Below are 243793 nucleotides of genomic sequence, written 5' to 3' on the forward strand. Positions count from 1 at the left end.
CCCAGAGGAAACAGCTAACCTTTTGCAGCCATCCTGTTTCAGAGACAATTTATGTTATGAAGTGAATGTGTGTGTGTGAACTTCTATGCGAATAAGATGACAGGCATAGCAATCGGTTTGAAACAAACTGACGAATGGTGTCATGGGTGGACGTCCGAATGTAGCTAAGGCAATATTAGCTCTGTGCCCTTTTGCCCTCAATAAAAGGGACACGGGTGGCGCTGTGGTCTAAACCACTGAGCCTCTTGGGCTTGCCATTCAGAAGGTCTGGCGGTTTGAATCCCTGCGATGGAGTGAGCTCCCGTAGCTGTCCCAGCTCCTGCCAACCTAGCAGTGCAAAAGCACGCCGGTGCAAGTAGATAAATAGGTACTGTGGCGGTGGGAAGGTAAACGGCATTTCCGTGCTCTCTGGTTTCTGTTACAGTGTTCAGTTGTGCCAGAAGTGGTTTAGTCATGTTGGCTGGCCACATGACCCGGAAAGCTGTCTGTGGACAAACGCTGGCTCCCTCAGCCTGAAAAGCAAGATGAGTGCCACAACCCCCATAGTCGCCTTTGAGTCGACTTCACCGTCCAGGGGTCCTTTACCTTTTACCTTTAACTTGCCCTCAAACAGTCATTGGACTCCAGTTCCCATAATCCTCAGCCACTATAGGCAATGGCCAGGGATGATGGGAACTGGCGGCCAGCAGTATCAGGAGGGAGGGTGGCCCCTGGAGCCGCTCACTTCTGCTGTATAGACTTAAATACTATGGGGTGTTAGGGGAGGGGTAGTGCCTCTCTTGGGAGACACGGTGTGCTTCTTCTGGGGTAGTCTGCCCACCTTTGGTCCTCACCCTGCTCTCAGCTCTCACCTGTGGCTCCTGGAAGCTGTCAGCATGCAACAGCCACCGCACCCCTGGAAACTGCTTCAACTGGCTGAATAAACCTGATGAGGGTAGCTGATGGGTCTCAAACCCACAGTGAGCTGCATGCCAAGGCAGGTGGGTTGAGCGGACGAGACCAACAGTGGGTCCTACGGTCAAGAAGGCAGTTTCTGCATATGCTGCAGAGGGGAGTGAGGGGCAGATGGGGCTCATCAACCTGGGAAGGTAGCCCATCTAAAGAGAAGGGAAACCTCCGACCCTAAACCTCTGCTGCCTTGTGGGATATCTTCGGGAGAAGAAAAAGGAATAAACCCCGCACAAATCTGGAGGTCCCTAAGACAGTTGAATGGCGCCTTGTAGCCTCCTTCTGGCAACTCCTGCAGCCAGGCTGATGCCAAACATACTGGTCTGCTGTCCTTTGGACCATATCAGCGATGCTGAGATGGGCCGTTGTGTGTGTCAGTTTGCGTTTCTTAGTACAGAAAGTATTGATCTGATGTGTAGACATTTTTCCTATTCTGCTTAATTCAAGAGTGTTCTGGGAAGATTTCTTTCTATGTGAAAGAAACAGGCAGAAGTTTCTTGTTTGGGTTATTCCTTCTGAGAAGCTGAGTACAGCTGGTTTAAACTGGTTTTGTTATCTTTCTGTCAAGGTCATGCTGACTATAATAGTAAGGCCAGAAGGAGCCCGAACTTACTTTTCTCTATGCTATAGTGTTAAGGTTTAGTCTTATTATAAGTCATTGTAAGTTTTATTGTAAGTGCTGCAACTGGATTTTTATTGACTGTGCCAATCCTGAATGTATTGGATTTGTGACCATTATGCTCATTTGCCTTCAGTAGCAGTAAAGCTCTGCTGGATGAAGTACAATTGCCTCTGGTCTATTTTTTAGGAACTCTGCATTGTGTTTAAGCCCCCCCCCCCCGGAGGGGCACGACAGTCTGGGCTGCCCAGGACCTCCATACACACTGCCCAGGCTTGTGTCCCGGAGAAGTCCCTTCGGTGCTGCATACATAGCTCACCCCCGGAGGCACACTCCATTGTCACTTAAGACAGATGGATGCCGACAACAACAGCTATTGGGAAGACTGGAGACAAAAAATTCTATTCTATTGCAAGAATAGAAATGGTTAGAAATCTTGTGTTCATCTTTGAAGGCCATCATCTGATGTAAGTGTGCCAACACCCAGATGGAGCTCCTGCTCCTATGAATGGGAGCGCTGAATTAGCAGATTCTGTATTGAAATGACTGGAAACTGCTTTAAAGGCAGCGTAGCTCAGAGCATGCATCGGAGCCACTCTACCTGTAGCACACCACTAGATCTAAGAGACTGGGGTCTGGTTCACATTCCTGTACTCCTGCAAAAATCCCCATTCATTTCAACTAGTGCCTTCGCATGGCATCGCATTCTCGGTCACTGTAATTTGTATGAACTGGAGCAGCCTGGAGAAGCGCCCGTAGGATCATGTGAATGGAAGAAGCCACAAATATACCTACTCTTAACTCGTCATCATTGGCAGCATCTCTCCGGATGAATTATGGCTCTGTCTTGAGTGCGCATCCAGAGGTTGCAAGCCTATCAATAGCCCTGTGTGCTCCCAAGGCGCTTGCTTGTGTGGGTCCTGCTATGATTCATTGCGAACTGGTCCCAGCTGTGATTTAGCAGGTGCTGCTGCTTGTAGTAGCATACAAGGGATATGCTCCAGGGTTGCATGTCCTGTTTTTCACCCGCAGTACAGATTCAGCAAGAGTTGTCATTTAAATAAATGAGAAGGTGGGGGGGGGGGGAGAGAGAGAAAGAGAGAGGAGGACTGTGCAAATGGAATTCTGCTCATCCTCCTTTGGATCCAAGCCAATGACTCTCTTTGCTTCAGAACTATTGTTTTTACTCATGCAAATTTGATTGATTGATTGATTGATTGACTGAAACTCATACAATGAGTCAACTAAGATTTATTTAATCAGCTGACAGCTCTAGTTAAAAAGGGGTCCTATCATATGCAAATACAAGGCAATCAACTGGGATAATGAAATTCTGGCCAGACTAGTTGATTATTGCACAATAATTAGACACACGCACTCACTTCTTAAATAAATGAAAAATGAAACAAATGACCCCATTTGTTTGTTTTAGCAGTGCAAATGAATAGGAATTCAAATGAAAAATTAATTTGTTTCTTACTTGTTTTGTTATTTTGCATACTTTTCCAGTGGAATAAAAAAACAAACACACCCTGAAAATATCCTGGAAAAGGCTGTACAGTTCACCAAAAGGTTACTGGGAGGGAGGAAAGCAGTGTGATTTATCTTATTTTGTTTACTTATGAAACTATCTGTAAACAACAACTCACAAGAAAAGTCATGGCAGTAGGTAATCATGAAAACATTATAAAATAAAATTGACAGCTATTGTTATTATTGGTCATTAAAATTCTATACTGCTCTTCATCCAAAGACCACAGGGTGGCTTACAGTATAAAAATGCAAAAATACGTACCATAAAACAAACAAAAGCCAGTAAGTCCCCCCTCCCCCCCCCCAGTTTAAAAGGCCATTGATAGTTTAATTAACCAAAGGCCTGGAAGAAGAGGAATGGTTCCCCCTCCCCGGTGCCTAAAGATATGTAATGAAGGTGCCAGGCGAGTTTCCTTGGGGAGAGCATTCCACAAGCGGGGAGCCACCACATAAAAGGCCTGCACTTGGGCTGCCTCCCTCCAAACCTTTCATGGAGGAGGCACATGAAGAAGTGCCTCAGATGATGATTGCAGAGTCAGGGGCAGTTCTTTTGGGGAGAGGCTGTCCTTGAGGTATTGTGGTCCCCACAACTGGTCTAGAAGGTAGCAGAATGCCTAAGATTCTCATACAAATAGGATATGAACTACAGAAGCAGAAGAGCAGTTGGATTTCCCACCGAAAGCAACAGGAAGCTCATAAAAAAGTGTAACCTTTCAAATGGCCTGTAAATGGGAAACCTGTACCCCATCGAGGTGAAATTTGGCAGGTCAGATGTTTCGGAGAGGTAGTATGATATCTGCAGATGTCATGACATTTGGATGGAAAACACAAAGATTACAGGTAGCAGAAGACTCTGCATCTCCCATTGAAATAAACAGAAAATGGAAATGGATGTGAATAATGAAAATGAACGAGTTACTTGCGAATTATTTATGACAATGACTGCAGAGCAAACAAGTGAATAGTGAAGAAAATGAAACAAGTGAAGTGACTAATTTGGGAGGGGGAGTATTAATTGCATCCTTGCACATTTCCTTCGGTGACTTTTAGTAAAAAAAAAAAAATAATTAAAAAAGCACCACCACTATCATTACTGAAATAGAATTGTAAATAATTCCAGTCCGCCAGAACCTGCCCTTGTGGCTTAGGGTTATAAGGATGCTGGGAAATCATCCCAGCAGCATAATACTGTGATTGGCTGAAATTCTATATTAGATGGAGATTTCAAAATACAGTTTTAAAAATAATTTTCATTTGCTGGATCTTTTCTGTCGAAACAGGCTTTCTCATTTCTGATCCCTGAGGAGATCTTCACGATGGACCTGGAAGAGGGAATGGAAAAAATAAAGCAAACAATACAGACCTTCAGAATGTTCAAGAATACATTCTCTACGCATCAAGAAAAGCTTGCTTGCGGTCATAGAAATGATCACAGTGTGAAGCCGTGGGACTTTCCCTCTCACCTGGTGTTTTCTAGGATGGATAAAATCCTTCAGAGGTTGCTGCATATTGAGGTAGAATTTTTAATGCTTATGGTCAATGTCCATTTAGACTGTTAAAATTGGTCTTCAAAGCATATTTTAAATTTCATTTACAGGAATGATTGTACTTGGTGTCACTGCTAGTTAATCCTTTGGGTCTCAGGGATTGGATTTACCTAACCAAATATTTGCTCTTACAGCCTCCAGTGGTGGATCTTCTCTACTCCTATTATATTTCTGTACCTCATCCACAAATTTTGCCATCACTTGGCACACAAATACTCATGTGTGTATTTTTGTTTCCGCTTCGTTTTTCGTTCTTTTATGATTTTAAAACAATAACTTTCATGCTTCAGAACGGAGGACTTTAAGATGCTCTGGGTACATTTTTACAGAAAGGAGATGTGAAACATTTCAATAATAAAGAACAACATAAACGTTAATGCACATAATTGATCATAAGATAGTATGTTTCTGAATTTTCAAAATCCATCGTAAGAGTGGCGTAACAAAGGATTAAATGTTTGCATAGGCTTGTAAACCTTATAAGGTTTACAAATGTTCTAGAAGTCCTATCAGATCCCTAACTTGTCTTTTAATTTAATTTAAAGGAGCTTTTTACATCAGCTACTGACTTTCTCAAGTTAGAAAAAATTGAGATTGGGGGCCTGAGAGGAAAGATTCTCAGCGAGGAGATTCACTGCATGAATGAAGAATTTCATGAAAGCTGGAAGGTCCTTCAAGAAAGTAAATATGACCCACTGGACTACAACAACCTGGTAAATATATTGTGAAAACGGTCTCCCTGCTCCTTCCAGGGAACATATATGTATATGAAAGCAGTGTGCTTTTCCCTGACATACACTTTTTAACTACATTGCAAAATTCAAAATAATGTGAACTGAAATGCAGCTATCCGTTGAAATTAGTATATTGGTTTGAGAAGTGTGTATTAAAATGTGAGCCACATGATTTCACTGGATTTCAGTTGCTCCCCAATAAATGTTTAGCCCCTTTCGCTCCTGCCACTAGCGCTGGGACAGGCCACCTTCTGCAACAACTGACCACTGCTTAAACAACTGCCTATTCTCATATACAGACACAGGATGACCTTGGTGTCTGTAAAAACATGATGTCTGAATTGATTCTTGGGCTTACATGATTATTTTGGCATGGTGGGGCTTCAGTTGAAAGAAAGGAGTCACTCATGCCATCTACACAAATATTTGCAGCTCGTGTTAATGCTCATGTTTCCTGTGCAGGAATTTCTGTCTGACTACAAAAGATACATTCAGCAGATTAATGACTTTGATAACCGGTTGGGAACAATACTAAATTTTGCCTTTCAAGAGGCAAAGGGACTAGAATCAGTTTTCAAGGTAAGCATATTTGTCATATTTGTTTCCCACTAAGGCCCACATTTTGCATCTTACATTGGCAAGCATCAGATACTTGAGTGTATGATACAGTTAATTCCGTTTTCCCCCCCCAAGCACAAATGATTTCAAAGGCTCTTGTTAAGAGCAGTAAGAACTGCATTATTGTCAGGGGATCCTCCGGAGGTAGTGGAGAGCCGTCTGAGGTGGAGAGAGGCACCCCTGATGTTGAAAGTACCCAGCACCGCCAGAGAAGCCCTGAGACTTCCTGTGGGAGCGATAGACAGGGAGGGAGTTCCGTGGCAGGAGGGCAGTCAGATGTTGCAGCCTCCCGACACCAACTCAGCAGTTCAGGGACAGAGGGGGAATCGGTAGTTCCTTCGCCCCAATTACGTAGGGGGCTCAAACGGAGAGAGGAAAGGAGGAGACGTGGGGTCCCCAGGTTGTTTTGTTGGAGGCGCTCTCACAAAGCGCCACTTCCAGAACCTGAGAGTGACTAAGACGGTCATGGAATTTGAGCTCTGACTTGTAAATAAATAACTGATGTAAATATACAGATCCTGCATCATCGCCTTTTACTCGCGAGGAGCACTACTGGACCCTTACAATTATGGAGACAGATCCAGCCCTTGACTTTTTAAACAGAAAAACCTAAAGCTGAACATTCAACACTCTTTGTTTGTTTGTTTGTTTTTAGTTCAGCTTTATTTTCCCAGGTCTTCTTCGCTGTTCCTCCCCACCCCACCCCACAACAAATGTGAGAATTAGTCTTTTCATGAAATGTTGAGAACCAGCTTCTGTTTCCTGTTCTTTTGTAATGTTAGGTGCAAAACGTCTGTTCTGTGCATCCATAGACTCTTTGTGTTACATAGACATCCATTTTTGACCAGTATGAAATTGAACTGCTATAATAAGATGACCATTTACAAATAGAAAAGCTGAGGCAGAAGGAGTAAAAATTTTCCAAAGTCCACCCAGTGAATTCATGGCTGCACTGGATTTAAAGTCAGGTTCCCTATATCCGAATTCAATCTTCTGCCCGCAATGAGAGATTGTACCCATATTCTTTTAAGTTTTTCAAACAGTCAAAGACAAAAGCAAGCAGAGCCATCATATATGTTTTTTTTAGCTATGAAGAAGAGATTTGGGGGCATTACAAAGAAGGGAGGGCGTTGAAATCTTAAACCACGAGGCCCTGTGCTTTTCAAGAGTTGTATGGGATTTAGCCAGACAAATCCCATTATAGTCAATGGGGGTTATTTAAGCCAGTAGAAATTGTGTGCCTGTATCTTTTGCAAAACCTTCAAAAACCTAAAGGAAAGTAAGTGACAATCTGTACAGTGGAGGAAACCAAATATAAAGTATCGGAGAGAAGTATTACACACGAGAAAATTAGGAAAATATCTTACAAAATGGAAAAGCTGATGAAAAAGAGGGGTGTGGGGTGGGGGTGGGGGTGGTTGAATTGCTGAGTTAGGTAAGAATCTGAAAGAGAATTCATAGGGTTTCAGAAAATACAATTTCATCAAAAGCTGAAGGAAAATGAAAAGGAAGACAGCAGGTGTAATTGCTGTGAGGAACAGTTTCCTGCTGAGACAGGAGAGTTTTACCATCAGCTCTGTAAGAAAACATCCAAGCAAATACAATAAACATAGAAATAAATGTATCATGAAATCAAGAAGGTAGGACAAAAAGACTTGACATATGCACTGGAGAAGAGGCAGAGCAAAGGGTGAATAGGATGACAGTAGGAAAAGAGAAGTGAGAAAATTACATCTCCATGGTGCCCCACAGGAACAGGGGAAGAGGACAAGCGAGAGGATAAGGATACTTATAATGGAACAGAGGAAGAGTATATTTATGAACAGACTGCAGAACGCAGAACAAACTGCATGAGAAATGTGTTGTTGGAGGACAGAAAAATGTTCCCCGAAGTTCAGTTTTCACCAAACGTCTAGGAGAAATCAAAATCAAAGTTTGATAGTTATGTTACTAGATGGCAGATCGTAACACTAAGGAACTTGGTTGAGGCTTGTTTCTCATACAGTGGTACCTCTGGCTACAAACTTAATTCGTTCCGGAGGTCTGTTCTTAACCTGAAACCGTTCTTAACCTGAGGTACCACTTTAGCTAATAGAGCCTCCTGTTGCTGGCGCTTGATTTTTGTTCTCATTTTGAGTAAAGTTCATAACCCCAGTTACGGGTAGGTAGCCGTGTTGGTCTGCCGTAGTCAAAACAAAATAAATAAATAAATAAATAATCCTTCCAGTAGCATCTTAGAGACCAACTAAGTTTGTTCTTGGTATGAGCTTTTGTGTGCATGCACACCTGAAGGCAGCCCTGTTTAGGGAAGTTTGTAATCTGTGATATTTTAATGTATTTTAATATTTGTTGGAAGCCGCCAGAGTGTCTGGGGAGACCCAGCCAGATGGGTGGGGGTACAAATAATAAATTATTATTATTATTATTAATTATTATCTCATGAGAGGAATTATTGCAACAATCTTGATCGTGGGAGTCGCCTTCAGAAATGTTTCTGTGACAGAAACTGAGATATAAGAAGCTGCCAAGTGATTTTCATCCGAAAACCTATCAATGCCTTTATGGATCCCAAACCAAGTGAAAATTAAATGGAATTTAGAAGGCTGTTTCTTCCAGTCCAAACCCTTGACCTGCTACACTAGTCAGAAAAGGATAGGATGCAGGCAGTGTCTCAGTGCAATGTCAAACCAATTCATGCTTTTATAGCATTCTTTACAATCCCAAAGGAAAAGAAGTCAAAGATGTTAAGCATGGATTCCCTTGTGAGCCTGTGCACTGACTATTGAAGGCCGCCTACTCCCTCATAAATCACTGCCTGAACTGCCAGAAGGCACATTCCAGAAGCATAGCACATTGTGATATTTTATTCTCAATATCTTTACGTTTCTTTTTCTAAATGAAATCGCATAGGCCATTGACATACGGGACGTAATTTAGGAAAATGAAACAGTTTCTTTTTTTAATTTCCCTAAATTACGTCCCATATGTCAACGACCCTTTTCCTAGCTCCATTCCAAGTTAGCTCTCCTAGAAAGATGGTCAGCATTCAGGAGAAGTCCCTCAGCTGTCACTCAAAACGGGCTCTCTGTTTCTTGGGGCAGACAGTCTTTCATTAGCAGGATTGCTTCAGTTTCCCATGAAGTCCTCCTTCTGGCCAGGGACTTGGATATTAGGACAGCCAAGAAGAGGAGGCACAGTTTCCTCTTCATAATTCTTTGCACTTCCCAAGGCCAACTGCCAAATGAGGTCGCTCTGGCCAGATGGTACCCTAGAGAGCTATCTCTGGAGCATTCCTTTCCTTGCTGGCTCCCACAACTTCTTGCTTGGTGACCTCAGCTCTTCAGCTTTTTCTTGGGCTCTTTTTCTGTTGCTGTGTCACTACTGACCACCAGGTCACATTCTGGCCTTACTGACTTGCCTCACTGCCCTTATATAACATTTCTGTCAGGACATCCTGACCAGTAAAGTGCCTCAATCTCTGGCAGTTCATTGGCCTGTAAAGCTGGACCAATGAGAGCCCGCAGAATGTTCCTAAACTGGCCTATCAAAACCTGACATTTTGAATCTCACTTTCCTAATATAAAAACTGAGAGGTATAACAGAGAACCAGTAAGGCTTTGTAACGGTTATAATTAAGCAAGAAGCTGTATTCAAAATAGCAGGTTTCATTAGATCACCTCTCAATTATACATGAACACAGCAATGTTACATTCATAACAATTCATTATTTGTATATTTACAAATCATTTTAAAAAATGTTTTACCTCAGGCAATTTCTGATTCTCCATGGTCATTTCATTCTAGATTGGCGGGACATGGGGGCTTGGATCCAAAGATTACACAGGATAAGGGCTCATCTGCACTATATATTTAAAGCAGTATATACTACTTTAAACACTCATGGTTTCCACCAAAGAATCTTGGGAATTATAGTTTAAGAGTTGTTAGGATACCTATATTCCCTTCACAGAGCTACAGATTGCCAAGTTCCCTGGGAAGAAGCATTGATTGTTAAACCACTCTGGGAATTTTAGCTCTGTGAGGGGAATAGAGGATCTCCTAACAACTCTCAGCACCCATAACAAACTACAGTTCCCAAAATTATTGGGATGGGGGGTATCATGACTATTTAAAGTGGTATGATACTGCTTTAAATGCATAGTTCAGATGGGGCCATGTCCCTGAGTACCTAGTCCTAGTAGCCCTCCAGGAATTATTATTCCCCACACCACCAAGAGCCCACTGAGTCCTGTTAAATGATGTTTGTGGGGAACTAGGATTTAAAAATCAGAATCCAGTATAGGAACACAATTATTTTAATAAGATTTCAGGCTGAAAAGGAGTTTGAGTCAAGGCCTCACTGTGTCAGCTTCAACACTTTATCCAATAGTTTTGCTATATAGACCCCTCTTAGTTACAGGAGGCAAAAATGTGTTTATCTGAAATATCAGCTCAATGGATGCTGAGAGCTTTGAAAGGGCAGGGATTTCAGTTGAATAAAAGTACTATTTTTATAGGTCTATGTGGGAGGCATATTCCTTGATTGTTTGGGTGAGATATTCGCATAATGGGCACGTTATAGAGCATAATTGTCTATGAATCCAGATTGACAAATTTTGTAGCAAAAGGAAAAAACAAAATAGAAACGACTAATAAAAAAAACACACCCAACAAAACAAACTGTAAAAGGCACACAACAGTTTGCCAGAAGGACAAACAGCAGGGGGATGCAGGTAAAGGCGCTTGAATTGATGCCAAAAATGGGAAGGCACGACAGAGATAAATAAAACACACAGCAAAGATGCAATATAATAAAATGCTGTAATTTGGGCTGCCAGCATGAGAGAGTAGACAGTTCACAATAGTAGGGAGTGAGTTAGCTTTTATGGGATATTTAACCACAACTGCCAGGAGAAGCTGCTGCTGTTCGTATTCAAATAAAGCAACCGTGCTATTGAGGAAAATGATATAAAATCACTTCTGTAAACTTTTTGGTTCCATTTGTTGAGCTTGCCCATGAGAGATCTACATTTTACTTTTTGATGGCTGTGTTTCTTGACCTTGCACGCAGAAGGCTCTTCAAAGAATTCAAAACGACAGCGCAATTGCTTGCTGCGTGTTCTCAATCTGTGCAGTGACCTCTTAAGTACAATGCAGCACCCAGATTCCCCTCCCTCTCTGTCCTTCTACATTCCTGCCTTAGGGTAGCGGCGGACCTTGGCACCTGAAATTTCAGTGGCGCCCTGTGTGATGCCAAAATTTAGCTCCCCCTGCCTCTCTCGCTCCATTGTAAGCATTGTAGTTGAGGTGTCCCCTATGGCACCCCGAGTCTCTGCATCCACCATGACTGAACTGGCCTCTGCTTAGGGCCTAGCTAGGCCTTTGTGAGGATGGAGAGGCTTTAATGTGGCTCCTATCCACATTTGCAAATAGCTGTTGCAGTAGCTAACCCTTCCTCCTCATGCCATTATACTGGGGGAGGGGGAAACACCCCCACCCAAGCTGCTATTTTCACTGTGAGGAAAACCTACACATGAACACATTTCCCCTAAGTCAACAAATAGCATCTGGCACGGGGATTTTTTAGTGGGGAAATGGTACAGAACAAAAGAGGTTCCCCCCCCCACCTACCCTCCCCATGCTAGCAGACCATCCAAGTGTCCCTATTTTCCAGGGATAGTCCCAGATTTACAGAAGCTGTCCAGGTTTCTGATTTGATCCCAGAATGTCCCACTTTTCCTTAGGACGTCCCTATTTTCATTAGAGAAATGTTGGAGTGTATGGAGTTATGTGGTGCATGAGCCAATGAGATAAGCAACTATACAACCTTTAGAAGACATGTATAGGAAAGTTTTTTTTTTAAAAAAAAATGTTTAATGTTTTATTATGATTTTATATGTGTTGGAAGCTGCCCAGTGTTGCTGGGGCAAACCAGTCAGATGGGCATGGTAATAATAATAATAATAATAATAATAATAATAGAATAGTATGTCTCTATTTCCACCACAGGAGAAATGTTGGGGGGTATGTGCTATAATAATAATAATAATAATAATAATTTTATTTATACCCCACCCATCTGGCTGGGATTCCCCAGCCACTCTGGGCAGCTCCCAACAGAACACTAAAAACAGAATAAAACTTTAAACATTAAAAACTTCCCTAAACAGGGCTGCCTTCAGATGTCTTCTAAAAGTCAGGTAGTTGTTTATTTCCTTGACATCTGATGGGAGGGCGTTCCACAGGGCGGGCACCACCACCAAGAAGGCCCTCTGTCTGGTTCCCTGTAACTTGGCTTCTCACAGTGAGGGAACCATCAGAAGGCCCTTAGCGCTGGACCTCAGTGTCAGGGCTGAACGATGGGGATGGAGATGCTCCTTCAGGTATGGTCCCAGTCTACTTGCTAAAAATTAAAAGAGGCCAGAGAGTTATTCATAGTTCACACAACTCCATCATCATGTTTACTGTAACTCTTGACCTCAGAGAAACACTGATGTAGGAAGCTATATAGAATCTGTAATTCGTGGATGGGAAAACTTTGGCTCTCTAAGTCTTGTTGGATTCCAAGTCACATCAGCCCCAGCCAGCATGGCCAAAAGTCAGGGATGATAGCAGCTGTGGTCCAAGAACATCTGGGGGGCCCCACAGATTCCTCATTGCTACTCTAAGCAATCCTGAAACAGTAATCAGGGATCAGTGGCCATCATATAACTTCTTTTATGTGTATCAAACAACTGCTCTTCCATTTATCACTTACAAACTTAACAAATAAATAAAAATATTGTGTGGGGTGTTGGTTAATTTTGTTTGTTATTATGGGATTTATGGGATGCTTTTTGTGTTTTTATATGTTAACCACTCTGTGATCTTCAGATGAAGGGCAGTATAGAAATTTAATGAATGAAAGAATAAATAATCAAGCTTAGCAAATTGGGCTATCAATGAATTCAGGGATCAGAACTGAAACATTGAGGTATAGTCCAGAGGTCTCTTTCTGATCTGCTTTTTCCTTCTAGGGTTTCCTTTTTAGAGATGCATTTCTTTCAGTCCTAGATCAGCCCCCCACCCCAAATAAGAGGAGAATCTTGTTCTTTTAATAGCTGGTTTCTTGTGAAACACTCTACTAAATAGATTGTGGAGGAATGTAAAGACAAGAATTTAGTCATCAAAGTGATTTCACTTTAAACCCATACAATAATTTTACCTGAAATAATCTTTGAAAGCTAATACATAAATGCCAATCTGTTAAAACAGAATATACAATACAGATAAAGAATTTATTCTGCCCTTTATAATTTTTATAAAACCACCTAAAATGGCATCTTTTAAAACAGAGATGAAAACTGACACACGTGCTTCAGTTACCTTATTTTTTTAAATTCAAGATTTTGCAGATATTTGGAAAACTTCTGGAAAGGCCTGTCATCTATTCTCATTTTTATCCAAACGTTGCTGTTCTTCTTTCAATGTTTGATGAGGAAATTACCTGCTGCAAGCAAATCTTTGACAATCAAATAGAAAAAGTGGGTAACCGTCTTTGGCATTCTAATTTATTATTTCACGTTATTTACTTATTTACAGAGACATTAATTTTATTTTCTCCTTGGTGACTAGCTATTGTGTTGTCAAGAATAACCTCATTACTTTGTGTTTTAGTACAAACTGAAGGGGGAGGGGACACACTGAAAAAGTTTGTTTCTATGAATAGATTTCCAACTTATACAACTCTTGTCTGGCATGTATATGGTAGGCACTGTGTCTGGAGGCAATTAGAATGCCCATAAGATTATTTTCAATACAGTGGTATCTCGTGTTAAGAACTTAATTCGTTCTGGAGGTCCATTCTTAACCTGAAACTGTTCTTAACCTGAAGTACCACTTTAGCTAATGGGACTTCCTGCTGCCGCCGTGCCACCAGAGCACGATTTCTGTTCTTATCCTGAAGCAAAGTTCTTAACCTGAAGCGTTATTTCTGGGTTAGCGAAGTCTGTAACCTGAAGCGTCTGTAACCTGAGGTACCACTGTAATGTGCTTTTAGGTTGTGATGAATTGGGTAGCCCTTTTATCAATGGAAGGGGGTGAATTTCAGTAGGTTTCAGGATAGTGAGAAATGCTGGTGAACAGATCCACCCCCCCCCTTTCCTAAGCTTCCTGCCTTATTTTGCTTTTACCATTGTATTTGTGTTGCCAGGACTGGCTCACCCATATGTTTAGGTGAGTGCATTGCCTCAGGCAGTAGAATCCACAGGGGCAGCTGATCCTGATGTAGATCTTTCTTTCCTTCCTTGTTCCTGATGTAGATCTTCCCTTTCTTCCCTGGCGAGGAGGGGAGCAGCATTTGGGAGGCCCAATATCTTGGGCCAGCCCCACCTCCCCCCCCCCCCGGTGGTGGCTATGACAGTTAGAAGAACTTTTCTGAACACCTACAAAGTCATTCCAGGGACATCTCAGGGGGAGAGATAGGTCAACAGCCCAGAGCTCAGGCATTTTTAGAATAATATTTATTTATTTATATATATTTTTAAAAAAACTTGAGTAGAAGTAAAAGAAATTTTAAAAGAGAAACCGACAATGTTCCCTTTTCTTTTTCTTTCCAATTGTAATTGAGACTTTTCAAAAGCGAGCGCCTGGCTCAGAGCTTAGCTTGGGAGCCTTGTGTATGCCACCTAGGAATAAGTGATGTAAATGTAAACAAACCTTTATCCTAGGGGTGCCCAAACTTTTTTTAAAGAGGGTCAGATTTGATGACGTGAGCATTTGTGAGGGCTGATCAAAGTTGTTGAGCTTTTTTAAAGATTGAAGTTTTACCCCAGGAAATAAACTGCCACAGGGGCCGGATTGAACTGACTGGATTAGGCCCCCAAAGCGCACTTTGGACATGCCTGCTTTATCAAAAGTCTACAGAACTCGATTCTCATACCTGTTTGATGACAGAGCAACTCTAGCCCTGGAGCATCAGTTTCTTTATCAAGTCTGTGATGTAATCTAGCCTTGTGAACTCAAGCGATTGGCTGTTGTGTGGCTTCGCTGATGTCCGTGCGATTGGCTGTTGTGTTCCTGCGGGTGAGCAATTTTCGGCTCCCAAAATGCTCAACAACTCTGGGCAATCTCCCCCCATATTCTGTATTTGGAGTCCCCAAAAAGAGGGTGCGTCTTATACATACACACTGAAAAGTACAGTAATAACATGTATTCAGAAGTAAGGCTCGCTTATTCCCGTTGGGAATTTTAATTCTGCGTCAGTCTGCTTAGAATTTGCCAACTAGAACCTGTTTCAGCGGGAGACCTTGGGATTCAGCTCCAATGGGATCATTCTTGAGTTTTATTGCGGGTTTTACTTATGGTGTATTGACAGACCGTCATCATAACAGTTTCTGTTTATTTAAGTTAAGGGATGGAGGCAATGTACTTCATAAAAACATGCCAGTGACTGCAGGCAATTTAAAATGGTCTCAGGAGTTACGAGAGAGACTGCTGAAGCACAGAACACATTTTAGGCGCATCAATCATCTGTAAGTATTGCTATAAAAATTGTACAATAGGGCTTAAACCACTTCCCAAAGCACCTTCCACTGTGTACTTAGAAATGACATTGAGGAGGAGGAAATCCTTTCTCTCTCTCTAGGATTCTGCAGACAGAGGAAACCAATTTTGTCTTCCAAAAATGTGAGAAAATGTTGGAATTATTGGATAAACACGATGAGGAAATTTATACCACATGGGCACAAGATTTAAGCCACCTTTGTGAAGCACATCTCGGTCAACCAGTTCTCAGATATGACGACTGTGGATTGTTTGAAGTAAACTTTAATGAAAAGGTAAAGTAGATAACTTGTCCTTTACTAGGTAAAGGTAAAGGTATAGGGACCCCTGACCATTAGGTCCAGTCGTGGACGACTCTGGGGTCGCGGTGCTCATCTCGCTTTACTGGCCGAGGGAGCCGCGTACAGCTTCCGCGTCATGTGGCCAGCATGACTAAGCCGCTTCTGGTGAACCAGAGCAGCGCACGGAAATGCCGTTTACCTTCCCGCCGGAGCGGTACCTATTTATCTACTTGGACTTCGTGCTTTCGAACTGCTAGGTGGGCATGAGCAGGGACCGAGCAACGGGAGCTCACCCCGTCCCAGGGTATTCGAACCGCCGACCTTCTGATTGGCAAGCCCTAGGCTCTGTGGTTTAACCCACAGTGTCACCCACGTCCCTTACTATAATAGATTAATCCAGTGGTGGGGAATCTTTCTGAGGTGGAGGGTCGCAATTCCGTTTTAAGGAGCTGCATGCATGGTGTGGGCGGGGCCAGATGCAAAAGTGGGTGGAGCAATAGATTCTACCTTTGTACAGCAGGATGCACCCGAACCAGGCAAAGGCCAGAAGTTTCTACCCATGCACCCCTCTCCATCCTACACCCAAGAAAGCAAAATACATCATCGCAGTTCAATAACACATCCCAACCAGCAAAGGCACTTAAAGAAGTGCCAATCTAGGGCTAATGGGGACATTACAAAGGCCAGATGGAGAGTCCTGGAAGGCTGCTTTTGGTATCAACCCATACAAGGGTTAATAATAATTTTTCAGTCATTATGAGCTTTCATTATGGGCTTCAGGGGACAGGCAGTAAGACTGGGGACATCAGGGAATGATGATGATCAAAGCTTTTTGTCAGCCAGAACTCAGTTCCAGCGTCTCTCAGGTTGGGCACCAGTTCACGGTGAATTCCGGCACCTCTTTTTCTAGAAAAATAGCACTGATGATGATCACAACCTTCAGTCTGGTGAGGAGCTTCAGAATTATTTGCACTCATGATTCGGAGCCCTCTCCTGGGCCCATAGGAAATACTGGTCCATGGTCGATGGCCATTGCTCCCCTACTTCCTGTTGTTTATATTCTCCAGCAAGGGTTATGGGGTTCCTGCATCCATCAGCAATGCCCGGAGTCTTGCCTTTACACAAGTTAGACTAAAAAAAAACAAAAACAACAACAACCCAACACCACTAGTAGTACTTTACAGTTATGCTTAAAGAGCACCTGGAAGATCTGTCTGGCATCTGAACTAAAATGTCCAATGGTACATCTGGAAGGAAGTTGCACGAGTGTCCTTGAAGCGAGGTAGTTTTGAAGAAGCTTCTTGCAACATGACAAAATCATTTACATCTTCTCCTGCAGCTCTCTGCCGTCCTCAGGGAAGTGAAATACCTTGAGGTTTTAAAACACCCTGATATACCTGAGGTTGCCATGCAATTGTATTCGAAGAGAGAAACCCTTTACAAGGTAAATAGAAGCGATTCCGTATGAAAGATGTGTGCGAATATAAAGAAATGGAAGAAAATTGACATAACTGCAGTAATCTGTTTGAGTCTTCAACTATCTAAACCAAAAGCAAAGAGTGCACAACTATTTTTTCCTAATTATTTTGTCAGCTGGATGGTTGTTATATTGTAGTTTGTAGTTAATCTTGTATTTCAGTCTTACTGCACGCATATGTGTTCCTTTGAATACAAAGGGCCCTCTTCTCTTCTCTGTTGAATTAGTTGGCGGTCCTATTGACAGCAAAATAGCAGTGTTCAAATTACAAAGGGGGCAGGAGGACCGAACACTTCAGCTACATTTAGGGTCTCCACACTTTCCTTTTCTCTAAAGGTACTGGAGAAAAGAACGTGCGGGTGGGGGAAGGCCCCTTTATTCCTCTCTCATTCCTCCTATAAAAGCACTGGGAGGAAAATGGGCTTCTCAAACCAAGAATCCACAGAAGGCGGGAGAGCTTGCAGATGTCTTAATGGACTGTGGGATGCTTTGTGAAGCCAATGCCCATCACAAACTCAAATTTTATCCAGTAGGGTTGTGTTCGGAATAGCAGCTTCCTCCAGTGCTGAGAATGCAATCTGGTGCTGAACTGGAAGTATAACTGGAGAACTTGCTCCTTGTCCTTGTGTGGACAAAAGGGACCAAAACCATGTACACGATTGGCTCAGTGGTGCATGCAGAACAGTGTTTTCCAAACTTGGGTCTCCAGCTGTTTTTGGACTACAACTCCCACCATCCCTAGCCAGCAAGACCAGGTGTCAGGGATGATGGGAATTGTAGCCTCAAAACATCTGGAGGGTCGAGGTTGAGGAAGCCTGGACTAGATGACCCTTGTGGTGATATGATTCTATAATCTATACCTCCATGCCTGGGGCCAAACTAACTTTAAACATGCAAGTCAGCATGGAGACCATACCTGTGTGTGTGTGTGTGTGTGTGTGTGTGTGTGTGTGTGTGTTTAAAAAATCACATTAAAGATTTCCCCCTTAGAAACCATGGGTCCAAGGTTTTGTTTTGTTTTGTTTTGCTTTGCTTTCTTCAATGCTTTCCCCTGGTGAAATCCATTATTTACCAATAAATTGCAGCAAACATCAATCAACAGAAAAACCTGATTAACGTTTTCTCCAATTCAGCTGTTAATCATGGACTTCTCTGGGGGAAAGTAGCTGGTCAAGTGTGGATAAGCCCCTTGTCTCATACAACTTTGTTCCTTCCATTGGAAGGAATTGATGACTCTTCACATGCAAGGGATCTGAGTACACTTCTGATGGTAGAGATATCTCCAGATTATGACGAATGATTCACTCTACGTCTCCATTATATCACCATTGAATAATAGACATTATTATTATTATTTTCCCCTCAGTACATTGGAAATTTAAATTTAATTACCAGGCAATATAACCAGTTGCAGAGGACAATTCTGCCTGAGGAGGCAGAGCTCATAGCGCACGAGATTGGGAGAATTGACCAACAGTTAAAGCCTGCTTTCAACACACTGACCTGGCAAAATGAGAGACTGTGGGACTATATTGAAGAAACCAGGGCACTTGTTGAAAATGTAGGCAGCAGGCTCCAGAAAGCCAAGGAGAATGTGGGGTTGATCCAGAACCTGTTGCATAGACTGAGTGAAACTTCGTTCCTTGTACGAAAAAGTGGTGCCACTTCTTCACTGCTGTGCCTTGATAACAATGAAAGAATGTGCCAGCTATATGGATCAGTCCAAGAGATGAGCACCAGGATTCACCAGTTGGTTCAGGTAATATGTAATTTATTTCGCCCCCCTCTCTCTCTCTCACACACACAACCCCTCCAGAAAATTTCCAGAAAAAAATATTTATATTCTGGAAAACAATTAGCCCACCTTGTTTTCAACTTTTGACTTTGATAATTTTAATGTCTACGGTATTTTGTTTGAACTGCTTAGAGGTTTTTTATGATTAAGTGATATACAAATTCTGTTAAAAATAAATAAATGAACTCTCTGGAGGGCCACAGGTTCCCCATCCCTGCCCTAGACTGAAGTATGTAGATCAGAAAGTTAGTTTACTTAACGTAGTGTGAGGGGAGTTAAAATCCTGCTAGAAATTTCATTGTGTGTCCTTGGAGAAGTCACAGTTTCTCAGCCTAGCCTAGCTTGCAGGGCTGTTTAAATGAGGTTAAATGAAAGTATTGCAACAGTTTGAGTGGACAAATAATTGTAAACATCTCTGTGATCCTCAGGTAAACAGCGGTATAGAATTTTAATAAATTATAAGTAAAATAAGTAAATTGGATTCCTGTTCCTTTCCCCCCCTTCCTCATCTGGTTTACCCTCCTATAATCACATATTAGGGCTTTCATGTTAGCAGTGATGGCCAAACCTGGCCCTCCAGCTGTTTTGGGACTACAATTCCCATCATCCCTGACCACTGGTCCTGTTAGCTAGGGATGATGGGAGCTGTAGTCCCAAAAACAGCTGGAGGGCCAAGTTTGGCAATCATTGATGTTAGGATGAGATGTGCTTACCAAATCACAGAGACAGAGGTGCTGCTGGAAACAAGGCAAATGAGAGATGCTATAGCATGTACAGCTTGCATAGCCTCTATAGCTCTCAAACTTCCTGCGTTGGTGTTGTCCTTTATTTTAGAGCATTGTTCAATGGACACTTGAGTGATCAGGCAGGCAATTATGTTGTAAATAGTGGGGAGCTTTTCTTCCTTGAAAGGGGGAAAAAAAGGAAACGGAAAAAAGCTGTCTTTCACTTTTGAAGAAGTTAATTAATTGGAATAGGGGAAATTCTGTGTTGGGGAGTGCAATTTTAAATTCTGCTGCTCATTTTCGGGCAAATTGCTTTCTCCAGGACAATCAGAACTTGCTTCAGGCAGATCCTCTTTCCGATGAATGGAAAGCCTACATTGAATACATAGATCACATGATTTCAGATGGACTGTTTCAAGCTATCAAGTGTTCTCTTCAGTATCTGGTTGAAAACACCGAGACAACCACAAAACCCACTCCCTTATTTGAAGCGCAGCTCATCCTTAACGACAAGGAAATGACTTTTAAGCCTTCTTTGGAGCACACTGTCAACGGCAATTTTTCTGACATCATGGAGGGCCTAATCCAGAACATTTACCTGATTGCATCAAATATAAACAGAGTTGCCAAGCATCTTGGACATAACACTTACCAGGTATAATCACCAATGTATCTATTATCTTTTTCTTTAACCATTGAATATTTTAAACAGCCATTTCAACTAAGGTTATATTGTACATCTAATTGACTGAATGATATGTCTTTGGCATTGTTCTACCTTTGATGAATCAGACCTATGATGCTATGGTCTGGCCAATATGACAGTGCTGGCATCCATTAAAATTAAAACAAAATGGTAAACTCTGTTTTGGAAGACACCCAGCAAAGTGGGTTGTAATGTGTGTTTGAATCAAACATGATGTGACTATAAGCAAGATTTTGAAAAAAAAGTGCTTGCCACCAACCTCATCTCTTTGCTCACAAAAAGCAGCTGGGACCACATCTCAGGGCAATAGGTTTTAACCCCTTTCTACCACATTTTTCTCGCTGAAAATTGCTGCTCCCCTTGAAGTAGCTTCAGGTGGGGAAAAAGTTAAAGTTCCTCTGCTATATGGTTCCAGTCTGAATTTTGTAAACAAAGAGGCATGGTCATGCACAAATATGAGATTCAAAACCATGCTTAAAATTGTCTAGTTTTATTATTTGGGGTGGGGTGGGGGACCTAGACAACAATACCTAAAGGCTCTCTGATAACAGGGCCCGAAAGGATGAGTGTTGCAGTTCAGCAACATCTCAGAACTGGAGGACACCGTGTTGGCTACCCCTGGTCTAAATGATGATGGTGACAAGTTATGCAACAACAGCTAAAGGGCATATAGTTTGAAGGCATGTAGGCTCTTTCGCTGGTTATGCTGAACACATGTAGGAGGTAAGGCCAAAGTCAGATGGGAACAATTCCATTTCCTTACCTACACATGCTCATAATATGTGAAGAAGTTTGGAATATCTTTCAGACTTAAAAAGCGTGTGTGTGTGTGTGTAATTGTGAACACATCTACACACACTAATTAGTCTTGCATTTATTGAAAGCCTTCCACTCACATCTCGTTGATATATATCTTAGGGGCAGGCCATCATATTCTCTCCATCGGATTTTAGCTCTTTCTTTTTTGCCACTTAGAAACGGCTTGCCATGGCAACAGCATTTTGGACTATGTGAGTAGTCACATCTGAAATTGCACGCCAAAGGATTCTTGGGGCTGAGAGCCTAGACTGGAATCTTAAAAGAGATTGGCAGTGTGGCCTCTGACACTTGTTTCGTAATGTGATTATTTGTGCGCAGTCCTGTGCGTGTCCACTCAGAAGTAAGCCCCATTGAGTTAAGTGGGACTTATTTCTGGGTGAGTATAGGAATGCAGCCTAAGACATATTTCAGCATAGTATAAAGTAAAAGGCAAAGGTAAATGAGCCCTGGGCGGTTAAGTCCAGTCAAAGGCAAATATGGGGTTGCGGTGCTCATCTCACTTCAAACCGAGGGAGCCGGCGTTTGTCCACAGACAGCTTTCCATCCAGGTCATGTGGCCAGCATAACTAAACCGCTTCTGGCGCAATGGAACACCGTGATGGAAGCCAGAGTATGTGTTTGTAAACCATGAGATTAGTTTATATACTTGCAGTTGTCCTGGGGACTTGCTGTAGTCTCTCTCTCTCTCTCTCTCTCTCTCTCTCTCTCTCTCTCTCTCTATATATATATATATATATATATATATATATATATATATATATATATATATATATAAACCATTGAACCAACTCTCTCTGGCTTTATTTTCACATTTAGGATGATGTGGACCAGATGGATACACTGGATAAAATGCACCGGGAAATTATGAGCAGGGTGCACTCGGTCATTGTTAATGTTCAGGAATATCAAAGCTACTTTAGGAAATACAGCCACTTATGGATGGATGATAAAGCCAAATTTATGAAGCAGTTCCTTCTCTATGGACGATTTCTCCGTACTGAAGAGCTGGAATTATATGCAGACTATGAACTTCAGAAATGCTCCCCACAGTTAAATCACTTTAAACAACAGGTACTTTGTCATTTTTAAATGTCTTTTCATCTGCTTCTGTTAGTTGTGTTCCATTAAGCTATTTACACGATTTTGCTCTTCCAATTATAAAATACCAGAATTTTAATCACGTCTTGTTCCTTAAGATCAGCATTTATGAAGCCCTGCACGAAGAAGTAAGCAAGTTTGAAAACCAGAAGATTTTTAATGGCTGGTTTCAGGTTGATATTAAGCCTTTTAAGATAGCTGTGATGAATGTTATTAAAAAATGGAGCTGGATGTTTCAGGAGCATCTGCTCAACTACGTAGCCCAAAGGTAAGCCATGTTTGATGTTTTTTTTTTTTTTTTAAAGGCTTTTGAATTTTACATCTTTTGAAACGGGGGTGGAACCGTGCTCATTTCGTGAAATATTGAATAGGGGAGAAACAAGGGCACGGAGCATCACCAAAGCCAAACAAAAACCACCATAAAGAGTTTGATCCCAGCAAAGCAGAATCACGGATGATCTTGTACAAAGGACTTGTCTTTTTGTGGGTTAATTGCATTGAAGAAGAAGCAGGGATCAGCTGCTGGCACCAGACTTAACGTTGTGCAGCTTCCCTGGCCACACCTCCGATGTGGAATGTGGATGTCTGCAGGAGGCAAGGCTATATACACACAGACCTCCATATGAGCCAGAACCCCAATTATGTAGGGTTCCAACTGTTGTGGAAGGCTACATGTCAGTGGACAGCCCTGTGTGCTGAGCCAATGAACATGCAGATGGAAGTTTCTCACTGGGCAACCTCAAGACCATGAGCCAAAGGTGGCAGCTCTAGAGACTCTTTCCAGGCTTATACTCCACACACACCCCATGCCACAGTGTCTCTGCCCAGGCAACACCTCTTGCCAGCCCTGCTCTGTTCCTTCCTTGAGTATTTTTGATTGGCTAGCATGTTCTCTAGAGTGCTTCTTATTTGCCTGGAGGATGGGGGATGCATGTGGAGGGGTGTAGAACGGCTAAGTGGATGTGTGCACATGTGTCTGGAAAGGTCCTTAAGGTATAATGAAGTTCTGTGAAAGCAACAAGCTCAGTATGCGTTAGTTGCTGACATCATAACCATGTCCTAGCATTACAGAATTAGCCAAGTTCATCCATGAAACGGAAAAAGGGTTAGCTAAGCAAGTGAATGAAGGAGATTACACACTTCTGGTTGAAATAATGGGACACCTCATGGCTATCCGCGATCGGCAATCCATTGAAGATATTTTCAAGCCTCTAAAATCCACGGCTGAATTGCTGCGAAGCTATGGGCAACAGCTACCAGAGCAGATTTACACAGAACTTGAGGTAAAAATGCAACTGCTGTTGTATCTGCTGAGTTTCTATTATTAATTATTATTATTATTATTATTATTATTATTATTATTATTATTATTATTATATCATCATCAATTAAATTTGTATCACACCCTATATGCGCAGTTCTCAGGGCATTTACAACATAAAACCACAATATAAAAACACAAAATACATGATACAGTGGTACCTCGACTTACGAAATTAATCTATTCCGAAGGCGCGCTTGTAAGTCGAAATCTTTGTAAGTTGAACGGGGGGGAAAATTCGTATGTCGAAAAGAACACATTCAAAACTTCGTAAGTCGAGGTATCATGCCGCCACTTTCCCTTCGTAAGTCGAAAATTTTTGAAGCGGCGGCCATTTTTTCGCTTCCGGCGGTCATTTGGAAGTCAAAAAATACGGAAGTAAGTCGCTCATAAGTCGAGGTACCACTGTATTTAGAAACTGATAATAAAAAGCAGTTTCATAACGTTTGCTGCTTTCAGAGGTCTTCTCAACACGTTAGGGCCCAGTGAGATCAGAGGCAAGAAGTGAACATAAGGAGAGCCCTTCTGGTTCGAACCAAATGCTCACCTGGTCCCAGCAATCTGTTTGCCCAGTGACCAACTAGATACCCACAATCAGAGAATGAACAAAAACAGGCCCCCTCTTTTTCACAATACCCAGGAACTGGTATCCTGAGGTATTCCCCCTCTGAAACTTGGAGGCATCACAAAGCCATGGTCATGACTAATGGACACTGATAGTCATATCTTCCATGAATTTGTCTAATCCCCTTGTAAGGCCATCTAAGTTGGAAGACCATCACTGCATCTTCCATTGCGTGAATAAGTGCTTCCTTTTATTCTCCCTGAATCTGCAAACACGCCAGCAGAGGAAGAAGGGAGAGGCAGTGGGGAGCTTGGCGCAATGTGGATGTGGCAAAAGGAGCATTTGTCTTTGCCGCCGCTGTGCTGAGTTCCACGTTGCCTCCCTGCCCTTGGTAACCAACAGCAATGCATGGCATTGGGAAGCCAGGTATTCAGTGCCACCCTGCCTCTGCAGCCCTGCCAACCACTAACATCTAATACTATCTACTATTATATATAACATTGGCTACTGCCCTCTCTTTAGAACCAACCCTAGAAAGCAGCCCTGAGTCGGTTCTGAAACCAGGGCCATCTCACAAGGTGAGTCATTGCTGAAAACACATATTCTTATAGGATGCAAAAAATTGTCATTCATTCACTAGGCCTGAGAATTTAATATACATAAGCAATCTACTGACAATGAATCCATAAATGAGGGCACAAAGACATTTCTGCCTATAAATTGCACCTTAAAGACAAAATTTCCATAGTAAAAAACAACAACATGTTTTCAATGAAGTACTTAAAATAAATGAGAATTTAGAACAGAAAAAATAAGCCAATCAAGCTGACATGCTTCCAAGTTTCATACCAAGCATGAAATATTTTCATTTCTTGGGAAATGACACAACACAAAAAGAAGTCCAACAGATTTATACATAGAACTAGATATTTATGAAAAGGTGGGCTCGATAATACTGCAACAGTTTTTTGGTTTTTTTACTAACCTTTCTTTTGGAATTAAAGTTTTAGAACAAAGTTGATGCCAATATCTTATTTGGTATTTTATTTTTTATTGCTTCTCCTTAACTCCATCTATTTACCCTCCCCTTTCCTTTTTAAAAATCTCTCCTAGGGGTTTTACCTGTTTACAGATTTTGTTTCTCAGACATCTAGTACCTAACACTCCAATTCATCCTTGTTATAACATTCCCAGTATTTCTGCATTTTACCTTTGGTTCTAAACCTGTAAGAAGTGTGACTCTGCACTCATCCCCACTCCCCTTTATCCCATGTTTACTTCCATTTGTACTAGATTCAGGTAGGTAGCCATGTTGTTCTGACGCAGTCGAAAGAAATAAAAAAATCAAAAAATTGTCCAGTAGCACCTTAGAGACCAGCTAAGTTTGTTCTGGGTATAAGTTTTTGTGTGCATGGACCACTTCTTCAGATACACTGTATTCAGTTCTTCGGGGACATGGAAGCGTTTCTGGAGCGCACGTCGCCCCCGGATGTGCAGAACGCTTCTGCGCACATCGTGCATGCGCAGAAGCGCTCAAATCGCGCTACTTCTGGTTTTTTCCTTTTTTTGGGGGGGGGGGTGTTCGTGTTAAGCACGCCCGTGTTACGTAGCGCAATCCAGAACAGATCGCCACCAGTTTTTTGTTTGTTTGTTTGTTTGTTTATACCCCACCTATCTGACTGGGTTGCCCCAGCCACTCTGTGCGGCTTCCACCATATATAACAACATAGTAAAACATTAAACCTTAAAAAGCTTCCCTATACAGGGCTGCCTTCAGAAGTCTCCTAAAAGATGTATAATTACTCAACTCCTTGACATCTGATGGGAGGGCATTCCACAGGATGGGTGCCACTACCAAGAAGGCCATAACTTAACACAAATATCAAATACCTGAAGTGAACTGTAATGCCACTTGGATATTGACTATGTGGGTGACTTATGGTATATATAAATATTCACGGGTAAGAAAGTGCTGTTCTGCTGTTCTTTAAGCAAAAGGTAATACAGTACCTGCCACATACCATGCTGCAGGCAATGGAGATGCTGAGTTCATTTTCAGACTGAATATAAATTAAGCTTACTGAGATGCAGACTGTTGAACCTAAACATTTTTTTAAAAATGCAAAAAAATATATTTTATGAATTATTATGAGCAATGAGTCTACAATTGCAGAGAATAATGAGGTGGAGAGTAAAAGGTACAAATGTACCAGGGTGGGGGGGGGAGAAAGTGAAAATAAGACATGTGTACAACCCTTTGTGAAAGGAAGGTTTGCTGACTTGATGTGCCAACGAACAAACAATATCGGTTTGTGCGTTGTTAGGAATTACCTGAAAAGTGGAAGAATCTTAAAAAGATTGCCTTCACTGTGAAGCATGAAGTGGCTCCTCTACAGTCCAATGAAGTGTCTGTTATCAGAAGAAAATGTGTACTTTTTGAGGTGAGATCAGTTCTGTGCTGTGAACCGGATGATTTTTCGTTTTTTGTTCCGATAACAAGCTGGTGGCAAGCTTCACTGAACTGAGAAATTGTAAACTCTTAGAAAAGGCTGTCTAAAGATAACAATTCAATGTTTCTGGTAATATATTCCGGATGAATCTGATAATTTAAAGCCCACTTCACCTAAAAGTGGGAATGATGCTTGCGTCCTCTTTATCTTCAATTATGTCTAATCTGTTTCTACTTCAAACATGGTGCCTGCCACTGTTGTCAGATCAAATGTAGATTTTAAATGTTTTATGCTTATCCACCGGGAATGTTTTAAATGTATGTGTGATGTGATTTGTGTCGGGGTTGTGCAGGCTGTATTAAATAAAGTTTTAAGCAAATTCAAGGGGACTAAAATGAAATGATTCAGGGTTCATGAGATGGAACGTACTTAATGGATAGCAGCCAAGGAAAAGTTATGGTATCATCTCAATAGATCACCTGCTTAACCTTTCAGGAACTCAACTTTTGTGTTTGTGTGTGTACTATGTCTTTCAGGTTAAACAGCAAGAGTTCAGAAACAGATTTAAAAATGAAGCCATCTTTAGATTTGATGCTGGGAATCCATATGCATGCATGGACAAGGTAAAAAAAAAATTATGGATTAGACACTTCAGTCACACTTAAGAGGAACTAGAAACAGCTACATTTTCCTGGCATTTTTATTGGCCCTGTTCCTGTGTCATTAACTCACAAATATTTGACAGACAAATGTTTTCCTGGCATGGAGAAAAGTAGTGAGCGATGCGTATCTTATCTGATTCTCTGCATTAGGCTGCTGTGAAAGGCAGCAGGACGAAGTTCAAAGTGGCAACTCTCTATATATCTAAGTTATATACATATATATGTCTAGGAGAGTTCCAACAAGGCACACAAACCTGAAGCTAAATATCTTGAACTTTCCCACAGCTATCTTGGGTGAGGGACGTGAAATTTGTATGACCTGTTTAAGACTAGTCTCAGTGAAAGGAATTATGGTATCTTCCCAGATGTAACTTGGGGTTTTCCATAGTCCCATTTTACTCAGGACTTACTAGAACCTATCTTAGGAGACCTTACCTCAATCAAGAGGAAAGAAGGCAGTATCAAAATGTTTCTTTTTTCCTTATTTTTAAAGGCAAAACCCCAAATAGGTGTTCAGATAGCAGACATTTATTGTAGTATGTTACATGTGCAACATGTTTTGACTAATTTTTTTTTTTACCACAGACAAGAAAATCTCACAATGTTGTATCCATTATCATGTTGCAGCAATTCACTTTGAGTGTGTTGTCTCTGATAAATGGAAAGTAAAAAAATGAAATCAATAGAAAGTGCTCCTGAGCATTTACAGGCCACGTTTCTTTCACTACAATTGAATCTCAAGCAGTTTTTGAAATGTTCCAGATTATAGAGTGGGGGGCTTCAAGGTCAAAAGGGGGGGGGCATGGTTCAAGAGCAAGGATGGAGAGCCTGTGGTCCAGCAGGTGTCATTGGACTCCAGTTCCCACCAACTAAAGCCAACATGGCCAATGGTCAAGGATGATGGGAGCTGTAGTCCAACAACATCTGCAGGGCCCTAGGTTTCCCATCCTTGTTTAAAAAAGTAACAGTGTTAGCCTCTGTCTCCAAAGGTAACTGGGAGGAGCTTCAATATTTTCTGAATTGGGTCTTGACCTTGTTGTGTGACCTTGGATGCAACAGTTTGGCACACCCATCAATTGTCTTGCATACTTCTATTGATGGCAAACAAAACTGACTCTATTTATTTATGTATTAAAGCATTTATAGATTGCTCTTCATGAGTCCTGATAATCAGGGTAGCGTACAGCCAAACTTCTATGCAAAGGACACTAAACCCAGCTCATCGAGATAAATACAAATACTCGCAGTAAAAGTATTTGTAAGAAAACAACAGGGCAGGCTAAACAGTCACCCACACAAAAAGCAAGTCAAAAACATTTAAGATTTCTGAACAAATTAATGACTTTTAACTTGACTTGGCACCAAAACAGTAGCAATGTCAGCGCCTCTTGTATTTGTAAGAAGAGGGAATCATGCAAACACTCAGATTATTTCCCTGGATAGAATTCCTATGGAAGAATCACTCTTCTTCAGATCTAGTTTAATCTTTTACTTCTCTAGTATTTACCCCTTAAAAAATTAGCAGTGTGTTTCCCCAATACTTATCAAAATCAAAGAACGTCAGAAGCAAAGTCTTCATTTGAGACATCCGTATATCCAGGTTCTTGTGAACATGTAAGCAAAAACCTGGTGCTCTTGCTTGATAATATATTTCAAAATGGCATCCTTGCAGACTCATAAAGACATTGCAAAACTAGAGACAGAAATGAAAATGCTGCAGGAAACTGCAAAGCTTTTTGAAGTGAGTGTGCCAGAATACAAGCAGCTGAAGCAGTGCCGTACTGACGCCATCTTGCTTAAATCAGTCTGGGATATGGTGGTGTTTGTCCAGGTAAGGACTTGCCTTTGCCATTTGCATTAACTAAAGGGATGTTACTTCAGAGAGGAGGAACTTGACATAAGGAAGTGGTACAAGATTACTTTTTGATTTGGTGGGTCCTGTGTTGATCATGTCTGTGACCTGCTGGAAACAGTAACAAGTTTATGGAGATAAGAAGTGAAGCAAAATTGTAAAAGGAGATTACCAAGAACCCCAAATTCAAGACGATATCGTGTATTCAAGCTTGTTTGTCCGACCAGCAATTGAGAAACTAAATCAGCCTCTTGTCAGCTCTATTCATGGGCATACCAGATCATAATCCAAATACACCTGTCCCATCAATGACCACGTGTGAATCCACACTTCAAAAATAAGAACATGGATAATGCCCCCCCCCCAAATCAAGTGGTATATCAATATTATTAAATTAATTAATAGCTTATTCTCAAGAGATTTTAGAAGAAGTTGTTGGCACACTTACTGACCCATCCATAGATGAAAACAGATTTATATTTGTGTTTGTTTTCTGTGGACACACAAAGCTGTTTTTTTTTACTGAATCATGTGACCGCTACCTCTAGCCCACTTTTGTCTCTTCTGACATGCAGCAGTTCTTAAACAGTCTCAGGTAGTGTGCTTCATCAGCCCCATTGAGTTTGCTTTGATCAAGAGATTTAAGGATTGAATATGGGACCTTCTGCTATTCCCCATCACTACAAAAAATAATAATCTAGGGAGGTGTGGAAGTTTGCTACCATAGATCCCAGAAAATGATGACAAAGCTGAAAGCATTGAAATTACTTGTTGTATCCCCCATCTGACAAAATAAAAGAGAATTTCCTGATGGGAATTGTTGTGGTTTGAATGAGCTTGAAATAGGCTCCTCTGATGGGAGAAAAATATGTCCTTGAAAATTAATTCCATTCTATTTCTGCTTTGTGCCATGTGGCAAGTGCATGTATGACAATGTTAAATTATTTATGAACATGTGCCTAAAATGAATAAAACACACAGGAACAATGCTAAGAAAAACCAGATGCTAGAGATGCACATCAATATTCTATTTGATGATCTTCTGTCTCTAATGATCCTAGGATTTCCATTTTGTGTCATTTCCAAGTCTGTTTACATAAAAAAAGCAAAACCACACAAATGGAAATAACGGGTGTCAGTGATAAACCTGGAAAAAAGAAACTCAAAGGGAATGCTCCTTTCCTTTCCCTATTCAACATTCCGTATAAATGCATAACCTGAGATGGAACCAAATGGTTCCTTTCTATAATAGAAGAGTCCTTCCATCAGAGGAAAGGAACCATTGAATTCAGTACAATGTGTTTCCTTAATCAGCTGATGGAGTCCATTTTTGCTTTTAAAAGGGGGGTGGGGAGAGAGAAAATAAGCATTAAAAATGTGTATTGTTTCATCATTTGTCCTTCCATTTTTGGCAATTTTTATTTTATGAGCAGATGAGTGTGACAGTTTCTTATTTGGTGGTAAATAATGTCCTGAATGAAAACTTGTAAACCCAGACATTAAATGAGCACGATAACATCTTTTATTTTTTGGCAATTTGTCATTCCTGTCAGTCAATGTAAAAGTGAAAATGATGAAGCTGTTGTTTGAGCACTCCACCACTACAAGGACCCAGATGTTCCTGTACATCTGTTGCTGCTGCTATTTCTATACAATCAGTTTATAGGGGGCTTATAAGTTGACAACTGAGTCGGTGAAGGCTTGAGCCAATTTACCAACTCTACATTCCACCTGTGTAGTCCATGATGAAAAACAAACTAAAAACAGTTTGTATGAAAGATATAATTTGGCACTGGCACTAATGTGTTCCTCTGTTCACAAAAATGCAGAAATGCCCACCAGATTTCATCTTCATTTGTAGCCCCTTCACCTCAATCAATCTATACCATTGCCAACAAGTAGACTTTCACAGGGTGAAAAGGAAAGGGAGATGGGATGGGAAAGCCCACACTGGTGAAGATTAACTCTGTTCCATTTATAGAAAGAAAGTTTGGGTTGGATCTTAAGATCTCTCTTCTAGGATAACGTAGGAGAGTCATTTAGGGAGGGGGCAGGCAGTTTCAAACCACATACATGTGAGTTATCAGAGCTTTGGTTAAATATGAAAAGTAGTCATAACAAAATGATCTTAACATATACTGGTTATGTTTTTTGTTTTGTTTTGTTTTGCACCCCGGAACCCACTTAAGTCCCATCTAAGCCCCATTTAAGCCATCTTGACTGGTGAGAAAACACTGCACTGTTAATCTCAGGCATATCTTAAGGCAAAACTTTGAATGTTGCACAAATGGCACATTGATCTTAACATTTAATGAACATCAAGGAAACGAACAGACAGAACTTCAACAATTCTTTTTGATTATACATTTCCTTTTCTTAACCAAGTATGACTGATAATAGCAAGTCGGACAAATGAATTTGGAGTAGGGGAAGGGAGGCTTTCTATGAAATGATTAAAACATCAACCTCCTCTCTCCAGGTTTTGATGAGAAGGCTTTCTGTTGAATGCAAGAGAATTTCTGTGGGAATGTAATGCCTTTGGAATATGAATCTTCTGGACAATGTTTTCTCTCCCTTAAAAAGCTAGCAAGATTTTCTAGTGCACAGAATCAAGAATACATGTCTCCTTAGATTAGATTTCAGCCTCAGTAGGTTTCAGATTTTGAAAATCATTTTGTATGCATTGTACATTATACATATTTATACACAGAACATACAGGTGAGTTTGAAAACTCTCTTTGCATCCTAAGATGCTGCAAAAAATATATGTTATGGGATTCTCCTTTCCTCCTACCTACAGATGAGCATTAAAGACTGGATGAAAACTCCATGGAAACATATAAATGTTGAACAAATGGATGTAGACCTTAGAAGATTTTCAAAGGTGATAAATACTCCAAATTACTATATTGTATTTACATGCACTGTACTTAACTGAACTGGCAAACCAATCCTTTTGCATACAGTAGAGTATACAGTAACTTTTGGTTCTCGAGCTAAAGTGGTACCCAGTGCCTGAGAAGCACTGCAGAGAAAAGGCATGAGAACTCTCAGCTAGAGTGACTTACACTGGTTTAGCAGTAATTCATTCCCCCTCAGAGAACCCCAGGGGCTGACTTCTGTAAAGGCTAGCAAGCAGTAACAGAGAATTCACAGCACCCCTACCATGCTACGATTTCAACATTTCTTTGGCAGAAGCCAAGAAAGTTGAAAGTGGTTTGTAGAGTTGCTTTATAGGTTTGCAGAGTAGATAACAGCTTTCTTGTCCTTTTGTCTTGAGCTGTGGGGTGCTTCCAGACAGGCGTTGATTGTGAGATCAGTGCTCCTCATGCATGCAATGAGCCCACACTCATTTGCTGTGTGTGCATCATGCCATTGGCATCGAAATGCTATCTACCATTCTCCACTCTCTTTGAATCCCAATTTATCCTTTCTAGGGAAAATCTGGTATTATTATTATTATTATTATTATTATTATTATTATTATTATCAACAACAACAAGAGACACCTCAAATTAAGCCCTGATTGGAAGCCCCTTCTTTGGGATCATGGCATTAAACACCAAGAAGTATTTAAATGGTATGCACTTATAAAATTTGCCTGTTAAATGAATTGATTAATCTGACAAAATGCTATCTGTCTGTCTATCTATCTATCTATCTATCTAATCTATCCATCTAGCTATCTATGGCTTTGTAAATTAATACAGTGTTTTTCAACCTTTTTTGGGCAAAGGCACACTTGTTTCATGAAAAAAATCACGAGGCACACCACCATTAGAAAATGTTTAAAAAATTAACTCTGTGCCTATATTGACTATATATAAAGTAATTCTCTTGAATTTTTCAATTTTTCCCACGGCACACCAGGCAACATCTCACGGCACACTAGTGTGCCGCGGAACAGTGGTTGAAAAACACTGAATTAATACATATGGCCTCACACACTGATACAGCTCTTTTACATACACCCTATGAAGATACAAGTTACCAGTATGTGTGTGCAAGCTTTGCCCCTGCACAGAACTGTCTCTGCGTTTTTGCTGGGTAGAGATTGCAGGACCCACGGCTATGTGCGTCAATTTTGTCTGCATGCAGACTCTCTGTGGAAAAGCTGAACAATCTGTGCATGATGACGGGACAGGAGCAATGGACACAATCTCAGCCATAGGTGCCTGTCTGGGGGCCGAGGCTCTTTGGGCCCTCTCAGTATTTATTTTTAGGGGGCAGGGCCCCTGATTGTTGAGGCCAAATGCAGAACTAGATGCGGAGTCACGTCAGGACATCACATTGGGCCCCCTCAATGTTCTTCAGAAGATGGCACCTCTGATCTCAGCCGCCGCTGCCCCCAATGCATTGAGCACCCCCTGTTTGGTCAATTGAACAAATCTCTACTAGGGAGCACTGCAGTTGGAAAGGAACTTCATTGTGCAATACACCCCCCCAAAGTGTTACATTTGGATGATATCTGGCCTACTGAAAGCTTAAACATTTAGTTTCTGAAAGCAACATTGTGTTTTACATCTGTCTCCCATTGCTTGCTTCTTGCTTTCTTTTCACGGTTTCTGTACTACACAGGACATGAAGACTTTGGATAAAGGAATACGTGCTTGGCATGTATACGTGGGATTAGAGTCAACAGTTAAGAATTTGTTAACCTCCTTGAGAGCAGTGAATGAACTTCAGAACCCTGCCGTCCGGAAAAGACACTGGCAACAACTTATGGCTGCAACAGGGGTATAGCTTTTTGGCTTCGTACACTGGAGCTGTGTGCACACAAGTCTTATCCTGAGCCGCAAATGACTTTTCTTTTCAATTTCGTTTCCCAGGTCTGCTTTGTCATGAACGAAGACACTACACTAGGGGACCTTTTAGCTCTCCAGCTCCACAGGGTAGAAGATGAAGTGAAACATATTGTGGATAAAGCTGTGAAAGAAATGGCAATAGAAAAAGTAGGCCACAGTTAAATGTATTACAAGTAACAGCTGCTTTCGTAGGAAATAGTCAACCATCCTAATGACACTGAAGTCAGGGGGGTGATGTGCTTATAGTGTTAACAGAACCGATTTGTTTTGTTTTTTCCACAGGCACTCATGGAAATCAATCAGACATGGGGTGTTATGGATTTCTCATATGAAGAACATCACAGCACAGGCACGCCATTGTTGAAATCCGACGAAAACCTTATAGAAACACTAGAAGACAACCAGGTGATGGCTTGCTCTGAATGTTTTCTCCAAGGCATTGTGTAGCACGCCTGCCAACTTTTTTGAGTCATTAATCCAACTCTTAGAGCATTTTGGAGGCACATGCAGAACCTTGTGTGTGTGGCCTTTTCAATTCTAGCCCTTCTTTCCTAGAAGCAGTCGATGTATTGTGTCAAATGCGAAGTACATAACCCGTTATTGTTCCAAACAATAGGCATGAGCAAGAGATCAGTTTTGCAGTGAGCTGCTCCCTCCAGCATTTCAGGGAAGACTTCAAAGTTCTGTGGGTGAACCACATTAGTGTGATTGTAAGTCATTGGGTGGATCCCGTGAGAGTTCATTTAAACAGAAACAATGCCTTCTAATATTTCCATACACTTTTTAAGGATACATACAAAACAACGCAAATAGTTTTCTTATATTAGATATTTGTTTTAACCCACATCGCAACCCTCCTGATTTTCCAGAATTTTTAATTTTTGTCAAGTCAAAACAAATTTTAAAAATGCAGTGGATCTTTATGAATGCATATTATCTGCAAGAGATCATAATGCTACACTTGGCACCACACATCCTACATCAGGGGTCAGCAGGGGGCCGGTCCACTGCCCCTCAGACCTTGTGGGGGGCCGAACTATATTTTGGAGAAAAAAATGAACGAATTCCTATTCCTCCCCCACAAATAACCCAGAGATGCACTTTAAATAAAAGGGCACATTCTACTCATGTAAAAACACGCTGATTCCTGGACTGTTTGCAGACCAGATTTAGAAGGCGATTAGGCCTTAGTTTACCTACTCATGTCCTACATGAATGATTGGTTCTTGTTCTCTGGTTCTATCGGGTCCACCACACTTTTCAACTTCTTTTTGATGGCACTTCATTGGGAGGTACTAAACATGAAATTGATCTCAGGACTTGAAAATCTGTTTATATTTCCTGCCTTTTCAAAATCTTGAGTCAAATTGAAAAAGAATTAAAAAACACAAAGAAACGAAATCAGAAGGGCTATTCAGAGGGAGAAGGGGGTGGGGAAAACTTTTAAAACAAACAAACAAAATATTCTAGCCTAATTGGTACACTTAGACTGTAAGGTGGTTCAGTGATTGTTCATGAGTAATCAGCCAGACTCCGAGGTTCCTAAACTAAGTTTCTTTATTGTGCAGATATATACAGTGCAGCAACAAAAAGTACGTCTAGCTCATCCTTCGCCAGAGTCCGGGAATGGCCTCTTCCGGTTCCTTGCCCAGCATAAAAGCCGAGGGATGTGGAACCCCCGCCTACCCCCTCTGCGTCTTCCCCCCTGTGCAAGTGGGGAGACGGAAGAGGTGCCTCCCCTCCAGCCTCTGCTTGGTGCGCAGGCTCTCCTTCCTTGTCAGAGCCCTGACTCCTACTTCCCAGTCCCATCTCTGCCTCCCCACTAGAGGGATCACTGCCCTCCCCACTGGAGGAAGATGAATTGCTCAGCAGTTGAGGCGGGGGCTCACGATACCGATAAAGCCCTGGCAACTCCTTGCCTTGCGGCGAGGGCAGCCCCCGACATAGACAATCTGCGATGACAACATTTATAGGTAAACAAAAACTGGCAATAACTTGTACAAATTCCAGTTTGGTTGGTCTGTACCCAAAACTATTACTTATGCTGCAGGCATTTATCCTGCGGAAACTTGGAGGAGGGCTTTCTCTGTGATGTCCCCTAATCTCTGGAATAAACTCTCTGTTCAGATATGGCAGGCACATTTCCCACTGGCTGTGTTAAAAACAATTTGCTCAAGCTTTCCATGTCTTTTGAATCATCAGAATCAGTGCTAAAATCAGAATCAGTGCTAAAAACAAACAAACACACATTTATGGGCACACTCATTTTCCTATTCATATTGAAATACTGCCCCTCAATGAGGCCAAACTTAGATTCACAAAATGTTTAGAGGCATGCGTCCCCCTGGATCCCCCCAGAAAAAAGCACTGCTTAGAATCAATGGCAGTTTATAGGTACTGCAGTTCTTAGGGCTATTTTAAAAAGCACAACCACAGTGTGTTCTCATTGAACTGATTGATGCAAATTGCATTCTGGACCCTTTCACAAGAATGACTTTTATGAGGCTGTCACTGAGGAAGCTGCAAAAAAAAAATGATGCCATGGGTTGAGAAAACTGGCAGTAATTAAATGCTGAGTCACTACTTTACTGTGTCAAGTTATTGACAGGTTGACTTCAGTAAACTAAGCACACACTAGTTAAGTGGAGTGCTTGCAAATGCTACAGAAAAAAAATGATGATGTTCAGGCATGACTGCTGATGCTTACGAAAAAGAATCCTTAGAAAAAACGTGAGGGGAGACACCTCTACCCCCCCCAAAAATAACCTAATGAGGACTGAAGGTACTCAGTGACCATAAAATTCTGGCTGACTTGGGGAAAAGGAATGATAAACCATGTGGGAGGGGAAATGGAATGCAGTGGTAACTTAATTGTCAAACTTAATAGATAGATAGATTGATAGATAGATAGATAGATAGATTTATTGTCATTGTCCGTATATACACAGTATACACAACAACGAAAATCAAACACCCAAAGACCGGATTTACCATACACATTTGCACATATCTCCAACACTCTCATCCTTAATCTATTAAAACATAACATAATCCAGAGTATAACATAACCTATTAAAAAGCATAGCATAACCTAAAAGCCTGTCTCATTCCTTACTACTCACTGCTTACTATTACTTACTACTGACCCTGAGATCATTATTAAGTGCAATCAAAACTCTTGGATAGAAACTATTCAGAAGGCGTGTGGTTCGAGTTTTCATTATCCTGTATCTTCTGCCCGAAGGCAACAGTTCAAAAAGGTTGTGAGCAGGATGGGTGGGATCTCTCAGGATGTTGTATGACTTCTTCAAACAGCGAGACGTGAAGATCTCGTCCAGGGTTGGTAGTTGGAGCCCAATAACATTCTGGGCAATTTTAATTATTCTCTGTAAAGCTTTTTTATCCGTTACAGAGCTGCTCCCATACCACGATAGTATACTATAGGTTAAGACACTCTCAATGGTACTGTGATAATAGGACAGGAGTAGGTTCTGAGATAGATTCAATCCCCTGAGCATTCTCAGGAAATACAACCTCCCCTGCACCTTCCTCACAGCCATATTAATATTTACAGTCCATGATTGGTCCTCGGAGATGTAAATGCCCAGGTATTTAAAACTGCCAACCCTCTCCACCTCCTCGCCATTTATGTGCAATGGTAAAAATACACTTTTCTTTCTCCCAAAATGGTTTGAAAACCAAGGTGCGGCTTCCGATTGGCTGCAGGAGCTTCCTGCACTCAATCAGAAGCCGCGGAACCCGCATTTGACGTTCAGCTTCCGTAAAACGTTCGCAATTGGAGTTCAGGACTGGTTTTGGCACTAAAACCACATTGGTTGTCCTCTGGGAAGAGTGGCAAGAGGAATGTAACCCAAATGATGCTCATTGTTTAAATTAGGGATGGGAGGAAATACTGATTCAATGCAAAATTTCCTGAATCGGTAAGTCAACTGAAACCCAGCTAACCTTCAAAAGGTTCACCTCTCTGAATTTTGTCCTGTAGTTCTCCCACCAGAAAGTGAATATTATCTACAAAACTACAGTTTATTAGCAAAGAATATTTGTGGGAGTGTGATTTATTAGACAAAATTGCACACAAAATACATACATTGGGAGAAATGCACATGAAAATCTATATGAATTTTCATGTGGACTTCTTAAATGTGGAAATGGGGCAAATAATAAACTTTGAAAAATGAGAAGCAGAGAGAAAACAAAACAGACTCATCCACTCCTTGGACGGATGTACATTGGTCATTTATAACATTAGAAATCTGTTATTAAAATGTGACACCAGAGGGCACTGTAGAGCAGCGAGCCCTCGACAATAGAAAATTGCATTGAGAGTTATATAACATTACGTTTAGTCACGTTTTTACAGATCATTGTAGATCCTGTCTTTGTTTATATTTGATATATATTATATAGTATAGGACCTAGATAAATCATTTTAAGAGGCAACTAATAAATAAAAATTTGCAAATTAATAAATACCTTATAAGGCTGTATTCAAATATTGTTGCAGGTGCTGCTTCAGAATATACTGATGAGTAAATATGTGGAATATTTCCTGGTGGAGGTCAGTAGCTGGCAAAAGAGCTTAATGGTAGCAGACATGGTAATTTCACTGTGGCTGGAAGTACAGCAAACCTGGGCTCATCTCCAGAGTATCTTCACCAATTCTGAGGATATACGAAACCAGCTTTCAGAAGATGCTAAAAGATTTGAGGGGATTGATAAGGATTTCAAGGTATGAACAAGCATCTCAATCTTCTCTTCTCCGTAAACTATGTGAGAGAGAAAAGAATGAAGACTTATCTCAAATTCAAACCTTAAAGTCCTCGCAGTTGGTTTGTTCTACAGTTTGTAATTCATCTCTTCTAGCATGCGCATGTACTTTAGTCCAATTAAGCTCTAATTAACAGGGGAACCGCTGCTTCTTAGTGGCTGTGTAGGAGGGTTTTCGCCAGGCGTAGTGCTTTTGCACTCAATGCCTCCCTGGCCCCCTCATTCCATGCCAGAGTGAGAGTCAGGCACCGAGACAAACTGCGAATGAAGCCCATTCCCCCCTCCCTGGGGGAGGATTTGCAAGAATGATTTACTCTCTGTCATCCTTGTTTTTCCATTGACTACGTTCTCCCGCTGCCGTGGGGGCTGACTTCATTAAGGCAGACCGGAACTGGAAGCCTTCAATTTTAATCTTCCTTAAAACCAATAGCTGCTGAATTTTTAGAGGCTATTAAATAGTCACTCATTTGGTCACATTTGGTCATCTGGTCATCAAGAGTCTCTTTCAAGCAGTTGTGCAGAAATACTTTTGTATAATGGACAGAACTACCGGTAGCTTTTGTTTCAGGTTTTTAATGTGACACGTTTCTCACATGAATACAAATTCCAAGGGGTAGTCATGTTGATCTGGTGACAGCTTAAAGACCATCTTCAAAGCTGTGTTACTATTATAATCATAAACTACTGTATAATGAAGTTGAATGCTGAATATGCATCTCTTTACCCTAGCCTCTCACACTTGAGATGTGTGTGTTTTGGACCCACTCTATTCCTGCGATGGTAATTTGTTTTAATTACTTTAAAATTTTGAATTATTTTTTTTTTGTATCCCACCTTGGAACGAATTGGTGAAGGGTAGGTAATAAATTACTTCTGCTGCTTCTACTACTACTACAACTAATCCAGAATGCGGCAGCTGGACTGGTGACTGGGAGCTGCCGCCGAGACCATTTAACACCGGTCCTGAAAGACCTACGTTGGCTCCCAGTACATTTCCAAGCACAATTCAAAGTGTTGATGCTGACCTTTAAAGCCCTAAACGGCCTTGGCCCAGTATACCTGAAGGAGCATCTTCACCCCCACCGTTCAGCCTGGACACTGAGGTCCAGTGCCGAGGGCCTTCTGACGGTTCCCTCACCGTGACAAGCAAAGCTACAAGGAACCAGGCAAGAGGGCCTTCTCAGTAGTGGCCCCTGCCCTGTGGAACGCCCTCCCATCAGATGTCAAAGAGATAAACAACTACCTGACATTTAGAACACATCTGAAGGCAGCCCTGTTTCGGGAAGTTTTTTATGTGTGGCATTTTAATGTATTTTAATCTTTTTCGGAAGCCGCCCAGAGTGGCTGGGGAAACCCAGCCGGATGGGCAGGGTGCAAATAATAATATTTTATTTTATTTTATTTTATTTTATTTTATTTTATTTTATTTTATTTTATTTTATTTATTTCATTTCATTTCATTTCATTTCATTTCATTTCATTTCATTTCATTTTATTTCATTTCATTTCATTTCATTTCTATACTGCCCTATACCCGAAGGTCTCAGGGCGGTTCACATTAAAAATAACATAAAATCAAAACAAAAACCAGATTAACCTCCCCCCAAAATCAAATACCTTTATTTGCATCACTTACTGCTACTATTATACAACCTGTTTGCCCAGATCCTTTCTCACAATTACCACATAAAGCAGGTAATTCTAACAGACATATTTTTTCAGACTAAATATGACTTAGCCAGGTTGTCTTAAATTCACATTCATGGCAGAGATTTTACCCTCTCCCCTATGCAAATGCAATACTCTGCTTGAAATGTCCTCTTGACTCTCAAAAAGAAGCTCTATCCTGCTTTGAAATAGTATTTTCATTTCCTTCTGCTTTTCCTCCCTCTTGGTTGCTCAGGAACTTATGGCTGTGCTGGTGAAGGCAAAAAAAGTCATAGAAGTAACAAACCAGATGGGATTACTTGGAAAACTGGAAGTTCTTCAACAAAGGTTAGATTTAAATGGATCTAAGGCTTACTTATGGAAGTATACATCTAAATAGGGTTCTGAAAGTCCTTTTTGCGGGAAGGAAGGGAGAATTTTTGTTGCTATAATTGAAAATCAAAACCCTTGCTGATCTATTGCAAACTGCTCAATGTTCTGCCAGCAATCTATCCTCTCCAAGCTAGATTATGGGTATTTTACTTCAGTGACTACCTCACTGGCAATTCTAATTTATGTTAGGAATCATTTTCTTTCTTTCTTTTAAATTTGTGGGCTTTTGTTTCTCAGGCTCACACTTTGTGAGAAATCCTTAGCGGATTACTTAGATGCCAAGAGACTCACCTTTCCAAGATTCTATTTTGTCTCTGCAGTGGATTTGTTAGAAATCATCTCTAAAGGAACTCATCCCAAGCAGGTATTCCTCCCCCCTCCTGTTGACGTTGTTTGCTTCTCTAATTCTTGGTGGCAGCAAACTGAAGCCATAACATCATTAACTTTGTAATCCTGGTCAACAGATTACCAGGCACTTGGTGAAGCTCTTTGACAATGTGGCCGACCTTAAATTTGAAGAGGACAAAAGCACTGAAATACAGATGGCCGTAGGAATGTACAGCAGAGAAGGAGAGTTTGTGGTCTTCTCAGAGCCCTGTTTCTGCAAAGGGCAGGTAAATCAAGAGGCAGAGAGCAAGCCAGGAGATGGGTATCATTTCTGGATCTGGAGTTGAGAACAATTAGCTTAGCAAAGTCCACAGCAAGTCAGTGCAAATAAAGTATTATTATTATTATTATTATTAATTAAAAGCAAGGTCAGAAGCAGTTGGGAAGCACAGCCAAGAAGTTTTTAATACTGTGTTGATCAGCCTGCCAGCAGCCTCTTCCTGCTTCTATTTAAGGACTTTTGGAAGTCTGGGTCCAAGGAAAACAGGGGAACTTGCAATCTCACTCAACCTTTGGCATTCCAAAAAAGAGGACCTTGTGCGAAAGGTCATTGATAGGCACCAGCTAAAAGCACAGAGTCCTAGAACTTCAGAATTGGAGAGGAGCTCCCCCTGTTGTCAAGCAGAGGGGGAGTGAATGGGGGCATGCAGGAATTACTTAGGCCAGGGGTCAACAACTTTTTCTGTTGTCCCTCAGAACTTGGGGGGACGGACGGACTATATTTTGGAGGGGGGAAATGAACAAATTCCTATGTCCCACAAACAACCCAGAGATGCATTTTAAATAAAATGACACATTCTACTCATGTAAATATACAATGATTCCTGGACTGTCCGCAGGCAGGATTTAGAAGGCGATTGGGCTGGATCCGGCCCCCGGGCCTTAGTTTGCCTACCCATGACTTAGGCCAAGGACATATCTGAATGAATGATTTACCTTCTTCTCCTTTGGCTGTGTACGTTGTATGAAAGAGGCACAAAAGCATGTTAAAAAGAAGTGGGCTCCTCTACTGCTTGACTCAATAATATTGGTGTACCTGTCTACATGCTTCAGGCAGAATGCTGGTTAAGCTCTTTAGAGGAAGCCATGCACAGGACAGTCAAGCAGAAGATAATGGAAGCTGTGTCAGCCTACGAGGATAAGTCCCGAGACCAGTGGCTCTTTGACTTCCCGGCCCAAGTGGCTTTAACCAGCAGTCAAATCTGGTGGGTAGCTGATGTCAGAATGGCTTTTGATCGGCTCGAGGAAGGCTTTGAAACGGCCTTGAAAGATTACAACCGCAAACAGGCAAGTGCAATAGCCCTTGAAAGGGGAGCATGTGTAACGTGCCACAAAACACACAGCGTGCAACACAAAAGTCCCAGCATCAGCCCCAGAAATAGCCTTTGCTGCTGACAGTTATTCTTATTCTTATTATTACAGTGGTACCTCAGGTTACATATGCTTCAGGTTACATATGCTTCAGGTTACATACGCTTCAGGTTACATACTCCGCTAACCCAGAAATAACACTTCAGGTTAAGAACTTTGCTTCAGGATAAGAACAGAAATTGTGCTCTGGCGGCGCAGCGGCAGCGGGAGGCCCCATTAGCTAAAGTGGTGCTTCAGGTTAAGAACAGTTTCAGGTTAAGAACGGACCTCCAAAAACTGGTTGGTAATTTTTTGTGTCCCAAAGGCCTGTCTGAACACAGTACAGTTTGTAAAAAAGGCTCTAAAAGAAAGCATGCCAGTCTTCTGTTGGCAACGAGCTCCACATGGGATGGCCTGCCACACTAAGTCATATGGGACCGCTGAATTTGTGAAATGTTAAGCAGTATTCAAGTTCCTTTCAACAAATACGTGAATAAAAGTGGGTCACATCAAAAGATCTCAGTGGCTGGAGGTGGAGCAGCTCCCAGACGTCCTTTCCAAGCAGGAGTTCACATCCACTTATTGCTTCTCCTCCTCACTACTTGATGACCCACACCAACACAGAAGAGAGGAAGAATGCATAGAACACATAGAACACAGCCTCCCTGCTCACCAAGGATATGCAACAATGGCAGGTACACCCTGATAGCAGCCACTGTCCAGTGCTGTGCATGGGGCATGGGACTAGGAAGCAGGAGAGGGGAGTTTAAGCCTTTAAGCTCACTTTTCCTGTGCCTGCAAAGGAGAGGGAGTTCCTGGACTCGAATCCACAGTGCAGACACTACAGAACAGTTCCCTAACCACCACCACCACAGCCACTCATAGTAGCAGTCAGTCATCAGACACATTCCAGTTACAGGTGGGTAGCCGTGTTGGTCTGCCATAGTCGAAACAAAATAGAAAATTCTTTCCAGTAGCACCTTAGAGACCAACTGAGTTTGTTCTTGGTATGTAATACCCCTCCCCACTCCCTCACTATATTTAAGGATCTGGTGACTTCTGTTTCAGTGTATCTGAAGAAGTGTGCATGCACACGAAAGCTCATACCAAGAACAAACTCAGTTGGTCTCTAAGGTGCTACTGGAAAGAATTTTCTGTTTTGATCAGACACATTCGTTCACCTTTAAACGCGAACTGAATCTAATTTCTCCCTTTTCCCTACATAGCAGTGGCATTCCGCTGACATGATAGGCTTCTGCCCAGTCCTATAGCACCTCAACCTTCAGGTCTTAAGCATATGATTGTACTCCTAATGCAGAAGAATAAATGAACACAACCCCCCCCCCTTAATTTTGATAAAGGAGTTTAAATAGCAAAGCACAGTTTAGCTATTGCGAATTGTTTTTCTAAAATGCTGTATGATATGTGCTACATTTCAACGTCTTAATAATTCCATCACACTGAACACTAAAGCAAATGCAGTACAAATGAGTCTGCCCACAAGTATTTAATTCATATTGGAATAAAAGTAATGGCTACTAGCTGAAAAGTGTATCTTTGTTATTAAGGAAGCAAATTACAATTACGAGAAAACAATACCACTATTAGTTTGCAAAAGTTATTTGCCTTGATTAAAAGCACCAATAAGTATGCCTTGCTATCAGAACTGCTCCATTTAGCACTTGACATATAATAGGTTTTTTTTCCCTTCACAGTGTAATATCTCCATTGAAATATAATTATTTTGCAGATTGCTCAACTGAACGCCCTTATAAACATGCTGTTAGGGGAACTCACCCCTGGAGATCGTCAGAAGATCATGACAATATGCACAATTGATGTACATGCTAGAGATGTTGTAGCAAAGCTTATAGCACAGAAGGTAATTTGTTGCAGAGCAATTACCCTAATGCATTTTTAAAAGCATAAGATAAAGAATAATTTCATTTGTTGAAAAGATTTCGGCTTGCTTATGTATAATGATGACAGAATATTTTGATCCAGTCAATTTCTGTCCTTTTTCTTTGGATTCAGGACTGAAGATAATTGCATTTACCAGTTGAAAAAAAAATGCTATTTAAATATATATAGATATGTGTGTGTTTGTCCAAATGTTTAAAGTGTCTTATTAAAAATGTATGCTATAAAGTGACAGCAGGTTCTCAGTGATCTGTCCCAGACCTGTTAAATGTTACCATGAAAATGTACATTTATTCCAGCTGGCTTTGCAATTTAAATTGTATAAAATACTATGATTGGATATTAATTTGGCAGGGTACTTTTTCTTCTCTTCTCTTCTCTTCTTTTACTGCATTGTTGGCTACCCCCCCCCCCGGCAAGACGTCAATGATAACTTAAAAGCTCCTTCTAGGCCTCACTCAAAATGTGTGTTTGCTCTGTGTACCAACAGCTTAGTGGTAAAGCTCATGTCTTGCACGTAGAAGGCAATTTCAGCTTTGGGTTTTCTTTTTTAGGGAGGTAGGTGAGCAAGATGCTCTCAGCTGGCTGCTCTTAGGACTGGCTCTCTTATTAGGCAGAGTGATGCTGCTGCTTCAGGCAGCAGATGCCGAGAGAAGTAGAGACCAGACGGAGGGGCGTGATCCATGCAGCTTCTTATAGGGAGTGGGTGGCAGTGTGGTTTAAAACACCGAGCCTCTTGGGCTTGCTGATCAGAAGGTCGGCAGTTCAAATCTGTGTGACGGGGTGAGCTGCCGTTGCTCTGTCCCAGCTTCTGCCAAACTAGCAGTTCGAAAGCACGCCAGTGCAAGTAGATAAATAGGTAGCGCTGCGGTGGGAAGGTAAACCATGTTTCTGTGTGCTCTAGCACTTGTCACGGTGTCCCGTTGCGCCAGAAGCGGTTTAGTCATGGTGGCTACATGACCCGGAAAGCTGTCTGTGGACAAACGCTGGCTCCCTTGGCCTGAAGCGAGATGAGCGCCGCACCCCATAGTTGCCTTTGACTGGACTTAACCATCCAGGGGTCCTTTACCTTTATTACCTTATCATGCAGGCTTCTCTGGGCCTCCTAAGCCAGCCTGCCATCCTCAAGTGTGATGGAGGACTCTGCCCTATTGCCAGTGTTGAAGTAAGATTCTACTGTCAGTCTAGTCAGCTATTGTATATGGAATGGAGGTAGAATCATATTGCCCTTCCCCCCAGGGAACAAACGTCTTTCCAGTGTCCTTCCCCATCTCCCTTGGTTCCCTTCTGTAACTACTTTCCACTATCCCTCTCACCAATCTGCAACACTGCCTAGAGGGGGGAAGCAAGGGAAGTAGAAGCTTCTTCTCATCCTCCTCCACGCTCTTTTCACTGCTTAGGTAGGTGAAGAGGCAGCAGTAGCAGAGGAGAAGCAGGACTGAGGCTCTGGAGGTCAGCAAAGGAACCCCTTCTGTGGTGTGTGCCTTGGTAGTGCCATATCTGCATGACAGACCCATCAGAACCAACCCCTCTTTCCGCTGAATCCCTTGAATCTCCAGTTTCAAAGATATTTTCTGCTAGTCAGAGTAGTTTGTACTAGGTTTGAAAGTCTAGTCATTTGGCTCAGCATAAAGCCGATTCATGTGGCCAGGTTTGGTTCCTGATTTTCAATACTGTGGAGCTAAGTGGTACCTTGGTTGTCAAACTTAACCCGTTGCGGGAGTCCGTTCGACTCCCAGAACCATTTGAAAACGAAGGCGCGGCTTCCGATTGGCTGCAAGAGCCTGCACTCAATCGGAAGCCGGGGAAGCTGCATCGGACGTTCGGCTTCCGAAAAACATTCAAAAAGTTGGAGCACTCACTTCTGGGTTTGCGGTGTTTGGGAGCTGATTTGTTTGGGAGCCAAGCCGTTCAAGAACCAAGGTACCGCTGTATCTTGGAAAGACATTGGAGAATTAAGGAATGTGGTGACTAATTACCGGTACACATCACTGAAAAAGAGGAAATGATTCACTGTAAAAGAGACCAAAAGACCAGATAGGTTTGCATAAAAGCTGCATATGATAATTTACACATGCAAATTTAGGGACACACACACACACACCAATAATTTAAATATAAATGCAGTAGATCTCATCATAATGGGGAAGCCTGAGACTAGTTGAGCTATGTTCCTGCTCAGTCTGTTGGTGGGCAACTTCAAATCTGCTGCTCTCCCATCATTTTATTTATCTTTAAACCAGATAGCCTTCAAATAGAAGGTACCTCCAAATAACGTCCTCTATAAAGTAGGACACATGACCATCCTACTCAAGAACCTGCATTGTCAGTTGGCCAACGTGACGTCTCAGTTTAATACATTGGCATATAGATGGAGGGGTTGAATGTTTGGAAGGCTTCCCAACACATGGTGCGACTTCATAAGTGGCATATCAATTCATCAGCCGTTCTATGACAAAACTGCAAAGGGAGAATCAGGTAGCAGAAAGGGCCATAGCCCAGTGGTGGAGGGGAGCATCTGCTTTGGTCCCAGATTCAATCCATGGCACTTCCCAAGAGGACAGAGGAAAGCCCTGGAGTGCCATTGCCACCCAGGACTGAGCTAGATGGACCAATGTTTCTGACTAGGGATATGGCAGCATTCTATGCTCCTAACCCAGTTCTCCATGGTGGGTGTATTTGCATGGAATGTTAAACCTGCCATAAGGTTTGTTAGTGCAAACTACGTCCCCACACTCTTGTCCATTTTCATAGGGCTTGAACAGGGCTCTAGTGGTTTGTTGTTGTTGTTGTTGTTCAGTCGTTCAGTCGTGCCCGACTCTTCATGACCCCATGGACCAGAGCACACCAGGCATGCCTATCCTTCACTGCCTCTCGCAGTTTGGCCAAACTCATGTTAGTAGCTTCGAGAACACTGTCCAACCATCTCATCCTCTGTCGTCCCCTTCTCCTTGCGCCCTCCATCTTTCCCAACAATGCGAGGTGCTGAGCATTTGAGCTCTTGTTGAGGGTAATATATACTCTGTGTAGCTTGTCTTTAAGGAAGGAATATAAGAGATAGAGAAAAGTAGCTGAGCTTTGTCAATGGCTTGCCCTTTACAGAACCAACTGATGGTTTCAAGAGGTAAATTGAATAGCTGTGCCCAATAAACGTATGCAAAGAGTGTTTTATTTTCTTCTGCTTGGTGGCTGGGTCCTACTTAAGCTTCAAGTGTGAGGCCAAGGAGCTTAGAGGCCCCTTTATCTCTACATTAAACTACAGGCCACCGGGCTCCACGCAGGGAACTCTGTGGGGGCAGCAGGATCCTTTTGCCCCTTGTTCTTATATAGCAGCCCTGCACTTGATAAGCTGCTTTTGAAATTCAGGGGAGTTTCAAAAGCGGATTATGTTCAGCCAGCACAAGAAGCAACTGCGACCAGGAAGGCTGCAGTCCAGACCACCCTTTTCTCTCCTTACTCTTTGGGCTGTTTCCGGAAACTTCTGTTAAGCTGTTGCTCTCTTCCTCTTTACATTTCAGGTTTCCAACGGACAGGCATTTACTTGGCTATCGCAGTTGCGCCACAGGTGGGACGAAGAGCAGAGCAAGTGCTTCGTCAACATTTGTGACGCTCAGTTTCAGTACTTTTACGAATACCTTGGAAACAGCCCCAGGCTTGTAATTACGCCACTGACTGACAGGTGAGGACCGTATTGAAACCGGTTGAAGGGAGGCGGTTGTGAGAGAGGGGGGTGATAGGCCTCAGAGGTTCTTCTCGATCTCATAATTTGCCACTGAACATAAAAGAATAAAAGAGAGAGGTCTTCGAATGTGACGAACAGTGTGAATATTCAGAGAGGAGGGCAACACTTGCAATTCCTTTCATCAGTGGGCATCCTTTCTTAAAACAGACCAGGGATGGAGAGAGCCTGTGGCATTTCAGATGGTGTTGAACTCCAATTCCCACCAGACTCCTTTCCAGCCTGCATGGCCAAAGGTGAGCTGGGAGTCCAACGACATCTAGAGAGCTTCCCTGCCTCGGAAATCAGGAGGTTTCCTTGTATTTTCTCATGTTGGGCATCGGGTCTGAAGGAGCCGTGCTGAATTGGTCCATAATAGCTGTGCATTTCATTTTAAAAAAGGAAAAAGAACATCCTTTTATTATTTTAGCATGTAATGGACGCTTTTTGTCCAGGGCAATGGTCCTTTAGACTTGTTATCTGGCACTCTGTTTAAAAAAGAAAGAGAGCGCCTGTGCGGAACTCTTTAAGCAGTTGCTGAATAAGAATCGCTTTCCACTGAACATAATCATCTTGTTGTGGTGTAATGCATAATAACAGTTGCAGGGGGAAAATCTGCAGCAATTTTGAATATTCTTTCTGCCGAAATTGTTTATCCACATTGCCAGAGCCTTTAAGGAAGTACTGATGTTTTCTGCATTGTTGGGAGCAGCTGTCTCTGTCTCCTCCTGTGGCTGTCTGCCTGCTAACTAGGCAGATGGCAGACAGTAGCTGAGGTGTGTCTGCTATATACAGGACTAACTTTCCTGGCTGGCTGAAAGCACAGCTGCCATGCTATTATGATGGTGATGATGATCCTTCTGTATTTTGAGACATGGGAAGCCTTGTGTGGAGCCATGTACTTTGAAGGGGTGATTAGGGTTTCTTTTTTTCAATGCACCGAGTAAGCACTTAAATAATCAAGCTGCCAAGTGGCATGAAAATATGGAAAATTCCTATTAATTTTCCATTTTGTGTAAGGATCAGGCAAGGAAATAAGCTTCTAAGAAATGAATGAGATTTGTTTGCCACAGGCGTTGGCATCTTTTGTACTCGGGATACACGTACACACAGGAACACAAAGCAGGGCACAGCCCAGGTGCTCTAAACAGGCACGGTTGGCCCGCCTAGCATCAAAAAGCATATTTCTTATCTGGTGTCTTTTCTGCAGAAGATAAAGGGAGGCCGGGAATTGTGAGATCAGGGCATAAACATTAGCTCCAGGCAAGATTTTTTTAAAAAATAAAAAAGTCAAGACAGGAGAAAGTTTTGACAACATCTCCAAAAGACAGGATAATTTCAAAGCTGTGTTATCTGATGCATGACACCAGTCAGAAAAAGCTGGTTCTCACAGCCTTCATAAGGATCATTTTACATGGGGAATAGCCTACACTTTGTCTTTACCAGGCTTGTAAAAGCCTCAGCGTGATGCATGCCTCCAGCATAGCACGTAGTATGTGGCACTTGTTTTTCTGCCTGGCATAGAGAATTTCCATGCCATTTTGCTACCTACAGTGGGTGGTGCTGATCTGGAAATGTTCCAGGAAGAATGGCATATTGAGCCATTGTGGTGGTGTGTGAAAGGGAGACGATACGGATAAAGATAATGGCTTTGAATGCTAAGTTGCCATGAGTGGAGCTCTGCTCATGAGATGCTCCAGAAGGAAGGAAGGGGTGGGAGGCAGGCAGGTAATTACTGCCAGTTTCTCCAGCAACTCTCTCATGTCTCCTGAAAATCTGCTCCACAGCGGACCCTCTGGAAGAATGTGGGGGGTGATGAGAAAATTAGAGAAAAATTGAGCCAGCAGTGAATAGAATGTGTGTTTCCTTTGTGGAAGGGCAACATAGGATCTAAGCCGCTGAATGGACCAATCTTTGATAGGGTTGCATATGGGAACAAGATCTTGTGGGTACTTTGGGTACCTGTTTTGATAATAGTTGGATGGTGCCGAAGCTTAGTGAAGATGATGTTCACACCTGTTTTCTAGGTGTTGATCTATTAGGAGACTCAGATCCTGTCATAATTATCTAAACCAGACACGACCATAGATGACTAGATTTCAGGCCTGCATACATGAAAATCAAAATCTTGTGTGTGGTTTCTAAAGACAAGTAAACTGCTGGAACTGAGAATAAGATCAAGAGGACTGTGAGGCATTTATTTTTTATTTTTGCTGTCCAGACCTTCCTAATTCTTTTTTCTGCCTTCATTTAAAAGAAGGTAGGATTTCTGGAAAATATAATAAAGGGCAGGTTGTGCTGATGAAGTTAATATCAAGCTACCACAAAGATAATCACTGATTAAATGTTTTCCCTTCATTTGCTCTGTCTCCAAGCAAACCCATTTTCCATGTCAGGAAACGTTCCCCATTAGTGCTCAAGTTTGAATGTATTGTTCCATAATCATTTTCAGATTACTCTTCCCTTCAGACTTGGCTCAGTGACTATACAGACTGAGCTCTTAATAAATAAGCATCTCAGTGGCCATTATAGGCTTTGAAATACCAAACACAAGAACATGTGGCATGACTCACAGAGTCTTAAATGGATCTCTACAGGTAGATGCTTAAAAAAAAAAAACTACAGAAATTTCAAATTGAACTGTGGCCTTGGATTATTGTGGCCAAGTGTCCATTTAATAGAAGCACATCTTTCAGTCACCTAAAGGAATTTGTCGTGGTGTTGACGTAGAAGTAGATAATGTTGCTGTCCTGACCTCATTGAAATCAGAGGCCACATCCAAGGGCCAAGCTTTCTCCTTCACATTATAACTGTTTTAACTGGACTGTCTTGATAGAACTTCATCCATCAGCAAGCTTTTAATTTTCATAGACGGTTTATTTAGGCTAACCCTGTTCACCAAATGCTCTCAGACACAAAGGAATTAGTTAGAGATAATGTTAGAGATAATAAATTAGTTAGAGATAATGTTAGAGATAATAACCGGTATGTTGTTCACATATGCTGGGGTATACAGTGGTACCTCTGGTTACATACTTAATTCGTTCCGGAGGTCCGTTCTTAACCTGAAACTGTTCTTAACCTGAAGCACCACTTTAGCTAATGGGGGGGGGGGTCCCTCTGCTGCTGCGCTGCCAGAGCACGATTTCTGTTCTTATCCTGAAGCAAAGTTCTTAACCTGAAGCGTTATTTCTGGGTTAGCAGAGTCTGTAACCTGAAGCGCATGTAACCTGAAGTGTATGTAACCCGAGGTACCACTGTATTATCTTCCTGCTAAGCTAGGTGTTTCTGATTTCCATGCATTGTACAAGTTTCACAGAGCTCTTATTTTGACAGGTAACAGGAGATGAAGCAACAGGAAAGTACTCTCTTAACTATCAGCATTTAGTGTGGTGAATTTTCTACCTACTCCATGGCCCTTCTCATACTACTCTTGACTATAGGCAGAAAAGTTACATTTCCGTAATTGCTAGAAAAGCTCTCTTTCTCTCTGCAGCAAAAATGTATAAAATAGATAATGTCCCATGCTTCTTTCAAAGTTGTACATTAGGAGAAACTTTTTCCCATTCTTTATAATATGTTAAGGCATTTCTTACGGCCTCTAAGAGAAGGGTATCAGGGTGTGTGGGTTTTAAACAATGAAGTTATGCACCTAGCTATAACTGAATCCCTCAATCCCTCACCTATCCTTCCCTGTGTGTGTGTGTGTGTGTGTGTGTGTGTGTGTGTGTGAGAGAGAGAGAGAGAGAGAGAGAGAGAGAGAGAGAAACTTTAAAAGTTTTGAAAAGAACAATAACATTCTTGTACATGACAGAAACAGCTGGTTAAAAAAAAGATAGGAAAGGCCGGCCACTTAGATTTCACCAGATGGGCAGAGAGTGACATGATCAATTAGATCTTAGTAAAGGCATAGGATCAATGTGCTGGAGGAGGGCATGCAAGAACAAACAAAGGAGGGCACCTTGTGGAGTTTAAGGAAAAAAAGTAGAGCATTGTGATCAGGAAAGGACAAAGGAAATAGCCCACTCCTTCAGAAGCCAATGGAGGCAGACCTACTTGCAAAGTACAAGGAGAACAGGTATACAGTAATAATAAGAAGTACTGTAGGGTTAGAGGATCATGTGGAGATGGTCACAGAAAAAAAGCGAAAGTATGGTAGCGCTACGGGGAAAGGTTTTATGGAAGTCAAAGATATCAGAGAGCACACAAAAGACAATCACAAAGGTGAAGGAGATGAAGATCAAGGGCGGAGAAGAAGACTAATGAGGAAGAAGAGGATTCAGAGAAAGCTGGAGGACCTGGTGGGGCCTTCTAGAATGAGAGATGAAAGACCACAGGGTGGTAAATAGGAGAAGATATTTCTTCAAGCTAGTGAACAATGTCAGTGGCAGGAATCCTAGAAAGCTGTCTCAACCGAGGCTGAATAAATGGTGGAAGGGGAAAGGCCAAGACGGGGCCTTGGGAAGAGTAAATGTCACCAAAAGTTCATACGCAACACTTTTAGTTTGGAAAGAGAAACCAAGGAGGAAACGTTAGGGAAAAAAGCTTGTCAAACTTAACTGTAAATGTTTAGCAGTGTAGTACTGCACATTGACATTGAATAGAATTAATGCTACTGGAACTTGCTTAGGCTAATGGCTTCCTCCTATGGATGAAGAGTTTGAGGAGAAATTGTTGTAAACCAACTGCAGTTTTTGTTTTCTGCAGATGATATTGTTTTGTGCCCTTCCACCCATGCTTATCTTGCTGCATTCCAACTAGAGGTTGAGGCTAGCACTAATCAACATGGAAACCTGCACAGATAAACTTATTTTTGGTATGGTTAGCTTTGCTGTGTATTAGTGAGTCAACTAATCTCATACCAATCAGCTGGTGCCTTCTGTGCCAATTTAAAAACTTTTCTATTCCACTAGGCCTATGCAGGCAATTAAGAATATACCTTTCCACAGTTGTTAATTGATGTCTGCTTTTATAGTTTATTTTATAGTTTATATTTATGGTTTTGTGGTTTTATTGCTGTGCTGTAAACCGCTTTGATATTTTTTTAATCACATGGCGGTATGCAAATCTTTTTAAATAAATAAATACATAAACCACACTGGAGAAGAATATAATAAAATTGTTTCATTGCTTTATACCTGGTTTGAGTTCCTACCTACACCATGAATAGAAGTCCCTTTGGTGCTCAGTTCTGTCTAGTGGAACTGAACACTACTTGGTGGGAGAGTTCCATAGAAAACCCTAGCAATATGTTGCTCCTTTTGGGCCCCTAGCCAGCTGTTTGGGCTAGCTATGATAAACATGGAGTTCACCACAATCACATTTTGGATTATGTGTGTGAGGCACTCTGAGTTGGCCTATCTGACACTAAAAAAATCCCTCCATCTAGAAGCACAGTGAATATTAGTAAAACAAGGAATAGTAATAATAAATTGGGAGGTGCACATCTAGTAATTTGCTAGCGATAAAACAGTCTACTATTGTCTCATCCTTTCAAGGTGCTACTGTTGTTTCTGGATCTGGGCTTTTATCATTTGCAGCCACTGCTACATAGTGACCTCTCCATTTGCTTCTTGATGTTACCTCTGATTGGAATGCACTCTTATATTACTGTCCATAATAACTATGAAGATGTCAATATAATATATCCAGTATTGTGATTCTTTTCCACCTGAGACCTTACCAACAAGGACCTTAGCTATAACACAACAACTCTAGGCTTGTGAGGAGGACAAGGTGAAAGTTGGGATAGGGTAATATGGGGATATAATACAGTGGTACCTCGGTTTAAGAACAGCCCTGTTTATGAACTATTCAGTTTACGGACTCCGCAAAACTGGAAGTAGTGTCCCAGTTTGCGAACTTTAAATCGGTCTAAGAACGGAAGCTGAATGGTGGAAGGGCACCGGTGGTGGGAGGACTCAGTAGGGGAAGCGTGCCTCCATTTAAGAACGGACTTCCAGAAAGGAATTTTTTTTTTTTTTGACTTCCAGAAAGGATTAAGTTCTTAAACCGAGGTACCACTCTACTAGGATTTAGGTTAGAGGGTGCTAATGAGAGTGGGTTGGAAGAGCCTCAGTTTCTCAAGATGTGACTAAATAGGCTACCGGATTTCATAATCTGCATAACATACAAATAAGTGTATGTGATTGTACACATGAATTGACAGGCTTCATTTATTCCTTGTTTACCAGGTGCCTTATACTACATGCTAAGCACTGCAAGTTGTAGAGAAAGAGGAACAGAAATGTTTAACGTGCTAAACATGTGTAGACTCCTCCCTTCCCTGGCACTGGTTTCCCGGAGGGGTGGTGGTAGTAAGGTCCTCATAGGTTGAGCTAAACTGTTAGGTTTTGAAAAGTAATATCAGTTCAGAAGTCCAGTCTAATCCAAGGTGAGTCATCACTGAACAGAACCCTGGAGAGCTCCCTGTAGCCAGGGTTGGCAAGAATGATACAATGTGGTAGTTACTTTACTACCGCCTAATAATATTCAAGTACTCTTTATTCCTGCTCACCTGCACTGTTGGCTAGATTTTAATGTGCTTCTTCAGCAGCCTTTTCTGATGTACAGAAATATGACTGGGCTCAGATGGCACTTTATTTGATCTCCACGACATTCGCTTAGTTGTTCATTGCATTTTATTCACACAACATAAAAACCACTTCTAGAAATCTAGTGGAATCTAGAAAGAGTTTAGTGCTCCTTTCCATGTTAATTGTTTCCGGGGGGGGGGGGAGAAACTTTATTTGCAATTTCCCCAACTCAGTAAATCCTGAGAGTTTTGCATTGAATAAATTGGTGGCAGTATACCAGCATATTGTTCTTTCCTGCCATTTAAAATGTATTGTGACCTGGCAGTATATATTGATTAAAAAGCCCACAGCAGTGCAAAAAGGAACATTAAAAATCAGAATAAAATAAAAAAATCCTTCCAGTAACACCTTAGAGACCAACTAAGTTTGTTCTTGGTATGAGCTTTCATGTGCATGAACACTTCTTCAGATATCTTCAGAGGTATTTTTTATTTTTTATTTTTGACTATGGCAGACCAACACGGCTACCTACCTGTAATTAAAAATCAGGTTAGAAGTGCTAGCATTATAGCCAGTAAAACTAATGCAAGAAACCCCACGTCAGAATGCAACTTATGCTTCTGTTTCTACAGATGCTATATTACATTGACACAGTCTCTTCACTTGACCATGAGTGGCGCACTGTCAGGCCCTGCAGGAACAGGAAAAACAGAAACCACCAAGGACTTAGGCCGTTCTCTTGGAATGATGGTGTATGTTTTCAACTGCTCTGAACAAATGGATTATAAGGTACTGGTTTTTGTTTAAAATATTTACTGGCTAAAAAATTATTCTTGCCAAGAGTAGATCAACAAACTGGATGGTGACTAGCATCTGTAAATAGTTTTGGAATGATGAAATATGACATGTGTAAATAAAAAGTGTTAATATTTATTAATGCATTTATTTTATGTGTGAGGGAAGGTTTCAATGAGTTGTATCTAATGCTAGTTCTAGTTAGAGTAGACCTATTGAAATTAACTGACCTAAGTTAGTTGTGTGTATTACAGTGGTACCTCTAGTTACGAACTTACCGGTAATTCGTTCTGGAGGTCTGTTCTTAACCTGAAACTGTTCCTAACTAGTGGCGTTCTTTCGCTAATGGGGCCTCTTGCTGCTTCTGCGCTGCCAGCACACAATTTCCGTTCTCATCCTGGGGCAAAGTTCTCAACTCGAGTTAACTCTTCCAGGTTAGCGGAGTTTGTAACCTGAAGCATTTGTAACCTGAGGCGTTTGTAACTCGAGGTACGACTGTAATTTCAATTGGTATACTTTGATTAGGACTATCATTGGATGCAACCCAGAGAGTGCTAAAAAGAAGAAAAAGCAAAAATCTAATTACGAATTCTTCAAGTCAAGGGCTACTGTTATGGACAACTCTAATTAAGGATAAAAAATGACACTCAGATCAAATGGTCACCCGTTTACATAGTGATATGATAGATGAGCACCTCTTGTCAATACAATTGCTTGCAAGCATGGAAGGGACTGTCACATGTATAGTTGACACGGGTGACATTTCAGATAACTAGACTAATTCTTGCAGTGAGGTTAACTACATCAGAAGATAAGCTTCAACTGCACATGTGTGCTGTTCTTTTTTGTGTTCTAAAGTGCAGCACTGCATATAGGACATGCAAGAAGTTCAGCCTTGGGTTTATGTGCCAGGTTGTTTTTTTTAAGGTGTACATGTGTGGCTGCCATAGATTGGGGGCTGCCCAGTAGCCTGCCATCCCAGAATGAGGCATTAATAATAAAATACACACTATTCTAATATTACAACATTTGTGAGGTACGAATTTTAACTGCTAGTGCACCTTTCTAATAAATGAAACATGCTCTCTGCTATAGCTGTGTGAAATGATGCCATAATAACTTTTGCTGGAATAATATTAACCAGAATAATATTATGAACCATATTCAAATTTGTGGAGTAATGGTGTTAAAAGTATTCTGATAGCTCAAGTAGCATTCATTGAAATAGTGCTTAAAAAAATTAAATTGGTGCAGCATCATACATGTACGAAATAACTCAGTGAAGCAACCCAGCACATAGGACTGATGTGCAGATACATACATTAAAGTGATTTGAATGTGGTGATAATAGAGATCACATGAGTATGAAAATTAAATAGGTAGACCCTTGGTCTTGTTAATTGAATTCTGTTAATTAATTCCAAAAATTTACAAAGCATGAAAACATTTGCATCTAGCTTTGTTAATAGAGTGGTAAATAGTGCTGGAGAATTGAGGGAAATCAATTTCCTTCCATGAGCCCTGAGAAACTGAGATGGGCAGCGGTACCTGTGCACGGAGAGATTTTCTGGCCTGTAGATCAGCCCACAGATAACCAAGAGCCTAATAGACGTTACTGCAAATTGTCATCTTTGGATTCCAGTCCTTATTGAAAACAGGGCTGGAAAACCTTTGGAGTAGTTTTGTGAATCCACCACCAATGGTAGCCTCCACTGAGCAGAGTTCTGGTCAGAAAATCTTCAGAAAGCAGGAAGGGCCAGGGGCAGGGAGAAACAATTTCATCATATTGCTCCATCACCCTTCAGCATTTGAAAATCTGCTGTGGTGGTTTGAGGGAGACACCCAGGAGCAGTGAAGGGCTGACGGGTTAGTGTGTGGCTGGTGATGGAAATCACTTCCTCCTTCCCTTTCGCAAGCGTTTATCCCTCCACTTGATCAAAAGCCTTCTGTGGGTAGAATTAGCCCTCCCATTCACAGATGCCTACGTTTGGATCCAAACCAACACGTTGGAATCTGCACTAGCTAGAGGCCTTACCCAAAGTAAGCTCACTGTTAGTGAGGAGAAGATAAGTCTTCCATTAAAGTTCATTCCAGCTCATCTTGGACTTGCACAGAAAATAAAGAACAAAGCATCACACAGGAGAGTATCCAGCTCTGTGTTGTGCCTTTCTTCAGTTAAGTGCCTGCACCCTCTCCCTCAGTGGCTGCTAGCTCATCCCCTTCACCACACAGCACCTTCGTATAGGCTTGGGTGTGCTGTTTATTCAGTGAAGAGAACATACAGTGGTACCTTGGTTCCCAAACTTAATCCATTCTGGAAGTCCGTTCCAAAACCAAAGCATTCTAAAACCAAGGCGTGCTTTCCCATAGAAAGTAATCCAAAATGGATGAATCCATTCCAGACTTTTAAAAACAAACCCTAAAACAGCAATTTAACATGAATTTCGCTATCTAAAGAGAACGTTGATCTATAAAATGAAAGCAATGATCAATGTACTGTACTATAAAATAAGACAGTATTGTAGATGATAAAAATTAAAATATTTTTTCCCTTACGTGCATTGATGATAGTCATTGTTTGGATGGGCGGGGGGCTTTTATCCATTTTTGCAGTCACACAATCAATCAGTAGCTGAACTGGGTTCCACACAGTCACAAAACAAGTCACAAAAACAAGGTCACAAGCCACAGTCACAACTTAGTCCCATAAAATGAAGAACAAGTCACAGTCAAAAAAACGAAAAAGCTACACAAACAAAAACACACACAAAAAAGCAAAAACGAAAGCTCTGTGTTGTGTGGGTGCTTGGGACTCAACAGCCGACATGAAGCCTCTGATTAGCAGCGGGGGACTCAATTTACAAACAGAACACACTCAACAGGAAGCGGAACATGTTCAGCTTCCAAGGCAAAGTTCATAAACCAGAACACCTACTTCCGGGTTCTATTTCCAAGTTGTTCATAAACTAAGCTGTTCTAAAACCAATGTACCACTGTATTAGAAAAGCTGGCCCTGCAGATCAGTGGCCCAAGTGGACTTGCATATATATATCCATATGATACAACACTGAATTCAGCCAGGAACATTTGTTATGAAAGGAAAGTATGTTGTTAGATATAGCCCTGTCTTTTTCTTTTCCAAATTCCTTAATTCAGAATGCATCTGCTGGTGAACTCATCTATTACTGGCAGTGGCATGAAAGCTGTTTCCAACAGAATCCAGAAAGGTCCATTTGTTTATAAGACACACCTTAGCGCAAAGGTCCAGGGCAGCTTACAGTTAAAAACTTTTGGGTGCAGGAAGAATGTGGGATAGGACCTATCCCTCTGAATTGTTTCTCTTTACCAAATTCATTAATTCAAAGCTAGTGTGACTGTAGTTATGTGATGAGGAGCTCTATGCAACACACAGTTCCTGCATCTGGGCATTTTCATTACAGAAAGGAAAGAAGGTGAAGAGAGATGGCTAATCTTTAATTTTTTAATTTTTATTCATCATTGTTGATTAGATTAGTACATCAAGTGATGGTGTTCCTTCTATATCATTCTTTCCTACATCCTTAGGAAAGTGTAAAATGCTGCCTTGGGATCTCCAATGATAGAACGAGCCCCTCCTTTAGCCTTTTGTTTATTTGTCTGCGGCCATTTATAGCTTGCCCTTTACAAAAGATTTTTTAAATAATGAACAAAGGCAGTTGTTTTTAAACTTGCTTCGGCACTGTCAGGATCCTTCCAAGGGTTGCTCATGGGTAACGACAAGAGCCTTCAGTTGCTAAGACTATTTATTGTGCATTCCTATTTACAGTGTAGAGCTAGTTCAAAACATGACCGCTCAGTCACTTGAAGAATCCAGAAGTGCCGCTCTTCGGTTTTCTGCCCAGCACCAAAGTCTCGGCACCCTAAAACGACATCTGCGTTGCCTCCTGACCCCCCCCCCCCGATGCTGTGCTGGTTCCGGAAGCGGCATCTCTTCCTCAAATCCTCTCTGGCTGGCGGTTCTGGGTCTTTGCCCAGTGTCTCCAACCCTCTGCACCTCCTCCTCCCTTGGAGACACCTCAGGGGAAATGCTGGAGGAGGAGGAGTCCGTTCACAGGCTGTGGTTCCCTGTAACTTAGTGAGACTTCCTGTTGTGAAGGGCTGCTTTCCCTGCCCTCCTCGCGAGTAGGACCTCCTCCTAGCCCTTCCCCTCGAGTAGTCCTCCTGTCCCACTCCTCGGGAGGAGGACCTCTCTCCCCTCATTCCTCCCAAGGAATACCTCTGCCCCGGCTCTCCTCCCGAGTAGGACCTCTCCTCGCGATGAGCCAGGCGATCCCTGACAGGCACTAAAACTCTCTTCAGTAATTTTGGCTTAGCTTTCAGCCACTGATTTTTATTTTTATTTTTTCCCTCCTGTCTGCCATCTCTTCATTATTAGTCAATTGGAAATATCTACAAAGGTTTGTGCCAAACTGGCGTGTGGGGGTGTTTTGATGAGTTCAACCGCATTTCTGTGGAGGTGCTGTCTGTCGTTGCTGTTCAGGTTAAAACTATTCAAGATGCCATCCGTCACAAGAAGAAAAGGTAGGCTGAGAACAAGACTCCCCCTTTCCCACTCCCAACATTTAATTATTTATTTTCCACCCATTATTAACGTATGAGGGTTTGTAACAGTGTCACTCACACATTTCCACAGATTCAATTTTTTTGGTGAGAGTATTGAATTGAAAGCAACCGTGGGGATCTTCATAACTCTTAATCCAGGTTATGCAGGAAGAGCAGAACTTCCAGAAAACCTTAAAGCTCTTTTCCGGTAAGTATATAATGATCTAGCAATATGCATTGTGTTGGGTACAAAAAAGAAACACCAGAACAAAGTTGGCTGCTAATGCGCTTGCATAACCAATTGTGCAATAAGGTCTGTTCTTGGACAAGACATTCCACAACCTCTTTACACAATCTAGGCTCTGATGTTTTGGAATCTGGTCCAGTGGACAAACCAGCTTCTGGTTTAGTGGCCTCCTGGCCACCAGGATCAGGGTCATGGACCCAGTCTGGATCCTTAGCTGGTGACTCTACAGCCTCTGACTGGCTATGACTATGAGGTCATGACAAAGCCCTTCTATCATCACAGGTTACTTGCTTTGTGCAGAAAAGGAATGCTGAATCCAACTCATTTATTTTACATCTTTTATTCCTGATGTTTAAAATTTGTTTTTCAATGAGCTACGAACGGGTGAATCAGTCTGTTTCTGGTCCATGTTTTACATGTGTTCTTCCATATGCTAAGAGGAAGGCACGTTTGACAAACCCTCACCGTGATCAACTCCTTTCCGGAAACCAATGTCCCCACTGTGGAAGGACGTGTGGATCCAGAATTGGCCTCCACAGTCACTTATGGACTCATTGTTAAAACCGTGTTTATGGAAGACAATCTTACTTGGCTACGAGTGATCGCCAAAGAAGAATATCCATTCAATTTTATTTCCATTTCAATCCGTAAACTTTTATTTTAAAAATCCATATAAAAGTGCATGTTCAATTGATGTAAGGAAAAGGTTTGTGTCAGCAGGAGACTGGCTGAGGTAGAGAAGCAAAAGGATGGATTCCCTCACTGGATCCCATCCTGGAAGATCCGAGGTTTGGATTGTGCAGTAATTTGTGACCTGTATTGTAAATTTTCACAGTTTAATGCATTATATTAATTTTCACAGACCCTGTGCAATGGTGATTCCAGACTTTGAACTTATTTGTGAAATAATGCTGGTGGCGGAAGGATTTGTGGATGCCCGATTGCTTTCTAGAAAGTTCATTTGCCTCTACAAACTTTGCCACGAACTTCTTTCAAAACAGGTAGCTGAAGATCAGTCTGAATTTGCTAGTAACTGAATACCTTTATATATAAAATAAATATCTCATATATTTATTTAAACTATTTAGATCTTCTATCTAAACCATTAAACTACAATTTAAAACAACAATGTCTTAAAAAGTAATACGTTAGGTTTGTATTCAGCTAAATTTTACTCAGAGTAGACACATGAAATTAATGGCCATAGCTAATTTAGGATGACAGAGGACGAGATGGTTGGACAGTGTTCTCGAAGCTAGTAACATGAGTTTGACCAAATTGCAGGAGGCAGTGGAAGACAGGAGTGCCTGGCGTTCTCTGTTCCATGAGGTCACGAAGAGTCGGACACGAGTAAATGACTAAACAACAACAACAACAATTTAGGTTTATGAATTTCAATGGCTCCACTCTGAGTAAAAGTCAGTTGAATACAACCCTCAAATTGTACTAAAAATACATAGTAGACAAAGGCTTACATCCAACAAAATTACATAGCTTACACAAGGACTTCCACTAGTGAAATGGAACTTCAGCTGCTCCTTTCAGGCCCCCCAACATTTGTTCTGGTTTTCCACCCAAACCTCGGGAGAAGATTGGGGTAAGGTGAGGGAGGGGAAATTCCACAGCAAATATTGATGTTTATGTACAAACAGGGTGACTTTGCAGATGACACCAAACTGGGAGGGATAGGTAATGCCACAGAATACAGAACTGGGATTCCAGATGACGTTAACCTTAACTAGGCCAAAACTAACAAAATTACAAGTAATTTCAGTAAATGTAAGGTTCTGCATTTAGGCAGGAAGAACCAGCTGCACAAATCTAAGATGGGGGACACCTGGCTTGAAAAGGGATCTAGGGGTCTTAATCAGAACTCTGAAATGGGAAATGCTAATTCTACAATTCTTTTGGTAGCTGGAAAAGCTAATTAATTTAGATTATGAACAGCTACTATTGGCAATGTATTAAATGACAGACCAATAATTCTCACACATTTGTGAAAGTTACAGGTAGGTAGCCGTGTTGGTCTGCCATAGTCAAAACAAAATAAAATAAAAAAATTCCTTCCAGTAGCACCTTAGAGACCAAGGAATTTTTTATTTTGTTTTGTTTTGACATTTGTGAAAGTCAGTCTCAAGTAATTCATCTTAGCATGACCTAAAATTTGAATATGCTTTGTCCAGGAACTGTGGGCCACATTAAATCAAATAAAATCAAAGGACAGCAAGTTATTTCTTTATTTTTACATTTGTGTTGCACCTTTTCACTCACCCTTGAAGGGAACCTCAAGGTTCCTTACAAAATAAAACATTAAGGCATAATAGCAACCCTTGACTGTGCTTTTAAGGACCATTCTTTTAAAATCAATTAAGAAAAACAACAGCTCTTAAAATACATTAGGTGGTTCCTAATTTAATTAAGTACATTAATTACACATTTCACACTTCTCAGTGTAACTAAAAATTAATTCGTTTCTGTGAAAGATTGGCAGGATTTCACCAGCCCACTTCAGACTTAACATGCCTACATGGGTAGCTCCAGAAAGGGGGCACCAGCAGGGCCAGGGGAAACATTCTCTCCAACATTTCAGGAGGGAAAATCAGGACAATGGAAGAAAAGGGTTTGTAAATTCACATGTATTTTTAAACCAGGGGATTGTAGTCTGATGCCAAAATTTCTTCTACATTAGAATGTGGTTATTTATAAATTACAGTTTCTGCCCACACATGTTGAGTTGACTAATTTTTGACTAACCATTGAGAACTGCATCAGACATGCTTAATCGCGCCTCTTTTATATTTTTACACTTTGCCCATGCAACACGCCTCCATGGTGTATCTATGGAAATGTTAAGCTAATAATAGCATCTGGGGAACGGGCAGGGTTTTTCACACATTAGTTTTTTCACACATTAGTTGTCTTAGCACTCTTAAATGATTATGTGGCAATGCATAAAAAAGTTCATCGTAATCCTTAGTATAGTTGTACTAAGAACTTTACTTACATTATTTAATTAAGCAATAAGACACGATGCTCATTGGCTAATTATGTCTCTTACAGGATCATTCTAGGAAGCATAGAAGCCAACTCCTTGGGGCTGAGGGGTCTTCACACACACCCATAAAATATTTGAGGGGGCTGCCCTCCCCAAGTTGATGGGCATTACCATATAAATGGTATGCATGCACCACATCATGTGATTGGTTATATGGGGCGGGGCTTACCTAACCACCCAATATTTTATTCAAGTTGGCACCGCTGCTAGGAAGCATGAAGACTAGGTCTGAGTAATACTAACTATTAAATTAGAGTGCATTTATAGAATGGTTGGCCTGCATATATATTCCCGTAAACTAAGCTTATGGTAACTGTAGCAGTAAGGGTTATCAGTGAGCACGAGGAAGGCTTTATTCTAAGGCTGCAATCCTATATACACTTGCCTGGGAGTAGATCACACTGAATGGAATGGGACCTATTTCTGCATAGACTTGTGCTGTGAAACATTCAAAGATGGTTTCATAGATGACAGGTACTGGTTATGTTACCCAAATGAAGCATACCTACAGTATGCTACAAACCTACATTGATCTCATCTCACTTTAACAGTTGTGTCTTACAATTTCAGTTGTGTGAGGATGCTGAGGATGCTGCTTTAAAGACCCCTACCCCATCTCTCTGAACTATAATGAGTACCCTGGGAAGAGAAGATGAGTGTTTAAACACCCATTGAAGACAGTGCTGTGGACTGTGCCCTTAAATAGAATGCACTTAATTGATTTGTCTATGCCCTCTTGCAATCTTAAAAATTGTTCCCTGGTGCAGTGGCGTAGGAAGCGGCTCAGGCACCTGGAGCTGCAAACATGACGTGCACCCGGGGGCGGGGCATCGCTACGTAGTGCGCATGTGCAGTGTCGCTACGTACGGCGCATGCATCGTATGTCGCGACGCCGCACATGCGCTGTACATAGCAGGTTGCCGGCGGTCCCGCTCCAGCGTTCTACGGATGGTGCCGGGATCCTCTGCTCAAGGCCGCAGCTGCGAACGGAGGATCCTCTACATGCGGCTGCAGCTGCAAGCAGAGGATCCCGGCACCATCCATGCGGCGGTGGCAAACCACATGCCTTGTCACCCCCAGAGACGTGGCACCAGGAGCGCACCGTTCCCACCGCCCCCCATTGCTATGCCACTGCCCTGGTGAACCATAGTTTACTGATCAAATCCCAGGATTCTTTGTGTGTGTGAGAGCTTTGCATATGCTTTAAAGGTCTGGTGTATGAGGTCAAAGAAGCTATGCAAATTGCAGGAAAATGAGGCATTTACTGATGGTTTGTTTCTCTTCCGTAGGATCATTATGACTGGGGTCTTAGAGCTATAAAATCAGTTTTAGTTGTGGCTGGATCACTGAAACGAGAAGACCAAAGCAAACCTGAAGACCAGGTTACCCTTTGTCTTATTTTAATCTTGATACACTTGATATGGATTAAGAAAGATTAATTCTCAAAGGACTGCTGATTTCACCAGTTACTGATTCATTTTAATATAATTTAATATAATATAATCTCATATTTTAGTATAATCTCATGGTGTGTGTGTCGTCCCCGTCCCCCGTCCCCCCATTTTGCCCAGGCAAGCACATTTTGTGAGAGCAGCAAAATAACCAGACTGTATAACAGTGATGGGATAAAATCAGGCCAAATCATATTGACAGCAGCAGGCAGAGCAAGGGTTGGCATGGCGTTGGGTCCCAGGATCAGTTCATCATTCCACAAGCCCCATGTTGATGGAATGGATCCACTGCGTTTGGATCACTCCAAACCTGTATGATGAGAGTCGGCCATTGTTGAACCTTGCCATGGTGCGGTGCAAACCAAGCAAGCAAGGTCTCACTAGGGGACCAGGGTACGGATTCCAACCAGGCAGATACAGAACCCACACTTGAGTTTGCCATGGTCAATCCTCCCCTCATGACCCTTATGGGGGGGCCCCCGTAGTACATTGATCCTGACCAACACCGTTTCCACCCTCATCCAAACAATGTACTTCCACCTAACAAAGGAAAGCCATAATTTCACTGAGGGAAAGGCTAAGTGCCAATCAGGTTGAGAGAGAAAACTTCCTTGCTTACCCAATGGCGGGTGGGCAGAAAGGTCTCATAGCAAAATGGCTGTGAGCTCCAGGGGAAGCAGCCTTATATAGGCTTTTTCCTTCCCCTCTGCAGCAAGGCCTCATGGGACAGCTTTTCCCCATGAGCCCATCACACAGGAAAGATACTGGTGGAGCTTCATGCTTCAGCACTGGTGGCGGGAAGCAGGTGGGGGCGGGGCTGGCGAGCGTTCTGGGGGCGTGGTGTGCCACCCGCAGGGGCGTGGCACGTGCTCTGGGGGTATGGCGCGCGCTCTGGGGGCGTGGCATGCAGTGCTGGTGGGGGGCAGCTGAGATGGAACCCTACTGGGATCGCGCTGCCCGGGGCGCCCCACCCCCTACACCTCGCCCTTTCTATGCCAGTGGTGGACCACTTAATGATTTTTATGACTGTTGTTTAGCGATTGTAAGGCATTGTGCTAAATGCTGAAGCCTATTTTGACTCTCCACTCCTTTCAAATGCATTGCCATCCTCTTTTCACCACTTCGGACCTTCCCTGACTTGCTGTGAGTTGTAGCTTTATACCTCTGAGAAAGGAACATTCTCTGCCATTGGCCACCTGAGTGAAGCTCATGAACTAATGATGATTCATGAACCACACTTTGAGAACTCCTGGTCTGCCACGTTGTCTAATGTATACTCTAAGCTCCTGTAGGACTTGGGCTGTTGCTTAACTGGTGTTTAAATGGATGAAATATACCTGTGAATGTTAATGCAATGTTGTGGTTATTAAGCAAGCCAGAGAATTTGGCAGGCATCCCCACGATGTACCCAGCCCATGTCACAAAAATGCCGGCTTTGGCACACCATTTTCTCAATCACAACACTAAATAATTGCTTTGTGATTGATGGTGGGGAGGGGGAAATGTTGTACCACTGAATTTACAGGATCCAGTCTTATGTCACTGCAGGTAGCAGATTGAGTTTAACAAGCCATATGGGTTGTAATTGTTTAAGTATGATTAATTCATAATGTTTGTTAATTTTATGCCTTATATTATGGTTTGTTATTATTTCATTTAATTATAGTGTCATGTTGGTTTTTCTGAAGGTTTTGATGAGAGCCCTCAGGGATTTTAATCTTCCGAAGGTAGTCACTAATGATGCCCCTATATTCCTGGGCCTGATCAACGACTTGTTTCCATTGCTGGAAGTTCCACGGAAAAGGGATCTGAAGTTGGAACAGCTGGTGCGCCAGTCCATTGCAGAACTCCATTTGCAGCCCGAGGAAAACTTTATCCTGAAGGTGGAAATAATGGCTTTCTGCTTAGCTTGTTGAACATTCTAAATGGGGTGATTGAATGCTATAATGATCACTGTTGTTTGATGCCTGTAGGTTCCAACATCTGGCTGCGACTATTACGAGGTTCAGCAGTAAGCGAAAGCATTGGGCTTCCTGTTTCCTTGTTAGAAGCGGCCACAATGTTTTTAATGTCTCCATTTCGATATCAGGAAATAATTCCAGTTTGTGGGAATTAAACCACACTAATAATCCCACGGTGTGTAGTGCTCTGCCCGTCTTGGCACCCATGTTCAGCTTTCGATGCTTAAAGGGTTAAAGGGTTTTTTAAAAAAAATAAAATAAAAAACACATTTTAGTCTCTCTTTAGCCTCTGCCAGACATGAATCCCGATCATCAATACACACACAAGTTAACATTAGCTCTAAATCGGCTTTTGTCCTAAGTAAAGTTCAAGATGGAATGACTAAGGAGACTGGCTTTTCTACCCTTGGGAGGCGAGGGAGAACTGGTCAGGTTCCCGGGGTTACAGAGGAGGGAGGAACAAGTACGCATTCATTACTCCTGCTCTCATCATTACCTGCCCTTTGAGCAAATGATACACTTGAGTCACCAGAGCGAGTGCCCTATTCCATCCCCTTATCACCGTGCTATAATTTGATTTTAAGGAAGCCCGTTTTACTTAAACCTCACTGAAGCAAAGCAAATGTTGTTCTCTTTGTCCTTTTTAATAGCTTAGAAATATCTATAGACACCTAGAGTGAGATTTCTTTAGGGTCACCCTTTCTTCTCTTTGCTTGTATCAGATAATCGTTCACGATAAGTATTATAGACTGTGGTTACAACTTTCCACATATGGCTGCCGTCTTAACTGCACTTAAAGGTAAAGGTAAAGGTAAAGGGACCCCTGACAGTTATGTCCAGTGCTCATTTCGCTTTACAAGCCGAGGGAGCCGGCATTTGTCCACTTCCGCAGACGGGTTTTTCCAGGTCATGTGGCCAGCATGACTAAGCCGCTTCTGGCGAAGCCAGAGCAGCACACAGAAACGCCATTTACCTTCCCGCCGGAGCGGTACCTATTTATCTACTTGCATTGCGTGCTTTCGAACTGCTAGGTTGGCAGGAGCTGGGACCGAGCAACAGGAGCTCACTTACCTGGGAGTAAAAAGTAAAAAGGTAAAGGTAAAGGACCCCTGGACAGTTACCATAAGTCCAGTCAAAGATGACTATGAGGTTGCGGTGCTCATCTCGCTTTTCATGCTGAGGGAGCCAGTGTTTGTACACAGACAGCTTTCTGGGTCATGTGGCCAGCAGGACTCAACCGCTTCTGGTGCAACGGGACATCGTGGCACGTCCCAGTACGCACGGAAATGCCGTTTACCTTCCCGCTGCAGCGGTAGCTATTTATCTACTTGCACTGGCGTGCTTTCAAACTGCTGGGTTGGCAGGAGCTGGGACAGAGCAATGGGAGTTCAACTTGTCGCACAGATTCGAACCACCAACTTTCCAATCAGCAAGTCCAAGAGGTTCAGTGGTTTAGACCACAGCACCACCCGCATCCTGCATACCTGGGAGTATGCCCCATTGAATTCAATAGGATGCGGTTTTGAGTAGGCATAGTTAGGATAGTGCCGCGTGCTACTGAGGAAGATAGACGGCGGTGTGGTTAATGACATATCTGTGTGCACTCATAACTGCTTTTCAGTATAAAATAAATTTTATTTTATTTTTTGTTTTTTGTTCAAAAGATCTCAGGGCAGTACACAGAATTACCGGTAAATACAGGATAAAAACAAGCAAATAAGTGAAACGAAACAGCAACACAATAACTCCCCTTCCCATAGACCCATTTCCCAAATTCCCAAGTTGGTAGCATTATTGTCCTTTCCAGGGCCACACTGAGGACCTCCATGGTGGCAGAGGTCCTCCCCCCCACTGCTGGTGGATGGGCCCTGCCTCTATATTCTAACATCCTCCAGCAACACAAATTAGAGGGTTAGGGTTGCTCCCTAAGACATCAGAACAAACTCAGCCTATATAAAATTGTTCTGGACACCGAATTAAAATAAAACAAAATATCTGGGTAAATTTGAGGCATCGTGGTCTGGTATTTAAAAGCTATGCCATCTCCAGATTAGTCTCCTGCGGGAGAGGGCATTCCATAAGCATGGTGCCACTAATTAGTATCTGCAGCCCAGATGCAGTAACAGCAAAATTAGCAATAAATCATGATACTTTATGACTCCCAAGTTGCCTAAAATAGATTTTCAGAGTTTACCCTTTTAGTCCCTTATGTCTTCTGTAGGTGCTTAGTGGGAGGGAAGCATTGGCAAGTGACATCTGAAGAGCTGCATTTAAATTTAGTTTTGTTCTACTGTAATAGGGAATAAAAATAACAGTTGGTTAGAGCATAGTGCTGATCACACCAAGGTTGCAGGTTTGATCCCTGTAATGGACAGCTGCGTATTCCTGCATTGCAGGGGGTTGGACTAGATGATCCTTAGGGTCTCTTCCATCTCTGTGATTCTATGATATTAATGACATTCCTTTCCTTGTAACAATCTTTTATTTATTACGCTGCAAGTTAACTCAAGCTACCAAACTACCTTCAACACTCAGCGAGGCTGCAGGCCTGTATCCATTTACATGAGAGTAAGCTCCACAGAACTCAGTAGGACTTATATTTTGAGTAGACATGTGCTGAGACAATATAGTGAAACCTATGTTGCACATTTAATTTCTATGTTGTGAACCACCCTGTGATCTTTGGTGGTATAGAAATTTAATTAATAATTATAATAATAATTTAATTAATATGTCAGATGGTTTGGGTTTGTAGATCAAAGTTGGGCTGGCTAGGTGGGGAACCTGTGGCTCTCCAGATGTTTTCGGACTACAACTCCCATCATTCCTAGCTAGCAGGACCAGTGGTCACGGATGATGGGAATTGTAGTCCAAAAACTGCTGGAGACCCAGGTTTGGGAAATGCTGATGTAGAAGGTCACAGGTTAACCACCTAACATAACCCCTTACACCACTTGTGTCTAATCTCAATGTAATATTTCGTAACAGAGCACAATCCATATGCCTTCCCTGCTGTAGAAGTACCAAAACTTAATGGAATGGTCCTATAGTTCGTTGTGCATCTAAAACCAGAAACAATTTTGTTCTGGAGAATGTAGCATCAATGCTGCTATTGACTCCATCCTTTCAGCCCTTAGTAGTAAAATCACACAGAGCATGTCCGACACACCCAGTGAAAATCTGAAGAATTTCACACACCCAGTGAAAATCTGAAGAAGTGTGCATGCACACGAAAGCTCATACCAAGAACAAACTTAGTTGGTCTCTAAGGTGCTACTGGAAGTAATTTTTTATTGTATTTTGTTTTGACTATGGCAGACCAACACGGCTACCTACCTGTATCATTGTGAATGCGTTCCACAGCTGCAGCAGAACAGAATAAAAGAGGGGCAATTTTTTTAAAGGAATGAGGGAATAAAATAGGACCGATGTTTATTGAAATGGGGAAGAAAAGTGTTCTCCGATTCTTCTCCTTCATTCTTACAGTTTTCTTAATACATAGCTATGCCTGTAAAACATGTTCACCATTATATCAAATTCCCCCCCCCCCATTTTTCTTCAACGGCTTTTAGGTTATGCAGCTAGAAGAACTACTGTCTGTCAGGCATTCGGTCTTTGTGGTTGGAAATGCTGGGACAGGGAAAAGCCAGGTAAAACGAAGAACACACACACATTTATCCAACAAACAAATAGCAATAAAGAGAGGGCGAATCGGTAATGCAGGTTACAAGATGTCTGCCACTTTGACAAAACTTCTGCGTTCAATACTCTCGGTGAAATTGGTATTCTGATGTCGGTGGGGCATGTCAACTTCATCAGTTTTCGTTCCCCCCCCAAATCTGGTTAAATATTTATATCCCAGATGTATATATGCATTTCCTCACATACGTACGAGCAGAGCACATAAAACTGAAGTCCTTTTTCAGGGTTGAGGAAAGCGGAAGATCTACCACTAGTGGTGCCAGGAAGGAAACCTAAGGATGGGTATACTGAGGACATGCACACTTAGGGAAGTGGGGCTAAGATGTAAAGTGTGAAGGTGCGAAACACATATATTGCATAACTGGGGGGGGGGGTAATGACTGACTGCAGTTACCTGTTAGATATATATTCAGGTTAACCTCTGTGTTGCATGTGGAACAGCAAATAATTCTGAAGGATGCCTTTTAACTGATGCTACCGCTTGATTGTGAAACTGGATTGATAAAATGTTCTTACTTTAGATATTAAAGACACTACACACGACTTATTCAAATATGAAGCTGAGGCCAGCATGGAATGATATCAACCCCAAAGCTGTCACAACAGATGAACTTTTTGGGTTTCTTCACCCTTCAACAAGGGAGTGGAAAGATGGTATTTCCAATCACTATACTCTTAATAAAATTGCACATCTTAACATATACAAACACATAGAAGTTTGTTGTTGTTTAAAAAACTAATCTTTGTTTCCATCATTTTGAAGGCTTGTTTTCTTCCACGATGAGAGAACTGTCTAGCATCACACATGATGGCCCCAAATGGATTGTGCTAGATGGTGACATTGATCCTATGTGGATTGAGTCGCTCAACACTGTCATGGATGACAATAAGGTGTGTTTCACGTTCTTTAACATGGCTGTGATGAGCAGGTGAGATACTCTTCTGGTCCATTTGCTAAATATGTACAGTGTTTTCTGCAGTGCCGGATTTACATAAAAGCTAAACAAGCTATAGCTTAGGGCCCCACTCTCTTGGGGGCTCCAACAAAATTTAAAGGGAAAAAACACCCAGATGTACATTTCCAATATATAGGATAAAAAAACAAATAAAATAAAACCTACATACAGCAACAGTGCTTTGTGTTGTGTAGGCTCCTGTAATGTAAGTAATGGGCCCGCCTGTATTTCACTATTAATACTTCTTAATTGTATTTCAGTTCAACAATCACTTTGATAAAATAAACATGTTGTTATGTGCAAATGGCTTTAATTATGGTCACCAGATTTTTTTCAATGAATCCGGGGACACTTGTGTTTTTTTTGAAGCTGAGTAGCAACAGGGAGTCAGTAGTGGGGATGGTGAGGCAAAAGACCTTGGGCCCAAGCACACATGCATATTGTATAAAGGTGCAAAGCCCTTCTTTCGCACCCTGTGAAACATAAATGCACAGGGTTGTTTTTTAAAAAAAAACAAAACTGGGCAATGCCTGCCCGCCCATGACTTCCGAGCCTTCTCCAATCTGTCAAAACTAAGCGGGAAGGGGGCAGGAGATCGGGAGAGGCTTGGGAGTCATGGGCGGGTGGCACACCTTTGCCAAGTTTTAAAAAACTCTGCACATTTATGTTTCACAGGGTGCGAAAGAAGGGCTTTGCACCTTGCCCAGCAGAGAAACCGCACGCCTTGCGCCCCTCCTGGGCAACGGCCGCTTGCCCACAACTCTCGAGCCTCCCCCATCAGTCAAAACAAAGGGGGAAGGGGGCAAGAGATATGTACCACCAAAGGTCCCCGGTTCCCCTTTGGCAGCGGCAGTCTGCAGCCCGGAGCCAGCCAGAGCCAACTGCGCTACCAGGCTGGCTCCGGGCTGCTGAGGCTGCCTCTGCCACATTTCCCAGGGGCAGATTTGCAAATCTGGGGACATTCCGGGGACGGAATATGTCCAGGGACAGATTTGCAAATCCGGGAACTGTCCCCGGGAACCGGAGACATCTGGTAACCCTACTTTAGATACCTATTAGGTCCATCAATTACCATATAGCATATATTCAACACAAAAAACTGTTACAATTTGTTGTTGACAACCCTCATCAAACCTAACCCTCATCAAACCTAAACCCGGCCCTGGTTTTCTGTATACATCATACAGACGAAGACTGGCTTTTAATAATAGCTTTGAACACTGTTAATAAAGGCATGTTAGCCTGAAAATGGTCATCAATTGTTCTGGTAGCATCCATCTTAGATTCCTTTAATGCAGGGGGTGGAGAACCTCAGGCTCAGTGGGATGGAGGGGTGTGACACAAATGCAGTCCTCCAAACATTTTTATCTGGCTTTTGAAATCCTTTCCCGGGAGACGTTCCTCACTGGCCTTCTGCACACCTCAAGTGTTTTTGCCTGGCTAGAATGTGCCCTTGAACTCTTGTGATGCTTCTTCCTTGTCTGGATGGAAGATAGAGAGTGCAAAGCATCAGACATGAGGCTACCTTAGAAGACCGTTGAAGGACTGCTTTTGCCTGTGTGACCCTGGAGGTAATCTTTTGAGGGCCTGCTTTGAGTGTGTGTCACCCCAAGCCCCCGAATATAGGGCTTAAAGGATAAAGGGCCTGGTTTTGCTATGGAGCCCCATTTATGGGACACCCTCACACAGGAAGCATTCACCTGATTTAGGTAACAAATCTGTGTTATTTTCCCAGTCCTAGCTGGCCATTTCACTGTTGAAATACCTCTTTTAATCTAGAGTTTATAGTTGGGGCAGGGGGATTGCATCTGTAGGTGAGAATTGTTAATTTTATTATATTTGCAAGCCACTTAACACACTTACTATCTCTGCTCAACAAGGTTTTGCTAGTTTTTGACTTGGCATAAGACCTGCAAAAACTGTTTCTTAAAGGAGACAAAAGTGTTAAAAATAAGCACGCTATGGGCAATGATGCCTCTATTGTATCAAAACTCTGTGGAGAAAAAACCTAAAATCTGTTTCTGGCCTTATTATACCAACACTTACAACCGTTTCCTATAGACGACATTGACCAAGGCTCCTGCATATAGTAGACAGTGCTACTAGAACACCAGAGAAATATTTTTTTTCCATTGATATACCTAGTACAGATGTGCTGTGATATAATTTGAGGTTTAAAGATACCAATAGCACCCAAAATAGAATTATGTATTTTGGAATAAAGAGTAGATCTAAAACCACATGACCCAGACTTACCCCACACCCATTTAGTGAGAGAGAGAGAGAGAGAGAGAGAGAGAGAGAGAGAGAGAATGTCTCCTTAACTAAAATGAGTATAAGTGGAAAGTTCATGGTTCAACCTTGGAAGTGGGAGGAGCAGAAAGCTGAATCATTTTGTATTTTTTTTTTTAGTATGTATTAATCTCCATTGATTAAAATGTCACCTTTATTCACCACAGCGTCCCGGCCTTTCTTTATGATGGATACAACAGCAGGAGAGCAAACTGTTGGAATTGAGATACTTTGTGCAAATTGAAAAGAGGTTTTTTTTTGCCCTAATTTCACACAATGCTGGAAACCTCCTTTAAATCACATTTTCCTAACCAGCTCCTAGAATAGCTCTTGTTGTTAGATTCTAAGGACTCTATTGTAGCTTTTAAGCTAAAGTACTCAGTAGGGGATGTATAGGGTTGCACCGCCCCTTTGCAACACCAGAAGAATAGCACCTGATGGCAAGTACAATCATAGAAGATAAAAATGGATCACACTGAAACAGGTTATCCAGGCCCACTGTGTGCCACTGCTCTATTGTAGCACACGGGATCTACAACCTGTCTTGTACGGCCTATTTCCCCCAAGTTCTCCAGTTTGCCATAAAACATTCCTCATTCTCACAGCCAAAATCTGAAGAAGTGTGCATGCACACGAAAGCTCATACCAGGAACAAACTCAGTTGGTCTCTAAGGTGCTACTGGAAAGAATTTTTGATTTTGTTTAGCCAAAATCCTGCCAGTTCTCGCGATTTTATCGTTACTCTTGAAATACTTGATATTTTTTCTGATAAGTTTGTGTTTGGAATCATGTGTTTCGGGGTTGTTGTTTTTTTTTCTCTTCGGTTATAGTTAAATGATGTAGTAGATGAAACTTGATTTCTCTTTAGCTCAGTTCAGATATATTGCCAAGGCATGATATTGGTGTTATAGTAAAACAACAAAAACACTCTGCCGCATGCACTCTCTCCTTCCCTTCCTTTCTCCCCTGATACTTCCTATTTCACAGCAAACATATTTTGCTACTTCCCCCCCCCAAAGGATACAAATCATGTTTTGCATAAACCAATTTTCCTTTAAGATGGAATTGGAAATCACAAGCAAACATGGCATCCAGTTATGCTTTGCAGGCAAACCATGGTTTCCCCCATTGCAGACACGGGAGACTGTGGTTTCCCTTGTAAAAGGAAGTGTAGGATGATAACAGAGCACATGTGGAGAGATGAGAGAACAGAAGCCTCATGCACATTCAAGCAATACCACACTGTGGTTTAGCATTATATCTGAACAGCTATCTCTTAGAGCCTTTCTGCTAGCAACTGGCAACAACACATTTTAATTTATTTCTTTTCCAACCACTTTAGCCTTAAAATAATTGTGTGAAATACAAAAGCTCAGTTTAATTTTGCACTTGCAGCAGTACATTGATTTAGTGAAATATACCATTTTCATCTTTAATTAATTTGCTTTATACTTTACTTAATTCAAGGGACCAAAGAACAGCATCTTGAAAACAAAAATAGCCATTTTTTTTCCTCATTGCATGAACTTTCGTTTAATGTTTATTGCTGGTTTATTCAATTTTAAGAGATTTAATTCATAGTTTCTTCTCTTCATAAATTGTAGGTTTGATTTCATGATGATTTACTATTGTTATCCCTTTCGTTTTGCTGTTTTTCAACTCAACCCTAACATAAATTTCTTTCCATGAATCAAGATATTATATTGATTTTATTTCCATTGACAATAAAGAATCCCTTTGTGTAAGGCCAGCAAAACAAAATTGCAGAGAAGAGTCACCTTTTTATCCATTATGATTATTGCTGGGTGTGGCGTTTGCCTTTCTAGGGTCTACATATAGGAGAAGGAGTAAGTAAGGGGTTAAGTGGCTGGCCCTAGGCTAACCAATAAACAGAGGGGGGAGGAGCTAGGGGCAGCTGAGGGAGTTAGAGTTAGAGAGCGGGGGAGTTGATGAAGAGCAGTTGATCGAGGGAGTTGGTTGGTGGGTGGTTGTTGATTGTGTGGGTTGGTGGTGAGGTCTAGTGGTGAGCGTAGGCAGGGTTGTAACCAATATTTTGAGTTGTTGAAGTTTTTAAATAAACACTTATTATTTTGTTTAAAATTGCACCCTGTCTGTGAAAGTTATTACCAGGGAGGGGATCCTGGTTGGTGGCAGCGAAGCGTGTGGTGGCACAGGGATCAATAGTCCGTCAAACGACCGGGGACCCTGTGTGATCGCCACAAAACTGGCGGCAGCGACGGGATAAGATCAATACGCCAGCAGGAGACATCAATAAGCCCGTGGAGGGATATTGAAATCGTTGTGCCTGTTCACCACAAAATTGGCAGAAGCAGCTGGGGTTAAACAATACACCTGGAAGGGGAAGGGTAAATCTGTGAAGTGATAACCTAGCCCGGGGGTGTAGTTGTGGGTACCCAAGGACGCTGAAAGGCTAAGATAACAAAAGGAGAAAAGAGAGCTCACAAATCTGTTCTGGCAGGGGGTTTTGACTTGGGGTCCGAGGAAGTAAGCTTAACGGGTAGAGAGAAGACCCATAGCAGAACTTTGAGACCCGAGTCTGGAGAGACCTAGCCAGGGGGAACAGTGCTGAGAGGAGATTTCTCTTATTTTGTTAATTTAACTGTCAATCCTCAATCACACAATATGCCACCTAAAAAGACAAAGAACCCTGTGAGGGAACCAGCTCAAGATAGCTCTGAAGGGGAGGAAAATGGGAATCCTCTGAGGGAAGAGCAGAGTTTAGAAGATGCCACTAATATTGTACCTGAGGCGAGAGAGCCACAAGTTTCTATAGAATTAGAAAAGTGGAAACTAGAACAACAATATAAATTTGAATTAGAAAAAGTTAAGGCTGAACAAGAATTAGAAAAAGAAAGAATTCGAGCTGAGAGGGAAAGTGAGAGCGAAAGAATGCAATTTCAGTTGGAAATGAAGAAACTAGAATTAGCAGCAATGGAGAATCAAAACAACAGTAATAACACCAGTAGTCAAACACCAGGGAAAGTGGATTTAAAGCGTTTCCCTGAGTTCAAGGAGAAAGACAGCCCAGAGGCTTTTCTGATATCATTTGAGAGAGCCTGTAAAGATTTCCAAGTGAAGGATGAGGAGAAAATGGTGATCTTAAGGGCTAGAATTAGTGGGGTATTGGCAGAAATATACGCCCAAATGACAGAAGAACAGTCAACAGACTTTGAGATGTTTAAACAATTAATTTATACGAGGTTTGGAATTACCTCAGAACAACTAAGAAAAAAATTCAGGAGTGTGACAAAGTTGAGAGAAGAAACGTATGCTCAGTTGGGGGCAAAAATTACGAATTACCTCAAAAAATGGTTAGAGCAGGAGGGTGCGGATTCAATTCAAAAAATCAGAGAGGTTATTGCGTTGGAGCAATTTTATGCCACCATAACTGGGGAGCTGAAATATCTTGTAAAGGAAAGAAGTCCTAAAACCATCCAGGAGGCAGCAACCCTAGCTGACCAAATTAATGAAATTAGGGACCATGGATTTGATAGTCCAAAATTTGGCGGGAAATTGTGGGGGAATCCCAGAAACCAATTTCAATATGCTAAAGTAAGCTCTTCTCCGGCAATGAAAAAGGGAAACATACCACAGTCAAAAAGCCCAAGTGACGTGGGCCAAACTAACACCCATACCTCTGAGGTAAAAGAAAATAAATCTAATTATACTGGGGGAAGAGATATGAGGTGCTGGTCGTGCAATAAACTGGGCCACAGAAGCTTTGAATGTAAGACTGGTGAACAAGTTAAATCTGGGAGCACAAACACTCAAAAACACTCTTATTGTATCCACTCAGTAGGGCAGGGTGAGGCTAAGCAGGTTGCCACGGAAACCGAAGCTTTAGCTAGGCCTGAGACAGAGGAGATTCCTGAGGCCTCAGTAATACACTGTTACTTGATAAAACAGAATGATTTGCTCTTGAGAAAGTCAGGAGAAAATATTTGGATTGAAAACAAAAAATATCTAGGGTTAAAAGATACCGGATCCCAAATCACAATTGTTCATCCTGAGATAATCAATCCCAAGAGAATAATTCCAGGAAAAACTATAGAATTAAAAGGAATCGCCAAGGAGCCAGTTAGACTCCAAATGGCTGAGGTAAACATTAAGTTACATGACTGGAGTGGAAAGTGGCAAGTGGCTATTTCAGAGGAAATCCCCACTGCGGTGCTTATCGGTTGGGATCTCCTGGAGCATGTGCAGAGTGCGTTTGTTATTAACCGCTCCAAGGGGGGCCAACTGTCAACTGATACTGAGGGAAGTGAAACAGTTGCCAATGAGGGCAGGACTCAAAGTCCTCAAGTTGAAACTTTGAGTGAGCCAGGCTTCCTAATACCTTTTAAAAATACTCAAAAGACTAATTTCTCTCAGGAACAAAAGAATGACATGGGACTAAACAGCTGTTTTGAGGCAGCAAAATCTACTGTTCCATTAACCCCTGATTGCCCAGAGAGGTTCTGCCTAGAGGAGGGGCTGTTATATCGTGAAGCCCTTAGCACACCTTATAAAGGGGGAGGAGGAAACCGCAGACAACTAGTGGTTCCTCACATGTATAGAGAAAAAATCATAAAGCAAGCCCATAATAGTATTTTTGGGGCACATATGGGGATAACTCGGACCAAACGAAGAGTGGCACAAAATTTCTATTGGCCAGGAATGGGGAAGCAAATTAGAATGTATTGCCAAGCCTGTGACATTTGCCAGAGGCAGGGATCAGGTCAGGACAAAACCCAGGCAAAACTGTGTCCTTTACCTGTAATCTCCACACCAGCCCAGAGTTTAGGACACGACGTGGCACGACCCGTGCCTAGAGCAACCAAAAAGGGGAATGAAATGCAACTAGCCTGGGAGGAACCATCCCAAATCGTGTCCAAAATAAATAATGCAAACTACCTTATCCAGCAGGGGGATGAGGGGCGCAAGGTAGTTCACATAAACATGATTAAGCCTTACCAGAGAAATGAAAGCTGGGCTCTCTGTGCTATCCGAGAGGACCCAGAAGAAGCAGAAATACCATGCTGGGAGGGGAGAGGGGAGCAAGAATGTAATATACGAGAAGTTAAGCTAGCCCCTACATTAATCCATTCACAGCAGGAAGAAATAAGAAACATCCCACAAAAATTTAAAACGATTTTCAGTAATACTCCAAGACTAGCAAAAGGGGTAGTCCAACACATTGACACCGGGATTGCAAAGTCTTGTGATTTCATATTTGTTATGCCGTATGATGAACAGAGTCAGATGTGGTCGCAATGCATAGCCAGAGCCAATGCTCCGTATAGCCACACCATAATGGAATATGAAAAATACATTCACATGGGCATTAATCCAAAGAAGATTGTGATGGGTGTTCCATGGTATGGCTATGATTATACCTGTCTAGGCTCAATTAAGGCCCGTATTTGTTCAATTGCAAACGTTCCTTTCCGAGGGGCTCCATGCAGTGACGTGGCAGGACGTCAGCGCCCATATAAAATAAACATGGATCTAGTAAACAGTTTTATTTCCGGGATCCTGTGGGATGAGGAACAGGAAGCCCCATATTTAGAATACAAGGTCTTTATATTTGACATTGGGGGGCAGGCCTGGAAAGCTTATGACTGGTCACATATTACCACAGTGGCGATTTGTGAAAAATATGACCCTGAGCTTATGGGTTATGTCCATTCAAGAGGAGTCAGAGTTGTTTTAAAAAGTGACCTATCTGTGAGATCAGTTAGAACAACTATTCAAAGTTATGATAAAACATTCATCAGTTGGAAATATAGAAAGAAAAACATACTGAAAGTTATAGTTGCCAGGGTGTCCCATCAACTTTCTATGAAAGTGAAAGTGTTTCCTACACTAGAGATTGTGTGGTGGGAAGATGGGTACTCTGCTGCTCATGCAACACAAATAAACGCCCAAGATGAACGTGGTTACACAGCATTAACGTGGCCACCACATCAAAGACATAAAAAAGTCGTCTTCAAATTGCTTGAAGTGGGAACTGATAATTCAATACAGATCAAAGATGGACTGACAGCAAGGGAGATTGCTAACAGCAATAGGCAATCAGAGCTTTTTAGTCTACTTTCATTAAGTAAACCTGATTGTCCAAAAAGCTTCAGCAAGCTGACTAAAAAAACAGCTATCCACGAACTTCTGAAAGCAGTTCCCAATGAATTAAAAAGCCAGACAACTAGTTCTAATGCAGTTTTGGATGACTTGGAGACGTTTGTACAAGGCATCGAGCTTCAACACTTAACAGAGATCCTGAAGGAGAGAAAGGGTGATCCAAGAGAGCTTTTGACCCTGAGAAACAAAGACTCTACACAGATTGGAATCCACAATCGTTACAGACGCATCGACTGCAGGGATCGGTGTGGGACTGTGTCATATGGCGGAGGAAGACAACTCGCATCCCATCACGTGTGGCAGAGAAAAGACTGGTGCCCAGAGAAAGACACTTCTTGTGGCGGTTAAGGACAGTAAGGAGCGTGAAAGGATCCTGGACATCGTTGCAGATGCCTTATCACGAAGACCCGAAGGCAAAGATTAAAATGGACAGTTACAAATTTTCTTGCAGTTAACTAAAGGTTTAATATTGCATGATCTATTGTATATAATGTGGAAAAAAAAAAACAATTATTAAGCCAGTATAAGATGAGGAGTTAAGGTTAGTAAACATAGAAAGTGTTTGTTTGAATTAAGGTGTCACACAGTTTGATCAGGAGTATAACTCTGTACAGTTATCCCTCCTGAATCAAACTTATTTAAGGGGGGAGGTATGTGGCGTTTGCCTTTCTAGGGTCTACATATAGGAGAAGGAGTAAGTAAGGGGTTAAGTGGCTGGCCCTAGGCTAACCAATAAACAGAGGGGGGAGGAGCTAGGGGCAGCTGAGGGAGTTAGAGTTAGAGAGCGGGGGAGTTGATGAAGAGCAGTTGATCGAGGGAGTTGGTTGGTGGGTGGTTGTTGATTGTGTGGGTTGGTGGTGAGGTCTAGTGGTGAGCGTAGGCAGGGTTGTAACCAATATTTTGAGTTGTTGAAGTTTTTAAATAAACACTTATTATTTTGTTTAAAATTGCACCCTGTCTGTGAAAGTTATTACCAGGGAGGGGATCCTGGTTGGTGGCAGCGAAGCGTGTGGTGGCACAGGGATCAATAGTCCGTCAAACGACCGGGGACCCTGTGTGATCGCCACACTGGGTAAGTGGATAGGGAACCAGTTGGCTTTTCAATGAAATGACGATTAACATGGCTTTATAAAAACATCGAAGAAATTAAGGACAGTCCAATGGGAAGGTCTCCTGAACATGTTTAAATGAAGCAGCACTGTATCACTTTCATTAATTTCAATGTGTCTTATGCAAAATATCTTCTCATTGGATAGTGTTTGAGTTCATTCTTCTGCTGTTTTCCTGAATGTCACAGCAGATATCCATAAAGATACAAGGGGTATTATTCAAACTGACAAATGACACTCATTGGAAAATAAAACCATATTCCTGTGTATTAGCTATAGCTGAACATGTGCTCTGTGGTTCTTACTTTGGAAAAAAAACAACCCAACACAACAGAACCTTAATTACTTAATTTGAAAAGCAAATACCTACCGCAATGAATTTGTAATGATTCTGTGTTTAGGTTCTGACTCTAGCAAGTAACGAACGAATTTCATTAACGCCTTCCATGCGGCTGGTGTTTGAAATAAGCCACCTTTGGGCAGCAACTCCAGCCACTGTGTCGAGAGCTGGCATCCTCTATGTGAATACGCAAGACCTAGGCTGGAGTCCGTGAGTGCCTCCCTTGCTTTTTGTACTTTAATGTGCCTTTTGCAATATTACCCATTTTGTGGTCTTTCATTAGCCTACTTGAAGAAAGGCAAGATACACATTTAACAAGTAAGCAAACAAGGAATGGCAATTCAGTGCACCTTCGGCCATTAACTCCGGGGCCAGTAAGAATGTATGAAGATCCATGCTGGATCGGACAACAGACCTATGCTGTCCAAAATGCCTATGGCCATGCTTGTTCCTATGGTAGTGATGATCTCATTTACTGCTGCACTATACTGTATTCTTAACTCAGCAAACGGCTTGCTGAATGTTCTGTTCATGTAGCTGCCATCTTCTCAGCTGTATACTCTATGGTATTGAGTGGACAGCTGTTTCCTCAGAGATTAAGCTGATCAGTACTGTACAAAGGAACTTGTCATTGGAGCCACAATGCACTGGTGCTGCTACTAGAGCTGTAGATATAGCCCACGTGAGCTTGGGGACATCCTACAATATGGGAAAAGGAATATTTCAGTGGTAGAGCACCTGCATTGAAGGCAAAAGATCCCAGGTTCAGTCCCTAGCACAGCGTTTCCCAAACTTGGGTCTCCAGCTCTTTTTGGATTACAATTCCCATCATTCTTGACCACTGGTCCTGCTAGCTAAGGATGATGGGAGTTGTGGTCCAAAAACAGCTGGAGACCCAAGTTTGGGAGACACTGCCCTAGCATATCTAGATAGGACTGGGGAAGAATTCTATATGAAAATCTGGAGGACTGGTGCCAGACCATTAGTGTGAAGAAGGCAACTTTCTAGGAAGACACAGAGTATGAATAGGGGGAATGTCCGCAACTGGGGTTACTGACTCAGTGCCTGCAGGTGGAAATGTGCCCACTGGTCCACAAAGTTTGAGGACCCACACTGAGAGGAAATGTATCTGGAGTAGTCAAAGGGAAACCCCAGGTCCTATAGGTAAACAATAGGGAAGAGGGATGAAATAATAATGCCAGGTGTTGGGAGAATTGGGGAAAGCTCAGACAGAAAAGCTTTATTGGTGTTGAGGTGACGGCATGCGAGTGGCAATTTTTCTTATCCTTTTCTAAATTACATTTGTTATTTCCCTCAACATCCAAGGAAATGTCATATTCTTCTAAAACAGCATTTCCCAATCTCATTCCTTTCAGACACCATGGCCAATGGCCAAGGCTGCAGTCCTAAACATTTGAAAGATGAGAGGTTGAGGGAGAATGTCTTAGGGGTTAAAAAAAGGCATTTAAAGTCCTAAATTTTAACTGACAGAAGAACACACTCCTGGAACAGAATTGCCCAGCCTTCTCCAATCTGGAGCCCTCCAGATGGTTTGGACTTTGACTCTCATCACCCCTGGTCAGTGGTCAAAGTGGTTGGAGCTGCTGGGAGATGGAGTCCAAAATATGTGGAGGTCAATGGTTTGGGAAGGCAAAAGAAGCAGTAACTTAGTCACAGTTAAAACAAAATAGAAAATTCTTTCCAGTAGCACCTTAGAGACCAACTAAGTTTGTTCTTGGTATGAGCTTTCGTGTGCATGCACACTTCTTCAGTCACAGTTGTACAACAAGGCCAAATCAGTTGGAAATGAATCACCAACAACAAAGTAATTTGGAGAGGCATTTCAGCAAGTAAAATAAGGCGGAACAAGCTAAGGACATAGAGTAAAAACACTAGGCAGCTCCGCGAACAATCCTCTGCTCTTCTCACAAACCCACTTTCAAACAGAATAAGCAAAAGCAATTGATTAAGGGGAGGAGAAACACCATAAAATAAGTTTGTTTTCACAGGTATGTGACCAGCTGGATTGAAACTCGCAAAGCACAGACGGAAAGAGCAAATCTAACCATCCTTTTTGACAAATATGTTCCTTACTGCTTGGAGCAAGTCCGCTGCAACTTAAAAACCATCACCCCCGTTCCAGAGAACAGCATGGTTCAGGTAACAAGAACTGCAGCAGGATCTTCAGCCTGCCACTCTTCCTGAGATGTGATTGTGAGAGTATTCAAGTATGCAGACCTAGTGTGAAGGAACTTCATTATAATCACAGCATGGTTTAACATTTTGTGTTTTGTGATTCAAGTGACAAAGCAGACACAGATTGTGTAACTGTTTCCTCCTGAATTAGGTCTGATGCTATCCTCTACAGTAATCTCATTTGAAGTAAAAAAAGACTACTCTTAAGACTCTTACAGAGTCAAGTTATTGTTCATACAAGTAGTATATATAAAAAAGAAATATGGGAACACTATGGAGGTGAGGGCGGTGTTGCTTCATTTTCTAAAACAGACTCCATAATTACAATGAAGTTACTTGGCTGTTGATAAAATTGAGCCCAACAATTTAGGAGTGTTAACTCCTATACAGAATTCTGGACAGATCGTTGCTTGATCTGAAGGTACTTTAGCATGCAACTGAAATTACAACAGCCATTATATGGGACAAATTGTTACTTTCCTTAAATTATGTTATTTTTTAAATGCCATATGCATTTCTGAATGAATGCAGAAGTTATGCACTTGAATAATGCTTTTATATGAAGCTTTTGAGTGTGTTTTTTTAAAAAAGCTTTCTGGATCACATTATTTTTCTACGAGGAAAAAACAAAAGCCAGAAATGAAAACCATTTTCCCCTATGCCTAACATACAAGGCAGAAAAGCTCAAAACTAGAGAACTTAGATGTGGGTCTTTTGAATAGCATAGTTACATTGCATTTGGGTATTGTTTTTTGAGTCATTCGCACACATCTGTACTCCAAAAGTGGTAAAGAGTGTGTGGTTGCCCCCCCCACAATGACTTTTAAACACATATTTATTTAATAAAGTTTGCTTGCATAGATTCTGCACAAGAAGGAGGACTACTACAGCAGTGCTCTTTGCATAAACGTGTGTGTGTGCGCACGCATCTGTCTGTGCGCACATGCAAAGGTGGAACAGGGCAAGACTCTGGAAATCCTGGGAGTGAGGAGAAGAAAAGGACTGAATTTTGTGCTCGTCTGTAGGAGCTGAACTGGGAAGCAGATAGGATTGTGTGACAACATTCTCCGAGTGCAGTTCATGTTTCCCTGTTATATTGGAATTGAGCCAGTACCTGCAGCTGTCACAAAGCTCAGTAACTCTATATGTTCCCAACCTATATATTGCAGAGAACACTCTTACACCTTGTAGGCCCAGCCCCATAATTCGAACACAGTCTTATAGAGACTTCCCTCTGCTCTTTCAACCTTGGTATGTGTGCTTAAGAGGATGATATCAGTTACCAATATTTTGGGTTGCCATATTTCACAAAGTAAAAACCAGGACCCCCTGAAAGTTGCTGAACTTTCTTTTAGGAAAACACCGAGATTGTTGAGCTTTGTTTAGGAAACCCCCAAATCTGTCGAGATTTTTAAAGACAAAACCTAAAGTTGTTGAGCTTTTTCTTACGAGAATGCCAAAAAAGTGATTTTTCGTTTGACTTGCTTAGATCCAGGACTAAGTGCCACCTTCGGAATTTCCCCCCAGACGTCAATTCCAGTAATGTCTGGGACATATGCCAGCCCTACCAATATGATGCTTTCTGAAAACAGGCTTTGCATGCAGAACACATTCCCATAGACCAGGGGCGGCTTACCTTTGATCCTCCAGGTGTTCCTGGACTACAATTCCCATCAAACCTAGCCAACATGGCCAATGGTCAGAGATGGCGGAAGTTGTAGTTCAACATCTAACGAACCATATCTTAGTGTGAACCTCTCTGCCTCTACCACTGCCACGTGACACCCTCCAGGAATAGTAAATGGCACATTCCTTCTTCTTGCATCAGTTACCACTTTTCAGTGTGACTGAATTGTGGGATGTAAACACAGAGCAGCCAAACACAACACTCCTAGAGAGGACATGAAGGTAACTCAGTCCTCCAGGCTTAACTTCCTGTTTACCTGGACTGAGTTACAGGAACCAGAAGTAGGTGTGGTCTTACCTGGGAACAACATCCCAAAGATCACTGTCCATTTTGCCTCATCTCTTGAAGAAGCAGGATGCTCTCTCAGCCTGCAGCTGAGAGAAGCAGAAGTGAAGCTTCTTTCCTCATGGAATCAGCTTCACCACATGTAAATACATTTATCTAAGTTCGTCTGCCTCTTTTTGCCTGTACTGTGACTCATGGATGTCTGTAAGTAAACTCCTTTCATATCTTATAATCAGTATTGTGTCTTTTTGCTTTTAAGAGGGAACAAGGGGAAATATACCAGGAATATAGGCTGGCTTAAGCAAGCCTATGCAAACGTTTTTCTGCTGTGTTTTAAAAGGGAATGTAAACTCTGCTAAGTTTGGAGCTTGCTCACACAAGCTGGGATTGAGATATATAAATAATATATACTCATCCACATTCCTAAACATTCCCACAAAGGGTTATTGGGCCCAGTATTGCATATTTTTGTGTATTTTTGAAGGATTGCATTGGATTGTGTTTTTGAGTTGAGTTAGATTTTTTTTAAAAGTACTTCCTGGTGAGCACATGTTTCTTTGTCTTTGTTCTTTGTGCTGAAAGGGATTAACCCCTCCCCTCCCTCAGAGTTTACAGTACTCAGAGGCAGTGAAGATTTATTTGAGGTTTTTGTATTTTTGAGCATTTTTGAGGTTTTGATTTTTGGAATTTTTGACAAATTTTTGGATTTTTGAAATTTTTTCAACTTTTTGAATTTTAAGATGGCTAGTGTAGCTTTTGTTAGTGAAGCAAGGCCAAACTATATGCTGCTGAACGACCATAATTTTGTGCACTGGAAGCAACGCTTAATGGTATATCTGAGTGCAAGGAACGTTCTGCAGGCTATAAAAGATGAAAAGCCTACAGGAGATAAAGAAGAAGATTTAGCCAAAATTGAAGCCTGGGAAAGGAAGAATAGCGAAGCCAAGCACATAATTTTAAGTGCACTTCGCGATGAGCATCTATCCTTAATAAACATTGAGGATGATGCATCCCAGATTTTAAAAGACATTGAGCGGATTTATGGAGCATCTACACAGAACTCCTACAGGCATTTGCTAGATAAATTGCTCAAGTTAAAGATGAACTCCAGAGAGCAGTTCACAGAGCATGTTAAGAGTTTTTCAGAGATTGTGCAAAGAATTGCTCTCACTCCTGAAGCTCTTAATGAAGTGACTAAGGTGACTTTCTTGCTAGCATCGCTAGGACCAGCATTTTCTTCATTTAGAAGCCTAATGGATCACACAAAAGATCTGACTTTTAATGAATTAATCAGCCACTTAAGAGAGGAATGCAGAGAAAGCTTGGATTCTCAAGAACGCAACTCTAGGAGAAGTGACTGTAATTATGCTTCTAAAGCAAAGAATTCCCAGACCTTTCAGCAAAAGGCAGAAAGGAAGGAAAGATTTAAGTGCTCCATGCTGTTACAAGAGAGGAGTTTAGCTGTCCAGAATTATGAAAATGTGCATAATACGTGGATTTTAGATTCTGGAGCGAGCTCCCATTACTGTTTTTTAAAAGAATATTTTAATGAATTAAATGATCAAGAATCTGAGATCGAAATAGCTGATGGCCGCATTTTGAAGTCGGAAGGTGCAGGTTCTGTGCATTTGGAATTCAATGTAGATAATGAGTCTTTTAGAACCAGAGTGTCTGATGTTCAGTATGTGCCAGAATTGAACTGCAATTTACTCAGTGTGTCCGCTTTGGACAAGAAAGGCTTCAAGATCACATTTGAGAATGGACAATGTAGTGTAACCAAAGATGGTGAAGTGTATGCTGAAGCCAGACTAACAAATGGGGTTTATGAGCTTAATGTTTCAGAAAAGCAGTCTGCAAAAGTCGCCCATTCCAGCCAGAAGGATGAAGCAGATTTAACGCTGTGGCACCGAAGATTGGGACACAGAGACAGAAACGTCATTCTGGATCTACAAAAAGAAGGATCTTGTAGAGGTTTGCAGGTAAAAGGGAGCAACAACCAGGCTCCAACAAAATGCATAAGTTGTATAACTGAAAAGGCTGTAAAACCTTCTTTTCCACGTTGTGCAGAGCAAAGAAGTACTAAGTTTTGGACATTGTGCATTCAGATCTATGTGGACCAATCAATGTTCCATCACTTGGAAACAACAAATATATATTGATATTTCTTGATGATTTTTCGAGATATTGTGTTGCATATTTCATCAGAGAGAAATGTGAGACAGTAGAAATGTTCAGAGACTACATTGCCATGGTCAAGAACAAGTTCCAGAGAGCTCCAGGTGTGTTGATGAGTGACAATGGAGGTGAGTACTGCTCACGTGAAATGCAAGATCTCATGTCCAAGGAAGGTATCATACATGTAACCACAGTCGCATATACCCACAACAGAATTCGATAGCCGAAAGGAAATTCAGATCCATTATGGAAATGACAAGATGCATGCTAAAGGAAGCATCCTTGCCCCAAAGACTATGGGGAAATGCAGCCCATACAGCCGTTTATCTCCAGAATAGATTGCCCACCAAGGGGGCAGAGCGCACACCATTTGAACTTTGGCATGGAAGAACGCCTAATTTGTCACACATACGTGTGTTTGGTAGTCTGTGTTACTATCACGTGCCCAAGGAACACAGACACAAGCTAGACTCCAGAGCACAGGCAGGTATCCTGGTTGGGTACGCCTCTGGAGGAAAAGGATACAGAGTGATGGACTTACGAACTGGTAAGGTCAGCGCACAACATGCAATCTATTTTGATGAGCATGCAAAGGTTGACACAAGGAAGACTGTCATTGACTGTTCCAAGGAGTCAGAATGGACTCAAGAACTTATACACTTTCCTTCTGTAACCCCACAAAGTACTAATCTGCCTTCTAGTGTCATAGCGCCCCCTACAGGTGATGCACCAGAAGACGCAGAGGACCAGAATCCTGGCGGCTCCAGAGACGAAGAGGATCCAGAAGGGGACATGCCAGCGTTGGAGGATGATGAAGAAGCTGATGCGGTTCAGGAACCAGAACCAGAGGTCAGACGCTCATCCAGAACCAACAGAGGTGTTCCACCGGTAAGGTTGTCCTACCTTGCAGGGTCGGCGTCACCACAGGAACCTTCCACATGGGAAGAGATTCAGCGGATGCCAACTGCAGAAGCCAGTCTCTGGAAGAAGGCCGCGCAGGAGGAGATGGATGCACTGCATCAAAATAAGACTTGGACCCTCACAGAACTACCTCCGGGTAAGAAAGCCATTGGCTGCAAGTGGGTTTTCAAGGTTAAGAAGGGGTCAGAAGGGGAAGTGCAACGCTACAAAGCAAGGCTAGTAGCACAAGGCTTTTCGCAGAAATATGGTGAAGATTATGATGAAACGTTTGCACCAACTGTAAGATACAGTAGCGTAAGAATGCTTTTGAGCATAGCAGCCTCTAAGCAAATGGACGTGCGTCACATCGATATTTCGACTGCGTTTTTGCATGGCGAGATTACAGAACAGATTTATATGAAACAGCCTAAGGGTTTTATAAAACCGAATGAGGCTCATCTAGTCTGCAAATTAGAAAAAGGACTTTATGGATTAAGGCAGGCTGCTAGAGCTTGGAATCAGAAATTGCACAGTATGCTGGTGCAACTTGGATACAAGCAAGGAAACGCTGACAAGTGCTTGTACAGTAAGTCAAGTAATGGACAATTTTCTTATATATTGGCTTTCGTTGATGACTTGATTATCGCAACATCTAATAACAGAGACTATGTGCAAATTGTGAAACACCTCAGCAAAGAGGTGGGAGTCAAAGAACTAGGAGATATCAAGTACTACCTAGGAATCCAAGTGGAAAGAGAAGAAGACGGATCGTTTCTTCTCAGCCAGCGACAGAAAATAAATGAACTGATTGAATGCATGCAGATGCAAGACGCAAACCCAGTTGCAACGCCCATGGCCACAGACTTCCTGAAGAATCAGCAGGATTCGAAGCTGTTGCCAGATAACAGTGAATATAGGTCGGTAATTGGTAAACTTTTGTATTTAGTTACCACATGTAGACCTGACATAGCCAATGCAGTGGGGATTCTTAGCAGGAAAGTGAGTTCTCCCACTGAGCATGATTGGGCTGGCGTGAAGAGGGTGGTGCGTTATCTGAAGGGTACAGTGAACTGTAAATTAAGGTTGCCAGCTGTCAGTGACCCTAAGTTGGTGGGGTACACTGATGCAGATTGGGCTGGGGATAATGCTGACTATAAATCCACAAGTGGTCATGTTTTTATGTTTGGGGATGGACCTGTTGTGTGGGGCAGTTATAAACAGAACTGTGTAGCATTATCTTCCACAGAAGCTGAATATATTTCTGCATCGGAATCGTGCCGAGAGATTGCCTGGCTGGATGAACTCATCAAGGACTTTGGTTTGGTGAGAAAGGAACCTGTCAGTTTGCTGGAGGACAATCAGAGTTGCATAAAACTGACACAGAGTGAAAAGTTCCTTGCCAGGACAAAACACATAGGTGTGAGGTACCATTATATACGTCAGGCAGTCCAGGATGGACTTGTGGAACTGTCGTACTGCTGCACCAATGAGATGGCTGCGGACATCCTGACGAAGCCCCTCCCAAGAGAGAGTTTCCAGAATCTACGTGTCAAGCTGGGACTCTGGGTGGTTGAATAAAGTTGTATATTTTTGTATGTTGTGTTCGTCTGAGAAGGGGTTTGTGGGATGTAAACACAGAGCAGCCAAACACAACACTCCTAGAGAGGACATGAAGGTAACTCAGTCCTCCAGGCTTAACTTCCTGTTTACCTGGACTGAGTTACAGGAACCAGAAGTAGGTGTGGTCTTACCTGGGAACAACATCCCAAAGATCACTGTCCATTTTGCCTCATCTCTTGAAGAAGCAGGATGCTCTCTCAGCCTGCAGCTGAGAGAAGCAGAAGTGAAGCTTCTTTCCTCATGGAATCAGCTTCACCACATGTAAATACATTTATCTAAGTTCGTCTGCCTCTTTTTGCCTGTACTGTGACTCATGGATGTCTGTAAGTAAACTCCTTTCATATCTTATAATCAGTATTGTGTCTTTTTGCTTTTAAGAGGGAACAAGGGGAAATATACCAGGAATATAGCTGGCTTAAGCAAGCCTATGCAAACGTTTTTCTGCTGTGTTTTAAAAGGGAATGTAAACTCTGCTAAGTTTGGAGCTTGCTCACACAAGCTGGGATTGAGATATATAAATAATATATACTCATCCACATTCCTAAACATTCCCACATGAATACAGTTTCCAGTCCTTCATCCCAGCTCTCAAACAGCTCCTCCTTCTGCAGTGTTTGATTCAATTGCCCGTGGGCCAGAGAAGAAGTGGGGACTGCACATAGATCAACAATGGGGATTAATCTTCCGCCTCCCTCTTCAGTCTAACAATTTGTGGGTGCTGCTTAGGTGTGCCTAATATATCACAGGAGCAGTTACCCAGCGGGCTTTCCTGCCTATAATAAAGGGAAGTTGCCCTCGACTCATTGCTTTGGTCTCCTGTGTGTGACTTTTCTTCTTCTATGCCAAATCTGATACCAGTCCTACTCAGAGTAAGGTAAAGGGACCCCTGACCATTAGGTCCAGTCGCAGACAAGTCTGGGGTTGCGGCGCTCATCTTGCTTTATTGGCCAAGGGAGCCGGTGTACAGCTTCCAGGTCATGTGGCCAGCATGACTAAGCTGTTTCTGGTGAACCAGAGCAGCGCACTAAAACACCGTTTACCTTCCCGCCAGAGCGGTACCTATTTATCTACTTGCACTTTGACGTGCTTTCGAACTGCTAGGTTGGCAGGAGCAGGGACAGAGCAATGGGAGCTCACCCCATCACGGGGATTCGAACCGCCGACCTTCTGATCGGCAAGGCTTAGGCTATGTGGTTTAACCCACAGCACCACCCGCGTCCTACAGCGCCACCTGTGTCCCAGAGTAGACCCACTGAAATTAATGGGCATGGTCTATTAATTTCAATGAGCCTACCCCGAGGAGAACGTAGTCAGGTGCAATCCTCTGTAATTATAAATACATCCACAATGGTTACCGGTATGTGAAATTAAATAAGTGTTTTAAAATATTTATTATATTGGGACAGTAGCAGGTATAGAAGTAGAAATAAGAATACAAAGGATGTAGGGACTGTATTCAGATATCTTTATTCTCGCCTTCCTTTTTATTTATTTTCACTGAAGACTTTGTGTTCATTACTGGATTGTCTCCTGACCCCAGAGAACGTCCCCCCAGACTCTCCTCGTGAACTCTACGAAGTATATTTTGCATTTGCAAGTGTATGGGCCTTCGGTGGTGCTTTGTTCCAAGATCAGGTGAGTGGCTGGTTCTGAGGGAAGATAACAGTATTTTGGTATTCTCTTCAAGTTTGACAGTAACCATTCCTGCATCGCACGGAGTTGGGCGACATGACCCATGAGGTCCTGTACAACTCAACGATTCTATGATTCTATCTTCCAATCAATGGCATGCGGTGAATTTTTTTGTAGGGGAACAGGGCCAGAGGCACCAGCTTGCAAGAGTGATTGGGGGGGGGGACATCACATACGTGACCTCGCAGCATCCCAACGCCACGTGCATGAGCATTGTGCTTCCCTCCCTAAGCCGGGCAGAAGCTTCCCAGGCTTTGGGAAGCAGGCACCCGGCTTTAATACTTTAATACTCCAATTTACCAGGAATGTTCAGGGGACTAGCCTAGTCCCCGTAGTCCATTGACTGCACCCCACTGCTTCCAATATATTTTCCAATATGAGACAGGAAAAATAAGCCAGTAATACCGGTATTTATATCATTAACTTCAAAATTATGGCTGTTTTTTATACAGTCATACCTTGGAAGTCAAACGACTTGCGAGTCGAATGTTTTGGCTCACGAACGCCGTAAACCTGGAAGTGAGTGTTCCGGTTTGCGAATGTTCTTCAGAACCTGAACATCCGACGCAGCTTCTGATTGGGATCTTACATAAAGATCCAGAAGATCCCACTTTGGCCTACTTGTTGAACAAGAGTGATGTTCTCCACTTCTACCTTGTCACCCCAAAGTTATACATCCAAGATACCCACCTTCAAATGTGCATTTTAGCAATTATTCTAGAAAATTAATATGCATTCATACATGATTCTGGACAAACCATTCCTTTGTGTACTGTAGGGGTCAGAAATCAGAATACACTGTCCATGCCAACAGATAAGGCCTGGATATATTTTTATGTAGCACAGCTGTTCTGCCATGTTGCTAGTTATTCATGCCCTTTTCTTTGGGTTCTTTCTTGTGGCAATATGTTCTACATTTTCCACTTCTTACATTTGACACTTGATAAACATTTTTGGCCCTGGGAAACATAATATGCACCATAGGGCTTTTCTAATCTCTAGCACCTACCATCCCACAAGCCAACTATCCCACTAACTCCTGCTTCTTACAAGTTCTGAAGGAAAAGCATGAGACGATCACAGTAATTTTCTCCCAGCAAGATCACATATCCCTGATATAACTGAGATCACATATCCCTGATATAACTGAGATCACAGTAATTTTCTCCCAGCAAGATCACATATCCCTGATATAACTGATCCAACAGGAAGGAACTTTTCTCAGCCTAATGATTCATGACTGTTCTCTCTACAGGGATATAGACCCAGGAAATACTCTGAGCCTCCTGTTTCCTTTTACCACTTCCCAGGGTCTCCTACCAACATCTAGTTAATATTGGCTGTGATGGAATACTTTTCACCCTACTTCCGGCGGCGACGCCATCGTCGGGTGGTCGAAGGCTGCTTCGGGTCCGAAGCGCCTTGTCCATCCCGGGGGTTAGGAGCCGCGCTACCGCAGCGCGCGGCTCCGGTTGGGGTGCGGGAAGAGCGTCCCGCACCCTGGGCTCCCCGGCTGCGCCCGCGGAGGCTCTGAACCCTTCCCTTGCCCCCCTGTAAAGGGGGAGTGGGGGTGAAGGGCAAACGGAGCCGGGCTTCGGGGACATGCCCCAACCGGGATGCAAATGCGGCGACAGAGCCCGCGGTGAGCGTCCAAGTTCTACCTGTGAAGAATGGAGCTAAAAGAACCCGGTGGTCGTGAGTAAAGAATTTGATCAGAAATCGTGCTTTTGGAACGATCCGGGGGGAAGGAGAATGGCAGCCTGCCCTCCCTCCCTTCGAGCTCAAGAATCTAACCAATTTGACCAATTTGACTGATTGCTGCTACAGAACTGGTTACAATGTATTTAAAATTGACACAGGAGACTGGCAAACTTTTCTTTTGGGAAGTTAACTAGAGGAAAATATCTCCTTTTAAAGTTGCGGTATTTGCGCTCCAGTTCAGGAAAATGGCGACGAACAAAGAGGGGAGTAGAAATATGACACCCGTTTCCTCCTCCTCTGCCAGTATGCTGGGTTTCGTCCTTGAACTGGCACTGAACTCTGGATTAACGGACGAACAGAGACTCACTGCCTTGAAGGTGGAACTGCTTTATAGAAAAGTCAAAGTCTTGTGTGGGGGTCTGAAATGGAACCAATTGCCCACAGAGGAGGCTTACAAAACTTTTGACACTTTGGAAGAAAGCCTTGCCAAAGAGCTGAGAGGATGGATGCAAAGATGGAGTGAAATGAATGAGCTACTTCGGAGAAGAAATTCGCTTTTTGGGGGTGGCAGCCCCAGGGCGACGTTAAGATTTCGTATATCCAGTCCCCGAGGTGTGAGCTCGGGGGCCAGGGACAGAGAATTAAGGTATTTACAAGAAGAAAAGGAATGTTACAAAGAACCGAAGAAGCTGAGAGATGATGAGATGGACACCTCTGAACTCGCGGCAAGGAGAGGTTTGGACTGTGCCTGGATCTGTGGACGCTTGGAGAGGGAAGAGATATGGAAGTTCAGCGCTGATGCCATTAGGAGAAGAATAATGGACAGAGGGGGTGTGGGGTGAAGCATTAAGTAAAACTTTAAGCAGCCTGATATGGTAAATTGAAATTGGAGGGTGAATACTGTCAACAACTTTTTGTTATATTTCTTATTTGAACATGAAAGGAGATATTTCAAGTTTTTATGTTACTAGCAGCAACCTTAAGGATAGAAGAGATAGATTAGATGTGAATGATTTGAGAAGATTTATGAGGTGGAGTATAAGCAAAGTGATTTTAAGTGGATTAAGTTTATGGATTTAGAAGATTAAATGGTTGAGGTATTATTATGATGATGCATTTTTAGCAATTGTTGAAGATATAATTGAATGTAATTATACAATCGTAGTTAATGTTTTTTTTTTTGTAGGAGAAATGGTTATAAAATAGATTAAGGATACAAACTCGAAGGTGAAAAGGCAGGGGAAGTCAAAAGTCAAGATATGGAATTAGAAATTTTTTTTTTCTAGAAAGATGCAATAAGAAAGCTTGACATTGTTTGTATTTGTTTTATTTGTTATGCATTTGTTTATTGTAGGTGTGGGTGTGGGTATATGTTTGTTATAGAAAAATGCCAATAAATTCTTATAAAAAAAAAAAAAAAGGAATACTTTTCACCCTAACAACTGATGAAGTAGCTGGCAGATCACTACCTCTTTTGAGTGGATTTAGGCCACTGATTGGCTACCAAGTCTATATTTGTCAGAACAGTGAAATAAGGCAAATGTGTCTCCAGATCCTCGTTTCCCTTCCTTTCTTTAATATCTCACGATATCTCAAGCTGCTTGGCTTGATTTCTTTAAGATGCAAGCTGAACCCTATCACACCACGGATGCATGTATTGTTAAGTGCCGGAACCTGACTCACCTTTACTGCTATGTATGGCTTGGAAGAAGGCTTTGAATGTGACAGTATGTTAGGGTGGGCATTCAGTATTCTGTGAATGTGGGACTTGGCATGAACCAAATGGCATTTTTGCTTCCCGAAAAACTCTGTGGCCGCTTCCTTTTGTTTCTTGTGTAACTCTGCGCTCTCTGGTGTCACCCAAAAGCATGCAGCAACATATGATTATAAAAGAATAAAGTGCCTTGGTATTTTCTTTGTCAGAAAATAGACAGTCTAGGAAACCTCAGGGTATCTGAAGAAGTGTGCATGCACACGAAAGCTCATACCAGGAACAAGCTCAGTTGGTCTCTAAGGTGCTACTGGAAAGAATTTTTGATTTTGTTTTGACTATGGCAGACCAACACGGCTACCCACCTGCAACTGAATAGTTCCTTGAGTTATTTCCCATGACTTAGATCAGTGAACATAGTTTGGGAGAAAGTCCTTCAGTTCCTGGAGTTTCTAAGCTATGAACTTAACATTCCCACTTGGTTTTTTTTTTTCCTTTAAGCTTTCCTCTCTGTTTTATAATGGTAAGGAACATAATAAGCTGTCTTTCATTTAAACAGACCATTGGTTCATCTGGCTCACTCTTGTCTACGATGATAGGCACTGTCTCTCCAGACAGCAGTCTTTCCCAGCCCTGCCTGGGAAGGCCAGAGACTGATCCAAGGATCTTCTACAGTACATGTAATGCATGTGTTCTCATGCTGAACTATGCCCCTTGGTTGTTTAAAATATTTCTTGAACGTCTCACACAGAGGATGGCAGCTATTTTGGGTGCCTGCAAAACAGAACAAGCAAGCAAGCAAACCAACCAACCAACCAACCAACCAACAAATAAAATGCTCACAGTTGGGCTAGCACATCTCTCCCTGTGTTTAATGTCTGGCTCCCCTTTGTTCTGTTTTTCAGCTAATTGATTATCGCATGGAGTTTAGTAGATGGTGGATCAAAGAAATGCGAACAATAAAATTCCCTTCCCAAGGGACGGTTTTTGATTACTTCATTGACCCGGATACGAAAAAATTTACTTTGTGGAGTGAGAAAATTCCAGGCACCGAAATAGAAGCAGATGTCCCTCTCCAGGTAGGACAATCCACTGCAATTAGTCATAAGAGAAGCAGCACATATCTGGATAATTACGGCTGGATTATGGGGAACACAAAGTGCATAACAAGTTGGAGTTCAAGTGTTGCTAATTATCAAAGCAGTGTCACAACACAAGGAATACTGCGCCAGTGGAAAGCGCATTGTTATTATTACGAAAATGTTTTTGTTAAAGCATATTCTGTTTATTGGGCTTTGTCTTGACACTATAGCTGGGAAGAAGTACCGAAGATTCCTATAAATATAATAATATTTTATCCATGCATATCCTGTGTCAGGGCCTGGCAGACCCAGGAGCGCAGACTGGGGAGAGGACAATCCCAGGGAGGGGGCCATTGGGCTCTGGGGCCTCTATATTGCTGGCACCCGTCTGTCTCAGGAGACAGTGGGAGAATGCACCTTCAGAAATAGAGTCGAGCCGTTGGAGAGTTACTGTGGCTGTAGAGAATGATATGGGAGAGACATGTTTTGTTGCAGCTGGGGCAGATGAAGGCATCCAGTCTTGCTGCTACAGGTGCACCATGGCGTCTCTTCTCTCTGCATTCTTCCCAGCTTAGTGGGGCAGGGAGAGAGAATTGGCCACTAGTAACCCCTTGATTTCCCTCCCATGTTATTTCCACAGTGGGCTCGTCCCACCGCCCATGCCAGCTCCTTCCAGGGAGGGGGAGGCGGCATGTGAGAGTGAGACAATCTCTGTGCACTCAGAGGGGCAAAGGAAGTTCCCAGAGACACTACCCCTATCCCTTCCATCAAGGAGTGAGAAACGCAGGCAGAAGAGGGGGGGGAAGCCACCAGTAGGGAGTGGACGCCTGAGAGAACCTCTCTTCAATATTTAGGGAGAGACAGAGGACCGCAAGAGGTCAGTTCAACTTTCCTAAAGCCAGGGTACAGTTTAGCAATCAATGACCTCAAGAAGCCCCGGTGACTGGTAATTCCACAGAGGTCTTTTGTTTGAACGACGCTAGCTGCAGTGTTGCATTGGTGTGAGCAGAGGCAGTTCCTTGCCTCCTGTGCTCAAGTTCTAGCTCCTGCTCATTCCTATTAAAAAAAAATTCCCTCTAGTGCCACCTACTGGCTAAACTATATAATAACATTATCCACACACTTTCTGTAGAATGTTTCCAGTTTTCCTAAGGGCTGATGAGCTACATTTTTATCTGCTCCAAGGTTCATCTGACAATCCCCGTCTTCTTGACCTCTAAGCTCTGTGTGGCAGATGCAGATGACTTTGAGTTCTTTATTTTGATTTCACATTTCAAAACATAAACACAAGAAACCTACAATGTAGACTAGGGGTGCCAACTTGAATGAAATATTGTGGAGGGGGCCAGGTAAGCCCCGCTCCACATAATCGATCACAAGACACCATTTGAATGGCAATGCCTATCAACTTTGGGGAGCCCGAGACCCCTCAAATATTTTATTGGGGGACGCATGAAGCGACCTTGGCCCCTAGGAGTTTACTCCTATGATAGATATATATTTAAAACAACAGATTGGCCAAGACTTTGGAGGATTATATATGCCAAAATTGGAAACCACCATAATGAATGTTGTTCTGATCCTTTTCAATTGGCAAGCGAAAAGGGGGGGGGACAAAATGAAACCCTCTTATCCCCTTTCCTCCTGTCTGTTCCTTAGTGAATGCCATCTTGCCAAATGAACTATTTAGATCTGGGTGGGGAAATTGTGGTCCTCCACATGTGGTTGGACTCCAATTTCCATCAACCACAGTCAGCATAGCTAATGGACATGGATGACGGAAGTACCCTGGCAACAGCTGAAAGGTCACAGGCTCCCTACACATTACAGAAAACCTTTTCCTCCTAAACAGCTGCCAACTGATTGAAATTAGGGGTATTAGGCAAGGACAGAATTTGTTTCCTGGTGGTTGTGGTGGGGTTTTGCTCCTAGTGAAGACAGCCAGTGGTCAACCCTCCCTCTTCTTATCTGAATTAGTTGCCATGCATTTTTATAATTTGGCTCAAAGAAAAACGCTCAAGGTTGACGTGGCCTGGGATTGACAGAACGATGGTTCTTGGGAATCCCTGTTGTCCATTTAAATTTTAATGTTTCTATCATTTGTTCCTCTGTGCAAATTAACGGCCATGGCGGTGTGTTGGGTTTCTTTTCTGAAGTCAAGACTTTAAATTTAATTCAATCGCCTAGATTTACAGCTATTCTATATTTCACAAGGCAGAATCAATAATGTGACTGAAGTGAAGAAGATAAAAATTTATGGTATCTTGCAATTTAATGGTTGAAAAGATGCAATTGGAGAGATCATAAATTGTGAAGGAGTTTATGCTTCATTGCTCCTGATTCAGTGCTTGCTGTTAGGACTTGATTTGTGACTATTCACAAGGTGTGATTAATGGTGTGATCGATGCTTGCTTCAGTGCAGTAAAGCAGTTGTAATGCTCTTCATTAGAATAAATAAAATAAATTGACTGAAGCTTTATAAAAACTGTGTAACATTTAAAATCTAAAATGTCATTTTTTCCCCTGTTACAATTTAGGTTTCTTCAAGGCATTTTCCACCTACAACACATTATTCATTGTCAGTCTTCTCTCCCCCCCCCACCTTCCCCTCCTGGATATTATAGAAATCCGTGTGGGTTTGGGTTAGCTTTATGCAAAGCTCACTGAAGGGGGGGGGGGAGAAAAGGAAGGGTAGGATGGAACTGACTGGAGCCTAGGAAATTGTGGTGGGTGGCTATGTTTTGCCATCTTCCCAAGGTGTGTTCTGTTCTCCAAACATTTGAAAGCTGTGAATAACTGTGGCAGGAAACATCCTATCGTACGGATGATTCTGAAAAAAAGTAGACAAAATAATAGTTTCCGTTGTTCCTAAACGGAGCGGTTTTGTAATTGGCTCCAAAAAGGAGGCAGTGGAAATATATGAAACATTAAAATAGCATTTCATTATTTTGCTAAATATGATGCTTTATTTTAGCCCATTAAGAAAGGGGAACTATTTTTAAAAATAGAGAACTTGGAAAAGAGGGAAGGCTTGTCTTGGTTTAGAGTTGTGCAGGGTTTTTGTTTTTTTTAATGAATCCAGTAAATATAGACAAGGCCACCAATCAAAAGAAAGTTGGTTCCACTTAGGACCTTTGACATTTATAAGCTGCAACATATTTATCCTATTGATTTCAGTGGGACCTAAGCATACCTTTCTTACACTGCAGTGAGAGAGGCATATTTATACTATAGATCCCATGTCAGGTGACTGACAAGTGGGCAGCCTATCTTCCTGTCATTTGGCCCTCCAGCGGTGGGAAGATAAGGACCTGGCCTGCCAGCCAGAAAAGGTTTCCCATCCCTACTTGGGAATTACAGCTGAGGTGGTTGTGGTAAGGAACCTCTAATAGAGGAGTCTCCTATTTGAACTACATTTCCCAGAATTCTATGGTGAAAGCTAAGCACCTTAACTTAGTATAAAACCAATCTAAGTCCATTGCGTAGTTACAAACTTTAATATTCTTCATAACTTCTTCAGTAGTGCATGTATGTGTGTGTGTGTGTATGTCTGAGCAATAGGAAGAAAGTAAACAACGTTAACCTCATACCCTCTATTCAGTAAAACCCATCACCTGTGCAAGAATTCTAGTTCTAAAAAATTTTTATCTTCAAGAAAGGTGCAGAGGAATTTTTCCAAGAATGGTTGGTTCATCAATAGATGAGGTGAAGCCATGAAGCACCCACCCACCCTCATTTTCTGCAGTGTTATTGTTGTTACACCTTAATTTATTACCCAGCCTTCCGAAGTCCCATGGTGGATTGCTACAATTAAAACCATGTTAAAAAGCAGTCTAAAACAATTTACAGTCGCAAAGATAGGGTGGGACTTAAAAATATACAACTCAGGTGTCAAAAGGTCAGTTAGTGAATTCTCCTATCCAGTTAGTGAATGCCCTGAGGACATTCCCAATGGAAAGAAGCAGGTAGCAAGTGTATTGCCTTTCCTGGTGGCTTGGCTCCTGATTGCCTTTCAATCCCATCTCTCAGTTCCTGGCTCCTGACCACTGCCCTTCCTTGGTCCAGCCCTCATAATACAACGATGAGAAACTCTTGTGTGGCAACGTAAAAGTGAGCATGTTGTGTAAAGTTCGCAAAATTGCAATAGTTTTACCGTTGTCAGCTTTCTAGATGCTCTGCCTTTGTTAAGAGCTCGTCTGTACAATTCAGAAATAACCTGTAGCGTATCTGTCCTTTGACTGCACCACCTCAAAATGCAAGTGGGAACAGAGAGAGTATGCGTGGATGCTGCTCTACATTGAAATATGTAAAAGTGGTGCTGTGTGGTCTTGCTGATCGGGAGATCGGCAGTTATCGAATGGAGCATGAGAGAACAGGCCCACTATTCTGCCTAAAAAAAATTAAATCTGTTAGAATCTTATGCCATGCCACCTCTGAGATTTCCCTGAGATTTTTTTTTATTAGGTGGGTTAGTGGGAGTGAGGACACCTGCAACTGGAAGCCCTCGCTACACCCTTTTTACCAGATATTCTGCGGCCTCTCTATCAGGATACAAGCGAAGAAGGGGGAGCATGGCAGACAGGCAGACAGGCGTAGGGGCTAGGGAATACAATAGATTATTTTCTAGCTGTACTTTTTTGCAGCTTGCTCACCGGCAGAACCACTGTTGATTCCTGCATCCTTCCTGGAGCTGCCAGACTTATAATTTCTGGAGTTCCGAAAGAAAGGTTTTTGGCCCGAAAACACCTCGCACGGGAGTGGGAGCCGGAACAACACTCGAACTCGTGAGAGTAGCAGCATTTCTCCCTGTTACAGGCTCCATTGTTACAGACTCACAGCAAACCCCACGGGCCACCATTTGGGTGGGCTTTTGCGTTTTTGTGGGGTCAGCCTTCTTCTCCACTCCATGGGGGTGACCCATAACATCCAGGCATCAGGTTCTTTCACATCCCACCTGGAGGTGGATATTTTTGCAGCCTTTTCCCTAAATGCCTCGTCATATTCTATGGCCGTGGCTTCACCAGCCTTTGCGGTTAGGATATTACATTGGTAATTAAATGAACGCCAGCCCCGGTCAAGGTAGGCTGCAGCAACTACCCCAGCATAGATTGAAACCACCACTCACCGAGGAGGTATGGTAAGCATCCATTCTGACCATATATAAAAGCCACTAATTATATAGAAAAGCAGGGGCACTGGCTCACTGAGTCATAGAGTTGGGGAAGAGCTTGTAGGCCACATTCCAATCTTCTGCTCGGTGCATGAAATTTAGAGTTAAAAACATCCTCAATAGATGGTTCTCCAGTCTCTCCTGGAAAACCTCCACCAATTCAAGGTAATTGATTCTGTTGTTGAACTGTCAAAAAGTGTCTTCTAATGCTCAACCAAAATGTTATGCCCATATAAAGCTGTTTGCCACAAAAATCTGTCTTTTTTGGGGGGGGGGGCTGTCAACAGTCGTACCACTGGGTTTCCCAAACTTGGGTCTTCTGCTGTTTTTGGACTACAATTCCCATCATCTCTGACCACTGGCCCTGCTAGCTCAGGATGATGGGAGTTGTAGTTCAAAGACAGTTGGAGACCCAAGTTTGGGAAACCTTGGTCTACCCACTCAGAATCTGAACTCACAAATTTGTTCCCTTTTCTCTGCATTTGAATATTTTTTACTACTATTTTCCTTCCTGGTGAAGTGATTCTATTGCATGTAAAGCAATATAGGCAAAAGAGACCTAGGTACTTTTTCTTCAGTGATAAGTTTTGCCTGTCCTGTGCAGCCTCATTATTACTTTCAGCAAATTAGCCAGCCCTGTGAAACTCGTCTTTCTTAGGCATATATTTTTTCCAAATTCTCAACATATTTCTTGATCAACTTAGTGATATGTTGAAAAATAAAGGATATAGCACATGGTGTTGGGGGTGAGGGGGAAACATCCTATTCTCTGTGTCTATCCACAGGTTCCTTCTAGATCCCTCACAGTTCATTAGGAGGTTGCTCAATTTATTAGGAACCAATCATGCATTCATACATTCTTCCATCTGAAGTGCACTTTTAAATGTTAGACTATACACTAATCAAGTTGAACATGATAATGAGAGCACGTTCACATTGTTAAGGTAAATGATCCAATGCACTCATAGTGAAGACTTATTTGAACTACAATTGGAGCTTTTCATTGCAATATTGAACATTCTGGGGAACTTGGAGTGCGTTGTTTGGAGACTGACTTGCAAATGTCTGATTATCATTATCTTGCTGGCGGTGGGTTGGCCATTTCACTCCTGCTTTCGGTTGCTTTTCTAGGAGTCATTAGAATTTTATGGCAAATTGAGAGCTGGATTCTAGATGTTATGAATATTAATGCTATTCCTTCTTAAAAAGGCAGGCACAAATATTTATTTATTTACGGCACAATCCTATAGATTGTTGCTTAGAGCTAAATCCCATTTTCAGTGGGGCTTGCTCCTGCGAAAGTGGGTATGGTGCCACAGCCTTGTTTCTTTATTTCTATTGATTAATAAACTGCTTCACTGTATAGAGCAAAGATAGATTATGTACATTTTTACATCTTCATATTAAAAGCAACAAGAACAAGATGCCTCCTTAAGAGGGTAGAGGTAAATGCACCTGCTTTGCCAACTCCAAAAGGACCTTGGCCCCTCCAATAAAATACCTGAGGGGGCTGGGCCCCCAAAAGTGGATGGGAATTGCCATTCAAGCGGACCACATTATGTGATTGATTAGACAGGGTCGGGCTTACCTGTCTCCCCCCAATATTTTATTCAAGTTGGCACCCCTGTAGGAGGCAACTGCCATTTTAGGCCCTCAAAATTCAGTGCCCAATCTTTTTTTTTTGCCTTCAGTATCTCTATTATTATTATTATTATTATTATTATTATTTACTTTATTACATCTATACAAAAGAAAAAAGAACACTGAATAAAAAAACAAACAAACAATAACCAAAGAATAACAATGTTAAAAAATTACATGTTAAATTCTTCCTAAAAAACCACAAAATGCATTCAATTAATGCCTACCTATATTCCCAATAATTCAGTTGTAAATAATACAAAGCAAAACATAACATCCAATTCCATATTTCATATAAATCAATTCTATTAACCTTTAGTAATCCTTCTTTCTTCCTTACTTCTGTCCATACTTGTCTATTTCTACTATCTGTTACTTCCCCTTCCCTTACGGCTTCCACTTGTCTTCATCCCAGGTTGTCAGTCTATAGACAAAATTCAGTGCCCAATCTGATGTGGTCTTGGGCATTGTATTTGGGAGGATTTAAGATGGCATTCACATGCTATCAATGGCCTGGAGCCGAAAAGGAGCTCATCTCATATTTTAAAGCCCCACCCACTGCCAGGGGTCTCAGGATTGGTCAGGCATAGATAGTGTGTGTGCAAGTGAGTTTGACGGTGTTGGCTGTTGTAGTGCCAAGCCAAAGAGACGTGAAGCGGGGCCTCCACCCAGCTCTGCCACTGTTAGCCCCAGTCACTTACACACACGGCAGGTAGTAATTTAAAATAATAGTCACGTTCCGCCTCAGTTCAAGAACCATTGGCGGTGGATGGTGCCATCTTAGATCCCCTGAATGCACTGGCCAGTGTGACATCGACATCACACCGATCATTGCATTTGGGATGGGAGGGGGGAGGGGATTTAAGATTGTGACCAGTTGTTGCTGATTCCCTCAAGCTTAAGTTCTGAAATCTCTATCCTACCACATCAAGGGTATTGCAATCTGAATTTGTAGTTCTGGATTTATGGGTGGCAAGAGCTTTGAAGAACCCAGTGGCAGTTGCAGCCTGCATGGTGCACTTAGTGCCTAGTTTTTGCTGAGCAAAAGGCCAATGAAGAGACACAGGGAAGGGAAAGAGCTTGTGGACTGCTACCAGGGAAGTTTCAGTTTGAACAATGGAGGTGCAGCAATATCAATAGATCTTTTAAATGCACTGCTCCACTTGCTTTTTTCTTAGCCTTTTCCCCCTTGGAGTTAGCTGCCTTTCAAATTTTGATTGCTAGACTTTTACTGCTCGGTTGGGGGAAAAGGCAGCGCTGTGGGGCTTACTTAGAGCAACATCAGTCAACTTGGTGCCACGTCGTGAGTTTAGTGGAGGAAGAAAAAGAGCCGGGGAGCATTAGATGAAAGAGGGACCAACTTAGTCCAAGGAGAGAAGACAGGAAGTGTGTAAAAGACTTACTTTGGCCCCACAGTTGTAGTGTGGGCAAATGGATGGAAGCATTTTGAGGCTGGGGAAAATAAGGGAGAAATATGATGGGCTAACATGATGTCTCTTGTCTTCTCCCAGATCTACACGCCCTGTACACAAACACACAAACTCTCTGTTTTCGTTTCTCTCCATTTCTCACTTTTCCAATCTTCAGTTCACTGCATTTCCACCTCAGTTTGCAATTTCTTTAAAAAAAAATGCCCTACTGAAAACGTATCAGCATTTTAGTGTGAATTTATCCTAATATACCAAATTTTTATATGCAATTTCTGCCCGATAGCATGCATTTTCATGTTGTTTTCACTAATAACATGAGGGCCGATAAGCTGGTACTGAATCCTGAAAGGACAGGAGTGTTTTGTCTCCTAAGTTCTCATATCTGGGAGCTGGGGAGGTGCCCTGGATGGAGTTGCACTCCCTTAGCAGAAAAGGCAGACAGTTTGGAGGGTGCTCTGTCAATGGAAGCTCAGGTGGGTCTGTGGCTAGGATACCTTTTTCAGTTCTGCCACAGACCCTTTTGGACAGAGATGACTTGGCCACTGTTCTCCATGCTCTGGTACATTTCTGACTGCATTCCTGCAATGCATTCTATGTGGGACTGCCCTCGAAGATGACTCAGGCCAAAATGCAGCAGCCAAATTACTGGCCTGAGTTCTGTTTGGTTCTCATACAACTCCTCTTTTAAAGGAAGCTGCATTGGCTGCCAACTCAAGGCATAGCTGTCAACTTCCCCCCCCCCCTTTTAAGGGAAATTCCCTTATTCCGAATAGGATTCCTTGCAAGAAAAGGGAAAAGTTGACAGCTGTGACTCAAGGTCCTAGCTCTGTTGGAGAAATGACTCATAATTGAAGTCAGGCCAAAGGCAATCCCAGATCTGATGCATTTGCAATGGTTTAGTTTCCTTTGCTTACCTGTACATACAGTAATTTAGGGCTGCCATACGTCCAGAATTTCCCAGACACATACGGGAATTATTATAATTTTTTCATTAAAAAAAAACTTAACAACTTTTGTGTCCGCATTTTCACTTGAAATATGGCAACCCTACAGCAGCTCCTCTTCCAGTGTTTTAAAGCTATCTGCTCCATATGCTGGTTTTTGAAGAGACTCCTTGGAATAGCCTGCTTAGCATTTGTTAACCTACCCACTGTCTCTGTAACCTCCTTTATGTACTTAATTCAACTAGAAAAACGAGAGATCTGCTTTTCTTATTATTGTTGACTTTTTATTATACGCTTTTGAAAACCCATAGAAACACACACAAGGAGCAAATAAGAGAACCAACATAAATGGAAAGATCCTTTCATTCCTACTCTCAGCCAGTAGGAACATTTTGTTGTTGTTCAGTCGTTCAGTCGTGTCCGACTCTTCGTGACCCCATGGACCAGAGCACGCCAGGCACGCCTATCCTTCACTGCCTCTCGCAGTTTGGCCAAACTCATGTTAGTAGCTTCGAGAACGCTGTCCAACCATCTCATCCTCTGTCGTCCCCTTCTCCTTGTGCCCTCCATCTTTACCAACATCAGGGTCTTTTCCAGGGAGTCTTCTCTTCTCATGAGGTGGCCAAAGTACTGGAGCCTCAACTTCAGGATCTGTCCTTCTAGTGAGCACTCAGGGCTGATTTCTTTGAGAATGGATAGGTTTGATCTTCTTGCAGTCCATGGGACTCTCAAGAGTCTCCTCCAGCACCATAATTCAAAAGCATCAATTCTACGGCGATCAGCCTTCTTTATGGTCCAGCTCTCACTTCCATACATTACTACTGGGAAAACCATAGCTTTAACTATACGGACCTTTGTCGGCATGGTGATGTCTTTGCTTTTTAAGATGCTGTCTAGGTTTGTCATTGCTTTTCTCCCAAGAAGCAGGCTTTTAAATAGGCCTTGAGAACCAATTTGTTTAGATCTGCTCTTAGCCGAGATACTGGACTGCTTTGTAAATATTATTTAATCGCTTAAACTGCTTCTGATTTCCTTTTAATTGGTCAACATTGATTCTATGAGTGCTTCGCTATAATCCACTAAATTCTTAAGCTGCCATTTTGTTTGTTACTGTGTTTTATGTCCCCTGCCCTCTGTTTTTATTTATATATGTAAACCACCTCGTAACTCTTTTGCCCTAAAAGCGGCATAGAAATAACTTGAAATAAACGAAGAATAAGTAATAGAAATGGCTTGCAACCTTATCCAAAGACTACACTCGTGTCACAACAAAATAGTTCGCTCCTAAGTAGAGCTTTTGCCTGAGTATTTCAAAGCTCTAACCTTAATCAAACTGCACAACATTTCTGTGATACAATTAAGTAATAATATGTCCATTTTCCAGTTGGCTAAACTAAGCACAGATAAGTTAATTAACTTACCCAAGAGACTACACAGTATCAATTAATCACTAAAGTAGAAACTGCATCCAGAATCACAATTAATTATAGCCTTGCTCTGATTGTTATTAGACTTTCTTCACTGTAGTGCATGCTTTTCTCTTCGGAACACCAGTACGAGTGTATTCACACATACACACCAGAGACAGCCGCTGAAAAACTCTTGAAGCTTGGAGATTGATTCAATATTCAGTAGGCACATTACACTTCAAGAATCCACATTTTTCTATCTGCCTCCTTGGGTTCTTTGTGGGCTTGTAAAAATGACAATCCATTATGGGACCTATACTTTATTTTTCATTTGGAACCTTATAGAGAGAGAGAGCGATCTTCCTCCCACCCTCTCACCACCTCACCAGATTCTCACATTATCTCCTATACAAGCTGACTTCATACTTCATTTCTGCCATTGATATGCCTATTTTCTGCAGTGTGAATGAACTGCCTGGGGTGATAAATATTAAAGTATATCTGCAATTACATTTTTTCAAAAGAAATTGGGCCTTTTTGTGAATAAAATTATTGCTGCTGTATTTACTCAGTTTCCCAATTTTAATTCTGATCTCCTTGGGTGGAATTTTCGGTCCAACTTATTGGCAAAAGCAATTCAACATCATTTCTCTTCATTTATGTCCATGTTATATTATTTCAGCATAATCATATGGTAGCGCTGTGACTTATGTTTATAGCATGTCATTTATATTTGAAAATGTGAATATAGACATTGCAATAATTCTCATATTACATTTCACTGTATTTTAAGTGACAGCAAAATGCAGTATTCCACCACATTGAGTTACAAATGCTATATAATGTAATCTTGCTAAAACAGCTATTTAGCTTCTGATCTTTGCGGTGTCAAAAATCATTCATTGTTATTACAAAATTAAGATTATGACAAGTATAAAGTCTGAGTAACTGTTATATATTTCCACTTGTTTAATCTTAATGTATAAATTCACTTTTCTGTCACCTAAATTGAAGTATAAAAACAATTACATTGATTTACATTGCGAAAGAGCACTCTTAACTGCATAACATATATCTTTCCCCCTTGTCTCTAAAATGCATATACCTCTTTGCCTTGTCTGAGGGAACAGACAGTCTTGATTCATACATCCGAGACCATTCGCTTGAGATATTTTGTGGATTTGCTTTTGGAGAAGGGTCAGCCAATTATGCTGGTGGGAAATGCTGGAGTTGGAAAAACCATTCTCATGTCGGACAAGTTTAGCAAGCTCTCAGAAGATTATATGGTTGCCAAAGTCCCCTTCAATTATTACACAACATCTGCTATGCTTCAGCGTATGTAACTACCATAATTTCACCTCCTCCTTTAATATTCTGTCTTTACAGCAGCACAACTTCAAAATTGAAAAACCATGCCATTTCACTGCAGACCTGGGAATTAAGTAGTAGTAGTAGTAATTATTATTATTATTATTATTATTATTATTATTATTATTATTATTTATATATACCCTGCCCATCTGGCTGGGTTTCCCCGGCCACTCTGCGCGGCTCCCAACATAATATAAAAAATGTGATAAAACATCACACATTAAAAACTTCCCTAAACAGGGCTGCCTTCAGATGTTTTCTAAAAAGTCAGATACTTGTTTATTTCCTTGACTTCTGAAGGGAGGGCATTCCACAGGGCAGGCGCCACTACCGAGAAGGCCCTCTGCCTGGTTCCCTGAAACCTCACATCTCGCAGTGAGGGAACCGCCAGAAGGCCCTTGGAGCTGGACCTCAGTGTCCGGGCAGAACGATGGGGGTGGATACACTCCTTCAGGTATACTGGGCCAAGGCCGTTTAGGGCTTTAAAGGTCAGCACCAGTACTTTGAATTGTGCTCGGAATCATACTGGGAGCCAATGTAGGTCTTTCAGGTCCAGTGTTATGTGGTCTTGGCGGTACAAGATTATAGCACACCCTTTGTCAGAAAAATAAAAATAAAAATACTGGAGGATCAGTCATGGATCCCCCGTGTGGTTTAGTTGTTCCAGTTGCAAGTCTTGTTTATTTATTTATTTATTTATTTTGACCTAGATGTATCAACACGGTCTATTTTGTGCGCGTTGTGTCTGCCTGCTGTTGTTTTACTACAACCCCCATCACATCTTGTCTTTGACTATACTGGTTGGGGCTGATGGGAGTTGGGAAAACACCACTCTCTGAAAGGAGAGACTGTTTTAGGGTAGCATGACTGGTTCGGCCGCACTGGGCATCAGCGCCACAGGTGGTGCCGCGACAATTGTGAGCTCAAGAGGCAGGGGGAGCCGCTGAAATTTGAGCGCCCCCCCCCCGAGTCCACCGCTGCTGGAAGGCACCACATTGGCTACTCCTGATACAGGGCCTCAGCCACAAAGTCTCTCGTTTCTGACTGGCAGCTCATAATAAATTTCATTCACGTACTTTAGGGTTTTTAGACTCTCTGAGCCTTCGACATGTGAAAGTGTAAATGAATAAGCTCTATATATGACGATAATGATCTGTTTGAGCACGCTAGGTTCTCTATGCCTTTTCTTACAGCTGTGCTTCAACTATTGTTCTCATGCAACTTCTGTTCTCTTTGCAGGTGTTCTTGAAAGGTCCTTGGAAAAGAAAGCTGGCAGAAATTATGCTCCTCCAGGCATGAGAAAATTAATTTACTTCATTGATGATCTTAATATGCCTGAGGTAGATGCCTATGGGACTGTCCAGCCTCATACTTTAATTAGACAGCACCTCGACTATAGTCATTGGTAAACTTTTTTTTTTAAAAAAAAAATAAAGTTTAAAGTTATACATATATGCATATTTGGAAATATTAAATGATTTCTAGCTTGACTAGTATGACAATGAACTGATGAGTAAAGAAAATAGCATGGCACATATTAGGAACCCTTATTTTGCTTATCTGTTGCTGGGGAAAGATTCAATATTTGCACTGGTAGGTGCCCTATATATAGGCAGCCAACTATCAATGGAACTTGGGTACAATGAGATGTGACATGGTGTTGCTGGCAAAGCATTCTGGGAAGTATAACTGGTGGGCAGTGTCGAAGAGCCCCTTGGGCTGCTGTGAGTAGTGTGGAACACTCCCCCCTCTCTCCCCCTCTCCCCCCCTCATTTAAAAAAATCAATGGAAAATGGAAAACCTTTGGCCACCTTGGAAGGTAACTGAAAACACACTCTTAGGAACGTCAGAGAAATTTATTCCACCTCTCCATGATTTTGGGGTGAGTGGGTTTCATTTTGTTCCTACCTACCTACCCAATGAACGGTTGGGGAGAAAAGAAATAAATCCACCCAGCTCTAGTTTAAGCAGTTAGACTGGTCTTTCATACCATGAAATCTAACTTTTCCTGAGAAAGAGCATAGCATGCAAGCTGCACCCTCCATAGATGCAGCTCCCCATAAGCAATTCCTGCACATGCAGTTGCAGGGAAATATCCTGCCATGATTATGGAAACAGCTATTTGGAGGCTACAGTTGTTCGCTTTATTATTTTAAAAGCTTCTGCCCCGCCTAACTAGTCCCACAGGTTTGTTGAAGCAGCTTCCAGAAAGACCTAACAGTAAAAAGGCAACAATATTAAATTAAAAGAATAAGATAGAAGTAATCCCCACCATATCTAAAACAGTCACTAGTGCTGCTCTCCTGATTCCTGAAAGAATTCCTAAATAAGAAGACATGGGTCAGTATCCTGAAGGTCAGGAAGACATTGTCTAAACAGGCCCTTCTTGGGCAGCAAACTCATCACTGCAGAAAAAAGCCCTGGATTTAACCAACAAATCACCCAAAAAAGAGAGGACACAGATTTGCATGGCATATACTAATTTGTATGAACAGCTGAATTGTTAAAAGAATTGCTGCGAATTAAATAGAAGCACAATGCATCTAACCATAGTGGGGAAGACTGGGAGCAGCTGACCTGTGTGCTTGTTCAGTTTGCTCTTCAGGTATTAATTGTTGATGGGCATTTTTGAGGCCCCTGCATTGTGGTTCTTCATCTTTAAACCAGAGCTGGACCAGATGACTGCTGTAACGAATCGGATCTAAGTTAAGGGATTTTCAGAAACCCACGGTGTTTTATGAGTTAATGGGCACCCCAGTTTGAGTGGCAGGTATCTCATGGGAGGCGGGACATTCCGCTCTTTAAAAGGAGGGAGCAGCCGTTAGAGAGAGGGAGTGGTGACTGGAAGAAGGAGGGCGTGGGGCCAGCATAGTGGTGGGTAGGTTAGGTTAGGATAGGTTGAAGACGTGTATATGATGCTGAAAGAAAGAGTTTACACTGTTATGAAACTAAGCTTATAAACGATTGCATTACTGAAACCGTTATGTTCTGAATGAAATAAAGACTTATTATTGTTGAGCTAAGAAAATATCGTTGTTTATTTGGTCCAGCGAGTTATGTATGCTCATGAGGAGGTGAACTCAGGGAAAAGACAAAACTGACCTGCAGGGTGATAGTTTGTGTCTTGGAGTTCCCTCAGGAGGGGCTAGCGGGCGGAAACCCTGGTATTGCCACAGAGTAGCTAAGAGGGCTTAGCTAACTGATATAGTGAGGGATCTAATGAAAGAGAGACCCTGAACTGTAGGCAAAGAAGAGTTTAACCCCTGAAGCCCAGAGCGGAGGATATAACCGGCCATGGCCGCTGGACTGGAAAACTCCCGTTACTAAGAGATTCCCAGATGATTAATAAAAGGGGATTGACATCACAGACGGACCTCAGAGGGACAGGTGGGGTGGATTGAAATTTGACCCAGAACACCTGATTAGAAATTCCCTTAGTAACAAGGGGAGAGTGTGAAGGGGAGGTTCTTCGCAACTGCCCTCTGTAAAGTAGGACTCGTGCACATCCTATATATCTCATGGAAGCAAGATGAATAACGTAGGAGCTGCCTTACACCAAGTCAGGCTATTTTCTCGTTTAACCTGGTATCGTCTACCCTGATTAACGTGGGATCTGCAAGGTCTCAGGCAGAGGCTTTTCTTCCCCATTACCTGTTACCTGGTTTTGACTGGGTGAATGAGTTCACAGTAACCCTGAACCACATCCATGCCTTCTTCAACCCGTTTCCAAGCGCAGAACTGCATCTGCTGCACTTGTCGAAATTGGTTACGGCATCTCAATAGCCTTGTTAAAGGGATGCCAACATTGGAAATTCTCTCCTCCATACAGGAGATGCTTGAACACTACTGTCATAATTTGATGAGAGAAGGCCAAATTTAGGTCCTGTCAGTCTTCAGAGTTGCTTAAGAGACTGAGAATTATAGGAATCTTGTGTTAAGAGAGCAGGGACAAAAGAAAGGTTTTCAGATCTTTTAACAGAGGGCTACATAATCAGACTTTCTTACAGCAGCCTTCAGTGTGAAGATATGTCAATAGGGATCTCAAACTGTGAATATACAATTGAGTTTTATTATCTCTTTGTTATTTTGTAACTACATAGGTATGACAGACAGAAACTGATTTTGAAAGAAATTCACAATTGTCAGTATGTCACGTGCATGAATCCCACTGCTGGAAGTTTTTCAGTAAATCAGCGTCTTCAGGTAGGTTGCCATAAGTGCCAAATGTTAGCTGCCTATTCCTCCCTCTTCTTCCCCAGAATAATATTAAAGCGATTTTAATTTCAGCAAAAGAGAAAATCATTAACTTTATTGTGTGCACTGGTGTTTCCACCTCTGGAGATAGAGTTTTTTTGGGGGGGGGGGGTTATGTATGTTAAAAATACTCAAGCACAGCTTTTTCTCTGCTTTCTCCTAATAATACTAATAAATAATGATATGTGAATCATTGGACTAGATACAGAGCTAAATAATATGATCAGGAATGAGCACAACTAGGTCCATTCACACATAAGCACTCATTGGAAATAGCTTCCTAATCTGCAAAAGTACCCTCTGAATGTGAATGGATGCCTGACTTGAATAAGCCAGGTGAAGTATTTTGTGATGAAGTGAAAATCATCATGAATGAAACAAAATTAAAAGCACAGGAGGATCACTAGTTGTCGGGGACCGTGCTGAGGAGGGCTGTACTGAGGAGGAATGGTGGGAGCTACCTCCTCCCCCTGCTCCTAACCAGGATCCTGAATCTTCCCAGGAGCAGGAGGACAGTGTAGATTTGGAACAGTGGTTTGCAGAGGGATGTAGTTCAGAAGGCAGAAGCTGAGAAATACTGGATGGGGAACAGTTAGGAGAAGAAACACTGGGAGGGAGAGGGTTAACAGATTCACTGTCTCTGGAAAGCATTCCTTCGCTCAGCCCAAGGTCCAGAAGAGTAGATAAGGTGACAGCACAGAAAGCACAATGGTTATGAGCTCAGGTTGCAGTAGTGACGTGGGTGACTAGGGAGGAAGTGGGTGGAACGCTTAATTGTGAGAGCACCTTCATTCCTAGGAAATGGATTCTCTCACTGTGATCATTAAAATTTCTAACTGGTAAGAAGACTCCTTTTCCTTTGTTCTGCTTATCTACTGCCAAAGTGGGGAGGAAGCGGGTTCCCTGAAGCATGACACTAAGCAATCTAGGATGGGAGACTGGGTTGGGCTTCATCCTTTTCCATTGGCTTCTTGGAAGCATCTTGTTGAACACTTTTTGGAAGCAGGATGCTGAACTTTGGGTCTGGTCCAGGAGGGCTCTTCTGATGTGTAGGATTTATTTATTTTTAAGCAAAGTATGTTTCCCCACCCCCCCCAAAAACTTTTCAGCTCCCTTTGAAAGTTGCCTTCAGTATTTCAAATATGCAAATCAAATAGTGGCTATATAATTTACTCTCTCCGGTTTTCTTCTTCCCCATCTTCCTTTCCCCCCTTCTCTTTCAGAGACATTTCTCTGTGTTTGCTGTCCACTTCCCGGGAGCAGATGCTTTAGCAACTATCTACGGGAAGATAATGAACATGCATTTCCAGCAGGAGGGATTCTGTCACAGTATAGTGAAGTCTGTCGGCACACTTGTCCAAGCTGCCATTTCACTGCACCAGAAGATGACGCAGAATTTTCTACCCACAGCCATCCGATTCCATTATATTTTTAATCTGAGAGATTTGACACGCATATTCCAGGTAATACAGTTCACTCCTTTCTTTGTTTCCAGTTGTTCAGAGTTGTTGTATGACCCGCATACAGTGGACCACATCCAGCCTAGGACATTTTGCCACTCGAGGCAAAAACCCACCGCTGTTCCCCACCTCCGCCTCCTCGGACGTGCCCCTCTGCTGCCCTGCCCCCCATCTACTGCTGTCTCTATAAATGCCCCTTGCCCCTTCCTCTGCTGTGTGCATGGTCTGCCCTGCTGCTATTGGGGGGGGGGGCGGGTTGACCACCGCAGCAGTTCACACCCACAAAGGAGTAGGCAGCAGTGGGGCACAGAAGTGACATGGCACACGTAAAGTGGAAGAGGCAAAGGCAGTGAGCAGCACACTCCTTGGACCCAGATCTGCCACCTGAGGTGACTGCCTCGCATTGCCTGGTGAGCGAGGCAGCCCTGCAGTAGTCTTACAGGAGGAAATGGCTGGTCTGTGCAGTAAAAAGCAGGATCAGTGTTGGATCTAAGTTCATAAATAATATTTATTTGCATGGAATTCTAGCCTTAGAAAAGCTTCATTCTGTGGTGGGGGTTGGAAAATAAGACTACGGACATATCCGTGGTATAGCATTGGGTGTGTGTGTACAGGAGCAGTTGAAGTGGGCACAAAATTGTTAGGGGATGCAGAATTTCAGCACCCGGCGCTGCCTCAATACAGCTGCACACTTCTGTCGCTGGGCTCTGTTGAAAACTGCTTCTCCGTGTGTAACAGGAAGTGAACTCTCCAAACAACAGGATGACTCTTCTTATCTCTGTGGCTGCAATCTCCTGGGTGATGTGGATGCCATTAGGCAGTTAAATGCGTCCTCCCTCCCATTCACCCCTCCATGCAGCCCCTGGCACTGGCAACCCACGGTACGCCACCTGTACACATTAACAGCTTAAAATACAGTGAGGTCATTTCTCCCTCTCTGAGTTTCAAGTCATATTTGCATGCTGTTGTACACACCAAAGGGGAGTAGGGATGTCTCAGACAGCTGTGCATCTCCCCCCACCCCGCCACAACCCCAAGTCCTCATGAAGCTGTCATTTACGCTTACGCAGTGACTGTTTCACGCGTATATACCTCAGCTTAACTACGAAGTGGATTTGGCTTAAGTTTTCATTTTGGATTGAAGTCAGTTTGAGGGGAAATGCATGAAACAGCATTACTTCTCAAGAAACAACAGAATAGCTCTGCATCATGGGTAATGTGTGTACCCAGATTTAAAAACCAGCGGTGGGAGCACACTGGAGCCAGAGGAAATAGGTAATGTGCACACAGCCATAGTCTGAGAAGGGAATGCTGTAAATAGAGTGAAGCTTGTTCTTGAGGCAAAGTATAAAAGCATGATTTTCAGTCAAATGTAAATTATAGATAGTAAGGGTGGGAGGAAAAGGAATTGATGTTCACAAGGCAACCATAGTACCTCATTATAAACAACACTTTGCTTTTAGCTGCAAGCCATTAATTGCCTATCAAAAAATATGCATATATTGTGAATAGCAAAGTCACACATTTGTGTGTGTGCCAGAGGAGTACAGTTTATTGAATGGCATATTTAGGTACTAGTTCATAAACTGATGCTCAAGAAAGATAATGTGCAAATAAACACTTCAAACTGTTTTGTAGGGTATGCTTTTCGCATCCCCGGACTGCGTGCGGGCTCCTATTGACTTGGTCCATTTATGGTTTCATGAATCTTCCCGAGTCTACTCTGATAAACTTATGGAGGAAAATGATATCGAACATTATAACAAAGTGCTTATTGATACAGCCAAAAGGCATTTTGAGGTATGTCTTGAGTGTGACTTTGACCATGAAACATTCCTATCTGAGGCGTGTTTTTCATCTACAGAATAATCATTAATGAAATGCATTGACTGAAGCAGGAAAAGCGGGTTGGGCAGATCTAATTGATTCAGCTGAAGATTGTGAATTTCCTCAGTAACCATATGCTTTAATGGTCATCATTGGAATGAAGACAGAGGAAGATAGCACAAATGTGAGCCTATGTCAGTGTTACATTCAATAAGATGGTGGTCAGGTGTTTTCAGCCTGGATTTTTGAGGTTGAGAGTGATCTGTCTGCTGAATATGATTCTGAGTGTATACATTGGAAAGGGAATTGATTGTGTGACACATGAAGGACTCTTGGTTTTTAGTTGAAGATTTAGTACCCACAACTGGGGCTCACCATGGGCATAACCAGCATACACATGTATGTTTGCGTTAAAAGTGGATCCCAAGTCTGGGACTAAAAACTTGGTCCCAGAACACAGATGCCTTGTCACATGCCCACAACGTAAGTTTATAGCCACCCCTTTCACTACATCCCTGTCAATAAGTTGCTGAAACATTTCTATAAAATATATGAGAACTGCATGAGGCTAAGGTACCATGTTTGCTGTCAAGCTGCCTTGAACTGCTAGAGAGGTGCAATAGAAGTAAGAGTTTCAAGTAAATTGCTGGCATCCGTCTGTCTCAAGAAACAATGGAGGAGTGCACCTTCGGGGGTGAAGTCAAACTGTTGGAAGATTGCAGCACTTGCTGTTGCTGTAGAGACCGATATGGGAGCGACATGTTTTGTTGCAGCTGGGGCAGATGAAGGTGTCGGGTTGTGCTGCTGCAGACACACTATGGCGTTTCAGCCCCATGTGCTCCTCCCAGTGGTCATTCCTCCTCTGCTCACTGCTATGGATACATGACCTATCTACCTGTCTCCAGGCACTGCGGTCATCTGCAAGTGATTCCCACAGGGCAGGGTTGATGTTGCCAGTCTTCATGTCACATTTGCAGACATCTTTATAATGCAGAGTTGGTCTGCCAGTGGTCATGCAGCTTGAACCAGGGGATCTTGCCATTCTGCGGGCATGACCAAGCCAAGATAGATGTCACTGAGACAGGATTGTGAACATGTTGGGAATGTGGGCTTGGGAGAGCACATCTTTGTTGGAGACTATGTACTGCCATGTGGTACTTCAGTAACTTAAGGGACCCGGGTGGCGCTGTGGTCTAAACCACTGAGCCTCTTGGGCTTGCCAATCAAAAGGATGGTGGTTCGAATCCCCGCAATGGGGTGAGCTCCCATTGCTCTGTCCAAGCTCCTGCCAACCTAGCAGTTCGAAAGCACACCAGTGCGAGTAGATAAATACCGTAAGTACCACTGTGATGGGAAGGTAAATGGCATTTCTGTGTGCTCTTGTTTCCATCACAGTGTTCCGTTTCACCAGAAGCAGTTTAGTCATGTTTGCCACATGACCTAGAAAGCTGTCTGTGGACAAACGTCGGTTTCCTCAGTCTGAAAGTGAGAAGAGCGCCGCAACCCCATAGTCACTTTTGACTGGACTTACCTGTCCAGGGGTCCTTTACCTTTACCTTTTTTCCTTCAATAACTGTGCTCTGGTGCTCACTTTCAGGTCATTACGAGGCTGGTTTCACTTTTTCATACAAAACAGGAAAAAGAAAAGAATGCCAGCTTTAGCTTTCATGTTCTCAGTCTGAGCTGGATTGTGGCCTTTTAGTTCTCTAGAATGGAAATTTATCTGACTCAGACTACAGTCCTGTCTGCATTTACTTTGAAGCAAGTCCTATTGAGCACATTGGGATGTTTCTGAGTAAATGTGCAAAGGATCTGGCTACAAATCAAGTATTTTGCATTGTCTTGCCAGAGAGATTTGAGAGTGGCCGTACCTCAGTGGTAGAGCCTTTGCTTTGCATACAGACAGTTCCATGTTGGACCTCCAGCATCTCCTGGAGAAGCTGGGAATGTCCCCAAGTCTTGAAACCCTGGAGAGCTACTTCTAGGCTGGGTAGACAATACTGAGCTTAGGAGGACAAATGGTGTATGGCAGCTTCCTCTGTTCCTGAATTATAATTCAGCCTCTCCGACTATAATTTCAGCACCCTCTATTTGTTATCGAGTTTAAAATTAGGAGAATCGATACAGTGAAAGGGTTAACGTGCAGGATGAACACTTGTTTGTATCTCTGTGTTGTTGCCACCAGGGTGTTGATGAGCACATATTTATCTATAAGCCACTAATTTACTGCCACTTTGCCCACGGTGTTGGAGAACCTCGTTACTTTCCAGTATCTGATTGGAAGAAGCTGACCAGAATTTTAACAGAGGCGTTAGAGCACTACAACGAACTGCATGCAGCAATGAACCTTGTTCTCTTTGAGGATGCCATACAGCACGTGTAAGTTATTTGAGTCTTGGCGTGTGTGAGAGGTGCCGCTTCGATGCAAACAATACACTGATGTGCCAATGTATTTACAAAGTATTTGAAAATGTCCTCCTGGAAAGGTTTAGAAAAGGGTAAGGGGTGCTTGTAAAGCGGCCGAGTCTAAGCGAAACTTTTAGCACAGGCTAACTATAGAAATGCATCTGCATTGTTTTTTTAAAGGAGCCTAGGTCTATGGTAACCCATTGGCTGTTGCTCAGTGTGTGACCAACAGGTACTCTCCTGCTTAAGTCAAATCCACAGTAAAGCTCAGGGGCAGATAGAGACATGACCTGTAAGGGTATTTTAAGATTCGGTTTATAGAATATTACATTGCTTTCAAATATTTTACAGTTCCAGGTGTGTGTCATGAAAAAAACAAACCCTGATGCTTTAAAATTATTCTAGATGAAATACAGAATAATTCTGGGTGAAATGAAAAACATGAGCTCCCCTCTCTCAGGTCCTATGGCATTTCTTGCTAGGAGCTTGCTCGTTTCAGTGAAGATATCAATGTATAATAAGGACTGGGAGGATATACTGTAATTATGAGGTGCATTTCAATGTTCTAAATTTCCCTACTTTTATCGTCATTCTGTCACACTCTCATCCTACTCCATATGCTGTTCGTATGGTAGCTTTGAATGGTGAATCCATAAAAGGTATCATTCATATATATGTATGTATGTGTGTCTACACTGTATTGTATCAGTTCTAAAGACCGGCACTACATTCATCTATATTGTGGCCCAGTTTGAGGATGCCTCATCAGCATGGCAATGATGGAATCGTTTCCGAAAGAGTTTCTGAAAGGCTCTTCCGTCGGAATCTGCAACAGAAAGCAAATTAATTTTTTCCTCTTGTTTTGTTTTTTTGTTAATCAAGAAAAACGCACTTAATTACTCTGGCAGGAAGTCATGCATGTAGAGGCTGAGCTCAGCCTGAGGCCAGACGTCAGCGAGTCTGAGCTAGGATGAGTTCTTGAGAAAGCTTCAGTCCCAGCAGAGATTGATCTAATCAATAAAAAGAAAGAAACTTATTCTACTCGCAGTCCTTGTTTAAGAAACCTCAAACCACATGGCTATTAAACCCAGCACTAACAAAGTTTTGTCATCATCTTGCCACACTGCATGCTGATGGTGAAGTGGTAAGAAGAGAGTTTGTTTGATAAAGGCTTGGATCCAGAGAACCTTGTCTACTTGAGCAGCTGTGTAATGTGTATGGCTAGCTAAAATAATTGATCTACCACTGCTAAACCAACACTTCCAACAACACCAAGCAAATGGTAATACAGTCAAACCTTGGAAGTTTAACAGAATCCGTTCCAGAAGTCCGGTCAACTTCCAAAACGTCCGGAAACCAAAGCACGGCTTCTTATTGGCTGCAGGAAGCTCCTGCAGCCAATTGGAAGCTCCAGAAGCCACGTCAGACATTCGGATTCCAAAGAATGTTCGCAAACCGGAACACTCACTTCCAGGTTTGCGGCGTTCAGGAGCCAAAACTTCCGAGTACCAAGGCGTTCGGGATCCAAGGTACGACTGTAGTGGCCACCATCTTTTGTGTGTTAGAGAGAAGAAAGGCGGTGGTTCCGCCTGTTTTGAGGGCACCTAAATCATAGAATCATACGGTAGCTGTTTCAAAAAGCTTGTCTACAATATAGCTTCCAATTCAGAATCGGGTTCATTCTTCAGCCTCCTTTAGTTATCAACTTTCATTTAAAAGAAAAAGCAAGTTTCCGATTCTCATGATCATAGAATCTTAGAGTTAAAAGAGACCCCCCAGGGGTCATCTAGTCCACCACCCTGCAATGCAGGAATCTCAGCTAAAGCATCCATGATGGATGGCCATCTGACCTCTGCTTTAAAACTTCCACGGAAGGAGAGTCCACAACCTCCCGAGGGAGATTGCTCCACTGCTGAACAACTGTTACTGTCAGAAAGTTTTTCTTGATGAACAAGGTGCCAGTTCGTGTAGTGGTTAAGAGAGGTAGACTTGTAATCTGGGGAACCGGGTTCGCGTCTCCGCTCCTCCACACGCAGCTGCTGGGTGATCTTGGGCTAGTCACACTTCTTTGAAGTCTCTCAGCCTCACTCACCTCACAGAGTGTTTGTTGTGGGGGAGGAAGGGAAAGGAGAATGTTAGCCGCTTTGAGACTCCTTCGGGTAGTGATAAAGCGGGATATCAAATCCAAACTACTACTCCTCCTCCTCCTCCTCCTCCTCCTCCTCTCCCTCTTCTTCTTCTTCTTCTTCTTCTTCTTCTTCTTCTTCTTCTTCTTCTTCTTCTTCTGGAATCCACCCCAACTACTCTGATCTTCTTCCTCCTTGCCCTTAAAAAAAGAAGAACCTTGATTATTATTGATGTGAGTGGGTTTTTTTAAATTTACATTTGCTATTGGTGGCAGCAACCGCACACTCTTCCCTCTATTGGCTGGGTGGCTGGCAACCTCGCTGCAATGGATTGGGGCCATTTTGCCCCACAAGGAACTGCTGTGCTTCTGGGATGGAAAAAAATATACATGTTTGCTACACATTTTTATATGCGTTTTACCCTAAAATACAAAATATTTTCTGTGTATTTTATACTAAAATACACATTTTTAATGAGCAGAGAACTGTACCGCAGATTTGGAAAAGTTTGAAAAACAAAAGATAACTGCTTTCTGATCTGCATGTTTGTCAAGGAAGTGAACATCAGGGGCTTAAAAATTCAGACCAAGTGAAATTCTCAAGCATCCTTTGGCCTTAATTACTTGGTGGTGTTGCCACAAGCTTTTCTTATTATGACCCATGTGAATGTGTGCCAGGATCACAGCTCATCATATACCCTAGAAAACATTTGAGCAATGAAGACGCTTCCAATGTAGTGCATGTTTCCAAGATCAGTTTACCACACTACAGTGCCCTGGGACATAAATGTGTGATCACTGGTCTATTTATTTGTATTTTAAATTGTTGAGCAAACTGTCCCACAGTCTGACTACAGCAGTAACAACGGAAACAGTGACTGTATACTAGATGTTAGCAAGACCTTTTATTCAGATTTAATGTTATGTTTTATTACATAGCACTGTCTCAAATGTACCACCATTCAGTTGTAAACTGCATTTACAATTTACCTTTGACGTACGCAAGCTTAAACTGTTAAGTTCAAAGTTGCAGGAAATTCAAACTTAAATAAGTTCTTCAGTTCAAGTCCCCCTCCCAAGTCCATGGTTATTAAAAAGGTTGATCGTAGGGCTATCAACTTTTAAATAATTTAATAGGTAGATTAATTAGTGAACACTTTAATAGCAGCTTAGTTATTTCCCCCTATTAATTGATGGAGGGTCATTGAAGGGCAAATTTATTTGCAGACTGCACAGATGCTTAGGTTCTCTTCTCCTTATGCCACATATAGTGATCTTTCTATCCTACAATTTTCAATAAATGCTCTGCAATATTGTAAATTAAGAGAAATGCCCTTCCTTCAGTACCTTTGAGAAAACACCTTTATTGATTTCTAAATATATTTTGGAAATATAAACTCAGTCATTAATGGACTAAATAACTTTAGGAGGTTGATAGGATTGTGGCATAATTATGCATGCTTAATTGGAAGTAAATCCTGGTGTGTAATCCTAATTTAGGATGTAATCTGAATCCCACTCTAGGCTGTAATCCCAATCCCATTTACCTGGGAGAGAACCCCCATTGAGTTCAGTAGGACTTACTTGTGGGTAGAAATGGTTAGGATTGCACTGTTAGTTTACAACCATAAATATAGTGGATAGAAAGCCGGTTGACTTTAAAAGATCAATCTTTGCAAAACGTAATCTGCTCCTCCCTTTAGCTGCCACATCAACCGCATTCTTGAAGCTCCCTATGGAAATGCGCTTCTGATTGGAGTCGGAGGAAGTGGAAAGCAAAGTCTGTGCCGCTTAGCTGCTTTTCTCGGCTCACTGGAAGTCTTCCAAATCACCCTACGCAAAAACTACGGGATTCATGATCTCAGGGTAGGTCACATAGTGCACTTTAAGATTCTGCATTCAGATACAGTCGCAACTTGGAAGGTGAACGCCTCGTGAATCGAACGCTTCAGCTCCCAAACGCAGCAAACCCGGAAGTGAGTGTTCTAGTTTGTGAACGTTTGTGAACTGTGCCTTGGTTTCCGAATGTTTTGGAAGTCGAACGAACTTCCGGAACGGTTTCTGTTCGACTTCCGAGGTACGACTGTATCATAGAATCATAGAACTGTAGAGTGGGAAAGGACCTCAAGGCTCATCTAGTCCAACCCCCTGCAATGCAAGAATCTCAGCTAAAGGATCCATGACAGATGGCCACCCGACCTCTGCTTAAAAACTTCCAAGGAAGGAGAGTCCACAACCACCTGAGGGAGACCATTCCCCCAAGATCCTTTTCACTTGTTCTGCTAGTAAGCCATATGCTTACTATTGTCTTATATTGGTGCAGCTGGTTATTCCTGCCTAAGTGCATGACCTTACATTTGTCCCTGTTGAAATTCATGTTGTAAGATCGGGCCCAGTTCTCCAATCTGTTAAGGTCATTTTGTATTCCGACTGTGACATGTCTTTTGAGTTTCATACATAATCTCCTGGCAACGGTAAAGCCTTGTCAGAGCATACATTCTGGTATAAGAGCATGAGATGTGAGCGGGAGAAGCAACTGCAATTCCAGCCTTAGATGAACCATGCAGAATTTTCTTGGAGAAGACATTATTGTCTCCCATCTATAATATGGGACCTACCTAATTGGATGGTGGTGAATATTAAAATAATATACACAAAGGCCTTGGGAGAACGGCGATACAAGCATTGTTAAGTGTGAAAGCATAAAATGAAATGTTGCATAAATGGAAACGTGGTTCGGCATAATCTTGAAGTTGCACAAGTGATAGATTTGTTCATTCCCCTCCTCCCCTTAAGGACAGTAACTACATCTTCTGATTGGTAATTATGTGCTGCCCTCTAGAGAGCTTTGCTTTTTGCTTGTGCCAACCCATTTGCAGATGTAAAGGGGATCTTTCTATCGCCTTGTTGCAATCTGATGTTCTCTTGCCTTTTGTTTCTGGTTCACCTTTGTTTTGATTTTGCCATTAACTTTAGAATATTAACCAGAGTCTAGATCTTACTTTTTGACTTCTGCATGCTGGATGGAGATAAGCAACTCACAAGCACTTCCCCAAATTTTGATAAGCACTTCCCCAAATAAGCACTTCCCCAAATTTTGCAGTGCAATTTCCCAGCCAAATACTGCGCACAAAACTGCATATACAAGATCAAAGTGTGCAAATAAATACATATATTAGTAAGTATATATTTACATAATGCATTACAGGTACATTAGGGGAATTGCTTTGTAAAACGAGTGTTTGTTAGTGAAAACTGTATATAAAAATGCGTTTATTCAGAGAAATCTAAACTAAACTGCTTTAAGCCTGCACCAATTGAAATGGATTAAAATTCCCTAGCGCAACAAATCCACTTTCAAAAGGAACAAGGCAGTTTGAAAAGTGGGATTGACAAATGATTTAACAGGAAGCCGTGTAAACACACTGTGAGCAAATCAGGATTAGTGTGCATTGTAAAGCCATCCATAGACAAATTGGAATGAATGCCCTATAAAAACAGGATATAATCTAACTACTGTGTAACGTTTGTGCAAGCAAATCAGGATTAATGCTGAATAAACAGGGGGAGTCCTACTTGGACATGGCTAGTTACCAGGACTTGCCTTTATCAGGGGAGCAGGGAAATAGTGCTAAAAATAGACCACACTGTTTTTGAAACAGCTGGCAATCGATATATCTTCCGAGGGAGTACATATAGGTGGCATACCTCTACCTTCTCACCCAACTGCATTGATGTAATCTACATCTGTCAGTGCGAGAAACAATAGCAGGTTTGGAGACTGCAAGAGACAGAAACTGCATTTGGAGATGGGTGAAGAAAGTGTGAGCAAGCCTGAGCTCTGGAAGACACACTTTCATCTCTTGTCTGGGAATCTGATGACCAACATAGGATTTGCTACTTGCAGGAGTGCTGTGCCGTCTTAATTCTTCTCTGCTCAGTTTGTTCATTTGTAACGTTTAAAAACACCTCAAGTTTTCAGTAATCTCTCCTTCCGAAGGGAACTTAACCCAGGTAAATACACTGGCTCTGAGGCTTCTCACTACTGTCCAAGCATGGACACTCACTGCTTTCCCCGGTGTCGGTTGTGGACCTTTGCCCTGCATCTCCTTTCCTGACACACAGACGCACATGGTCGCCAGCTGATGGGGAATACCCCCCAGCCACCACAGCCATGTACATAACTTCCCACCCAACAAAACCAGGTTCAAATTGGCCAATCAGAGGCCCAGATTGGGGGAGTTTCTTGCTGGCTGGCTGGGCAGCAACGCATAAAGGGCAAAGCTTCTCACTGCTGCCCAGGAATAATAATAATAATAATAATAATAATAATAATAATAATAATAATAATAATAATAATTTATTACTTATACCCCGCCCATCTGGCCGTGCTTCCCCAGCCACTGTGGGCGGCTCCCAACAGAATATTAAAAACATGATAAAACATCAAACATTAAAAGCTTCCCTGAACAGGGCTGCCTTCAGATGTCTTCTAAAAGTAAGAACGTTTATTTCCTTGACATCTGATGGGAGGGTGTTCCACAGGGCTGGCACCACTACCAAGAAGGCCCTCTGCCTTGGTCCCTGTAGCTTCGCTTCTTGCAGTGACGGAACCGCCAGAAGGCCCTTGGAGCTGGACCTCAGTGTCCGGGGTGAACGATGGGGGTGGAGACGCTCCTTCAGGTAAAGAGAGCACATAAGAACATGATCCTTAACAGACCAGGGGAAGCACTTAGGTTGCTATATTGTAAAACATATGTAATTTCCCCTTCAGATAATTTGAATTTTAAAAGTTGGGTCTTTAAGCTTCCCCTTTCATGAGGTTGCTTTGCTTGACAATATTGTTCAGTATGCATATTTCCGTAATGATCTAAACCTCCCTTTCTTCTACAGAGTGATATTGCTACACTTTACTTTAAAGTTGGCGTGAAGAACATCGGCACTGTGTTTCTTCACGCAGATGCTCAGATCCCTGATGAGCGTTTTCTCGTATTAATTAACGACATGCTGGCATCAGGTAAGCAAAAACTCATAAATGCAAAAGAGAGAGAGAGAGAGAGAGAGACTGTTTCTTTTGTACTTTATTTAAATAACATCTTTTAAAGAGACCATTGAAGTCTTCTTGGAGGTTTTTTTCCTTCTTTTTTTTTTTAAGAAACAGAAAAACCCTTCGGTAAATATATTCATGATCAAAACAGTTGAAAAATAGAAGATCCTGAAATGAGCAAAAGGCCACTAGGTTTTGAATAGGCTTCATCAGCGAGGGAGAAAGGTCAGCTGTTGAGATGAGTTATAGGAGCTATTAAGTCACCTTTGTGACACGAGCAGAATAAGCTGCATAACATAATCAACTGCAATCAAGGGGGGGGGGAACGCTGTTTATTATAAAATGCTTCAACTATTTTAATATTTGATATTGTTATAGAAAATGGCACAGCATAAGTCCACACACATTTCACCAGTATAAACCATCTGCATCAATTGATTTGTGGTGCACGTTTCAGAATAACAAAAAAAAAATTGCAGAGGGATTACGTTCCAAATGGTTGGGAACAGGAGCAGGGTGATTCTTGCTCCTCAAATTGCAAAGGTGTCCAAAATTTCTTACGAGAGCACTTCACTCTATTTCCCTTTTATATCACCTATACTGTACTGATATATGTGTGCCTTTTTAACAATGTCAGGTCCGTGAAATTCATCCTGCAGCTGCCTTTTTCTGATTAAGTATATTTATCTCTAAATGTGTGTGTGTGTGTGTGTGTGTGAGTGAGTGAGAGAGAGAGAGAGAGAGAGAGAGAAATAGGGGTGGACAAAGTAGTCTATTTCCAGTCCATGTTAGTTTCATATTTGTTCAGCCTTCATTCCCTCCCATCCCATTTCTGCATGGTGATTCTTTTTTAAAAGAAAAGTCTGCATGAAAATTAATATTTAAATACATATTGCCCTGTAAAATATGCATTTCGCAATATATTTCCTCACCAAGCAAGCACATCTGAATATAATTTTCCCTAAAACAAACTTTGCTTCTTCTTTTTTACAATTTTGGTACACTTGTTGACACCAAGAACAACATCACAAATATGGAGAAATATGAAATGGAAAGGGTAACTGCATTCTGGTACGTAAATTAGTCCAGGAGATGCAGATCAAGTGAGTTCATAACAGAATTGGCAAAGAATGAATTTGTCAAATATTTTGATTTATTTGTTCATTTTATTTATGGCATTGCTACACAACTTAATCATTAATATTTTGAAGCAGTGCAAATAAAATTGCAGATTTTTTTATAACAAAGAACTGTACAAAGAATAAGATTAAAATCATCATAAAACCAGTGCTTTTTTCTGGGGGTACGCAGGGGTACACATACCCCTAAACATTTTGTGAATCTAACTCTAGCATGGTGAATCGTCAGTTCCGTTGCTACCTCCGATGGCGGCCTCATTTCCTGTCACGGTGTTTCCTTAGTCTCAGACGGAAGCGAGCGTTTAATGTGTGAAGTAGGAGTTGGAATCTAGCATGGTGATTGGTCAGTTTCGTTGCTACCACCTTCATTTCCTTTCCCAGTGATTTTCTTGAGTCAAAATGAGAGTACCCCTAAAGGCCCTAAACATTTGGGGGGGGGAGCGCTGCATAAAACCTACCACTTCCTTAAAATGCCTGCTGAAATAAGAAACTCTCTATCATGCACATAAGTTCAGCAAGGGGAGGACCTGTCTAATTTCAGTAGTTACTAGTGGTTATGAGCCACACATGTGAGCCTTCGGGGACTGCTAAGAAACACCCTGCCCAAGATCTCAGTGATTGGTCAGGGATATAAAGGATCAGGCAGTCCTCTAAGCATCCTTACTATAAAATACATTTTATTTGCATATTTCACCAGTGCAAGCATACAGGAAGGGGTCATTGCACGCTGTCCAGAGTTTCTCAACATTTTGAGAGAACCTGAGTTGTTTGCTAGATGTTCTCATGTGTTGCAGTAACCAGGGTGCTTTTTTAAGGTCTCAGAGAGACATGCTGGTTGCAGTTCTGCTATTCATTTGCCAGCTTCGTAAGTTGTGCTTACATGTGACCTACTACTACCCAAGTCCCATGAGATTCTATCTTACACAGAATCACAGAGTTCTGTAGGCTATCTAGGTCAACCCCCTTCTTGAGGCAGACAAGCCAGAACCAGGGTGTTTCAGATAAGATGGATCACCAATCTCTGCTTGAAGACCTCCATCAAGTTTGTTTGTTTGTTTTTTGGTGGTTCAGATTAATTTGGGGTTTGGAGAGCTGTCCAGCTTGGCTTTTGGCAGCCAGAGTTTCAAAATGCAAAGGTGATGGGATACATGCGGAAGGAAGGCATGTTCTGGTTAATGAGGAATTCTGCTTACTCCTCACTCTAGAACACTATGTGAACAAAGTGATTGCACAACATTCAACTTGCAGTACAGGAATGAACAGTCAAAGTTGAAGCAGAATATAGAGATTGCGGATCAGCATTAATGCATTATTAGTATTTTATTTTATTATTCTTTCCACTAAGGAGTGTTCTCCAGTTAGATCTGGAAGAGAGGAAGAGATATAAAGAGGGCGGGGAACAGTCCGAGTATAGCATTAGACTATCTTTGTATTCTCTGAATCTATTGTAAGATATGTTGGTTTTGTGCTTATAATTGAGATGAACAGATGGCGAAGACTTCATTTAAAGTAGTACTGTACACCCATTAAAATAATCTCTGCTGACTGTGTTTCTTCACTAATTGCAACACAGTAACACAGAAGAAAGATCTAGAGTCTTTTCAACCATTTACTATTTTAGGACAATAGTACGATCTTGTCATAAAAAGGAGATCCCCCCCCCAGGATAATAGATGCAGTTCTGCCGTCTGTGGCGAAGTGTACATGAAAGAAACATTCTATCATTATCATTGGAAAGAGACAGTTATTTGCACACATTTGGAAGAAGGGATGGCCTATGTAAAACCTGCTGAAAAAAATCATTCAAATTGTCCAAAATCCCACGTTGCTTTCAATAGGTTTATAGTAAGAGTGCTGGTGATACCTGTGATTTATGATGTAGTCAGTCTGAGTTGTTGTGTGTGTCCTGGACATCAAGATGCTCTGGATCAGCCTAGTATGAGATTCCCAAGGCCAGGTTTGTGCAACTGGCTTTATTAAATGAAAATCTACCTCCATTTACTATAACTTGTCTGCTAAAAATATTGCCGTCCTGCATTCATCAGGCTAAAGTATAGTGACATAAAACAAATATTGTTCAAACAGTGTGCAGCTCAGCAGAAACGGAAGCAACCCACAAGAATGACAGTGGCAGGAAATTATTGGCACCCAAAGCCCTGCATAATCAATAATGTTTTACATTCTCGATATATCAAGAAAGGAGGAAAGAGCAACTATTCACAGATGGCGGTTGGTGGCAGCAACTCACAAGTCAACTGGGGCAACTCCAGGAAAGGCTCTGTTGATGCCTCCTGAAATAAAAGGATTTTCTGCAGAATGCAATTCCTTCAGGAGCTCTTATAGGCAGAGGCAGTTTTTAATGTAATTGAATCCCAGAAGGAATTTTGTTTTGGATTAGCCTCAAGCTCCAGGTCTTTTGCACCAGACCCCGAATCTCTTGCTCTTTCACCCTTTAAAAAAACAAGTTGAGGTTTTGTGCGTGTGTGTGTGTTTTGTTTTTGTTTTTACTTTGCTTAGAGGACAAATTTCCCTCAGGAAGTTGTAGGAATGGGTTTGGGCACAAGGAGAGGCTATATTGTTTAGTTATTAGCTTTTCATGCTCACTCTAGTGAGATCAGCAGAGCTCCATCTTTTGCAGTTTAAACCTGGAAGGTAAGACAAGGTTGATTTAACCTTCTATAAATAATAATCCAAGATACTTTGAGGCAAACTGGATTTTTCTGGTGTTACCCCTTTTCTCTCCCTTTAAAATGATAATCACACACATTGTTTTGTGAATAAGTAAAAGTATCATTTACTTACATAGGTTTTGAAGCCGCAATTACAGTAGCAAAATGAAAGCAGCTTTATAGCTACTATCTAAAATACAAAAGTACAAAATGTATGTTCAAAAATGATGTCTGAGCTCACACGTGGTCAGCTTGGAAGCACGATGAAGGAAAGAGGAGAGGTGCCCAGGCAGAAAGGAAGTATGTAGTGCTACAGCTTCCTGCCTGGGCAGACAAAGGAAGTGATCTCACAGAGTTCTCTCTAGCCAATGTTACAGGAAAGTCTGTGAGCCTCAGCTCCTTCATGTGCCCATCTGACTCAGTAACGTCCCACAGAAGTCAGTCTAAATTTCCATCTAGACATATAAATTAGCATATGCAAATTTCTGCCATTGGCCTGTGCCCTTAGATCCCACACTGTTGAGGGCTTTGCAGAACTCCTTGATGAGGACCTTGAATTTGACTCAGGAGCACACTTGGCAGCTGGCACAGTTTTAGCAGAACTGGCTGAATGTGCTGCTCTCTCCCTTATCCCTCAAGGTGAGCAGGAGCTTTCCTCCCCACAAGCAGCATGCAGTGTGCATTATATAGTCCGTTCCCAAAGATTGCAAAAGCATAGATAAAGGCTGGGATATATATATTCCCCACCACCATCACCACACCCCACCCCCAAATGGGGAGACCTCTATTTGAAACTCTGGCTTCATCAACAAAAACGCTGCTAACCCAAGCAGAGTGGAGAGAAACATGTAGGCTGGAGGGGGAAACCCTAATTAATTGGCACCCCTAATTGGGAACTGTTTGCAAATAAAATGAATAAATAGTAGGGGTGTTAGATTGAGGAAAAAGGCAGGCTGGGAGCCAAAGGACCTCACAATATCACCAACTTTTAGAAAACATTCATTTGGCTAATTTGCGTAACACAATAGAGAAAGGAGGGTTTGATTTTAAGGCATAGCTGCAGTGATTGATTAGATTGATTATTATATTTTTGGCATGTGGGAATGAATAATTGCTGAGAATGGATATAGGAAATATTTTATTGAGAGTGCAATAATGCATAAGTCATGTGAAGCACAGCACAAAAAAGCAACACACAACAACATATAGTGAAAAGGTTTAAATAATAACTAACCCAATCTTGGAAGTGCTCCAGAAAAGAACAGGGAATTGAAAAAGAACTAAACAGAGAATGGTGTTGTTTTTTTAGACAATAGAGAGAGGGAGAAATAGCTGCACATGCTTTTGCATGCATATAGCCCTTTAATTATGAGAATGATTTAAGTTTAGCATCAAGATAACAGAGCCTCATTGTCTATGAATAACCAATATTGAGTTTATTTTATTTTTTATAAATTGAGGCAACGTTCAGTCCTGCAACATTTGGTTCAGTTATCTGTGCAAAATGCTGGTTGAGGGACGTTATCACAGTAGCAGCTACTTTTGTTTTTAAAAACCAAATCACGTAAAATTCAATAACACATTTAATGTAATGTGTGGTTTGGCCTTCACTGGGTGACCTTGGGCCAGTCACTCTCTCTCAGCATGACCTACCTCAGGGGGTTGTTATAGAGCTAAAATGGGTGGGGGGTGGGGGGACGGACCCCATATAGTCTACTTGCAGCTCTTCAGAAGAAGGGCAGTTTGGAAACATAATAATCATGATGAAAAAAACTAGTATCAAGAATTAAAAAAAAATGTAATCTAAACTTCAGATACGAAATTCTACATATAGCTTTTTCTTTTTTGAAGGTGATATCCCTGATTTATTTAATGAAGATGAAGTGGATAGCATAGTATCTTCTACAAGGCTGGAACTGCGGGGGCTTGGCCAGGCTGATTCAAAAGAGAACTGCTGGCAATTTTTTATTGACCGAATTCGTCGGCAACTAAAGGTAAACATGGAAAACGAATATGAGGGGGGAAACGTTCAACATGTAACTGCTGCAAGGCGATGCATGCAGAATGAATTCTCATAATAAACACCATATTTGTGGCAGATTATCTTTGTTAGTGAGGGGAGAAATCGATAGATGGATTTTGTTTTAATGTACCGCATCAAGTTATTGGATGCCTGAAGAACATCCTAACCTTTTAATCTGTACACATTAAGTGCAGAACCAGAGTGAATTATGGAAGCTCAATTGGGATCATAGCATTGCATCCTTTCCCCCCCCCCTCCCCTGGAAAAGAAGAAAAGCAGCACTGAGAAGGCAAAATGATAATTACCATTGATTTTTTTAAAAAAGGAAAATTTAGTATCTTCTACAGTTATAAATCTCTTGGGACAAATGCAGAGGCAATAAGTAGAATCAAACGTGTACCAGTAATTTTTCATATACAAATAGTTCACTGAATTATTATTCTAGATCACTTATGGGACTAAAAACTTCCAGAGGGGTAACTGCGTTAGTCAGTTGCAGAAAAACCATAAAAGGATCTTGTAGCACCTTAAAATCTGCTGTATTTATCATGGCGTCAGTGGCAGAGCATACCTTCCCGGGGGTGGGGTGGGGGTGACATGGAGGGAGCCTCACCGTGTGTGCTGGAGCCCAGTAGAGGAGAGGGGTGGCAAGGCTGCCGCTGCCTCTCCGCCTCCAGGTCAGGCTTGACTTGAGAGTGGAGTTGCGGCCAGCCGGCTGGCAACATTAGGTTGTTGTGCGAGGAAGCTGCCCCCACGGCTCCCTCGCACACCAGTGCCACCCCCTGAAGTTCCAACCTGGGCGCAGTTTACCTCCCCACGGCTCTGACTTCAATGAGGCTGTCTGTCGTTGGGGCACTTGGTCACACCACCTCAAAAAATGCACCCAGGGCCATGACTCCCCCCCCCCAATGCTACACCACTGCATGGCATAAACTTTCATGGACTAGAGTCCATTTCATTGGATGTCTGAAGGATTATTCCCAACTGGGAGTTGTATATAATGTTCAGGAATGAGGGGGAGTCAACTACTAATGCAGTGCAAAAAGTAGAGCGTGAGACTGCCGCTCTGCCGAGGTTCTGCCAAGGCTTCGGGAAACCTATTCCTCCCCCGGTTGCAGCAAGAGCTGAGAAAACAAGGAGAGTCCTTTTTAATGAGTTGTATTCAATCCTAATAGCGAGAGACCAAACAACGCAATGAGCCTCAACAACGGCGTTGCTCCAAAGTGGGCTCCTCCTTCTAGCAACAACATCTCGCTTTACGGCGGCTGCTTCCGGCCAAATGCCTCTTGATTCCGTAGTTCCTGCGCCCTTAATGAACGCCGAGTTCTGGGAGAAGGGGGATCAGAAATACTCTCCAGTGACAACGTGTCAGCTGGCTGCCCTGCCGCAATGCACCCCCCCCCCCAATTTCTTCTAACACTTCCCAACTATTTTGTTTGTCTCTCTCCGAGCTGTGATCTTCCTCAAACCCCTGCTGTAAATCAATGCTGCATTCTTCTTCTCCTGCAGCATCTGGAGAAGGGGGGGGTGATCTCCACTACTCCTCATCTGTCTCACCTTCTTGAGTCCAGTCTCTGACATGCCCCCATCTCTGGGGTGGTATTCAGATAAGGGCTCCTCCACACTTAGCTTTGCATTGCATTTCTAGGCAGCGGCATAGGTTTTCCAGGTCTGTGTCTGAGGGCTTTTTTTTTAATTCCCTGGTGACTAAGGGCTCATGCACACTTCAACTAGTCCTAGAAAGCAGACGTCCAAGCGGTACCACCCTTTCCCCACTCCTTTCCCAGGGAATATCCTCTCTTTAGCGTTAAATTGGAGGAAACGTCCAGCCAGTAAAAACCCGAATTGCCACTTGGGACGACTGAGTACTAAAAAGTGGTCTCTCCCCCTCTCCAGAAGTGTGGATGAGCCCTAAGGGCCATTGATTTCAATGGGGCTACTCTTGAGTAAAATGCAGTTGATACTGGAAACTGCCCTTGTGATCCTTGGATGAAGGGCGGTATGGAAATTTAATGCAGTTTTCTGTTGGATATTTCTAAGCTGTTGTAAGCTCCCCTGAGTGTTGTGGCTGCAATAGAAGGGAGCGATATGCATTTTCCAAATAAGCCAGATAATATTTCAACACCTAAGGTCTGTGTGTCGCAACATCCTTGGGTGTGCTGTGTGTAGCACATTACTAAGCACATTAATTTCTTGCCTGTTGAGCTCCATCCAGCTCACTCTCTTGTACAGTTCTTGTGTTAGCCACGTGTGACCTTGCCACTTCCTACTAGAGGTCTGATCAATACCTGCTTGCTCCTTCCATTCTTCAGATGATGGATAGCTTTGGTAACTCTTTAATCTTTATTGGCCTTCTATCAAATCCTTCATGGTGACCTTCATTGGTAATTCTGGGGAAGTTCCTAACCTAAGGACCGCCTAAAGCAAATGCTTGCTTGTTTAACCTATCTTCAGTATTCTGAAATTGCAAAGCATATACTGTACATAGAACCAGCAGGTTTTATAGCCACTGATTCTCAAATCATGCTTGACAAGTTTTTTTTAAAATTAATCTTCTTTCATAGAATCAGAATTGTAGAGTTGGAAGGGATCCCGTGGGTCATCTAGTCCAACCCCCTGCAATGCAGGAATCTCAATTAGATCATACATGACAGGTGGCCATCCAACCTCTGCTTAAAAACCCCCAAGGAATGAGAGCCCACTACATCTCACAGGAGTCTGTTCCACTGGGGAACAGCTCTTACTGTCAGAATGTTCTTCTTGATGTTTAGTAAGAATATCCAGTTCCAGCCAATATCCATCATTCCATCAGTTGGGCTATACTGGTGCTCATAAGCCCTTAGGAAAGTTTGTGTGCACAAGGAAATAGCACGCACCACTTTTTCTTATGAAATATTTCTATTGCTCGTGCCAGATTACTACTGTTTTAATTAATGTGTGTTAAGTTACTGTTGGTACTGTTGGTTACAGTAAGGTACAGATATCTACTATCTGAAAAGCAAGGAGAATGTAATACAGTGGTACCTTGGTTTAAGAACAGCTTAATTTATGAACAGCTTCGATTAAGAACACTGCAAACCCGGAAGTAGGTGTTTTGGTTTGTGAACTTTGCCTTGGAAGCAGAACATGTTCCGCTTCCTGTTGAGTGTGTTCCATTTGTAAATTGAGTCCCCCGCTGCTATGGGAAAGCACGCCTTGGTTTAAGAACGCCTTGGTTTAAAAACGGACTTCCGGAATGGATTAAGTTCATAAACCAAGGTACCACTGTATGTAATTATTTTTCACAACAAAAAGCAGAGTTCTGTACTGTCACTTTTGTAGCATTGGGAAGTGTGGTGTGACAAAGGTCATATCATAGGGGAGCAGCCCCTTTACCTTTGCTGCTACTTCCCTTGCGTACCCCATGTGATGTTAAATCCAAATGGCTTCAGAGGAGCAATTTGCTTCAGCACTGCAGCAGAAGGTAAAGGTAAAGGGACCCCTGACCATTAGGTCCAGTCGCAAACAACTCTGGGGTTGCGGTGCTCATCTCGCTTTAGTGGCCGAGGGAGCCGGGGTACAGCTTCTGGGTCATGTGGCCAGCATAACTAAGCCGCTTCTGGCGAACCAGAGCAGCGCACAGAAACACCGTTTACCTTCCCACTGGAGCGGTACCCATTTATCTACTTGCACTTTGATGTGCTTTCGAACTGCTAGGTGGGCAGGAGCAGGGACAAGCAACGGGGGCTCACCCCGTCGCTGGGATTCGAACCCCCGACCTGATTGGCAAGCCCTAGACTCTGTGGTTTAACCCACAGCCCCACAGCAGGAGGTTAATCCCCCCTCTCTCTTTCTGTTGTGATCCCAATAATCATCACACACACACACCAGCTGCTATTTTGCATTTTAAAAAAAAATGTGTCAAAAAATTAGACATCATGTCTAATTTGACCCAACATAAGACTTGGTGTGGGTGGTGTATAATATACTTAAGGGAAATTAGAAATGAGGCCTGTGGATTTCATTAAAGGCCTCCTATATTTCATCCATTGTGATAAAACACTTCTGCCCCACCTGAGAAGGCATCACCAGTTTAAAACTATGTGGGTACATTGATATTTCATTATTCAATACATGCATATTTAAAGCACTCTCACCATTGCTAGCTTCAAGCATCAGAGCCCAAGTGACGAGGGCATGGTCTAGCCAAAGTCAAGCACTTCAATTCTCATAGATTTGGGAAAGCCATTGCTGTCACCTTAACATTTATATAATTTCATGGTTTCAAAGCACTGTATAGAATGCATTATCTAGCGGTACTTTACAGGGATGCTATATAAATTGACATTATTATCCCCATATTGCAGGTGTGTATGTGTGTGTGTGTGCGTGTTAGGAGTTGGGTGGCTGAGAGTGACTTGCCTAAGATTATCTAGTGTAGGCATGTCCAAAGTCCGTTTCGGGGGCTAATAATCCGGTTCCCCTGTCTGTTTAATCCGGCCCCTGTGTCAGTTTATTTCCTGGGGTAGAATCCTAAAAAAACCTCAGCAACTTCAGTCCTAAAAAAAAGGTCAACAACTTTGGTTGGCCCTTTGGCCCTTCATCAAATCTTTCCCCCTTTGTTAAAAGTTTGGACGCCACTGATCTAGTGAGTCCATGGCGCAATCTGCTTTGTAGCCTAGTCTTTTTAGCCATTGTTGCACACCAGCTCTCTAGATGCAGCTGTTTGTTGAACCCAGTGGAACTTAAAAGTGCTTAACTTTGGCTGGATTGTGTCTTTAGTATTATTGAGCAGCTCTGTCTATAAGGTCACAGAGAGTTCTACTGGCTACCATAGACCGAGAATCCTGAATGGATTGTAAGTGCACAGCTGGGAATGGGAATGTGTTGAGCTGACTGATTTAGGGAAGCACATTTTGAAGTTTTACTTGGTGTGTCCAACTAATTAATTATCTGAATGGTACCATTAGTCTTCCGACGTTAATTTAAAGCCTGGTTAATTACTGAAGACTCTCTCATGGGTACGGTTTTTGCTTCCCAGGTTGTGTTATGCTTCTCCCCGGTGGGTTTCACCCTGAGAGCAAGAGCGAGGAAATTTCCAGCCCTCGTCAATTGCACTGCCATTGACTGGTTCCATGCTTGGCCCCTGGCCGCTCTCCAGTCCGTTAGCACCAGCTTCATTGACAAGATGGATTTACTTGATGTAAGTACAGCTTGTTTTGCTGCCGTGGGTTTTGTGCATGAATTCTGAAAATGCTCCATTTTGCAGAACTAGCCACCTTTTGTCGCTATGGAACCCACAACTGTTTACTGTTGCCTCTTCAAAACCGCGCTTCACTGGGGGAAATTAGACATTAGTTATTGGTTTGGATATTACTTATCTGGAGATCCTGCGATTGGAACAGAAAGCATGATATATAGTTCAATAGACAAATGCAACTTTCTGTCTCAACCACAGGATCTCCAGATAGCTAATCAATGGGTTTTTTAAAAAAATAAAAATAAAAAATCAAGATAAAATGATAAAAGTAGCATGACAAATAGAATTGCCAGGAGAAATAGCAGGAGATTCAGGAGAACAAAAATAAGTACTTCATTGCATAGCTACAGTGTAACTGGATTGGGATAACCTGGCCATTGTAGTCCATGCATTGGTAACTGGATTGCTGTGATGCGTTTTAGCTGGGGTTGCTGTTGTGCCTGGTCCAGGTAGAATCATAGAATTGTAGCGTTGCAAAGGGCCATCTAGTCCATGCAGAATGCAATGGCTGGGCTGCTGTTGGGGGAACATGGTTGACACCTCTGCTAAAACAAGAGCACTGGCTACCCACATCCTACTTGACCAGGTGCAAGGTTCTTGTGCTAATATGCAAAGTCCTGATTGACTTGGGTCCAGGAAACCTTTAGGACCAACCAGGTGAGTCCTTCTATTGTAGACTGATCATGGTAATCATCTGGCAGAGTGCACCTGCTCACCTTCATCCATTGTTCCCCTTCCCTCTCTTTCTCTCTATGGGGGATGCAGGTGGTGCTGTTGTCTAAACCACTGAGCCTCTTGGGCATGCCAATAAAAAAGGGGTTCGAATCCCCATGATGGGGTGAGCTCCCATTGCTCTGTCTCACCTCCTGCCAACCTAGCAATTCGAAAGCACGTCAAAAGTGCAAGTAGATAAATGGGCACTGCTGTGGCGGGAAGGTAAATGGCGTTTCCATGCGCTCTGGCCTCCATCACGGTGTTGCGTTGTGCCAGAAGCAGTTTAGTCATGCTGGCCACATGACCTGGAAAGCTATCTGTGGACAAACGCCGGCTCCCTCAGCCTGAAAGCAAGATGACCGCCGCAACCCCATAGTTGCCTTTGACTGGACTTAACCGTCCAGGGGTCCTTTATCTTTTACCTTTTACCTTTCTCTCTCTCTTTCTCTGTCTTCCTCCTCACTTTCATTCGTTGCTTCCACACAGTCAAAATGTTGACTGCAAGCACCTTGGCACCAGAAGCAGACTTTTTAATTATTATTTAGGATCCTCTGCAAAGCACCATGTATGCCAGTGGCATAGTATGATGTAGCGGGAATAACCTCATGGGATGCAGGAGAGGTCAGTCTGATTTTCCTTTCAGCTAGGACTGGCCCAAGACATTAGGCTGCCTGAGGTGAAGGGGCAAGATGGCACCCCGGCCAGTTCCACATACAGAAACCAACTCTGATGAATCTTACTTCAACATTGGTGATTGGGACATTTATTTTGTTTACACCCTAGCATCCTCCATCACTCCCGATGCAGCAGGCCAGATTAAAAGGCTCATGTGGCAACAGAGAGGAATGACTGGGGAATGCTGTGGTACAGTGGTTCAGAGCGGTAGACTCATAATCTGGTGAACCGGGTTCGCGTCTCTGCTCCTCCACACGCAGCTGCTGGGTGACCTTGGGCTAGTCATACTTCTCTGAGGTTTCTCAGCCCCACTCACCTCACAGAGTGTTTGTTGTTGGGGAGGAAGGGAAAGGAGAATGTTATCCGCTTTGAGACAACTTTGGGTAGTGATAAAGCGGGATATCAAATCCAAACTCTTCTTCTCTGAGGTGGTTGCTTCACTCTATCTAATGGTTGGGTTTCTGCTGCTTTCAGCTATTCAGTTATGTGCTGTCCAAATAAAATGGAACCAGAATGGAGTTCTGGGGCTGTCAGCAATAATGAGGAGTAATTGGGTATTATCTGAAAAAGAAAATAAACCATTAAAAAAAAAAGAAGCAATAGGAATCTCTAGGATACGGTAGTAGAATATCACCATTTGGACCAATTACACAGAAAACAATAACCCAGTTCTCTAGGGCCTGTGAGCATTCTCAGGCACAGCATGATCTCAAGTTGAATCAAATTGTTCTTACTTTGTAAGTAAGTCTAAGCCAGACTGCTGCTTAATGACAGTATTAAGCTACAAAAGTCTTTCATTCCATCTAGGTCTAACCTAATGAATTTGCTGCTAACATAAAAGCAAAAATGAATGGCAGTTTCCTCCATTAAAAGCAATTTCCTATCCTAAGGGAAAAGTTTACTTATTTCTCGTACCATATTTTTCAGTAGCATTAACATCGTGAAAATAGAGCAATTACCTTTAAATTACAGAGCTAAATATTGTGTCACCGTTATAAAGAAAATGGTATTGTTGCATGCTACTGCATTTATTTATTTATTTATTTGCTTCATAAAAGCCACATTTCCAGCATTTCAATCTCAGCAAGGTTTCTTTTGTCAACAAGCTACCATTTCAACTAAATTAAGTAATAGTCTTCATGCTGTATTTTGTGCAGAGAGATTGTACGCAAGTAGCACATAATCCTTCAAAAGATTTTTTTCTTATTTGGAGCAGACTTCCTTATCTGCAAATTAATCCCGTGCAAACCATAACAAACAATAATATAATTAGCAGTTATGTCAGCCTCTTCTTTTGCATGTGATTCCTCAAATTCCGCTACTACTATTTTTATTATTATTATTGTAGTGGTGGTTATTTATAGCTCAGTCGGTAGGGTATGAGAAGCTTAATCTCAGGGTTGCGGGTTTGAGCCCCACATTGGGGAAAAGTTTCCTGCATTGCAGGGGGTTGGACTAGATGAGCCAGTGTGGTGTAGTGGTCAAGAGTGGTAGACTCGTAATCTGGGGGACCAGGTTCGTGTCTCCGCTCCTCCACATGCAGCTGCTGGGTGACCTTGGGCTAGTCACACTTCTCTGAAGTCTCTCAGCCCCACTCACCTCACAGAGTGTTTGTTGTGGGAGAGGAAGGGAAAGGAGAATGTTAGCCGCTTTGAGACTCCTTCGGGTAGTGATAAAGTGGGATATCAAATCCAAACTCTTCTTCTCTTCTTCTTCTTCTTCTTCTTCTTCTTCTTCTTCCCTTCCAACTGTACAATTCTATGATTCTGTGGTTGTTATATGCAAACTTACTGACTTTCTTATGGGTATATCAAAAACAAAAGGGTACATCAAAGTGACTTTATTAGCGGATATTCTGTAAGTGAGTTAGCCAAGAACACCGTGATTTGGGGGAGAATCTGAAAACTGGACATTTACACATCTCTCTTTCATGTATATTCCAGGATGTTTAGGGTACTTCTAGGCCAGCTAAAGTGCTGGAATTTTGTGTGTGTGCACAGGGCAAGTATTTTGTTTGGAGCCTTTGCATAGAAAGGTGTGATAGAGATGTTTGAATCAGTGAATTAATAAGAAGGTGTGAATACGAGGGGGAAAGTTTGAAAAGGTTAGGAATTGATATATGGTGGCTCCATTTCAATGTTAATTCACGACTTCATAAGCCATGGTTTTTGAAGTGGTGGAGGAGCACCATGGCTATGTGTTCCTCTGCTTACTTCTCTCCTTTTCCCATTGCTTGCTGGTTTTGATTCAGATATCCTGGCTTCCATTAAACCACAGTTCCCCATTATGGGTACTGCCACAAGGCAATCCACTTCTCCGTGGGTTGTTTTTTTATAATTTGCCCTGCTGAAGCATTAAATAAATGAAAAATGTTTTATTCCAAAGCAAAAAAGGAGGTAATTATTATTATTATTATTATTATTATTATTATTATTATTATTTAGGAGAAATAATGGGATTGCTAGGATCACTTCTATTCTAGGAAGCCAACCCAAGTTATCCACCAGTAGGGACCAGCTGGTTAACAGTTGAGCTTAGAAGCAGTAGGTATTATTTTCTTCTGCCATGTTCTCTAGGTGCAGGAAAGTTTCTTGCATATATATGGTAGGTGTCTTGTGAACCCCTACCACAATTTGAAGTAGCACCAACCAGATAAAGGCTTAGCTACCCCGCCTCTGTGTGTCATGTATTCTGTATTGTGACCTCATTTTGGGTGAGATTAAAAATTACTCTGTGTGTGTGTGTGTGTGTGTGTGTGTGTGTGTGTGTTTCAATGCCTTTACACAACCGCAAGCTTTGAAATGAAGTGACCACAACAATTTAACTGGAGCAGACCTTTCCTACAATTTCAGTGTTTCCTTCCCTTTAATGATTATGTTGCATTTGCAAAAGCTGCCCTTGTCTGCAAGACCCAGCATTGATGGGAAACATTCTTGTCAACGCCTCTCAAACTCAATAATCATATTGGTGATCCAACCCCATAGATTTCTGACTTAACTCAGGAAATATTAACTTAAAACGTCAGAATTCAAGCAGGTTTTAGATCACTTGACATCAGCAGACCCCCTTCCTTTGCAAATGATGTCAGGAATTCGACTTAGAGGTTACATTTAACTTGCAGTTAAAAGTATGGGGAGTTTTTTAAACATTTAACTTATAGTGTATATTAGTAGGAAACTAAGTTGAGCAGAACCCATTAATGTCACAGTGATCGGTTACCAATGGAAATAAATAATTCATGATGAAGGGAATTAGTCTAATTAGCAGGCAGTTTGAGTCCTTTGATAAAACCCAGCTCTAATTCCGTGAAGGGCAGGAAATGCTGTCATCAGTCAGCCCTGAAAAGATTAGCATCTATTATGAATGAGGTTAGACACCCTCGTGAAGTCATGTGTGTCCTGGAGACAAACTTAATATGTTCCAGAATAGGGCACAGTTTGTCTCACCAACACATCATGAGTCCTACTGGGCTATTGTATGTAGTAACAAGTAAAAGATCACTGCACTTTCGCATCATTCTCCCCCTGTCCATCATGCTGACAACTGTGCAAATACATTTTCCATGCAAAGCAGGGAATGTGCTCAGAAGACTTGTAAATTCGCAGGAGGCGTCAGGGGAAATGTGTTCCCGGGTTTCAAGAACCGAAAGGTGAAATGCATGTGAGCACATCAAAATAGTATTTTATGTGAGATTAAGGATTTCAAAATACAACAAGGGTGTATCTTGCCTCTAATATGCATGCAGTAGGCCTATCCCTGCCTTTTTTAAAAGAATGTGGGCACATGGTTTTTTCTCTCAACAACCCTCTATAGCAGGGGTGAGCAACCTTTTTCAGCCGTGAGCCGGTCCACTGTTCCTCAGACAATGTGGTGGGCCGGACTATATTGTGAAAAAAAAATATGAACGAATTCCTATGCCCCACAAATAACCCAGAGATGCATTTTAAATAAAAGCACATATTCTACTCAAGTAAAAACACCAGGCATGCCCCATAAATAACTCAGAGATGCATTTTAAATAAAAGGACACATTCTACTCATGTAAAAACATGCTGATTCCTGGACATCTGTGAGCCAGATTGAGAAGGCGATTGGGCCAGATCCGGTCCACGGGCCTTAGGTTGCCTACCCCTGCTCTATAGCATCTACTACTTGGATTTTTGGCATGTGATTTCCCGGTCTCCGATCTTACAACTTACAAGTTTCCTCTTATACCAGGGGTAGGCAACCTAAGGCCTGAGGGCCGGACGCAGTCCAATCTCCTTTTCAATCCGGCCCGCGGACGGTCCGGGAATCAGCGTGTTTTTACATGAGTAGAATGTGTCCTTTTATTTAAAATGCATCTCTGGCTTATTTGTGGGACATAGGGATTTGTTCATATTTTTTTTCAAAATTTAGTCCGGCCCACCACATGGTGTGAGGGACGGTGGACCGTCCCACGGCTGAAAAAGGTTGCTGACCCCTGTCTTATACTCTGTTCATAGAAATGTTGTTGTAGTGCAATTGTAAGGTCACTCATGTTGCCGACACACATTTAAAACTTTCCCAGTTACAGTACTAAGGTTAGAGGGGTGGGTGGTGTGTTTTTTTTTTTTTGGTTTTTTTTAAAAGAAGCAGTCTACCATAAGGAAAAACAATTCAGTGCAAAGAAGAACATTTCTTTTTAGTGCAAGCCAGTCCCACTGAAGCCAATGGGAGTAATTTCCCAGGGCTGGAGGCTGCACCATTTCTTAAAATCTTTGATATAAGGCATTTAAACTTACCGGTAATTCAAAATAGCTCCAGAATCCTCATATCTGAAACCTACATGCTAATGCAACATCAGCTGTGTTTCCATTTTTACTTATGAGCTTTTTTTTTCAAATTACATGTTTCTGTCTTGCAGTTTGATACACTAATGAAAAAAACTCCACTCTTTTGAGTTATTGTATTGCCTGTCTTTGTTGTAGGAAATTTATTTCTCTTTTGGTTATGCTAATTTGAGTAGACAACAAAGCCTTTTTTGGTATTTCATCTTCCCGCCTTGAAATAATTAACATACTAGAAATATACTGGGTGCCATAGATACTGGGTAGAAGATTACATTCAGAGGTCTGAACAGCACTTAACAGGCTGACAATTGCTACTAAGAAATCTCGCTATTCAAAAGTAGATTTTTAAAAGGTAACAACAATAAGTTGCTAATAATCTTTTGGATGATGTGCATTAAAAGCATATCATCCAAAAGATTAAAATAAAGTGGATGAGATTTGTGTAGTCAGCTCGGTAATTGATACGAATAGAAACAGCAATCTGGAATAAGCATGTCTGACAACCTCGGGAGGAATCTCACTTATGCAATCGTGTATACAGATGTCATGATGAGAATTCGAGGAAATGTGCTCACATGTGAACACCAATTATCAAATGTTCATAAGCAGCCATTCTCATGACAGACCCTCCAAGTGTCCCTATTTTCCAGGGACAGTCCCGAATTTACAGAAGTCTCCCAGTTTCTGATTTGACCGTGAAATGTCCTTCTTTTCCTTAGGGCGTCCCTATTTTTATTAGAGAAATGTTGGAGGGTATGGAGTTATGTGACCCCTGAGCCATCTGGAGGCAGCCCTGTATTGGTTTTTTTTTTTTTTTTTAAAGTTCAATGTTTTATTATATTTTATATATGTTCAAAGCTGCCCAGAGTAGCTTGGGCAAGCCAGTCAGACAGGCAGGGTATAGATAGTAAAATTATTACCATTACAGTCATAACTTGGTTGACGAATGCCTTGTGACTAAAAGGTTTTGGCTCCCAAATGCTGCTGACCCAGAAGTGAGTGTTCCGGTTTGCGAACGTTCTTTGGAACCCGAATGTCCGCCGTGGCTGACGCGGCTTCCGATTGGCTGCAGGAGCTTCCTGCAGCCAATCGGAAGCCATGCCTTGGTTTCCAAACGTTTTGGAAGTCAAACAGACTTCCGGAACGGATTCTGTTCAACTTCCGAGGTACAACTGTATATCGTCGTCGTCATCATCATCATCATGGAATAGGACATCCCTATTTTCATTGGAGAAATGTTGGATGGTATGTCATGCCTCTTTCTTTCCCTTCTGCTGCCTGAAGGTCAATAATTTTTTCCTTGGCAGGAGTAAATTGAAGCAGTTGTGCCTGTAGATTCTCCCACCCCACTTCCCATTCCTCCCAGGAATTCAGGGTCTGACAATCCCAGTTCTCAGCAGGAAAAAAAACTCTGCTGGGGACTGAGGACATTTACAGACAATGCCAGCTCTTTATTTTCCTCTCGGCCTGCCCTAGGGTACTTTTTCAGCTTTGGTAAAGGGGAAAGCACATGGAAAGCTGGTACATCTAGCCCAGTAGCTTCTACACTAAGAGATAGGGAGGGGGTGGTTGTCCAGGGTTTCACATACGAGCCTTCGCAGCACTAACTTGGGCAATGAATTTTGGACCTTATGCATGCCAAACGCGTATATTTTGCAATAGCCCTTCACAGAGGCAATGGCCGTGTCAGCCAAACAGGTACTTCCCAAGACCCTTCAGGGGATTTGTACATGTTGGCTTGGGCTATGTAGAAATTACTTAGCCCTTTCAGGGCAAACATGTTGCCCGTGCAGTCTAGGCCACTGCAACTAGGACTGAGATGGAATCAGCATATCATCCCCACACCATGCTGAATGTTGTAGCAGTATTGAGGATCTAGGGACCATGTTTGCAAAATCACATGCTTTTAACTGTGATTAATTGCTCTGAAATAACATCTCTCTCTCTGTGTGTGTGTGTGTGTGTGTGTGTGTGTGTCCCAGTTCTGTATTTAGATTTGCTAACATTATTTAGAATCATGCATTGCCCAATAAGAGCAACAGTAGTGGCTGGTGCTGTGGCATAGGTGTGGCACTGCTGCCGCACAGACTCCCAAACTCGGCATGTTGCTGCCACTTATGAGAGGGGAGGCATAGGGAGCTCAGTGCAGTTCTGGCATGTGATGGGAAGAGTGGCAGATTGGCTCCACTACACCGCACAGCACCAAGGGTAAGACTTTCATTGATGGAGTCCTTGCGTTATTTTTATTTTACGTTTTTATACAAAATAGTGCTGGTCAGGAGGCAATTGTCTATTTGTCATCCATCCTCCAGCCATGAGCAATGGGGGGAGGGGGCACTCAAAAGAGGCAGAACTTACAAGCAGGATTTTTTTTTTTTTAATTAGATGTGCAGGAGCCCTGAAAAGGTCTCAATAGCATTCTGCCTGTCCGCTTTGCAGTACAGTACAATTATAGTGCAAATAATAAAAAAATAAATCACAAACCAGGCTTGGAAATAGATTAGCAAGGCCATATGGAAATACTGGACTTGCAACAGTTTGATACTGCCGTTTGGATTCTCTGCAAATATGTAGGATGACTATTCGAGGGGAAATTACTAGAGTGGAAACAACCGTAGCAACATAGCTAGAGTAGCCTAACCTATTTCTGTTGGAATAGCATTTGATTCTGAGTAATTACAGTCACATTGTGACCTTCCCCTGTGCTGCAATCTGTATGAATGCAAATTGTATTTCATTAATGCACTAATATTTTGAAGCTAAAGGTGTGGGGGGGGGCTCCTTCCTCCTAGCAGTATACTGTGTCTTCTGCTCCATTACTGAACTGATCCCTTGTTCCCGGACAGGTCTGCTAAATGACAACACTTTTTGAGTAATTCCACCTTCAAACAAGTACCTTGCTTTGATGTATTGCAATGATAGACTGAAGTGTTCATGCAATACATCACCTGTAGTCGGCAGCTGCTTGACTCCAAGGATTGAGAGACTGAACCAGCTGGGTTTTTTTTCTTATGCATTCCTGCAATGCAGTTGCAGCAAATGACAAAAAAGTCAGGAGAAAGAGAGAACTCTTTAAGATTCACCGACTGCATTTTATTTTGGAAACTTTTTACCCCACTTTTTGCACACACACCCTTCCAGGCTGCTTTAAAGTTTGCAACAGAAAATATGCAACTAAAACAGTATAACAAAAGCAAGTATTATATGTCAATTCCATAATTAAATCAGCCTCAAGAGAAGGGCGTAAAACAACTAGCTCAGTTTAAAAATACATCGCCAAACTGATATAATGAGAGGCAAGATGAAGTTAAATTCTCATTAGCAATTTGATTATCAGCATGGTTTGGTGGTTAGGGTGTTGGACTGGAACATGAGATACCAGGGTCATGTAGCTCACTTGGATATAGTTCAGCCAGTGGAGCATAAGACTCTTAATCTCAGGGCCGTGGGTTCAAGCCTTACTGTGGTTGTACTAGATAACTCTGGCGGTGCCTTCAAACTCTGCAGTTCTATAGCATTACCAAATGTAATGGCTCTATGATTCTATGGATGACCTTGAGCCAGTCACCCTCTCTGTCTCACACCTACATCAGAGGGTTGTTGTGAGCATAAAAAAGGGAAGGGAATTAGGGTATAAATGTAATAATTGGGTGTACAGACATGAACTTAGCATATGTTCTGTAACCTTGGGCGGTTCTTTAAGCAAACTACTTGGGGTTGCACCTAGAATTATTATTATTATTATTATTATTATTATTATTATTATTATTATTAGTATTATTATTATTCTAGGTGCAACCCCAAGTAGGTGCAACCTCAATTATTCAATAATTATTATTATTCAATTTATTTATATCTTACCTTTCTCCCAAGTTGGGTTTCAAGGTGGTATGCAACATTTAAAAAATGTAAGTATAAAATTCAAAGTAATAAAGGCAAACTAGTTAAAAACAATAGCTAAAATACAATGAAACACATTTAGACATAGTTTTGGGACACCAGGCTTATACATGCTTACCTGGGAGTAAGTCACATGTTGTAAGACATGTATAAGATTTTGTTGTCAGTCTTGAAATGAGCAACTATCCTAAACACACTAAGAAGTGAGATGCATTGGACATAATGGTACTTTCTTTTGAGTAAACAGACATAGGATTGTGCTGAAAAACAATGCTAAACGTTATTTCCTGTACAACTTTATCAGTTCTACAGTGAAGCCTGACATATTGTGAAGTATCGCTGTGGATTTGTTTTTCAGCCTCACGTGAAGCCTTCAATCAGCCACTTCATTGCTTTTGCACACACAAGCGTTAATGAAGTAAGTGTCAAATACCAGCAGAATGAGAAGCATTATAACTACACAACACCAAAGAGTTTCCTGGAACTAATTAAACTCTACCAGAATCTGCTAGCGAAGAAGAGAAAAGAGTTGGTTCAAAAAATGGAAAGATTGGAAAATGGGCTACAAAAGCTGCAGACTACAGCTTCACAGGTAGGTTATGAAATGTTTTTCTGGGAAAGAAATTCCGAAATCTCCAAAATCTCAGCAGCAACAGACATTGCCTCAGCTGTAGCATCCTCCGCTTCTGGGTAGAGGAAGTGTGCACTGCAGAGTTAAAGAAGAGGCACCACACTACCATAGTCTTGAGTGGGAGAGTGACCTCTGACCTGGAAGTTATTTCTCCCTACAACAGATTTAAAAACTGTGGCGGACCAAAATTCTTTTATATCCCTAATATGCATGTGCATGTGCACCTCCAAAAAAGGGACAAAGACTTGCATGAAACTTGCATATATATGCCAATTTATCTGTATATATGCAAATTTAGGGGGAAATATTATAACATAAATACAGTACATCTCACCAAAGAGAAAAAAACTGTGGCCAGGTGATTTGTGTTCCATCTGCTGCCCATATGCCATTGATTGACAACTTCAAGGCCCTTGCTTTCCTTTTTATGGTTCTTTATCTTTAAATCACCTTTTCCGCCCTTTCAGTGTCTCTTCCTTCTCACTCTCATGCTATGGCCACCGTTCCTGCAGGACCAGGCATCGGGCTCCCCATACCCCAACCCATATAAATAAAAGACCAATAAGACTGATTTTGGGTTAAAACAGGCCACAACTTTATTGAATACAGATTAAAGAGGGTTTGGCTTGGGGTGACCCCCGCAGGTCACTGGAGGAGTGCCTTTGGCCCTGGCCCCGTGGACATGGCCACTCCCCCCAGATCCCTTTAACGAGATACACCAGCGGTTGGAGGGGCAGGCAGAGATTACAACCTCCCCTCCATCCAAAACACAGGATTGCCCCAATGCCCAGCTGCCAACCGAGCAATGCTTGCCACTAAACCACTCACAGCTGTATCTATTCAATCGCATCAGACAATCAAATATCATTTCCTGATAGGAAAAGATGCATGCCATCCGGCTGAAACAGTGTCTCATCCGAGAATGTGATCTTGGAGTGGTAAACCATCCAGCCATCCCACTGCTGTATGCAGTGCCTCACTGCGCGGGTTAGCCTTTTTCTGAGCCCGGTTGATGCCCACTGGGTCCGGGTTGTGCCATTGTCGTCTCTCTACCAGGAAGGGGCACAGAAGTTCCAGTTCCCTCGCCGGGGCCCCAGTGAAGCCTCTGCCTTCCCGCAACGCCGCCACACCAAGAGGGTGAGCGGACTTATGGAACCTTCCTTCCCTTTTGCTCCCCTGCCCTGCCCTGACTTCATGCAAATCCAGGATTGTGGTATGGCACTACATATCCTCCAATGGGGCTTCGCAGTGACATTCTCACATCATGCTAGGGTGTTTATTGCATGGTCAGGCGAAGTCCCCCCGTACCCCGGGGCAGCCCCTGAGGGAAATAAAGACTCATGACAACGTTCTATGGGATTAAATTGGCCACAACTTTATTAATATTTCAGATGTAGGAAGACCTTGGCTCAGGCATTGGGCGTTTATCCTTCCCAGCCCCCCAGCCGGGGTTCTGGGTACCTTCAGGGTTATCCAGCATGATTGGGAAGTGGGCTAGTCTGGAGAACATATGTTCAAGCAGATAGCCCACCCCCTATGTTCGCCGCCACTGGAAGGGGAGGGCAATGACGACCCTGGGCGTTTGGTCAATGCCTCCCTTTGAGACCCCTTTAACGGGAACCCTGTTATCGCCGCCACAATGTGGGCGGGGGGTCACCGCCCCGCGCGCCCCCAATCCTGTAAATGTCTAAAGGATTCCGCCCAAGGCCTGCAACCGCCAAAGTTGTGACGAATTGCTACGGGAAAGGCGAAACCTGCCAATGCAGGGAAATTCCTTTCCGGCCCTTCAACAGCGACCTTGTCATAGCAGCGCCTGCGTGGCTGTGTGGCTGTGGAAAAAAAGGGGGTGGTTAAACCTGCAAAGTAAGCATCAATTGAGGGAGTGGAGGGTGGGGAAGCTCTGAATCCAACGGCCGCTTCCTCAGGTATGACTCGAGTTCTATTGTGTGTACTGCATAATCCCTCCCTCTACCTGGCCAATCCCCCCTGGCACCACCTTCCCAGCCAGGATTGGGCGGCTGCTAATGTAGGCGGAGTCCACAGGTATCCCAACCTGGGAAGGTGAAGCCAGACCAACTGCCAGGAGCTGCCACCGTGATCCAAAGGGGCCTCCTCGCAACCTCGCAACATGCGCACCCCGTTTGATATGGGGGAACGCTCATTCCAGAATTTTCCACCCCTCAACAATGATTAAGCAAAAGAAGACTTGTTTTAAACCAACTCTAAGAAGAAAGAGAGTTCCGGCCTATTTTCTAGGGCATAACAATTGATAGTACCAGGGCTGGCAAGGTGAGGCAGGATCTATAGCGGTGGCAGATCCTGATGTAGATATTTATTTCATCCTTATTCCTGATGTAGTTCTTCACTTATCCCTTCTTCCCTAGCGGAGAGGGGTGACACGCAGCAGGAATTATTTAAGCAGAGTTTTCATTGAAACAAATTTTAAAAAACTTGTATTAAGTTTAAAATAAACTTCTTCTTAAAAATGGATCACATATAGAATACAGGCTCTTCTCTATACTGGCACACACTCTGAGAGAAACTAGTCACCACAGTCAAGGTAAGTAACTCACACAGCACTGAAAGACAGTTACATGACAAGGGGAGGGTGCAATTTTGTGGTTTACCTCAGGTGTCAAAATGTATTGGGCTGGTCCTACTTACTGTGTTCAGGGTAAGAGTTTTGCTTTTGAGGGAGGAGCTAAGTGGAGAGCTAATGTTTACCAGGATAGAGAGAGTTAAGGATGAGAGTGAAGAGGCCAAACCATGCTTATAGGTTATAGGTGAGCTTATAGGTCTTCTGCCATTCTATAGTATTAACAAGCTATGCATTTTTCAGTATAGTTGGGAATCCCTTTTGAATTTAGTTTTTGGTATAATATTGAACCTTCTTGAGCTCCTTCCTCCTTTAAGGCGCACAGCATTTGTTCCTCTGGAGTAGTCAAAAATGTTAAGTACAAATGATGGACGCTGTGAGACTGTAGTGAGAAATTTAGTTGTATCTTTATTGGTGTTCTTTTAATATAAAGCAAACATGTGAATCTCTGTCCTGTTGGGTTTGCTTTAAAAGATAATTCTGCTTTTCAAATGACATTTCAAGAAATGCTTTGGCAAGAAGACTGTCAGTTGTATGTTCCCTCCATACTGTAGCTAAATAATTGCCATTAATATTTCTTTGAATGAGACTTCATGAAAATTGTAGCTGTGAACATACAATCAGCTCATTTATGAACTAACAAGCATTGCCCTAGGGGCAGTCTCAACTGACATTCATCATTTTGCATAAAATTGACTTTCTCTGCTAATAGCATATTGTATGCTTATAATTTTATCATCTTACTTTAGCAATATCTCCTTGTGGGGGCGGGATTTGCAACTGGTTAGCTTTTCATGACTGACAGGTTCTAAACTTCCATCATTCATGATCTGGAACCACTTATTATAGACTAGTCCACAAGTCCTCCCATTGCTGTTGCTTGAAATTTTTCAACAAAAGTAATTCAGAATGTTCCACTTGTACGCAGCTGGGCTGTTGCATCTTTCTGAGAGCTGAGAAACAGCTTAAGGGGCGTGTCCACATTTGAACATTATTCAGCTGTTAATCCACTTCCCCCAAAGTCAAATTAAACCAGAATAGTCCACACACACAGTGGTCTAAACCGCTGAGCCTTTTGGGCTTGCCGATCAGAAGGTCGGCAGTTCAAATCCCTGCGACGGGGTGAGCTCCCGTTGCTCTGTCCTAGCTCCTGCCAACCTAGCAGTTCAAAAGCACGCCCAAAAGTGCAAGTAGATAAATAGGTACTGCTCTGGCGGGAAGGTAAACGGCGTTTCCATGCGCTGCTCTGGTTTCAGTGTTCCGTTGCGCCAGAAGCGGCTTAGTCATTCTGGCCACATGACCTGGAAAAACTGTCTGCGGACAAATGCCGGCTCCCTCTGCCTGTAAAGCAAGATGAGCACCGCAACCCCAGAGTCATCTGCGACTGGACTTAACTGTCAGGGGTCGTTTACCTTTACCTTTTTTTAGTCCACACACCCACTGACGTCATTCGCGCATGTCGCACAGCACCGGCCCCTTCTGTTGTGGGGGCAAGGCAGCACACTTGCGCACTGTTGGTGTCTCCTAGTAGAATTATATGCATTTTTCCTAAAAGAAGGTTAAAAGCAGATGTTCACTTAATATACAGGGATGCACAAATAACTCTGTTGGGTTGAAGATTAAATATACTATAATTCACTCCCTGCTTCAGTCGTCTTGCAAATTAAAACAGGAAGAAGATAGTGTAATCAGATAACGAATCAAGGTTGCCTAATCTGAACCTGCTGCTTTAGGCAGAGGCTAGATTTTGCAACTTTTTACTTTATTCTATATCACAACTTGTTACCTTGCTCCCACAGAACTCATTGACAACTGCTCCTATCTGCTAGCTTGTCCTGGATTTCTTGTCACAATAGAGTATGACAGTGAGACAAAACCCAGGAATAGGTATGGTACTCTTTAATTAAGTAAATAGCATGTCAGTTCAGAGCTTTCCCCCTCTGGTGTCAAGAACATGATTTATTTCCACTTGACACGAGAAAAGCCAGAGAGATGTTTTTGGCAGAAAATTCTTCTACACGTTGAAGCTGCCTATTCGCAAATAACTAGCGGTGATGGAGCTACATTCAAACATGCTCAGCTTCTTGTTGTTGCAAGTGCTTTGAGACACAGGTTTCAATCCTGCTTCCAGGTGAGCAAACAGAACTTGGGAACCTCTTCCTGGTGGTTCTAGTAATGAAGAATAACAGAGCAATCCTAAATTGGTGGTGGTTGTGAGATTCTGTGGTGGAGGAACCACCACTTCCTAAGCCAAACTGGCTTGTTTCAACCATTTTGTTTGTGTGTGTGTGTGGGGGGGGTGACCCTCCCATTGATACACCCCCTTTCGCTACCTAACACTGGTGTGATGCACCATCAGTAATACATCTATGCCCACATACTGGGGTTTCCTCTGTGGGTGTAATAGCCACCTTACAGGCAAGGCTCATCTCTGCCAGTGGAACAGCACTTTTGTTATCCTATAGCGCCTTAGCTGGCCTTTGACCAAATTTGGGATTGTTCCTTGATTCTTATAATGTAAATTCATTTATTTTAGGGGGGTTTTGTTTAAAGGCTTCCTATGGGCACCTGGTTGGCCATAGAATGAAAACAGGTTGTTGGGCTGGATGGGCCACTTGTCTGGTCCAGCAAAGCCATTCCGATATTCTTGTGGAACAATGAAGAATGGCGGCATCAGACAGTAAAGAAGCTTGTTATTCCTAGTTATTTTCATGTTTCCCCTTCTGTTTATATAAGATGTAATGATCTCATCCTACATTTTCTTAAGCTGCAAGACTTCACATTTGTTCAAAAACAGCGAAATCCAAATAAGCACTGACACAACCTGCTCTGGATAGTTTGAGAATTGTTGGGAATATTTCTTTATTAGAGGACATTTTGACCCCCCCGCATCAATATGCTGGTCAATAGACTGTAAAATCATACTGGTGCCTTCAAGGCAATCATTTTTTTATAAATACAGAAATGTAATTATGCATCCTCTAGAGGGCTGAAAATAATTATACAAGTGTACAACAAAGCCCAAGGCAATGACTCCTTTTAACCGGTTGTTTTGAATATCATTTAAATCTTGTTAAAACTTAATTACCCAATTATGCTTGCTACATTTTAGGTGGAAGATCTGAAGTCTAAGCTTGCCGTTCAAGAGATAGAACTTCATCAGAGAAACAAAGACACTGAGGCTCTTATTGACAAAATTGGCCAACAGACAGAAAAACTAAGTCAAGAAAAAGCCACCGCAGATGAGGAGGAGCAGAAGGTATGGAAATATGAATGATAGGCACACACACATATAGACTTAGGCCATGGTCCTAAACCCTCTTACTAGAGGGAAGGGCGCTCCAAGGGTTCCTATTTTCCAGGGAGAGTCCTGGATTTACAGAAGCCATCCTGGTTTCTGATTTGATCCCAGAATGTCCCACTTTTCATCAGAGAATTGTTGGAGGATATGGAGTTATGTGCAACCCCTGAGCCAGGGAGATAAATAACTATACAACCTTTAGAAGACTCCTGAAGGCAGCACTGTATAAGGAAGTGTTTTCATGTTTAATGTTTTATTATGTTTTTATGTACGTTGGAAGCCTCCGAGTGGCTAGGGCAATGCAGTCAGATGGGCAGGGTGATGATGATGATGAATAGGGCGTTCCCAGTGCTTTTTTCTAAAAAAAATAAAGTTTAGGGTACTCTCATCCAAGAAAACCACCATTTTATAGCTCAAATCAGGGAAAATAAATACAGTAAATGGACAAAAGTACAAAGATTCACAAAATGTTTAGGGGTATGTGTGCCCCTGTGTCCCTCCAGAAAAAAGCACTGGGCGTTCCTATTTTCATTGGAGAAATGTTGGAGGGAATGGAGAGTAAGGTCTATTAGACACAATGGAATCTGATTCTGATTAAGGACAGAGAAGAAATCCTATTTGCCTCACATCTCAATTTGTGTCTACCTAATTTGCGCTTATCAAGATAGTATTATTATTTTTTGAGGTGGGGGACACAGCTGTCTTTTAAATTTTGCATTCACCCACATTTTTTGACGCCATTCTTTAACCCAAAGATGTGTGCATTACAGGAAAGTGGGCATTAAAATGAGCTGGACTGAATAGAAGCTTCTATGATCCATTTAGGAATCTGGGTATATCTATTACACACTGGAATGCAAAACAAGCAAACTTTGCATATATTGTAGCCCAGTATGTGGGGAGATTAGCCACATAGAGTGGACATAATGGTTATGAGGAACACGAAGTGGCTATGTCTCCATGGTTGTGCTCACATTCCTGTTTATTCTGCATCACTGCTGGTTTGGGATATCCGCATCTATCCTGCTACTTCTTATGAAATGCTGCATTTTGATGCATCCCCCTCAGACTGGCTTAATCCAAACTGAGAAGAAGAATCACCTAGCTGTGTTTTAAGCCATTGATGTGTACTGTACACAGACCATGCCTGAAGAGAGAGTCCCCTAAGGGCCAAAAGTGAGAAGACCCTTTCCCTCAGTCTTCAACTAATTCATCTCCGGTGGCAGGAGCAAGGCAGTCAGAGTATATCTGTGTGGATTCTGTACCAGTTGAACTTGTTGCTAGCATGTTTTCTAGCCCAATTCAAAGTGCTGGTTTTAATCTTTGAACCTAAATCAGTCTTTTCCAAACTTGGGTCTCCATCCATTTTTGAACTACAACTCCCATCATCCTTAGCTAGCTGGGCCAGTGGTCACAGATGATGGGAATTGTAATCCAAAAAAACAGCTGGAGACCCAAGTTTGGGAAACATTGCCCTAAATGGTTTGGAACCAGGTTATTGGAAGGCCCAGCTGTGTCTACATAAAGCTGCCAATTCCTTGGTAACAGCAACGGGGACCCTGCTAACTGGTCCCACATTTAAGATCAATTAGATTGTCAGGCAGTAGACACAGGGCCCTCTCAGTAATAACCTCTTGACCGCTTTTTGGTGACTATATTTTAAAAGGCTTTGTGAACATCTCTTCCAAGTGGGCTTTAACTTAAGGATAGCTCAGTTGGTAGAGCACAAAACTCTTAATCTCATGGCCATGGGTTCAAGCCCCACGTTGGGGCTCCTGCCTTGCAGAGGGTTGAACTAGATGGCCCTTGATGTCCCTCCCAACTCTATGATTCTGTCAGAACATGCCACTTTAACATAAAGAGAAGCCGCATGGTCTTCTCTTATCCAAAGAGACGAGAGTTTTTATCATACTTGTTTGTATTGCTATTTTACTGCTGTGGCTTTGGAAATTGTTTTTAGATTGGCCTGAATTATATTTATTTATTTATTTTAAAAAAAATTATTGTATTTCAACTTTTTTTTTTAAGTGATCTGTTATTATTCTAATTCTGTGTTTATATTGTTCTACACTGTATTGGGTAGAATCTGTACCAAAAGGTGGCTCATCAGTATTTGCATATATATTGCGCTATCATGATGACACCCAAAAATTGGGTGCCTTCCAAGAGGGTTGTAAGTGGCGTGACAATTATTGTGCAATACTTTCTAGGTGGCGGCCATTCAAGCAGAAGTAACAAAGCAGCAGAAAGAGTCTGAAAGTGACCTTGCCAAAGCCGAGCCAGCTCTGAACGCTGCAAATGCTGCCCTGAACACGCTGAATAGGGTAACACCACTTTGTTTCTTTCTATTTGTCTGAAAGGGTTCCACGCTGGCTCGTTATTTAGTTCTTTTTCAAGACAGCTTCCTGCATCACATCACTGCTGCCAATAGTCATCAGTTACTAGACCAGGGTTTCCCAAACTTGGGTCTTCAGCTGTTTTTGGACTACAAGTCCCATTATGCAAATTTAAGAGGTAATGGGCAGGGTTCTGCTAATGAGTCCCATCAGCAGAAGCTCTGTGCAAGGACTCCCACTTGTGCAATGGGGTTTTCCATACACACACGCAATTGGCTCAGTGGGTGTTGAGAGAGACCCCAGAACTGCATTTGTGGGCTGGAGAAGAAGGATTGTTCCATCTGCGAAGTGGAAATGGATCAACTTAGCATCATGTTGAATTCCTCACTATTACCATAATTTAGAGAGAAATACAATGCATCTCACCATAGTGGGAAAGACTGTGACCAGGGGCGTAGCAAGGGGGGGCGTAGGGGGCGGAGCGCCCCAGGTTCCATAATGGAGGGGGTGACAAGTTATCAAGGAACAATTACTGCCCTACTAGGGCGGTTCATAAAAAACTTTTTTTAAAAAAAGCCTGCTCCAAAGGTCTTATCTTACTATACTAGGGATTATATAGCTATATATGAAATTTCATGCATATCGGTTAATATCTTGACCCTCCTCCACCAAAATAGCTGTTTACTTGGCTGTTTTCCTATGTCGTGAAGGCTGAAATTTCAGTTCAGTGGAGCACTTACTGTTCCCAACCCTAACCCTGTAGAAAGCCATCTAATTAGACTTTAATTTGATTTTGAGATGTTTTTAGGAGGTAATTTAATTATTGTTTGATTTTATACCAGTGTTATGTATCTGATGTTAGCCACCCTGAGCCCGACTTCAGCCGGGGAGGGCAGGATATAAATAAAAGTTTATTATTATTATTACTTGTTATTATTCCTTTGTAAGAAAATATGAAATAATTTAAAACCATTTTTGCAGGGGGGGAATCAATTGGGGAGGGGTGACAAGAAATTTTCCGCACTGGGTACCACCTGACCTTCCTACACCTCTGACTGTGACCAGGTCAGCTGTGTGCCTGCTCAGTCTGCTGTCAAGGTGGTAACAGCTGATGGGCATCTTGAAGGCTCCTGTTGCCCTCCCCTCTTATAATTCCTTATATTTGAATCAGACTTTGAACCAGACAGCTCTTTAAAGGTAAATGTAAAGGACCCCAGGACGGTTAAGTACAGTCAAAGGTGACTATGGGGTTGTGGTGCTCATATCGCTTTCAGGCCAAGGAAGCCGGTGTTTGTCCACAGACAGCTTTCCGGGTCATGGGGCCAGCAAGACTAAACCTCTTCTGGCACAATGGAACACCATGATGGAAACCAGAGCACACGGAAATGCCGTTTACCTTCCCGCCACAGTGGTACCTATTTATCTACTTGCACTGGCATGCTTTCAAACTGCTAGGTTGGCAGAAGCTGGGACAGGGCAACGGGAGCTCACCCCGTCACGGGGATTCAAACCGCCGACCTTCTGATCAGCAAGCTCAGTGGTTTAGACCATAGCACCACCCACTATAAAGGACTGCTCCTGTAAAGTGTGACATGTGCTCACCTTAATTGGATGCTACGCTCCTCTTTTTAATAATGCCAAGGTTTTCCTTTGGAAATATAATTGGTCTGTTAATACGAATGTCTTTCCTGTTCTATTTCAGCTGAACCTAACTGAGCTAAGAACTTTCCCAAACCCACCTGCTATCGTAACAAATGTGACGGCTGCTGTCCTGGTTCTCTTGTCCCCGAGCGGCAAGATTCCAAAGGACAGGAGCTGGAAAACCGCCAAGATGTATATGAGCAAGGTAAGCAGGGGACGCTCTGCGAGGGGACACAGGGATTAACGCAAAAGTCTACGTAAACATTTCTTAATCTCTGGTGTGCCTTGATCTACTAGTTACACATAGGAGGGAAATGCCAAAGATAATGGGCATGGCAGGAGTTTGTCAAAGAACTTCAGGAAAGGAAGGAAAGTAATTAGACACCTTTGACATTCTGTCAAAGGGCGGGGGAGGGGAATGTCATGACTTTGCGCCACACATTTCCCCAAATCATACTTATTAAATGTCAGCACAGTTTCTTATAAATATAAAACCTCTTCTGTGAAGGATGGGATGTAAGAAAAGTCGGTGTGCTCCCAAAGAGGCTGCAACATTTTCTGTATAATTTATGCTGCTCATAACTCCTCAACAGTATTTTTAGTAGTAGTAGCTATTATTATTGCTGGTGGTGGTGGTGGTGGTGCTGCTGCTGCTGCTACTACTACTATTAAGGTGCTAAAAATATGTGCATCTTATGAAGTGGTTAGAAGCTGTCACAAAAGGAAATAACAGGAAAAAAATTCAAGCGCTAACAGCTATTGTGTTATCTGGTATCTGAAGAAGTGTGCATGCACACGAAAGCTCATACCAAGAACAAACTTAGTTGGTCTCCAAGGTGCTACTGGAAAGAAATTTTTATTTTGTTTTAGCTATCGTGGGGACAGCTTTTTCAATTGGTTTCTTTGACTTTACAGTGGTACCTTGGTTTACAAACTTAATCCATTCCGCAAGTCCGTTCTTAAACCAAAGCCTATTTCTCTTTGCTCTTTAGGTAGATGAATTCCTCCAAAGTCTCATCAATTTTGATAAAGAACATATCCCCGAAGCCACTGTTAAAGCTTTAAAAGAAGATTATCTGAGTGATCCAGAGTTTAGCCCAGAGTTTGTCCGGACAAAATCTTCAGCAGCTGCTGGTCTTTGTGCATGGGTTATTAATATCGTTAAATTCCACGAGGTAGGAATTAATAATATTTACTTTAGCGCTACTTAATTTTCTAATTGCTTAAGAAATCGTAATCATATTTTTTTAAAAAAAATTACTGGTACCGGTACAGTTCTAACCCTGCTTACCTCCAAATAGTTCAAGGTACTGAAGTGTACAAGGCTCTCCCTCCACCTGTTTTGTCCTCACAAGAACTGTGTTAGGTAGGCGAGGTTGAAGATGTTGGCTGGCCCAAGGACAACCCATAAACTTCACGGCTGTGTGGAAGTTTGATTCCACAGCTCTAACTTCATACTCTACCAGTCACTCTCATCATTGTGTCATCATAGTGTTCTTTCAGGAAAATGGACATGCGTTTTGGACAGCCTTAAGCTATTTATGTTTGACAGTTATGTGGATCTTGACATGAAGTAAATGTATGGCATTTTAGGCAGTGTTATTTTTCTAGGAAAAGAGGTGCCTGAGTGCACCTTCTTCTCTTAGAATGGCAATGGCACCCACCTGAGAGGTGCCGGAACTGGGTTCCAGTGAGTTCCAGTTGGAAAACAGCCCTGATTTTAGGTATTAGAAAGATGATTGTTATGTTTTTTTTAAAGACCTAAAGATAGAAAAGGCTGGCTCAGTGGAGCCAGTGTGGTGTAGTGGTTAAGAGCGGTAGTCTTGTAATCTGGTGAACCGGATTCGCGTCTCTGCTCCTCCACATGCAGCTGCTTGGGCTAGTCACACTTCTCTGAAGTCTCTCAGCCTCACTCACCTCACAGAGTGTTTGTTGTGGGGGAGGAAGGGAAAGGAGATTGTTAGCCGCTTTGAGACTCCTTCGGGTAGTGATAAAGCGGGATATCAAATCCAAACTCTTCTTCCTCCTCCTCTTCCTCCTCCTCCTCATCTTTAAATGTTCCAGAGCTACTAGACATTTGGCCGGCTAAATGTTTCACTCATTCCTGTGGCAAATGAAATAATGTCAAAAACAAAACAAATAAAAGTATTTCGTTGCCAGGAAGTATCTCAGGCTTCTCACTTAAGGAAAGCTTCAGCTAGCCAGCCAGCAATTGGAGCTATCATCTAGACTTCTGTCATTTGTGTCCAAAGCACACTCCCATAAAACAGGTTTGAAGGATAGTGGCTGCATTCAGGTGGCTGCCAAAGGGAAAGGAACATTTTGGGATGAGCCTTTGGGGGATGTGAATTGCAGCCCCAGGAATTCTGTTCTTCTGGAGACAGCAAGAGGAGGAACATCTGGAATATATTATTGTGTTTTTTTTTAATAAACAGAATTTATTGACATTTTCACAAAATAACACAAACCCAACCCCCACACCTACAAATATCAAAACAAATACAAATACACATAATGTCAGGATTCTTCTTCTTATCTGTATACCTTACTAAAAAAAAAAAAAAATTCTAGTTCCAAATCTTGACATTTGACTTCCCCCGCCTATACACCTTCGGTTTTAAAACAGTACACTATTTCCTTAACAACTTTTCTCTATAAAATTTAACTTTACTTAAAAAAGAAAAAACACCTTTGTCTTAATCTTTGCATTATAACCTAAAACTTAACCAAATATTCTTACAGCTAAACTTATTTCTTCTATCATTTATCATGCTGCTTTTAACTTAAATTCAATATCTCCTTACTTATTTAAAATAGACTTGTAATTAACAGACTTCACACTCCGATTTCGGATACCATGGCAGACCATCTATATTATACATTAATTGGTTCAACCCACTCCCCTTCTGTCCATTATCTTCTCCTGTCTTTCACCAGAACCGGATCTCCTATTATATTCTTCTGAATGTCCACAGATCCAGGTTGCACCCACAACAAACCCTGCATCGAGCTCCAAGATGTTCATCCTCTCCATTCTGAGTTTCTCCGTGCCTTTGTACCATACTTCTTCTTCTTGTAGAAATCTTAATTCTGTGTCCCTCGACCCCGAACTGCCACCTCGGAGTCTGGATATTAAAAATCTTTCCGTTCCAGGGCTACTGCCACCCCCTGAAATCGGCCCCTGTTCCACTCGGATTTGCTCAGCCATCTCAAACCATCCTTCCAACACATCTTCCAGCTCTTTGCAAAAGTCTGTTTCCATTGAATAAAACTTTCGAAAAGCCTCCTCTGTGGAAAACAAATTCTTTCCATTTATAATCCCACTCAAGGCTCTTAATTTTCGATCAAGCAGTTCCAATTGAAAGACAGTGAGCTTTTCCTCATCCTCCCAGTCCTTCAGTGCCAACATAAGCGCAAAGTCCAACATCTTCGGGGGGAGGTGGGTATCAAGTTACGTTTCCTGTCTTTTCCTTCCTTTGTCTCAATTTTTTCCTACGCAAGTCCAAATCGCCGCCATTTCTTCCGATGCCGGAATATAAAGACCAAAACTTCAAATGGAGATATTTTTTCCTCAGTTAACCCCCAAAAGGAGATCTCAACAGACTCAGTTTTCAAATTCAAAATACTTTCAATTGATTGTTGTAGCAGCAGTCACTTAAAGGGTTAATTTCTTTCACCACCCGAAGGGAGAGAGGCGGGCTGCCTTTCTTCTTAATCCCAGAGCTTTCCCGGAATACAAAGAGTCAGTCAATTACTCACAGCTTCTGGTTTCTTAGCAACTCCTTAATGACAGGTAGAACAGAGACGCTCATCACGGACTTTGCCGCCGCATGTAAACATCCCGGTTGGGGCATTTCCCCTAAAGCCCGGCTCCGTAGTCCCTTCACCCCCACTCCCCCTTTACAGGGGGCGCGGGGGAAGGGTTCGGAGCACAACGGGCACAGCCGGGGAGCCCAGGGCACGGGACGCTCTTCCCGTGCCCCAACCGAAGCCCCGCTATGCGGCTGCAGGGCTCCTAACCTCCGGGATGAACTGGGTGCTTCGCAGCCGAAGCAGCCCACGACCATCCATAATGGCGCTAGCTGCCGGAAGTCCATCTGGAATATATTATTGTTGACCTTGTTGTTATTATACTGAATGTGTGGTTTGGGTATTTTCATATTGTATTTTTTGTTTTTCATTTCAGCTGCTTTAAGTATTATTTTAATAAATGTATAAATAAAGGACCTATCCATGTGATGTTGACACAAATCCCTACACTTACACTATGCAACAGAATGAAAAAAATAATACACCACATCTCCCTCCCTCCCTCCCTCTTTCCCCTCACTTCTACCCCAATCACAATATGTCTATGACAAAAGTGTCTCTCACTAAATGTAAACAAACTGTGAAAAAGAAACTATGAATTTAAAATGGAGGTGATAAATGTACTTTCCCCTGTTTATTTGTTTGTTTTGTAACACAATAAACTTTTTAAAATAAAAACTAATCTAAAAAAGCAGAGTATACTAATTTCGTCTAATATTTAATTTATGAAACCATGACCCCAATGTTACACCTTTAAAGTGTTTTTAAATAACAATTTTTATTTGGTTTTGCAAATATTAGTTTATAACAATCCAAAATACATATCCATGTTTTGAGATTTCTCCAGATCTCTGGACTTCCCACCTTCCCCTCCATGGGTCCTATTGTAAACCCCCTTGGCTGCATATTATTTAATAATCCATATTTTGTATCTTTCCATATTGTCCATGGTATTCGCTACATTAAAAGTGTTGTTAAAAATCCTGCTGATGTTTTCATCTGCTTACAGTGGTCTCCTGGAAGATAAATTATAAATTTTTCCCATTCTTTGTTGAAGTTTTGGTCTTCTTGGTTCCTGAGCCTTCCAGTCAGTTTTGCCGTTTCGGCATAGTCCAACAGCTTAGTTTGCCATTCCTCTCTGGTAGGGACACTTTTAAAGTGTTTTTAAGGCCATGACGACTGTGCTAAACCTTTGCCTCTCTCCAACTACAGTGGAACCTCTACTCACGTACGGAATCCGTTCTGGAGGTCCATTCGTGAGTCGATCCGGATCGCTGGGAGAAGCGCCGTTCTGCGTGTGCACATTCGGTGGCAGCACTGTTCTGCACATGTGCAGTTGGCAGAAGCCGCTTCTGCGAGTGCGCAAATCGCGGCAAACCCGGTATTCACTTCCGGGTTTGCCGCGGTCGCGAGTCAGATTATTCACGAGTAGAAGCGGTGGTAAGTCGAGGTTTGACTATACAAGAACGCCAGTATCCAGGAAGTACGTCACAAAGAAGCAAAGTTAATTTGGCACACTGGCAGGGCACCATAATGCTATAGTGCTACAAAAGCAGTATCCAAAAAATTGATGGCATGAAAAGCTATGGTTTTCTTGCAAAAAGCTTCCGACTATGTATGGGTTGCTAAAGGTGCCGTATGACTATCCAGAAAATATTGAGGGTGCAAATTGACTGGAATGTTTGAACAGACACGACAACTGTCAAGAGCACAAATTGCTCTGAATGCACATGGAAAGTTTTGTTTGGAGGGCCCTAATATGGTATAGATCAGGCTTCCTAAAACTCGGCCCTCCAGATGTTTTTGGCCTACAACTCCCTTGATCCCTAGCTAGCAGGACCAGTGGTCAGGGATGATGGGAATTGTAGTCTCAAAACATCTGGAGGGCCGAGTTTGAGGAAGCCTGGTATAGATGCCTGGTAACATTAAATTTGTATTTTATTTTGTATGGGCGTTTCTTAGTGGTATTGTAGAAATGATATTACCCTCCGCGTCTTATGAATGTAACTTTACCTTTCTGGATGTGAAGTCTGCACTCTTTCACTCAGCAGTTGTCTATCAACTCCCCTTCAAACTGTTTGAATTTATGCTCACTGTGGATCAAGCTCCACAGAAGGAGTGTTTGACTATCTGGCTGCTGTCACTTGAGTAGGAGTCAATGTGTATTTTGCACAGAGCCAACATACACCCTTCCCATTCAAAAATTGTCATCCCTGTTTTAATTAAAAGGTTCATAAACCACACTACAATTTGTATGGCTCTAACTATAATTCTTAGCACAACATGGTTGCAAACAATGACATAACGTTGTTTTAGTATGTACTAACTAAAACAAGGTTGTAATGTTTACATTGGGTTCTGTTTCTTTGATGTATGCACAGAGGAGGGTTTGCTGTTAGGTGTGGTGCCATGTTTATGATTAAACACTTTATTCATACTCATATGTCAATCTATTAGTGAGCTGTTAATTCAAATGCTACTATGATGTATTTTATCGCCATTAGCACATTTATCACAGGTAGATATAAAACTTAGACAAAGGTGTATGTTCTCATTAATGATGAACAGCCTATTCATCTTACTAGAATGTAATTAATGTAGGTTGCAATACTTAATTTTTCACTCTTTGTCATGATGCATATTTAGCATTTTTTCTATCCTTTATCAATCTGCTTTCCTTTTGCGTGGACACGTCCAAAAGATATATGTAAGTGTGGATATTTTTACGTGTGTGTGTTTTAAAAGTTGGCAATTTATTTTTCTGTATGGTATAGCCCATAGCGTTTGTACAAACGTCAGGCATTTTCACACTGATTATATGAACATTTTTTCTCAATTATTATGTTTAACGTTGATCAGTTGAACCCATAAAACAAGTGTGAAAGATCAATTATGTTGGTGGTTTGATCCCATCTTATATCAGATGTTCATATGACATAATGTACTTTCCCTGCTAATAAGTTGCATTTTAATGTCAAACCCTCATGGACTGTTATATGTGTGTACAGTTTCATAACAAGTGATGATCAGCACAGGGATCCTGCAAGAAAAGGTGATGGAGAAAGTTACATAAAATGGAACAGAGGGGATAGTTAGCATGTAACCACTAATCCTGACTCCTCATCTAACATATCTCAGTTCCCACCAAACCCCTAAGTAAATGTATAATTGTTGTGATGTAATTAACTGAAAACTCTCTTTTTCTAAATTGCTGCTGTTGGGACACATCTCAGGTCAGGCTGTGACAAAATAATGGGTACAGTGGTATCTCGGTTTACAAACAGTCCTGTTTACAAACTATTCGGTTTACGAACTCTGAAAAACTGGAAGTAGTGTCCGGGTTTGCGAACTTAACCTCGGTCCACAAATGGAATCCAAATGGTGGAAGGGCACCGGTGGTGGAAGGCATCATTAGGGAAAGCGCACCTTGGCTTAAGAACAGATTTGGTTTAAGAACGGACTTAAGTTTGTAAACTGAGGTACCACTGTATTGCGCAACTGGCCAGTTGAAGATCAATGAACTTCAAGCTCCACGCTTACAATCACTGAACTGAGTCCTCATTAGACAGGGCCCACTTTCAAATTGTTACAAGTTTTTCAAACGATTCTATGATTCTAACCCCTTTTGATCTTTCCGGACTGCTATCTGAATTCAGGCCTCTGTCAACTTACCACTTTCTGTGGTAAATTTCTGTGATGTGCAGTGAACAGTTTAAACATGCATTCTGCTCTGCCTTCTAGGTTTACTGTGAAGTAGACCAAAAACGGCAAGCCCTGGCCCAGGCCAACGCAGACTTGATCGTTGCAGCGGAAAAACTTGAGTCAATAAGGAAGAAGCTCAATGTAAGTGTTATTGTCTTCAGTTTATGTAGGTGTCTTCCTGTCTCCTACATATCAAACAGGGGGCACCACTCCTTAGATGTCAAATTTTGAAATTCCATTATTGATCTTAAAGGCAATGAAAGGGTTTCTAGCCTGGATAATCATTTGTTGTGTTTTGTTTGGCTTGATGCACTCGTCTGAAATAATAGAACAAAGTATTATTGTCATTGTCTCCTATGACCCCAATTGCCTATTTACCCACTGATTAGGAGCTTTTTAAAAAAGGATCTGTGGGTGGGTTTGCTCTTTGATATTGGAGCTGCATGCATTCCATATTAGTTTACCTTTGCTGGCTATAAAGGTGGGGGGGGGGACCACTGAGGTGGCAGTCATTTTTGGCTGTAGCCTAGCCTGTTTCTCATATAAATGCTGTTCCTTGATATAAATGGCCAAGTTTCCATTTAGCTTTCATTTGCAATTCAGGGAACACTCTATTTAGGCTGGCTTAAGCTTTCAGTTGCAAGAAGTATCCATCATAAAAGAAAAAAAGAATTTCTCCCTCTTAATGGGAGAGACTACACCTGCTTAATCCACCTGACAGAGGTGCTATGAACCAGAAGATAAATGTACAGCATTTTTCGCTCCATAGGGCGCACCGGACCATAGGGAGCACCTCGTTTTTAGAGGAGGAAACAAGAATTTTTTTTTTCTGGTTTTCCTCCTCTAAAAGCCCTGGTTTTTTGAGGATCAGCTCAGATTCGTGCAGCTTTTTTGCAAAGGGGGAAAAGCAAAGCTTCTTTTGCAAAGGGGGAAAAGCAAAGAGGAAAAGCCCCATTTTTATGGGGTTCAACTCACATTTCTACAGCTTCTTAAGGAAAGGGAGCTGTTTCTACAGTTTCCAGACAGATAATCTAATCAGCCAGTCACATGTTGCTGGGGAAACAAACAACCTCCCTCTGCAGCTCATTCAACAATGGAGGCCTGGGCAAGGGGGTGGGGCTGAAAGGGAGCCGGGGACTCTTAACTCTCTCCTGATCTCTTGCTGATCAGCTGCCCCCTTTTCTCTTTGTAAAATAAAAAGCATGATCTGCTTTTGGCCCCTGGGCAATTCGGCTCCAGGGACAACCATTCGCTCCCTAAGATGCACAGATATTTCCCCTTACATTTTAGGAGGAAAAGAGTGCCTCTTATGGAGCGAAAAATATAGTATTCTAGTTTCCTTCCACTACTTGAACTGCAGTCTTGTTTGCACTTACCTGGGAGTAAAGGTGTTTCCAGATGGGTGTTTATTGTGCTTCTAAGGTACACAAGTTTGTTTGATTTTGCAGCATCCACAAAACATTGACATAAAAATGCCACCCCGTATTGTCGACGCTCTGATTTAATCTGGATTTATCTTTTCTCAGGAAAAATGCAAAAAATAATATTTTAAAACTGTTGCCAGCAAACCATATGCAGTGTCTAAATATGCTTAGGGTTGTGCTGTTAAATGAACAAAGAAGATTGATTTAAATGGCAAAAGTTTGCTTTAACACAGTAGGAATCGTTAGTGTAACCCCTAGCAGTTCGAAAGCATGTCAAAGTAGATAAATAGGCACCGCTCCGGTGGGAAGGTAAACAGTGTTTCCGTGCGCTGCTCTGGTTCGCCAGAAGCGGCTTAGTCATGCTGGCCACATGACCCGGAAGCTGTACGCTGTCTCCCTCGGCCAGTAAAGCGAGATGAGCGCCACAACCCCAGAATCTTCTGCGACTAGACCTAACGGTCAGGGGCCCCTTTACCCTTTACCTTTAAGCATTATTACATGAAAAGAAATCCCAGTAAACTCAAAGGGAATTCAAGTCAATGTGCCTAGTAATTCAGCAAACAAATGGTGTTTGCAATCATTGTGCATAGTTTGTTTGATGTGTGACTTCAGTAATGCTGACTGTAAACTCAACAGTTCTAAAAATTACATTTGTTTTTATACAGGTGTACAATTCCTCTTCATTTGATATTATGTTTGGTGAATTACTAAATCATGACATAGTAGTAAATGTGAAACTGTAGAGAATGGAGCAAAACAACAAACTCTCAGGCCTATTTCAACTGATAAGGAATAACAAAGTATAAAGTTGTTGTTAACCTTTGTGACTTTTTCCAAGTTTCAAAGCTAGTTGTAAAAACAAGTTGTAAAATCCACCAGTAGGTGAAGAATTTATGACTTGACCATTTAACTCCAAACAAGAGTTTCAAATAACACTAGGGAATGATGAACATTTGAACTCAGAATGTTCTGGAGGAGGTTTTCCCCTTAATTCTAAACTCTGGTTTCTCAGCAAAGATATTGATTTTCTTGCATTTGTCCAATAACCAACAAAAATGGGTCTGGTCATTCAACTGGAATGCTAGTTACATTTGGTAGTTCCATTAAATCAAGGACTTTTAACTCACTTTTGCTGCTGTTTTTCAGTTTGATCATTTCTGAAGGGGGTCCACCGTGTGTGCAAAAACCACCTGAGCGTTTTTTTGGAGCCCAGTGCTCACTTGCAACATGGGTCACCTCCTACAAATGTATCATGATCTCATTGCATACATACAATCTCATAAGTCATGATTCATGGTAGCTTCACATGAGCCAATGCACACCTGTGCAGACAGGTACACATTCTCTTGCAGATATAGCCCCTGCTTCCCATATCTCTGTTCAGATCAAACTCTCCCCATTGCAAACTCTCCGCCCAACATTTCAAAAAATTTCCGGTGCACCACTGGATACGCACAAAAATAGCAATCAATCTTTTTTTTGGAAGTTAAAGGAACAGGAGCAGGGTTTTTATAGAAGTTGGCAAAAGAGAGAGAGGTACAATGTCTGGTCTGCAGTTAAGGGGTAGGTGCCACATTGCCTGCTAGAGTTCAATCGCCAAGTTGCAATTCTCTGATTTCTTCTGCCTCAAATTGATTGGTTTTTTTACAAGCAAACAAACAATGACTTAGTAGTCTCAGTTGCACATAGGCAAAATCAAACAGTGTTCCATTTTTAGCAAACTGAATAGTTTTGTTTTATTTACCAAGAGCTCTTATATCAGTAACTCCCAATCATTTATGAACAAATTAAATAGCAGCAACTCAATATGGATCACAAATCTCTCTACCCTTCTTTCCATTTTGAAAACAACCCTTCTTTCACATTTTACTTTTCACTTTATTTTATAAACTTCTAGGTTTTCTGCTCTTGAGCCTTCTATGGTGTTTCAAAAAATTGTAAGTGCCGTCATGTTGTGACATCAAATGGGGCCGTAATAAGACTATTTTAAGAAGAAGTGTTCAACACTACATGGGCTTAAAAAATATTTTGAAGATAGTGTATTAATGTCAAAACTGTCACGGTGCTTAGATGCCAGGCCCAAACTAGATGCATGCAAACTTTTAAAAGTAAATCCAAAATTAGATGATACAGATCTGAATTCTTTGACATTTTGAGAAATAGTATTTCAAAGGAAGTGTAATCTATCTATCTTCTGTCTATCTATGTTGGATCCTCCTCAAAGAGGGTCCATGTTGCACGTGGCCCCGAGACTCCCACCACCACCGGCCTGGAAGCTGGGCTTTGCCCCGACCTGGGCCGGTGGTATTGTAATCGCACCACAGCTTCTTGGCCAATTGGCTTAGTCGCGTGATTTGGGGCTTTGTTTTTAAGCGGCACCGCGACGTGTGGAACCCCTCTTGCTTTGCACTGCCAAACACACACACACATGCCCTGTTATTACAATGGTGTCTGGCCTTGCTTTGGACTTCAGTTGGTCGCCTGTTTTGGGACGGGCTGGGTAGGAATTTTGTCCAGTGTGGCAAATGGGCAGTGGCCACTTGGTTTTTGCCTACCTCTCAGCAATCGCCACAACTTCGTAAGGTTTGGCGGTTAGGCATTAGTTTAGGGGAATGTGGGGAGATGAGGTGTGGCCATCACTTGCCCCTCCATATGATAGGGTATTCCGTTAAAGGAATTTCGGGGTCTGGATCTTATCCGAAGCCCGGGGAGGGGCTAGGGCCATGCCAGGACCCCCGGGAACCCCAGGGGTGAGCACCAGTCAATAGCCATTATTGGAGCTCCCTCAGCTGGTAGTTTAGCCTTTGCAGGCTCCCTGCTGGGTGGGCAGGGGCCAGTTATAGTCATTAGATACCAATGCCAAAGCCAATACCAGTCACACTTGTGTATTCAATAAAGCTGTGGCCTAAATTTGCCCATTAACCTTTAAACTAAATTCTGTCTCCTTGGTGTCTTTATTTTAATGGGTGGGGGGTGGGGGGCTCGACGCGCAACTATCTATCAATCTGTCTATCTGTCTGTCTATCTTCTATCTATCTGTCTATCTTCTATTCAGAAGTGTGTGAATATATAAGGAATGATCCTGCTGCAAACAAAATAGTAGAACAAACTTTCTCAGTTTTGCAGTAGCTTAGCCTTATTAAGTGATATATGCCTTGTCTTCCTTCCAAATAGCTAAGGAAAGCACACAAGGTTTTGGGAGTGGGGGTATCTTCCCCCATCCAGACGCAGGCCAGGTCCAGAACTAATTGGTTTCAACACGGTTGTACTGTCATACCCCTTTCTGGGTCCTATCCTTGCAACTCCTTTTATTTCTTCACTTTGTAATTTGGCTGGGCTGAATACTGAAGATGAAAAGAAACAATAATCCTGTTGTTACTATTAGGCAATTATAAGGTACACTACAGAGAGAGCACACACCAGCAGTGGAGAAGCTGCTGTCTACTTGTTTTCTAAGCACCCTACTCAAGTCCTTAATTCTCTCGTAGGAATCAGTGGGACTTAACATTGTTTTTGTGTCCGACGTTAGGAGCTAGTAGGGAAGGCACTGAAGATAATGTTGTTATATCAATCTTTGTTGGAGTCACATTTAGAATACGCTGCATAGTAGTTCTCAAAAAATAATAATAATAAGCCAGAGGAGGTACAGAAAAGGGCAACCAAAATTATCATGTGTTACGAAGTTTCTTTTCCGCAAGGAAAGGCTGAAGGGATTAGGGTCTTTTGGTTTGGGGGAAGACAGTGAAGGAGAATGTGTCACAAGTTTTATAAAATTATGATACATATCGTGCCAAGAAAACAAATAGAGTGAAACAATTATCTCTCAGTCAACACAATACAACACAGGGTCATAAGACTGATTGGCTGTAGGTTCAGGATGGAACAAAGGGAATATTCTTCATACAGTTTGTAGTAAACTTGTGGATTTGTTATCACAGAATGCTGTGATTGCTGCTACTAGTGGAGATAATTTTGAAAGGGATTAGACTAATTCTTGGAGGACCTAATAATAGATCTTAATTAGATTCCATATTCAGTCATTGTCCCCACACAAATTTGATTATTATTATTATGTAAGAGAGGGAACAGGGATGACCCCACTGGGCCACCAGGGCCACCCCTCCCACATTTCCCCAATGCCATTCCTAATTACCCACCCTTCCACTGGGTTTCTGTAGCAGGCAACAATTTCTAATTGAGCAGGTTCCCTATGTTATTTAGAATAAACCTAGAACATCAGAGTTCGAACCACACAGGGACCCAACCTCAAGTACAACAGACTCCTCACATGCCACCAAATCCAGATTGGGCAATGACATTTGCATAGCAAATCTGCTTCCCCAAAGACCAGACTTCTGCAATAACAAAAGAGATGGGGAAATATACTAGAAGGTGTGGGATAGGGACGGGCAAATGGGTCACTTTTGATTTCTCTCCATTTCTTGATTTACCGGTTTTAAGTACAGTTCTCTACATTTCCACATCGATTTGTGTTTCATTTTTATTTTTCCAATGTCCTCATGAAAATTCACAAGCATTTTGGTGCAAATTTCTCCTGCATTTTTGTATGCAATTTTGCTTAATATACCAGGTACTTGTTTTTACAAAGTGTTTCCCCCTAATATAATGCATTTTAATATTATTTTCATTGATACGTGCATTTATATGTACACTTTAGCCTAGTATATGCAATTCTGCACACATTACTTGGCTAGAGAATTGCAATGCAAAATTGGGAGAAGTGCAAATTTCGAAGGAATAACTATGTTCCAGTTCACACATAGTTTCGAATAATGTTAATTAGGCAAATTTGCCTTTAAATGGGAATCAAATTGAACTTATCTCCCATCCCTACTGTGGGATAACACTGCTCAGTGCAATATCATCTAGCCTTACCACAAACAAATCCAGATGAATGTTCAATATACAGGGAACCTGGAAGTGCCCCTAGTTTAGTGGCTGAATCTGATTACCTAAGGAGCAACTTAGAGGGAATTATCATGGTTCCTGTAATGACATAATACTGTACACCACTGGGATTTCTCAGTAAATCATTATTGGACCATAACCCAAACAAACAAACATCATCTGAGACAATAAGCTTTCTTTCTAGCATTACAAATGCTGACAATTATTTATTTTTGCATACTATATTCAGTATAATTTGATATTATGTGCTACACCTGTTTGGAAGCTCAGTAACCTTAACCCAGGTCAGCAAACTTTTTCAGCAGGGGGGTCCACTGTCCCTCAGACCTTGTGGGGGACCAGACTATATTTTGGGGGGGGGGTGAACGAATTCCTATGCCCCACAAATAACCCAGAGATGCATTTTTAATAAAAGGACACATTCTACTCATGTAAAAACACGCTGATTCCCGGACCGCCCATGGGCTGGATTTAGAAGGCAATTGGGCTGGATCCGGCCCCCGGGCCTTAGTTTGACTTCCTATGCCTTAACCCAGGGGTCAGCAAACCTACGGTGCCTCTGGCCAGTGTCTCCAGCAGGCCAGAGGGCGGGGGAGTGCGCGCCCATACATGTGTGCACACGCTATTTCTGGCGCACTTCCGGGTCGGAGGAGCACCGGAAATAGCTTGTGCGCATGAGCACAGGCCTCCTCTGACGTGGATGTGCACCGGAAATAATGTGCATGCGCACAAGCTATTTCCTGTGCTCCTCCAACCCGGAAGTGGGCAGCCACGCAGCACAGCGCCGGTAAGAGCGGGCAGCGGGGGTTGCTGCGGGATGGATAAATAAGTCCCCCGGGCCTTATCCGGCCCGTGGGCCTTAGTTTCGGGACCCCTGCCTTAACTCATTTCTGAACACTAGATTCTGTGAAGACAGGGAAGGTTGCAAATCTTGATGGACAGAGTAAGATAGGAGTCTGCAGAGAACAAGCCTCCCTTCAGCTGTCAAACGACTCACGCTGTCCTTTATGTGATATGGAGTGCTGCTACAAATCAGAGATGAGAAAGCTGTACCCTCCCGATGGGTGGACTACAACTCCCCTCATAATTGACCATTGGCCATGCTGCTTGAGGCTGATGGGAGCTGGAGTTCAGCAGCATCTCACAAGTTAGCCATCTCTGATCCTCAACACCACCTCATTTCACATAAGGGACTGTGGCATTTAAAAACAGCAACGACAACAGAGCTTTCCTCCTTTCCCTCCTCTGGCAAATGAAAATGGTGCTGGTATATTTTAAGGCTTTCGACTGTTGTGTTTTCAGGGAGGGGTGGGCCTGGAGCGTTTTCTCTTATTATTGCTAGCCTGATTGTTATGTTGTAGCATTGCATGCCCCTACCTCAGTGCTTGGCTAGTGAACAGGAGAAGTCCCAGGTAGGTTTAAAGAAAACAGAAATGACCAGCAGGCAGCAATAACACAAGGGATTCCTATCACAGTGGCTCAGAACCCTGTAGCACAACACAAACAGATCTTTTGCATAATGACTGGGGGGTGGGGAGGGAAACTGTTAATAACGGTTATCTTTCAGTAACGTAGCAACAGCCAAATCCTTGAAAAGAGGAAGTTTTCATTTATACAGCATTTCATTTAAACATTGAAATTTGGTATAATGTAGAGTATGAAACAAGTTTTGAAAGGAAGCTAATGATTAAGAAGAAATGCAATGGGCATTTAATAAGTGGAAGGAACTGCAAGATAATTAACTGGCATGCATAAAGATTCATGCTTTATACCAAAATTTTAATTTTGCACATAAATGTGCCTGATGTAGGCAGCATTTAATCACCTAGCTGACAGGAGTAACTACTTTCATTTAACCTTGACTGAAGATCATGAATTCTAACAGGTTTAATTGGATACATCATTTAACAGAATGAACAGAGCAAATTTTTCTCAATTCATAGGTTCTGATTGACATGCACCAGCAATAAGGCGTTGCACAATTAAAGCTGATCTGTATTCCTGGCCTGGGCACCAATTGCCATAGTGATGTGACACTGTTTGATCACTGTGGCACTGAAACTACACTGAATTTCCCCTTGTTTTGAAAAGGGCACTGCTTTAAAAGAGAGAGAGAGAGATTTTGGCACTTAAAAAAATTAATCACATTGATATGCACAAACTGTAAGGGTAGGGGCATGTCTTATTGGTAATTCCAGAAAAGGGAAGGGGGGAAATGGTGCAATAAGCTAACAGTGCACTCCTTTACACATCTACTCGGAAGTAAGTCCTGTTGAGTTCAATTGGGCTTGCTCCCAGGTAAGCGGGGTAGAGGCTTGCAGCCGTTTGTTACTACAATACATAAAAAAGTAAAGGTAAAGGAACCCCTGACCGTTAGGTCCAGTTGCGGATGACTCTGGGGTTGCGGTGCTCATCTTGCTTTACTGGCTGAGGGAGCTGGCGTACAGCTTCCGGGTCATGTGGCCAGCATGACTAAGCCGCTTCTGGTGAAACCAGAGCAGCGCACAGAAACCTTCCCGCCACAGCGGTACCTATTTATCTACTTGCACTGGCATGCTTTCAAACTGCGAGGTTGGCAGGAGCAGGGACTGAGCAACGGGAGCTCACCCCGCCATGGGGATTTGAACCACCGGCCTTCTGATCGGCAAGCCCTAGGCTCTGTGGTTTGGACCACAGCGCCACCCGTGTCAGAAATGTAGGTACCGGTAGTTCAAATAAGCGATGTATTTCTCAAAACACAAACATTTGATTCATTTGCATATGTAAAATTATGTAAATCTAATTTGGTTTCGCAAGGTAGAAAAAAATAGATGTCTTACTTCCTGTGGAATTTTCCATACCAGGACAGCTGGGAGAATGAATGACCCCAAGTCCCTCAGCCGAGGAACAGATGTGGCAGGTGTAATTTGGCAATCGTAACAGGGTTGGTTGGAAACTTTGGCATTGCGTTTACCAGGAATTAAAGGGATTTGTCATAATGAGTCAACAAGGGAGTCACATAAGGGTCAGCGGAGTAGCATGCACATGTTCAGCATGGAGGAAAAGGGTACTGTGTGACATTGGCACACAGGTGCTCCTTCTTGTAGTATTGTAACCCTGGCTTCTTTCGGAGTAAATAGTCTCTGCCATGTGCAGTTTTCTGACTTCAACCACACAGCATGTTCTCTTCTCCATCTCAAGTGTGCATCCTGCCCATCTTAACCCATTTTGTGGAGATGTCAGGTAGAGCGGGTATTTCAAAGAAACCTTAAAGAGGAAGAGGCTAAGCAGCCTTCGAGAGTTGCATACATTTTCTTTGTCCATATTTCATACTATGAAATCTTTAGAAAATTGCTTAGGTAAGTTAATGCTGCCCCCAGGCAAATTCCAGGTCCCTAAACAGCTCTTTCTCATCAATCCACCAGAGGCTTCTGCAGATCCTGGCAGGATTCCATAGGTCATATATTTTTATATATATATATTACTTAGACGAACTCATAGTCTGCCTTCCATTCATTAATAGCTGGTAGGATTTTCTACAACTTTTCCTCTTTCCTTTTTTACACTTTGCGGTTGCATGAGGCCAAAGAAGTTACAGAGTGGAAAGTATAAAATTATACCCAGATTACCTGTTCTGTAATATATCATTGCTAGAAATAGAAGCACCACTCCTAATTATTCTTATCTCTGGTGACAGACCCTGACTTTGTCAAAAAATTTCAGGCACACACTTCTGCTTGTTTTCAAGGTATATATATATATATATATATATATATATATATATATATAACTAAGTATGTTGCTACTTTGTTTTCCTATCTGGATGGGTGAATCAAAGGGGAAACAAACTACTTGTGAAAATAGTGGAACGCTCTACCGTCTATAAAAGAACTTCTCTGCAATATTGCTTGCTCCCAAAGGATGCTCAAAGCAGTCTCTTGGTTTGTTTGCTTTTCCTGTATTGTTAAACATCTGTGGGTGTTTGTCAGGAGTTTGCCCAATGTTCCACAAGCAGGTAGACAAGGAGGAGCCTAATATGCTTGTCCTGGTGAGCAAAACCTCTCTTTGAGCTCCCTTGGTTTTAACTACAGAATTTGATGTGGAGAATGGTTGCTGAATTCTAACCTGAACCGCCTTATTGTGCTTAATACAATTGTTGACAGCATGTCACCGTAAAGGATAGTCTGCACAAAACATTGCTGGACTTTGATGTCACAATAGGTTGGCCATTTTTCTACCAGTTCAGTTGGAATTATTGGGTAGGGAGCCAGTCATTGAAGCAGTTTGCCACATACGAGCACTGATTTGCTGATGAGCCATTGGCAAGATATGCGACTTTTCTCCAGCTTAGACAACTGTTTCGCCCAATTCAAACAAGGTAAACGGGGGCGGGGGAATAGACCTGCTTTGAAAATAAGCGCAAATTGGATTGCACTAAGCTTTGTCCGTGAAAGGTTGTTGGCATGTTGGCAAAGAAAGCAAATGTTACCCCTACTGAAGCATTTTTTGCAATGTTTTCTGGTTGTGTGCACCGAACATCTGAATGTTTCTAAGAGCAATTGTATTTTTTCCTGGCTGTGTAATATAGCAGCTCCTTAGCTCAGCAGCAAGCCACCTGTTTGGCTTTCAAAATGCCCCAGGTTAATCCCAGGTGTCTGGAGGTGGAGCTGGGGGTGCCCCCTGCCTGAAACTCTGGAGAGTTTCTGCCAGGCAATCCTCAGCTAGATGGGCTTAATGGTAGGACTCGGTGTGAGACTGCTCCCTGTGTTCTTATTTTCCGCAGTAGAAAAAAAAATATATGACCGTGCGGTGACATTTTTTGTTGTTGTTGCTTGTCCCTACAATGTCTAGTCTTGTTTCTTACTGTTTTTTTAATTATTTATTTAAAGGAACTAGACACAAACCTGGCTGCCTTCACCACTGCCTTTGAGAGGGCGACAGCTGAGAAAATCCACTGCCAGGAAGAAGTGAATAGAACTAATAAGACTATTGAGCTGGCCAACAGATTAGTGAAAGGTCTCGAGGTGAGGTCCTACAGGGCAGGCTAATGAAGCAGCCTACAGAAAGCATGCCTTTGTTATACACTAGTGATCTGACAATAACAGAGGCACTTAGCAAAGAACCTGATGAGCTGAAGAAAAAAAAATTATGTCATTATCATTCATTTTTCCCCATAAAGGAAACATGTTTTTGACCTTTACGTTTTCTTACAATTTGCCTCACTGCCGTATATATTAACTGCAAGATTACCTACTAACTAACATGTCGATGAACGTTTAGAAAAAAGGCAGGAATGGCAACTCTTGGGCAGTGCTAACAGGCTTTTTCTTAAAAAAAAAAAAAAAGATGCTCTAAGTCTGAGATGCTCTGAGATCACAGCTGAAAATTTCTTAGGATTGCAGCAAAATACGCAATACAATATGTCCTAGTTATTTAAGTAATATGATACTTGGCTATTCAGACTAGAGTTTTACTCAGAGTATACCAGTCTAAATTAATGAACACAACTAAGGCTGTGCACACATTCCCGTTTACTCTGCACCCAGTGTGCTGCCACCACTGATTGGGGAAGCAGCATACACGCAACATGAGCCACAAATCCATTTCTGTCCTGTAGTTTCCTATAAAATACTGCATTTTGATGCGCCCCCACCCCCATACCAGCTTTGAGCCATATTGAGAAAAGGAACTACCTAGCTGTGTTTTAAGCTGGTATTATGTACACAGCCAGAGCTAGGTCCATCGATTTCAATTTACTCTTGAGTAAAACCTTTTTTGAATCCCACCGTAAAACTCCTCCGTCCCACCTAGGACTAGACATGCTTTAAAATTCTATCTATCTGTGTGTATCTGGTTGCACCATAGTGTAAAAGGTAAACTGTGCCTCTGTCATCTGAAGGCAGCCCTGTTTAGGGAAGCTTTTATTGTTTAATAGACTATTGCATTTTAATATTCTGTTGGAAGCCGCCCAGAGTGGCTGGGGAAACCCAGCCAGATGGGCGGGGTATAAATAACAATAACAATAACAATAATAGTTACAGGTAGGTAGCCGTGTTGGTCTGCCATAGTCAAAACAAAACAAAAATTGAAAAAATTCCTTCCAGTAGCACCTTAGAGACCAACTAAGTTTGTTCTTGGTATGAGCTTTCGTGTGCATGCACACTTCTTCAGATACCAATGTGCAAACTTAGTTGGTCTCTAAGGCAGTGTTTTTCAACCTTTTTTGGGCAAAGGCACACTTGTTTCATGAAAAAAATCACGAGGCACACCACCATTAGAAAATGTTAAAAAAATTAACTCTGTGCCTATATTGACTATATATAAAGTAATTCTCTTGAATAGGAATCAAATAAACACAAAGAAAGTATTTTATAATTACTTTATTATGAAATAGTAAGTAAACAGAAATATGAAAAATTATAAAATACTTTATTCAGTGTGCAACCAGGGCCTGTTTGGCTGAACACAAAGCTGATATTCTGGCTGGAATTTTTCCCACGGCACACCAGGCAACATCTCGCGGCACACTAGTGTGCCACAGAACAGTGGTTGAAAAACACTGCTCTAAGGCGCTACTGGAAGGATTTTTTTATTTTTTATTTTGTTTTGAATTATTATTATTATTATTATTATTATTATTATTATTATTATTTATTCCAATGAGCATCCCACAGAAAGTAGTGCACAATACAAACAGGCAACATATGTATTTGGATGCAACATTAGCAAGTTCATCTGATTTTCACTCTCAGTTTCTGATCCATGAAGTGATTGATCTGTGCACAGAAGCTTGCTTTCATATGCATATACTTTGCTGGACTGGGAATACCTACATACCTAGAATTCATCAGATGCTGATGCAGTTGTCCAAGCCAAAGGTGACATATTGCCTGTTTCATTTATGTTTAGCTGGCTTCCCCCTCTCCTGGTCAATGATAAACAAACAAAGCTGGCATTTCAGTGCTTTTGTGCCCTGTACAATGCTGACTATTTACCTAAGGCTTTTACACATGGCACCACATAATCAAACATGGCTTAGCTTAAACCAGGAGTGAGGAACCTGTGAGGAAAATCTCCAGATGTTGTTGGACTCCAACTGCCATCATCTCTGACCAGCATGGCTGGTGGTAAGGTCCGATGGGAGGTGTAAGCTCGACTATCTTAGACTATACAGTACAATATGATTTGCTCTGGGAGAGCAGTTTACTACCATTCATGTCTGGGTGAAGTATATATTACATTACAATTATTCACTCTCCATGGGACAATCCCTGAAGATGCTCTGGAAGCTTCAACTGGTTGTGAATGCAGCTGCCCAACTGTTAGTGAAAGATTTAAGGCAGCACCAGCATATTATGTATTTTTTTAATCCCACTTTGTTAAGTTCAACTTTGTTTCCATACCCAGTTTAAAGTTGTGGCACTGACTTTTAAAGCCCTAAGTGGCCCAGGTCCTGGATATCTTGAGGAAAGCTAAATTTCTCAATTTAAGATCAGTCCATGAAGCCCAGCTCAAGGGACCACCATGCTAGATTGTCATTTGTGTTAGGCCTCCGCATCTCAAGAATGCCCTCCCCTGGGAAGCCCTCTTGTCTCCTTTTTAAAACAGATGGAGACACCCCGCTCCGTTCCACTGAGCTTTTAACCTGCCTGTTTGCCTCATGATGAAAGTATCCAAGGACCTAAATCCCAGGTTCCTTCCTTATAATTATAGACAATTTTGTAGTTGCCATAAGCTGCTATAAATTAACCTATGGCCCTCTTATTTCAGTCAGAGAATGTGAGGTGGGCTCAGTCCGTAGCTCAGTATCATGAGCAAGAGAAGACACTGTGTGGAGATGTGCTTCTAACAGCAGCATTCGTTTCGTACGCGGGGCCATTTGCCAAACGGTATCGGCACGAGCTAGTTCAGAATCTCTGGCTGCCCTTCTTGAGAAGCCAAAAGGTAGTATGCAATAAAGATGTCTTTAGTTGAAATGTTTTGGGGGAATTTTTTTTGAAAACTATACATTATGCTTCTGTGTTGCCAGAAAAAAAATTTTTTTTTTTAAATCTTACAATACTTCATTAGATAAGGAGGGGGTACATATTAAAAGTGCACGAAAACACATTTTACATGAGCAAAATATTTCATTGTTCTTAATTGTAGTAATAGAATTGGATTTTTTCTCCCCATTCAAAATAGTTCAGTAGTAATTCACTTGCTAACACAGATCAAAATGGCACAATCCACGATACATTTAGGGACAGTCTGACATTTTGCTACATTATTATTATTATTATTATTATTATTATTTCAATTTATATACCGCCCTTTATCAAAAGATCCCAAGGTGGTGTACAACATTAAAAACACATTACAGAACATCAATGATAAAAACATAATAAAAACATACTGGCAAAGACAGCCTAATAATAAAAAGTCATCATAATAACAGTCCTCTCCACCACACTTTCACAGGCCACAGATTATTTAGACCTGGTTAAAGAGGAATATTTTTGCCTGGCGCCTAAAGACATGTAATGATGGCACCAGGTGAGCCTCTGTGGGGAGAGCATTCCACAATTGGGGAGCCACCACAGAAAAGGCCTGTTCTCTTGTTGCCGCCCTCCGAACCTCTCTGGGATGGGGGACACAGAGAAGGGGTCTCAGATGACATGCACAGGGTCAGGGTTGGTTCATAGGAGAGAGAGAACCTCTCAGGTCGGCGCCACTGCTGTTGTGAGAGAACAAGGGAGCAGTGGGGTGCAGTCATTCGACTAGTGGGACTAGAGTAGATCCCTAAATGTTCCCCTGGTGTCTCCTTCCCAAAGCCTGAAAAGCTTCTGCCTGCTTAGGGAGGGGGGCACAATGCTCTGACGGATCCAACACCTTGGATAAGAGTCGCTTCCACAGAGGGAAGGAGCCCTCTCCTTTGCAGGAGGACATATGCGGATCCAATCCTTTGTCTGTGCTTTTAAATGCAAACTGTAATCTGGTGAGCAGCTTCCTTCAGTGCGTCCTCATTGTTGCTTTGATATGTTTCCATGACCTGTTTTGTTTTTCTTTTTAATGGAATTGTCATACACAGTGCTCTTTTTTTCCTTTAAAAAATGTTTAGGGGTACTCTCATTTTGACTCAAGAGAATCACCATTTTATAGTTCAAAATCGGGGGAAATAAATACAGTAAATGGACAAAAGTTCAAAGAACATGCATGCAAAGAACAAAGAAACTGACCGATCACCATGCTAGATTCCAACTCCTACTTCACACATTAAACGCTCGCTTCCGTCTGAGACTCAGGAAACACTGTGAGGAAATGAGGCCACCATCGGGGGTAGCAACAGAACTGACGATTTGCCTAGCTAGAGAAGAAACTTTCTTCTCCTGTTTCTTCTCCTGTTATATTCACATAATGTTTAGGGGTATGTGTACCCCTGTGTCCCCCCAGAAAAAAGCACTGGCCATTCAGGCATGTATACTGCTGCAAGGCACCTCAGGTTTTCCTATGAAGGAAACACAGAGTATAAAATGATAGATAGATAGATAGATAGATGATAGATAGATAGATAGATAGATAGATAGATAGATAGATGATAGATAGATGATAGATAGATGATAGATAGATAGATAAGCAGAACAATCTTGATAAATGTCATGCAAAGAACGAACTGGCGCTCAATAAATAATGCACTTTGACTTCATTCTTTTTGTTTTATAAAATATTTTCATAAAATATATACACCGCTTGATGGTTAGAAAAACCCAACAGTCCTCAAAGCAGTTTACATAAAGATAAAACAATAATTTTGAGTTCCGATATGAATGAACTCCTTTATTTCATTTTGTTTCCTGATATGTAACATTGCAATAGCACCCATCTATGTTTGTGACATCTGCAATGGGAATTAAGAAATGCAGTGTTCTCTTTCCTCTTGGCGACCCTGCTATGCTCCTCCCTTCCCTCACTCACTTTCTCCGCACCACAGGCATGAGCAGTGTGATGTATTGTCACAGGGACAAGTCACTGAAACTAGGCATTTTTAAGTTAACCTTTATTATTTTAGGTTCCCATTCCAATGACTGAAGGTCTTGATCCGATCTCCATGCTGACGGATGATGCAACAATTGCTAAATGGAACAATGAAGGCTTGCCTAGTGATACCATGTCCACGCAAAACGCCACTATTCTTACAAACTGCGAACGTTGGCCTCTATTGATTGACCCCCAGCACCAGGGGATCAAATGGATAAAAAGCAGATATGGCTCGGATTTGAAAGTCATCCATTTGAGTCAGAAAGGGTAAGTGCTCATTGGCAGCTGCTGCTATTAACAGGAACAAGAACATTAGGTTTGGTATAGTATGACTGTTGATGCAATGCACTACCTTGTTTTGCTTGTTTTAATCCATGCTTGCTGCATACATACAGCTATATAAATATATCAGCTGTCTACACACACACACACACACTCAAAGAACCAGAGTTTGATCTAAATAACTGGTGAAAATCCCTTAACTGAATGCTCTTCCTTGTATCTTCCCCTAAGTCTCCCTGCTTTCCCTAAATCTCTCTCTCTCTTGCAGGTATGTCGATGTGATAGAAGAAGCTATTGTTGCTGGAGACCCTGTTTTAATAGAAAACCTGGAGGAGACCATCGATCCTGTGCTTGACCCTCTGCTTGGAAGGCACATGCTCAAAAAAGGAAGGTGAAGATGTCTGTGTTTGTGTGTGTTTATGCGTGCGATTTAACTTGGGATGCAATGAAAATACGATTCAGTTTACGTTTAAAGGCAAATTTCCTAATTTGCACTTTCTGGAACAGATTGAAACATACTTTAAAATTCGCACTTTTCCCGATTTTGTGACTTCGTTCTCTAGCAAACTAATGTGGGAAGGAAATGCATGTGAATTGTTAAAGTGTGCATATATAAGTGCATGTACTAGTAGAATGAACATACAGAAATGCATTAAGGGGAGAAATTGCTTTGCAAAAATATGTATATTAGACAAAACTGCAAACAGAAATGTATATACTGAAATAAATTTTCCTTCTGCTCCTGTAAAGAATGTATCCAAACTAAGTTAGTTGCACTTAGTTCCCACTGCAATCAACCTTGTTTATTGAGCATTTATCCTGATTTGCATGTTTATATACCTTCTCATTTATCACTCATTGATTCCACACTTTTCAGTGCATTTCCTCGTCACTTTCCTGTCCACAACAATTTTGTTTCTTTCTTAAAGTGGATTTGTTGTACTTGGGTGACAGAGCATTTTAATCCACTTTAATTGCACAAATTATAAATTTTGGGAAGGAATTTGCAGCCATAAATAATACTGATATTCCTAGCCCTAAAAGTTAGCTCCAATTACTGCAGCTGTGAATATCTCTACTGGGCGGCTAAACCAAGAAACAAGGTTTATCCAAGTCTGGTTGCCCACAATCCCAAACGATAACGCTTCCAACCTTTTTCACTTTGTAGCCTTAATTTCCCACCTACGTCCAAATCTTGTTTGTGAGTTTGGTTGCCTGCTGGGTCTATCTTGTCTGAATAGCATCTTCACACTAGCTGAACCTTCTTTATGCTGACTATTGATCTACTGTTAAGTCAGACTTGAAATGAAAAAAGCTATCTTTAATTTCTTGCTGCCTTGGGAGCATTTGATTTCAGTGTGGGAGTCTGTGGCCTGTTGAGACCTATTGCATTGTGGTTGCAATTCTGAATTTGAATGAATGCTAAAATCTTTATGGTTTCAACTGGAGCAAATTCTATAGGATTTTCCTTGCCTTAATTTTTCCATTTCTTCTCCTGCATGGTTTTTTTCTCTCTCTCTCAGAAATACAGCTGTAACTTGCAGTGTTTCCCTGGGTTGCCAGTGTGGAAGGCCTACCCCTTATTACTGTTTGCAAAATCAGAGCGTTTTTCTATCATGTTTTTTTTTCCTTTTGCAGGTATATTAGAGTAGGAGATAAGGAGTGTAAATTTCACCCTAAATTCCAGCTCATCCTCCACACCAAACTTGCCAATCCCCATTATAAACCAGAAATCCAGGCTCAGACCACATTAATCAATTTTACTGTCACACGAGATGGTTTAGAGGATCAACTGTTGGCAGACGTTGTCAACGTGGAAAGACCTGATCTGGAACACTTTAAGGTTTGTGTATATTGGAATGTGCATTACCTCATTTAGATGATCGCGTGTCGTTTGAATGAACCAAGATACGAACAAGCCAAGATATGATCCTCCTTTCATTTGTTTGCTCACTACAAACAAACAAACAAACAAACAAACAAACAAACAAACAAACAAACAAACAAACAAACAAACAGAGAAGTCTTCTGTTATGGTAGCTATAGTTTCTGATTCATCCAAACCAAGAAACTATGGTTAGCAGTTCTGGAGAAGTCCAGTATATAAACCTATGATTTGAAACTGGCTTAATAACCTGGCTTGTTCTGAAGATGTTAGCCATAGCTTCCTACTGTCTAGGATGATAGGTCATGTAATATATCTTGGTTTATTTGTTCCTTCCACTAAAAGAAGAGAGGAGTGGCTTTGTGCATGCCAGTGTGCCTACCTTCCTGTCCATACTCACAGTTGCATTGGTTCGTCAATGAGTGTTCAAGTAGCTAGGTGTTCTAATACAAAAGTGCTTCTTTTCAGTCAGCTTTCATTGCATTTTTTTAAGTGATTGCTCTGTTGATTTGCATCAATTGCTTGCTTGGATCACCCTTGAAACATTTCCCCTTGCACTGAAATTTTCTTTGTGAAATTAAAAAAGGATTTGTTGCCTTCCTTCTCCCATTCATGCACAATTTGCTTATACTGGAGATACCACAGCAGTCACAGAAGTAATTATTCTTAACTGCAACCCACATAAATCTGGATGGCCAGCTCATATTTATTGGGGTGGCTATAGTAAAGTCTAGACCTGCTATTTCACTAATTTTTGTCTTGTTTTAAGTCTGCATAATACTATTCAGAATAATGGTTGCACTTTACACATTTCACTTTTTTGTATCAACCCATTGCTCAGTTATTAAACCCTATAAATGGGGGATATAATAAAGTCTTGGGAAATCAGCAAGTTTTGAAGTTCAGTGATGCGTACTTCCTATATTAATGGCGCTTGAATTATAGGTTTGCAACCTTACCATTTTCATTTCAGTCTGAACTCACAAAGCAGCAAAATTATTTTAAAATTGAGTTGAAAATGCTTGAAGATGAATTACTGACACGCCTTTCAGCTGCCGAGAGTAATTTCCTTGGGGATACCCTTTTGGTTGAGAGACTGGAAACAACAAAACACACAGCGGCAGAAATAGAAATTAAGGTAAAATGATCAATATGAAGTAATCACGGCCTACAACAACCATAGTCATAGAACAACGCAAAAGTAACTTTAAAATATATATGTAAAGTCATTATAACATTTCTCCCCTCAACCTACTTATGCAATTCTTAATGTTTTCCATTGGGATTTAATAAAAATTGTAATCTGCCATAATTACATGTATATAATCTATAGCATAGAATGTATATACCACTGTGTTGTAAAATTTCTGTGCAAGTTGTACAGTGATCACATACATATGAGTAAGGGAAATATTTTACTGCATTCTAAACAAAAGCTATAAAACAAAGGGAATTTAGGCGAAATGTCGACTCTTTCCATTCTTTTTTTTACACTGCATTTATAAGTTTCAGTTGGAAATCAAATGTACTTTGGGTTTCCTTTGTTTATCAGAAATATTACCTGTTAGCACTATTTCTCAAGAGTGCAAGTTTTTCCCCTCAAAGCTACAATTAAACTGAGACCATGCATTACAATAATAATAATAATAATAATAATAATAATAATAATAATAATAATAATAGTAGTAGTAGTAGTAGTAGTAGTAGTAGTAGTAATAATAATGTTTGCTGTTGCTAGACAATAAACTTGGCATACTAAGTAAAAACACAAGAGGTGGGGGGGTGAATAAATGATTATTGGAACCAAATGCAGGTGAAGAGGATGTCTTAAGTTTCTGGCTCTCATTAAAACTGTCAACACCAACAGCGATCATGTGCCAACAAGGGCAGGGAAGACATTACAAAACGAGGGGCTGCAGATGAACATGAAAGCAATAAAAGTGTGATTCTAGTAGTACTATGGCTTGAAATTTATTTCAGTCATTCTTATGCCCATCGATGAATATTTGGTGCTGTCAGAATACGTAAGCATAGCAATATTGTTAAGAAACCATTGCATTTTTAAAAACGCTGGCAACCACTTTGAATCGCATCTCTTTCTACCAATGTCATGCAATTGCCGTTTACATGCAGTTATCAATAATAAATTTGACATAAAAGTGGCAGTGTGTTATATCTAGAAATGGAATGTCCTATATACTGTACAGCTTTTATTAGGGTTGGGTGCTTGTGTAACAAGATATGGCTGCTCCCTTCTGCCAGCCCCCTGCGTGCCCAAGGAATTTGCTTTTATGCAATTATGTGAGCAAAGTAAACATTATAACTCCAACCTTACACTTCCCTATCACCTCTAAGGATATAGTATCAGCTGGTCTAAATTGGAACTTGGGACTCCTTGAGTAGTAGAAGTAGTAGTAGTAGTAGTAGTAGTAGTAGTAATATTTATACCCTACCCATCTGACTGGGTTGCCCCAGCCACTCTGGGCAGCTTCCAACATATACAGAAACATATTAAAACATTAAACTTTTTTTTTTTTAAAAAAAACTTCCCTATACAAGGCTGCCTTTAGATGTCTTCTAAAAATTTGTATAGTTACTTATCTCCTTGGCTTGGGGGGGGGGTCGCATAACTTCACACCCACCAGCATTTTTCTGATGAAAATAGAGACGTCCTAAAGAGAAGCGGGATATTCCGAGATAAAATCAGAAACTGGGATGGCTTCTCTAAATCTGGGACTGTCCCTGGAAAATTGGGACACCTGGAGAGTCTAACCTAGTCAGACTCACTACTAGCTCCCTCCCCTCCCCTCCCGTCTTCTTCCTTCCCAACAGATTCTCATACAGAGGTTCTCTAGACATGTTTCTCCATGTGTGTTGCTCTCTCAAATAACTGCATTAATTCTTTGGTCATACCAAAATCCTTTACTTCCACTATGTTCTCTTCTACCTTGGACAGTACTCTGAAAAATAGTACTCTGTCTTCCAAACTCCACCCAGTCAGTTGTTTTTAACCTATAGGTTCAAAGGAGTGCAGTGGAAACTGATATCACTCATTGTTCTGAATTCTGGGATGCCAGCTACACCCCTTGCCTTCATATTTGTTGTCCCCTACTCAGTACCGGCAAGCTCTGAGATTCATCGTATTAACTGTCTGATGATTTGTAGGGTTTTGGGGTGGGTGTGTTTTTTTTAACTACAACCAACTGGTATGTTCCAGGTTATGGAAGCCAACATCAATGAAGTCAAGATCAACGAGGCCCGTGAGCATTACCGCCCAGTAGCAGCAAGAGCCTCGCTTCTCTACTTCCTCATGGATGAGCTGAAGAAAATCAATCCAATGTATCAGTTCTCACTCAAGGTTACTATTCAGGAAGAAATCAATATGGGGGTTTTTGTGCCGCTGTTTTAATCTAGCATCACTATTGGCTTACAAGCTTGTCTGTCTCCTCTCACAGGCATTTAATGTTGTATTTCACAAAGCGGTGCAACAAGCAGAACCTTCCAACAATGTGAAAGAGAGGGTCAACAACCTGATCGACTGTGTAACCTACTCTACTTTTATTTATATCAGTCGCGGGCTATTTGAGAGAGACAAGCTTACTGTCACAGCCCAAGTAGCTTTCCAGGTAGGCTGGTTTTCTTAGGCAGTGTGCAGACAATAGAAGAAGTTAGAGCCACTGTCGTCCATGCTGAGATGGGGCGGGGGAGGACTTGTGTTCCTCCAAATGTTGTTGGCCTCCAAGTCCCATCAACCCAGCTAGCATGGACGGTGGTCATGGGATTTGTAGTCCAGCTGCTTCTGGAGGGCCCCATTTCCCCATCCCTGGTGCACATGGCTATTTTGGAATGTATTTCAATGTTTCAGGTGTCAACCTGATCCCAAGCCTTTTAGGAGTGTAGGGCAGGGATCAGCAACCTTTTTCAGTCCACCGTCCCTCAGACCATGTGGTAGGCTGGACTATATTTGGGGGGGGGGGTGAACAAATCCCTATGCCCCACAAATAACCCAGAGATGCATTTTAAATAAAAGGACACATTCTACTCATGTAAAAACACACTGATTCCCAGACCGCCCACAGGCTGGATTGAGAAGGTGATTGGGGTGCATCCAGCCCCCGGGCCTTAGTTTGCCTACCCCTGGTGTAGAGTGTCTCGTGAAGGTTACCCAGCAGTGCTAGCCATTGTTGTTGTTGTTGTTCAGTCGTTCAGTCGTGTCCGACTCTTCGTGACCCCATGGACCAGAGCATGCCAGGCATCCCTATCCTCCACTGCCTCCCGCAGTTTGGCCAAACATACAGGCTAGCCATACAGGGCAACAAATCTTCTATCTCCTTCATGTCGGTGCATTGACCTAACTTAACTAAGGTACCTGTCAGCATTTCTGCTTCTCACACACTTTGGACAGTAAAATCTTTTTGTGCTCAAGGCCGCCATTCAGGCTTATTTCTGTCATGGGCCCTGGTCTCTTGACCAAAGTTTTATTCCACAGCTTTTGGGGTGATCACCTTCACCATGCATGCAGAGTCCGTTCCCCCTCCCCCCCCCCCCAAAAAAAATTGAGCTCACTAACAGTAAACAAACACATTTATGAGATTTAGGCCCACATCAGCACAGCTATACCTCACCACTATGAGGCTCGCAGAATCAGAGTTATGCAACACAGAGAACTTTTGCAAGTTAGCAAGTATAATGCCTCTTTCTTTTTGGTTGTGCTGCATCTGCTGTTGTTGTGCACTGAATAAATTTGGGCCTGCTTTCCATACATATTTTTCTGTAGCACAGAGGCAGCTGATCCCAACCCTTTTATTGCATATTATTTATCTTTGGACCAGAGAGCTAGCTAATGCTCATAGATGCCTTACATCGTGCTATAATCTTTTCCCCTTCTATTATCTAATACTGAATATAAATCAGACACATGCCATGTTAAGGTTAGGAACAGATGGCACTTCTATTACACGAAGAACAAATGAGGGTGAAAGAGCAGCAAAGTTGTTGGGGAACCTAAAAAAAAACTTCCCTTTTTAGCTTACCAGGATCTATTGTGTCACCCTCTTGTTATTACACTTGGCTGCAGCTCTGTATTGTTATAGAAGAGATGTTACAAGCTGAAGAAAAAAGATGCTATCCTTAAAATCCTTTGCTGGGTTTTAGCAGGGTTTTCCCCCCCATCCCAACAAAACAGTAGGAAGCATTAGAAAATGCCGGCAAGGTATCACAATCTAAGAAGTCCTCCCCACTTCCTCAGATAGATTTAACTGCAGTCCTATAATGACATGGGTGCCTTCCTTTAAAAATAATAATAATAATAATTTAAACATGCTTATCTGTATGCCTGGGATAATAAAGCTGTCTCAAGAGAGTCCCTTTAGAACCCTGAGATTAAAGCTAGAAAGGAGCTTTTACCGAAATTCCTTCAAGGCCGCTCAAATATTCAGTGTTTACCGTTCACATAATATTTGCTGTTTATGTCTCATTCTTTGTCGCCAGCTTTCCCTCTCCCCTCAAAACATTTCAAAGAAAACGATTGGGTTTAAAAAAAAGAAAAAAAGAAATAGCGTTTCCCTCACCCATGCTCAGTGTACACCTTCTGTACCGACCACCACAGCCCTTTCCGCAAATGGCATGTGTCATGATAGATTTGAAGACGGAGATGAAAGCAAGAGTACTCTGAATAGTCTAATTTGTTTGAAGGAAATAAAGCTCTTGTAAGGCATTCCCAAGAGGACCCTCCTCCCTGTGACTGGTTTTTCTTCTTCCTCCTCTTTTTCTTTTTTGAAGCAGTGTGTAATCTGGTGCATTTCAAAAGCGAAGCATCTCCTATTCAGAAGTAGCTGCGGAAGTCTTGCTTGCTTTTCCTGGGAACAATGAAATCCGTCATAAATGCCCCTGTGCCCCTTCCATGTCCCCATTCCATTTGTTTCAAAGGGCAGCTGCACTCAGCAGCCAATCATCGTGTTCCGTTCATTTTCCATTTTGATTGCTGGCATTTGTGCAGCTACTTTGACTTTCCTCAACATGTTCCAAAAGTACGTTGCAAATGTTGATGCAGAAATGATGTTGCCCTTTCATGGAGCACTTTTTTAAACCACCGAAGACCATTTAGGAGGCTGATCTTGCTTTGTAATAATGGAGAGTTGCCACCAGAAACTTTTGCATGCTTTGAATAAATCTTCAAAATGCTGCAGTCAGAAACAAAGAAAAGAAAAGAAAGTTCTTTAACATGACTGGACTTGAGCTATAAATACAGAAGTTAAAGCGAGAAAGCACCAGTGCAAGCATAGAAGAGACCTCTAAATGATTTTTGAATTATGGTGCTGGAGGAGACTCTTGAGAATCCCATGAACTGCAAGGAGATCAAACCTATCCATTCTGAAGGAAATCAGCCCTGAGTGCTCACTGGAAGGACTGATCCTGAAGCTGAGGCTCCAATTTTTTGGCCACCTCATGAGAAGAGAAGACTCCATGGAAAAGACCCTGATGCTGGGAAAGATTGAGGGTACGACAGAAGACGAGATGGTTGGACGGTGTTCTCAAGGCTACCAACATGATTCTGACCAAACTGCGGGAGGCAGTGAAAGACAGACGTGCCTGGCATGCTCTGGTCCATGGGGTCACGAAGAGTCGGACACGACTGAACGACTGAACAACAACAATTAAATGATTAGAGAGCACTGGAGACCTCTAGATGCATGATGTCATTATTATTATTATTATTATTATTATTATTATTATTATTATTATTATTATTATTTTCAAATTGGATCATCCTTCGCACTGTAAAGACACAACACTCCATGCTCTGTAGCTCCCCAGATACTATCAAATCACATTGCAAAAGAAGATCTAGATGGTATAGGGCACAAAATATATTTTGTGGTAGCACTGAAGATTTTATTTGAAATATATTGGGCCTAATGAATATTATTCTGCACACCTAGAGCTTTTCTGTCCTTTTTATAGTACCCCAAAGCATCACATTGGCTTTAGCCAGTGTGGTCCAATAAGAAAGGCTCTTTTTCTTTACAGATGCCTTACCTACATTCCAGCATATGTACCATCATCCATTCTTCTATACTCTCAATACAATGCATCAGTCTATAACAGGCATAGGCAAACTCGGCCCTCCAGATGTTTTGGGACTACAATTCCCATCATCCCTGACCACTGGTCCTGTTAGCTAGGGATGGTGGGAGTTGTAGTCCCAAAACATCTGGAGGGCCGAGTTTGCCTATGCCTGGCCTATAATGTGGCCACACTAGGAATACTGGGTTCTGCTCTTCTCACTGTATCTCAAGGGTGATATTGCCGAACGGGGAAAGTTTAAGAAAATGCAAGCAAAATTATCACGGGTCTGGAACAACTCCCCTGTGAGGAAGGCTCAGAACAAATGGGACTTTCCAATTTAGAAAAGAAAAAGGCAACCAAAGGATGTTGGTTTGTAAAATTACACATTATGTAGAGAAAGTAGGCAAAGGGATGTTTTTCTCCTGTCGTGATACTTGAACTCAGGATTATCCAATGAATCTGAATGTTGGGAGATTCCAGGTGGATGAAAAGGGGCATTTCTTCACCCAATGCATAGTTAGACTATGGTGTCCATTCTGACAAGATATAGGGATGCAGTAATAATGGGTAGTGCGGGATGCGGGTGGCGCTGTGGGTTACACCACAGAGCCTAGGGCTTGGTGATCAGAAGGTCGGTGGTTCGAATCCCCGCGATGGGGTGAGCTCCCATTGCTCCGTCTCAGCTCCTGCCCACCTAGCAGTTTGAAAGCACATCAAAGTGCAAGTCGATAAATAGATACCGCTTCGGCGGGAAGATAAACGGCGTTTCTGTGCGCTGCTCTGGTTCGCCAGAAGCAGCTTTGTCATGCTGGCCACATGACCCGGAAGCTGTACGCCGGCTCCCTTGGCCAGTAAAGCGGGATGAGCGCCGCAACCCCAGAGTCATAGATGACTGGACCTAATGGTCAGGGGTCCCTTTACCTTTAATAGTGGGTAGTACAAGTGGGGAGAGTGCTGGGTGCTAATTATGTCCTGCTTTTTATGGGCTTCCCATTGACAGTAGGCTGGACTAGATTAACCTTGGCCTGATCCTGCAGAGTGCTTCTTAAATTCTTAATCCACAGGCTTATTATGAGTCAACACAGTTCCCTCACCTATCTTCTCGTAAATTCCTTACATTGCCTGGTCTTTAAAATAAGCCTTTGCCCAAACGATAATGCAATCCTGCTTTGCCTCTGTTTTCTGTTCCATCCTCAGAGGATTATGCTAGGAATCAGCCATGTCTTTAGCTCTTGCAAGACTGGTATTTTTTAGAAATAAATGACCAAGGGTGGGGGAAAACCAGACTGAGGCCATGGCAGAGACTGTGGCAGAATTGGAATCCCCCTGTGGCAAGTGCCTGCTATTTGTAGTGGAAGGGAAGTTCCCATAGGCACAGGCAGTGTAAGGACGCTTAGTGGTTGCTCATGAGTAACGTGCCAAAGCAAAGAACTTCTAAAAACTAAGTTCTTTATTGTGAAAGCTATGTACAGTGGAGCAAAGTTTCAAACGTCCATCTCAATGCTCAGCAGAGTCCAGGAATGAAGTCTTCCAGTTTTTCTTCCAGCAAAAAAGCCGCGGGATTCTAAATCCCCTCCTCCTTCTCCCATGTCCTTCCTGTAACCGACCACAGAGCGTGGGAACCTGACCCCTATCCCCGCTTTTCCTGCGGTGCTGAGGCTCTCTGACCCCTTCTGAGCCCCTGCATCGCCTTCCTGGCTCCACCTCTCCTTCCCCGCTTGAGGAATGTGAGCTTCCGCTTGAGGAAGGGGAGGGGGAGCTCGTAAACAGCGGACGTGGATCCCTGTACTCTAAATGCTCCCGCGACGCCGGCCACCGAAGGGAGGGGGTTTTCCTGACAGGCAGATTCCCATTGGGACCATGGCAGGGACAAAGGATTAATGCTCTCTGCCCTCTTACATCAGCTATTCATAAAAAAAAAAATCAGTCACACAAGGGCTAAAGATGTGAATAATATTATATCTGAGGCCAATTTTATATGGTACTTTTCCCAGCATGGAAACAATTAAGCAGCATAGATAAAATATAGCACATAACACACTTCTGAGATTTCACATGTTTGGAGATACTTGAGAAGCTTCATGTCCATTTTAAACTGGCCTTCCCCCCCCCCCCGACTTTTTCTCTGACATTAAAAAAAATACTTTTCAAATTATTTGTTTTTAGCTCTTGCTTATGAATAAGGAGATTGATGCCCATGACCTAGATTTCCTTCTGAGATTTAATATTGACCACAGTTATAACAGCCCTCTGGATTTCCTCTCCAATTCCACCTGGAGCGCAATTAAGGTGCAGTATGCATGCAACTCAAAACGTTTTGCATATTTTGAAGGATGGGAGAGCTTGCCATCCAAAGTGTTGTTTTTTTAAAAAAAAAAATACTCAATGCTTTTGGCTTCTCATTTAGACAATGAGCTTCATGGATGAATTTCGTGGCTTGGATAAAGACATAGAAGGATCTCCAAAGCGATGGAAAAAAGTGGTGGAGTCAGAATGTCCCGAGAAAGAGAAGTTTCCACAAGAATGGAAGACCAAAAGTTCCCTCCAGAAACTGATTATGATGAGAGCCTTGAGGCCAGATCGGATGACATACGCTGTCAGGTTGGATTATGTATACTAACTGTTAGGATGAATTGAGGAGCAGATCTGTGGGCTGTGCTTGATTTTGAGCAAATGCAAGACATGATGAAATGCTGTGCTGTTGAGAGAATGTCTTTCTTTATAGCTTGGAAATGCTATTTTCCCCCGAGGCATTATTATCTGCAACTCTTCATTGTAGGAACTTTGTTGAGGAGAAACTTGGAAGCAAATATGCAGAGGGACGTAAAACTGACTTTGCAAAATTGTTTCAAGAGAGCGGGCCTGCTTTGCCAATAATTTTCATTTTATCTCCCGGAGTTGACCCACTGAAAGATGTGGAATCTTTAGGTAAGGCTGTTTATTTTCATTTGTTAAGTAAACGTCTTTATTACTGCGTGAGAACTTGGGACTGCTGGCTCTGTTACAGCAGCACCATAGAAAAGCAAACTTTCGTAACAGTGTAGGAACATAGGAAGTTGCCTTGTCCTGAGTCCGACCGCTGAGTCCATCTAGCTCAGCATTGTTCTTGTTGTGGGTAGCAGTGGCTCTCCAGGGTTTCAAGCAGGGACTCTTTCCCAGCCTTATCTAGAGACGGCGGGAGAGCCTAAGGCTTGCCAATCAGAAGGTTGGTAGTTCGAATCCCCACGGCGGGGTGAGCTCCTGTTGCTCGGTCCCAGCTCCTGCCAACCTAGCAGTTCAAAAGCACGTCAAAGTGCAAGTAGATAAATAGGTACCGCTCCGGCAGGAAGGTAAACGGCGTTTCTGTGCGCTGCTCTGGTTCGCCAGAAGCAGCTTAGTCATGCTGGCCACATGACCCAAAAGCTGTCTGCGGACAAACCCCAGCTCCCTTGGCCTATAGAGTGAGATGAGCACCGCAACCCCAGAGTCGTTCACGACTGGACCTAATAGTCAGGGGTACCTTTACCTTTACCTAACATGTGTGTTGTTAGGCAAAATTGCATGCAGACATGTATGTAAGGATAAATGTGCACTAAACGGCATTTGAGGACTTAAAAAATAAATGTTGCCAGCCGGGCTGGGAATGTGAAGAACTAAATATTGGAGAAATGAGAAAAACTGAAAAGGTTAGATGGGTGTAAAGTGTCAGATTCAGACTGGAAGGGGATATGGAGGGAGCATCTTTCAAGAAGCTATCAGCATCAATAAGGGCAGGCATAGGCAAACTCAGCCCTCCAGAAGTTTTAGGACTACAACTCCCATCACCCCTAGCTAACAGGACCAGTGGTCAGGGATGATGGGAATTGTAGTACCAAAACATCTGGAGGGCCGGGTTTGCCTATGCCTGAATAAGGGTGACAGCATTGCTCCTATGTAATGAAATTTTGAGACCTGGTCTTTAAAAAAAATAATAATTCTAAAACAGCAGCATAGTTCTGAAAAAACCCTTCTTATCCATCCGCATGTGTTTCAAGGTATTGCAGCAGAAATTGATAATGATCCTCCTGGCAGCCAGTATGAAGATATCCTGTGGCTGGAAGGCATCCTAAGAGCTCTCTTTGCAAAGCGGGCAGCCTTGCCTTTGTCACATGACACTGGCTGAGGCATAGCAGATTAGCGAAAGGGCTGGTAGAACATGCTGCATTTGAAGCTACATTTATATCTTTTAGAAATGCTGATTCTAATGGTAATAGGCCACCATCTGCTCATGACTTGTTCCGGAAGGATGCAGTAGCATAGCAGAGATTTGTACCGGCATAAACCTGATGTCTTGTCAGTGCTGGTTTGCACTTTCAAAGGTGCACAAGTTATGTCTTTATGCCAATCACCTACAGAATGCAAATGCTGTCTTTGTTATGGGTAGTGTTTATGGTTTATATTTTAACATTTATTTGTTGTTGTTGTTTTTTTTTTTAAAAAAAAGCACATTAAAATATTTGATGTTTGCACTAAATTTGCTTTTCATTACCTATAATGCAGTTTTGTACAGACAGGATACCTTCCTTGATTTTAGTTTTGCATAATTTAGGCACTTACCTTAGTGTACCAGCAACCACAATGGGGCTTACTTCTAAGGAGGCGTTTATAGGAATGCAGTGTTAGATAGACGTCAATAGACATGCCCTCACTTCAGTGTGTTGGAGAAGGCAACACATATGTAATTTTTGAAATCCTTATGGAGCCTAAGGAGTTGACTTATACTAAGGAAGGCCATTGGTCTGTTGAAGTATCATCTACTTCAGAGATTTTTGTGTTCCAGCCACCATAACCAATGATCAAGCATAATGGGGAGTTGTATTCCAATGATCTCTGAAGGGCATCAGGCATCATGAGGTTTACTCAGGCCACAACTCTTTACTGTCTTTGGGCAAGAGGGCCTTTCCCAGCCTGAGAGGAGCCAGGGACTGAACCTAGGACATTTTTGCATGTAAATCACTGAACTATGGACCTTGCTCTTTCTCAAAGTGGTATCTGAAGGAGTTTCTCCATTCCCATCGTTCAGCCCGGACACTGAGGTCCAACTCTGAGGGCCTTCTGGCGGTTCCCTCACTGCAAGAAGTGAGGTTACAAGGAACCAGGCAGAGGGCCTTCTCGGTAGTGGCACCCACCTGTGAACTGGCCGCCAATCAGATGTTAAACCGATAAACAACCATTTGACTTTTAGAAGACATCTGAAGGCAGCCAGTAGTTCAGGGAAGTTTTTAATGGTTGTTTTGTTGTGTTGTTGTTGTTTTTAATATTTTGTTGGGAGCCACCCAGTCAGATGGGCAGAATTAGTAATAATAATAATAATAATAATAATAATAATAATAATAATAATCTTAAAGGTATCTCTTTATTCTTTAAAATCATAACAAAACAACCATCATCAAACATTAACTAACATAATTGCATACACTCATTACATAATAGCATACATACATTACATTACATTCATACCTTCAACCATCATACTTATACACATTTATTCTTACCTATCTTACAATGCTTCATATCATGCAGTCTCTAAACTTCCAATTATCCTTTTTGTATTTTTTGTACTTAATTTCTTTAACATAGCATAACATACAGTTGTAGTTCTCTTTCTTTACTCTTACAGTCTTCTCATGTTCTCCCATTGATTTCTTAAGGTTCAATCTAAATCTGCTTTTAGGATTTCGGTTAAACCACTCTCTATTAGATATTCTTTAAATACCCTCCATTCTCTCCAAACTTCTTGGTTCATCTGTCCTCTTATTTTGCCCGTTGTTTTGGCTAACTGTAAGTATTCGATCATTAGGTTTTGCCAATCAGCTATAGATGGTATAACCTTGCTTTTCCAATTTCTAGCCACTAGCATTCTCGCTGCTGTGGTGCCATACATACATAATATTCTTTTCTCTTTTTTGATCTCATCTGGCAAAATACTTATTAGGAACATTTCTGGTCTTTTTTTGAAATTGATTTTTGTCATTTTTTTAAGTTCTTCATAAATCTGATTCCAGTAATTGTTTATTGCTGTACATGACCACCACATGTGTTTATAAGACCCATTTTCATTTCCACACCTCCAACACAATGGGGATCCATTCCTATACATTTTAACTATTTTTTCTGGGGTGAGGTGCCACCTATACATCATTTTCAGTGTGTGTTCTTTTAGGTTGTAACAGGCGGTAAACTTTAAATCCACCCGCCACAATCTTTCCCACTGTTCCATTAATATATTATACCCGAAGTCCTGCGCCCACCTCACCATCACAGATTTTACCTCCTCCTCTTTTAAATCCCATTCTAACAGTATATTGTAGATCTGTGAGATATGTTTCCCCTTGCTTTGGAGTACTTCTTTCTCGAATCTAGATTTTTCTTTAGCCAAACCATTTTTTTTATCTATTATAAACCTTTGATAGATTTGAAAGTACTGCAGCCAATCGTTTAAGTGTTCCTTAATTTCTTCGTATTTTTTCAAATATAATTCATTCTCTTTTTCCTCTAGTAACATTCGATAGGTGGCTCTTCCTCCCTCCATATTCGTTTTTTTTATTGTTATGACCTCTATAGGTGATGTCCAAAGTGGAATTTTTGGTTCTAGAATTCCTTTGTATTTTGTCCAAATTAAATATAATGATTAATAATAATAATAATAATAATACATATTGTATAATCTTGTCATCATGTTACTGCATCCAGCAACAAGCAAAAGTCCGAGCCTTCTGACGTTTAAAGTTAGAAATTTGAAAATTGTGGCGTTCGTATAGAAGAAGCGAGAGAGAATGCAGGATACAATCTGCCACCAATTGAACTTGATAGGAAACGCTCCTGTGGGTTGTGGGAAGCATGGATTGCAACAAAACTGTGTGTGCACCCCTTAGAATAAGGGATGGGGGTTTAGTTAAATTCTCCTCTGTGCAACATATTATTATTTTTTCCAAAAAGCACATGCTCTCTAGCATTTCCTGGAGGTGTATTGTTCTGTTTAGGGAACAAGCTTGGCTTTACCATTGATTCGGGGAAGCTTCACAACGTGTCTCTGGGTCAAGGGCAGGAGGCCATAGCTGAGATGGCTCTGGAAAAGGCATCGAAAGAAGGCCACTGGGTTATCCTCCAAGTAAGTCTAATCCCTTCATTGCACCGATTTTGCAATATAGTGCTGTCCGTTGATTTAAAAAATAATGTATGCACAGCTCAGATTGTAGCAGCTTCCTCTTAAGGCTCTTCTCCAAACAAGGGCACATGGGTGGGGAGGGAACATATCACTTAACCTTTAGGTGTGTGTATTTGCATAGCCCATAGCAGCATTAATTTCAGTATTAAAATACGAGCAACTGCTTTGTGTGTCAGGGAGGGTTATCGAGATACTTTCTCTAACATTCCCTATCTGATTTACTAATTTATTATCTTCTTTTTTTATATACTCTTTTAGTCGATATATGTGTAGAAGAATGTATTGTTGCTCTTTATAATCAGATGAATAGATACAAACAGAGAAGATTGCGGTCATTATTGTGCTAAATAGATGAATTTGAGGTGTTGTGGTGGGCTGGGTTTCTTTCTCTTTTTTTAGCACCCTCAAAATATTGTGCTTCGACAAACTGCTTTGTTTGGCTCGTTATCAATAAAATGTTTCGTATTTCAAATCAATAGCTCACTGGGAAGCCTCTTTTCTTCTTCCCTGTAGAATATTCATCTTGTTGCAAAGTGGCTTGACACATTAGAGGAATTGCTGGAGAAGTACAGTGAAGGAAGTCACTCAGCCTACCGTGTTTATATGAGTGTTGAACCTGCCCCCACCCCTAAAGAGCATGTAATTCCACAGGGAATCTTGGAAAACTCTATTAAAATAACCAATGAACCACCAACCGGGATGCTGGCTAATCTTCACGCTGCATTGGATAATTTTGACCAGGCAAGTAAAAATATCACTTGAATGGATCAGCCACAAAAATTAGATTATTCAACATATTATTTTGAAACCACATGATTGTTGAAGAGAGCTGCTGCAGATTATAAAATGGAGTATACCCTCACTCTCCTCAATAGTGTTGGAAAACCTAGATTGACAAATTTATTTACAAAAATAGTTCTCTGGCATAAATGCATTCATATCCCTACTGTGTGCAGCTAAGTACTGCCATTGGTCTAAGCTGCTTTTGGAAAAAAAATATTCTTTGCAGGGTGGGCTATACTATTTGTGCAGTGTTTTGTAAATTACTGGTACTCTGATGCTGAGACTGTAGCACCAGCTTGACATAATTTATTTGAATTCACAGTAGAGACCTTGACTGAGAATATCTGACCATGAAAACTATATGAAGAAATAAAACTTGGGCTGCACACACACACACACACACACACACACACACACACTTTTTCTTTTGGCATTAAAATATCAAAGTATAGACAAGCCAAACAATTCAACGCACACTTGATTCACCACCACCAGCTAACTGGCATTTCCTTCGAGATGTTGACCTATAGATTTTGTTATAACTGTACCAATTGCTGGATTTATTTTTCTGAAATGGCTATTCTTCTTTTTAAGGGTTTTCAGGTTTCCTTAGATATATTTTGTACTCCCATATTAACATTTAAGTAGGCTTTTTGGGAAAGAATGAAATAGTTGCTGCGTGTGTGTGTGTGTGTGTGTGTGTGAGAGAGAGAGAGAGAGAGATAGAGAGAGAGAGAGAGAGAGAGAGAGAAAATGCCATGATCTATAAACTAAAAGGGCGAACATTTTGTCCGTGTCTTCTTCTGTCAGTTAAGTCATTCAGGTCTGTTCTTTCAGCTGTCAGAAATGTGTTGTCCATGCCTTGACACAGGGTCTCTTTCAGAAGAGGCGGGGAGGAAGAAACATTTGCCTGTTTTCTTTTGTACAGAACATTCTTGATCAGTGTACCCGTGAGCAGGAATTTAAGGCGATTCTGTTCCCCCTCTGCTACTTTCATGCCTGTGTGGCTGAGCGGCGGAAATTCGGACCTCAGGGCTGGAACAGGAAATACCCTTTCAGCAACGGGGACCTTACCATTTCGGTCAGCGTTCTGTACAATTACTTAGAAGGGAACTCACAGGTAGGATGGCATTTAATCAAACCCCATTTAAGGATCATCCCTTTGGTTAACATGCTGTGCTTGAACTCTCTTGTTCCCCCTGCACATGGGCAGTGCTCAGGTGGTTATTGTCTGTGTTGCAATGTGGTTTTTGAGGACAATTAGCACATTGCATGCCTTCCGTGAGCGTGGCGAACAGAATGCTGGCGGTTTCGTGACATACTGCTCTGAATCTGGTGACTGAGACGGATTTGGTCTTCGCTGAGGAAGGCAGTTGTGGCACTAACTCAAGTCTGCTTTCTGCCTTCACAGTTTTGTATGTGTGCCTGCTTGATTCCTTGCTTTAACATCTTGAGTATGTTTAAAGAAAAGGGAAAAAAAACCCACCTTATTGGTTCTCAGGTACCCTGGGAAGATCTACGTTACTTGTTTGGAGAGATTATGTATGGCGGTCATATTACAGACGATTGGGATAGGCGGCTGTGCTGTACTTACCTGGAAGAATATATGCAGCCCTATCAGGTAATAAGAGCTTAACAATTGTACAATGCGTTTCCTGAGTTAGAGCTCCCCCTACTGGAAGCAGATGCCTTTTTTTCCCCCACCCCAAAGTATGTATATTCTTTGCTAATCACTGCATTGATCAAATAATATCTTCCTCCTCGTCCTTATTTATGACGGTAGACAGACAAGGGTGATAATGTGCAGATTTAGGTTCCTCGCAGTATCTGACACTCAAAATAAATCTACTTTGTAATTTTACAACAGCGCTGAAAGCAAAGTTACTTTATAATGTTACTTTATAATGTTACTTTATAATGTATAATCTGAAGAAGTGTGCATGCACACGAAAGCTCATACCAAGAACAAACGCAGTTGGTCTCTAAGGTGCTACTGGAAAGAATTTTCTATTTTGTTTATAATGTTTGTTTACCATACACTTATTTTACTGTGTAGTGAAAGAATGGCTTTTCCTACGATAGACTAGCATTCACCTATATATTGTAGCACTCAAACTAACATCTGGAATAACCTTGTATTTTAGACTGGACATTTTATCAGCTGTCCATTAATTAAACATCTCTATCTCTCTCTCTCTCTCTCTCTCTCTCCCCCCCCCCGATAATATCTCAGGACATGAAACAGGGGTGCCTAGTTCTTCCCTGTTCACGTAATTCCAAACTGCAATGATCAGCTGATTGCTCAGTTGTGATCACAGAGACATAATTACATTATTATATGGAAGCAAGCATATAAAGGGATATTGTCATTATTAATTATCATCTCAACTGATCAGTTCTTAGGTTTCAGCTTTGCTGGAGACTAGTAATCAAAGCATCACAGTTCTGAACCTCAAAAATGGAATCACTTCGTGCTTTTGCACCAAGGTCTAGGAGTCAGGTTTCTCTTCAAATTAGTGCACTCTTTCTGTACTGTAGTTTCGTTTGCTTTCAAGCACCGAGGATTAACAGACTTCGATTTAAATTCTGGAGAAACATCGCCACCCCCTCCACAACCTCAGATAAGGTGACAGGTAATTTTATTGTGCAAGATGCCTTACATTTTTTCATGGTAGAAAAAGTCCCGATCTCTTGATCAAATCTTGCAAAGTCAGAGGCAGTTAATTTCCCTCGATAATATTGAATCAAAATCTTCTCTTTCGTTATTCTAATCTAGTACAATTTATGCTTTAATTGCATTTCTCGGCCTCGTGGCCCTAAGGTTCCAGTCCAATGTACTGTCTACATGGCAGTGCTGGGAAGAAGAAATTATATAATTTGGGTCATTTATTTATTGTAAAATGATATCAAAAATATTCATTCTTAGCCCCTTGTTTTTGTTTCTGGTCGGAAAAGAAAAGAAAAGAAAGAATAATTTTGAAGAAAGCAAAGCATGTCCTATCCACAGTATATGTGCAGTCTCACAATCACTTCATATAGTCATGGTTTCTCTCAAAGAATCCTGGGAACCGTAGTTTGTGAAAGTCACAGAGTTATTGAGATGTCCCTATTCCCACCCCACCCCCACAGTTCGCAGAGATCCCTCGAAAGAGGAGTTGATAGTTAAATCACTCTGAGAATTATGCCCTGCAAGTGTCAGAGAGAGGGAGAGAGAGAGAGAGAGAGAGAGAGAGAGAGAGAGAGAGAGAGAGCCCAATAGTGCCTATTTGCTTATGCAATAATAATTCCGTTTCCTCTCCTCCCACTTGCACCCCCCCCCCAGGTGCCCCTCAAATGTGCTGCCCCAGGGCAAGGGGAGGAGAGATAGAGGAAGTCCCACTGACTGCATGGAAGACCACTCATGCAATGTTGGCTTCCACTCAAAATTATTCCTAAAATGGTTACTTTTTCTAAAAAACACCAAATGGTGTATTGTGAAAACTATTGCACCCCCCTTTTCTCTCTTCTGTGACTCTGATTCAAATAAGCACACACTCCTCTTGGCTGGGGCTGGAGGTGGGGGGACATGGACGTGTGCCTTCATCCTGGATGTTGTGCCTAATTAGAGTGCCCAGTTACACATTGCCAAAAATGAAGGACTCCATCACCGAAAGGGACACAATTTGCATGAAATTTGCACGCGCTGATTTATATTTATATTTCAAATAGACGACACTTTCAAATAGAGGGCAAGCAGGACACCTGGACACTCTAAGTCTGTTTGGGTTCTCCAGGCAAGCTTCGCAGTGTTGCCTCTTTCCACTCCAGCATCACTAGAACTCTGGGTAAAAAAGAAGAAACCACATTCTTCTAAACGTCCAAGGCAGCAACCACTCTGTTGCTGGTGATATATAGACTACTAATTCTTAAAGCTATTTGCTAACAAGTAGGGCATCGTATCAGCTATCACCTTTCCTTGTGTATCGGAGTCCTGCTTTCACGATATACCTGCTTCTTTATCCAATATACATTATAATCCTTAAGATTTACCAAACGTTCCTTATTATTCATATGCTGCCACCTTCCTAAAGCCAGATTGTTTAAGAAAGACATTCATGTGTTAGAACACTTCCAGTGGCAGATATGCCTAAGTCATAAACCTGAGAGTTTTCCTGAAAGCATGAGCTGCCAAATTTAAAGTTGGAAGCAATGGGTTTGGGATTTTAACACTTTGTTTTAATTTCATCCTTTTAAAATACAAGTGTTTTTTGTTTTTTTTAGGAACTGAGAAGTTTAAACACTTGAATGAAAACCAAAATGCACAACCCTTTAATAGAAGTCCTACATTTTGGCAGGTGCTTATTAATAATGTCTTCTCTTTTTTAAAAAAATACATTTTTATTAAGCTTTACATACCAAATTTAAATTCAAACACATCATTCACCTCCTCATTTAGGATTCTCTGAATCCCTTGACTTCCCTCCGCCTTTCCAGGGTTACCATTATCAATCCTTTCCCCCCGCCCCATCTGCTTATCTTATTTTCTCTGATTTGTTTAAAAATAATAATAATAATCCATTTTTCCATAGTTTTTCGTACATTACAAGCATTACTCGAATCCTGCCAAAGTTTTTAGTTGTTTTCTCTTAAGTACATTATAATATTTCCCATTCCTTCTTAAAAGATTTCTCTTCCTGGTTTCTGATTTTCCCAGTCACTTTCCCCATTTCGGAATAGTCCATCTTCATCAGCCATTCCTCTCTGGTTGGAATTTTATCTTCTTTCCATCTCTGGGCCAGTAATATCCTCGCTGATGTCGTCGCGTACATGAATAGTCATTTCTGCTCCCTTGGAATCTCTGTACCTAAAATGCCTAACAAAAAAAGCCTTTGGTTTTCCCCCACAAATGCAGTTTTAAACATTTTTTTTCAACTCATTGTAAATCATTTCCCAGAATGCTTTAGTTATCTTGCATGTCCACCACATAATAATGTTTTCTCGTCGCAGCTAAAGGGAGAGCCAGTGTGGTGTAGTGGTTAAGAGTGGTAGACTCGTAATCTGGTGAACCGGGTTCGCGTCTCCGCTCCTCCACATGCAGCTGCTGGGTGACCTTGGGCTAGTCACACTTCTCTGAAGTCTCTCAGCCCCACTCACCTCACAGAGTGTTTGTTGTGGGGGAGGAAGGGAAAGGAGAATGTTAGCCGCTTTGAGACTCCTTCGAGTAGTGATAAAGCGGGATATCAAATCCAAACTCCTCCTCTTCTTCTTCTTCTTCTTCTTCTTCTTCTTCTTCTTCTTCTTCTTCTTCTTCAGCTCGACTTAGGAAGATCAGGTCTGAGCATTTTCCCCTTGACACACACTTTCTAGGCTTTCCCCTTTTCCCCAGGGAAAATCAACTATTTAACTCTAAATCATCTGCCAAATACCTGATTGCTGTTTGCACCGATTTGAGCCACCAATAAGCTGTTTCCCCAGGGAGAAAAGTAGCAGGACCAGAGGAAGTGTGGTTCAGCCTTAAGTGAGGGGACTTAATAAAATCCAAAAGCCCCTGACTCCCCACAAATCATGGTCCACCCATAGCCTTCTAAAAGCAATAGTTAAGGGGACTGTCACAATAAGTAAGTATACAATGCCCTAACCCACACTGTCGGGGGACTGTCTGGATGAGGAGGAGTGGTGGGAGCTTCCTCTAGGTTTCCTCTAGGAAAATCTCAGAAGAGGAAGGCTCTGAGCCAGGGATGTGGTGGTGGGACACGGAAGACACGTCAGAGGATGGAGGCAGCAGGAGAATGGTTGGAGGCTGAACAAGCAACAGGCTTGCGTGAGAGAGAGGAAGAAGAGGCAGAAAGCACTGTAGACATAGGATAGGCAGCTGAGGAGGAGGTGGGGGTGGCTGAGGATGCAACGGGTTCACAGGAGCCTGCCAGTCCTACTGTATCCAGCTCGCCTCCTCCCTTGTCTTCAAGGGCACGGAGGGCTTTGCATTTAACAAAGCAGAGAGTGCATGGAGTTTAAGATTGCTGGGGAAACATCCAGATGGGGAGGAGACTTAGAGGCGCAGATGGTCAGTTCTGGCAGCTGCTTTACAGTTTTTCCATTTCTCTGTTTGTGTTCTGTTTCCTTGAATAAAGAGTAAACTTTACTGCTCACCTGCTGACCTGCAGCTGAACTGGTTCTGACATAACCCTCTGTCCCCACTCCACCCCCATTTCCTGTAATTTGGGCATCTAATGGGCTCATCCATACTTCCTTTTGTGCCATGTTTCAAGGCACAGGTCCACACTTTAAAGCTCTTTGTCTGAATCCCGTTTTTTTGTTTGCCTCCCGCGCTTCTCTGGCACAAAACCTGAACTGCCATTTGTTCCAATTCAGCATTAAAGAGCTGGTTTTCCTGGGAAGAGCAGGGGACCTATGCTTAGAAAGTGTGGTGCAAAAGGTGTGGACAACCCCTAGGTTGCTCTACAGCTGATTTGGGATGAAAACTGGAAGAGGACAAGTTGCCACCTTCCATGATGGCATTGCATTTCTTGCTTTGAACTGTGTCATCTGTGCTGCTCCTGCAACAGACCCCTCTCTCTTGTTTGAGCAAACAACTTTCAGTATTGGTATCGACTTGCGCCAAGCATGCCTTGCGGAGGTCAGGAATGCCTAATTAGCATGCCTGGCAGGATTAACCCTCCATCTGAAAGCCACCAAAATTATTCTCATACCACACAAACCTGATGCTGTCTCATTTTTCAAGATTTCAGGTTGTTTCCATTTGAAATGCTGAACTGCAGAAAGGAAGGTTAGAGAAAATTATCTTTGAGCAACGAACCCCACATTATTTTGAGGTTCCAGCATTTCCCGTTATCATTATCCTTCTTGTTATCATTGCTGCTGCTGCTGTTGTTGCCCACATTGCTGCATTATTTTGGCAGGTTGATAATTATTTTACAACTGTGTGGACTCTGCCGTAATTTAACATCCCACAGCAGCGTTTCGAAAGCATCAACTAGCATTGTGAATGTCAAGTCAATACAACCCGGCATAAATAAATAAATATACTCCCACGTGCCTGTTGTTTTTAAACTTGAGCTTGTGCTAAATATTTGCTTAGTGGATTTTGAGATGCAGCTGAAGCAGAACTCATGAACCTACGGCAGTGCATTAAACAATTGTCATACTGTTCCATAAAAGACCTTGTTTGGCTCACGGCAAGTCATTTGAAACAGAAATCATTATTATGAAACAGCAATTCTATTTTATTTTATGGGAGCAGATTGATTTGTCAAATAGACAATGCATGTATTTTGGTAATAGTCTAAAAGAAGAAATCTTGCCTGTTTTATTTTAAAAATCCTTATGCCATTACACACTTTCATTTCAATAAAAGATAGCATTTTCTAAAATGCTCCTGTAAATTGCTTCATTTAGTAAAATTGCCACGTGGAATAATAATGTTACACCAGAGAGCGGCACTTTGTAATTTGGAAGAAATAACATTTTTCTTTTTCTTTTTTTTTCTTTGCTTTTGGAGGGGAAAAAACCCTCATCTTTTTAGTTCTAAATGAAATTTTCCTTTCTGTTATTTGCTAACATGCGACTAACCTGTGTTTCAGCAAAATGCACAGGAATGTCAGCACCTGTGAGATATAAAAGAGCTAATTAAAATATCGAGCAAATGAGATCAGTATTCAACAATCTTCTAAAATGTTATAAAAGTCTTGTCATTCTCAGCAATGACTCCATAAACAGAACAATTTGATTTATAGCTAGGCAAGCTCCTTATACTTGATAGCAGGGCATGATTAATGTGTGTTTGTGCTTTTTTTTATATAGTTTGATCGGAAACTGGCCCTTGCTCCTGGCTTTGTAGTGCCTTCGAACCTGGATTACCAAGGTTACCACAAATACATTGATGAAATGCTTCCCCCCGAAAGCCCAGTCCATTATGGCCTCCATCCCAACGCAGAGATCGAATTCTTGACAGTGACTTCAAACAACCTGTTCCATTCTCTGCTTGAGCTACAATCCCAAGACTCCATCACTGGGGAAGGGGCATCACAGACCGTGGAAGAAAAGGTGAGTTTTTAAGTGGTAGACCCGTAATCTGGGGAACCGGGTTCGCGTCTCCGCTCCTCCACATGCAGCTGCTGGGTGACCTTGGGCTAGTCCGGGGGTCAGCAACCTGCGGCTCCGGAGCCGCATGCGGCTCTCTGACAGGTCTCCCGCGGCTCCGGCATGCCCCCTTTCAATGCCCTTTCAATAATAATTAAATGGTTAGCGGCAAAAAAAAGGGGGCCAAAAAAACCATGAATAATCCGCATCAACGTTGAACAGCTGGGTGGTCTTTCTCAGCCCTCTCGGGGTTCCCGAGGACAGAGCCAAGATTGATGTCCACCTTGACCACTCCCAGAGAGAGGAAGCGACTTCTTCACACCAATAAGTGTGTGGGGAGGGCTGAGCTTTTACCACCTCGGCGTGCCGATTGGCAGGACAGATCGCCCGCCTTGGCGCATAGGCTCGGAGCCGGGGCCTTACCGCCGAGGTAGCCACTGAGGATGAAGGCGCGAGGCGGGCACGGGAGAGCGACGCTTCGTCCGGCCAATGAGCCGCCACGATGCCTGTTCCTGTTTGAGGGGAACGTGCCAATGAGGGTGGCGTTAGGGCGGGGAGAAAAAGGAGCTGGGCTTTGCGAGTTATCGAGAGAGAGAGAGAGAGAGAGAGAGAGAGAGAAAAGAGTCGGGATAATAAAGGCGGCGGGAGGTGGCGGCGGCGATTGGAGCGGCCCCTGTCGGGCGGAATCCTTTTCAAAGCAGCCACGCGGAGGGCGGAGCAGGCGGGCCAGGCGTCGCCGTGACGGGAGGGGGGTGATGGTCGCAGACAGGATGAAGTAGAGCTGCTTTGGGGCGGCAGCGGCGAAAACGTCCGGGCTGCTTCAGAAACCTCCGCCAACCGGTGCTTCGCCAGCGCTCACTGCGGGCGGTGTACATGCTCAACGACGGCCCCAAGGGCGGCTCGGGGGCCCGGAGCCCCGAGGGCCCGGAGCCCCGAGGCCGGCACGCTGCAGTGCCTGGCGCGATTCCCCCCCCTCAAACCTGTTTTTGGCTTTTTGCCTTGCTCTCCCACCCCCCTCTCTCTTTTTCTTCCTCCCCTCCTTTTTTAATCCAAGGGGAGAAATCCCATTTTTAAAACAAACAAACAAACGAAAAACAAACAAACACCCCCCACAGCTGCTGCAGCCACTCTATTTGAATTTTTATTATTACCCTTTTCTCCCTCTATCCCCCCTTTTTCTTTTCTCTTCCCCTTTTGTTTTTGTTTTCAAAAAAAGGAAAAAGAAGAAAAAGATTTCCCCCTTTATTTTTATTTTTTAAACTACTACATATTTTTAATAGATATCCTCCCCACCCCACCCCACCCCCAATTTATATTTTTCCACCCCACTTTTCCATTCCCACCCCACTTTTTCTTTCTTTATTAGTTTGCTTGCCAACCTATCTTAGAGGGGGAAGCCCTCTCTCCCACCCACCACACCCTCCCCAAACAACTTTGAGCTGAACCCCCAAAAACGGGGGTAGATCACTGCTGAAAGTAGATCACAGTTTCTTGGGAGTTGGCCACCCCTGGTATAAGACATGTAGCTAGAATAAAAAATTTTAAAAACCAAGCAAATAATTGTAATAACTACTGTAATAAAGCACTGCTATAATTATATATAATTTCCCTAAAATTTTGGTTTCATTCGCCTTTCCGTGCTGAAATGTCACAACCTGAACGACCATGGCTTGCCCCCCCCCCCCCAGTTTTGATCCTGGGTACGCCCCTGAGTCAATGTAAAAAAGTAAGAACTTATTCTTGTTGTTTTTACTAATTATACTTTGCATTGGCTCCTATACGTTATTTATTATTATTGCATTAAGGTAAGAAACAATATATGCAGCGTTATATTTGTTTTAAATGTCGCAATGGTTTTGCAGCTCCCAGTTGTTGTTTTTTCCTTTGGAAACGGGTCCAAGTGGCTCTTTGTGTCTTAAAGGTTGCAGACCCCTGGGCTAGTCACACTTCTTTGAAGTCTCTCAGCCCACTCACCTCACAGAATGTTTGTTGTGGGGGAGGAAGGGAAAGGAGAATGTGAGCCGCTTTGAGACTCCTTCGGGTAGTGAAAAGCGGGATATCAAATCCAAACTCTTCTTCTTCTTCTTCAACACCACCCAACCCTGAAAAAATAAAAACCAAGACAGATATATAAAAATGCCTGGGGAGAGGATGATATGAGGGCCGGGAAGCTGGGGTGGAAGGAGAGAGCTGCTGCTCACAATCATATCACAAAATAGGCCTTGAGCAAGATAGATTTTTGCAGCAGTGGCCCTTGTGATAATTCATCACGATGCCATTGCAGCAAAAGCATGGAACTTCCCAGCACAACCAGCGTTGTGCGAAAGCTCATAGCACCCCCACAAGCTCATTGCAGGCTCTCCCCTCTCCCCTCTGCCCTGCCTGCTTTGGAGACTACCCCTACAACAGAATTCTGTCACTGAAGTGAATGGGGACCCATAAATTACACACACACACACACACACACACACACACACCAAACGTTTGCATTTTAAGCCCTAAAAAAATCCTAAAGAGACCAGCTTCTGTTTATGGCCCGCCTGGTATGATTACCTGAAATAGAAGACAGGTTATCTTTCTGTATAATTATAGTATTAATTTGTAAACAAAACAAAAACCACCCAGTTTCCTTTAAAAAAAATTGGTGGGACAAGTTAGTTATGACTTGTTGTTCAGTCGTTCAGTCATGTCCGACTCTTCGTGACCCCATGGACCAGAGCACGCCAGGCACGCCTATCCTTCACTGCCTCCTGCAGTTTGGCCAAACTCATGCTAGTCGCTTCAAGAACACTGTCCAACCATCTCATCCTCTGTCGTCCCCTTCTCCTTGTGCCCTCCATCTTTCCCAACATCAGGGTCTTTTCCAGGGAGTCTTCCCTTCTCATGAGGTGGCCAAAGTACTGGAGCCTCAACTTCAGGATCTGTCCTTCCAGTGAGCACTCAGGGCTGATTTCCTTAAGAATGGATATGTTTGATCTTCTTGCAGTCCATGGGACTCTCAAGAGTCTCCTCCTGCACCATAATTCAAAAGCATCAAGTCCCATCAATTTAAATTGATAGGATTTAATTAATTCAATTAATATAGTCTGGATCCAGCCCCTACAAGTATTAGTTTGGTCTCAACAGCCATTGACGGAGTTCTGCAATGTGGAATAACAACCTCCAAACACTTTCTGAATATTTTTGCAACTATTCTTCAGTCACCTTCTTGTGTATTGTAAGCAATGCATCCTTGGGAACATTCTGGCAAAGCACTCTCCCAGACAGAAACGAGAAGCTGTAGCCAAAGTTTGTGTTTTGGCTTCACATGATGTTTATTGATGAGAAAGCTCAACCTGGAGCCTGGATTTGGGTGGCATACTAAGCCCAAACCTTTGTTTCGCTGCCATATTTAGCTGAGGTAAAAGGGCCAGTAAAGGAGGTTACAAGCACCACCAGTGCCGGCTTTACGTATAAGTGAAACAAGCTATAGCTTAGGGCCCCACTCTCTTGGGGGGCCCAAAAAAATTAAAGGGTAAAAAAACTGGATGTACATTTCCAAAATATAAGATAAAAAACAAATAAATTAAAACCTACATGCAGTTAGAGCTTAATAATTATTTCACTATTAATTTACTTTTTCTTAATTGTATTTCAGTTCAACAATTACTTTGATAAAATACATATTTTGTTATGTGCAAATGGCTTTAGATACCTAAAAAGGTAAAGGGAACCCTGACCATTAGGTCCAGTTGCGGACAACTCTGGGGTTGCGGCGCTCATCTCACTTTACTGGCTGAGGGAGAGGGTGTACAGCTTCCGGGTCATGTGGCCAGCATGACTAAGCCGCTTCTGGCGAACCAGAGCAGCTCACGAAAACGCCGTTTACCTTCCCGCTGGAGCGGTACCTATTTATCAACTTAACTTACAATTTGACGTGCTTTCGAACTGCTAGGTTGGCAGGAGTTGGGACTGAGCAACGGGAGCTCACCCCATCGCAGGGATCAGAACTGCCGACCTTCTGATCGGCAAGCCCTAGGCTCAGTGGTTTAGACCACAGCACCACCCGCGTTCCTAAATAGATACCTATTAGGTCCATAAATTACCATATAGCATATATTCAACACAAAAATAGCGACATTTTGTTGTTGACAAAGGACAGCTGGACATAGAAAGGGCCCCATTACTTTCAGTAGCTTAGGGCCTCATCAAACCTAAGCCACCATGTTCAAGTATCGCAGTAAGGCATAGTTTTATCGTGTCATACAAACTAGGCCTCTGTGTTTACTCATTAGTAAGCTTACTTAAAATTGCAGTTTCAATTGAGTTTATTGAAGCAGACAGACATGTGCGTAATCCTTATCAAATAGCACCTGAAGTATGCTAGGGCCATTGGAAGCAAGGAAATAGCACCTCTAAATTTTAAGCTGATATCCACAGAGCTGGATCCCAGTGAAACTTTTGCTAGGAACGTTATTATCCATTGCAGGTTGGGATTCAATTTTTATGTGCATTTTTAAATGAGAAGCTACAGAAATCAGTATGAAAAGCAAAACACAGCTATTGTTCGAAATTCAGATTTCTATGAATTTTGCCATTGCAATTCCCCAACCATTGTGTAAAAAAATGCACATATTAGTGAAAAAATATATTATATTATATTATATTATATTATATTATATTATATTATATTATATTATATTATATTATATTATATTATATTATATTATATTATATTATATTATATTATATTATATTATATTAAAAATGTGTATATTGCAAATGTGTGTACTGACTGCATACAAAAATATGTTTATTAGGAGAAATTCACACTAAAACACTAACGAGTTTTCATGAGGATTTTTGAAAATCACACTTCGGTTTACTGTGGAAATGTGGAGAACTAAATTTAAGACTGAGAAGCTGAGAAACTGAGGGAAAATGAAACTGACAGATTCATCTATCCCTGCTTGCAGGTTAAGGCCATATTAGATGACATACAAGAGAAGCTTCCGGAAGGATATAACATGTCTGACGTTACCTCAAAAACAGCTGAACGTTCTCCATATATCCTGGTTTGCTTTCAAGAATGTGAACGGATGAATATACTCTTACATGAGATAAGACGTTCCCTTAAAGAACTTGATCTCGGTCTTAAGGTGTGTGTACTTTGCTTTATTGTTTTGTTAGAACTCTAGATATAAATAAAATGGATGTGTTAGGAACAGTGGATGAAAACACTGAAAACAAATTGTCTTTCCCTGGCATTTGTGGCATCCGTTCCATCATTTAATTTGTCTCCATCATGACACAATTGGAGCAATTTTATTATTATGGCTATGACAATTGGAGCAATTTTATTATTATGGCTTTGATAGATTCCAACGTTACAGAGAAAGGTTACCAGCTGCCATCATTTTTGGGTTCCCTTCAAAAGAAAGCCCCCTTCATGGATCACTGCCTTGTCGTGGCGAAGGGGCTTGAATTACTCAGGCAAGCTATGGACAGGTCAAGATGGACAGGTCATAGCGGAGAGTTTGGACCAAACGTGATCCACCTGGAGAAGGAACTGGCAAGCCGCTCCAGTATCCCTGCCAAGAAAACTCCATGGACAAAGACAACAGGCATATAAAAGATATGACGCTGGAAGATGAGCCCCTCAGGTCGGAAGGCGTCCAACTTGCTACTGGGGAAGAGCGGAGGACAAGTACAAGTAGATCCAGAGCTGATGAAGCGGCTGGGCCAAAGCCGAAAGGACGCTCAGTTGCGGATATGCCTGGAAGCGAAAGGAAAGTCCAATGCTGTAAAGAAAAGTATTGCATAGGAACCTGGAATGTAAGAACCATGAACCTTGGTAAGCTGGATGTGGTAAAAAATGAGATGGCAAGAATAAACATTGACATCCTAGGCATCAGTGAACTAAAATGGACAGGAATGGGCGAATTCAGTTCGGATGACTATCATATCTACTACTGTGGGCAGGAATCCCGTAAAAGAAATGGAGTGGCCCTCATAGTCAACAAAAGAGTGGCGAAAGCTGTACTGGGATGCAACTTCAAAAATGATAGAATGATCTCGATACGAATCCAAGGCAGTCCTTTTAACATCACAGTAATCCAAGTTTATGCACCAACTACCAGTGCTGAAGAAACCGAAATTGATCAATTCTATGAAGACTTACAACACCTTATAGAAATGACACCAAAGAAGGATGTTCTTCTCATTATAGGGGATTGGAATGCTAAAGTAGGAAGTCAAGAGATAAAAGGAACAACTGGCAAGTTTGGCCTTGGAGATCAAAATGAAGCAGGGCAAAGGCTAATAGAGTTCTGTCAAGAGAACAAGCTGGTCATCACAAACACTCTTTTCCAACAACACAAGAGACGACTCTACACATGGACATCACCAGATGGGCAACATCGAAATCAGATTGATTATATTCTCTGCAGCCAAAGATGGAGAAGCTCTATACACTCAGCAAAAACAAGACCTGGAGCTGACTGTGGCTCAGATCATCAGCTTCTTATAGCAAAATTCCAGCTTAAACTGAAGAAAGTAGGAAAAACCACCGGGCCAGTAAGATTCAATCTAAATCAAATTCCTTATGAATACACAGTTGAAGTGAAGAACAGGTTCAAGGATTTAGATTTGGTGGATAGAGTGCCTGAAGAACTGTGGATGGAGGCTCGTAACATTATACAGGAGACAGCAACGAAAACTATCCCAATGAAAAAGAAATGCAAGAAAGCAAAGTGGCTGACCAATGAGGCCTTACAAATAGCGGGGGAGAGAAGACAAGCAAAATGCGAAGGAGATCGTGAAAGATACAGGAAATTGAATGCAGATTTCCAAAGAATAGCAAGGAGAGACAAGAGGGCCTTTCTAAACGAGCAATGCAAAGAAATAGAGGAAAATAACAGAATGGGAAAAACCAGAGATTTATTCAAGAAAATTGGAGATATGAAAGGAACATTTCGTACAAAGATTACCACAATTAAGGACAAAAGTGGAAAGGACCTAACAGAAGCAGAAGACATCAAGAAGAGGTGGCAAGAATACACAGAGGAATTATACCAGAAAGATATGGAGGTCTCATACACCCCAGGAAATGTGGTTGCTGACCTTGAGCCAGACATCCTGGAGAGTGAAGTCAAATGGGCCTTAGAAAGCCTTGCTAACAACAAGGCCAGTGGAAGTGATGATATTCCAGCTGAACTATTTAAAATTTTAAAAGAGGATGCTGTTAAGGTGCTGCACTCAATATGCCAGCAAGTTTGGAAAACTCAGCAGTGGCCAGAGGATTGGAGAAGATCAGTCTACATCCCAATCCCAAAGAAGGGCAGTGCCAAAGAATGCTCCAACTACCGCACAATTGCACTCATTTCACACGCTAGCAAGGTTATGCTTAAAATTCTACAAGGCAGGCTTAAGCAGTATGTGGACCGAGAACTCCCAGAAGTGCAAGCTGGATTTCGAAGGGGCAGAGGAACCAGAGACCAAATTGCAAACATGCGCTGGATTATGGAGAAAGCCAGAGAGTTCCAGAAAAACATCTACTTCTGCTTCATTGATTATGCAAAAGCATTTGACTGTGTCGACCACAGCAAACTATGGCAAGTTCTTAAAGAAATGGGAGTGCCGGATCACCTCATTTGCCTCCTGAGAAATCTCTATGTGGGACAAGAAGCTACAGTTAGAACTGGATATGGAACAACTGATTGGTTCAAAATTGGGAAAGGAGTATGACAAGGCTGCATATTGTCTCCCTGCTTATTTAACTTATATGCAGAATACATCATGCGAAAGGCTGGACTGGATGAATCCCCAACTGGAATTAAGATTGCCGGAAAAAATATCAACAACCTCAGATATGCTGATGATACTACCTTGATGGCAGAAAGTGAGGAAGAATTGAAGAACCTTTTAATGAGGGTGAAAGAAGAGAGCGCAAAATATGGTCTGAAGCTCAACATCAAAAAAACTAAGATCATGGCCACTGGTCCCATCACCTCCTGGCAAATAGAAGGGGAAGAAATGGAGGCAGTGAGAGATTTCACTTTCTTGGGTTCCATGATCACTGCAGATGGTGACAGCAGTCACGAAATCAGAAGACGCCTGCTTCTTGGGAGAAAAGCAATGACAAACCTAGACAGCATCTTAAAAAGCAAAGATATCACCTTGTCGACAAAAGTCCGTATAGTTAAAGCTATGGTTTTCCCAGTAGTAATGTACGGAAGTGAGAGCTGGACCATAAAGAAGGCTGATCGCCGTAGAATTGATGCTTTTGAATTATGGTGCTGGAGGAGACTCTTGAGAGTCCCGTGGACTGCAAGAAGATCAAACCTATCCATTCTCAAAGAAATCAGCCCTGAGTGCTCACTAGAAGGACAGATCCTGAAGTTGAGGCTCCAGTACTTTGGCCACCTCATGAGAAGAGAAGAATCCCTAGAAAAGACCCTGATGTTGGGAAAGATGGAGGGCACAAGGAGAAGGGGACGACAGAGGATGAGATGGTTGGACAGTGTTCTTGAAGCTACTAACATGAGTTTGGCCAAACTGCGAGAGGCAGTGAAGGATAGGCGTGCCTGGCGTACTCTGGTCCATGGGGTCACGAAGAGTCGGACACGACTGAACGACTGAACAACAACAAAAGAAAGCAAAGGTGATTTCCATCCAAATGAGGATTTGAAATTCAATTTTCTAGTAGGCTTGGCTGATGTAAGGGCCGCAGGTCTCTTTCAAAGTTATTGGAAGACAGAAAATCCCAGCAAAGTGAATTAAGTTCCGTACTTTTGGCAGCTGGTAAACCTGAAGGAATCTGCATGTTCTTTTGGGGATATGGCATATAGCTACTTAGTACAGTGATCTCTTTGAACCCGGAGCCTGGTCTTCATGTTGCAATAATGACCCAGGAAGTGGTGATAGCTCGGTCAATAGACATGAGCCTCTTAATCTCAGGGTCGTGGGTTCGAGACCCACATTGGGTAAAAAGATTCCTGCTTTTCAGGGGATAGACTAGATGACTCTTATGGTCCCTTCCAATTTCCAATGATTCTGTGACTCCAAGGAAACAAACATCATCTGCCAAGGATTGAACATGGCAAAGTTCAGCAACGTAACAATGTGGTAATTTAAGTATACAGCTTCCCCCCCTCTGATCCATCTTTGATCTGTGCAGTTTAGCAGACAAGCCTTTGTCAGAAAAGGCAATGTCATTGAGGCACAAGGCCATGGAACACTTGTGAAACTTGGAGGAACAACTCTCTCACCCTAAGCACCATAGCAGCCTTAAACAAGCGGCACTCAGAAGCAGAATGACACAAAACATTAAAAGCTTTTACAGAAGCTAAAGGCCAAGCTGGGGGAGACAGGGATCATGGCATCAGGCTGCTTTTGTGGGTTCAAGGGGCTGCAGGAGGAAGGGGGAAACCAGGGGGGGGGTTTAATCCCTCTCCTCTCTCCCCACCCCCTTGTATGAGTGGCTAAAGTAATATATAAATGCTGTGGATATAATTCAGTTCCCTTCCACAAGTTTCTTACCTGCTCATGCACATGGAACAAAGCTTGCAGGACTTTCTGCTGCCAACACTTCTCCACATCAAAAGTCTTCCCACAGGTTTTTTAAAAAAGCTTGGTTTCTGAGACAGGTAGCCTATGTGCCATGCATTTTGTTGTTGTTAAATTTGGAGCATTCAAATGGCCAACAACGCAAGCTCGTGATTATTAATATTTATATTTAGGTTCTTACATTTTACATAATCTGGCCTTTTGAGTATTTTATTCTATACGGTTTGGATCCAAATATCCAGTGAGCGAAACTCTGCTTGCATGATGCTCCTGCTGGAGAAAGGATGGCAGTGGCAATTGTCTATTATTATTATTATTAGTAGTAGTAGTAGTAGTAGTAGTAGTAGTAGTATTACTACCCACCTTTTCCCATGACAGGGCTCAAGGCAGCTTACAGATAAAAACAAGAACCGCTAAAAACATAGGAAAAATCATTATAAAACAATTAAACATGGATAGAATTAAAACTACATACATGTATAAAATCTATTAAAACCATACAAATAATCACAGTAAATACAAAACAGCACCAGCCCTTTAATTAAAAGCAGTAAGTTCCCCAAAGCCTGTTGGAACAAGGAAGTCGAAGGACAGCAAGGAGGGAGCCAGACTGGCTTTTCTGGGGAGGGAGTTCCAACGTCTGGCAGCAGCCACCAAAAAGGCCCTCTCCCATGCCCCTAGCAAGCATGTCTGTGAGGGTGGTAGGACCAAGAGAAGATGACTCCTCCCTCCTACAGCCCCCACTGTCTACTAAAAAGCGGCTGTGGTGAGTTGAGAACTCTCTGGAGCAGTGTAGAGGTCTTACCAGGGGCTGCAGAGGAGGAGAGCTGGCCACTCATTTTAATGACTGTTTTGTACTGTTTCTAATGGCGTTTTATTACTATACAGCCACCGATGCTGCCATATATAAAAAAGATGATACGTTAATACTTTTTAAAAGGAGATAAATGAAAACCCCCTCCTTCCTCAAAAAGGAGTTTCCCACAGGATCTCAGTCTGCTTCTGTGAACAGAAGTCGTCCTTCCATTTGCGGAGAGCACTCTGGATTCCAACCCATAGCTTGTTGTGCATAATTTTCTTCAGATATTCGCAATTATATTTAAGAAACGAAGAGGAGACAGAAACTGCCGCTTCTGTTTGCATGATCGTTTCACCTCTTTTTAATAAATAACTCACCCCAATTTTAAGAGCCAAGATATTCTTTACATTTGACGACAATTCAGCTACCTTATGTGTTTTTACTGTAGGGGGGAACAAAGCCCTCTATCATTTATCATGTCATCTTATCACAGTCTCTTTGTGCAACGCAAATAGCGCACTAATGTTTTCTTTTGTTAGGGTGAGTTGGCAATCTCTGCTGAGATGGAGCAACTACAGACAGCTCTCTTTTTTGATAATCTTCCTGACACTTGGATGAAACTGGCTTATCCATCAACCTACAGCCTAGCTCAGTGGTGAGTCTCATGGCAACAGATCAGGGTAGATTCTTTGTCATGGGCAGCTAAAAGTGTGTGGCGGGGGAGAGAGAGACTCGGCAATATTTTTGCTTATAAATAATCGTGTGTGCGTGCGTGCGCACGCGCACGCGCACACACACACATATAGACACGGGTGGTGCTGTGGTCTAAACCATTGAGCCTCCTGGGCTTGCTGATCAGGTTGGCGGTTTAAATCTGCGCAACAGGATGAGCTCCCGTTGCTCTGTTCCAGCTCCTGCCAAGATTCTGAGACGCTTGAAAACCGAGGTACCACTGTATATTGTTTTAGACACCCACTGAAAACTTCTTTTTATTTCAGCAAGCCTGTCTAGTAGTCATATAATTTAATTATAGGTGGTGGTTTTTTAAGTTCAATTTGTTTTGTGTTTTATTGATAATGGGCTGAGTTCAGCTAAGTCCTAATAGGAGTAAACCCACTGAAATAAATGAACCTGTTAGTCATGTCTGTTGATTTCAATGGGTCTACGCTGAGTAGGAATAGCATTGGACACCACTCAATGATTCTGTGTGCACCAAATATCATAGTTTCTCATTAAGTGATCTATAATTTTTTTTTCTAAATTAATAAAGGTCGGGGAAACCTCCTCAGACTTTAGCCAACTCACGCTTCTCCTACTGTTTTGTTCTAGTAGTATGAGAGAAGACACAACTTTGTCACCAGGAAGCTTGTAAATGCTTCAAAACAGACTTGCACAAACACCCCTCCCTGTCTCTCTCTCTCTCACACGTATTTCAAGCATGAGGACTCATTTATTGCAACAAAACCTACCACCCAGTTGTCCTGGGTTTGGGCCTTTGGTAATTCATAGACAATTGCACGGCAGAACAGGAATGCCACCAGCTCTAAAAGAGGGTTCTCTGCCTGCACAATCCAGAATACGGCATCAGTACTACACTTTACGTGCTTTTGAAGGAGACGTCTCCCAGAGTTCAGTTTGGAGCTGAAATGCTGAAGCTGCCAATTCTCCATTGCAGACACACATGTCTTCCATATAGCTACTTGCTGGTGCTATTTAATGCGCAACCATAAAGCATTATGCTTCACTGGCAATCTGTTATCCCCCCCCCATCCCCACCCACCCCGTCCAATCTGCTTTATTATATTTCCCACCACAGTGGAAATCTCTAGCATTTAATCAATACTTCAAAGAGGGTTGGACCAGCAAGAAGCAGGGGGATCTGGATAAATTTGTATGTTGAGCTTTGTAAGGACAGCAAATGCATCACAACGATAGGCTGTAAGAATTATTGCAGTCGTTGAGTAGCAACTGACCTACCGATCCGGCACGATGAATTGTTAGCTGGAGCAAGTTTTCCAGTAACCAACTGTGGTATGTTCTTTCTCAATCCCCTGACATAAAGCAATGTTTTCAGGTTGAACGAGAGGCTTCAGGAAATGCATGTTCTGCAGATGGCCGCAGGCCTTGGGGAATGCGAATATAGCCACAAGTCATGCCTTTCTAGCATGTGTTTGTTGGAAAACAGGATCCCAGTAAGCAATGCAAAAGCATCCTGGGAACATTTCCACACCTGATTCGCCTCTGAAGCTCATTATAGCCCTTCGCATTGCTTAGTGGTCTCTGTTTTAACTAACCCAGCTGTGGTCTGTTCCGAGAGATGGCATTCATTTCCCCCCGGGGAAGTCTTATGATACTGAATGGTCATCCACTTAGATGATTCCCCCTTGGGGAAGCAACCTGTCAAAAAGATGGTGACTTACTTAAGTAGCATTAAGCTTCACGAGGGGGAGAAATACCAGGAGGGTTTTGATTCTCAAACCACAATGATTCTGCAAAGCTAGCAGAGACTGAATTCAGAGAACCTGCAGGAACCCAGAAAAATGTTCTTTAAAATAGAGAATGGAATGAGACTAGCCTACTAGGATGGAATTTCAGTAGGCTAAGATGGTCTGGGAAAACAATCCACTGGGAACATCTCTTGAGCTTGTTGTTGTTGTTGTTCAGTCATTCAGTCGTGTCCGACTCTTCGTGATCCCATGGACCAGAGCACGCCAGGCACGCCTATCCTTCACTGCCTCTCGCAGTTTGGCCAAACTCATGTTAGTAGCTTCGAGAACACTGTCCAACCATCTCATCCTCTGTCGTCCCCTTCTCCTTGTGCCCTCCATCTTTCCCAACATCAGGTCTTTTCTAGGGAGTCTTCTCTTCTCATGAGGTGGCTAAAGTACTGGAGTCTCAACTTCAGGATCTGTCCTTCTAGTGAGCACTCAGGGCTGATTTCTTTAAGAATGGATAGGTTTGATCTTCTTGCAGTCTCTTGAGCTAGCCCCAGTCAAACAAAAATTCCTCAGTTGACTTGTTCCTTCACTTTTTTATTTGGATTATACTTAGCCACAAGAAGAACCTTCTCTCCTGTAAATGGAGAGGCCACTTGTGCATAACCAAATAAGAGGCCAAAGGAGGTTTTGCATGAGAATTGCATGTGATAATTTATATGTGTAGATGCAAACTGAGAAATAATCGCAGCAATTTGTTTCACCAATAGTGGGCAAGGCTGTAGCCAGGTGACCTCTGTGCGCCTGTTTGGTTTGCAGTCCAACTTCTGACTGCCAATGGGCATGATCCAGGCCCCTGCCACTCTCCCTTCTCGTGGCTCATTGTCTTTAAACCAGACTTGGACCAAGTAGCTCTCCTTCAACCTTAGAAGCCCAGCCTAAGATGTGGCTCCTTAGTAGGGTGCCATCTCAGCCACGTGGAAGGATGACATCCATAGCAGAACCATTATCTCACCTCCCCAGTAATGCTGCACGGAAAAGGAGGCTGAGGCAGTGAAAACCTGCTGATTATTGTGGGGTGTCTGATAGTTCATGCCCATGGTGATGGGTTGGAGGCGGTGGAGAAAAAACAAGCCCAGAACTTATGTAAATAGATTTTGAATACCAGAAAACTGCATGTAGTGAGGATCCCTGGAGAGGACATCTTACAAATGTTAACAATTCATTACGTAGCAGTTGACAAAAATGAGGATGTGTGTGAAAATACACAATGTAACTGGGAGAATGAAAAATAGATACTTAATAATGCTACTGTTTTGGTTTTTTATTTTCTTCTTGTTATTATTATCTGCATTTTTAGATATTTTATATGATCTTATTTTATTTTTTTAATAAAAATTTATTGGATTTTCCAAATTACACCAATTACAAATACCCCCACCCCATACAAAACAACACAATACACCCAACGATATTTTATATGATCTTAATTCTAATAGTGTTTAAATAATTTTTTTTAATGCCTATGTTTTCTATGTCTGTAACTTTTTCTATTTTGTCTGTAAGTGGCCTTGAGTCCTGGTTTGGAAAGAAGGTGGGATATAAATAAATATAGATAGAACAATAACAACAATAATATGAGAGCTAAGAATACTCAGTGGCAATGGTTGGAGAGAGAGAAATAGAAAACTGGGTGAGGAGGAGGAGTAGAGGGCTTATTTTCAGGTAGGGTTCAATCACACACCAGAAAATTCAGCTTGTGCAATTCAAGTTGATTTGGAGTTCTTGCACACCAAAGCCTTCTCCAAAATTGGACTCGGTGCAGTTAGGAAAGTGAAGGGGAATATGCACTGGACAATGTAGGATAACATTTGCTTGATGAAATGTTGTCTAACCTTCTCGCAAGGGTTCCGGTGCACCATAAAAGATCCCATGAAACACCATTCCCTTATACTTTGAAAATGACACTTCTGTCTGAGTAAAATAGGTTATCTAGGTATTTGCTTAGCAATGACTTGCAAACCATTTGCAAATGCTTTCAGTGTAGGCAGGTATACTCAGACAGAGCAAGTAATCTGCAGAAAAGTATTGGCTTTTGGGGGGAAAGCACGGGTCATAGACGGAATACTGATAATGTGCAAGGCACATTATCTCTCAGGGGGAAAAAATGACAAATATTGAAGTTAAATAGGAAGGATAGTTGAAGTGGAGAAAAGTGGCATAAAATGTGTGTTTTAGGTAAATCAGTTTTCAGAAATACCATGCACAGGTTAATCCTTTATAAATATGTTCAAGGAATATATTAGACACCAGGTCCACCTACGCCAAATGAATGCAGCAAACCCTTGGATGTGTCTCAGAGGCAGGATAAGTGAGGAAACTCTCTGGTATTTGATGTGGTTCTGCTCTATAATTCACACATACAGCAGATGGGTAGTGATTTTTTTTTTTTTACTCATCGCCCCAAAGAAACATATATTGGCAAATCTTATTAGGCACACATTTTGCAGAAAACAGAAACCTCTGGGCAAATGATATTTTGAATGTGAATAAAATAAAGGGGACATTTGGTTTATTTGCTGTAATACCACCTTTAGGAAATTATACCTCTAAGGATGAAAACATGTGCTCGTCAATTTTTAAAATATGCCCAAGTAATCTCAGCATCAAAGTCTGTGCTCAGCGAATGGTGGTCCCTGGAGCTGAATTGCCCAGGGGCCAAAAGAGGATCATGCTTTTTATTTTACAAAGAGAAAAGGGGGTGTTGAAAGGACCCCGCTCTGCAGCTGATCAGCAAGAGATCGGGAGAGATATAAGAGTCCTGGCTTCCTTTCAGCTCCGCCCTCCTTTGTTGAATGTGCTGCAGAGGGAGGTTGTTTGTTTCCCCAGCAACATGTGACTGGCTGATTAGATTATCTGTCTGGAAACTGTAGAAAAGGCTCCCTTTCTTTTAGAAGCTGCAGAAATATAAGTTGAACCCCATAAAAACGGGGCTTTCCCTCTTTGCTTTTCCCCCTTTGCAAAAGGAGCTTTGCTTTTTCCCCTTTGCAAAAAAGCTGCAAAACTTTTAGCTGATCCTCAAAAAACCAGGGCTTTTCCCTTTGCAAAAAAAGTTGCTAAACTTTTAGCTGATCCTCAAAAAAAACAGGGCTTTTAGAGGAGGAAAACCAGAAAAAAAAATCTGGGTTTCCTCCTCTAAAAACGAGGTGCGCCCTTTGGTCCAGTGCGCCCTATGGAGTGTGTGTGTGTGTGTGTGTGTGTGTGTGTGTGTATGAGTTGTAGAGCTCAGCAGTTGCAAGAATGCTACAGAGATGTTGTTTTGAGCTGTGTAGAAATGTGGTTGAGGATTTTCTGAGCACCTTTGACTTTTTTTTTGATTGAGTAGTAGTTTTTTGGATCACGCATCGTAGGGGGTTGGACTAGGTGACCCTTGGGATCCCTTCCAACTCTATGATTCTATGAGTCTTTACTTAAGTTTCCCAATTGCCTAAATACTGCGCTTTTCAAATAAAAGCTGAGTCCGAGGTATGCCTGTTCCTGTCACAGCACAGTATCTCCATCACGTGCCGTAATTGTCAAGCATTATGACCAGATTTGGGGTGGGTGGGGAGTATGTTAAGCTGGGGTGCAAATGGCTGGTGCTTGGATCTTCACCACCTGCAGCATCAGTTGTCACAAAAAGGCAATTTCTCTGAATCTGCCTCTAGCTTATGAAACAATATATGCTACAACGGGATGGAGGGAACATTGGTGTGGAGTTGACCCTCCCTCTCTTCCCTTTGCCCGGGAAGTCATTCCACAGGTAGATGAAGCTAATACGAATCACTCCCCCTTTATTGACTTTAGAACTGGGAGTAGGAACCATCAGATCTTCCATCTAAGGACCTAAGGGTGTGGTACAAATGTATTTACCGTAGGCTGCACTGTGCTTATGGCAGCACAACGCTTATTCTATCATTGCCATTGCAAGCCACCAATTCCTATGCCTCCATCTTGGTTTCTTTTTCCGATGCTGCTAAGGTACAGCGATCTCCTTCTGCGCTGCCGTGAGCTCGATTCCTGGGCGCAGGATCTCACCCTCCCCAGTGTCGTCTGGATATCAGGCTTTTTCAACCCCCAGTCCTTCCTCACAGGTAGGAAAGCACATCACACAACTCATTAGTAATTTACTGCTACAGTAATTTTTATAATTACTGCCAGGAGGCTTCATTAAATTTGATCTAATGAATAAATATTGTATTTTCAATGTGATTACCAGCACAGCTTAAGCTGTGTGCCATAAACAATTATTTTCCTCAATACACAGTATGTCGGTGACTATATTGATTTTTATTATTATTATTATTTCACGAAGGGTTTACTGTATTTGTATCATGGGGCACTCAATAATGGCTGAATGCGAAGTTGTCAAAGGACATGCCATTGAAAGAGAAATAAAGGAAATAGCAATTTCAAAGAAGCTAAAATACTGTTAGTAAATATAATAGGTAGGTGTGTGTGTGTGTTTAAATATGGGGTGAGAAAAATGGTGTGTGTGTGTGTGTGTGTGTGTTTATAGGTTGGCATCCAAAAAGTTACTTTGCACAAGGTCTTAGGCTGGACCAGAAAGATTTATTATTTTAACCTTTTGCAATCCTCTGAATAGCACACTTCCATGTCACATAGCATAAGCTGTTTTGGGCACTTTCCTATTTTAAAGGGAGGGGGTACCACTTTCCAGAGACAGCTACCCAAAGCAAGTTTAAAACCTTTTTGCCATTTGGGTACAAATAATCAATTTAGCTGTATTTCAGCTTCTAGACATAGCTGCTTAATTCAAGACTCTGTGGGACAAAGCAATGTTTTATTTTGAAATCAGCATAGGCATTAATTCTGATAGTTGTGGCGGCTGGAGCTTAATTTCCTGTGCAAGCAGCTCTCAGCACCCTGTGGGGTGGTGCAATCCCTTGCACCCACAAATCTGCATTTAGTGTTTGATCCACAAATTATTGCAATGTAAACCCAGATTTCATGGTAAAAGACCTACCTTGCAATGGAAATGTCAGCTGTTTAGCACCGAGACCCAAGCATCAAGTTCAGAAACATGGCATGATAATACCCTATTTGTCTATGTGTAAGACAATGGTTTTAAAAAATCGGAGGTTGTCATATACACGGATGGTGAACGCACAGGGGTTTGGGCTTTGACTCTGGTGCGGGTGGCCTGGGCTCAGGTTCAGGTTCTGCCATGAGCAGCCCATGATCAGTGGCGACGGGTGGGGGTGGGGAGCTTGTGATCGGTGGGGAAAAAAGCTCAACAACTTAGTGTGCAGTCACCCAAAAAACCTCAACAATATTGGCCAACTTCCTTGACTGGCCACTGATGTTTAAATACATGGTACTAAATACACCGGCACGTTGAATATTTAAGTTAATATCAAAGTAGTTCTGCTTGATGTTTAAAATACAGATTTCTTAATTATGGGTTCAAAAAAAAAAAGGGGGTCGTCTTACACATGGAAGAATACAGTAATTCTTGCCCAGCTTATCCCATCACTGCATGTAAGATTGTCAAATGCTCCCTTATGTTAGAGATGGCTCTGTTCAGCAGCCATTGTTTGCCTCTGGCTACCAGTTGCAAGGAATCTCAAGTATGCTGATTGACTCCAGTCCCATTGACATGTGGTTGGCCCTTGGACTTTTGTCCTGAACCAGCCTGTGGAAAGCCGTATCAGAGCAAAGCTTTCACTGTGGCAGTTTCTTGTGGGAGGACAGGGATTATTCAAACATGCCATGCCACAGATGCTGCCATCTTTGTCAACTGCCTCACCATTGCCTGGTACCCTTTCTCTGCATAGTTTTGGTATGTTTGCTAGTAGGCTAAAAAAGCAAAGGGCCGCACGGAAACCTTTCGTGGCGTTTCTGAAGCGTTTTCCAGGTCTGTGCCTTTTCACTGAACTTTGTAAGAAAGCTGGTCTAAACCTGTCCACACCAGACGAAAAGGAATGATTTCTGGTTCCATTGATCTTATGAAGCCGCTGTATATATCAAGTCAAGTCTATGGTCCACCTAGGGCAACGATGTGGAACTTGTTACAGGTGGGTAGCTGGTTGGTCTGCCATAGTCAAAACAAAATCAAAAATTCTTTCCAGTAGCACCTTAGAGACCAACTGAGTTTGTGGAACTTGTAGGCCTCCAGATATTGACACACTAGAATCTCCATCACACCCCTGGGCTGCAATGACTGGGGCTGAAGGGAGCAGGGAGGCCCACCATCTGGAAGGCTGCAGGTCCCCCATCCCTAATCTACTGCAGTGGTGTCTATGATTGGAGCCCTGGTTCTTAGGTTGCAATACCTTTACCTGTCCTTCCCCCTGCTCCACGAGACTACTTTTAACTTGACATTCTAGGAATGAACCCAGGCAACATCAGCCATGTGGAGCTTGTGCTCTTCCTCACTTTACTGCTCAACTCATTATGGCGTCTCCACACTTTTATTTCAGCTGTCATGCAGAGCCTCGCCCATAAAAACGAATGGCCTCTGGATAAGATGCACATAACGGTGGACGTCACCAAAAAGTACAAAGAGGAGTTTACGCAGCCTGCTAGAGAAGGGGCATACATACACGGCTTGTACTTGGAAGGTAAGTGACTTTGAGGATTTGCAACTGCTTAAAAATGGTGCCATTAGAAGCTATGGGATGTTTATCTGAAAAGCTTCTGGCTAAGGCATTATTTTTAAAAACAGAACCACCTCCCCATTGCCTTCAGATAAGAGTTACTAGTTCTCACCTGTTCCTTCACTTTTCACATTTCTTAATGCAACTTTGTGTTGAAGCACTAGTTAGCCATAGGTGACTCCTCTGCATCAACTGGGGGGGGGGGTCCCTGTGCAGTGCAGCACCCAGCATCAAAACGAAGGATACAGCTTTCGGCCCCACTTCTGCCAGCAGGCCCATAAGCTGCTTCTTTTTTTGGTACCGCAGTAACTTTTATGGGCTTGTTACCAGTCTTTTTTAAGGGCGCAATCCTATGGTCCTTGAGAGTATTCTAGGGCCTTAGATTTTTTGCAAATGGATCCACTCGTGGAGAATAGTAGTAATGATGTTCCGATTGAATTTTTTATTGCATTATTATTTTAGTGGTGTGGGTATAATTCTTTACTTGTAAGCTGCTTAGAAGCTGTTTTCGCATGCAAGAGGTATGTAAATATGATGGAAACCTCTGTGGCTGCCCTGCAGGGGGTCCAACAGGAAAATGAAAGGGGAGATGAAAAAACTACCCCAGCAGGGCTTTGGGTTGGTGACTCCTCCCCATTGTGATCAGCTTCTACGAAGAGTTTATCCAGATTATTTCAGCTTTTATTCCTACACCATGGGGGCTGTTTTATTTGGTCAGGTCATAGTAGGAATTTTCCACAAGACACACTACAAGGCTGGCATTCATTCTAGGCAGGGGTCAGCAAACTTTTTCAATGGGGGGCCAGACTATACTTTTTTGGGGGGGGCGGGGAAATGAATGCATTTCTATGCCCCACAAATAACCCAGAGCTGCATTTTAAATAAAATCACACATTCTACTCATGTAATTCCCGGATCACCCGCAGGTTGGATTTATAAGGCGATTGGGCCAAATGTGGCCCCCAGGCTTTAGTTTGCCTACCCATGATTCTAGGAGTGCTGGTTACCTTCCAGTGGAAATGAGTCCTGTCTGAATGCATTACACAACCCTATCAGTGTTAGGTGGCAAAGGGGCACACATTACTAAATATAGATAAATGTGCTCTGAAAGAGACCAATAAAGGAATTAAAACTGCAAAAGAAATATTGATGGCTGAATCCCTTGTCTCTCAATTTTAATTATTGACAGGTGCTTGCTGGGATGTTCAGGGCGGTCACATAGCTGAAGCTTGCCTGAAAGCACCGACGCCGGCTATGCCAGTTGTGTTTGTAAGAGCCATCCCCAACGACAGGCAAGAGACAAGGAATATTTACGAATGCCCAGTGTATAAGACAAAACTAAGGGGCTCCACTTATGTGTGCACTTTCCATTTAAAATCAAGGGAAAGGCCAGCTAAATGGATTCTCGCTGGTGTTGCTTTGCTTTTAAGTGTGTGATGATGATTTGAGTCTTATTTCCGAAAACTCTTCTTCGGCATTTCTGTTCCATCCCCTGCTTGCTCCCTCCCCGTAGTGACTTTGTGTGCATGCACAACAGCATGGTTTGGGGGTGTATTTTTGTTTTTTTAAGGCTGTGAATATTGTGTTGCTACATCTAACTGTACATTCTCAAGTATTGTTAGTTAAACACCAAAGCTGCTGTTATTAGAAAATTGGTTTACCACCCTCTTCCTGTAGATCTCAGGCGGTTCACAACATAAATTACAATAGAAAAAAAACCAAATAATCTGTGAAAGAACAATAATCCTCCCCCCCCCCCTGCACAACACTTTTAAACCGGCATTGTGCTGTTTTTCAAACAACTGACCCAATTTCAACCTCTAGCTTCTGCTAATGGTATCCTTAACGCCTTGATTATGCAGATTTAGACAAGAGCTCCCCTATCTGCAAGGCTTCTCTCTTGGGGGAGCCGGGCTGTACATTCCTTTGTCAGCCTTCCTGAGCTTTGGCCCGCAGATGCTGCTCAACTACAGCTCCCATAATCTCTTGACTACTGGTGGGGGGGGGTTATGTCCCCCAAACATCTGTAGACCTAGAATTGCTTTTGTGATCACACAGAACATTTAGTGTCTTTTGCTAAAATGAACTGAGACCTTGACACACACAGAAGCACATGTGCATTAGACAATACAGCGCAATGTTAGTGACACAAATCACCATGTGCAGGAACGTTTTTTTAAAAAGAGAACAGTAATTATTTCTAGGCAAGGTTTTTATTATCAAAACTACACTTTGTACATAAGAGCTGTGTAGATCACAGGATCCATTTACAGTATGCATAACTAACAGTAGTCTTTTGGTATGCTTGGAGAAAGCCAGAGCAGAAATTGCATGGGATCTAGCATATACACAGCAGGTTTTGAACTAGGTTTTTCGTGTAGGATAAGAGGAACTTCTACAAAATATAAGAAAAGCAGAATGCATGTGAAAATTTTATATCCATGTCCAAAAAAAGTAGAAGCAAAATAGCAGATTTTTACCTTCCAAAAATGTATGATTGGATAGCAACCTTGCCCCCCACATCCTATCCACACAAGGAATAAGGTTTTCAGCAACCATTTTTAGTTTACAGTGTCACATAGGTAGGTAACTGCAGACAGTACGCTGTTAGAAGCAACAGCTAAATGGTAAGTTGCTTTTGTCCTACCAAAAGGACACCTTTTATGTTCTCAAGCAACTTTAAGGTTTAGGAACACAATTCCTGCCTGTTGTACAAGAGTCTGTATCAGTGTGAAATTTTGCAGCCATTATTAACTGTTTGAAGCAGAAGTCCTGTGGCCTATTAACTAAATGCACTTTGAAACATACAGGACTATCAACCTCTAGATCAGTCTACGCTCATCAACCTGATCCCTTGTGTGAATGAGCTATATAAACATAGCATGAGAGCAAGCTGCTGGCTTATCACCCAGCCAGCATGAAGTACAATGCAAGGCTTACGCATATATAACTGTATCCCCTGTTCATGCAATGTGCAAGACCCATAGTTAGGCATTATGCCCTATGCATGAGATGGGTTAAAAGGACTTGCTCCTGCATGAATCACCCCAAAATTTAAGACTAACATGGTTTTCCATCGCGTATTTCAGATCAAGCCCACAGCAACACAGTGGCTTTAAGAACTTTTAAGACTTTATCATCAGCTAAGTTTGTTCATCCTTTTAAAAATCTACTATTTGGAGCACTGTATAACGTTTATTAATCTATTCATACCATGCTTTATGATGGATATAAACAGCTAACTGCTTTCTTGAGCATTAAGGATAAACTGTACCTTTATAGCTCTGGATTCAAAGCGGCTCAACCCCCACCAAAACTTTCAGTCTAGGAAATGTTATCTTCTCCTGCAACATCCGTTAATACTAACAGTATTTCCAGTCAGACTCCAGATTTGTCTGAACTGATATTGTGACGGCAGCAGTTCCATACTGCAAGATGTAGAAACACTTAACCATGTAAATCCCTTAAGTTGTGCGGAGATTCACCGCACCTGCTGCCTGGCATAGTGAGATTCAGGAAAATTCCACGGTAGGCATCTCTTTCTTTAAGTTTCAACCCTTGTGTTAAGTCACACTGTGGCATAATACACATAACTAATTGCATTCAGCATGAAAGGAAAACTGCTACCTAACGGAATTAGAAATTCACTCCCTGTAATGTGGAACTTCAGTCAAATGACAAGACTTGGGGGGGAAATGAATGCTTGGTTTAAAAACAGCAACCAACCAACACCTTCAAAACGAACAATTAATCTTAACGTCTGCTTTGCCGATCACCACAGAACCACATCCAACTTCATTCTTGCATTTCAAGTTCTTGTTTCAGGCTGTAAATTTGATTTAAAAAGGGCGGAATTGTTATTTATAAACAAAAACAAAGATCACCAATAATCTAACCCCGCATTTAGTGGAAAACCCCATCCTTCCAGCTCTTGTTTTTCATGGCTCTCATTTGTAGATGGTGGGCTGAAACTGGGGCCTTCTGCAAATCATTCACACCATTCGCCAGTTTGCGCCCTCCAAACAGACTTCCATTTGCATAACGAAAGCAAAGGAAACCAGATTAATAAGACTAAATTTTACAGCCAGCAGAACATGCACACAGTCCTAAAGATAACCTTCCGAGGCCATTCTCTAGGTGCCTCAAGTGCAAAAGGTGGGTATCAGGAAGTAGGGACCTTTTTAGTGGTGGCAAAAGTAATAGAATGGGCTTCCTCAGACAGGTATGCCTGGCGAAGGTTAAAACCTTTTCCCATCTTCACCATCCTAAAACCTTTTAAGGTATTTCGTACTGATGTTATTCTTTGCTGTGCATTTTACTCTGGGCTTTATTCTCTACAGATTCCACTCCTTACATTTTATTTTTATACCTGTGGCTTCAACTGCTCAGTCATAAATTGCTCAGAGAACCTTTTGGTAGCAGATAATGAATGAATGAATGAAAACTCCTACAAAAGACAGGAGAGCTGGGTGGAAAGGAGAGAAACCCAAAGTTACCTTTTCAAGTAAGCATGGACGTTGTCATAGCCATGGTACTTGGCCAGGTAAACAAGCACACCTGTAGCACATCGTCCTTCCCGCTGCCTGCAGAAGCTGCAGTTGCAGATGCCACGGCAAGGTGGGCAATGCTGGGTGGAAAGGAGAGAAACCCAAAGTTACCTTTTCAAGTAAGCATGGACGTTGTCATAGCCATGGTACTTGGCCAGGTAAACAAGCACACCTGTAGCACATCGTCCTTCCCGCTGCCTGCAGAAGCTGCAGTTGCAGATGCCACGGCAAGGTGGGCAATGCCAGTCCTAAAAGAGGGAGAAAGAAGAGAGGGGAAGGAATGGGTTTATAGTAATTCTGGAATGACTCGCTGCTTTGGATTATAACATTAAAGTATCCATCTATTAAACAAAACACAGGAACATGAATGATTTCTTTGTGAACACTACCCTGTCAAGCGAGCCCAAGGTCATTCACTGGCGGGAACAGGAGACACAGAATGCAATTTTTATTGAGACCTTGCTGAAACTGACCATTGGCCACGTGCCCTTCTCTAGCTTCTAACTCTGGATCCCTCCCCCAAGTGGAAGAAGGCTGCATCAAGCAGTTGGGCTCCTCCTGTGCACCTGTCTGGCCAGTTGCTTGATCCGGGTGTCAGTGGGGGAGGAGAGCCAGCAGGACTGGGAGGTCCTGCCGCTGGATAGCAAAGGCCACCTCTGCCTCCCCTCACACTGTGACTGTAAGCCTCTAACCCTGACTTAGAAGGGCCTCCTTTTCCTGGACCCCACCATTGCTTCTAGCATCTCCCAGCTTATCTCTTCCCCAGACTGCTCCTCAAGTGTCCCACCACCAGGATCCAGGATCTTCTGTGTCCTCCATGAGGTGGGTTCTTGGGCGGGCAGCTCCCATCACTCTTCCTGACACTGCCACACCATCAAAACAAGTATAAAAATTAAATTTTATCTTACCGGATCCAACAAAGCAGTCCTGACTTCTTCTCCATAGCGGTTGCGTAGGCAAGGCCCACAGAACTGACCGCGTACTCCCAAACATTCTGGATTGCGACAGTTTGTCTTAGTGTCTATTGTCTTCTGCCGACACTGATGGCAAGTGGAACCCTGCAAAAAGAATGACGAGGGCAAATGAAACTGGACTCTTCCTTCTTCTTCTTTTCCTCCCCACCCCCCCCATTTCCCTACCTCACTGTCTGACTCAGTAGCAAATCACAGGTTACATACAATTCAGCCACTTAAATGGAAATTCAGGTGGGAACTAGAGAGTTCAGAGGAACAGGGATGATGCATAATTCATAATGTTTCCAAAACATGGTTTGGCATTATATCTCAACATCATGTTCTATTCATTAAGGATACTACTAGCCTTGAATCCAAAGGTGCTACATATTCACAGATCTTCTTAGGTCAACTTTCACGTCTGGTGATTGATACTTCTCAAACTGGGTTGCTGCCCAAATGCTGTTCAACAGTGTGTTGTGGGTGGTTACAGTGACTAATGATGGGCAATGCCTGAAAAACCCTTTTTGGCCAAACCTATACTGCCCCCCCCCCATGTAATATCATCAGGTGTAGGGCAGGGGTGTGGCTTAGCAGGCCAAACCTGGCCCCTGGGTGGGCCAGATATTCCCCACCTTTGTCCAACATAAAGCAAAGAAAGCAGAGCGATATGCCTCGTTCTCCCCTTCCTACAGCTCCAAGTTGCCCCATTAATCTTACTGATCATCTGCAAAGGGTCAGTGACTCTTTCCCAGCTCTCCCATGAGACAGGGGTGGGAAACCTGTGGCCCTCTGGATGCTGTTGGACCTCAACTCCCATCAGTCCAGACTGCTACTCATTGTGGCTGGAGCTGATGGTTTGGAGCCTAGCAACAAGTTCTCCAGTCCTGCCAGAAAGAGCTTCTTGGTTTTGGAATTAGGAGTGGGGAAACTTCTAAGCGTAAGGGGCTATTGCCTACTACTCACACAGAACACTTAAGCTTCATTTTATCTGGGCAGAGCAAACGAATATGCTGGTACAACACTGGCGTTCTTACCGTCACACGATTATACACTTTATCTCTTGCAGTCTCACAGATACCATTCAACTCTTCCTCACTGATTTCTTCCACTGGGCGGATAACATGGGGAAGAGTCATAGAACTTTTTCTTCTGGGACCGTCTGATTCATCCTGTAGAAAAGCCCAAACACATCAAATTAAATACTTCTCAAGTTAAGCTACACACACAAAAAAACCCCTGCCAGTAACACATATGCAGTGGTTTCAGTGAGTTTCCAATACATTCATCCTTCAATTTACACTTGCCCATGTCTGCATGAAGCAGCAGCAGGGGAACATGCACTAACGCAGCACCCTCTCCACAGAATTTGCCCACATTAATGGTAGCAGGATGACACAACAGAAGGAAACGTTTCTATGCGCTTCCTCCAAGGACTTTTGTTTTGCCGGAATTGTTGTCAACAGTGCTATGTATGAGAACCAAGCCAATCATGTCCAGTTCTGGCCATGTATGCCCCTCTCAACAGATGAAGGCAATCTGTTGTCTCATTTGTTTAACTCACTGTGGTCTTCATTGCTTAATTAGTTATGTATTCTTCAATGCTTATACAGTGGTGCCTTGGTTCTCGAACGTAATCCATTCTGTAAGTCCGTTTTACTTCTGAAACGTTCGAAAAACAAGGTGCGGCTTCCGATTGGCGCAGTCACCCCGGAAACAATAGCCAACAGTAGCCTACCTAAAAATGTTCAAAACCCAGAACACTTACTTCTGGGTTTTCGGCGTTCAGGAGCCGAAATGTTTGAGTACCAAGGCATTTGAGAACAAACGTTCCACTGTAATTAAAACTTTAATTTGTGTTTGAAGCACCCAGTTGAAGTTTATATTTTAGAAGTTTCTACCACTTCATGCGCTCTAAATTAGAATAAAATAAACAACTCAGACCTCAGAGTATTCATCAGACATTTTCCTTCTCACTAAGTAGTACGGATCCTCCTCCTCATCCCCCTTCTCCGAAACAGGGCTTGGAGGACCTTCGATCAGGGACCTGGATCTTGTGTGAGGCCTGGCATTTCTTTCTGGATTCCTCCTTAAAGAACGCCTGGGAAATGATTTCCTTGGAGATCGCTGCGGTTTCTGTAATAAAGGACCAAAAAATCATCAAAGCACACCATACAGAAATAAAACTTTCATTGTTTTTCCTTCTCTTAGCTACAGCTCTTTATATACTAACAGTGCATTTCTAGGAACAATTTTAATGCACCACGTTCAATGAAGTTTACTCCCAGGTAAGTGTGCATAACATTGTAGCCTAAACCTCAATTCAGGCATCATTTACTTAAATATCTATAAATTGCATGCTTGGAATAAAAACATAAGAAAAGGCATAAGAAAAAAAACATATAAGAAGGCAGTTAACATAAAAACATACTAGTACAGTAAAATAAATAATAATGACTGGTTGGTGGAAAAAACCCCACATTTTGAAGGCCTGTCTAAACAGGACCAGTTTTAAAAGACATCTAAAACAATTGGTCCAACACATGGCCCTCAGCAACATTTGAACCCCCTCCCCACTAGTCCTCGTGAGTGCTCTTTCACAAAGCCTTAAGTGAGGCACTGGGCTTTAGGAATGAGGTGTGAGAGCTCTGACAGGGTCCTAGAGTCCTCCCTCTGCCTTCCCAAAGGAGAGTAAGCACTCCCAACTTTAGGAAGGAGCTGGGAGGGCTCTAGGACCCTGCCAGAACCCTGTGCCCCTTCTCAAAGCCCAAGACCTCATCTGGCCAGCTTTGGGAAGGCAGTGAGGGCTTGGTGGGAGTGTCAAATTTTGGTCCTGCTCCTTCCACCCTTGGGCAACAAGCCAGTCTGCAGCCCGTGGGTTCCATGTTGAAGTACTCTTGCAGCCAAGTTGGTATGAAAAGTTGGGCTGCCCCGATCTAAAAGAAACGAGGGATGATTCCTTCCCGACTTCTACTGGCAGGGCATTCCACACTAAGGGCTGGCTCCTTGGAAATGCCAACCAAACCTTAGGACCATGGGTTTAAGTGCCCCCATTGGAAGATCTCAGTGATCAAGTTAAAAGTGTAAGGAACCAGACACTATGGTTTGTGCTGGCTGTACTTCAGAACCCAAACCATGGGCTGGCTTCAAAATAAAAATACTGGCAACCATGGTTTGGAGGGCTTTATCCACTTCCACTTTCCAGCCACTCAGCATTCCTGCTTCTCTGATGCAGCTTCCCCTCTGGAGCAGGGCAACTTCTGAAGACATTAACTAGATATCACACTGAACCATGGTTAGGCTTCTTTAACCATGGTTTACCATGCTTTACTAAATGGGCTCAATTCACAATCAGCGGAATACGAGGCAGAAGGGTGCAGCCCTAGACAAATTAAGCCGGAGGAAGCATGGGGAAAACCAAGCAACAATGGCATACGGTTGAGTATTGTGGCAGAATGAGAAAACCACATCGGTCTTACAATTTCACAAATTCATGCACAGAAAAGAAGACCCTCCACTACAGGTATTAGCACAAGGCCTCACAACAGAATACAGGCTTCCAGCTTCCCAGCAGCTTTCTCAGTGGGGCAGAGCAAAGGCAATAGCCTCCCGACAGCAGCATCGCTGCCACTTACCAGAACAGTGAGGGGAGAGGCAGTGGCAAGGTCTGGGCTGTGCAGTGGCATAGGTGGTAACACTGCATTGGCTTTACTTGTGTACTGCACAACCCCAACCACTACACCATCAAAATCAATGGGCTTAAGCATACAAAGCGACTTCAGTGACCGTTGACTATCATCCAAATACTGTTTGCACGCAGGGAAAGTTAGGAGAGCAATTATTTGAACTTTAGACTCATTTTTATTAGGTGTGTGCTCACGCAAGCGCGTAGGTAAAATATGCAACTGAACAGGACTTTGCTTTGTTTGTTTTAGATATAAAGACTTGCAGGTGCTTTTAACTGAACTGAAGTATTAGGGAGTGAATTTTTTTAAAAACAACAACAACAACAACAACTAGTAATACCAGGTGGTGGCATGTTTTATCACATAGTTAAGTTCTAAGGAACTGGAATTCGCTGCATTTGGCTTACCAAGTTACAGTGGTACCTTGGGTTACAAACACCTGGTTACAGACTCCGCTAACCCAGAAGTAGTACCTCGGGTTAAAAACTTTACCTCATGATGAGAACAGAAATTGCGCAGCGGCAGTGGGAAGTCCCACTAGCTAAAGTGGTACCTCAGATTAAGAACAGTTTCAGGTTAAGAACGAACCTCCGGAACGTATTAAGTTCGAAACCAGAGGTACCACTGTAAATCTATAAAGGACTTAAAAAAAAAAAAAAACCAAGTAAATGATTGCGACTTACCAAGGTTGGAGTTGCCAGGGGACCTTTCCTTGTAAAAATTCCAGGCACGTTTTTTAATTCTGCCATTAGTTTTGCAAGCTGTAAAGGGGAACATAGAATAGAAGTGGTTTCATGTTAAGAAGTTTATGCTACTATGGGATTTTGACGGGAGGTTAATTCAGAAACATCTCACACCAAGGATTGCCAAGCCAGTGCTAGCAGGCACCAGGCTGGTGGCCCTCCTGTATCTATTTGCAAGTGGCAGACTCTGAGTTGACCAGTGGAAGGTCTTTTCTGAATGGGGTGGGGATTGTGAGGTGCTCAATTGTGTTCCTTGTGTGTGATTCAGAGATACATTTGAGCAAAGCCAGCCCTTCTTCACTGCAGCCTTTTGGAACTGGTTCCTGATGGGAGGCCAGTCCGAGACTAATCATTCAGAAAGTGTACAAGGGCTATTTAAGAGGTTATTTAAACCAGGAAGATGGGCAGTACTATGTATGTGGTAGGATAAATCATATTTCAAACAGATTTACAGATTTTCTAAGAATAGTAACGAAATAAAACTGGGTAAAAATATTTTGAATGAAGTAAAAATACCATATGCAAATGGAAGTATTAAAAAAATGCCACGTTTTTATTAACGCAATAGAACTCTAGCTCATTTCAAACGAGAATTTTGTTACAACTTGGTCAAGAAAAACAGCAACCATTCAACATGCATGAGAACATTTCTTTATACCTACCATGGCCTTATTCTCCTTTATATTTAAAGCCCTTTTCTCTAAGAATTTGGGGCCTCTTTCTTCATCGGAATCAGACTGCAATTCCAGTTCGGAGGGAGGTTCTGGGGCTAAAATTATTTCACTCTTTCCCCTCTTAGATCTTCGAAGTGGAAACTTCATAGCAACTTTAAGAGGAACAGAGCACTTCCGTGGCCTCTTACATGAAAATTTATACTCGCCGCTCATATTTTCCTCCGAGTCTGTATCCAGTTTCTATTCAGGGTTTTAAAAAAAAATGAGAGTTATGAAATCAAGAGTTAGTTATGGTTGCAATAGGATCCATCATCTCAATTATGACTTCTCAGAACCATTCCAAATTCTAGTGCGTTTACAGCAACAACCAAGGTTAGCTTGCAGAAAGCACAAGTTGTCTCACTGCACGTAAACCTGGTTTCGAGGAAGCTGCTTTATTCTCGCCTTCAGAGTGACTTTGCTATTTTTTTAAAAGGTCCAAAGCCAAAACTTCTATTTTGGAAGACCCAAAGTAGAAAAACAGGGAAACTGCAATACAGCTTATAACCACAACAGAGCGATCAAATCACATGCTATTATTATTAGTAGTAGTAGTAGTAGTAGTAGTAGTAGTATACTACCCTATGCTCGCAGGTCTCCACAAGAACACCTACCAGCCCTCATTGGGTGCCATTATTTCTAAAACCTTTTTCCTTTAGCAAGGAGCAGCCTCATGTCCAACACAGGACTGCATGTGGCAGAGAAATGCTTCTTTCTGCCAGTTGGCAAGCCTCACTCTCACCCTAAGCCCTTCCTTTTGTGTACCACCTCCATGAGAAGCCTGGAGGGTGGGGCGACACGAGAACAGGCCTCATTTGTAGATTGCTCTCACCAGTGAGGCTCTCCTGATGCCATCATTATATATAAGCGCCAGGCGAAATCTTTCTTCTACAACCAAGCCTGTGGCCTTTGGAAAGTGGTTGGGGGTGTTCTAATATATTTCTTTCCCTCTAGGTTTTAATTTATCTATGTGGGTTTGTTTTTTTGTCTGTCTGTCTGGTCGTGAACTGCTTTAGGTTGCCCTGGGCAAGATAAAGCGACTGACAAATTCAATAAATGATAATTAAATGTGAAGTCAGGTGTGGGCAGGAAAAGACATGGCTGCAAAAGGACAATTGAGAGCCAGAAAGAGCACATCTGATTACTTCTTGGCAAGTGAGGCTGTCTGTGAGTGCCAGGACAGCTAGTCTCATTGGGACTGGCTACCCAAAGCAGAGTTTGCTACAAATGCCAGGATTATTTGATTTAAGCCGAACAAGGGAGCAGACTGCTTCTGTGTGCAATCACTCGCTGGCTCTCGATTCCCAGACTTACAGCACAATCCTAACCATGTCTACTCAGAACTAAGTCCTACTGAACTCAATGGGGTTTGTTCCCAGGTAAGTGAGATTAGGATTGTAGCTTTAGTCAATCATCAAGCATTAGCCTGCAGAGTATTGTTTTGGTGTCGGCATGCACATGCAGCGTGAATGCAATTAAGTTAAAACTGTACAACTCACCAGCACATCCTGAATCTCACTTTCTGAAAAACCACAGAATGATTCATCATCCGAATCCTCATAAAAGATTTTTGCTATCTCCTCTGCAACTTCTGGCTTGAAGCTTCGTTTCTTTAAAAAAAGAATAAAGTACACTAGGTGTTTCTCTTTTTCTTTCTCTCTCTCTCTCTTTTTCAAGACAACCTATTTTCCATAAACTGTTCAGAGAGCAAATCACATTTTACAAGTGCACTACAAGAGAATAGCTTTTGTAACAAAGAAAAATGTTTCAGGGGGTTTACAAATGGTTTCAGAGCTGTTACAGCAAATCATCAGGCATGTTAGGTTAGGCGACATTTCAAAAGGATAGAATAAGTGGCTAATCTACCTCCAACAATTACTACCTACAAGCACAAGGGGAAAAGCGAAATGAAATTACAGTACATACTGTATATTCATAACTGCTGTATAGAAATGTAAGCAAAGCATTTTAATCACGTATGGGGCATTTTTCAGCATCGCACATTCAATTCTGTTTATTCTCGCACTTTTTACTTACCGTGTTTGCAAAATTATCAGAGCCGCAACTGTCACAACTGTCATCAGAGGATGAAGAGGTTTCCATGGGGATCAGTTTTGTACTGCGGAATGCTGTGGGCTTCTTCCTTCCCTACAAAACGAAGATGGTAGTTCAATTAGGTTTCTATAATAAGATTAGTTCTCTAGAGCAATCTCACAATGCTTAAACTTGATTACGCTAGATAGCAAAGAGCTGTTACATATTACAGTAGACTGCATCACAAAGCTAACATTTTCACTATATTTTGCACTACATCCAGGAGTAAAAACTAGGCATTTTATTTATTAGGCAGGGGGAATTTTCACCATGTATATTTACATAGGAAAATTCTGGGCAGGATTCAAGTCCTGCTATCAGAAGCCTAGCATATCAGGGCTTCCCCCTCCCTTCCCCCTGTGGACATCATAAAAGGCAGGTCAGGAGAACCCCCAAAAAGTGCATCAAAATAGTGGGGGGGGGGTCGCTTAGTTTGGAGAGATAAAAAACTTGCACAGGCTGAATGACTGTCACAGCGCTAAGTTGAATTCCTCCCACAATCTTCAAGTGTCTTATCAACAGGCATTGTAGGTTTCTTGGTGTTTTTTTTTATTATTCAATCATCCACAGTCTAAAACAAAGATTTCAGCTGTGTCTTACATTTCTAAAATGTAAAACGTATCAGTTCCAGTCATTGAAGCAACAGCATGACAAAAAAATAGGAAATGCCTAGTACTAAGCACCTTTTTCTCTTGTTAAGTTTGCCAACCTTATTCATTTGACTGTTTCAGCCAATGGCAGCTGTGCTTTCTCATCCAACCTACCCTTTAACGCTCCCAACCACTTCAGCTTATGCTCAGCCATTCATTTGACTGCACTGCCACAAATTTTAATTAACCCAGATTTGGCACCAGCATGGCAAATTCAGTCGGTGGCTGCGCAATTACACAGCTACCTAGGTGCAGAGTTATGTGAAGCGGCTCTTATTGCAAGTTAAAAGTTCTGTCCACCAGGTAAATTGAGCCATTAGGTGAGTTACTAATCCAACTTTGGAGTTCAGACGTGTGTTCCACACATGATGCCTTCATATGCAAACTTCAAAAATATCGACGTTTTTCTGAAGACATGAACATTTTTGGAAACGAAGACAAACTATTATATGAAACCCGTTTTTACCCACTTAAGTTTACCACTGTACATTATCACTTATGCACTGAAGCCTTTCAAGATTTCCTCAAAACAAAATAAAATAAAAAATTCCTTCTAGTAGCACCTTAGAGACCAACTAAGTTTGTTCTTGGTATGAGCTTTCGCGTGCATGTACACGTCTTCAGAAGATTTCCTCAAATATCACTCCATCCTTAATCAGACTCTCTTCACGATTACTTAACTATTTTATGTAGCCAAACATGATAACACTCTGCACTCTAACTGAAGAAAGGGTTTGGGCTATAGTCCTATACACACTTGGCTAACACGGTAAGTCCCAGGAAATTCAGTGCATCTTTGTTGTTGTTGTTCAGTCGTTCAGTCGTGTCCAACTCTTCGTGACCCCATGGACCAGAGCACGCCAGGCACGCCTATCCTTTACTGCCTCCCGCAGTATGGCCAAACTCATGCTAGTCACTTTGAGAACACTGTCCAACCAGTGCATCTTACTACTACATAAATGTGGTTGTTCACAATAATTGCATTTTTTAAAAAATAAAAAGAAATTAAGACAAACACCATCAGATATTTTGTATTCAATGTGCATGGGGCCAAAGCACTTTTTGCAAAGCTCCTGCAAATTATCCTGGATGTTAAACATCAACCATGTCAGAAAACTGTCCAAACCAAGCACACCAGCACAAAACAAAACCAGATGAGTGATAATAAAATTAATTGTAAATATGAAGCACAGGATCCTTATATAGTCTACCAGATGAACTCAACAAAGCTTATTTCTGAGTGGACAACAGTTGCGGGCACATTGGCAAAAGATTGTAGCCCTAGTAATAGTTTTTTCAAATCCCTACTAATATATACCGGTAGTTTGGAAAGTGCAAAAATAATTCCCACAGCATGCAGACCTTTTTTTAAAAAAAATGTATAGGAATTCTAAAACTTGACAGCACATCCAAAGCACAGACTTTAGTATAACTTTTATCATTCTAAAGACTATTCCTCAGATATGTTCCCCATTCAATTCAATGGAGCTTAACTGTGAGCAGCTAAGTTTAAAATTAGCAGGCAGGCTAAGGTGGCAAATAAAGAAAACAGCTGGTATGGTACAGGGTGAAGGTGTCAACTTTTAGGATCACTGGACTATGAGAAAGCAAGTGAGGTATAGTGGTTAGAGTACAGGGCTAGGACTTGGGAGACCAGCTATGAAACTCATCTGTTAACTTTTCATATAAGCCAATCACTTATATCTCAGTCCAACCTACATCCCAGGGTCAATGTGAGGCTAAACATGTGGAAGTGAAAAGCCATATATACAGGGTCCTGAGGTCCTTGGAGATAGGGCAATTAAAAAAAAAACTAAAAACCAAGTGGTCAGCATAAGTGAACAAGTAATTATGAAGTGAATTCTAGTATCTGCACTGTATTAGGTGCTCTGAGAAACATGCAAGGCCTTGAAGGAATTCCAAGCTAGACCCATGTTTCCCAAAACTTGGGTTTCCAGCTGCTTTTGGACTACAATTCCCACCATCCCTTACCACTAGTCCTGCTAGCTAGGGATGATGGGAGTTGTAGTCCAAAAACAGCTGGCGACCCAAGTTTGGGAAACTCCGGGCTAGACAAAGCTATCAAACAAGGCGAGTTTTCTGAACCACGTATTTCCTTTGAAATCTGTTCTTCCAATTCCTGGGCTTCATCCTGATGCACAAAGAACCAATAAATTAGCAAAACCCTTTTCTTTCCAGTGCCTTACTGTAACAAGAAAGACATAAATCTGGGATTAAGGTATTTTTGGGCGGTGGCGGTGGGGGGGGGGGGGAAGCTGCTTTCAGGCCTGAAAACAAGCATCCCAGGCAGGCCAGAACCTGTTCATGAGTTAAACTCTGCAAGAAGGCAACGACTATGAACTAGTACTGAATGTACAGAGAAGGACTCAAGGCATCTCTCCCCTACTCCCCATTTGCGCCTCCAACGGCCTTTTCAGGTGCTTGCGCTGCGGGTTCTTCTTTACAAAATTGTATCCACTTTCGCCAGCCCCATAGCTGCCTCCTGGGTCCCCACAGCCCGGGCAGGCAGCGACCACGCGGGCCAAGCCTAATTCTGAATCCCTAAGGAGACATAAAGGGGTGACATAAAGTCCCAGGCGGCTCACGTGGCTGGTGGGCGGGCGGAGAGAAGATAAAAAGCGCTATGGGGAAGCGCGCTAAAGAGCGGGAAAAGAGGGGCTCGCCCCCCTCCGCTGCCTTGCGGGGGAGGAGGGAGGGATAAGAGGCCCTCCTCCATCTTTTGCATGGGAGGAATGGATGATACGCACTAGATTGCCCCCTGAATTGGGAGTGGTTTTCCTGGTCCCATTTTTCTCCCCCCAGAAGGCTGGAAGTTGGAAAAATATCCCGGAACGAAGGGGAAGTAACCCCCCCGGGGGGGAGGAGAGAGAGAGAGAGAGAGAGAGAGAGACAGACACGTTTTGCTATGGGAAAAGGTTTGGTCAGGTTGGCGGAAGCAAAGCTGCCTATTTAAAAAGCACACCAAAAAGGCACAGCTCTGTTTTTGGCTTACTCCAAAGAAAGCCCCAATGAGTTCCATGCCTTCCGAGTCAGCGCGTGTAGTTTTTGCAGGGCCCCGGGGCTTCTCGCGCGCTTTCTCCCCATTCAAAACTGCAGGGGATTCCGGGGGGTGCAATGCATGGCACATTATGGAAGATAAACATGCTCCCTTCTCCTTGGGAAAACAAGACACCGGGGCTAAACCGAAACGAGTCACAGCTTGCCTTAAAAGCCAGCCGCCTTCCTCCACCTATTTCCAGAGACTCAGAATATCTCAGTACTGCTCCACAAACTTGTTAAGTTGCTAGAACCAAAATAGACTCTTCCTGGGTATATTTTTTAGCGCATTTTAAAAACTTATCATTATTCGCTCTTCAGTTCCCAATAAACGTACGCAGGATTACATCGTTAAAGGCGCGATCCTGCAATTGGTAAAAAGCCCTTGGGAAGAGCGCGGCTCGCGCGCAGCTGGCATGGCCGCGATCCAAAAGCACGCTTTCATGCGATTAAAAAAATAGAGCAAATAAACAACAAAACAAAACAAACAACCCCGGCTATGCTTGCATTTTTAAAAAAATCACATAACACCCCACGTTTCATAGTTCATTCCCTCTTTTAAAGCAGTTTGCGGGATCTTATCCAGCTTAGGGATTTAAAATGCCCGGTGAAGAGCTAACTATATAAAAAAACCTAAGTAAAAATTGCTGTGGCTGAAAAGGGTCTCGGGAAGATGCGCCTGTTCTCTTCATCCACGCAGTCCCCCCATCCTATGCATTTTTACTTGCAAGCCAATTGCAGGGATTCCAGCGGAATTTAGTGGCCCCCAAGCCTTAATTCTCACCCCGACGCCCCTACCTGCAGGCCGAAGGGGTCCATGCTGCCGACGACGGAATTGCCACTCGAAAGGCGCAACGCAACCTCTTTTCGCGGGACGCAGGAGGAAATACCAAACGCACTGCCGACTCGCGCCAAAGCTGCTCGGGGGCGGGGATTACGCGCAGTTTTCCCCGCGAACTGCTGGCGTCCTGGAAGGTCCAGAAAGAGGTCCTGCCACATCCTGCTCTTTGCCACGGAGCTCAGGCGCGAGCAACGTATTCATTCTCCCTGCAAAGCCCGGAGCCCAAACGCGGATAAATTGCGTGTGACTGCGGAAACTACCTTCCCCCGCTTTAAAATTTTTTTCCTCTGGCGTTTTTTGTGGTGCTGCAAGGACCTAGCTCAGTGGCGCGAAATAAGCAATGGAGTATTTGCATAGAAGGAAAGGGGAGGGGCGGGGGAGGCCGAGCCGCATGCTCGCCCCGGCAGGAAATTGCTCTTTGCAAGTTTAGAGGAGGTTCTGCTGGCAAGCGGAAACCCAGAGTCAGAACTTGAGGTGTGCTGCTGTAGTGAGCGGTTCTGCAGCTATTCTGGCGTATAAAAGTTGTTTGCACCTTCGCAGGAATGCGGGCAATCCCTCAAAACTATGGGGGTCTCTACCTTAATTCGCCATGCTATATTTAATTGGTTCCAGGAAAAGCTGATTGCTGCACCGTTGCTAGATCATTTTATAGTG

General features: G+C 42.2%; 2 protein-coding genes across 4 annotated transcripts; one reads left to right on the forward strand and one right to left on the reverse strand.

Annotated features, from left to right (window-relative positions):
- The first annotated feature begins 22165 nt into the window (after positions 1–22165).
- On the forward strand, positions 22166–227292 carry LOC117057138 (dynein heavy chain 11, axonemal-like). Its single transcript, XM_033167945.1, has 67 exons — positions 22166–22416; positions 22542–22711; positions 23507–23726; positions 26654–26770; positions 27316–27402; positions 29114–29272; positions 32094–32177; positions 33872–34030; positions 34087–34245; positions 34381–34503; positions 38624–38848; positions 40790–40881; positions 41164–41290; positions 41391–41540; positions 42367–42600; positions 44414–44545; positions 48102–48262; positions 55470–55626; positions 60047–60192; positions 60305–60421; positions 61323–61461; positions 64805–64897; positions 66655–66849; positions 70500–70577; positions 71151–71283; positions 71393–71520; positions 81526–81674; positions 83474–83624; positions 91831–91962; positions 96337–96510; positions 108238–108442; positions 109718–109883; positions 112579–112681; positions 113956–114195; positions 115831–115992; positions 118205–118398; positions 122254–122416; positions 125444–125567; positions 131257–131399; positions 136449–136610; positions 147126–147359; positions 153107–153253; positions 155506–155619; positions 157334–157477; positions 158265–158447; positions 164824–164925; positions 176006–176140; positions 178887–179060; positions 181165–181400; positions 181684–181806; positions 183054–183258; positions 184274–184438; positions 186518–186658; positions 186756–186926; positions 192535–192657; positions 192776–192969; positions 193148–193304; positions 197378–197497; positions 198068–198295; positions 199266–199457; positions 199839–199958; positions 206138–206380; positions 211372–211554; positions 217301–217416; positions 223217–223329; positions 225679–225819; positions 227045–227292. Exons 1-67 carry the CDS (start codon positions 22177–22179, stop codon positions 227290–227292), a joined length of 10545 nt encoding a protein of 3514 aa, XP_033023836.1. The 5' UTR covers positions 22166–22176.
- Positions 227293–229020: 1728 nt separating this feature from the next.
- Positions 229021–243312, reverse strand: CDCA7 (cell division cycle associated 7). 3 transcript variants are annotated; one of them, XM_033167956.1, is made up of 11 exons: positions 243097–243312; positions 238535–238645; positions 237997–238107; positions 236447–236698; positions 235725–235802; positions 233300–233491; positions 232393–232527; positions 231311–231460; positions 230601–230650; positions 230352–230438; positions 229021–229681 (listed from the first exon to the last, which is right to left on the reverse strand). In XM_033167956.1, the coding sequence occupies exons 1-11, from the start codon at positions 243295–243297 to the stop codon at positions 229651–229653; spliced, it is 1398 nt and encodes a 465-aa protein (XP_033023847.1). In that variant the 5' UTR covers positions 243298–243312; the 3' UTR covers positions 229021–229650. The 3 variants fall into 3 exon arrangements, with proteins under 3 accessions (XP_033023847.1, XP_033023862.1, XP_033023855.1); XM_033167971.1 differs by lacking the exon at positions 237997–238107; XM_033167964.1 differs by lacking the exons at positions 229021–229681; positions 230352–230438 and having other exon boundaries at positions 230508–230650.
- Positions 243313–243793: the final 481 nt, after the last annotated feature.

The sequence above is a fragment of the Lacerta agilis genome, chromosome 1 (genome assembly GCF_009819535.1).
Source record: "Lacerta agilis isolate rLacAgi1 chromosome 1, rLacAgi1.pri, whole genome shotgun sequence".
Classification (NCBI taxonomy): Eukaryota; Metazoa; Chordata; class Lepidosauria; order Squamata; family Lacertidae; genus Lacerta; species Lacerta agilis.

What these genes read in the sequence shown, in the direction of transcription:
- LOC117057138 (XM_033167945.1), top strand. Translation starts at nt 22,177, where the DNA reads ATGGATACACTGGATAAAATGCACCGGGAAATTATGAGCAGGGTGCAC. An exon ending in CTGTCATGGATGACAATAAG is followed by an intron (nt 71,521 to 81,525) that starts GTGTGTTTCACG and finishes TTCTGTGTTTAG; the next exon opens with GTTCTGACTCTAGCAAGTAA. An exon ending in ACGGGATTCATGATCTCAGG is followed by an intron (nt 122,417 to 125,443) that starts GTAGGTCACATA and finishes TTTCTTCTACAG; the next exon opens with AGTGATATTGCTACACTTTA.
- CDCA7 (XM_033167956.1), bottom strand. Translation starts at nt 243,297, where the DNA reads ATGTGGCAGGACCTCTTTCTGGACCTTCCAGGACGCCAGCAGTTCGCG. An exon ending in CCCTGGCAACTCCAACCTTG is followed by an intron (nt 233,492 to 235,724) that starts GTAAGTCGCAAT and finishes CCTTTATTACAG; the next exon opens with AAACCGCAGCGATCTCCAAG. An exon ending in AAGTGTATAATCGTGTGACG is followed by an intron (nt 231,461 to 232,392) that starts GTAAGAACGCCA and finishes TTCTTTTTGCAG; the next exon opens with GGTTCCACTTGCCATCAGTG.